The 288,358-nt window shown below is 46.8% G+C and overlaps 1 protein-coding gene across 2 annotated transcripts; it reads right to left on the reverse strand.

The window, feature by feature from the left end:
• Positions 1-55,244: 55,244 nt before the first annotated feature.
• Positions 55,245-229,018, reverse strand: LOC147709784 (uncharacterized). Of its 2 annotated transcripts, XM_086925556.1 has the most exons (7): positions 228,811-229,018; positions 186,707-186,853; positions 169,473-169,724; positions 129,112-129,252; positions 110,578-110,730; positions 71,320-71,460; positions 55,245-55,742 (listed from the first exon to the last, which is right to left on the reverse strand). In XM_086925556.1, exons 1-7 carry the CDS (start codon positions 228,896-228,898, stop codon positions 55,711-55,713), a joined length of 954 nt encoding a protein of 317 aa, XP_086781682.1. In that variant the 5' UTR covers positions 228,899-229,018; the 3' UTR covers positions 55,245-55,710. The 2 variants fall into 2 exon arrangements, with proteins under 2 accessions (XP_086781682.1, XP_086781683.1); XM_086925557.1 differs by lacking the exon at positions 169,473-169,724 and having other exon boundaries at positions 55,246-55,742; positions 228,811-229,012.
• Between the last annotated feature and the right edge of the window lie 59,340 nt (positions 229,019-288,358).

Consider the following 288,358-nt stretch of genomic DNA (forward strand, 5'->3'; position numbering starts at 1 on the left):
GTATTTTGCCCAATACTGCATTTATAGCCTGTGGACTTATTATCTGTGCAGGGGGTCCATGTGCAATCGGTGAAGTCCTCCAACATTTGTCCCTGCTGTTTGTAATATGTACTATCTCAGTCATCTGCATACAGTCACTAATTCTCACAACAATTCCCTTAATTGACTTGCATAACACTTTTGTGTTTCTGGGTGATGTGCATATCCCACTAACACTCTCATACAGATTGTGGAACATGCAATGGAACCATTCCAACTGGCTTCACTGCATGTGGTTATTCCCCATTGAACCCTAAGGCATCTCTTGATTACACATAAGACTCCCCTGTCTTTCATGTCATATCTATTGTAGAAGACAATGTGCTGGTGAAAACGTGGCAACACACCCAGTAGCTGCCTCAACTGGTGCAATCTCATCTCAAAGGGATCCGCTGGACTTGCTCTGAGTACCAGAATGAGTTACAGAAGGCGCTGGTGCTGCCAAGTGATTAGTTAATGAATCTCTAACATCCACCCTTATTTGTGCAGTGCCATCCACTATTTGAACAGATTCAGAGCACAATCAAAGCCCACATCAATTGCAGACAAATCCTTTCACTAGTTGAGCATGTAACATACTGTCCAACAATAGGGAGTTCCTGCTTTAACTGAGGATGGGAAAACACCAAAGTTACAACAGATATCTCTTTATTGGCAATAATTCATTAATTGCTAAGTACTTGAGTATGGTCCCGCAGGGTACCCAGAACCCCCACTTTCAGTGCCCTGCTGTTAGTTTACAAATATTAAGTAAACACAACCTTTGTGATCCTCAGGCAGGCAGATATTTGGATCCACCACCAGCGTGTGTAGCAGGAACAGACACGTTGTGACCCACGCTTCTCGCTTAGATCACCAGAGATAGTGCCCCTTGGAAACACACCAATGCCTGCCAAGATTTCACCTGAGTTCACACATAAGAAATCCACACTGCTATTTTTAAAAGTTTTATTTCTAGCCATTTTCGTGCCGAATAAATGAACAATATTAGTGCTGAATGTAAATATGATGAAAGCAGCTAACAGATTAAAAGATGCATTTGTAAAGCATTCTTACACGCCTAATCCTTAGTCCTATAATATGTTGCCAGAATGAGGGATTAGTGTTTCCACAGAATCAACACACATTCATATCCTGAGTTACGTATGTGCTTCTCCAGTTTGTGGATTTGTATTCGAGACAAGGCCAAAGGATGTCCTGGCAGGGAAATATTTTATGACACAAACAGATTAAAAGGCCTTGGTCTGGCTCAGCTCTGAGTCACACTGCTCTGCTGTCTGGAATGTCTTCGAAGCCCCAATCTCGGTCCTGGAAACGACTGTAAACAGCACTTTTGAGTCCTCAGACACAATATTGAAACCAAAATATCGTCCTACCACAATACTGTGTACAAAATATCATGATATAGAAATGTCATTTGCAAGACTATCACTGTCAAGAATTTCGATTTTAAGGGCTGTATTATCGATTTTCAAAATATTTAACATATCATTTACAAAAACATAGTTGTTAATAATATCGTTTTTTAATTATAGTTATGTATGTTAGTATATATCTTAAATGTATATCATATGAACACTTTGTATCATTATTTCTTTTTTGAATATAGTTGTTACATTTTTAGAAGTTATTAAATGTAATGTAATACAATGTTGTCATATTTAGTACCGTAGCAGATTGTTGGTATATAGAGGTACAGGGTGAGAGGTAATTCAATTATAATTAATGAATAATTTGTTTTAAGTTAATATTAATAACTTAATTTATAGTTAATTATGTTAATTTTGCAATTAATTTCATTTTAATTTACATTTTAGGTGTATTTTGTGGAGTTTGTATGGGAACAAGGTAGAAAGTAAATTAATTATAATTTATTAATGAAAAGTTTTTAGTTAATAATTATTTAGTTGATAATACATTTTGTTAACTCTGCAATTATTCTTTTTATTATTTAAATTTTAGATGCAGGTTGTGGTGTTTTTAGGGGCACATAGTTGGAAGTAAATTATTAATAATTAATTCATATTTTCTGTTTAATTTATATTGATTATGTTATGTTGTTATGTTAAAATTATTCATAGCGCACACATACACCATATGATTTCTTGGCGCTGGATACAGGGAAGAGCATGCAGCTTAGTGGTTCAGTCATATGCTTTGGAGAACAACCATGTTTCGAAGAGTTGTCTGAATCAAAGATTGCTCTGTGGCGATTTCATTTTCGGAGATAGAGAATTCCAGAAACGAGGGGCCAGAACAGAGAATCGACCGCCACCTAGCCTCTTCTTTTTAAAAGGGGGGATGACCAGGAGGTCAAGGTATGAAGACCTCAGGTTCCAAATGGAGGTATACCTATGGATGTTTGTAGAAATGAATTCAGGGCAGTTGCAATGCAGGGATTTAAAGAGGAAACACAAGATCTTAGATGCAGCGGATTGGTTCACCGGTAACCAGTGCAGTTTCCTCATCTAGGGTGTTGGTAGACCCGTCTGACTGCCTGGTTTTTACCAGTTGCAATCTTTTTGTTAGGTATTCCGGGAGGCCGAAATAAAGAGAGTTTGCATAGTCAAATGTGGGTAATGACAAGTGGAAGAACAACCTGAATGAGGGCTTCAAAGGTAAGGAATCTACCAATTTTCCTGAACCTCCGAAGCTGGAAGAAACAGGTGGATACTACAGACCCAATCTAAGGCTTCATAGAGAAATTGGTATCAATAATAACTCCAAAGCTCTTCGCTGATGTGGAGGGCGAGGGGCGTACCCAACTCAGCAGGCCAAAAGTTGGAGCTCTATGGGTTTTGAGAGCCTCCAACCAGGACAAGCTCTGTCTTGTCTGGATTTACTTTTAAATGACTGCTATTCATCCAGTTGCTTGTAAATGGCATGGTAGTTTGGAAATTCGAAATTGAGTCCGAAGTAATATGTAATTGATAATTAAGCTAAATGTGCAATACATGTTTTTAGTAAAATCTTAGGTGTAGATTATTGGTTTTGTAGGGGTATAGGGTGGGTATTAAATTAATTTTAATTAAGTAATATATATATATATATATATATATTAACTTTATTTAGCATTTCGTTAACGACAAAGCGAAGCATTGAGTACTGTTTAGCATCACATAAGGTACAGACATAGGGGTCGATTCCTATTCGGAAAAATGCGCTCTGACTAGCTGTAAGGAGCGTTTTTCCCGTACGAATCGTACCCTGCAACCTCCCCCGTACGTACGATGAAGAATGATTCGTACCAGAAGCAGGACTCCGTACGAATCGTACAAAGACCGTAAGACTCTATTCTCCACAGGATTCTCTCTCGGAATCCGCTGTATGCGACATCCGTACGATTCGAAGCAGGTTTTCCCGACCCAGCAAGTACGATTCGTGTCGGGTACGCACCGTACGATGCTTTTTTTACGGGAGCCCAAAACGTCCGGAGAAGCAGAGTACGCCTCGAAACAGGTAGGGAATGCCCCCCTCGAGTACGGTGCGTACACCCCATGTCTGCAGGGGTACGGTGCATACCCCTGCGATCATGGGGTGTACGCACCGTACCTCATGATCGCAGGGTGTATGGTGAGTACACCCTGCGATCATGGGTTACAGTGCATACACCCCATGATCGCAGGGGTATGCACCGTACCCCTGCGATCATGGGGTGTACGCACTGTACGGTGTGTATGTGATTGTGTGGTTGTCTATACGAATCGCCCTTACCTGATGTGGACCATAGGAATCGCGTCCTCATACCCCGGTCTGGATCGTACTCGTCAGGTCGTACGGCATGTTTACGAATCGTACGGTTCACTGTGAGGGTTTGTGTCGTACGGTTTCAGCCTTGCAATTCGGATGGTTCACGACGATTCGGACGGATTGACGAGATACGGATCGTACTACGCGATTCGGACGGACATGTACGATTCGTACGGAGAGGCCACAGGACACGATTCAGATGGACTTTTTTTTTCCTGACTCGGAATTGGCCCCATAATGTATTACTGATAACGTTTTCTCTAGAGCACAGTAAGGTGGTCAATTGTGCGGAATAATATACATAACACATACAAGGCCCCCCCAAGCGTCACCCCAGCTAATTGGTACAACGACCCCTCCGCAGCTCCCTGCCTATAACATATATATAGAAAAACCAAAGGTTCTAGGCAGTACGAGAGGGCAAAACATAATAAAAAGGAACATTAAAGCACATAGTGAATTTGTCTAGCACACCCCAGTCGGTACTATACCCTGCACCTGTTGAGTAGGGGGGGTCTTGCAGTTGCTGCAAAAGGAAGGACTGGAAGGGGCCCCAGAGTCCTTAGGTCTAGAGGAAGGAGTGATAGTATTAGCGTACAGGTCACTTCTTGTAGAGCAGTCGCCAAACTTTGGATCCAGCTGTGTATTGTCGGGGCCCTCTTGCCGCCCCAATGGATTGCGACTTTCCTTTTGGCCAGAAGTAAAGTGATGGCGACAAATCTGCGGATTTTGGGAGAAAACTGAACAACATAACCGATGAGTGCAATCTCGGGCAAGGGGTCAATCAGCATCTGTATAATTTTACTTAAAGATTGGTGTACTTCCATCCAAAAGGAGTAGATTCCCGGCCATGCCAGGCAAGGTGTGCAAAGTCTGCTTGGGGAGACAGGCACCTCTGGCAATTATGTGGCCTGGTGGAATCGATCTTGTGTGCTCTGGCAAGGGTTATATAAATTCTACGTAAAAACTTGAAATGGATAAGTTAATGTCTTCTAATTAGAAACCGTTTTGGTCACTTTGCAACAGGCCGCCCATTGCTTGTCCGTAATTGTAGTGCCTAAATTCGCCTCCCTTGCACTTCGCACCCTTTCGTCATTTACTGGGACTCGGTCGGCACATGCCTTCTATAGTTGAGATATAAGATGGATTCCCTTGCTGCTTCCTATCACCATTGTAAGGGGTGGAAACGAGGGCGGTTCAAGTGAGTATTCTGGGAGCCGGGCCCACAGAGCTGATCGCAGTCTAGCTAAAACAAACCTGTCCATGAACGTGACATCTGGGAATTTGGATATATAATCTGGGTCAAAGATATGTCCCGCAGGGAACAGATCCCCCATAGTAACGATATTAAATTATAGCATGTTTTTTGTACCAACGTTTTGCCAGTTATGGGTAGCCATTTGAAGTTAGGGAGTGGAAGGGATGAAGAATACAGTACCTGGGCATTTGTCAGTCGTTGAAGCTTAGCCCACGCCCAGCACGTGTTGGAGACCGCTTGGATGTCTGTGAGATCCCTAGGGATGCCTGAGGGCAAAACGGAGGCCAGGCTGACCGGTAGTACGAATTTGGACTCCGGGCGTAAGTATGTAATCCTGGTGTCCGGGTGGTACCATGTCTGAGCAAAACTACATTGCCCTGCCAGGAAGTATAATTGTAAGTCAGGGACCCCGTAGCCTCCTCTATCACAGGGAAGCGTCATTATTTGCCATCTCTCCCTTGGTGTCCTGCCACCCCATACTAGCTTGATCAGGTCTGATCGCAGAGTGTTGAAGAATTTGTTTGTGAGTGGAATTGGTATGTTATGAAATAAGTATAAACACTTTGGGAGCACAATCATTTTAATTAGGGCAACTCTTCCCGCCATGGTTAGTGGGAGCTTGAGCCAGGAGTCTATTTGCGCCTTGAGTTTGGAGATCGCCACTCCATAGTTGCGCCTAATGATCTGATCTGAATCTAGGTGAATGTGTATCCCTAAGTACCTCACTGAATCCGTGCACCATTCCAGTGGGAATTCCGGGTCCCAGCAGACCGTGCTGGCCGTGAGAGGGAAAGCGACAGATTTATGCCAATTTAACCCCAACCCTGAGAAGGTACCAAAGCGGAGGATCTCCCTGATAAGAGGGTCCAGGTTTGTTTGAGGGTGGCGAACATATAAGTTTGTGTCGTCTGCATATAAAGATATTAACATTGAGCTGGGGTTGAATTGCAAACCTCGTGCAGATGTTTTTCCTGTAGATGCCTAACCAAGGGGTCCATCGCTAGTATAACTAACCAAGGAGATAGTGGGCAGCCCTGTTCCGTTCCTCAAGATAATGGGAAGGAATCTGATAGGTGCCATTGAGCTGGAGCCTAGCTGTGGGTTGACTGCATAACAGAGCTGTGCTGGCAAGGAATCCCTGTGGCATCCCCATAAGCTGCATGATGGAAATGAAAAAATGCCATTCCAGGGAGTCAAATGTCTTCTCCGTGTCCAGGAGTATAGCCGCAGCGGGAATCTCCGGGTTTATTCTGTGGAAAGTGTTAAATAGGGTGCGGAGATTGAAGGCTGTGGATCGGTGTGGAACAAAGCCTGATTGGGCTGGGGAGATTATTGATTCCATGAACAATGAGAGGCGACATGCCAGTGCCTTAGCAAGGATTTTATAATCGAAATTTAGAAGCAACAGGGGACAATATGAGCCACACAGTAGGGGGTCTTTGCCAGGTTTAGGGAGTAGGATGATGACTGCCTTGTGAAGAGTAGGTGGGAGTATTTCTGTCTCTAGGGCCTCAGCATAGACATCTAATAGTCAGGGGATCAAGAGATCTTTATAGGCTTTGTAGAATTCACCAGTGAACCCATCCAGCCCGGGGGCAGTAGATGTGTTCAGAGTTGTGATGGCTTCATCTATACTGTCTTTCGTGATGGGTTCAGCTAGGAAGTTTTGCATGAACCTCTCCAGGTACACCAATGCGACCTCAGAAAGATAAGATTCCTGGCCAGTTCTATCAGGACCCAGTTTGGAAGTGTATAGTGTTTTAAAGTAGGATAGAAATTCCTTCTGAATGTCCAAAGTGTAAACTGTAAACTGTAAGTGTGCTTCCTGTCGCGGCTGCAACTCTGTGATGTATGCTTTGGAGTAGGGGGGTCTGATCATCTGTGCCAGGACTCAACCAGGGCGGTCTCCCTCCCCATAAACCTTGGCGCTGTGGTACTTCCCCATGTACAGTATCTCCCTGTCAGCCACCTCTCTATACTCCAAGAGCAGAGCCGCTCTCCTCGTATCATAACACGGGACCGTAGCCATTCACTGTTCATCATCCAGCAATCCCAGCTCCTTTTCCAGCCGGGAAAGTGTGCCATGTAGTTCAAGAAGAACTACAAAACTTTTAGAGATGCACACTCCCCTCATGTAGGCCTTAAAACCCTCCCACAACACGGCTTCCAAGTCCACAGACCCTGTATTAATTTCGAAGTATTCTTCTATGACGTCCTGCACTTCCTGTCTGAACACCTCATCTTCTAATGAGCGGCTGGGAAACCGCCATTGTTTTTCAAACCCTTCAGGGCGAGGGATCCTCAATGATAATAGAACCGGGGAGTGATCAGAATAGGACCTGGGGAGTGTTTGTAGTTCGTGGAACCAGCGGGATAGTTCTGGGAAGGACAACCAATAGTCAATCCGAGACCAGGTATCACAAGAATTGGTATAGTGTGCATACGTAGTGTGTACTGGGTCTCGAATGCGGCCCAAGACTAAAAGAGAGAAATGTTCGCACAGAGATTGCAAAGCCTTTTGTGCTCTAGGTTTGGGGTCTGGTGCAGTTGAAGTGCTGTCGGTGGTTGGGTTGAATGCAATGTTGAAATCACCCCCTAACAGTAAGGGCAACGAACCCAGCTGTAGTAGTTTAGAAAAAAGTGCATGGAAAAAATCAGGGGAGTCTGTGTTGGGACCATATATGCAGACCAACACCATTTTGTAATAAAACAGTGTGCCCACTATAATTACAAATCTACCGTCCTTGTCTCTCTAAGTAAAGAATGGCACCTAAAAGGGAGCCGTCTGTGTATGAGAATTGCTGTGCCCCTTGCGTAATTGCTATAGTTCGCGAAAAATCTGTTTGGGAACCATGAGGAGGCAAAGCGGGCCTGATCTATGGGTGAAACTATGTCTCTTGTAACAGGGCAATGTCAATTTGATGTCGGATCAAATAGTGGATCACCCGTCTCCGCTTGCAGGTGTCATTTAACCCCCGCACATGCCACGTGACCAGTGTAATACCCGAGGGGCCAGAGTGGTGACCAACCTGCGCCATAATAGTGTGTTGAACGGAGAAAAGAAGCTTAACCAACATGCGTACCTATTCGATGCATCTGTGAACAAGAATGCTAGAAACTCAATGCTAAGCAAAAACAACCATTCCCCTCCCACCTCCCCCCACCCAGCCTTCCCGCCCGTTCGGAGAGGCAATCCCCATTGTACAAAAATAGAACATGGTACCCGAGGGTCCCTTCGTGCACTGAAGAACAAACAGTTAGGATTTTAATTAAGTAATAATTACTTGTAAATGATATTAATTATTAAATTGATAATTATTTATGTGAATTGTGCAATTCGTTTTTTTAAAGTTACATTTTAGGAGTGTATTGTGTGTTTTGTAGGTGGATTTTGTGGGAAATAACCTAATTAAAATTAAGTCATAATTAATTATTGAAAATGTGTTATTTGATAGATATTTATGTTAATAGTGTAAATTCTGTTTTTTAAGTTACGTTTTAGGTGCGGGTTGTGAGTTATGTTGGGGTACGGTGAGAAGCAACTAAATTAGAATTACTTAATAAATATAATGTGTTAATAAATAATGTTTAAATAATATTATTATTTAAATGAAAAATAAATATTTAAATGGCGTAATATATTAAATGTGTTTTGGGGTGTGTTTTGTAGTTTTTGTATGTGTAAAGGGTGTATAGGAAATTAATTATACTAAATAATAAATAAAGTTAATTAATAATAAATTTTGAAATAAAAAATGATTATGCTAAATATGTACATACAAATATGTTTATAATATATCTTAGGTGTGGGTTGTTGAAGGAGGAGTAAATGGTGGGAAGTTATTTATATATTATTAATTAATTATTACTCTGGACCTAATTACAATGTCAGTCAGAGTTGCTTATGAACGACACCGTTACGGGGAAGGAACCTTAGATCAGTGGTTCCGACAATCCCTTAAGGATTGTCGCAAACTTCCCTTTTTCAAGGGGAGCTTGTGGGACAGGCTCAAACTGCCTGAAGCACAAGCTCTCATTGAGAAATTGAAGTTTATAGACCTTGCCACATGGTGCAGGGATGTTGAGGTGGGCACCATAGGTGCCCCCCCAGGCCCAAATGTGAAGGACCATGGGGAAGGGGTCCCACTCGGGGCCCCCAATGTCGGTTTCAGACAGCCAATCCATGTGGGAAAGGCCAACATGGATTGGCAGTTGGAAACCAATATCATAATCCAGATGGCGGAAACGCCGTCCTTAAGGAATTACGGTGCTGTTCCAACTAACCAATCGGCTCCTTGAGCCTGTCGGAAGTGAGTCAGATTGCCCCGCCGGTTTAAACTTCGACCGCCATCATCCTAAAGCGACGGCTGGAGTTTAAACCTACCATATCTGTAGGAATACCTAAAAATTAGGCTCATAATTGATAATAATAAAGGTTTAATTGAGATTTAGTTATGGAAATAATAATGTTTTACTGTACATGTTTGGTGTGAGTTGTTTTATTTGGAAGGATAAATGGTGGGATGGTAATTAACTATAATTATTTTAGGAATAAATTGTTTTTATTAATATTATAACTAATAATTTATTATGTAACATGTGTAAACAATATTATTTTAAATATCATTTTCAGATATGTGTTGTATACTTTGTTGAAGTATAAATTAGAATGTGACTTATATTATAACAAATTCAAATATAGGCAATTATTTTATAAAATTATGCTACGTTTTACTGTCTGTGTTAATACTGTTGTGTTTTTTAAATGTAAATAATATTTTACTTATGAGTGGTTATTTTGAGATTATGTTTTCCGCCTGGGACGACTCCTGGTGGCCTCCCGCCCTGGGCACCGCACCCAAACCGACAGACCATGCACGAAACCTGGGCTTCATCCTGGACTCCTCCCTCTCCATGACCAGGCAAGTCAACAGCGTCTCCTCGGCGTGCTTCAACATCCTACGCATGCTACGGAAGATCTTCTGGTGGATCCCCACAGAGACCAGGAAGACCGTCACCCAGGCCCTCGTCACCAGCCGACTGGACTACGGCAACGCCCTCTACGCCGGGACCACCGCCAAGCTCCAGAAGAGGCTCCAGCGGATCCAAAACGCCTCAGCCAGACTCATCCTCGACATCCCACGATCCAGCCACATCTCCGGACATCTGAGAGACCTCCACTGGCTCCCCATCAACAAGAGAATCACCTTCCGCCTCCTCACCCACGCACACAAAGCCCTACACGACCAAGGCCCGAGCTACCTCAACAACCGAGTCAACTTCTACGCTCCCAAACGCCACCTCCGATCAGCCAACCACGCCCTCGCCGCCGTCCCCCGCATCCGAAGAGCGACTACAGGAGGAAGGTCCTTCTCCTACCTGGCCGCCAAGACCTGGAACTCCCTCCCGCCCGACCTGCGCCTGACCCAAGACCACCTCTCCTTCAGGAAGAAGCTGAAGACCTGGCTGTTCGAGCAGTAGCGGCACCCCCCCCCCCCCCCCCCATGCGCCTTGAGACCCTACGGGTATGTAGCGCGCTTTACAAGTGTCACTGATTGATTGATTGATTGATGTTTTGTGTTTTAATTATAATAATATATTTAGGCATTTATTATATGTATTTAACATTTTAATACATATTTATTTTATTTTATTTTTAAAATAAAATGTTTGTATTTCTTTTTTACATATTATATTTTTAATTGTTTACTATGTTTTTGAATTTATTTTATTATGTTAAAGGGAATAGTAAATTTTACCCCTCCGCAATCGAACACTTTCTCTACTGCTGCACTCATTGGAGGGGGAAAAGTACATTTTACCCCTCCGTAATCCACCACTTTCCCTACTGTTGCTCTGACTGGAGTAGTACAAAAGAGGGTGGTAATGGACGGAGCATCTGAACCAATCAAACACTCACACCCAGTCAAAAGATCTGGGTTTAATCCATCACCGTTCTTTAGCCCACTCTGCCACCCCAGTTCAGATATGGCTATATGCAAATCAGTCTGACCCTGTGCCTCATGGGAACAGTCCAGCCCGAACTGCCAAGCCATGCCTTCCCTGGACCGGAAACAAGCTTCCAAGGACCAGTTTCTGGCATTCCAGCCATCTTCAGCCCGGCTTGCTTGAATCCAGTGGCAAAGTAAGCAAGGGACTCACGTCTGAGCATACCCTGCCACACTTATGGCGGCCAAAAGTGGTACAAAAGGGGGTGGTAATGGACGGAGCATCTGAACCAATCAAACACTCACACCCAGTCAAAAGATCTGGGTTTAATCCATCACCGTTCTTTAGCCCACTCTGCCACCCCAGTTCAGACATGGCTATATGCAAATCAGTCTGACCCTGTGCCTCATGGGAACAGTCCAGCCCGAAGTGCAAAGCCATGCCTTCCCTGGACCGGAAACAAGCTTCCGAGGACCGGTTTCTGGCATTTCACCCGTCTTTAGCCCGGCTTGCTTGAATCCAGTGGCAAAGTGAGCAAGGGACTCACGTCTGAATATGCGGGCTGGACTGTTCCCATGAGGCACAGGGTCAGACTGATTTGCATATAGCCATGTCTGAACTGGGGTGGCAGAGTGGGCTAAAGAACGGTGATGGATTAAACCCAGATCTTTTGACTGAGTGTGAGTGTTTGATTGATTCAGATGCTCCGTCCATCACCAACCCCTTTTGTACCGCTCTGACTGGAGTAGGCATAGTAATTTGACCCCTCTGCAATTCAACACTTTCCCTACTGTTACATTGACTGTAGTGGGAATACTGAATTGTTAGCCTCTGCAACCCAACAGTTTTTCTACTTCTACAGTGGCTGGAGTGGAAATAGTATATTTTACCTCTCCGCAATCCAACAATTTCATACTGCTACACTGACTGGAATAGGAATAGTTAATTTTACCTGCCCACTTTTAAACACTTTCCCCAGTGTTGCACTGACTGGAGTGGGAATAGTAAATTGTACCCCTTCACTAGCCAATAGTTTTTGTGCTGTTACACTAAGGGCCTGATTATGAGTTTGGTGCTGCAGGGGCAGACTGAAATGCTGGCGGCCCTCTCCTGCACCGCCGAACCTGTGGGCCCACTGCCCACCAGATTACAAGTTTCCTTGTGTCTAGTGAACTTTTTTAGATAGGTTCCACAGTGGTGCCTCTGGAAATAGGCACCGCAATGAAAACGCGCCTAAAAATTCTTGCACAGCTTGAACTGTTAAGTACATACCATGCGGGAACTGGGTGCATGCACACAGGAAGGCACATGTTGTTCTCCCCAGCATGCATCCCCATGCAATGGGCAGCAAGGGGACCTGTAGGGCCACTTTTGGTTCAGGACCACCAGCTCTCTAATGGAGGAAAGACCTCCATGAGGCCACTGGCAGTCCGGGAACTCGTAATATCCACGTGGTGTCACAGCAGCACCATCAGCATTTCACTGAGGCCCTAACAGCAGCGCCACCATCGGGGAGTGGTGGTTCCCTGGCAGCTGCGCAGGTGCAGTGCCCAACTTATAATGGGGCGGTCATACCTCTGGTGTGGCAATCGCTGGACTGCCAATGCCTCGCCCCACCTGTCTGGCGGTCCGTGGACCGCCAATCTCGTAATGAGGCCCTTAGTGAAGTGGAAAAGTATACTTTACCCTTCCACAATCTAACACTTTGGCTAATGTTGTAGTGTAGTGGGAATAGTAAAATGTGTCCAACTACAATTTAATAATTACTGTACGGTTGCAGTGACTGTAGTGGGAATAGTACATTTTGCCCCTATGTGATGTAAAAGCTTTCCTTCTGTTGCATTGAATGAAGTGGGAGTAGTGAATGTTATCCATACCTTGTTGATCACTTTACCCACTTTATAATTATTCATGTTTTTCAATTTAGGTAAATTGTAAGTTATTTAAGTTGTTTACTTTTGTATTTTAATTGAGATGGCTTGTTTATTAAATATGTTATGTTCTTGGTATATGTAGATATACATGTACATGAATTTGTTGTATTACATTATTTTAAAATTTCAGAAATTATAATGTGAATTAAAATTATTAGTTTTTAAAATAGTTTTTAACTAGATATATGTGCACATATATATTAATATATAAGAGAGTAACTTTTTAAAATACATGTAATTGCTATATGTGTTTAAATATACATTAAATCTATTTGTTTATTAAATTAATGTTACTATTAAATATAGTTAATATTTATATTTATATACATTTAAATACGATAATTAATTAAACTATTTTAATGACCAATATTTTTGTCAATATATTTTTGTGTTTACCATTATATATATAGAATGATGATATTTATCTCACAATATTTTGGTACAGCGGTATTTCCGGAGGCGATATTTTTTCAGTGAACCGCACATTTGTACTGTTCAAAGTATTTATTTTGAGAGGAATAAATCTTGTGATCATGATGTAAGGTATGTAGGGTAACATAGATAACATGTGAGCTCTCTTGCACATTCATGTTAAAGCCCAACGCTCTTTCACTTCTTCATAATTTGAATGAAAAGACAAATATATGTTCGAAACATTCCATCAAAACACAGGATGCATGTGATGCAGATTGCTGCACAATAATGAAAATAAAGGCATCAGCTTTGTGAATAAATAGTGACCTACATTGCCAAAGCAAATTAGGAAATGCATCATATAAGGGACTGCTAAAAGATGCAAAACTCAAATATATTTGTGTGCAGCAATTACACACTCATCCACAGGATTTCCCTTCACACAGACAGCGTCAGGTGAAATTTATGTATTAGAAACTGACATAGCTGGCAGTTTTGGAGTTCCAAAAGTGGGAAAACATGTAATATTACTACATTATTTAACATTCCAACCTCTTTTACTTAGCACTGAGAGGTAAACACACACTGTGGAAAGCCATATTAAGCTGTTTCCCATACCTGCAGGGACAATTGCTGCAGATACAGGAGTAGTCCTTTCCCTTGCTAGACACCAGTCCACTGTAAACCCAACCCAGACCGGGGAACCTGAAGTGCCCTGCTGGGGGACTATATTTACCACACTCCCTAGTGCAAGGAGCACCTACAAAATACCAACGCCGGCCCGTGGTGCGGAACACATGTGGGAACGCGCTTGTGCCGCGCCTGGACGAAGCCCGGGCCAAGAGTGGGCCCGTCAACGCCCGTCGGAGCCCCGAAGAAGCTAGGTTGTTATGTTATTTTTTTAGATTTATAGCACGCCCAATCACCTGCAGGTCTTAAAGCGCTTGTGCCCCCATCCAACATCTTGCATCTGACTAAAGGTATTTGTCTCCCCTGTTTTTTTGTTTTGTATCTTCATTATGGGACAGCACAAAGGTCCTACAGGAAGAACTGTTGGTGGGTCGGTAGCAATGCTGGACTCATTTCTGTCTAGAGCAGCTAGCGTTCTCACCCACAAAATTGAATTAACTCAGAGACGCCTGTCAATGGAACTACTTCTTCCCTTGTGGTCTCCGGCACGGATAACGCAGGACATCCCACCACAAGCCTATTCTCCTTAATTGACAATATCGGGTGACCTTACACCGGGGCAACAGGAATCGTCATTGGTAACTACTGCCCCATCCGACATAACTAGAAGGGATTTCGAGTTCTCAGCTCCCACCACTTCATCAAGTGACCCTATTATTGATCCCCCTGCAAAGAGGCCGAGGGCTGGCGCAATTACCAATCCCAAGCAAACTAAATTGTAAAAATTGTAAATTGATACTTGTATAGCGCACTACTCACCCGCAAGGGTCTCAAGGCGCTTGTACGAATACCGGTGTGGAACCCATCCTGGCTTTCCCTGTGAGGCGTCCACTCCTGGGCACCCCCAAGGTGGAGGCCAGGCATCGTTAGCATTGTGGGGGCCGTTGTGGAGATTAAGCAAGCTATTGTCCAGAGTTGCAGAGTGGGACTCCATGATTGGAATAGGCACCGAGGCGAGAATTATCAGGTCCGTGGAATTTTGAGCCCAAGACCCGCGGAGGCAGGGAATTGAACCCTGGTCCCGGGCTAGACCTCTGCATCAGGGTCTAAACCTATTCGTGCCCCCAAACCTAGGGGTACACATCTAAAAGCCTCCACACTGAGTCATATCAGTAGCGACTCAAACTGGAAACACATTTCCCCTACAAGGCCCATTTATTGAGGAATTATGGGGAGAAGCAAGCAAAAGGTTTATTACACTGCTGTTGGACCCTATTCTGACCAAGTTAACACAGATTGAACAGCAACTGGCCAGTTTAGAAACACACAATATATCCGTCTGATCTCTGAGTGAGCCCCCCAGAGTGCGAATCCTGTGTATACCGGCAGATCCAACTCTAGCACATCATAGTGAGGCCCGACCCCTGACAAATCCCTCAACGTTGGGTGAAACCGCCATACAGGTTTGTGGACCACCTTCCGTAATGAGCGGACATGGAAATGCTCAAAGGGAGGCTCCAATTATACAAGCTGCAGCACCAAGGGATACATTCCAACAGGCATCTACAGCAAGGGAGGATTTAAGGGCACTCTATCAGGAAACAGGAACACGATCCCAATGCCTCGCTTGCAGATGACCATCCCCTACCAGTCCTCCATCTCCCACTGGAAGCCTCTCCTTTGGTACTGATTTTGGCCAATGTACCCCCTCTATGGGCCAACCCACTGGAATCCATGACGCAGTTAATTGAAAAATCTCTCCATTGGCTTTCCCACAATCTTAGGAACTCAGGAATACGGAATCACCAGCTTACCAATAACATTCTCATGGCTAGAAGAGTGGGGTGGGTGTGAAACTCACCAAAGACCAGTGCGGGGGATTGTGTTGTGATAAATCTTAATACATACATGTGGGTCATCGCCTCCTGGAAAACATCCATAGGTCCCCACTCACGAGTACCCAAATTATTCCTTGTCCATTGGAACACTTTTATAATCAGGCTTTAATCTCAGGAGTGGGAAAGAGTAGTAGGCTAAGGTCAGGTCCTGTATTCACGATCCATGCGGGGGTCCCATTATTCCACAGGGGGTAAGGTTGCAAAATAGATTTGCTCCCCTCTTTGGCTTGGAATCATGTGATTGACTACTACTGTCTATTGGCAGAATGGCTACATCAGCTAATTCACCACACAGACTGCAGGTAACAGCCATGTCTCCTTTGCAGAGGGTCATAGTAGATAAAAATAGGACTACCCTTGCATTCTGGAATGTGGCTGGTATTGCCTCGAAGGCAGGTAACGAACAATGGTATATTCTATGGCAATTCCTGGAGATAATCTACTTCCGGGAAACATGGGCTAAGGATCTGGGTTTCTTTCCTGGTTTCCGCACTTTCCTCACCCCTGCAGTGTGCTCAATGTCAGGCAGAGCGAAGGGCGGTCTATTAACCTTGATCTCAAATACCAACCCCCTACAAATAAGGCAGGTTGGCTCCCCAAACATACATTTTAAATTTCTCTATCTTAAGCCTAAAAATGAAGGTTCCTGGATTCTAATCAACTTCTACAATAATGAATTTGGGGGACTATGAATGGAGTGGTAGAAGATCTAAATAGGGAGTTAAGGAAAATGAAGTTACTTTAAAAAAAAAGGTCCAACCACACAGCTCTATAAACATAATGAGTCTAGGGTGTGTGGCTTAGTTGACTCCCAGAGCAATCCCCTCACTGATTTCTCACATAATGTATATGGTGACAGCCTGAATACCCTCCTATATTCAAGCAATCTGGAAATAATTAATGACACAAAAGCAGGACATATTGGCAAAACCTTTAGGAGGGGTAGACAGGAATCAACGATTGGCTTTATCTTAGTCTCCTTCACAATAAGCGGAAAAGTGGCCCACTTAGATAACCTGTTTACATGATATAGCAACCATGCCAATCTAATCTTCTCTTTAAACTTTCCCTGTAAAGGGAAAAAACACCAACAGGCAGTAGATAACATAGGGCTACGTAGGAAAAACGGCTACTAGCCAAAGTGGGCACAGTTTGAGATGTTGAACCTAGGCCATGAAGTAACAGCTCAAGCAAGTGTTATAATCTTATTTTTAGTTCTATAGCTTTAAGGAGTGTTATCATGGTCGCATGCCTGTGCATGCGACATGTTTTCATTTAATGCCTTTCTGCATTCCACATGCTGGTGGAACTGTCATGTAACAGAGTGAAGTTCAGTTGATGCTGGACCTGAATGCTGAAGGATGTACATCGTGCTGCCAATAAAGACTCATCTTGTTTTACTACAAAAGACTAATAATTTAACATAATTTGGCGACGAGGGAAACCACCACTATGCAGCACGAAATCTAGTGGTGCTGGAACCCATTTTTACTTCAATTTCATGAAAATTACTTGGTATGTACTTTTATATTTCTTCTATGTACTTTGATTGTACCTGCGGCTGTTTAAAGATTTCATAGTGCTCTGATTGCACCTGCGGCTGTTCCTTCGATGCGTTTTTATTAGTATTTTTCAGCAATTTTATTACGATTTCAGAGACTTTCTAACTCGATGTCCTTTCCCGCTAATTCTACTCAAGCTCTATTGCTATGTTTATTCGTGAATTTTCCACATTTCTCTGACATTCACATTGCCTGATTTTCATTTTCAAAGACTTCGCGTTTCAAAAACAAATGCCTGCATTTCATTTCGAACGTCTCCCTCTTGAGCTGCCTTGCGCTGTGACTCCTACGCATAGCGTTCTACACGTTTACACGCATGCGTCCTGCACGTACTACGTCACACGCATAGCAGCCATTTTGTTTACCATTTCCATGGCAACGCGATATTTCAGTTTTCTCCGTATTTGAGGCGCTTTCTTTTCATTTCATGGCGAAATTTACTCAACGCTCAGAAGTAAGTTCTTACTTATTTTAAAATACTGTAAATAGTTTATTTATTTTTCTTATTTCAGAAAAATTGAACTAGAACAATTTTTTTTTGTATTATTCTATTTACAAACCAATTGGAGACATTCTTATTTTTAGCTTCTGTTTTTCAACACACATTTGTCCTAATGCAATTCTAACCTCCTGCAAAGTTTTTGCAGGTTAAAGGTGATCCTCCTATGCCTTGGACTAGGTGGAAAGAGGAGTTTGTAACATATGTGAAAGCCATTGATGGTGAAAGAATGGGATCTGAAAGAAAGAAAAGCATACTCTTACACTGCCTTGGGTCTGAAGGCCAAGTTATTTTTAGATCCTTACCCCAAATAGTTTCCCAATCTGATGGAGGAGGAGATTCTATGAATGTCTACACTGAAGCTTTGGCAAGATTGGAAAAGAGATTTAAGCCTAATGTTAGTATTGCTCTGAATCGTTTCAAATTCTACACCAGGAAACAAAAGGAAGATGAATCCTTTGATGACTTTTTAACATCATTAAGATCATTAACTCTACATTGCAATTTTGGAATGATGCGAAAGAAGTGGGTTCCCCACAGGGTTTCTTTAAGGATGTAGGCAGGTCGTAGGGGGAAAAAACTGAGTAAAGAACAGAGCACGTACCCCGCCAATTGATCTAGTGGTCCCACAAATGGGATCCAGGTATATGAGGGGTGAAGAAGCTAGGAGTTGGCACTGCACCTGGACAAAATATCCACAATCAAGATATATGCAAGGAAGAGGGTTTTTTGTTGTTACCAAAAATATATTTTTTATTATTTATTCATCCATATACTTTTTTGACCAGCATAAATAACACATAATATTGCACAATCAGACATCAAAAATTACAAAGAGATAAACATAACAAGGATACATTTTCACTATAAGCGCCTACCCAGCAACAAACCACACTTCATTCATACTCTCATTCTCTCAGAATCTTACCAACGAATTCTACCTAAAATTCTATCACTCCACTAACATTCATCATTACATTTCCATCATTCTGTTGTATGTCACACATAGGTGGTAAATATGTGGCATAGAACAGAGTCTTATTCAATACAATAATTCATTGTACGGCCCCTTATTTAGAGTAACATGATAAGCCGTAATTCTTGTGACATAAGCCGACGCGCGTTTCGGTGTATGGGCCCAAAGGGCCACACCTTCGTCAGGGCTGGGGACTGTTGGCTGGGAAGTTGATGATGATCTAAAAACAAAAACCACAATGCCTTAATATTTTTCTAAAAATCAAAAGAAATCACAATTCATTTATCATGATACAAATCTGGCTAATCCAGTGTTTTTCAACAAATGCAGTTACTTTAAACCATGATTATTATCATTTTTCTTATCTTCACATAGTTGTCATTCTGACCGTGTGCAGTAACCAACTACCTAAAAGCACTCCCACTGACAGCCTCCCAAAAAGGTGAGGTCTGTAAAGGCAATAGGATGGCCAGGGCTAAGTAACCAATCAGGGACACAGTTATTCTTCTTACACACTTAGCCATATTTCACATTATACCAGCATTCATTTTAGGACACACATTTGACCAAAGATGGAACAAAAGAGGTTATTATGAGTCACTACAGGCTACAATATTGGGGATCCCTCACTTTGACTGAAGAGGAGGGAACTTTTTAAATACAATTAGTCCGTAGGAGGTATGTATACAGTCATTTTTAGTTTTATTTTTATTTTTATTTTTACGGGGCGAAGTAACATAAAAATCAGAGTAGGTACTACAACAACGACCCTGTCAGGTAGCTGTTTTTCTACATGTTGCGTAGGTCTATAGCTGCAATAAAAGTTCAACAATATCCATAATGCAATTTACCTGGTGAAGATATTCACAGGATATTCTAATGCAGAAGTGCTTTATATATGTTTTCAGGAAGCCAGAGATCTCCTAAATGATAAAAAATGAGCTCTGATTGTCTTGGATCTCTGGTAATTTATTTTAGTTAAATAGCGACAAGGATTCAAAGTTTAATTACCTGGGTCCTGAAAATAATATTTAGGAATGGTAGGCTGCACTGCTACTGGTAGGCTGCGAGGAGGATGCTGGAAGGTCAATATATTTTCGTGATTGTGATGTTATCAGGTACAATTTCCCTAAGGTAGAATTATATAGTCAAAATAGGCACTCCACTCGTATGTAGGTTTATTCAGGGTAAAATCATTAGGGGTTTATACCAACCGGAAATTGCAGGAAGATTGAACTCTAGGTCTAAGTAGTATAGTTCCGTTAGACGATATGTGGAGTACAAAGGGTGGCATACATAAGTACCTAATAGAGGATGAGACAAAATACGTATCAATGGGGAGCAAGTAAATGCGGGTATGTAGTCAAAGCTAACCGAAACTAACTGATACTTTAGTATCGGGAGTTCCTTACATGTGCAGACCGATAGATAGACCGACCACAGTTTACTTCCAGGTTGAGCGCGGCGCGTAGCTGCCGGGGGTGCCGCCTGTGAACGGACGGAGACCGAGTTTCTCCAACGTAGAAGAGGCGCGTGGCTGCCAAGGGTGCCGTCTATAGTATAAACACAAAGAGGGAGGGCACATGCAAAGATGCGGTTAGGCGCATTCTTTTCCGAAGAGCGAGGATCTTAGCCTATCGGCCAGTATCACTTACCTTACATCAAGACGAGAAGTTCCGAGAATGGGGTTCCGGTTAGCCGAGTCGGCCGTTCCCAACGGGCGACAGGAAGCATGGACAAGCCAGGCCTGTCTAGATTTAAATAGCCGATATTTCGCGCCATAGTTGATGTCTGTCAGCTGCTAACACGCAGAGAGCTCGATAACGGACTAGGAGGTTAGCCGGTGTTTTAATGTCGGCCATCTTAGAACGGGCACAAACTGCCTAAACAGCTCTATAGTAGCGTTTGGTCATTCGTTTAACCAAAAATTGTATTTGTCTAATTAGAAGCATATTATTAGTTTTTAATAATAAAAACATATTACGTTGTGATTTATAGAGTATCAAATTTGTTTATAATAATTTTTTTATATAATTTCTTCTCGAGGTGAAACAAGTGACATCTAACACTACATTACAACAATACTGTTAAATTTGTCATCACTGTCTAGTGGTGCTATTCACGTGCCTGTAAGATTATTTATGTGCATAATGACTAGGGAGTTAGACTATGACCAGATCTCACTGGTTCAACCAATCACCACAGTATAGACACAAGTCCAAAGAAGCATTATAGCAATTATAAGTATAAGTACCTTATTGCAGTTATAGGTATAAGTACCTGGATATTGTAGTGCCTGGAATTATGTAAATTCGCCTTTTTACCTCGTATCTCCGATATAGGACATTATAGCAATTTTGGAATGATGACAGATGAAAGGATAAGGGATCAGATTATTGTACACATTAAATGCAAGAAAACACAGGATAAACTTTGGGTTATGGGTGACCCAAATTTGACAGAGACAATTGCGATAGCTAAGGCACAAGAACAGTCTGATCTATGGATGAATACTATTAGGAATAACACAGAAAAGAAGGTTACTACTGAAGAAGTTTGTGTTGTCAAGCCGAAACAAGATAACAAACAATTCTCTTCCCAAGCTTCAACAAGATTTAATTTCTATAATCCTAAACAGTCTCCTTCTCAAAAACCTTCCAATTTTACTAATATCCAGGGAATGTGTTTTAGATGTGGTAATAGAACTCACTACGCTTCTTTTCCAGGTTGTCCTGCGCTAAAGAAAGAATGCAATTTTTGTAAAAGAATTGGTCATTTTAGCAATATGTGCAGAGACAAACATGCTCAAAACTTTAATAAGGGTTCTGTTTCTTTGGTTTCAGAAGAAAATGTAAATGTTATTAATGATATTGACTTACAAACTAATATGGGTTTTGTGGTATCCATTGTTAATGACCAAGATATGCTTCATTTCATATCACCTAATTGCCTTTTCAAGGTTTATGAAAAAGATTTATCTCTCATGGTTGATTCTGGTTCTCCATGGACCATCATTACGCAAGAATATTTTAAAAATACTTTAGCGAAGTCTGAAATGTTAAATGAGATGAAAGAATCTGACTTTCTTGCTAAAAAAAATTCTGGTACAAAAATCGATATAATTGTTTTTTTCCAGGTAGTAATTCACTTTAAGAATAGGAAAGCTGACATAAAATTGTACTTTTCCCTCAAGGGTGTTAATGTTTTGGGATGGCTCGACCAATGGAAATTTGGAATTCAACTTAATCCTCGTGCTAAAAATCCCATTTCTCTTTGTGATGATAGTTTAATGGGTACTGTTTCTGTAATTAATCCATCTATTACAAATGCTGAAAGAAGCTCTAATCTGATAAAATGCTTCAATTCTGTTTTCTGTGATAAGTTAGGCAAACTTAAGAACTTTTCACACAGTATTGTTCTCAAATGAAATCACACACCAGTGGTGCAAAATCTTAGAGGTGTTCCTATCAATATCAGGGAAGAAATTAAAGGCATGTTGAAAGACTTACTCGATGAAGGAATAATTGAACCAATTGAATCATCAATGAAAGCCCACTTTTCCAATCTTATTCAGCAGGCACAGAACTCCTCAAAAACTCTTTTTTCTATTGTAAAAGATTTTGTACATCCCCCTGCTTCTAAAACCCTTTCCACTCCCACTCAAGATCTCTGCAACGGATTATCTGACTTCTTTCAAGAGAAGATAATCAAACTGTCTTCCTCCTTTGCAGTGTCTACATCTGATCATGCTGATGATCACCTTGGCCCCCCCCACTGTTCTTTTGACTCTTTTAGTGAGCTGACTTCAGACCTTGCGTTAGCCTTACTACGCAATGTCAAGTCTGGCTCCCCCCTGGACCCAGTCCCGGCCAAAGTTATGGGCACGCTTGCCCCAATCCTACTGAATCCTTACCTTTCCATCTGGAATGCCTCCCTGTCAGGCGGCCAATTCCCCTCAGTTTGGAAGCAGGCTAGGCTTGTCCCTTTATTGAAGAAACCTGGTGCCGACCCTTCACTTTTTTGTAATTACCGACCTATTTCACTTTTGCCAAAGCCTGCCAAGATTTTGGAGAAAGTGGTACAAAAACAAATGGCACTTTACTTAGAGTCGAACCAGTTGCTACACGATTCTCAGTCCGGCTTTAGGACCGGATATAGCACTGAGACTGCGCTGATTGAGGTCTCTGAAATCATCAGGGAATCAGTGGATAGGGGCGAGGAGGCCATGTTGGTCCTCCTCGACCTATCCGCTGCTTTTGATACTGTCTCCCACAAAATACTTATCACCCGCCTACAACAGCTGGGGATTGGTGGGACAGTGCTTGCCTGGATCACTTCTTTTCTTACCAGTCGCCTCCAAAGGGTCACCATGCACCCTTTTGAATCTGAGGACAAACCCCTCTTGTGCGGAGTTCCCCAGGGCTCCGCCCTAAGCCCTCTATTGTTTAACGCTTATGTGGCCCCCCTAGCCAAGGTAATCGAGTCTTGGGGTGTCAGGGTGGTCTCGTATGCTGATGATACTCAGCTTATCTTTTCCTTTCGAGACCATTCTGACTCCCTTTTCGCAAACTTTAGGAATTGCCTTGGCAACATCTGCTCCTGGATGTCCACCAATCATCTTGCCCTGAACACCGATAAAACGGAGGTCCTTTTCTTCAGCAAAAAATCCCCCCCCCCATCTATCTTATGGTGGCCTACTATTTTGAACCCTCCCCCTACGCCAGTACAGGCAGCCCGTAATTTGGGCTACACTTTTGATAATGCCCTGTCTGGTAAGGCTCAAGTTAATAAAGTGGTCGGAGCTTGCTTTTCCAAACTACGCATGATAAAGAAAATCCTCCCTTTTCTCCCTCAATCAGCACGTAAAACTGTGGTCCATGCTCTCATTACCTCCCACTTGGACTACGCCAACAGTCTTTACTCAGGTGCCCCACTTTTCCTTGTTGACCGCCTGCAAATTGTGCAAAATGCAGCCGCTCGGCTCATTGGCAATATTCCTGCCCGCACCTCAGTCAGAGCCTTTCGAGAAAAACTTCATTGGCTTCCAATATTACGCCGCATTGAATTCAAGATTTTGACTTTGACATTCCGGGCTATCCATGGTACTGGCCCGTCATATCTGAAAAAGCGTCTTAAAATCTCGGTATCAGCCAAACATCTTAGATCTAACAACCTGCGCCTGTTGATAGTGCCCAGATTTAAGCTCTCTCGGACTGGCGGCAGATCTTTTACCATCACTGCCGCCAAGCTCTGGAACAGCCTCCCTCTTGACCTCAGGTTCTGCGAAGCTGAGCCTGTTTTTCGCCGTAAACTCAAGACTTGGCTGTTCACTAAGCAGTAGGACCTGGCTGGGTCAGAACCCTATATGAGATCTGTCTCTGTTTTCTTGCCCTGGGGACAATTCAGTAATCTTAGCGCCGGGACACTTCCTTCGGAGGTAGCTGTGCGCTCTACAAGCTTCAAAATAAATAAATAAAATAAATAAATAAATCAGAATGGGTTTCTCCCATAGTTTTGGTAAGAAAACCTGATCAAAAATTGAGGCTGTGTGTCGATTTAGGAGCTCTGAATGCCAATATTATAATTGATTGTCATCCCTTGCCTAATATAAATGAATTAGTGTCAATGTTGGAAGGGGCAAAAATATTTTCAACTTTAGATTTAAGATCAGCCTACCACCAAATTGAATTAACAGAATCTTCCAGGAAACTAACAGCATTCATAACACCTCAAGGTTTATTCCAATACATACGCATGCCGTTTGGTCTTGCGTCAGCGGCATCTGTCTTTCAAAGAACCATGTTTCATATTTTTAGAGATTTAGTCATGTTTGTTAAATGTTTTCAGGACGACATTTTAGTTTTTTCAAAAGATGTCAATAGACATGAGACTCATCTACAAGTTGTATGCAAAAGGTTGGAATCAAATGGTTTAACGTTGAAAGCACATAAATGCAAATTGTTCCAAGAGTCAGTGGAATATTTAGGGCATACCTTATCAGGGGATGGTGTTATTCCCAAGAAATCGAATGTAGATGCGATTACCAAAGCCCCTGCTCCAACGAATAAGGACCAGTTGTTGTCGTTTGCTAGAATGTGTGAATATGACAGCAAGTTTGTTTTAAATTTTGCTACCAAGATGGAACCCCTGAGGAAATTGTTAAGGCAAGGGGAAGAATTTTTGTGGTCCAATGAACAAGCTTTTGAGACAATAAAAAATTATATCATACATTCTCCTACACTTAAACCGTTCCGTATGAACAAGGAATGCATAATTACTGTAGATGCAAGTTTATATGGTCTGGGTAGTGTATTGTCACAGAGAGAAGGTAGTAATGAATGGACCGTGGCATTTGCATCTAGAACTTTAAATGAGTGTGAGAGAAAATATGCTGTGCTAGAAAGGGAACTTCTCGCTTGTGTTTGGGCGATTGAGCATTTTAGACTGTATGTTTGGGGTTCAAAGTTTACACTTAGGACAGACCACAAGCCGTTAGTTAATATATTATCTGTGGGTGGTGGATGGAATGCTACAGCTAGGATTGCCAGACTTTCCTCAAGGTTACAGGAATACAATTTTGTTACGGTTTTTGTTCCTGGCAAAAAGAATGTTACGGATGATTGTTTATCGCGTCTTCCGTGTGCGCAAGATGTGGTTAGTATGTTATACGAAGGGGATTTTGTGGTAACTGTTCAAGATGTTTTACAAGATAAATTTCAGGACATTTCTGAATCATTGTGGTTGGAATGTGTACAGAAAGATACTAAGTGGGAAAAACTCAAGACTTATATTAGTGAAGGATGGCCAAGTAAGGATAAGGTTGGAGCAGAGTTATTACCTTTCTACAATGTGGAAGAGGGGTTGGAGTTGGAATAGGGTTTTATTTTTAAATCTGGTAAGTGTGTTCCTCCGGAGGGGATGCAGGATGTCATACTTAAGGTTGCACACAGGACTCATCCTGGCATATCCTCTATGAAGCGTTTAGTTAGGTCATACTTTTGGTGGCCGGGAGTTGATAGATTCATTGACAGAGTTGTCAGAGAATGTCAGGATTGTGCATCTAATGATAGAATGTTAAGGACTGTTACTCCACCTCTTAAAACGGTAAAGTGGCCATCGGAACCTTCGGAGAAGGTTGCATTTGACATTTCTGGGCCTTTCCATATGTTACCAGAGTCTTCACGGTACGCTTTGGTTATGATAGACTATCATTCCAAGTGGCCGGAGGTCAAGTTTGTTCCTAAGGCCACCACCGAAGCAGTCATTGTTTTTTTCAAAGAAATTTTTACTACAGAGGGTTGTCCTTCAACAATAGTTACTGATAATGGTGTGCAGTTAACATCTGTGGAAATGTCTGAATTTCTTAAAGAATGCAATATTGTTCACAGGCTAACCTCTTTATACGAACCACATGAAAATGGGCAAGTGGAGAGATTTAATCGGGTGTTGAAGAATTTTATTGTAGAGTCTGTCAAATCTGAAAAGAATTGGATAAGTGCCTTAAGAGAAAGATTGTGGATCTATCGTATTACGCCCCACTCCACCACAGAGGTGAGTCCTTTTAAACTTTTCAAGGGTCGCAACCCGGCTTCCAATGTTTTACCATGGTGGTTAAAGGAAAAATATAGTAATGTGTCATTTCATGATAAAGAAAGTATTATTGATGTGGCCAAACATGTGGAAAACAAGCAGTTGAAAACAAAATTATGGTATGATAGGAAGTGGAATGCAAAAGAACAATTTTTTCAGATTGGAGAGTGGGTTAGAATTCTCAAACCAGGTGTTCTGGCAAAAGGTGTTAGCAAGTTCAGTGATCCTATTCAAATTAAAAAAGTATTTTTTAACAGTGTCATGACTCAGGATGGTAGGATAGGGAATAAGGGGAGATTGGCCAAATGCTCTAAATTTCATGGTGATTCCAGTACTGTCCCTGACAAAACTATTTTTGTTGACAAGAAAGACTCTGTAGCTTATAGAGTCAAGGATGCAAAACGGGTTATCAGTTTACCTAAGAGATACTCTGACTAGGCATAACGTCATTAAATTTTCTTTCCATTGTTGTACATTTTTCTCTTTTGTTTTTGTTCTTTTGTAAAAAAAGGAAGATGTGTTATATTCTTATTTTTAGTTCTATAGCTTTAAGGAGTGTTATCATGGTCGCATGCCTGTGCATGCGACATGTTTTCTTTTAATGCCTTTTTGCATTCCACATGCTGGTGTAACTGTCATGTAACAGAGTGAAGTTCAGTTGATGCTGGACCTGAATGCTGAAGGATGTACATCGTGCTGCCAATAAAGACTCATCTTGTTTTACTACAAAAGACTAATTATTTACTACAAGGGAATACATTATACATTGCCTGGCAGAGGGGACTTCTCCTTTCCTTTTAGTTACCCTGTTTACAGTACCCTTAATGAAATTAAAACTGGCTCTCTCTCAGACCAAGCATGTAAACCTTAATCAAACCAAAGGATGGCTCAACCACAAATGTTCCACAGAAAGGGGCGCCCTTATCAAGGCCATAAAAGCCACCATAGAGTTCCTGTAGTGATAAAACTCCTTCATAGCAATTATTACCATGCCAAGAAACGTAGAGAGAAGGATATGAGAGAGAAGGCGTGGGACTATCTTGAACAAGTTGCTGCCTCTGGCAGCAGTAGGGAGTTCTGGAGAGTCATAAAGGCCCCTTAGTTTAAAGACTCCAAGGATCCCTCCCTGGACTCACATGTGGGTGAGGACACATGGGTGGGTTACTTTGAAAGCATTTTTTACATTAACACTATCCCTGCCCTACCATCTACTGAACGACCCTTATTGCCACAAGTTAGTCCGGGATTCCCTTTAACAGAAGTCACTAGAGGGTTGGAGTATTGTGCACCAGTGAAGGCCCCGCAGAACTACGATTTTGAGTCCCCTACCTAACAAATGTTTTTAATAGTATAGCAACAGAGGGTCAACTTGGAACAAGAGTGTAATTGTCCCTATTTATAAGAAAGGGCATGGGGGCACTCCTAAGAACTAATGTCCAATTTCCATTCTGGATACCACTGCGAAACATATGGGCTGGCTCTTATCCAGATTGGAGGACTGGGCCGAAGAAAATAATATACTGATTCAGATGCAATATGGATTCCAGAAGGGAAAGGGGACAGTGGGCTAATGCCTAAATTTGTCACTCTTCATAGAAAAATATACCAAAGTGAAAGGTGGGAGGATTTACATGGCTTTTATGGACCTCTCAGCAGCCTTTGATTGTGTCTCCCAGCAGATGTTGTGGCCAATGAAGATGATGATGGGGGTTGATCCCCTGATAATCTGCTTTATTCACCAGCTATACGCAAATGCCACCGCTTGTGTCCGTATGGTGCAAATGGGGAATGTACACGTTCATTTAAGATCGAGAGGGGAGTTAAGCAGGGTTGTGTCCTCGCCCTGTTTCTTTTTCCCATATACAAAAAACAGGGTGGAGGCCGTCCCGACTGGCTCAGCTCGGGAGGTGCCTACATTTGATAACATCCCCCTTTCAATACTGGTGTATGCTGATGATGCAGTCTTAATCACTAGGACAGGGGTTGCCGTACAATCTATTATAACATTATACGCCTCATTTATGGCTTCATTAGATCTTAGAGTAAACAAAACAAAATCATTTGTTATCATAGCAGGAGCCAGAAGAGGAGCAAACCCCCCATCTCCAGTTGGCCTCAAAGAAAATTGAAGTGGTATACTCCTTCCCATATCTGGGGGTCTTATTTGATAAGAACAACTCCTGGAAAAATCTGGTGGCAGGATGAGCACATGGCATGGAAAGGAGCCTTCAGGCTATTAAGGGCTTTGCAAGGAAGCTGGGAGCCAGTCCTCTGAATACGATTAACAATATTTATTGTGCTAAAACAAAGGCAGCAGTAACATATGGGGCAAGAGTCTAGGAGATGGCCAACTCGGATCAGCTCCAGAGGATAGAGGACACCTTTTAAAAAAAGCGGGGTGCATTGCCTCATTCTCTTTCAAACTATCAGGTTTGTGCTTTTCAATAAAGCATCGTAGTCATGCAGAAATGTCCACGTTGGGTTTATTCAAGTAGGAAGATATAACAGGACCTCATCCAGCAGCATTCACAAGGTAACTGTCTACATTCAAATCATAGCTAGGCAACAACTAATCATGACCACTAACATTCCAGAACTCACAGCCTGGTGACATTATCATGCTGCTGCACGAACAAAGAGAACAGGAACACCACATCACCTCCCCCTACAAACAAAATTCTAATGTTGAATAAAGAAAAACAGTATAAGAAAATAAGACAATAAAAGACAATCAAATAAGAGGGAAACAGCGTTTACAACGCAACTTTTACCACGCAGTACCTTTACCACGCAACTTTTACAACGTAAGTCGTTACGACGACTTGCTCTGGGGGGCGCTGTAGGATAGGGAATAGTTTAATTTACTATCCAAAACCTTCCCTACTATCCACGGGGACTGGAGTTGGAATAGTAAATTAAACTATTCACTATCCAGCGCCCCCCAACGCAAGTCGTTGTAACGATTTGCGATGTAAAACCTGTGTGGTAAAGGCATGCGTTGTAAAGGCATGCGTAGTAACGACATACATCCAAGTAAGACAGTCTTGCAACATCAGAGGAACGTGCTTCACACAAAGGTGTCTGGATCCTCTTTCATTAGTATCAAACTCTGGGTTAAAATCATCTGTAGGAGGTACCACATTTCCATTGATAGATGTGACAGGATGTAACTTTGCAACCCTGCTTAAATTCCAAATGTTGCAATCACTTGTCTTTATAGCATTTTTATAATTACTTGAAAAGGCTTGCTGAACTTGGAGCCACCACCAGTTTTCCTCAGGAGATTTTATTTTGACCTAATCTCCAAGACTAATATTCGTACTTTTCACCGCATTACTCTCATCATACCGAATTTTACGTTTATCCATTGTTTTTTTTATTTTTTCTCGCCAACCATCCTTACTGCCCACATTGTCACAAACTAAAGATCTTTTGTCACACACCCACAATGGGACAGCTTCAGTATTAGCAATCCTTCCTTTAAATAAACAGAAAGGAGCTACACCCATGGAGGAATGAGGAGTGAACCTATATTCCCTGACTTGTTTTTATTGCTACCTCCCGGTCCTAACCACAAGTTCTTGCTTGTTGTATAGACTCTTTTAGAACTTTAATAAATCTTTCCTCAACCCCATTGCATTGTTGGTGGTATAAAGAGGACCTTTTGTGTTTAATTCCTCTCAAAGATAAAAATTCTTGCATTTTTTTAAGTAAATTGTACTCCATTACCTGACAAAAGTGTTCGTGGAAAACCCTCACTCTCAAAAATGTTGTCTAAAAATTCAATAACAACATTAGCTTCAACCGAGTTCACCACTTTCATAGTTAGCCAATGAGAAAAAAGATCCATGCAGACAATTACATATTTATCCTGAGATTTAAATCTTACTGGTCCCAGTATGTCTATTGAGATGTCAGACCAAGGACTGACCGCTTGTTCCCTAACAGCCATCGGTTGTGTTCTACATTTGATTTGTTTGTCACAATTCATACACTCCACACAAACTCGAACCATCCTTTCAACAAAAACATCCATCCCTGGCCACCAATAAGCTTCTCTAATTCTTTACTTTGTTTTGGCAATGCCCATATGAGAAGCATGAGCATTATTGACAAGTTTGTTTTTCAGTAAAGTAGGAGGAACTAGTTTGCTCCCTCGTAAAAGAAGATCATCCACCAAAGACAATTCTTCCTTCACGTTCCAAAATCCTTTTAAGTCCTCACAACAATCTTTCTATTCACACCAACTATTTTTCACTATGGAGATAACCTTTCGTAAAATGTCATCATCCACAATACATTGCTTCCACTCAATTTCTGACTCTATCCCTTCAGTAATCAAACATACATTAATTTCTTCTTCAAAACACTCACCGCCAAACCATTCTATATCATCAACATCATCACAGTTAGAAGCGCCCAGTCTTGAAAGACAATCTGCGATTACATTGTTTGCACCAGGCAAGTATGACACATCAAACATAAACTCCTGCAGCGCTACTACGGACTTTCGAATCCGATGAGAGATAAAGTCAATGCCTTTCTTAGTAAAAACTTCTTTCAGAAGTTTCTGATCAGACAAAACTTTGAATTCCTTGCCCCATAAGAACTTTCTCAACTTTCGAATTGCCCAAAATAAACCGAGAGCGTCCTTCTCAATAACCGACTAATGACATTCAGCAGCCCTTGAGGTCTTGAGGTAAACAAAACTGTTCTGTATTCACCATCAACTTTTTGCAACAAGACAGCCCCTAGACCAGTTAAACTTGCTTCAGTCATAAGGTATGACATTTTTGTGGGATCAAAACTATTAAGAGATGGAGCATTATTGAGATCCTTTTTTATCCCAACAAACTCTTCCTCACTACTCTCCGACCTGACAAATTCAGAACCTTTCTTCAAGAGACACCTCAAGGATTCAGTTTTTCCAGCAAAAGTCTGAATACATTTGTGGTAAAATTCAGCCATCCCTAAAAATTTCACCAACTCCTCTTTAGCTGATGGTGAACGCAAATTGAGAATAGTGTCAACCAAAGCAGATTTTGGTCTAATGCCTTTCGCTGAGATACTGTGACCAAGATATTCTATCTCAGAAACATTTAAACTTACATTTTTCAGCACAAAGAGTTAAAACTGCATATTGCAACTAACTTAGCATGGACCTCAACCTCAAGTCATGCTGGCTCTGATCTGCCCCAACAACAAGTACGTCATCCTGATATACTTTAACTCCATGAAGACTTCCCAATATGCCCTCCATGACTCTCTGAAAGACAGAGGCTGTGGAAACTAGTCCGAAAGGCATCCTTAAGTATTTAAAAGTCCCAAAGCGAGTTACAAATGTAGTAAGATCTTGTGAAGAAGAGTGAAGTTTAACCTGGTGGTAAGCCGAGATTAGATCTAATGAAGAAAAGCATTTTTCCTCTTCAAGAGAACAAAACATTTCAACAATATTAGGTACAGGGTAGTGATCTACAATCACTGCCCTATTCAGTTCGCTCAAATCAACACATAGCCGAGGTTCTCTATTAGCCTTTCAAGCCATCACCACCGGAGAAACCCATTCTGTTGCCTCCAGTTCTTGAATTATACCCTTCTCTAAAAGTTTGTCCAACTCACATTTTATACTGTCCCTCACTAGTAGAGGCGCATTCCTTACTTTTGCAACTTTCTGATGAACACCTTTCTTCACTAAAATGCGATGTACATATTTTTTTAAACATCCTAGCTCACTTCTAAAAACTGTGGGAAAGGATTTGATCCAATCTTGACTTGAAACATCAACTACACTCACAGGGGGCAACTCTTTCAGACAAACAGATGGTTTAACATTCGGATCAAGAGAGATATGAATGTCTCTCTAGTGAAACCAACTAATCAGTGAATCTCCCTTCATGGAAACAAACATTTTCCCAGGAATGATTCTTCCCTTGAAATCAATTGTTCCCCAAAAATAACCTAGTAAATCTAGTGTCACACCACCATAACCTTTTGCTCTAATATCAGGTTTCACAAAAGACACTTTTCCCAATAAACTTTTGTCTTAGAAATTCTTCGGTATAAGTTATTTTTGCACCTGAATCAAAAAGCATCTTAACTGGTGCATCATTTACTAACACAATTTCATAGGGTCCATCTGAAGAATCTCCCATAAGGTGTGAAACTACTATTTCTTCTTCATCATTATCTTCTATTAAAAGATATACTTCACTAACTTTCTTTTGACCTTTACCCAATCTACAGCATTTCGAAGCATAACCCTTTTTTTGCAAATTTTACAAATAGTTTTCCAACCAGGACAGTCTTTAAAATTGGCTAAATGGCCAGGATCCCCACATCCAAAACACTTTCCTTGAAAACTTTTTTGAGATACAATTTTTTGCGAAAAGTTACTTTTTAGTTTAGGTTTAACAGTTTTGTCTTCTGTCTTGTCCTCAACCACCTTTACCTCAGAAACTTCTTTCTTGTCATCTGGAGAATCTTTTTTTTTAATAACATCAACACATGCTTTCGAGTGCCCCTGGCTCTTTGCTATTGTTATAACTTCTGAAAGAGTAGGATTGTCTTTTTGCCATAACGCATCTCTTGTTTTGTCTTGGGCACAGCCCAACATGAACTGATCTCTCAAAAGTTCTTCCAAACTGGCACCAAAGTTGCAAGTCGATGCCAATTTTCGTAGTAAAGCTATATATTGTTGGACTGACTCATCTTCTCTCTGCATTCTCGTGATATCATTCAAGGACTGTACTTATTTTTGGAAGATAATGTAGATCAAGCTTTTTTATACAAATTTCGTACTCATTGAGCGAAGCTCCTTCACTATCAGTTCATTCAGGGAGGTATTCGAACACTTCCTGCTCTTCAGATCCTAAACAGTGCATGAGCAAAGATGTTTTCCTCTCAGCACTTAGTGAAGTACCGCAGACCGGTGCATAATGAGCAAAAACTTTCTTCCATTTCTGCCAAGGAAGTGGGGGATCACCCGGACTTGTTAGAAAGAATGGTGGTGTCGGAACGAAGTGACAAAATATGGAAACTCTGAGGCTTACTCGAATTCAGATGAAACTGTGTGCATCAGTGTTAAGAGGGGAACACAAGTAGTGTTCGTCCGCACTGCGCACGAATAAAAGAGAAATTTGTCGTGAAGATCAGCATTCCGTGAAACCGATATGTAAATAACGATCTTCGTAACTCAATGGTTGAGCATGCGCAGGTAGAGCGTGTACACACAAGATGGCCGCCAAAGGGACGTTGTGAAATATTCGCCGCATTCCAGCACTGCGTTCCAGAGAATAAGCTGGAGTTTAAGCATACGCAGTACCAAATTTTGTGAAATAAGCAAGAACAATAAAGAGATATCCTGGCCTGGATCCGACACAGGTGTCAAAGAGAAATGAGCCTTTAACTGCGGAGCTTTTAAAATAAGGTAAAAGATTTTCCTACCAGTTCCGAAGTGCCTTGATACCAGTTCCGTAGATTGTTCATCTAAACTGTGTGTCGAGTACTCGTTTCACTTGAGTACAAACACACATACGTTTTCCTTGAAGAATCTGTTTCAGTTTCTGAAAAATGTAATGTATCGTAGATAACTGTGGCTGTTGAGGTCCCTTGTGTCTTCTCATGCGTAGGTCGATTGTCGCCAAAATGAGGTCTGTGATTTTCAATAAAGCATCGTAGGCATGAAGAAATGTTCAGATTGGGTTTATTCAAGTAGGAAGATATAACAGGACCTCATCCAGTAGCATTCACAAGGTAACAGTCTACATTCAAATCATAGCTAGGCAACAACTACTCATGACCACTAAGATTCCAGAACTCACAGCCTAGTGACATCTTTTGCACGAGCAAAGAGAACAGGAACACCACCTACTTGCTTGATACCATCAGACTGGCCCCAATCCTGTTGTGTCTTTCGATTTGGCGGAGGTCTACTGTCAATTTAGCGCAACATATAATTGTCAGCTGCATGAAACTGGACCACTACAACAGGATTGGCTCGCTTAGATATGTAGAGGCTGAACTGACTGCAATTGGGCAGGGAAACCAATTTTGGGCTCCTTCACTGTGTAGGAAGGTATCGCAGCAGCAAATTACTGAACTGTATCTACAGAGGACTGACTTTCTCCGGAGGGAAAAGAAACAGCAAAAAAGTTGACAAGTGCATATGATCCTATTCTGCCAAGATTAGGGCAAGGATTTTCATACCTTTCGTGTATCAGCTTTTCTCACCATAGATTCAATCTATTGCGTTTTCGCCTGAACTACATCCCTCCGATTCTAGCTCTCCCATTAAAGAAGTTTAAACACTCAGATGTGCCCTTCTGTCCGTGCGACAACCACTCGCCCTAAACTGATCTACATGTAGTACTATTCTGCAAGTTTTATCATACTGAAAGGAAAGCCTTTTATCCAACCGATTTTAAGGCGCTTTAACTTCACACAATGCAGTGTGACATTGTACTTCTTAGAGGCACTCTCCGACCCCTTTGTCTGCTTCTCTGTTGCATGTTTTCTGTGGGCATGTGTGAGAAAGAGGCGGAATCGGGTTTGTTGACATAACTTGCTGTATTAACGGGAATAACTAGTTTCATTTAAGTGATGTGGGCCCAAGAAGCAAACAATTGTGCAAAGACTATGATTGCTCCCACTTATGGATTCTAAATATTATTGTACTTGTACAGGGCTAATTTATTGAAATTGACAACATTTCCACATATATCTTAATTGTTTTAATTGTTTTTATAATATTGAGGTATGGTTTATTTGGTGAATTGATAGTTTTATGGTCTAATAAGATCGAATAAAGATTATGTATGAATGAATGACTAGACAAATATATAAGTTAGAAACATACCGTCAAAACACATGATGCATGAAATGATGCATGAGATCGATAATGAAAATAAATGCATCAGCTTTGTGAATGAAATAGTGACTTATATTGTCAAAGCAAATTAGGAAATGCACCATATAAGGGACTGCTAAAAGATATAGAAGACAAAATATATTTTGGTGCAGCAACTTCACACTCATCCACAAGATTTCCATACACAAAGTTCTTCAGACAGTGCCTGGTGACATTTGTGTATGGGAAACTGATATAGCTGCCAGAAAAACAGAATCGTGCTGAAATGATAGGCACAAAAAGTAAATATTATGAAAGCAGGAAGCATATAAAAAGATGCATTTGTAAAGCATTCTTACATGCCTAATCCTTAGACCTATAATATGTTGGCAGAATGAGGGATTAGTGTTTCGACAGAATCAACATACAGTCATATCCTGAGTTACATATGTGCTTTTCCAGTTTGTGGATTTGTATTCGAGACAAGGCCAAATTATGTCTTGGCAAGGAAATATTTTATTACACAAACAGATTAAATGGCCTTGGTCTGGCTCAGCTCTGAGTCATACTGCTCCGCAATATGGAATGTCTTCGAAGTCCCAATCTCTGTCCTGGAAACGACTGTGAACAGCACTTTTGAGTCTTCAAACACAATATTGAAACAAAAAAATATTGTCCTACCAAAATCTTGTGTACAAAATATCATTATATAGAAATGTCGTCTGAAAGACTATCGTCAAGAATATCAATTTTAAGGTAAGTAATATCGATTTTGAAAATATCGAAGTCATTAATATATCATATACAAAAATATAGTTGTTAATGATACCGCTTTTAATTAAAGGTATGTATTTTAGTAAATATTTTAAATGTATATGATGTAAAAACTTTGTATAATTTCTTTTTTTAATATAGTTGTTAAATTTATGGTAGTTATTAAATGTAATTTAATTAAAAAAAATTATTTTTAGTACCGTAGCGGTTTGTGGGTTTATAGAGGTACAGGGTAAGAAGTAATTCAATTATAATTAATGAATAATTTGTTTAAAATTAATATTAATAGTTTAATTTATAGTTAATTATGTTAATTTTGCAATTAATTTATTTTTAATTTACATTTAGGTGCGTGTTGTGGAGTGTATAGGTTTACAGGTTGGACAGTAAATTATTTATAATTAAATAATTATAAATTTTTAGTTAATTCTGCAATAAATTATTTTTAATAAACATTTTGGGCACAGATTTTGGAGTTTTTAGCGGTACAGGGTTGGAGGTAAATTATTTTTAATTAATTCATATTTTATTTGTAATTTATATTGATAATGTTATGCTGTTATCTTAAAATTATTCATATCGCGCACATACACCATATGGTTTCTTGGCGCTGGATACAGGGAAGAGCATGCAGCTCAATGATTCAATCATATGCTTGGGAGAACAACCATGTTTTGAAGATTTGTCTGAATCAAAGATTGCTCTGTGACAATTTGATATTCAGAGGGACAGAGTTCCAGAAACGAGGGGCGAGAACAGAGAACCTACCCCCACCTAGCCTCCTCTTTTAAAAGGGGGGATGACCAGGAGGTCGAGGTATGAATATCTCAGGTTCCAAATGGGAGCATACCCACGGATGTTTGTAGAAATGAACTCAGGGTAGGGACCATGCAGGGATTTAAAGATTAAATACCCGACCTTAAATGCAGTGCGTTGGTTCACCGGTAACCAGTGCAGTTTCCATCAGGGGAGTTTAGTGATCCCTTCCCGGCTGTTGGTAGATTCATCTGGCTGCCTGTTTTGTTCCAAATGCAATCTGTTTGTTAGGTATTCTGATAGGCCGAAATAAATGTAGTTTGCATAGTCGTTTTGGGAAATGACTAGTGAAAGAGCAACCTGAATGAGGGCTTCAAAGATAAGGAATCTACCAATTTTCCTGAACCTCCGAAGCTGGAAGAAACAAGTGGATACGACAGACCCAATGTGAGGCTTCATAGAGAAATTCATATCAATTTTAACTCCTAAGCTCCATGCTGAGGTAGAGGGGCGAACCCAACTCAGCAGGCCAAAAGTTTGAGCTCCTTGGGTTTTGAGAGCCTCCAACTAGGACAAGCTGTGCATTGTATGGATTCAGTTTTAAATGATTGCTATTCATCCAGTTGCAGGTAAATGGCATGGTTGTTTGGAAATTTCAAATTGAGTCAGGAGTATTATGTAATTGATAATTAAGTTAATTGTGCAATACATTTCTTTAGTTACATTTTAGGTGTAGGTTGTGGGTTTTGTAGGGGTGTAGGGTGGGAATTAAATACATTAAATTCAAAGAAGTCTTTATTTCGATAAACATGTCATGAACATATTAAAAAAGACATAAACATTACATTGTGAGTGACAGGGCATTGCTGCCAGAATATTTAGTCTTCAAGTTAATCCATACAATATATAATAGTTTATTCTAAAAACAAGATATAAAAACCTATGAAATAATGTAAGAATATTAAAAGGTCCAAGGTCAAAGACCAGTAGGCATCACAGAATTATTTATACACAAGAATAGTATAAAATAAATAAAACCGTTTTAGTTCTGGCGTAGCTTTCTCATCCGGATTGCCCACATCCAGTGTAAAAAATTTGCGACAGGAATTACAATAGGTTCTGAACAATCAGTTTGGAGAATCCTTAGTGCCTCTGCTCCAGTAGTAACACCCTTCAGCAAACAAATGGGCTTCAGCCACTTGTGCTTTGGATGTATATACTCTGGGCAGATAAACAAGATGTGGGCTAAGCTTTCTGGCTGAAATGGGCAGAATGGACAGCATATATTGTTTTTAGCTTGCCATTTGCCGGTAAAAGAATTGATGGGAAGGGTACCCACCCTGTATTGGTGGTACTGTTTCCTGTCTTCCGGAAGTGTGATAACATCCCAGTAGCCCTAATAAGCAGTTTCTTGTTCAAGCTTGAGGAAGTTTCTTGTAAGTGATAGGCCAATGCAAGTTCTGAAGTTTCGCATTGAAACCATTGACCAATATAGCTCCCTGAAGGCCTTTCTAGGCGGAAAAAAATGAACAATAGGATTATCCCACAATGAACTCAGACCCATGGGGGTGTAAACTGCCTTAACCTCTCTCAACCATAAAATTCTATTGGCAGTATCTGCGTATCGGACTTCGAGGAGGGCCTGGGTTTACTGGGAGAGTTCAGGTGTAACCCAAAGTCTCCTCCAATGGGCCACAGGTCTAAAACGTGCCACATCCTCTAGTCGCTGACAACCCAGATCATAAAACTGGGGCAAAAGTGGCGTGGATGGTGGAAGACCAGCTAATCCCTCATAAACTTGTTTTGAGAGCTCGTGAGTTGCGCTAAAATGCTGAACCCCCATAGTTCAGCCCCATAAAGAATGGATGCCCTTATTTTAGTACTGTAAATTTTTAGCGCTGGGGCAATAGGTTTTGTGGCCGAGAGGCACAGTTCCCTTATTAGAGCACCTGCTAAATGAGCGTGTTTGGTGGCCAGTTGCTTAATGTCAGGTTTCCATTCTAACTTGGAACCCAGGGTTATGCCAAGATAGGAAAAGAGTTGGGTCTGTTCCAACAATTCGCCATTCATAGAAACCCTCCCTCTCACAAGATTTTGCTTGTGCATGACCATAAACTTAGTCTTTGTCACATTGATGGTAAGGCCATAATACTTCGAAAACACTTCAAAGAGCACAATAGCCTTCTGGAGGCCTTGCTGCATTTTAGATATTACCAGAGTGTCACCTGCAAATACTAGCAGAGGGATCGGTTTGCCATCCAATTTGTGAGCATCGGTAGGGTGGTTCGCAAAATATTGGATCACCCAGTTAATATACAGCGAAAACAGTGTTGGGGCCAGGACGTAACCTTGCCGTACCCCTCTATGAATCGGAAATCTGTCTGTAACTTTGCCTGGCTGTCCCCACCGTACTTGGGCAAAATTTGCGTCATGGACTTTAATTAAAAAAGCCAGTACATCCAGTGGCATACCTTGGTCGGCAAAAACACTACACATCTTAGTGCGCGGCTCTAAGTTGAATGCCGACTTGAGGTCAACAAATGCCGCGAAAAGAGTGCCACCCCTAAGGATTACCACCCGGCAGTAAAGTAAAACAAATCTAAAAACCTGATCTATGGTGCTTGTGTGTGTGCGGAATCCAGCCTCTACAGGAGACAGGATATCCTCCTCCTTGAGGTTCCGTGACGATCGTAAGTGGTGTTTTCGACTCGCACGAATATGGTCGAGTCTGGTATCTATGAACCGCAAATGACGAGTTTAGTGGGTGTACGCGTTTTTCGCTGTGCTAGCCTAAACCGTTCGTCTGTTTCGTGGGTTTCTCTATCTGTACCCACGGGTTCCATCTTAGATACGGCATCCATTTTGTTTCTTGCCCTCAAGTAGCCAGCGAACGGACGCTGTCCGCTTCGAGACCCTGGGATTCCCAAGACTTTTTGCGGAAGACACGTTTCCTTTGAAAGTGTCTTTATGATGAGGGGGATGACACTGTAAGGCAGATGGCCCCGCTCGAGGCTCATCTTGCCGTGCCGGCCTATTGTCTTAATCGTGCATCTCATTAGGCACGTCCCTTTGATGCCTGCAGCTCGTGTTTCCCGATACCACCCCTTTTACACCCTTTTCGATCTCCCCACTGTTTCTGCCTTCCTCTGCACCTGTATCTGTTCCTTCTTCGATCTGTTTACTGCTGATTGGAATGTACTAATGGTGGGAAGATGGGTTTTTACAGTTGGGAACCACCAAATGTTTCCGTACTTATGTTCCAGGCCCTGAATACATGAAAGCAACCCCTTCTGGTCTTTACGATGGGAACCAAGTTGTAAAACTTTGTGTATCATGTTAACCTATGAGAGAAACTTGTATAAAAGGAGCGACCTACAGTAGCAATTCGAATCAGGCTCCGTGAACCTACATATGATGTACTTCTCGTGACTTCTGTGTTCCCTGCAGTAATAAACCTCGAATCTTTGACGCCGAAGGAAGTGTCCCGTGTCTCTGTCATTTGTACGCCGGAACAGGTTACCCACGAAGGTTTCAGGTGTTGTCCCCTGGCACCGCTGGGTCTTAGAAAAACCCAGTCCTTCATCCTCAATCCAGGCTAAAACTGCTAAACCAACGTCTAAAACCATACGGTTTTGTAGCGTCATAAGCCTATCCGCCTGAAGTTCTGCGGTGATATTACCAAGGGCACTGGCAGTGATATTAGCTGTCGATTCCACCACTCGAGTCAACTGTCTCAGGTTCCTACTATTGACCATAGGCCCCCAAAACGGAAAGAAACCCTTGAAAAAGTCTCCTGCCTCTTGACCGGCAGTGTCCTCTTCGCTAATCACGCCCCTCACAATTCGAGTCTTGTGGTAATCGGAGGCAACTGTAAAAGTCAGAGGCAACAAATTTGCAATATAACATGTGCCCGCAAAGTCAGAGGGCAACCACGTATACGCACGATCATGACAGACAAAGTACGTACCCTTGGCAGTCAGAAACACAGGGGACGAGAGCATCGGCAAGACATACGTCTCGGAGCAAGCACTCTCTCCAAGATGAGCTCTCGGTCTTCGGCCACGACCTTTTAGACAGAAATTACCAAGGTGGGGTACGATCCATACTGGAGACGAGCTTCTAAGCTGTCTTTCACCCACGAGCGCACTATACTCAGCCTCACTCAGATCCCTATAGGCTCGCACCTTTTCCTCTGGGATGAGCGACGGCTCATAGATATCCCTATCTAAATAAGCGATCGCTATAGCCAAAGGCTTGTGGTACGGACCAGGACCAAAGTGGGAAGGACGTGGCTCTCGATTGGGGTAGGAATCTAGTGCACTTCGAAACATTGTTTGGAATGCTCGAGCTGAATCCTGGGAACTATAAGGAAGGACCAAGTACGGAATTCCCTTATCAGTGGTATGTGGCATTAACCCACACACCCAACAATTGGTAGTATTAACCACTAACTGATGCTGATGAAGAAGCTGAATAAAGGAATTATTCATAAATTCCGCACGTCTGGCCTGCTCGTGTTGGGGTAAGATGTGTAAGGAATGAGAAAAACAGTGGAGGTAGTTTTAGGTTCAGGAGAAGGGGTAGGTGAGGCAGAAGGCAAGAACGTCAATATCAAGTAATACACCCCACCCGCCAATAGCGAAGAAACAGTTAGAAACAGGAGGAACACCTGAAACATGAAGCATTTTGTACGAGTAATTTGTTGCAGTTTGAATCTTTGCGCCTGAGCTTTTTCCAAGTCCACCAGCTTTGAAAACGCCATCCTCTAAAACTGTCCGCAACGTTTCTTGACGCACTTCGTTCTGTGTAGCAGTAGTCAATCCCCAGGAGTTCCCAGGAACCGACGGTCTCTGACCTAGTGTCAAGACCTACTAACCAGAAGGAAGTACACGCGCGGCCCTACGGCTCACCTGGATGCAAGGTATCCTAATTCACAAGATATGTACAAAGTCTCTCAGCTGTGGAAGCAAAAACAAATATATGGAGAAAAAAAACTCAATTTTTACAAAATCACAGTTGTACGAGTGTTTAGACTGATCGTGGCAATGGGGTAACGTAGATGTCAAGGGTCAAAAACAAAAACTTTTTTATTTGTCCTTGGTATTAGATCGCAAAAAGTATCGGCTTCTCCCAGGACGTGTCTGTTCGTCAAACAATAGATCCGATGAGGGAACAGAGTTCTGTTGTTCAGTCAATTGTTCAGATCTTGAGTCTTGTGATGACAAATGTTCAACAATGTCGTTCTGCTGCACTGAGGATTCTCCGACAGGCTGAGCGTCGCTAAAAGGTACAAAGGTCTGCAATGCTTCAGTTTCAGACGAGGCGATGCCCTTCCTCACCCACGAGTCCGCCGGCAAAGGTAGAGGTACCTTTTTAGTATGGGTGGCATGCACCCAGTGTTTACGACCTTCCAAACGAACAGCAGTCCTTGTGGCGAGAAGAACTTGGTAGGGTCCAGTAAAGCGGGGCTCAAGGTTTCTTTTACGTCCGAAGTTCCGCGTCACCACCCAGTCTCCAGGCTGGAGCTGGTGGCCTGGACCCTCCGTCTGCGTCGGCAGTGCTTCAAAGACCTGTTGGTGAATTAACCTCAGTTTAGCAGTCAGATCATGAAAATAACCAATCAACATTGGGTACTCAAGATCAGAAAATACACTCGGTCTAGGGACCCCCCAAACATTCGCAGGACGGCCGAACACTATTTCATAGGGACTGAGCCCTACTCGGGAGTGTACAGTCGCCCTAGTAGACAGAAGGGCTAAAGGTAAGGCGTCAGGCCACGAGAGACCAGTCGTAGCATGAACCATCCACATACAAGGTACCATCGGGATCTTCCAAAGGAGTGTTTTTAAGGTCCACGCGACCTTTTGTTTCCTCCTCTGTCCGTAAGTAGCAATCCTGAGGTGCTACTTCATCTGATTCCATACTAATTGGCAATAAAGTCGCCGGGTTCAGGACATTACAACGTTTTATCTGAATATGACTTGCCAACAGCGTCAACTCGTACCCAGACAACCTCGCACTCGTCAAGTGTTGAGTTTTCGTACGATTCAAAAGAGTGTCAACTGCATGCGGAACCATCACCGTAAGCATATTATCCATGACCAATCCTGCAGATTGTCGGATGGACACCGCAGCTGCCGCCGTTGCTCTCAAACAACTCGGCAATGCTCTAGCTACCGGGTCCAAGGTCGAGGAAAAATATGCACATGGACGTTGCTTACCGCCGAATTGTTGCGTCAAAACACTCAACGCACAACCTTCCCTCTCGTGAACATATAATGTAAACGGCTTACTGTAGTCAGGGGTACCTAACACAGGAGCCGAACACAACGCGTCACGCAATTCAGAAAAACTTTTCTGACATTCTTCCGTCCATGGCAAAGGAGTTGGGACGTCCTTGCACGTAAGAGCCACCAATGGTTTCGCTAGCAATGAAAAATTTGGAATCCATTGCCTGCAGTATGACGTAATACCTAAAAAGGCACGCACATCTCTCTGAGTCGTTGGCACAGTCATCCGCGCAATCGCTGCAATTCTTTCTGGGGTCAACCTTCTTCCCTCCTGACAATAAGTGACCTAAATAGGTTACTTCTTGACAACAATATTGTAATTTAGAAGGTGACACCTTGTGATGTAAGTCACAGAGATGCTGCAGCAATGATACCGTTGCAATTTTGCAAATGTCCTGAGTGTCTGCAGCTACCAATAAGTCGTCGACGTATTGGATCAAAGCCGCACCAGTCTGCAACACAAACGCATCAAGTTGGCTCTTCAAGGCTTGACTGTATATCGATGGACTCTCACAGTAGCCCTGAGGAGCACGTTTAAACAGGAAGCTGCGGCCACCAAGAGAGAAACCGAAAAGGTCTCTACTCTCTTCAGCAATCGGAATACTGAAGAACGCATTCTTCAGGTCGATCACTGAAAACCAAGATGCAGAAGCTGGAATCAGAGTCAGTAGAGCCGTAATGTCAGGCACCACAGGGAACTGAGGAATCACAATTTTATTCACCTCCCGTAAATCGATAACAAAACGATAAACAGGTGGTTTTGATGGATCAGTACGTTGCAAAATGGGCAACACAGGACTGTTGCACACGTTTCCCTGAGTCTCCTCGATGACATCTTTTTCGATCAGATCATAGATGATCGCTAACAATGCTCGTTCACCGTCAAGGGAGATACGATACTGGGGAATACGTGGCAATCGCACATTAGATTTCAAGTGAACAACATAAGGGGAGATGTCAAGCAGGCCCACGTCATTGGGACCTGTTGCCCACAAAGATGCAGGGAGAGAACTCAATTCCGGTGGAAGCTTATCAAGAGACAAGTACATTGGAGAGATAACTCTCTCGCCCAAAGTAAGCTTTACTCCCGCAGGAGAACAATACAAAGTCGCATACAGACGTTTTAGCGGATCCTAGACAGCACGAGCCTAGCTATCACCTTCTGGATGCAATCAATCAAGCTTATGGGCCTGTAGTTGGCTGGGTCCGAGCCCTCCCCCTTCTTATAAATCGTGATAATGCCGGCACCCTTCCAAGTATCTGGTATGGGGGAGCCTTTTGCAATAGCATTTGCAAGGGACTGGATGTAGGGTGCCCACACTCCCCTCTCATGTATAAACAAGTCAGCTGGAACACTGTCCAACCCAGGCACTCTACCCTTTGGGACAAATTTAAGTGTTCTATTAACCTCATTTAAGCTAAAATGTAATGGTATAATGTGAAGGGGAATGTTCGGAATGGCAAAGCACCACACCATATCAAAATACGGGCAGGCAAACTGAGTCGTAAAGTGCGAGACCCACAAATCTGGGGGAACATAGTTTTGTGGTTGGCCCCTAGGGCCCCCTTCCCCCATTTCACCAGATCCCAAAATGCACCCATATTCCATCTCTACTAGCTTAGTACAACTCCGACCAGTACTGTTCGTCCCAAGCCCGCTTTGCTTCGTGTTGCACTTTCTTGTACATCATCCTTGCTTTTTTAATCCTGTCCCTGACTTAAGATCTTATTGCCAAGGCCAAAGTTTTGTAGGCATCCCTACATGGTTTGCCATACCATGTTTCGACCCTAGTTTTAGGCCTATGCTTCGATTTTTGTACCTGGGTAATAAAATAAGCCCTAAGCTTATTAAAAAGATTAGTATGAATTAGACTAACTTTTGACATCATGTCCTGCTCAGTGACACATTTCTGGAGCTCTGTTGTGGCCTCTACCGCCATCTCACTAATTGACACTAGATGATCCTCTTTAAGAAGACAGTCTGGCCATGATACCCTCCTGGTGTCGTTTGTAAGGACGGTGTCAATTACATCAGTACTAGGTTCTGACGGTTTACTTCCAAAAACTCAGTGGATAATATAAGCGGATTGTGGTCACTTTCCACTTGTTCTAATACAACCATATCTTTAATAGAGGACCAGTTCTCTTTTTAAAAAGGATGTCGTCTATACGACTACTTCATATCCCATGTTAAAAGTGGGAATTCTGCTTATCTGATTTTGTTCTTTCATTTGCCGCCCTAAGCCCCTTTTCCAGGCATAGAACTTTGAGCTGTAATGCATCTTCTGACCACTTCTTAATTGGAGGTATGGACAACTGCGGAATGTATCAAACAAAATCTTCCTCCAGTGTAAGATCTATATTGTTAATATCTAGCGGTTCGAAGCAACAGTTAAAGTCTCCTGCTACAGGTATAATTCCCATACCATTATACAGATCAAGATACGAATCTAGCAAGGTAATGGTCTTGGAGGATTTACCCCTAGGCTTGCCCCTTACATAGATGTTAAAAATGTAGAGATCCTTGAATTTGGGGCTTTGGATTTTAATTATTAAAATATCGCTGCTTTTAGAGTCTAGCTGGCTGACTAGATAGCTGTCATCCTGTCTTACCCAGATGGTCAAACCCCCCTTCGGTCTACCCCTCTGGCTCGTAGTGGCTAGGTTATAGAAATTTAGATAACCAAGTCTATACTGTGGTTCCACTTGCCAGGTTTCCTGGAATAGTATGACATCATGTTTATCTATAAATGATAGCCAGTCATGGGACGTTAATTTACTCTTCAGCCCTGCGATGATCCAAGAGACCAAGGATTGTTCTGTAAGACCTGAACTGGGGTTGCCACGTTGCTGGCACCCACTAGCACTAGGAATAGCATTAGGAATCGTTGGATCTGATACTGGGCCAGCAGTTGACCTTAGAGTTACGTTAGAGCTACTTGCCCCTATGTGATGAACGCTTTTATCGATAATACTAATATCACTGTTGCGCTCAAGTGAGCCAGTAGGCAGTAGAGCAATACCTTCCTCTCTCTGATCGGAACTAATGGTTTCGGCATCACCATGCCCTTGTGACATGCCTGCTCTTGAGGTCTATTGGGAGGGACAGTCAATCGTTGGCATCTAATGTGCTAAGCACATCAAATCTATTAGACACCAGGATTGCACCATTGGTGTCTCTAGGCCAGTTGCATGTTGACCTATCACTTATTAACCATTGGTGTACGTCTGGTCGGTAGAAGAAACCTAGCGGAAGGACAATAATACCCTCATTACTTGGCCTGAAATAGACTGCCTGATCCAGTATATAAATGGACCATATTCGGTGACCTAAAGCTATGCACGACACAATCACCATCCGAGTCTTTTTGAGAGTGACCAACCCAAGCTACCCTTCTCACCATCTTGAATTTCCGAAAGAGGTGGTTCCCTTGCCCTGTTTTACTATTCAGAAAGTGGAGCGCATTATTCTTAAGAGAGGACCAGTGCTCCTCTTCATGTGTAGGAGTTTCAGTACGTTAGCTAGGATAATGGTGTACGGGGTCGCCTCAGGTGGAAGATGCAGTGTGGTTCCCACAGACAGCACATTTCCCCGGCCCTGAGATCTACCTGTAGGGCCCTGTGGCCCTACTCTGCCATTATGTTCAGGCGGTGTTGGATGGTTCCAGGGAATTACCGATGGAGTTGAGGGAGGACGTACCGACCCACTGTGATGGGAGCTAGGTGGAAGTCTTGACTCTCTATTTGTTGGCTCAATGTCTGTTTCCCGGGATGGCAGGTACATCTTTGAATAGGCGCTGCTCTGGTATGCTTAACCTTTGATCAATTGCATCAAGTTTCACCATGACAGGATTGATCAGTGTTAATAATCTTTCTTCGAACTGTTTTAGAAAGTCCAGTGGGACCTGGAGAAAATTATGGCCAGGCACTACCTCGGGTGGATTGATACTATTCTCACCCCCCATGGAGCTATCTAAGGCCATAGACATCTTCGCAGGCCCTCCCAGCTCATTCCTATTCTTAGCCTGCTTGGAGAACTGATGACTCGTTTTTGGGGCACTACGCGCTTTTCTTTTCTTGGACTGTTCTTTGCATTTGGGTGTTTGTGTGGACTTCAGTTGCCTAGTGCGGGTAAGTGGTGGAGAGGGAAGCAGGGTTGAACAGGGAGAATTAACCGATATTAGAGATTCGGGGGTGCCCTGCGGTGGATTAGATGCAATACTTTGTGAGACTCTAGGGATCGTAGCTACAACGACATTGGGCTCTGGCATAGGAGCTTGCTGTGTAAATGGATTTGATGGTTCTAAAGAGAGCCTCCGCTCTGTAAGCTGGATCTCGTGTATAAACACAGACTCAGCCCTAGAGAGGAAGGCATCTAAAGTGCCCACTACTCCTGCCCCATTCCCCCCCTTGCGTAAGGTCTTACTCATAGCCTTAGTTATCTCACTTGCTTGAATATACTGACTTATTTACCAACGATAAACCACTAGGTGGCACAGCTTTGTCTACAGCAGTTATCCTCCTGCCCGTGCTATAAAATGAAATATTAGCAATGTCCCCTTAAGTCAAAAGTCATAGGTGTTAGTTCCGCTTACTTCAACTCTGGATAACAAGGTTGGGGGGAGGCCCAGCCCAGCCTCTGCCTGCCGCTAACGGGTCTGGGCTTCGCCCGGGCAGCGCACGGGCGCGCCCGCGCACGTTCCGTGCTTCGTGGGGCCTCCCTCGATTATAAGCACCTACTGGTGCTGGCCAGCGATGCTCTGAGGGAGCGCCACTGAGGGTCTCTGGGTATTGTAGTCCCTTCGAACGCGGTGATGGCAATCCGAGCATTGAAGTCGGCGGCGGCCACGAGCTGGCAGCGTTTCCCCTCTGGCAGTAAAGGAGACCGGTAAGGCAGGCAAACAAATTAGCAGCGTCACGCACTGCGTGGGGCCTCCCTCGATTATAAGCACTTCCTGGTGCTGGGCAGTGAAGCGCTGAGGCAGCGCCACTGAGGGTCTCTGGGTACTGTAGTCCCGTCGAACGCGATGATGGCAGTCTGGGCGTTGAAGGTGGCGTCGACCGCGAGCTGGCAGCGTTTCCCCCTCTGGCAGTAAAGGAGACCGGTAAGGCAGGCAACAAAATTAGCAGCGTATATAATTCTTTTATATTAAGTTATATTATTTGTCAATGATATTAATTGTTAAATTGATCATTAATTATGTGAATTGTGTAAACATTTATTTTTAAGTTACCTTTTAGGAGTGTGTTGTGTGTTTTGTGCGTGGATTTTGTGTGAAATAAATTAATTACAATTAAGTAATGGTTAATAGTTTTTATTGAAAATGAGTTAATTGATAAATATTTATGTTAATCGTGTAAAAAAAAATTTAAGTTAAGCTTTAGGTGCGGGTTGTGAGTTATGTAGGGGTATACAGTGAGTAGTAACTTAATTAGAATGATGTAATAATAATATTTATTTTAATGAAAAACAATTATTTAAATTGTGTAATATATTAAATGCCTCGTAATTAGGCCCTTAATTGTTAATAATAAAGTTTTAATTGAGATTTAAATATGAAAATGTTGAAAATAATAATGTTTTAATTGATGTGTTTGGTGCAAGTTGTTTTATTTGTAAGAATAAATGGTGGGGTGGTAATTAACTATAACTACTTTAGGAATACATTTTTATTACTTATATTTTGGCTTATATTTTATTATGTAACATGTGTGAAAAATATTATTTTAAATAACATTTTCAGATCTGTGTTGTATACTTTGTTGAAGTATAAGGACAATGTAACTTACGTTAGAACAAAATTAAATATACGCAATTATTTAAAAAAATTATGTTATGTATTATTGTATGGGGTAATTGCATTGTGTTTTTTAAATGTAAATTATATTTGACCTATTAGTATATTGAGAATATGTTTTTGGATTTTAATTATGATAATATGTGTATTTAATATATGTATTTGAAATTGTAATATGTATTTTTCTTTCTTTTTAAAACAAAATGTTTGTATTTTTCTTTTTACATATTTGTATTTTTAATTGTTTGCTATGTTTTTGAATGTATTTTATTATGTTAAAAAGAATTTGTTTGTTTGCAACGTTGCATTGACTGAAGTGGGAATAGTAAATCTTACCCCTCCGCAATCCAACACTTTCTCTACTGTTGCACTGACTGAGTGGGCATAGTAAATTCGACCCGTACGCAATTCAACATTTTCCCTAGTATCGCATTCACTGGAGTGGGAATAGTAAATTTTACTTCTTCGCAATCCAACACTTACACTACTGTTTCACTGACTGGAGTGAGAATAGTACATCGATCTAACACTTTCCCTGGTGTTGCACTAACTGTAGTGGGAATAGTAAATTGGGCACCTTCGCAACCCAACAGTGTTGCTACTTTTCCAGTAACTGGAGTGAATATAGTATATTTTAACTCTCCGCAATTTAACTTACTCTACTGCTACACTGACTGACATGGGAATAATTAATTTTACCTCCCCGCTAGCCATCACTTTCCCTAGTGTTGCACTGACTGGATTGGGAATAGTATATTTAACCTCTCCGCAATCTGGCTGTTCTCCCAGGTGTATGACTAAGTTATATCTCTCATTGTTGCAGCCTCCCCTTTGAACTCCAGTGCCATGAAACCGTTTGGTGCACGTGCGCTTAACAAGTGCCTTTAACATAACATAACAACACTTTTTCTACTGTTACACTGACTGGAGTCGGAATAGTAAAAATGTCTTCTCCGCTATCCAACACTTTCTCTAGTGTTGCACTGACTGCAGTGGAAATAGTAAATTGTACCCCTTTACTAGTCAATAGTTTTTGCACTGTTTCACTAAGGTCCTGATTTGGCGTTTGGTGGTTTGTAAGCAGACCGCCATGCCAGCTGCCCTCTTCTGCACCGCCCAACCTGTGTGCCAACTGGCCACCAGATTACAAGTTTCCTTGGGTCTGTGGGATTTTTTTGAGGGTCCCACAGCGGTGCCTCTGAAAATGGCACCGCAATGGGAACGCCCCCAACAATTCATGCACGGCATAGACTGTAAAGTACATGCCGTGCAAGAACTGGGTGCATGCACACAGGAAGGCACAAGTTGTGCCCCCCCCTGCATGCATCCCCATGCAAATGACCAATAGGACCCCTTTTGTTTCAGGACCACCAGCTTTATCATGGAGGAAAGACCTCGAATACACCGCTTCCTATCCAGAATCTCGTAATATGCACGGTGGTGTTACAGCGGCACCAGAAGCATATGACTGAGGCCCTGACCGCGCGACACCATCAGGGAACAGTGGTTCCCTGGCAGCTGCGGCTGTGCACTGCCCAACTTGTAATGGGGTGGGCAGATCTCTGTTGTGGCGATGGCTGAGCTGCCAGCACCTCGCCCACACAAGTCTGGTGGTTCTTGGACCGCCAGACTCATAATGAGGCCCTGAGTGGAGTGGGAAGTATATTTTACCCTTCCACAATCTAACACTTTCCCTGTTGTTGCAGTGAGTGTAGTGGGAATAGTAAAATGTATCCCACCGCAATTTAATAATCCCTCTACTATTGCAGTGGCTGTAGTGGGAATAGTACATTGTACCCCTGTGTGATGTGACAGTTTTCCTACTGTTGCATTGCATGAAGTGGGAGTAGTACATTTTATCCATTCCCTGTTGACACTTTGCGTACTTCATAATATTCATGTTTTTATGTGTAAAATAATTTTAGTAAATTGTAAGTTATTATTATTATTATTATTATTATTTATTTTTCTAAAGCGCGTAGTCACCCTGAGGTATCCCAGCGCTGAATAAAACCTATCTACTAGGTACAGTGGGACATGGACAGGGAAAGGAGGGCAGGAGAAAAGGGAACAGCGGAGCAGAGTAAGGGGCAAGAGTGAATCATTGTGGGAAAAGATGAGTTTTGAGTTGTTTCCTGAAGCGGAGGTATTGAGGTTCGAGGCGCAGTGCTCGGGGGAGTGAGTTCCAGAGTCGTGCAGCCTGGACTGAGAAACGCCTACCACCGGATCGGGCTCTCTTGAATTTGGGAGCCACAATCAGGTTTTCTGTGTTAGAACGGAGGGATCTTGAGGGTTTGTAGGGTGTGACAAATTTTCTGAGGGCAGGGGGGCCTTGATTTTGTCGAAGTTTGTGGGCCAGGCACAAGGCCTTGAATTTGACCCGCTCTCTGATAGGCAGCCAGTGAAGGAGTTTTAGGGCCGGTTTGGCCGATACTCTGGCGGGGGTATTAGTGAGAATCCGGGTAAGTTATTTATGTTGTTTACTTTTGTATTTTATTTGAAATGGCTTGTTTATTAAATACTTTACGTTCTTGGTATTTGTATATATACTTGTATAGTTATTTGGTCTATGACATTATTTAAAAATTCGAAAAATTGTAATATAAATTAAAATTATTAGTTGAATAATAGTTTTAACTAGATATATGTACACATATATATAAATATATATGTGTGCTTAACTTTTTTTAAAATAAGTTTAATTGTTATATTTGTTTAAATGTACATTCAATCTATTTTTTAAAGTTAAATTAATGTTAATATTCAATATATTTAATATTTAAATGTATATATATTACGAAAACGATATTTAATACAATTTTAATGACAAGAATATTTGTGTCGCAATATTTTTGTATTTACCATTATAAGTATAGAATGATGATATTTATGAGAATGATATTTTTCTCACAATATTTTGGTATGGAGATATTTTCAGAGGCAATATTTTGGAAGTGAACCGTACATTTGTCTGGTCCAAGTTATTCACTTTAAGAAGAATAAATCTTTTGATTCTGATGTAAGTTGAGCACATCAATAACATGTGAATTCTCATGCACATTCATGTTAAAGCCCAACGCTCTTTCACTTCTTCATACTTTGAATGAATAGACAAATTATACGTTAGAAACATTCCATCAGAACACACGATGCAAGTAATGCAGATTGTTGCACAATAAGGAAAATAAACACAGCCGCTTTGTGAATAAAAAATGACTTACATTGCCAAAGCCAATTAGGAAATGCCTCATATAAGGGACTGCTAAAAGAGATAAAAGTCAAAATATATTTTGGTGCAGCAATTCACACTCATCCACAGGACTTCCCTACACAAAGTTCTTCAGACAGCGCCTGGTGAAATCTGTGCATGGAAAGTGACATAGCTGCTAGTTTTGGAGTTTCAAAAGTGGGAAATATCAGTGGCGGCTCCTCGTGGCAGTGCTGCACGGCGGTGAGGCGGAGGAAGGGTAGGGTGGGGGGTACTAAACTCTGGCATGAGGCCGAAGGGAGTTCTGGCAATAAATAAATAAATAAAACAAATTCCATTATGCACGCTGCAATGCAGTGCATGCAATGAAATTCGTTTCATTTATTTATTTATTAATTAACTGAACTCTGTTCCGCCTTATGCCGGAGTGTTCTACCTCTCACACTTCTTGGACAAGACATAAGGGACCTCTGAGAGGTCCCTTACGTCTTGGCTGCCTTGGTTGCTGCAGCCTTGCTGCATGAGATAACCTTCCTCCTAGTAGAACCTGTGGGCTCTACTGATATCCAAACACTCCTGGACTTCAACCTGGTGCCAAAGGCTTTTAAGGGTTAAGCACTCTGTCTGTGCTTTTCAGAATTTCTCTCCAAGGGATACTCATGCCCCATGCAATTCAGATTTCTAGCATATCTCTCACAGTACGCTCTTCTTACCCTTAGGTTCCAGATCTTCCCCCTGTAAATTAGATTCCTTCTTGGCTGTATGGATTTTTGGGGCTGACTTCCCATGCCTCGTGTTCATCCTCTTTGTTTTGGGGACCTGGGTGATTGTTCCAGACTCCAGGTTCCCTTGACTTACCTAGTGGACAGTCTATGCCCTTGTGGGTACGCACACCCACTCAGGCAAACCCAACATTTCTTCAAGAAACTATCTTTCCTCCTCAGCCCAAGAAGAGGTTTCTAGGTTGATTCCAAGTAGCCACTCCACTGAAATACCGTGACACACAGCTACCATCTTCAGGTCTGACTGATAGGGCACACAGATACTCTCTTCAGTCATGTAACCCTTGCCACATGAAGGGGCCACTGCTGTGGAATGAAATGTAACCTTATTGTCAACGTTGACTATCCTTTGGAGAACATCTGGGATAATCTGCTCTGACAAAATCAGCAGGTCCAACACTGTGGTCAGCCTTGCTCTTGTATCTCTCTGAGCCTCAACCTTGGTGCTATTGATGGTTGGCCATTGCCTATCCTGCACAATGCTGTGAGGGAGGGCAGCCAAGACGTCAACATCCAACCCAATCATGGATACTGAGGTGACTTCAGTCCAACCCCTGGTTTCCGCTGAGAAAACTTCCTCCATAATTCCTAAACTTGCAATCCATTGGGACTGCCCACCTGTGGGGCCCTCTTAGAACTGAGATTGAGTCTCCTATTTATGTCCTGGATGGCGACTGTCTAGACACATCCCAGCCTTCACATGGTCAAAATATTTCTTTCCCCTATACCTACCTCTCTTGGCTTTGAAAAAGGCACAGGACTCCCACACATAAGTCGTCTTTTGGGACCCTTGTGAGAACTCCTCCTTAGAATCCACTGGATGCTTGTGTAACTCTGAATGACAATTACTCATGGTATGCTTCTTAATGATCAGATTTCATAGCCCTTTGTAAATAAGTAGTCTTTGTATTTTCTTTTGCTCAGTCTACTAGTGCCTTTATGGAGACATATGTAAAAGTTTACCCAGGAATCTTGCATGTCTTTGTGTATCTACTTGAACTTATGCAGGAGTCAGCTACTCAATATTCTAGTCAGGAGTGTATTCCTACCCACTGTTGGCACTGACTCCTACAGTAATGCTTCCTCGTGCTGTTGAACCACCCTGCACATTCTCAATGCTTCTTCATAGGAGATAAACCATGACATTTCCCCCCATTGCTAATCTATGCAAAATACCCTCAGGCATGCAAGGGTTGTGCCCAACCCCAGATACCTTACCATTGATGTCGCTCTCCACCGGTAAGCTAAACCCAATACCCTTTGGCAAGCAAGTATTGTGTGGCTTCCTTGTAGACACCTCACCATTGCTGCCACCATCTTCTTCTATGAGTCGCGGAAATTGTGTGTTTCTTTTCCTGCGACGAAACACGTGTCGGCTGGCTATGAATGAGCAATAAAAGAGGAGACGAAATACTGGTGGTCCCCTCTCTTCACTAATTGACTTTGAACTTTAATATGTCCATTGAGACATCTCTTGTATCTATACTTTCTTATATTTAGGTTTTGTCTTCATTTTAAGGACATGTTTACCATGAAACGTTTACATGTTCAATTTTCAAATACCTTGCACCGTACCTTATGGGCATTAAGGCATACATAGGGATTGCTTATTAATATTTAAAAGTAGTGTTTAGGCCGGTCAAAAGGAGTTATTTTGAAGGACGAATTAGCATTTTTAAAGCGTCATAGACAGGTTGGCCTCCAGTCATGTTTGCATTGGCCCTGCAATGGATGGCAAAATAGGTGCTACAGTCCACGAGTGACATTTGACTTATAGCCCTCAGTACACTTTGTAACATATGCTCAGGACACATAGGTAAGTTAAATTAGGAAAATATCCAATTTCAATATGTTTCAGGGGTCAGAGCACTGTGGCCCAGTTATCAGAATCCTAACTTACATAGTCAAAAAAGACATCAGCATTTAGTCCCAAAAAGTGGGGGTGATCATGCGAAAAGAGGCAGTTTCCAACATGCGTGTGCTGAGAGTTTGGTTTCCAGTGTCATATAAAACACTGCATTTACTTATGGTGCCTCAAAGGTTGTGGAAGGGTCTCATGTATATGAATGAACACAGTGGAGCATAGGACCAGTTCTCAAAGTCTACCACACATTGACCTTCTATTGGTGGAAAATTCAGTCTTCATAGTTAGTGATGTCTGTAGGATACCTGCCATTGATTTGGGTTATTCCCTGATAACAAATAATATCAGTCTTGTAGAAAATGACACATTAAAACCATCCATTTTTTATTGATTGTTACTGTGTTACACCTTATATTAGTACAAGTGCTTAGAAAGCAGGGTGGCCTTGCCCTACCCCTCCAGTCAATTGAGGGTGAGGACAGTCTTTTTTATTTATGATAATTCTAATGCATTCACACACTCTATTTCTAATTTCCGATAGCTGCCTGGATATTGAAACATTTACCAGCAGGTTCCAGCTGGAGAAAAGGAGAGAGTCAACAGTTGTTCAGTCGTAAAGACATCCATGCAGGGGTGCAGAAAAAGCAAAATCAGAAATACCACAGCTGTGATATGTTGCTGGTGCCCAGTTCTAATATTCTAGTGGTCTACAGTAACATGGTCTGTCTCTCTCCTTTACTAATATGGTAATATCTGAGTAAAAGAACCATCCCACCCAGTCTTGTCCCAGGGTCTTCAAACGGTTGCATCCTCAACTGGAAGGCAGTGGGGCTGGCGGGCGGAGAACCAGCACTGCCTGGTGCCAGCACCGCGGCTCCACAGACACCCAGCAGACTATACGATGAAGGCAGTTTCAGGATCAGTATCTGCCATAGAAGGAGAGTAAAGAGAAGGATATGTTTATTAATGATAGACTATATCACTATCATCACTATCATCATCATATTTATACTCTTGAAACATCTTCATACGTTCATTTCAGCCCTGGGATTGTTTACTATGAAAGACAGCATAAAAGAGAAGTAGGGTGAACACATTTGTTACTTAAGAATTTATAAACAAATAAAGCAAATTTATGGGTGAAGCTCATCAGCTCAGTGTCTGGCTTTCATATGTCACTCTATGTGGTGGCCAAGCTCTGCCCCAAATATTGCTGCTATCACTTTGATGTAACCAGGTTGTATTTTGGGGTCTCTACGTTTGCGGGCGCTTGTCCTATCACACATGTGGAGGACTGCATTCATTGAGAAAAGAGTGGGAATGTCCGATGGCTGGAGTTTTGTCGTTCCTCGAAGATTCAGAAACTTTTTCTCATAGAAATGTGAGGAAAATTCATGATTTAGTCAAAGTTTGAGTTTTGCAGTGCATTCTGGGTAAGAAATGACAAGGGTCCGCACAAGTGACACCCCCCTGTTTTTCCTTGGGTGTGTAGTTTCCAGAAACGTGTGGATTTAATAGGTAGTCTGGTGTAGTTCCAGAGTCTGTGCCTAAGTACAGCTGCAACACACATAGCCAAAATAGGCCGAGTCAAAATGACTCCATCTTGTTTTTGAGGTGTCGTCGTTTGCAGGCGCTAGACTCAGCCATACACGGGAGCTACTTCTCACCAGGAGAAGCTTGGGAACATAGAACGGCTGAACATCTATTGTTATTACATGAATTTACCTTCATTTATGGCTTCCAAATGTAAGCCAGTGTGCAAGAAAAAAAAAATTCTAAATGAGTTGAACAAATAATCTACATTCAGTATCGATGGCACATTAAAAAAAAGTATGTTTTTCCTTTATATCCATCCTGACCCACAAGAGCCATCAGTAGATGTTCCAAAACTGTTTTCAATATACAGCACAATCTTAATGAACTCCACAGGGGACACACATCATGGTTGAAAGATTATGAAATAGAGCATCTAGGATTAGAACAAGAGGAGACAAGCATCTCTTTATTGCTTTGAAACCTCCTCATTAAGTGGTTGCATTTCCCACTTTAGCAAGATAGATAAAATGGGTTATGCAACTAGCAGGTATTGATTTGCGAGGGTTTGGCACCCGCTGTACCAGAGGAGCGATGGTACTGGAAGCATTCCATGTGGGTATGTGTTTGGAAGACATTTAGAGAGTTGCGGATTGGACAAGTGACTCCATTTGTAAAAAGCTCTATTTTAAACCTATGGAGGTCCTGCAACAAGTGTGGTAGAGAAGCTTTAATGTTACAAAAGAAGACAAGGCGTAGGTATGTTCAGAGATCTTCTATATTCGTCTTCACACCACCACCGGTTCCAGTCAGCTGGAGACAGCTGTGGAATGTTGGCAAACAGAGACATGGGTGCTACCAACAGGGTCAGGGGAAAGGGGTGGCGGAATATACCAACAAGGGTGGAGATTATAACACTTTGCATCCATTATTACAGAAGAGGGAACTTTTACATCTAATTCTATCTGAATCTACGTTCCAGAAATGACTACATACATATAGATGGTACTCAAAATAGGAAAATCCCCTGGTTATGCATGATATTGAGAATGTCACATCTGATAAATATACACAAATGGTGTTATATAATCATCAGCATCTAGGGTCCACTCGCAGCTCACTCCTGAAGAAAGTTCTACGACTCCCCTGAGGTGAACAAATTGGCTGAAACTTGTTGACCTGAGATGTTGGGATACATGGCATCCCCGAAAAACATGTTTTCTTGTGTTTTTGACCTTGTCGACGGTATCCTGAATAAAGAAAATCACTATTAATAGTGAGGAAAACCTGGAGGACGTTTTAGGTACAGATCATGTAGCAGTAGAAGATGAACTCACCAAGACCGTGGAGCCCACGCACACACACGAGTTGTAGTGGTGTGGACCCAATGATGAAGCACCACTGGTGGTAGTAGGGGGTCAGGGTCCTTTTATAAAATCAAAGAGATTTCTAGAATCTACCTTAGCACGAGTATTTCCTGGAAGGTAGATTCAGATAGAATTAGAAGTAAGAGTTCTTGTTTCTGTGACAATGGATATTTAAGTTTGCAAGATGAGGGTATTCTCTTCATGTTGCTTCTCACTCTGTTGTTTGATTTCTAGTAGAGACGCTTTGAACAACGCATAGGATGAGCCTCGGTGCCATTTAATACAACTAAAGTTAAAGGGAGAATAGATTCTATGAACAGCACAGAGGCGAGTCCTATCCCACCCAAAGGAAAACAGCATTGAGTTCATTTGTTGAACATGGAAATCCAGCCCTATCCTGTGGATAGAATCCCTTTTGATTCCCTCCCAGTTGTGTGTGTCTTTGGTTTGTTTTAGCAGATTCCCAGAGAGCTGAATGAGTCTTCTGGTTAAGGTGGTTTGAAGAAATATTGTTTCTCTTGGAGGTCCATGTGGAAAATCGCCGCTTGAAGAAAGGCTTCCGGTTGAGGTCTTCGCAACAAAGAAGGGGCGCGGTGGAGCTGTGCGACAGGGCAGGTACAGGCAGGTAGGGGTGCTGATTGGGAGGCTTGCAAGGTTCCTCCAACATTTTCTGTGTCTACACTGACTACTTCAGACGGGAGTTGCATTTGAAATTAATATGTATGTTAGAGAGTATGTTGATTTTTCTGCCCCTGAAGGGAACTGGACTTTAAGGCACAACAGAGGGACACTGAACTGCACAACTCTACACCTACCAGATGATGCACTTTTTGATTTATTTATTAATTTATTTGTGGGTTTGTATCGCGCTTGAATCGACTCCCGGAGGAGTATCTCTGCGCCCAAGGAAACACAGCAAAGCATGGCAGAGGGGAAACTAGACAGAAAATTTAGTTTTGGAACAGAAAGGTTTTGAGTTGCTTTCTGAACAGCAGATGTTCTGAGCACTGTCTGAGAGCTAGAGGGAGCTTGTTCCATAGTGATGGACCGACCACAAAAAGAGCTCTGCCTCCGTGCCTGGCCTTCTTTGCCTGGGGCACACATAATAGGAATTTTGCTTGACCTAAGGGACCGTCCAGGGGTGTAGGGTATAAAGTTATTTTTCAGGTATGCAGGACCTAGTCCGTTTAAACTTTTGTGGATTAGACAACATGTCTTAAACTTCGTCCTCTGGCAGACCGACAACCAGTGTAATTTGTCCAAAAGAGGTTTGGACGCAGTTCGGGGGGGGGGGGCGTTTAAGACCAGGCGAGCTGCAGTATTCTGGATCACCTGGAGTTTGGCTAATACTCCCTCGTTTACAGATAGTAACAGGCCGTTGCAATAATCAATTCGGCTAAGGACCAGGGCCTGTACCAACGTTCTCCTGACGAAGTCTGGGAGTATGGGGAAGATTTTACGCAACAGGCTAAATACGTGGAAGCATGAGCCCACAATGTAATTGCAATGTTGTTTCAGTGAGAGCTCCTGATCTAGGCCGACTTCTAAGTTCTTTACGATCTGTTTGGGTTCGGGGACTGGTCCCAGATCATGTGGCCACCAATCTGGGGTCCAGAGGATCTTTGCCTCCCCGAACAAGATAACTTCGGTCTTGCTTACATTACACTGCAGACAGTTTGATGACATCCACCGAGCCACAGCTCTCATGCCCTGAGAAAAGGAGTTCTTAACCTCGGTGGTGAGAGATTTAAAGGGAAAGAGGATCTGTGTGTATGATTAAATGATTGTCTCACCAAATGTTTGGAGATATCTGATATTTGATATTTGAGTCTGAGTGGCAGGGTGGTGGGTACAGGAACCACTGCTTCTGGGTAACAGCAGCCCCTGTAGAGCAGCTCAGAGGTCACCTTTGGCATTTGAAAGTGCTCAGTACATCTGTGCAGAGAACAAATGAGACCCCAAGACCCTGCATAACGTGACTGCGCCCCTCAAAGAGAAGGGCGTGTCAATGCTCCACCCCTATTTAACTAGGGTGGGGCAATGGGCAGGAAATGGAAAATCCTTAACTTTAACATTCACTCAAGACCATTAAGAAAACCTACACAACAAGGATTTTCCACATCTCAGTATTGTTAGATGTATTCAAATTATGGTATCATCACAGCAAGCAGAGGTCATCATTAGAGCCAAGGGTATTAGCATAACACCAAAATAATATTAATGCAAAATGGCATGTACCTTAAAGAAATACAGTAGCACCATCACATTTGGTAATTGATAAAATTAGTAGTAAACATGCCTAAATGCAGAAAGGACCACAAGCAGCTAGCTCTCGCTAACCAACAAGCAAAAAGGCTAAGAGCTTCAGTCGAAAATATATTATAATTATTAAGATTCGGTCTTCCACAAATAGCACTTCATTCATAACTTTCCGGACAGGGAAAACACAGATTCAGAGCATGCTTTTACACACAAGAGCTGCACTAAAATGTTACTTGTGCTTGAAACCAATCATCCAAATAATTCAAAACAGCATGAAAATGCACATTATTTTCATTGGTGTTAAATTACATTATTTGCTGCACAGAAGGAAGAGTATATTTTTTGATGCAAAAACATAAGAAAGCCAAGAAGTGCTTCTGCACATTCATCAAGACAGAGTTCTAGCTCAGAGCCTTGCAGTGTTGCAGCATCCCTTCCCAAGGACGCTACAATGGGACCGGGAGCTTGGCATGTAGCTGAATTTTGATGATGTATCTGGAATCAAGTGAAACTCTTGATCGAGTGGAGCTTGTGTACAACAAATAAATATGTACTTTACTGCAATATGACAAGCAATCTTGATAATGTGGCCAAGTTATGCTCAATAAACCAAACCTATATTAAGCCTATTTTCCAATAAAATATTTTACTTTCACATTATCCCTCATATAGGGGCGGATTTAAAAGCCCCTTGCGCAAATTTTGCGTCACTTTTTCCTTTTTAAAAGTGACGCAAAAGTGTTGGAAGGATCTTGTAAATCTGCCCCATAATATTTAAATTATCACATTATAATATCTTTCTTGATTTTATCGCATCATTCTTCGGCACCAATCTCAGATAACCATAGATGCCAATCGAATGCAGTGAGGGATGGTAGTTAGAGCAGGGGGCGTGGTAGGGGGAGTCGCGTGGGCTACACAGGCACACTCACTCACTCACTCAAACCCATAATTTCAGTGGTGATCTCAGGTGGAGGGAGGGCAGCCGCTGTGGTTCCAGAGAATTGGGACTGACACCTCCACTCATTGGCGACCTTGTTATGGGTCAGCCAAAGAAAGAAGCAGCGGTCTCTTGCCCGTCACAGAGTGGGAGGGGGTCAGTGAGACGGCGGACCCCACCCCACTCTATGACGAGCTTCACTTGGGGGACACTCTGGCCTGAGGAGGTCATTACCAAAGGGCTGTGGCATCTTCAGCCTGGCAAAGTTCAGCTCGCGAGCCAGCTGCCTGCACTTTCAGTGCAAGTACAGCACTTATGCACCAGACCTGAACAAAAAGAGTATCTGTCAGGCTGACCTTCGTTCAGCCGGACAGACATTCTTAACATCTGGAAAAAAAGTGGGAAGGCGGGCCCCTCCATTAATGAGGATAGGCCACCGCTCGCTTTTCGTTAATGAAGAACAGAGTTTATGATAACTAAATAAAACCTATGTTTCACACTATTTTCTAATAAAATACTTTTCTTTCCCCAAGCGTAGGGTGGGGCTGAGTTAAAGGCTAGCGCAGCCTGATGGAGAAAAGAGATAGGCTGCCTGTCATGTGGAGACCCTCACTGGATTCAGCCCAGAACTCAAGCCCCAGCTGTTGCAAAGAGGAAACGCCCATCAAAATACAGCTGTGATCTGAGACTGGATAATGATGTCCAACCCAACCAAGATTGTGACTCAAGACTGCAGTGAGGGAGGCTGAGGCCTGCTGGAACCCAAGATGGTTGCAATACTTCTGAGCTCTTGTGTCGCTTCTCATTCAATCATCTTAATGGAAGACAGGGAAGTCACGTGACCTGAAGCACGGCACACTGAAGGCGGGAACCAATGAGGTGGCTGTGAGGTTGCATCGAGTTTGACAAGGCCACTGCATCACAAAGCGCTGTTCTATTTATCCTGGCTGCCCCGTGCCCATGGTAAAAAACAGGGTTGGCAATGTAGGTCACGGGTTTAACCAGACCCAAGACAATCAGAGAGAGGCGGGTTACGCTTGAGGAGCCAAGCCATGAGTCCACAGTGCAGCTGGCGGGTAATCATCAAGGACAGTATAAGAAATCTGGGGATTTAGTTGAGGAGGGTGAGTACCCACCCCAAATAATAACCACAACCCTTGTCAGGGGGATCCACTAAAGTCACTAAATTAACCTCAGCTCACTCCCTGGTAGCTTTGCACAGAGCACACAGGCTTATCTTAGAGGCAAGGACCAAAGTAATTATGCAGTACCAAAACACTATTAAAATCAAAGCACTCGACGAGAAAATTCCAAACCAATGTCGAAAAAAAGAGTCAATTATAATAAATTAAACATCAAAATTACAAAAAGGGAAACCATAATTATGAATTTAGAAACTTTAAATGCAAAATAGCACCAAAAAGCATTACGTGACAACTTTGGTCATCTGTTTGTGCTTGGCCACTGCCTAAGCTCAAATCAAGGTTGACCGCGATGGACTATGGACCAGATTCAGAAACAACATTCAACACAGGAAATTTTTTTACCTTCAAAATTAATTTCTGAAATCGAAATCCTCAAAATCCTCAGTAGGGCAAGGCAGCAGGCTGTTACTGAAGAGGGCAGAAGGTTCGATAGCAATCTGACATGGTCGCAGTAAAGCTGTTTAAGTTTAGTGGGAAAGCTCTCAGCAGGATACATTTGAATTCTTATCTGGAGAAGGTCCCTCACTGGCTGGATACTTTTCACACCTTTGCCCAGTGAAGTTTTTTATCTTTTGATTCAGCACTTTTTGGAGCTCGAATTCTTCCGGCTGGGCAAGGCTACAGGCTGTTGCCACAGAGGGCTCCACAAGGACAGACACCTTCTCCGAGAGGTCCTGCTGGATCATATTTGCTGCTGCGGAAATCTCTTGGGAGCAATCTGAATCCAGCGGACACGCACCTTCATCATATCCACTTGGCAGTTTAGTTCCAGTCTCCAGGAGGTCTTGGAAGACAGGAAAATTTAGGAGGAGCACACGTTGACACCAGCCAAGGTTCCAGGACCTTGAAGACAGAACTTGGGGGGTCAAGACTCACTCCAGAAGAGGCCTCAGTGGTATTTAGGGCTGGTCCAGTTTGAAATGGTCAGCTGGGCAGTTGCAGAAAAGACCTCTTAACAGCCTGTTGTGCCCCTGTTGTGTCCCTGTAGGTTAAATAAGTCAGCCTTATAACCTCTGGAGTCCACTTCTTTGTCCTGAGTAGAGGAGGGAGAGCAGGTCCAGTATTCTAGGGTCTTCTCAGGTTACAGATAGCAGGTTCTGTACTCTTCTATTCTTCCTCAAGTCCAGAAAGTGTTCTGAGGAGGGTACAGAAGATGCCACATTTATGCTTGGCACCAGCCTCCGAGTGGAGTAAACTCTTGGACACTCCATAAGCAATGTGGAAAATGTTCTGAGGGCAACCCTACCCTCTTTTGCAGCACTTCTTTGTGCTGTACTGCAAACAACACCACAGCGCCCCTTCCTGCCTAATTTAAAGATGGTGAAACCCATCTCCCATTATGCAAAGCATGTATGCCCACCCCAAAGATGTGTCCAGGGAATTGAGCAACCCCTCCTCTGTGGTCTATACCAGTTCTGGAGTTGCTCCTGTGCATCTGGGATTGGTGCCTGACAGGCTTGGGGACAAAAGAGGGACCAACCTAGGTATCAGTTACCATTTGTAACACTCTTTGAATTTAATTAAGTTTGTGGGCACAGCACAGATGGCCACATGGCAATGCTGCCAGAGGAACAGAATATCTCCACACACCTCAGGCTTTCGTATCGGTCCTGGGAGCAAGCTTAAATGACGTCAAAGAGCTATTCAGCTGCTAAATACTAGTTGGGCCCATGCAAATGGGAACCTAGAAAATTTAGGCAGGTAACTCTCTAAATGAACCATTTTCAAAATATTTATTACACACCAAATATAACCATTGAATTGAGCTTGTACTAAATATTTTAACAAGTCCAAAAATAATGTTGTAGCTGTAGATAATACTTTTAAATATAGTATTGCATGCCAATCCTTTACTAAAGAACAAAAAACCCTGCTAGGGTGAAAATAACTTTTGGGGCCTTTTCACTGTAAGGGCAGAGTGAAGACCGATTTGCATATGGCTGTGTCTAAACTGGGGTGGCATGGTGAGCAAAAGACCAATAGATTTAGCCCAGATATTTTGACTGGGGGTGAATGTTTGATTTGTTCTACATTCTGTCCATCATTTATGTTTCTTTTGCTTTCTTGCCTGAAGTGCGGCGGGCATGCCCAGACATGGGTCCCAGTCCCACTGTGCCCAAAATAGCCTGGCTGATGAGGGGTAATCCCCTGAAACTGGTCCCAGGATGCCTGTTTCTGGTCCAAGGAGGACCTGGCTTGGCAGTTCAGGCTGGTCTGTTCCCATGAGGAGTGGGGTGAAGACTGATTTGCATATGGCTGGGTCCAAACTGGGGTTGTGAAGTGAGCTAAAGAACAATGTATTTATGACAGATCTTTTGACTGGGGGTGAATGTTAGATTTGTTCCATATTCCGTCCATCATTTGTTTTTCTTTTGCTTTCTCTTCCTAAGTGCGCCGGATATGCCCAGATGTGGGTCCCGGGCTCGCTGTGGTACTGGATTCAAGCTATCCAGGCTGATGAAGGACAATAACCTGAAACTGGGCCCAGGATTCTTGTCTCCGGTCTGGGGTGGACCTGGCTTGGCAGTGCGGGCTGGACTGTTCCCATGAGTTGCAGGGTCAAGACTGATTTGATCAGCCTTCTTGCCACATTTACCTTACAGGACCTTGGTACATGTTTGCGTCGAGACTAATCCTTCAACATAATTTTGGGGAATGGAATTTGGTTAAATATGTGACACTATGAACAGATACCAACAGATCTATAAGGTTTTAGCTTATATGATAATAATCGATGAGCTTACATAGTCATATCTCTATGATAGACCAACAGTCCTCACATGACGTGGAGGGCAGAGCATCCTGGAAGCACAATCAGCTTTGGTATTGTGCCAAATGCAGGATATAAAGATGGACCTGAAAGATCTGAAAATAGGGCCTGGGGCCCCACACTGTAAGGAGATGAAGCAGATGCATCCGGTTTGGAATAACCACCATATTGATTACATTAGGTCAAACAATTAGAGACAATTGTAAATCAAACCAAGATCTCAGGGAAAGGGGATGGAAAATTGGTTGTAGTTTAACACAAACATTTTACTTTTGCTAGTTTCATGCCCAGATATTCTGTGCAGTAATTGCTAGGCATTTGTTAGCCTAAGCATGTACGTCCTGAGGGTTTGCAAACAGATTACAGGATTTAACTCATGTCTTTCTTTATTGAAAAAGAATTTGTGTGGCGAACATCTTAGAGTGACTTTTTCCTAGTGTTTGTGGACTCTTCTTAAAATATATAGAACATTCATCTAGAGTTGTTTCTAAAAGCAACGTTGCCTTTGCCACAAACTTAGAGCCAGCAATCTGTCACTGACTAGCTCACAAGTTTCAAGGATTTAAATTATATATTTCTGTCCCCTTTCTTTTATTTCTCTTACTCACTTCCTTTTTGCCATATTCTTTGACCTTTCACTGTTCCCTCTCTGTGCCTCTCAGAGAGGCTGTCGTACACTCACCGGTGGGTATTTAAAGGTCAGAGGGTTAACTCAGAGGAAAAGGGTTAGCCACCACTCCAATATTTTTCAAATGGGCTTCAAATACTATCTGACCTAATAGTACCCTTTCAAAGAAAATGTTACACTCAGTGTTCCAGCTGTTGAATGCCACAGGTTGCCAGGATGATTATGGCTGAGAATGACTATGGATATAACTAAGGTAGCCTGAAGTGGGAAAAAAGAGAATACAAAAGAAATATATTTCTTGCAACATAGAGCTAATTGACAAAAATAAAAAGTAGTAGCAGATATAGAATGTTATTTAATACTTCACAAGTGTGAGAAAGTGGGTTTCCGGTTGGCAGAGGTATGCACCTTGTCCCAGTAGGAACCACAATCCTAGTCAGGGCAATTCACAAACACACCCTAAATTGACCTGTGCTCACCCTGTAGCAGCTTGGCACAGAGCAGTCAGGCTTAACTTAAGAGGCAAAGTGTAAAGTATGTGTGCAATACTTCAAACAGTGAAAACACCATACAAAAATATGCCACACCTGATTTTACGAACAAAACAAGAACAAAACGTCAAAAAGCCAAGAAGTAGATCTCGAGATATGACATTTTAAAGAAAAAATTGAAAAATAGCACCTACAAGTAATAAGCACCTATTTGGGATATCTGGTGGCACTGGACCGGCATAAAGTGGAAAGTTGAGGCTGATCAAGATGGAGCGGTGGCTGGCTACTGGAACCAGGCTTGGTCCGCTGAGTATGCACCTTGTTAGGTCGATAATGATGAGGAGATTTGGCGAGCAGGCGAGGCGATGTTTCGGCACCACACAGCGAAGGTAATGCGTCGGTTTTTCCATTTAACAGCAGAGATGCCTCAGTTCCAAGGGCGATGTGCTTGTTCTGAAGGGAATATATCAACTCTGCTTCGGTAGTAGAAGATGTGTTGTTTCCAAGGACAATATGCTGGTTCTGACATATGTCGGTTTTCTCCACGCAACAGAGTTGATGCGTTGATGCTGAGGACGATGCGCTGGTAACAAAGGCAATGCATCAGTTCTGTGCCCCCCAATGGCAGTGATGCATCGATTCTGCTCACGTAGCAGAGGATGCATTGATGTTGCAGCAAACGCCTTAAGCACACTTCCAATGGTTGAATTGTAGGAGTAGGGTGGTTGCAAGTCTCTTACATCCCTTAGACTTAAGATCAGGAGGCCAGCCTACTAGCCCTGTGAGTCCCTCCTGGTTCTGGGGACCAGGAAACCAGGTCCAGTCCTTCTCACCAAGGCAAGGAGGGCAGCAGGCAAGTCAGCACAGCAAGAAAGCAGTTCTTCCAGAGCAGCAGTCCAGCAGAGTGGCAGCCCTTCAGCAGCACTGCAGTCCTTCTTCTTTGCAGGGTATCCACAGGTCCAGAAGTGTACTGAGTTGGTAGTCCAGTTCTTATACCCAGGTGTGCCTTTTATGTGGGGGAGGCATAAAAGAAGGACTTTGAAGTGCACAGAAGTCCTCCATTCCTGCCCTGACCCCAGACTCACTACAGGGGAGTGTGCAGGCTATTCAGGTGTAAGCAAGACTGGACTGACTATACAGGTCATCGGGCATTAACCCGGTAGGCTACTTTCTCTGCAGCAGTGCAGCAATTTTTAAAGCACGTCCAAGTTCCTTGTATATCCGACAGTTTTCAGACAACAATAAAAGAGCCAAGATAACTCCGGTGACTAATGTCCCTGCTGGAAAAAGATTGGAGTTTTCAATACACTGATTTCCACATAATCCTTTGTATCTGTATGTGTTTGTGATATAAAAATTCTCCGACATCCTGCACTTGTATGATAGGTGCTATACAAAAATTAAATAAATGTGAGAGAAGGGTTATGGAGAGGCACTGTTGGAGGATTATAGTGAGGGAATCATTTAGAAGACCCCATAAAGATTGCAGTATCCTGGTGCACTGTAAGGTCATCATTTCCTAAGCTTTAAAAATGAATACAATTGAATATATAATGAAAAATGTGTTGTAGAATGCACCACTTTTGCCATTTCCCCCCAACTTTTCTTGGGGGAGAACCCCCCAAACCCACTTGTAGCGGTCAGGCACGCTGTGTCTGGTCACTACGTACCATATGGGGGCTGGTCTGACAAAATCTGCCCGGGCTGCATTAAGTTCGTAGTCCGGCCCTGGGTGTAAGTGTGAGGCTGTACCCAGCTCCTCCCTCCCATCCTGCCAGGATGACCCATCAAGTCACACCTAAGCTCCCTTTGTGTGTGACTGTCTAGGGGGAACACACAAAGGCAAGGAGGAGGTAAATGAATCTCATTTTGTAGAAGGACTAGTAGTACTATTGTGTGACTGCAAAAGTACTCAAAATGTAGAGGCTGAATAAGCCCCATAGGTTTTACTATAACGTTGTTGTGGTGTATTGTACATATATTACAAGTGCCTTTCACCAAGGAAGGCCTTGTGGCTTGTGCAAGCAAGCACAGGGACACTTTTACTTATGGGTGGTAGATTTTGTAACTGCGTGAGAGTAGACAAGGAAAGACAGGGAGATGAGAAAGGGCAGAGAGACAAGGAAAGACAGGGAGATGAGAAAGGGCAGTGAGACAAGGAAAGACAGGGAGATGAGAAAAGGCAGTGAGACAAGTAAAGACAGGGAGACGAGAAAGGGCAGTGAGACAAGGAAAGACAGGGAGATGAGAAAAGGCAGTGAGACAAGTAAAGACAGGGAGACGAGAAAGGGCAGTGAGACAAGGAAAGACTGGGAGATGAGAAAGGGCAGTGAGACAAGGAAAGACAGGGAGATGAGAAAAGGCAGTGAGACAAGTAAAGACAGGGAGATGAGAAAGGGCAGTGAGACAAGTAAAGACAGGGAGATGAGAAAGGGCAGTGAGACAAGGAAAGACAGGGAGATGAGAAAAGGCAGTGAAACAAGTAAAGACAGGGAGATGAGAAAGGGCAGTGAGACAAGGAAAGACAGGGAGATGAGAAAGGGCAGTGAGACAAGGAGAGACAGGGAGATGAGAACGGGCAATGAGACAAGTAAAGACAGGGAGATGAGAAAGGGCAGTGAGACAAGTAAAGACAGGGAGATGAGAAAGGGCAGTGAGACAAGTAAAGACAGGGAGATGAGAAAGGGCAATGAGACAAGTAAAGACAGGGAGATGAGAAAGGACAGTGAGACAAGTAAAGACAGGGAGATGAGAAAGGGCAGTGAGACAAGTAAAGACAGGGAGATGAGAAAGGGCAAAGAGACAAGGAAAGACAGGGAGATGAGAAAGGGCAAAGAGACAAGGAAAGACAAGGAGATGAGAAAGGGCAGTGAGACAAGTAAAGACAGAGAGATGAGAAAGGGCAGTGAGACAAGTAAAGACAGGGAGATGAGAAAGGGCAAAGAGACAAGGAAAGACAGGGAGATGAGAAAGGGCAGTGAGACAAGGAAAGACTGGGAGATGAGAAAGGGCAGTGAGACAAGTAAAGACAGGGAGATGAGAAAGGGCAAAGAGACAAGGAAAGACAGGGAGATGAGAAAGGGCAGTGAGACAAGTAAAGACAGGGAGATGAGAAAGGGAAAAGAGACAAGGAAAGACAGGGAGACGAGAAAGGGCAGTGAGACAAGGAAAGACTGGGAGACGAGAAAGGGCAGTGAGACAAGGAAAGACAGGGAGATGAGAAAGGGCAGTGAGACAAGGAAAGACAGGGAGATGAGAAAGGGCAATGAGACAAGGAAAGACAGGGAGATGAGAGAGGGCAGTGAGACAAGGAAAGACAGGGAGATGAGAAAGGGCAGTGAGACAAGTAAAGACAGGGAGATGAGAAAGGGCAGTGAGACAAGGAAAGACAGGGAGATGAGAAAGGGCAATGAGACAAGGAAAGACAGGGAGATGAGAGAGGGCAGTGAGACAAGGAAAGACAGGGAGATGAGAAAGGGCAGTGAGACAAGGAAAGACAGGGAGATGAGAAAGGGCAGTGAGACAAGGAAAGACAGGGAGATGAGAAAGGGCAGTGAGACAAGGAAAGACAGGGAGATGAGAAAGGGCAAAGAGACAAGGAAAATCAGGGAGATGAGAAAAGGCAGTGAGACAAGGAAAGACAGGGAGATGAGAAAGGGCAGTGAGACAAGGAAAGACAGGGAGATGAGAAAGGGCAAAGAGACAAGGAAAAACAGGGAGATGAGAAAGGGCAAAGAGACAAGGAAAGACAGGGAGATGAGAAAGGGCAGTGAGACAAGGAAAGACAGGGAGATGAGAAAGGGCAGTGAGACAAGGAAAGACAGGGAGATGAGAAAGGGCAGTGAGACAAGGAAAGACAGGGAGATGAGAAAGGGCAATGAGACAAGGAAAGACAGGGAGATGAGAGAGGGCAGTGAGACAAGGAAAGACAGGGAGATGAGAAAGGGCAGTGAGACAAGGAAAGACAGGGAGATGAGAAAGGGCAGTGAGACAAGGAAAGACAGGGAGATGAGAAAGGGCAGTGAGACAAGGAAAGACAGGGAGATGAGAAAGGGCAGTGAGGCAAGGAAAGACAGGGAGATGAGAAAGGGCAATGAGACAAGGAAAGACAGGGAGATGAGAGAGGGCAGTGAGACAAGGAAAGACAGGGAGATGAGAAAGGGCAGTGAGACAAGGAAAGACAGGGAGATGAAAAAGGGCAGTGAGACAAGTAAAGACAGGGAGATGAGAAAGGGCAGTGAGACAAGGAAAGACAGGGAGATGAGAAAGGGCAGTGAGACAAGGAAAGACAGGGAGATGAGAAAGGGCAAAGAGACAAGGAAAAACAGGGAGATGAGAAAAGGCAGTGAGACAAGGAAAGACAGGGAGATGAGAAAGGGCAAAGAGACAAGGAAAGACAGGGAGATGAGAAAGGGCAGTGAGACAAGGAAAGACAGGGAGATGAGAAAGGGCAAAGAGACAAGTAAAGACAGGGAGATGAGAAAGGGCAGTGAGACAAGGAAAGACAGGGAGATGAGAAAGGGCAAAGAGACAAGGAAAGACAGGGAGATGAGAAAGGCCAGTGAGACAAGGAAAGACAGGGAGATGAGAAAGGGCAAAGAGACAAGGAAAGACAGGGAGATGAGAAAGGGCAGTGAGACAAGGAAAGACAGGGAGATGAGAAAGGGAAAAGAGACAAGGAAAGACAGGGAGATGAGAAAGGGCAGTGAGACAAGGAAAGACAGGGAGATGAGAAAGGGCAAAGAGACAAGGAAAGACAGGGAGATGAGAAAGGGCAGTGAGACAAGGAAAGACAGGGAGATTAGAAAGGGCAGTGAGACAAGTAAAGACAGGGAGATGAGAAAGGACAGTTAGTCCAGGAAAGACAGGGAGATCAGAAAGGGTGTCAGCTTGGATACTCAGGCAGGGCACACAGACAGTACCTTCAGACAGGGAGTTCCCTCAAGAAAATCAGAAAGCATGAGCAGGTAGGGCAGTCATGTAAATGTTCAGGCAGGGCAACCAAACAGGGTGATCAGACATGGTGATGAAATACGGCAATAAGGCAAGATGCTCAAGCAGAGTCTCAGACAAGTGACCAGACAGTGAATCAGACAGGACAACCAGACAGGACAATCAGACAGGACAACTGGGCAGGACAACCGGTCCCAACAAGCAGACAAGGTGATCAGACAAGATGCTCAGACAAGGCAATCAAATGGGACAAGCAAACAGGACTCTCAGACAAGGTGACCAGGCAGGGCAATCAGACATGTCGGTCAGACATATCGATCATGTAAATCGATCAGGAAGCGCGCAAACAGGCACCTTGAACAGAAGTTGTGCACATCTTCTTGCACGAGCCACAGCACTTTTCCAGCCCGGGGCAGTCGTCATCGCTGTTACACATGTCCTCTCCTTCAGGCTTGAGGCACGGTTCCTCCTCATATGGGCACAGCCCGTCTTTTTCTGAAACAGAAGACAGGAAAGGTTTCACAAGTTACTTTCCGTGTGGTGGTGTAGGAGACATCTGGAAGATTCATCCTGGACACACGAGGTCTATCTCTCCTACACTCTGGGATGTGCGCCTCAAACCGCGCTCCGCGCCAGCAGTACTTGTACGCTTCTGGTGAACTGCACTTCGTGTACAGCTTGATCTTTTCACTTATTTCCCTGCACTGTTTTTCATTTTTTAATTCTTAAATACTTAGTCTTCATATTAACAAATGCAGGGGTGGGCAGTTTATCAACTTCAGAAGAATGAGAAGCCGAGTTTGGCTGCGAGGAGTAGAAATCCTGCCCTTCAGGTCCCACTGAGTGTCAACCACTCTCATGATGTGCTCTTACACTCCTGCAGGCATGTGCATCCAAGTGTCATGGTGCTATAAATGAAATCAACATATTCACCACTAGAAGTCTCATAAATACTAAGAGAACATTTAATGCAAATATATCCTAAACCTAGTATTGGAAATGCTGCCTCTTCCAGGAAAAACTCCTCCTATTTATGCTTCTGAACAGGTTTGAAATTTCCGTAACATAGCGTAAAACTTAAAATTATATCATTTTTAATTGATTTAAAATTAAATAGATCATAAAAGGACCCTGCTAGAAAGTATAATGCATTTGAATTATCAACAAGCACTGGCAAACCCAACAGGTTTGTTTTTTATCATTGAGAATGCGTGGATGGTTGAATGGATACACGTAAGATTGATTACATGATTGGATGAGGATAGGTAAGTGACTTTAATGCATGCATTAATTCATTCATACAGCAGTCTATTGGACGCTCAATCACAAATTCTTCCAACCGTTCTTTCTTACATTCACACACTAACTCATCCTCAAGTGCAAGTTGCCAATTCATGAGGTTTCACTTTAACGTATGGAAAAAACTGATATATTAAAGCAATGGTGTTGCTTCCTTCTATTGCTCCTGTGATACAAATATATTTTTTCAAATGCTTCTCCTGAGCCTACTTTCCTCCAGTCTGAAGACGTTTGGTTCTGATAATTCTTATCTACTACAAAGTGACGTTATGAAGTGCACTTATCGCTTTTGGAATTTGTATTCCTTCAACAAGGCCCCTTAATCTGCTTCCCTTCATGGGAAATATTGTTTTATATGCTTGATGGGGCTGGACATAAGCTATGCATTAAAACCTGGACTGAGATAACTCAGGGTCTGCCCCTTTACTAATATGGCCTCAGATGCACAATAAACAAGACCTCTAGGGCCATATGTACGCAAAGGGTAGCGCAGGGCAGCGCGTCATGTTACGTTGCTGTGTGTCCCTGCGCTACAGGCAAATAGCATGAATGCACCATATTTATCCAATGCAGTGCATTCCTGTCCTTTCCCCCTGCGCTGGCCCTATTTCAGCAGCCAGGCACCATTGCAGGCACGCTTGCACCATGGTGAAAGAAAGGGGGCCTGTGCTGTAGGCAGCGGCACCTTCCCGCGCTAAAACTATCCACAGCGGCGTTCTCCTTTTCTGTGTGTGGTGCAGAAAGCAACATACGTAGCAAGAGTAAACAAGCATCGGCAATGCAATACGTCTCACATCTGTGAGAGTTTGAGCTATTGGCATTGTAAATGACAATGCCTTTTATTTATGTGTTGGTTTCAAAAACAGATAAATATAAGGGATTGCCATTTCCAATGCCAATAGCTTAAACTTGTGTAAATGCGAGACCTACTGATTGCAAATGCTTAATGGGCATCACGACCCAAGCAGAAAAAAACAATACATTCTCTAAAATATTGACTAACAATCAGCAATCCGTCATGGAACATACAGAGTTTAAAAAAACGTTTTTGTCAATGAAATGCATTTGGACGGACTTAGAAAACAAATAAATACTACTCTTTAAAATATTTTACAGAAAATACGTTAAAATGTTTCAAGGAATAAACTGTAAAGTATCATAAAGGAAAAGTAGTAATTTAACTATTTTGCACAGAGGAGATAGAAACGCGTTATTCACGTTCGAGATCATGACTTTGGGGCAGATTTACAAGCCCCTTGCTCCCTTTTACACCGGCAGAGTGCTTGAGTGGCTGAGTGAAATCTACAAGATTTCACTTAGTCAGTTTTGGGCCCATGCTGCATCAAAACCCTGCGCCTGCTTAAAGCAGGCGTGAGGATTGACGCAGCATTGTAAGAATAGGGCCCCCCAGAGCATTGCTGGAGCTGCGTCACGCTTGCGACGCAACTCCAGCAATGCGCTGCTTTTACATCTGTGCCGTTTTTGCCCCATTGTGCGCCTCATTGTATATGCAGCGCATCCATGGTGGCGGAGGCATGCCACACAATAAGTGGCGAATCCCTGCTGACATGCAGGGATGTGCCAGTTATTGTAAATCTGCTCTAAAAAGTTTTGGTCGGTGCAGCAAGTGGGAGCGCAGGTTCCACCAGTGCCATCCTCTTCCTCCGCCAGCTCAGTCTACTCTTAGCCTCTGAGTTCCGCACTGCAGACAGGCGACATCCCCTCTCCTCCCATTTTGGGTGCACAAGTAAGGAGGTTTGCTGTGTTACCACTAGTAGATAGTACAACTGAATGCCCTAAAGCCACTTGGAGCAGGTATCCAGCCGAGAGTTTATACAGGTGACAGCGTACGTGAGTCTGTAAACAAGCCCTCTCCACCGCAAGCCAGGATCACCGAAGTACATCTCGCCGTGTTTCTGGCTTTGGAGATATGATTATTTTGTCTGCAGCAAAGTAACAAAAATGGCAAGAAACCCTCTTGCCCCGGTGTGGCAGTACATGCGGCGCTGTGCTAAAACATTAAGCGTGGCGTCCCAGGGGTGGAGGGGGCGGAATGGGGATGATGGGATGTGAGACAATTTTAACAAGTTTGAAAACCTCAACATAATAAAGTAATAATATCATCAAATTTGCAGCATTATTTGCATTTTTTGGCCACATAATTTACTGCCTGCCATGGGCGCCATTGTTAAATGTGTGCGCCTGTGTTGTAAAAGTAAAAGCGGGCGCCATGCTACAACATTAACCGCGGAGCGGGAGAGTGGATGGGCAGGACGCTCCATTACTCAGGAACTCTTCTTCAGCTGATTAGACTAAGGCAACGCTCTGTATGTAGGGTGTGCAGCTCTCCTTCTCTGACGACTACAGATCATACAGAATGCTGCAGCCAGACTCATCCTGGATCACCCTTGATGAACTCAAATCACCCCTAACTTCAGGGAACTCCACTGGCTCCCTGTACAGAAAAGAGGCATGCAAGACCCTACGTAACTTCAGACTCGCCGACTTAAACCACCCGCTGAACTTCCATCAGCCCACTAGACACCTCCCTCCGCGTCCCTTTCACTAACACTCACTCCCGCATCCGACATAGCAGATGTGGAGGTCACTGCTTCTCCTAACTAGCAGTGACGACATAGAAGGAGCTGTCCTTTCATGTATCCACCTCTCCATCTCTTCCAGAATTCCAAAAGCCCTTGAAGACCTGGCTATTCAGCTGATCAACTGGATTCTGCCAGCTCCTGAGTACCCTCACGGGCAACAAGTAGCGCCCTACAAATATACTCGTTAATTGATTGAGTGAGAAGTAGGCAAAGTAGAGACTCAAGGAAAGCCAACCAATGGGAAGCAATATGTGGGTTAAAGCCCCTGTGTATTTTTGATTGCCACGATGTACCTCTCAGTGGACCGCACATATGCTGCCTGCAGAAGCGACCTGAAATCTGCAATGAAAAGTAGCTCCACAAAGGTAAGCATGTGCACGTGCACACAATGTGGCGTGAGTTAGAACACTTAACAAAGCCCCACTGCTGTGTTGAAGAACAGGACATTGGGACCTTTCAGCCAAAACTGGGCAGCTATGAAGTAGGCGATGAAAATCACTTCCTGCGAGAGATGGGGATCAAGCAGAAAGGATCAGGGCGGAAAGGGGGTTAATGGTGGAGATTGGAACCCCCCGGAAATGCTAGGGAAGGAAATCCTATCACAGAAAATGCAACAGGTCTGACTCAGCATTGTCATTGTTGACACCCATATCCTGTGATCGATATTCAGAGGTATAAAAGCTCGAAGAGTTACTAGAAGAACTAACTTGCAAGGACCCCAGACATAATAGTATCAAGAGACGCATGAAAAAACAAGCACATGCTCAGACAATACAAAGTAAGCAAGTGCACATAAGTACTCAGCTGCACAACTGTAGTACAGGGGGTTCCTGTTTCATCTCCATCCATACGCAATACGCCCACATAAAGGTGCCAGACATCCTGATTAAAAATGGAGATCATTGAATTAAGACAGTGAAAAATCCATGTAGAGGTTGTTGGTCAGTGAGCAGCTTTCTTCTTGGAGCACCCGTGCATCCTTTCTTATACAGGGTCTAGGTGGCCTCGCCTCTCTCGAAGGAGTCCGGAAGTGTGCTTCAGCCAGGATCAGCTCCTACCTGGATCTGTACCTTGCCTTACCAAGGGATCTAGCTAACATGTTTGTATCTCTGTCCTGTTTCCAGTCAAGAGTAAAACCACTGGCTTGACCTCGTTTTATCTCGACAATACCTAATGACATTGGGTTTTGTGTGATGTAATGTATATCATGTAATGCGAGGTGGATTTGTAGAGCTCTGCTTGTCGCCCATGAGGGGATCAAGGCACTGTGTAACTTTATGTAATAAAAGTTAACATGCATATTGGACACACATCTGTGTGAATTGTGTCTGCAGCTGCTGCACAGTGGCTGAACCCAGCAGAGGACGGCGGAGCAGCTTCTGAGAGACAGGGGACTGTATTTCTTTATCCTGCAGGCACCTTGGAAGAAGAAGAAGACCAGTTTCTCGTGTGTATAGGGCTGAGAACCAAAGACAAGCAGCACCTCCAAGGGCTCAGAGCTTCCCTGCAGGGGGTGGAGCCTAGGAGGGACCAATCTGTTATACATTGAAGTTCTAGGATACATTTAATATGGAATTTTGCAAGTGGTTCTGCAAATTCTCAGATGAGCATGGATAAGTTCCTAGTGCATAAGCATGAGAGTGGTGAGGAGATGATGCAGGAATTGTGAACATCAAGATTCATGGGAGTGTGACCCCTCAGCAGGGCAATGTGAACAATGGGGGACAAAAACCCCTGCTTCTCTCAAGCTCACCCCTCAAACCACATCTGCATTCTAGGGCTTCTCCCAGCCTGGGGTAGTCCCTTCGGTTACGCCACCACCGCGCCTATCCCTTCCACCCCTGCAGCCTAAGCTGCCTCATGTTACATGGGATGTGCTCACAAAATGACATGCTAGTATCCATGCAGCAAACGGAGTCCTCACAGCCTATACACGTATGCACAGAGCATTACCTGACTGCATCCCTCCATGCAGCGAGCAGACACAATGAAAGCGGTACACTGCTTACAAACAACATCATGGCGATCATTTGTGCCAATTATTTCACTGCCTTTGAGTTGCAGCTGTGCCTCACACCCCCGCCGAGGCAGTGAAGTGCATTAGCACACAGGGAGCAGGAAGCCTCCTGGAAGTGCTTCCTTGTAAGAGTGCTGACATTGCACAGAGGTCTGTGTGGGAAGCCCTTTTGGGTCATGCCTCAATGGCCAGAAGGAGGATGCTCTTGTCTGCACACACAGCTAAATACAGTTTCTGCGTCTGAATGATACATTTCTTTGTACGCATTTCAGCAAATCATATCTGCCAATTGCTGTAAGAGGGGTCTCCATAGCCGTAGGCCACGGAGTCGCATGGCCCTTGGCAGGCCAGACAGTCCAGAATGATGGCCAGACTTAAACTGTGAGAAGATTCAGCGCAACGAAGGGGCAACCTTAACTTGTCCCACTGCTTTCCTCATGCAAGACAAAATTAGGAGTCGATGATGAAAGGACAGTAATCGCTGGCATAATCGATTCTCTTCTACTTGCAGATTAGACACATCCCAGTAACCTCAAGCTCCTGCCACACAGGCCAAAACTGGTAAACATTTACGCTCATCGACTTCCATAAGGAAGATGATTGGTTTATTGCCCTCTATACTGGCATTTTCAACTAATGCCCCTACTGACCATCTAAAACACTGGATCTGGAGACGCACGAGCGCGCGAACAAAGATGGCCGCCGCGCTCCTACTCTAGCGCATTTTTGCGCTTGTTTTATTGATTAAAACGACGATTCCTGTCAGAGCTGGCACACAAAGCGGTCGGAAAGCTAGAGGAGTGCCCACCTGCATTGAGTAGCGAATTTCTCAGTTTTTGGAGCCCTAGAAGTTGCTTTTTCCTCAGACTGTCTCCTGGACCTTGCCCAGCTCCGAGGTACAGCAGGGTTTGTCAGTCAGGGGGGCGGAGTGCAATTCTAGGAAAGGGCCTGGCTTGGGCCTAGCCACTCCCCCAACCCATTTAGCTGCTGCACCAGTTGTTTTTCATTCATTTTCACAATATTTGCTGCATTTTGGATTGAATTCTTTCATTTCTGCAGTGTCCACTTTACTTTTTGACAAAATGGAAAAGAAATTTACTGTTAATAACGAAAGGAAGCAGCAAAATTCCCCACCTCGTATTAAATCTAAGGTTGTGGAGTCATCTGAACCTTCCTTATCTTTAATATTAGAGGAGATTCAAGCTTTGCGAGTTAATACAGAGTCCATTGCATCAGAAGTTAAAAATGTGCGCATGGAAATTGCTAGTTTATCCATGAAAATGTCAGATAATTCAATAAAAATTCAGGATAATAAGGCTAAAATTGACTCTTTCACTCCTCTAGTGGCAAAAATTTCACCTTTGTGTTCTTAGTTGGAAAATCGCAATAGGCAGTACAATCTTCGCATTTTTAATTTACCTGAAGATGTTGAAGGAGCTAACTGCAGATTATATTTAGAAAATTTGCTTCCTGGTCTTTTGCAGCTTAAATTTCCTGAGACATTTGAAATAGATAAGGCACACAGAATTCCTTCTCATCTAAAACCTCATCACTCCAAGCCATGGCATATGATCTTTAAGGTTCTTCGTCACCATCACTTGGTTTTAATCAGAAAAGCAGCTCGAGAAATTCCTTCACTGATGGTTAATGGAAATAAGATCTTTATTCATCAAGATTTTGCCAAAGAAACTGTCGCAATTCACAAGGAATTTTCTGCTTTCCGTCCTCATCTTCGACGTCCTGGTTTCAAGTATGGACTTTGTGACCCATCGACGATGCGTATTTGGAAGGATAATTTCTCCATATCTTTTCAACGTCCTGAAGATTTGAGACATTTTATTGAACAACAGTCTCAGCATTCAATGGATACTCATGACTCCAATACTTGAGTTATAACAGTTCTGCCTTTTCTGACAGGATACTAAGACCTTCTTCTGTTGGGCTCCAGCGGTTCCGGACATACTTGTAAACCGAGTGTGCATTTCACATTTCACATTTATGTATTCTGTTTGTTGGTTTTTCCATGTTTTCTCTTTTTTTCTATCCTTTGGTTTGTTTTGGAGCTACTTTTTTCTCTTCTTTTTTCTCATCCTATATCTCCTCTGCTTTTATTTTTCTTACGCCTTTCTTCTGGATTTCATTTCTTATCCTTTTCTAATATGGCTAATGTTCATAATCTGAAAGTTGTGTTGTTGTATCTTATATCAGTTGGGTGAGGGCTGCGCAGCAGGTCAGCTGCTCCTGATGGGGTTTTCTATCTTTTAACTTAACATCTTAACTTAAATAAAGTAACTTGAATAATCTATCTTGAGGTATCCATCTCCTTTCTGAATACATCAAGTGCCATCAAATCTTATTTCTGATTTAGCCTCTCTAAACCTCCACTTATTAAACTCTGGCCCCACACATGCAGCAAGACACTTGTTAGATCCGGTTTTCTCAAACCTCTCAGAGATCACTTGCTCTCCTGCAAAGCCCACAATTTGGTCCGATCACTATCTGATTAATTTCGACCTAACCCTTACAGTACATTCCCAATCTACCCCTGACACTTCTCCCCCCACGAGTAGAAACTGGAAAAAGTTAGTTATTAGTGCTCTAAACTCACTTTTGGATTCCCATAAACCTTGCCCGGATGCAACAATTTTTTTTAAAGCTGAACCGGGACAAAACAGAGATTCTGGTACTGGGGAAACAAAAAAATCTATGGAATCCCACACACTGGCCGACTGAAATGGACAATTTCCCACAGCCTTCCCCTCAAGTGAAAAATCTGGGCATCATCATTGATGACTCTCTCAGCATGCTTGCTCAATCAATTAAAGTAACGGCAACCTGCTTCACCATCCTCAGATGGCTAAGGCAGCATGGACGTGACAACATTATTGCTAAATCCTATTGTGGAGGTGGGAGAATAATCACAGGTGCGGGCCAGCATACGTTCTGCTTGGCCTGCTGGCCAACCCTTTCTCTCCGCCATTATCATTAAGAGTCGGCTTATCACTGTGAATCATCGATTGCTTCCGACACCCAAAGAAACACCCTCATAAAACCTCCCCTTTAATGCAACCAGCCATTGAAGCCCTTCACGTCTATGCTTGACCCTAAAAATAATGCAGCCACCCTTTGTAAACCCCCACTTTTTCCCTAAAAACAAGACCCGCCCCCATAGCAATGACCCTAAAATACAAGGTCGACTACAATGCCCACTTCTTCCCAATAACAGGTGTATGGTATGCCCCCCACCCTTTTCGTCCTGAGTGTTCCACTTTTGAAATGCCTCCTACCTCATCCGGATAGTACACTGGAAATGTTCATTTTTTTCTTCTCAGAAACATATCCCATTACAGAGACTTTGATCCAACCCTGGAATGTAGTTTTCCCCCTTAAACTTCCTCTCTGGCTCACCAGTAGTGCAGTACAGTTACAGCGGAGTTCCCCATTGGTTACCAAAAAACACTGTTTGAACTGCTCCTCCCCGTGGTAGGGCTGTTCCCCACCTGAAAATATTTGCTGTTCATCCCATATTGAAGCTCGGGGGTTGGTAGCTCACGAAGATTTTCACTGACCAGAAGTAGCTCTCACTACACAAAAGGTCGTAGACCCCTAAAAGCCCCTCCCAGTCGAACGCTCCCTTTGACAAAGTTGTGGGTCACCTCTATAGATCCCCTTCTGAAGCCAATGGCTTGTTGCTTGCAGAGACAAGACACACAGGGCCACAACAAGGACTACGGATCTGGGATTATTCCTTGCCAAGCGTTTAATCACCTGTGGATGGAGATCATCAATGTCACCTGCGATATCCCCATGAGAGCCTTCCATGCAGGCATGGGCCCAGGCGGAAGGTGTTGCAATGGGCAGGAAGGACACAAAGGGCGTACCTAAGTACGCTCTAGCAGCCCGCTGGAACGCCTTCCTGACAGACTTCCAAGGAGACTTAGCCAGACCCCCCAGGATATAGCGGCATGGATTAGCAAATTTAGCGGCACAAAAAATGAAAAATTAGCAGCAGAAATATGGATTTTTTGCTGCAATTTTGCTGCATTTTATTTGGCCATTTTTCCTACATCAAACACAGATATCTTTTTTTTTTTTTGTTATTTAGCAACATGAAGCTATGTATATTTGGTTTATTTACAATGTAGACACTTTGTTTGGCTTCAAGGCTACATATAGGACATAACCATGTTAATTAATAAATGCCCCCAAAGCAATGCCCCCTAGGGCCCGCCACACACTGGGCACGCAGCGGGCCCACCACAAAACATTTGTAAAAAACGAATTTGGCACCAGTCAAGCACATTACAGTCCCCGGTTCTATCTCCCTGACCCCCCTCCCCCATGCAATTTCCGATTATCTGGCTGCGTCACCTGCAGGTGAGAGCGGTAATCCCCGATTCCAGTCCCGGCACCCCCATTGAAAAACATTCGAGTTTTAGGGCTTTCATTTTCCACCCTAAGCGCGATGCCCACTTATCCTTTCCCTTTGAAAGGGCATATAGCCACTCACACAAACACCTGCACCCTTCAGCAACCGATGTCGCGGATGAGGTGTTCTTCAGACACAGAGGAGGTCTTTGAAGTATGTATGTGTACTGTATTCTTCCCACCAGCTTCCTTATTGGGCCTGTCTTATATATTGCTAGCCCGTCTCTTGAAGGGATACGTTAAGATGTGTCACACATTGGCTCTTACCACCCCTCCCTCTACTGAGTGCTGCATTAATTTAAAAACTCAAAGTTACTAGTTGGGAGGCCGGTTCTCCCTTATGGTCTCAGTAGGATTTTAAATTTAAGAAGGTAAATGAAGTGACACTCTGATTGGGTGGAATCACCTGGAGCCGCCTGGAATGAAGTCAGTTATCATGCTGTCGCTGCCTGTTTCTCATGCTAACAACGATATAAAAATACATGCCCGGGATCACACAATTTGATCAAGTGACCTGCCAGCATCAGGTGTCTCCGTTCCGAAGCAGGTAATTCCATTGCTATACATACCACACCACCAGTTTGAGGGGTCTTTGGGGGTTTGGGCCTCCCCCACTCTACTAATTTGCGTATAGTCCAACGGAATGGGTGCTGTGAGGCGATTGCTTTCAGTATGCGGTGCAGGCGCGCTGGGATTGGCAGCTTGTGGCATGTATCAATAAGTATTATCCATCAATGTTCACTAATAATATTAGTTCTTGAAAAATTCAACCCAGTTCCACTAGAGGGTGAGCTTTACTTATTTAAAATGGAGAAAGAAGAAAACGAATACTTGTTTCCCAACTTTCCGCTTTTATCAGGAAGCATTAGAACGAGGTCAATGTGCAGCAACCTGAACACTATTTAACGAGTCAGCAGTTTTGTGAACATCAATGCTTCCTCCTGATCTAAAATGGCTCCCATCTCGACGTCCAGATGCTGCCCCGTGGAAGCCAAATCCGGAATCTGCTCTAATCTACCAGGCACATCTCATCACATAAAGAGGCCCTTCCTCGCCCATGAACGTGTGCAGACCCCAACAGGTATTCCACAGGCTCCTCCTCACACGTAGGTTTGTGCATGACCTGAAATATATATATTATTATTATAAAGCCAAGAATGGTCTCAGAGCACTAACGCACCAGTCAGCATTTAACTCAATGTGCAGACCTACTGGCAGGACCCGTTGATAGGAAGGACCCCAGACCAGCAGGTCAAAGCACAGCGTTGGCAAGAGCGGGACATTGGATACACATAATGTAATAACTGACAGGAAAGAAAGACGCCCGATGGTGCTCAATGGGCAATGATGTGTGACGTGGGGTGTGCCAAAGGTCAAGGACCAGTGGGCATCCTACTCTTTGGGGTTAACATACACCTGCTCCAAGCACCCTTGACAAGTCTTCCCAGCTGAGCTATAACACTTTGAATGGCAAGTACTAGCACTTGTCAGCTGAACTCATGCACTTTTATGGACTCTACCAGCAATTCTCAGCTTTGCTCTTATGCTCTTCATGGCCTGTACAAACTCTTCTCAGCTGAGCGCCTGCACTTCTAATCTACAGCACCAGCGCTGCCTAGCAGTGATGCGAAGCGTTAATTGCAATGGAACGGAGACATCTCCTCACACCTGCTATTGGTTTAATGTATTGGGCAGCAACATCTCCCATTTTAGTTCTAGGCATAACTGTTGTAATCTCATCTAGTTTATGTGTGTTAGGATATGTTGTTATCCTTCTTGTTGACATATGCAAATGGTATGTTCCTTCCCCCCTCCTCCCTACAACCTGCATTGTTTGTCCCATGGAATGTTGGCAGGGCGTTTGACATAGAACGTTCACTGAGGTGAGCGGAGTGCGAGAGACCAGACGTGAATAAACTCAGCTCTTCTGATGAAGCTTGTGGCTGTTTATTATTCTAACAAATTGGCGACGGGGCTGCGCGGGGGGCAGATCTGGTCTTCCCCCGTTTATTCAGCACTGCCGTGAACCACGACGCCAAGTTCAAGTAACCGTGAGTCTTCTGTGGAATTGCGAACTGCGTTTGCTGACGAGTTGTTTATTGAGCCCAGCGTTCTTTTCCTTCCCGCGGGGCTCTTTACTCGTTCCTGAAGAGGTTACGCATTTATAAATTCTAGGCGTTTATTGACTTTTGGCTGGCGCTTTTGACATTTGCGCGTAAATTTAGCCAAGCATTTCATCGCATCTCGCTGTGCTGTGAAGCGGTATCCCCAGGGTTCCTTCCATCTGTTAGGGGCGGATGATTAATTGAGGTCGGCGCTTTTGATAACGGCGCACCGACCACTCAGTGACTGTTAAGGGAGCTGTTGATTAAGGAGCACCGTGTGTGTCATTGCTGTTCATCTGTTCACGGCGCCGTTGTTACAATTCAGTCAGCTGTTCCGCTCTCAGCTTCCCCGCTTGACAGAACAGTCAGCAGAGCGTTTATCCCTGACGACACCCGGAGTCCACAGCTGTTACTCAGGGCGTGTGTATTTGACTTTTGTGAAGCTGTCGGTTCCGCCTTCATCGTTGGTAATCCGCGTGTCGATGTGGTTTCTACAAATCTGGAAGGTGCTGGCACAAAGTTGGGTGTGTGAGGAACACCATAGCACCTGTGTTAATTTTGGCAGATCCGGTGGGGAAGCCAAGGAGAACGACAGCCCAGCATCACACGTGTCGTTGGAAGCACATGTAGAGGAGTTTGATTCCTGTGGTTTAGAGTTGTTGTTTTCTCACGCTGACAAGCACAGCTTTACATCTAAAAGCTTGTCAGAGGGTGCTGTTGCGCTTCACGCTGATAAGCACAGCTAATTATTTTCAATGTTACAGGGCACCTAATCACCTCAATATTCAGGAGCTTGTTGTGCGATCATGCTGACAGGCACAGCATTCATCTAAGTCACTGTTCGGTGCATGTCACGCTGATGGGCACAGCTTATTGAGACTGAAACTGTTTCTGTTGACATTGTTGGTGCTATTTTCAACATATATATGCTAAGAGCAATCTTAAAAGAGTATTGCATATTAAGGTGTTAGCACTTGTATTGTTAAATTGCATCTTTAATAGCCATTCCCACGGGGGTGTAGATTGTGAAATGGCTACTGCAATGTCAATGTCGCAACCCCCTCCATTTCTCAATGATGATGGAGAACCTCTCACTCCATGGAAGAATTGGGAGAAGATATTTGAATCTTATTTGATAGCTATTGGAGGCAACAGGTTTTCATCAGAAAGGAAATTGCACATATTGTTACACAATTTGGGTAAGCATGCTAGAGAAATGTATGATAATCTACCTGAAGTTGAGTTAGAAAATAGAGGTGGAGGAGGAGAAGGGGATGCTCCACCAGATGTTTACCGTATTGCCTTGAAAAAATTAGAAGTTCAGTTTGGAAAAAAAATTAATGTGGTATTGGAGCGACACAAATTTTTTTCAAGGAATCAAGGGAAACAAGAAAGGGTGGTGAATTACATAGCAGTCCTTAGAGGGTTGTCTTCCACCTGTGATTTTGGAAACCTCACAGATTCGCTTATCAGAGACCAATTGGTCAGGTTCACTTCTGATAGGAAAATACAAGAAAAATTACTTGCTGATGCCCCTGAATTGAAGCAAGCTATCGACATAGCTAAAAGCATTGAACACACAGCATTCTGTATGAATGAAATGAAAGAGGCGGTTGAGGTGAAGCAAGTGTGTGAGGATGAAGTCCTGAAAGTGTCCAATAAGTATGACAAGGGCAAATATATGCATAAAGGTAGTACTATCCTAAAGGAAGAGTCCCAAAAGATGAAATGTTTCCGTTGTGGTAATCCTAATCACCTTGCGAATAGTGTAAAATGTCCAGCAAGGGGTGCCATGTGCAGGAAATGCAACAAGAGGGGACACTTCACCAAGGTGTGTCATGATATAAAGAAGGAAATGACCCATATGATTTGGGATGATGAAGAGCCAAGGGAGGACATTGTATTTATGGTTAATGAATTACTTGAAAATACAGGATGTAGCTATCCAGAATGTGAGATTATGCTTGATGGTGTGGCGTATAGAGTATATGCGGATTCGTGTTCACCATACACTCTTATAGATGAAACCACGTTTAAGACCAGGTCTGTTGACAAAGTTTATGAAGTATTGCCTCCTGACATCAACCCGGGTGGTTACAACCATGACACTATACCTGTTGTGGGAATGATCACTATGCACATCAGATTTAAAGAAAGAGCTACTGTGGGTAAAGTGTATCTAACTAAGAAAGGATCGTGCTTACTGGGATGGAGGCATCAAAAGGACCTAGGTATAAGATTAGACCCCAATGCCTCGGAACCTGTCTATTTGATTGATCAACCCAATATTGGTAATGAGGTGTGTGAGGAGTTCCCTGAGGTATTTTCTAGTGAGTTAGGATTGTTAAAAGGATTCCTTCATAAAATAAAACTTAAAAAACATTGCAAGCCCACAGTACACAGAGCTAGATCAGTGCCATTGGTAGTGAGAGATTCCCTGCAAAAAGAGTTGGAAAAATTGGAGTCCATGGGGGTGATTGAAAAAATTGAGAGTTCAGAATGGTTAGCCCCCATTGTGGTCGCTTCTAAAGGTGGTGGCAAAGTGATTCGTTTGTGTGTGGATCTTAGGGATCTTAATGCCAATATCTGGGTAGAGAGGCATCCTCTCCCTAGAATAAATGAGATGTTCAGTGTGATAAAGGGGGCTACATTTTTCAGTGTATTGGATCTCTCGGCGGCATGCCACCAGGTTGCCCTTCATCCGGAGTCCAAAAACCTTACTTCTTTCATTACGCCATTCGGAGCATACCAGTATAATCGTATGCCTTTCGGGTTGGCGTCCGCGGCGGCGGTTTTCCAACGCATAATGCAACACATCCTGGAAGACCTCAGTAAGGTTCTATGCTTCCAGGACGATATATTCCAGTTTATAGTTTATTGCGCAGTTAATTAAAACCAATGCAATACAGTACACAATAAGAAAGTTAAAATGCTCATAAAAAAAAAACATGCGTTTAAGATCAATTCTATACTATAGAGCGATATGCATAAGCTATTCAACATAAAAAAATATATTTTGCCTGCCGCCCACAATAGGCCGTTCTGTACTTCTCATCCACTTTATAGGCCTGTTAGCCTATTCGTATGTCCCGTAAAATTCATTAAAGTTTACAACATAGATGATTCATCAATGTAAATTAAATCATATGTCCTGTTTGTAGATTGTTCATGGGTCAGTTTTTGGTAGTTTTTTTTCCACTGCTTTTAAAAATTTCACGAAGCTGCAGCTCAGCTGAGGGTCCTGTGCTGAGAAGCAGGTTAGCACTGCACTCCTTCGTGTGCGTACACCCTGTAGAATAAAAGGGCGTTTCAGCAGGAGCTTCCTTTCTTCTTGCAGTTCTTCACACGAGCATAGCAGATGCATCATGTCTTCAGCCCCAATGCCACATAGCCTGCATAGTATTCCTGCTTTCGATCTCAGCCAGTGAGGGAGGTGTAGGATGCATGGTAGCAGGCCCAGTCTGTATCTTAAAAAGGACAGTTTGGTTTTTTTCGTATAGCCTAGACCGAGATAAGGCTGGGGGGCTTGTGTCAGGTATGTGTTTAATACCATCCATGCATGAGATCTTTTTGATAAGGTGGCTTTATCCTCGACCCATGACTGAAGCTTGATCGATTTCTTCACCAATTTATTTAGTGATTTGTGATCTGCAGGGGACGCCCAGAGTTCTGCCAGCCCAGTGTTCACTATGCTCTTTTCCAGATATTTTGCTGCTGGTGAGTTTTGGGTCTGCTCTAGCTCTTTCCATAAATATTCGTTCAACGTTCCTTCAGTCGTTTTCCTTACTTTGTCCCATGAGCAGATATATGCCCCCTGTCGTGCCAAAAACTGTGACCGAATACCAAACTCCAATCTGATCTGTGCTGGGGAGGTTCGCTTTGGTAGGCTGAAGATGATTCTATATGCCGACACGATTGTACTGTCAAGTGTTACGGCATCTCTGCCTCGGTGGGCCTCACTCCCATAAGTCAGCGTTGGTAGCAGTTTGGCACGTATCACATTCAGTAAAGGGGTCAAAGAAGGGCCGGAGAGGTTGTTGTTTAGTGTTTTTAAAGAGATTGCCAGAGCGAGGCCTTTGCCTCTTATGCTGGCCCTTTGTTCGCTGAATTGGCCACCACTGTCAATTTTCACACCTAGATATTTGTACGACGACGTGTCTTTAATGCGGGTGTTATTCCAGAACCACGAGAAGACTTTCTTGTTTTTGTTCTTGCTGATTGTCATTGTTTGTGTTTTCTCGAGGTTCACTGTTAAATCATTTAACTCTGAATATCTCTGGGTCGTATTTAAGAGATTTTGGAGCCCTACTCTTGTATGGCTTATTAGCACCAGGTCGTCTGCATATAAAAGGCATGGTAGATTTAGGCCTCCTAATTTTGGCGAGTGTGAGTTGCAGTTGTTTAATAGGGGCACCAAGTCCGCCAGGAACAGGTTGAACAGTGTGGGGGCCAACACGCAGCCCTGTTTAAGGCCGTTGTTTGTTTGTATCCGCCTTGACAGCATTGAGCCGTCCCCCACCTTAATCTGAATCCAAGTGTCTGTATGTAAATTAATTAACAGCTCCAACAACCCTTTTGGGACACACCAATCATTGAGTTTTGTCCATAGTAGATTGCGGTTAATGTTGTCGAATGCCGCCTTATAGTCAATATAGCAGAGGTGCAGGGGCATTTTTTTCATCTCTGCCTTATCTATAAGCATACCCATAGTCAGTATGTTTGTTGTTGTCCCCACTGCTTTAACGAAGCCTGTTTGATTAACAGGTATAAGAGACTTCCTCATGGCCCATGCCTTTAGTTCTTCCAGTATTAGACCTGCAAAATACTTAGCATCATTATCGATTAGGGCAACTAGCCGGTAATTTTGAGTAAGGCCTCTATCCCCTGCTTTATATATGGGGGCAATGATGGAACCCTTCCAAGTGTCTGGTAAGATGTTAGTGTGCCTGATCTCCCGAAAAAGGGGTTCAAGTGCCACTGCCCAATAGTCCATATCTTGTTTGAAGAGGACGGGCGGAATCCCGTTTGGACCCGGCGCGCCTTCCCTTCTTCCTTTCTTTATTTGCTGCTTTATTATGGGTTCTAATAATATATGATCTGCGTCCCCTGGCGTGTCCTGGTCAATTGGGCACCTTTGTAACCTATTACCAACGTCATGGGCTCGTACAGGGAGAGGTTTGCTCATATTCTGATTGGCCGCCAGATCACGGTTAAAGTGATTTTCGAGATATACTGCCCAAGTTGCCTCTGTGATGTTTGATGTAATCTCCATTTTTGTCGGGTGCGTTAATGAATTTATTGTTTTCCAAAAACTTGCACCGTCATTCTTTTTTATGTCCTCATGAAGTATTGCCCAGAGTTGTTCCTCTATAGTTCTGTTTGCTTCCCACTTTAGTTTTTTTAATGAAGCTTTTAATTTAGAGAGTTGACGCAGCTTCCCTTTGTTATTTTCATCCTGCTGTACTGCTCTAGTTAACTTAGAGATTGAGTGTTTCATTTCTTTTATTTTCCCTCTATATGCTTGGGGAAGGGTGCCCAGCTTGTTCGTCCTTGTGCGCCCTTTTGGCTTTGTTGCATATTGTCCCAGGGTAGTAGTAAACTGCACCCATTTCGCTACTTCATTGGGGCCTGTGCGCTCCATATAATGTTGCTTTGCCAGGCCAATCAAAAATTCACCCATTGCGGCCGAATACTTGATCTTTTTAAAATTTACAGTGTAGATGGACTCTTTAGGAGCCGTCAAATACTCGTAAACTGGTTTTGCAAGGTCCATAGTGATTTCCTGAGGACAATGATCACTATCTGTCTGGTTCCCTATCCGATAAGATATTGTAAATTGGAAGAGTGAAAGTGACATGAATGTATAATCTAGCGTACTATTCGCTATTCTTGAGTGAAAAGTTGAGGCTGGCGGGTTATCCCCTGCAAACCTGCCATTTAATGCCCTGATGTTGAAGTTTTCTAGTGCTTCGAGTACCTTCTTTCCCAGTTTTGATTGATTGGCTGTTCGTGGCTTGCCTTGTTGTGGCAGGGCCCAGAATGTATTTTGTGCCATGATACCCTCCTCTTGTGTTGTTCCCATAAGATTGAGGTTGAAATCCCCAGTGAGTACTAAGTTCGCTGTTTTTTCCCCCATAATGCACTCTTCTATGTATGCATATAACTCCTCCGCTGCTTTTTTCTTTCCTTTGGGGTGAATATAAGCATTGACCAGGATGCAGTTATTAATTGTTTTGCCTTGTCCTGTTGTCAGAGACAGGTTAACTGCAAGTGCAGCTGTCGCCGAGGGCCCGATTTCTTTAGCCATCGCAAAGCTAGTTGTAGCTATATATATTACCAAACCTCCTCTTAAGTGACCGTACTTGGCTAAGCGCTTTGCGCCGGAGAAAAAGCGTAGGTACCCCTGAAGGTGCGGGGGCTCGGCAAGCCAGGTTTCTTGTAGCGCAATTAGATCAAAGGATCGAATATAAGCTATGAAGTCCGAGTCAAGCATTTTGGATGCTTGCCCATTTATATTCCAGGAACATAAACGCAATTGATCTTGTAGGTGCTCCGTTGTTGTCCGCTGCACTTGTCAATTACTGTTTGTTATGGTTCTCACGAACCGTCTTTGTTCCTGCCACCCATTAAGGGCTTGTTTTCCATGTCGTTCCCCGTGAGTGAATCCAATGAACCCTTCCCTGTCAGTGCGGCTTGGCCCAACAGCACCCCTTAGAACCGAGATTTTACTGCCTTCTGCGTACTCCCTCAGGTTCAGGCTTCTCTCTGAGCACAGTATGTCCGGGTATCGTGGCTTTGTAAAGGGTTTCAACGTGATGCCCCAGTTTTTAAAAGTCTCGGATTCCATAAGGATCTTCTGTGCCAGGTCTACCGAAGCCCAAATTGCCTTCGTCGCTTCTTTTCCTGTGCCTTCCGCAGCTATAAATTCAATAGACTTCAGGTCAGAGCTTGCCACAAATGCCAGTGAAGGGATATGGGCCAATAATCGCAAGATGTTGCCTCTGTTAAGGATATCATGACTTCCTTTGGAGGTAAAATCAGGGGTGAACCATATGGCTTCCGAAACTTCCCCTTGGTTGGTAGCACCTCCAAATACGTTGTCCGTATTTAGTGTTGCTGTCCGCTTCGTATTGCTTATTGTATTTACTGATGCCCGAAAGCCCTCTCGATTGTGCTCCCATGCTGAGCTTTGATCCCTTGCACGTTCAGTTGGATCAGAGATTTCACAGCGTGGAAGCTGCATTTTTAAAGTCAGGGCTACAGGGGCGATTGTTGACATTGGCTGGTCCACTTGTAGATAAGTTGACACCGTTTCTTTAGTGATAGCTGATATTTGGTTTTCAGTGAGTCCTAGATCTTGTCTTCCTGTTTTTTCTCCCCTTGGGCTTGTGAAAGCTTTTGGGCTTCCCATGGGTTTTGTGCAAGGCTGGATATTGTGCGTTAGCTGGTTCCGTGACCCAGGGTCGGCCAGTGAAGTGATGGACCCAGAATGTTGGGGCACCGCGGCTTGATTACTTAGTGAATCAGCTGCTATTTTCACTGAGCTTTTATTTGCTGGTTGGGCAATGTCTTCAGATGTGCCGCCTGTTTCATCGTATTCACGATTTGGGGATATTCCTTCCACCAAGTTGCTCGTGCTTTGTTCTGCGGTCTTAGTTTGCCCAAAAAGTTGCCTAAAGCCTTCACGTTTAGAGCAGAGCTTATGTTTTCTCCCTTTGCGTTTTTTTGCTCTCCTCTGTTTGGCATTTAATTTATGGTTTGTGTCTGCATCGTCTTTGAAACCTGCTGATGGAGGCGTTATTGGCTTCATCCTGTTCTCCCCTGTGTCCTGGGTTTTCTCTTCCGTCCTTGAGTGATCATGGCCACTGGTCTTCGATGTTTGATCATGCCGTTTGGCAACAGTATCCTTGCTGAGGGTGGCGTCAACATCAGCCGCCCCTGTTTGTGCAGTAGGCTCTTTGCCGGGTCCATTTAATTTTGGGCAACACAGTATGTCGCTGCTGATCTTCTGGCTATGTTCGGCAGATCGTTTGAGATGTCCGCATAAGTCTGACATTAATGTTGGCAGGGTGGCCAGTTTGTCAATGATTGGGCCACATTCGCACTCATTGCCATTTCTCCTTTTGGTATCCTCAAGTTGGTTAAGTTTACTCTGAAGAAGCGAATTTAACGTGCCCAGCTTCCCATCTATTGCAACTACAAATACTGCCAGCGTGTCTAACAATGTTAATTGGGCGTCCATTTTCTCTGATTGGTAGTGTGCTGCGTCCACCAGAAGTTGTACTGTATTAAGGAGACTGGGCCATGCGCTTTCTTGCCTGGCCTGAGCTGGAGTTGCATCCTGGTTTCCATGACACTCTTTGAGCCCCGCTTCCTGGGGCACGAGGGGCATTTTGAAGGGTTGTGCTATTTCTGGCCCCACCATTCCTGCTATATTTGTCTGCAGGTGGGCCATTCCGCTTTTTGATGTCTCACTGGCCGTCCTACTTGTGCTCAGGTCTTTTGGGTAGGCCGCCATGAGTTCCTCCCACTCCTCTTTCCTTAGATAAGAAGAGATTTCGATCACCTCTGGAGAGCAATTCTTCTGGCTTACATCTATATTCCGGGTCCCTTCTGACGCCTTGGGTGCTAGTGTGGGTTCGTTGTTTGTTGTATCAAGGACTACTAATGGAGGTTCCATCTCTAATGACCGTGCTGGTGGGGTTGCAGTTCCCGCTTTGCTCATGCTGACATACTCGATGTTACTGTTGATGTTAGAGATCTTCTTCTCCAATTTTAATGGCAGCATTTCCATGGCGTCCTTTGGATGATGTATTTGTATTAAATTGGCGTCTATGGTCGTTTTCCGTCCTGCCGGGGTACCTGCCATCTCGAATTTTTGCCCCATTTTGATATTATTGCGCTGAGGTGTTGAAGTTTTTTGGGGTGGTGTTATAGATGATATACTTTTGTCTCCTCTGCTATTGCCGATGCTATTACTGTAGCTGTCGTCCAATCGGGGCCGCTTATCTCTGGGATGGTGGTTTAAGCTGGATTGGAATGGTTCAAGAGGTGGTTGAAGGCCTGATACTTTATTAATCTTTGAGAATAAAACGTCCCCTGGATTCTTTAGAAAACAGAATTTTGTATAGATTTTAGGCTGGACCAAAGTTATGTTCATTTTATTCCCCCCTTCTTTATTCGTCGTTTTTCTTGTTTGTTTGGTCGTGGCAATTTGGCCCTGTTTTTGCTCCGTTAACTCACTTGAGACTGTTAGGTCAATTGTTTCTGGTAGGGGGCTCTTCTCTATAGCTGTGGACACGTCTGTCTGAGCCTCAATCTCCCCCTTAGATGGCTTAGTCCTTTGTTTTTGCTTGTTTGGCCCTCCTTTATTCATTTGGCCCCCTCGAATCTTGCCAGATCTCATGTTAGGCTGTTGACCCTAGGTTGCAACCGATCAACAGACGGTGGAAGGTGGAAGGTGGAAGGTGGAAAGTGAGGAGCTGGGGAGGCTTAGGGTGCACACTGGCCGTGATTTTGATTTTGCTGTCTCAGTGGCAAAACACTAGTCCTTTTGCGCCCCCCCTGCACACCCCACACCAATACGCCCACACACCACTCACCGGTTTACTCCAGGTGTATATCCGGTCCCTCCCGGGATGGTCTAGTGCTTTTGGCGCAGTCAGTAGCTTCACGGGCTGGTCCGTGCAAGTTTTGAACTACTGTGCTATAGCCGGGTTGTCGGTTTGCCGCTGCTGACTCCCGTTGGTGGCTGAGATCACCACACTGCTCAGCCCTGTACCGTAACTGCTCCACTCCGCTCTGCCCTCAGCGACAATCTGGCCACATGCTCTGCTCTGCGCTCCACAGAAACTTGGGCTGCTCGGACCTCGGAGTCTTGTTCCTTTCCAGTCTTGTGGCTTACAGAGGAGCAGGCTTGCAGTGGAGGTGGCAGTGGGGTGCTGTTGTCACAGCGCTCAGCCCTCGGCCCTTGGCCCAGCTCAGGCAGCGCTCGCACCTACCCACACCTGCACGCCGCCGCCGCAGCCACTCCTCCCTCACTCACTGTTTGCAGCAGGTTAGGCAGTCGGGCTGTCCGCCGTGAATGGAGCTGCAGGCAGATCCGAATAAAAACGGGCGCGGTGAACCCTTTATCCTTTCTCCGTTTCACTCCCCTGCAGCCCCCTTGGCCCCCTTGGCCCCCCTCGGTGATGATGGTAGCAGGAGCAGGAGCGGGAGCGGGAGCGTCCGTGTCTCGCTTTGCTTGAAAGTATGGCGTTCTGACGATCGTGCTGCAGCTCGTGAGCTCCCTCCAGTGGTCAATCTCAATCCAAAAAGAGGGGCACACCCTAAATATATTGATTTATGGAGACTCAGAGTGCGAACATAACTCTATTCTAAGAGTAGTTTTATGTAAATTGAGTAAAGCTGGTTTTACTACACAAAAGGACAAATGTAAGATAGGAGTCAAATCTGTGACCTACCTTGGGCATACCATATCTGGCGAAGGGATAAAACCAAAAACCAGTTTGGTAGACGCTTATCCCTTGCACCCCCTCCGTCTACTAAAGAGGAGGTCAGATCCTTCCTGGGATTGGTTGAGTACATGAGCAAGTTTGTGGAGAATTTTTCTAGTCACACAAGCAACATGAGGGAACTTTTAAAAAAAAATAGCACTTTTAGGTGGAGTGAGGAGTGCGATAAGGAATTCAAGTATATTAAGTCAACTATCGCAAAAGCACCCACATTGGGGATGTTTGATCCAAATGAAACAAGCACTGGCGTTGCCAATAGGTCTCGCAGTAGGAAAGTTGGAGCTATTACAATTGTAAATAACAATGCCTTTTATTTTTGTTTTCATTTTAAAGACATAAAGGGCTTTGTCATTTAGAAAACCAATAGCTCCAACTATCCTACTGCGAGACCTATTGGCAACGCCAATGCTTGTTTCATTTCTATTCCTTATCCTTTCTCATCACCCTCGTTATTCAAAATGTATTTTCTTATTACGGTGATTCAAATCCAATAGTACAAAACTGAAAACCAATACTATTTTTTTTTAATATATTTTGACTTGTATTGCAAGCATCTTGCCTGTACATGTGGCAGCATCTTTTCTTTTGTGTTACTTTTATGGCACATACTGACAAGATATATGTTTTTTTTTATAAAACATGAACTATCACAGTTTGCCAAAGCCAGGCCTACAGGTTATGCCAATGCGTGTTTTTACTGCAGTGACATTTGTTTTGAAGTTTTATATAGCACGAACTAGGCCGATGGGTATTAGAACGGTTTGCACTGCATCAGTTTACCTTACACCAAGTCTAATTAATGTTTAATTCATATATATTGTTTTTAATTTATAGACACGGGTAGATGAAGTGCTTTAGCCAGAAACACCGTATGGTGAGCCGCGGAGGGCCTGGGGCCTGGCTCCCCTGTGCCAAAGTCGGCAGCTCTGGCTGTTAGGCCACTTTTCATACGGCTGCAACAAGAATTTCCCTTCACATCCTGCTCGCGAGGAGGCACCTTCCTACAACCACGTAGTCATTCGGTGACAAATGTTGACAAAGGGGTTTCATTTCAGGCGCAGGTGGCTTGCCTGTTGCTGGGTGCTCAGATATTCTGTGTGATTTGTGTGTATGTGGCCAATCACTTCAGTTGTCACAGAACACCGCCATGATGGCGGCCCTGAAAAGTGGCGAGCGAGATACAATAGCCGGAGCAGTCAAAGCTCCTCACATAACTGTACGCACGCAGTAGCGTCCCGTGGAGTGAGTGCAAATGACGTCAGAGCAGCCGATAAGCCGCCAAAAAGAGCGCCAAGTGTGAGGTGTTTTTTAGAGCAATTTCCACACGTCGGTGGGTGACAGGTCTGAGGCCAACTCTTTCCACATATGGCGCAGAGCAGCTGTCAGATGGCTGCGAGTTCCTGCCAATGGGGGGAGGGGGGGACATGATCCGGTGACCTGGAGGTGAAAGGCTGAGTAACCCTGAGCCGAAGCAGAGGGCCTTCCAGCCCCCTCAGTGAAGTGATGTAATTAATGGACTAACAGCAGCGCGGGTACATCCAGGCACGGCTTTGTCGGGGTGCAACGTGGAGGCTGGATAGAGTGTCGCGCTGCAGACCAACTTGCTTGAAATGAGCATTTTTTAACAGGTTTATATAGCGTGAACTCGACCAGAAGGTACTGGAGCGCTTTACATGAGCACCAGTTACGTTACACAAGGACAGATTCATGTTTTGGGGAGACTGAGTGATTTAGCTAGAATCTCAGGCTGTTGAGCCAACGCCGAGGCTCGAGACTGGTCCCCAGCTCCAAAGTCTGCAGCTCTGGTCGTAAGTCCACATCCTCTCCAATAAAACTATGAATACACGATTTTGTAATTTAGTGGAATGTGTAGTATAGTTACATAAGAACTTAAGGTTCATATTTTGGATGCTGAGTTATGTATATGCTTCCAGGATTGATTTCCAGTTGGTTAGAAAATCCTTTTATCTGTCAAAGGTCCATAAAACGAGACGTGTAGAGCAGGGTACTAGTAAGAAGGGCGTTCTAAGGGTTATACATCTGTGACATCTTGTACTTATTCAAGTCAGATATATTTGCTTCTATCATCGTTATTTCTTCAATGATGGTACTTATGACTTTGAGTTTTTAATGGTAACAGCTCACGCACAACTTGGGACAGCCTGAGAGGTCTGCACCAACATGGTATTATAAATATCGATTTTGATGTCGTTTTTTTGACAGTACATCTAGTGGCACAATCAGGGTCGTGGCCTTCGGATCACAACAGATGTCAGAGGGGAGCGTTAACCCGCTCAAACAAATTACTCATTCCTGGGCACCGAGTGTGAATGACCAGTTGGAAAAAAAAAGAAACCCTACAGGCGAACTAAAATACAAACAACTTAAAGCAAAGCACAAACAAAAAAAAGTTAGAACACATAACTAGTTCCACGTATCAAATGAATCGTGTGCATGTTTCTCCTTAGCAGCTCTTATGACACCCGAATGCCAGGTGCCACCAAAAGGGTCCATCAGAATCGATCTTAACGTTGTCCACTGGAATTTCAACAGGAACAACTAAATACAGCGTCTACTTAAATACGTGGATGGCGACTGAGGTATAAATAAAGCCTGCACATAACAATAATAAGTTAATTGCAGCTGTGCTGCGGATGCTCTCTTCCTACGCAAACTCCCGCCATGTAGGAAACAGTAAGGGCACAGGCTGGCATGGGGGTGGGGGAGTACCCTCTGAGAGCGCACGAGGCCTGCCCTCCCGCCATCCGACGCATTCCCCCGCACACCAATTGGTTTGACAATTAGGGGAGAGCTAATCTGCAGACAGAATCTGTTTGTGCCACTTCCAGGGAGATTTAGGCCTGCAGATGTCATTGTCCTGCGCCCTTCCTGTCAGGGCATTATGTTGGAAATGCTATTTCTGAAGGCACTCGGGGAAGAATGGCCGTGTTTTGTCGTGCTTTGCCGCGGGCACCTAAATGGCAGAACGGTCCCAGGGCAGCGGGCATTGTAACACCGTGCCACCAACACGGGAAGGAACTGCCTGGATGCATACCGAGTCTGGTGACGCTCCATGGATACATTATTGTTCTATATTAAGCCTCTTGTAAGATGCACCGTACAAAAGCCTAGTTGGCGCATTGGGGATCTAATATAAATACATGTACATGGCATAATTGTGGTGTGACGCAGCAAAACAAACGATGCTTTAGTGAAACTGATATTAGGGTAATAAAAAGGCAATTAGTCATTTTACAAACATTTCATCAATTAAACATATGATTTTAGAGCTTTTAAAACGTACTGTTGTCCAGCACCACAGCATTTATATTGGAAATACTGTGCTTCTGTCAGACGGTGGTCAGAGGGCGGAAACAGCAGGGGTCCCGGACAAAAAAACAAGCGTTAAGAGCGGCCGGGAAACTGAAAGCACGGCCGGCCAGCCATGTTTAATTAGGGGAGGAGAAGCCGCTGAGCGCACGCTGGGCGAAGCCCTTTGATGTGCTGGTGGCAAGAAAGTGCATCATTTTCGAAGAACTGCCGCTTTAAATATGTGACTACATAAAGGATGAAGGCGGAAAAGAAAGTTCTCTCTTTCTGACTTCGGCTCCAGGTGGCGTTAGAGTCTTACACTTGTATATGCAACTGTTAAAGTAAATGGCAGAAATAAAACAATTACCTCGCAAGCGTTTTACGCTCTGTGAACTCCAGGTTATATAAAAGTTACCAGCATACACTGCGGTTTCTCAGGATAAACAAACACCAAAACTGTTGTCTGAACATCCAGACACTGTAGAACTCATGAATAAACCTCCCCTCGAAAGCCGCATATCTCAGACATACAACTATTCCAGACCTTTCCGTTAAAATGGAGGGGATTTGTTGAGACAAATATATCAGTAAACAGCCTGGGAAGCCAAAACGAGCACTCGGACAGGAGAAACGCGACGTGCACCAGAAACAAACAAAAAAAAAATGAAACGCCGGATGGGGGCGGGAAAGCCTGGTGGGAGGCGTGAATGCGCGAGGGGAGCCAGGCGGATTGGGAGAGAAGCCTGATGGGGCGGGAGAGCCTGGTGGGTGGGCGTGAATGAGGGGAAGACTGGGCTGGGCTTGCATGCGGATTGGGAGAGAAGCCTGATGGGGGCGGGAGAGCCTGGTGGGTGGGCGTGAATGAGGGGAGGACTGGGCTGGGCTTGCATGCGGATTGGGAGAGAAGCCTGATGGGGGCGGGAGAGCCTGGTGGGTGGGCGTGAATGAGGGGAGGACTGGGCTGGGCTTGCATGCGATGCGCGTGCATGTTGACGGGCACTGCATGAAAACCGCGGGCTGAAAGCCCTTTGGTTTGACGAGAAAATAGCCGACTTGAATTCTCCCCATTTCCCATTCCTGCGGAATGGTAAAGGCTCGACCTAAAAACCACTCTTACTACAGATGCTAGCAGCAAGGGCCTAGGGGCATCCCTCACCCAAACTAATGGTGGATGCGAGAGGGTCATTGCATTCGCTTCCAGGACACTGAAGGACCCTGAATCCAATTACTCTACCATTGAAAGGGAAGCCTTAGCGTGCTATTGGGCTATAATCCACTTTAAATTCTTCCTGTGGGGTATCCCTTTCACTCTAAGGTCTGACCATAAACCGTTGATTCCCCTATTTTCAACTAAGAACTTGGAGAGGGCCACTCCACGTATCGCCAAATGGGTACTAACATTACAAGGGTACAATTTCACAATGTGTTATGTGGCTGGAGAGAAAAATACCATTGCAGATTGTATGTCTAGGTTGCCCATAAAAGGAGAAGACAGTGTGAGTGAGCCACCAGATGAAACTATACTTGCAGTGGAACTTCCAGCCATCAGTAAAGAGGAATGGGAGAATGATTCTCAAGGTGACCCAGAATTAAAGGAACTGATGAAGTTGGTTGAGAATGGGTGGCCTGAGCACAATAGAGAGTTAGCTGAGAACCTCAAGCCTTATTGGTCTGTGAAGGATGAAATCTCCAGCATGAATGGTCAGCTTTGGAGAGGAAACAAGGTCATTCCCCCGGCTGGCATGAGAAACAGGATCATTGTGCTAGCACACGAGGGTCACCCAGGAAGGAGTAAGACAAAGAGTAAAGTGAGACAACACTATTGGTTCCCAGGCATGGATGGGTTGGTGGAAAGCATGGTAAAAGATTGTGAAGCGTGTGGCAGAAGTGACAAATCCAAAGTTGTACACAAAGCCCCCCTCATTCCAATAGATGTTCCCAGTAAACCATGGGACAAGCTGGGAATTGACATAATAGGGCCCATGAATTTCCTCAGTGCCAACCAGAGATTCATGTTTGTAATTATAGATTACCATTCTCATTGGATCAGCACCAAGTTTGTCCACTCTATAACCACTCAGGATATGATAGAATTCCTGAAGGAAGAATTCGCTACAGAAGGTATCCCCAGTTCCTTAGTGACAGACAACGGGGTCCAATTTACGTCAGAAGTCATGAAAAGGTTCTTGTCAGAATTAGCCATCTCACACATAAGAACACCTCTTTACTGTCCCAAAGCTAACGGTATGGTGGAGAGGGCAAACAGGATGGTGAAGAATTCTATTCAAATGGATGTTACTATGTGCGAACCAGTAGAGGAGGCCGTTAGAAAAACACTATGGTCATATCATTCTGCCCCCAATGCAGTGACAGGGGTGTCCCCATTTGTTTCCCTCAAAGGGAGAAACCCAGGGTCTAAGCTTAACCCCAATTGGTTGAATGGGAGCAGTCCTGTGTGGGTGGACAGGCGGTCTGTGAAGAACAAGGTGGAGCTACATCAAAAGGAGTATAAAACCAAGTACGACCAGAAATGGGGAACATCTTCCAGGAAGTTCTATGTTGGTCAATGGGTGGTGATCAAAAGACCTGCTGTGGGTCGAGCTAAAGTGTCCTCCTTCTCAAAACCTGCAAGGATACAGAGAGTGAACAATAACTCGCTGGTGCTGGAGGATGGAAGTACATGGAGTATAGACAATGTGAGTGCATGCCCAGATGTGTGTGTACCAACGGCCGTTGGTGAGCAAACCCCAGATGATAATTCATCGGACACGCAGGAAACCAGAGTGACCAGGATGCGTCAGCCACCTGGTTGGCAAAAAGACTATGTAACCTAAGCGTTTTAATCCTTCCTCCTGGTGGACCTTTCACTTGAGTTGTCCCTGTACAAGGGGAGATGTGTTGTAATCTCATCTAGTTTATGTGTGTTAGGATATGTTGTTATCCTTCTTGTTGACATATGCAAATGGTATGTTCCTTCCCCCTCCTCCCTACAACCTGCATTGTTTGTCCCATGGAATGTTGGCAGGGCGTTTGACATAGAACGTTCACTGAGGTGAGCGGAGTGCGAGAGACCAGACGTGAATAAACTCAGCTCTTCTGATGAAGCTTGTGGCTGTTTATTATTCTAACAATAACCAAGGATGCACAAACGTTCCAAGCTGCAAACTTGACATTCCAGACCCACTGTATGAGAATGTGGGTGTAAACCAGCAGAACTCTGTCCACCTGAATGCAAACATGAATTGTTGGACAACTTTTTTTTCCCAGCTGAGCTGGTACACATTGTGCCAGGATATGGTTAATGTGTGTTTCTTGGGTACTCGAGAAACTTTTGATTGAACAGCACAATTTAATTTCCTACGCCCATGTCTGAGACACGTTTTCAGCTAAATGGGAATGTCTGGATTTTGGCTCACTTTTGTTAAAATTGCGTCATTTTTACGAAAGTGCCGATTTTGTGGGCACTTTTGGAAAAATCGCGGCATTTTGACAAAAGTGACGATTTTGCGGGCACTTTTGTAAAAACCGCGAAATTGGGAAATCCTGGAGGGTCTGCTTAGCGCCTTCTGATACACCACCGAGACTTCCTTGACTCCAGCGACTACGTCACCCCCCCCCCCCCATCCTTGATCCGTCATCTGGTGTGCCTAATTTAGTCCTCCCCTCAATAATTCCTCATTGTTGGAATTGGCCCTTTTTGCAGGGTTATCCCCAAACTTTTTGCTCTTTCTACTATTTTTCCTGATCTATTGTTGTTGGTTTTAGGACTCTAGGCACATTTACCATTGTTAAACGGTGCTAAACTGCATATGCTCTCTGTGTAAATTGTTATCATGATTGGTTCACCCTGATTGGCTTATTTGGTTTACTGGTAAGTCCCTAGTACAGTGCACCGAGTGTGCCAGGGCCCGTAAATCAAATGCTACTAGCAGGCCTGCAGCATTGTTTGCCCTACCCACATGTGTAGCCCTGAAATGGTATCTCAGACCTGCGACTGCAGTGTCTGTGCGCAGTTTTAAACGGCCATTTCAACCTGACAAGTGTAACCACTTGTCAGGCCCTGACCTTCCCTTTTCTTACATGTAAGACACCCCTCAGGTAGGCCCAAGGTACCCCCATGAGCAGAGTGCAGTGTATGGGAAAGGTAGGACATGTTATTTATTTAATTTATTTATAAAGCGCACTGTCACCTATAAAGGCATCCTGGGGCTAGCAGCTCAGATTAAAGAAAGGAAAATGTGCCCCAATACCGACAGCAAACTAAGTTTTAGGAAACAGCCAGGTTTTAAGTCTCCTTCTAAAGACAAGAAGATCACTAACTTGTCTAAGCTCCAATGGGAGCTGATTCCAAAGTTTGGCTGCAGCAACCCCAAAGGATCTCCCACCTGTCCTAACTTTCCTGAATCTAGGAATCTTTGCCAGTCTCGCCAAAGAGCGAAGACTTCTCACAGGAGCATACCACTCAAACTTTCTTTGCATAGACACGGGCCCCAACCCATGCAAGGCTTTAAACACTATGCAAAGATACTTGAACTGAACTCTCTGTCTCAGCGGACGCCAGTGCAGTTCTGCCAAGGCCAAGGAGGAAGCGCACCTTCTAGGCCAACCCAAGGTTAACTTGGCTGCGGTTGACTGAATCCTCCACAGCATGTCAAGCCGAAATTGAGGAGACTCGAGAAGCAGAGCATTGCAATGATCAAGTCTACTAAGAATATTACTACGTGCTATTAATGCACGCGCATGAGATGGTAACAGAGGGAGGATCTTCCGCAGTGATCTAATAATGGGCAAACAGCATGTCACAGATTTCACAACCTGAGCTTCCATGGTAAGTTTGTTGTCAAACATGACGCCCAGGTTGAGGACCTTCTTCACTGGTTGAACAACGGACGAGGTAACGGTGGGCCAGAAATTATTGGGCAAGACAGAGAGAATCCTATCCATAGGACAATAAGGCACATCTGTCTTATCTGCATTAAATTGCAGTGAGTTCTCCTTCAGCCAGAGCGCCGTATCACGCAGGCAATTATGAAACACTTCCAACGAGGTTGTCTGATCTCCCTCGAGGGAGAAAATCAGATGCGTGTCGTCCGCATAATTAATGATGTTAATATTGTGCTCTTTGATGACCGCAATCAGGGGTTTCATATGGATGTCGAATAAAATAGGGCTGATTGCGAGCCCTGTGGTACGCCATTCGAGATATTAGTATAGGCCGATTGAAAAGGGTGGAGGGATACTGCTTGCTGTCTGTCCAGTAGAAATTACTGGAACCACCTCCAGGGAGATCCCATCACCCCCACCTCTCTCAGTCTTCTCATCCGAATCCCATGGTTAACCGTGTCGAAGGCAGCAGACAGGTCAAGCAGAACCAGTACAGCTGCCTGCCCCCTGTCTGCCCGCATCTGAAGTTCGTCCATCACAGTCACCAAAACCGTTTTGGTGCCATGGGCCGGCCGAAAAAGGAAGTGAACCTCCTCCAGCAAATTATGTTGTTCCAAATACTTAGACAGAGTGCTACTCACCACTCACTCCACAATTTTAGCTGGAAAAGGCAGAAGAGAGATAGGCCTATAGTTCTTAGGACACTCCGGGTCAAGAGAGGACTTCTTTAGCAAGGGTGTCACCAATGCTTGTTTCCACCGGGCCGGGACCACACCACTAGACAGAGACTGATTACAAATCAGACAAAGATGCACAGGATCAAGTGGAGACCCAGAAGGGATACCACTTTCTAACCTGTTAAAGACCTCCATGCCCAGAGGTACAAACTCAGAAAGGCGGTTAACAGCCTCCCCTTCTACACTAGCACCAGAAGCCTCAGAGCCAATTGTTCTGATGTGTGTGACATGTCCTGCTAGTAAAGTACTGCTGATTTTGTTTTTCACTATTGAAAGGCAATCTGTCCCATAGGATAGCATGGGAGATACTTTGTAACATCTTACAAGTATAATTTCTATTGGGACAAGATAGAAGAAAAGTTACTGGGCCCGATTCACAGAACTAACTTAAGACAAAATCCTAAACTTACTACTCTTGGTATTCACAGAAGTTAGGATTTTGTCTTAAGTTTGTCTTAAGTTTGTCTTAAGACAGACTTAAGACAAAATCCTAACTTAAGTCTGTCTGTCTTAAGTCTGTCTTAAGACAAAATCCTAACTTCTGTGAATACCAAAAGTAGTAAGTTTAGGATTTTGTCTTAAGTTAGTTCTGTGAATCGGGCCCTAGGTTCTCTAAACTCAGAATTCACTTACACATCTTTTACTAAAGATGTTGTTTCAATTGTGTTTGAAAATGCCACTTTTGAAAAGTAGACTTTTTTTGTTTAACCATTCTTTGTGCCTCTGCCTGTTTGTGGATTTACTGTCTGGTTTCAGAGTGACAGGGGCTGGGGATGTGCATGCACTGGGGTGGGGGGTGTTTGAGGAGTGCCTGGCCCTTCCTGGATGACTCAGAGTTGAGCTGCATAGACCTTGGCTGTGTCAGGGTTTGCCAAGGCGCCTACCAAACATTGAAGAACTACATCTCCCATAAGTCCTGGTAGGGGGTGTGGCTCTATAAAGGAAGGGTGGAACCACATGACTTTGTCCGTGATTTTGTGCAAACAACCATGTTTGTTAGTGACTAGAGTGTGTGCTGTTTAGTTATCCTCTCTGGAAGAGGTTTGGTTCCTGTTTCCTAGTTTGTTCAGCAGCACGAAGGGATCGAGAATTGTGCTAGGGTTTGACGCGTTCTGGGTTTTCTTCAGTAGCGCGTGGAATGCGCTTTCTGTTTGTATAGAACATTTCTGGAGTTCCTGTTGCCGTTAAAGAATAGACTGCCGGCGGAAGATACAAGCGGAGAACAAAGGACCGGGACTACGCTGTTTCAGTACTGTGAGTTTTTGTGCAGCGCGTGAATGTTAACGCGTTGTTTTGCCAAAGAGCCGATGTGTTCTGCAGCATTTCAATAACCGGCAAAGGGAAAATTAAAGCGCACATGAGTTCTCAGTCGGATTGAAGGGTTTGATGTTGGTATACAGTGAGAACGGAGTACGGCGGATTTAACCCTTCTGCGTACTACCGTTACGAAGTGAGTCACTAGTGCCTATCACCGTAAGTGCCAAAGCGGAAGGTAGTGGGGGGGGATCCTACACCTTTCCGTATTTGGAGAGGAGAACAATTAAAGAAAACTGTGTTGTTGTTTTGAGAGCGGAAGATGGTAGTAGGCGCTACGTCTTACCGTGTCCTTAATGGATGGAACTGATACCATTGTACATAGGCGGACTGGCTTCTCAGAAGATGAAGATTGTTTTGAAATTCACAAGGATTGTTTGATAAGCACAGGTTTATTATTTATGCACGATTCAACACAAGGCAGGGTAGGTACAACACCAATAGAGAGCATTGTATTTTGGTTCTGGGAGAAACCAGAAGTTAACCAGTGTTTATTTTCCTTAGGGGCTAGTGTGACTCTTAACACTATTCAAGACACAGGGAGGAGGTGGAGCACTCTTCTTTTTGGTAAAGGTGAATATCTATGCATACTTAGTGAGAATGAAACGAGAGTAGGATTTCCTGATTACCCATTATAATTTGTATGCTTGTTCTCTTGTCTTTCAGCTATCCTTTCCCTGCAGTTCCCTTCCGTCCCCTCCTTGTTTTGTTTTCCTGTTTTTTCCCTCGCCCTATCACTCGAACACGCTGTGTTGCTAGTACTAGCGTGTTGGTGAGATAGGGAGGTGGATTCATATGTACATCATCCGGATTCCGCAGAGTGGGGTCTGACAGAATCACGAACCCACGAATTGCATTCTGCCTGATCCGGTTGGGGTACATATGGCCACCTTGGATGATGTGTTGAGGGCCCTGGTTTTGGTCCAACAGGAATTGGCAGCGTCCAAGGCGGAGGCTGTAATTCTTAAGGATAGGGTAGAACAGTTATCAAAAAACCCTTTTTCTTCAGGTCCTTCTCAGATTCAGGTTACTATTCCTCCCCCTATTCCTTTGGCTACCCCTGAACGATATGGGGGGGACCCTCGTAAAACACAAGCTTTCATGACTCAAATCATGCTCCATTTTTCTTGTAAACCAGCCTCCTTCCCTACAAACCATTCCAGGGTGGCGTTTGCAATATCTTATCTGGTGGGGGACGCGGCCAATTGGGCGGTCCCTCTGGTAAAAAGAGATGATGCCATGTTGTCCAACTGGACCGCGTTCAGGGACGAATTCGAGAAAGTTTTTGACAGGAGGGCCACCAATTTCAGCGCAGATAAGGAGTTATTGTCCCTGCGTCAGGGTAGGAGTGACTTGATTACTTATTTAACCATGTTCGATCGTTTGATTGCCGAAACTGAATGGCCCGAAGGCAAAAGAATGTCTCTATTCTATCAGGGTTTGAGGGATGAATTGAAGAACGCTGTGGCCTATATAGATCCTCAACCCACCACTTGTGTAGAAATGGTGAACTTGGTCCTGAGATTGGATGGTAGGCTGACTGAGCTGAGTGGGGATAGAAGAAAATGGGACAGGGGTTACAATAGTATAGTGAGTTCCCCTTCTAGAGTTCTAGAGGCATCGGAAAACGGGGCAGAACCTATGGAAATAGGAGCTATTAGATCCCCTTTGTCCCATGATGAGAAAGAAAGCAGAAGAGTACACGGTCTTTGTATGTACTGTGGCAAAAAAGGGCATTACGTGCGTGAATGCCCTTCTAAGCCCCAAAACCCCTCTAGTTGGAATAAGAATAAAAGAATAGCGGTTTCCTCTATGGGAAGGGAGACAGACAACTTGTTAGCACTTTCCTCCCGAGAGAAAGAGATACCTGATTGGAGACTCACTTCACTATCTTCACCTGGTATAGGAGTGAATGGGTCACACCTGGTTCTTAACATGTCATTAGAGTATGAGCAAATAAGTCATCAAGTTAGGGTTATGTTGGACACAGGAGCCACAGGTAATTTTATTGATAATGGGTTAGTGTCTCGCTTAGCTATACCCAGAGTACCTAGAGATATACCAGAGGAGGTCTTGGCAGTAGATGGACAGCCTATAAAATCTGGTCTAATAGTTGAGAAGACGGCTGAGGTAATGTTGTCCATAGATGTGTCAGAAGGGAGACATGTGGAAATGATAACATTGAACATCATAGAAGCTCCTCAATACGAGATCATATTGGGGATGCCGTGGTTTACGTTCCACAACCCTTCTATAGACTGGAGAACTCGAACAGTACACTTTTTGTCTGGGTATTGTCAGGAACATCTGATGTCTTCTGCATCCTCACCTTTAGCGGTAGTCGCATGTCAGTTTAGGGTGGCCACCTTGGCAAAGAGAGAGGGGGTCACCGTCCGCCCTGGGTTGAGTAGTCAGAAGACAGGCACATTAACCCAACTGATACTGCCAAGCAAGGAGGGAGTGGACGATAAACAGTCTATCATTCGTACAGGGAAGGTTAATTGCATGATGAGGGCGGAGAGGTCCAGTAAGAATGTGTGGCATAGGTCCCCTGGAATGTTCCCCTTCATAGCTAAATCTGGAACTGATGCCAACTCTTCTCCGGTTGATATTCCTGTTGATCTCCAATTTCTACCTTTAGTCAAGGAAAAGGCATTAATACTGCAGAGGGCTCGCTATGGGGTACAGGGATGTTTGAACGAGGTCAATGAGGTGAACATGCAAGGGGTGGGCCGTTCTGAGGTGCCTGCTCATGGGAAGGTGCCGTCTTTTCGTTACTGGTTCCCTGCTAAGCCTGGCCATAGAAGGCGCTAGGGACGGGGACATACTGTCAGGGTTTGCCAAGGCGCCTACCAAACATTGAAGAACTACATCTCCCATAAGTCCTGGTAGGGGGTGTGGCTCTATAAAGGAAGGGTGGAACCACATGACTTTGTTCGTGATTTTGTGCAAACAACCATGTTTGTTAGTGACTAGAGTGTGTGCTGTTTAGTTATCCTCTCTGGAAGAGGTTTGGTTCCTGTTTCCTAGTTTGTTCAGCAGCACGAAGGGATCGAGAATTGTGCTAGGGTTTGACGCGTTCTGGGTTTTCTTCAGTAGCGCGTGGAATGCGCTTTCTGTTTGTATAGAACATTTCTGGAGTTCCTGTTGCCGTTAAAGAATAGACTGCCGGCGGAAGATACAAGCGGAGAACAAAGGACCGGGACTACGCTGTTTCAGTACTGTGAGTTTTTGTGCAGCGCGTGAATGTTAACGCGTTGTTTTGCCAAAGAGCCGATGTGTTCTGCAGCATTTCAATAACCGGCAAAGGGAAAATTAAAGCGCACATGAGTTCTCAGTCGGATTGAAGGGTTTGATTTTGGTATACAGTGAGAACGGAGTACGGCGGATTTAACCCTTCTGCGTACTACCGTTACGAAGTGAGTCACTAGTGCCTATCACCGTAAGTGCCAAAGCGGAAGGTAGTGGGGGGGGATCCTACACCTTTCCGTATTTGGAGAGGAGAACAATTAAAGAAAACTGTGTTGTTGTTTTGAGAGCGGAAGATGGTAGTAGGCGCTACGTCTTACCGTGTCCTTAATGGATGGAACTGATACCATTGTACATAGGCGGACTGGCTTCTCAGAAGATGAAGATTGTTTTGAAATTCACAAGGATTGTTTGATAAGCACAGGTTTATTATTTATGCACGATTCAACACAAGGCAGGGTAGGTACAACACCAATAGAGAGCATTGTATTTTGGTTCTGGGAGAAACCAGAAGTTAACCAGTGTTTATTTTCCTTAGGGGCTAGTGTGACTCTTAACACTATTCAAGACACAGGGAGGAGGTGGAGCACTCTTCTTTTTGGTAAAGGTGAATATCTATGCATACTTAGTGAGAATGAAACGAGAGTAGGATTTCCTGATTACCCATTATAATTTGTATGCTTGTTCTCTTGTCTTTCAGCTATCCTTTCCCTGCAGTTCCCTTCCGTCCCCTCCTTGTTTTGTTTTCCTGTTTTTTCCCTCGCCCTATCACTCGAACACGCTGTGTTGCTAGTACTAGCGTGTTGGTGAGATAGGGAGGTGGATTCATATGTACATCATCCGGATTCCGCAGAGTGGGGTCTGACAGGCTGCATTTTGAGTAGAGGGAGGAGATGTCCTTGCATCTGAATAGGCCTATCTCCCTTGCACATTGCTGTCTCACCCCCTGTGGTCATACTGCACCAGTGAGGGCAGAACTGGCTAGGACTAGCTCGGAGATCATTGCACAAAGACAAAATGGGGTATAAGTATTGGGCCTTAATCCCCCAAACTATGAATCACTTCGAGACTCAAGAGGAACCTCTGCCATGGGGAATAGCTGGAGAGCTGTGAGGAGGACTACTACCCCTTTACTGTGTGCTGTCTGGGGTTGGCCTGCAGTTGCTTCTTCTGCCAAGGAAAGGACAAAGACTTGAACTTTGCTGAGAGACCTGCTTGAAGAACAATCTCCAGGGGCCAGTGTGTGCTGGCCTCCTGTTCTGACACAAAGACTTTCCCTCATCTGACCTGTCAGGAAGTGCCTGTTTTAGGTTTGGGCCTCTGGAGGTTGTACTTGCTATTGGGAGCTGGAAGAAACTTAAGCGAAGCAAGAAAAGCGATCTCTGATGCCGTCTGCGACACCGCCTTTATGCCACGACCTGCACGAGGCCAGGGCACCACTCATGTAGTGTACAATGCACAGTATGGCCTGCACCTCAGCTCTGATGCCCTTCAACGCCTGTTGACACCTGCAGTTATTGGCCTTCCCGATGCCAGTACTCACACCGACTCCGTCACTATCAGTGCCTGCATCCTGTTACCACAGCACCGATAACCGCCGAGGATAACTCCATGAACTCGCTGACTTCATATTGCCTCACCCGAACAAAGGCTTCACCACAGATGCAACCAAATTCCCCAGTCCTGAATTCAACACATTGCCTCCTCTCGGACACAATGCCTCACCTCCCCCATGGCAGCCAGGTAGCCAGACTGGACCTCAGCACTGATGCCTTACCACCACGTTGCCGTGCATCCTAATAGACTTTGTTCCCTATTTGTTTGGGGATCCATGTAACTTTGTAACCGGCGTTGCGCACCTTGCCGTCAATGCTGTACTTTGGATTTATTGCTGTCACAACCTCATAATAGCCCCAGTTGGAGCAATTTTTATCTACAACCTTTATTTTGGAAATAACTGATTTAGGTGATATTTTTCCACAAGCATGTTGGATTTTGTCTGTTGTTTGTTGTTTTGATCTTCTTGAGTTTAGAAAAAGATACTTTTTTTTCTAAACTGGTGTGGTGTCCATTGGTGGTGTTATTACTGTGTTACTGTGTGTTTTAAGCACAGTCTATGCACATTGCCTTGGATTAGCCTGTCTGTTCGTGCCGAGCTACTAAGGGGGTGAGCATGGGTTATCTAAAGTGTGTATCTCCCTGAACCTGACTAGAAGCAAGCCCCCCTATTTGGACAAAGGTGCATACCTCTGCCAATTAGAGACCCCCAGTTGTAACACTCATCCAGACTCTTTCTCTGTAATGTTGCATGTTGTTCTGCGATGGTGCAGACCCCACTGATGACACGCCCGCTTTGTAGTCTTGCACTGATGCTTCCTGTTGTTGTTGCTGCATGTCACATAAATCATGCCTCCACTGCACAGGTATGTATAAAAAAATGTAATATATGTATTTTTTTAATGAAGTCAGTGGCAGGTGCTAAGACATGTAAGACAAGTTATCATTGAACTGTAAACAATGTGGTTTTGTTTAAGACCCAGGGATTCCTGTCTGTTTCACTCTTATTTATTATTTACACAAGGGTAGTTCTTTATTTTTTCTACACTGCCCATATGATTTATTTGAGTTCATTGACATTTATCAGAGTGGTGAAATTATTTTGTGATCAAGTGTTTCTTTTTTAGGTTTTGAAGGTGCTGTAAATGGCAGCCGAGGATGAAATGCATCGACTCCCTGTTCAACTCAAACAGCGGAACCTTTATCCATGCCTAACGTTTATACTAAGCTTATGCTGAGCATGTCTGTCCTTGGTCTCAAGTAAACCCCTGCCCTGAATCCCAGAAGCTGCACTCAGCCTGCACCCATCCTGGGATAGCCGATAGTACAGTGGGCCAACCTTGTAGCCGCTGTGGTAGGATAGATATAGGATATATCAATGTACTGCCGCCCCCTCTCATAAAGTCTGTCCATCCTTGGTGCACCTGGCACAAACGCTCTCTTTGTTACCCACATGGCACAACAGTCTGTTCTCTGCCTCCTTACACAAGTGGCATGCCCGCCTGGCCTTGTACCATGCCCACCGCCCTGATCTCCGCCCGAGGTCCTTGCTGCAGCATGCAGGCTAGCACTGGCCGTTCGTCGGTCCCTTACCGTCCATCGCGGGGTCAGTGCACACCACGCCGCAGCCGGGGGTGCAGCATTTCTGCTGGCCGGGGCACTGCATGTCATTGACGCACTGCTGAGCTGGGATTTTCTCATCCATTTCGCACAGTGTGGTTTGTTTGGGACAGTGGCCAATTTTCCCTGGAATGAAGAAAGTGTGCAGGTTCAGAAAGCTATTGTTAGGCCTCAGGGCTTAAAATGCTCCATCATGGATATACACTTAAACCACCCATCCATCCTCGACTTCATCATCAGCTGCAATTCTGATTCATGTACTGTTCATTTTATTGTTAATTTTAGTGTTCACAGTGTCCAATAACATTTAAAGATTTCTACACTTATTACAGGTTATTTAAACACCCCTCCTCCACCTTTAATAATGACATCATGAAACACCACAGACTTCTCTGTCTAGGTTTGTAGGTGCAGTTTGAATACAAGCAGTGGTAGCTGTTGCATTCTATGCTTCCATTGAAAAGTAGCAAATCAACGAGTCAGATATTTATAGAGCGCTGCAAGTCACCCGTGAGGGTCTCGAGGCGATGGGGTTGTCTGCTGCTGCGTGGCGGTGTTTACTCAAACATCCAGGTCTTTAGTTCTCTTCTGAATTGCTGGAGCGGCGGTGCGGGCCTGGGTGCAGGGGAGTTTGTTCCAGGCCTTGGCTGCCGGGTGCGAGAAGGAGCGGCCTCTGCTGTGGTCCCTCTCCACCATCACATTGTGGAGCTTTCGTAACACCAATGCTGCCCACTGCACCCCTTTGATGTTCACATATCTCCATTGCAAGGACCACAGATGCAACCCAACCTACCACCACAAGAGGGAGCACAGCAGCAACAGAAGCTGCAATGCTGCTGCAAGAGCAGCGACGACAGCAGCGACTACAGCTGACACCATGGCAGGGACAACAGCAGCAACTACATCTGTGACCACAGTAGGGACCGCAGTAGACACCGCACCTGCGCACACAACATGGACCACACGAGAAACCATAGCTGCACGCACAACATGGACCACACCAGCAACAATAGCTGTGCACACAACATGAAGCACACCAGCAACCACATCTGCACACATAACATGGACCACACGAGAAAACATAGCTGCACACACAACATGGACCACACCAGCAACCATAACTGCGCACACAACATAGAGCACACCAGCAACTACATCTGCACACATAACATGGACCACATGCAAGAACATAGCTGCACACACAACATGGCCCACAACAGCAACAATAGCTGTGCACACAACATGAAGCACACCAGCAACCACATCTGCACACATAACATGGACCACACGAGAAAACATAGCTGCACACACAACATGGACCACACCAGCAACCACATCTGCACACACAACATGGAGCACTCCAGCAACCACTTCTGCACACACAACATGGACCACACGAGAAACCATAGCTGCACACACCACATGGGCCACACCAGCAACCATAACTGCGCACACAACATAGACCACACCAGAAACCATAGCTGCACACACAACATGGACCACACCAGCAACCACATCTGCACACACAACATGGACCACACCAGCAACCACAGCTCCGCACACAACATTGACAATGCCAGCAACCACAGCCACGCACAAAACATGGACCACACCAGCAACCATAGCTGCGCACACATCATGGACCACACCAGGAACCATAGCTGTGTACAGAACATGGACCACACCAGAAACCATAGCTGCGAACACAAAATGGACCAGGCCAGCAACCACAGCTGCACACACAACATGGACCATGCCAGCAACCACAGCTGCACACACAACATGGACCACACCAACAACCATAGCAGAGCACACAACATGGACCACATCAGCAACCACAGCTCCGCACACAACAAAGACCACGCCAGCAACCACAACCGTGCACACAACATGGACAACACCAGTGTTAGACCTGACATCATTGGCTTGAGTCTCTCCTCCATTTTTTCTGTTTGCCTCCACTATTTACAATGTTTTTGCTGGTATATGCTTTGGGCACTGTGCCACTGCTGATCAGTGCCACAGTGCAAGTGTTCCCTATGTTAAATTACTGTATTGATTGAATTCCATGTTTGGCTTATTTGGTTTACTGTCAGTCCCTAGTCTAGTACACCAGGAGTGCCAGGGCTTGTAAATACAAATGCTGTTTGTGGGCTTGCAGCACATGTTGTGCCACCCACAAGAGCGGCCTAGTAAAAGTGTGTCTACAGGTCTACCATTGCTAGACCTACGTGCAGTCTAGTACTGTCACGATGACTGCGCAGGTACACCTACTTGCCAGTCCCTAAACCTTCCCTTAACTTCATGTTAGTCACCCCTATGGTAAGCCCACGGGCAGGGTGCATTGTAAGTATAAGGTAGGACAGGCCTGACCAAGTTGGCATGTGCTAATAGTGAATTACAGCCATATTCGTTTTTCACTATTGCGAGGTAACCTGCTCTCCATTAGTTAGAATGGGCTGCCAGGATTATTAATGCTATGATCCTAGCTGGCTCAGGGAGCATGGTGCAATGTCGAATTTGGTATCCCTGAACTCGGGGTTTAATGACGCATCCGTTTGTGTGGATGGTTTTTGGACTCTGGGTTTGAAAATAGCACTTTTAGAAAGTGGCTATTTTCTTGTCTAACTATTTCTGGTTTCTGCTGGTTTGGTGTGTGTGTGACAGGAGCTGGGTGGCTCCAGAGATCTGATGAGTCAGTGTGGGATGAGTGGGACATTTGCGTTGAGAGTAGGGGGAGAGTAGTTGCTGGTAGCCTGCCCTGCCTGATACAATGCTGGCTCCACCTCCTGCCGGGCGACTGATGGCTCTGTGCCTGCCATGGACGATCCTGGCCCCACCTCCTACCAGGAGGCTGATAGCTCTGCTCCTGCCAGTGACAATGCTGGCTCCACCTCCTGCTGGGCGTCTGAGGACCCAGCCCTGCTCAGTGAATAGGCCAGGTGCCTCAGCCTGGCTACACCCACAACAGACCCAGGATGTTGGGAAATTCCCCTGCATGGACAAAGGGATCAAAACCAAAAAGGGGTATAAGAGAAGGACCCCTGAACCAAGAATTTAGATCACTTCTGACAAGGAAACCTGAACCAAGGACAAGAAGCCTGCTGATCCAAGGACTTGCCTACCCCTTCTGCCAGTGTGCTGTTTGTTGGGGGAATCCTGCAGTTGCTTCTTTATTTTTGCCAAGGAACCAGGAGAGAGGAACTGCGTGTGTACTCTCAGACTTTGCTAAGAAAATCTCCAAGGGCTAGAAGAGTGCCAGCCTATGTTGAAGTCACAGGGCTAAAGGACTTCATCTGCTAAAAGTGCTATTTGCTGGAACCTGTGAGTCCAGCACCTCTGAAAGAAACCAGCAATCTCGATGCCGACGGACGTCGCCGAATCCAGCTCGGCATCGTGAGTAATGGCTCCAGTGTCCCGCTTCCTCGACGCCGGCCGCCGGGACCGATCGACGCCAGCAGCAACGCCAGTGAGTAGTGAGTTCGGCTCCAGCTCCAAGTGACCTCGTGTCTGCACCGCTGCTGATCGCATAGACTTCAAAGCCCTCTCGACGCCGTGAGCGCTGCTCACTCTTGCAACATCATCATCGACATCGACGACACCGCCGTATCCTGCTTCACCTCGTGAGCGCTGCTCCTGCCTGACATCTGTCGACGCCGCTGCAGGTCGCCCAGACTCCGAGGCCGGATCGACGCCGGAGACGCGACGCCGGACATCTTGACGCCGCTGATCATCGTGTGCTTCGCTTTTCCAAGGTACTGTGTTGTGGGGGTCTGTGCGACTCCGGGCTCGACGTAGCACTCCTCGCGGTCGACGCCGAACCCTTTGGATTAACTTTGCCCCGATGTCGTGTAACTCCCGTGTGGGTTACATTGTTGCCAAGAACTGTGTTTTAAAGAAGAAGAGTTGCTTTTGATACTAAAGACTTTGTGCTAAGAAGAAACTACACTTGAACTATTATTTTTCCTTCCAAGAGTATTTATTAAAATTGTGGTATATTTTTGTCGTTATTTGGTCTTGTGCTAAGCCTTATATAAAAATCCTTATTTTTATAATACTACTGTGTCGTGTCCATTTGTAGTGTATTTACTTTATTACTGTATGTGGTCATAAATGCTTAACACACAGCCTCTGAGATAAGCCTGTCTGCTCTGCCAAGCTACCAAGGGGGTGAGCAGGGGTTATCAAAGGGTGTGATCCCCTTGCCCTGACTAGAAAAGGTGTGTCCCTATTTGTCAGAAGTGCATACCTCTGCCAACTAGAGACCGCCGGTTCTAACATTGGACGCAGCGGTGAGGATTTGAACCTTGCATTTATGACCCATGTGCAGTGATTAGTGTGCGCTACATAGTGAGAGCAGACCATAGCGCAGCCACAATCTGTTTTGGTAGGATTCTATTTTAGTTCTCCGCTTTGCTGAAGCTTGATTTTTTTAACACTGCCAGTTTTGACCATGAGTGACACCGGAGTCACTGCCCCTGTTGTTGTGGAGGAATTTGATAGAGCAAAGATAAATGAATACAAGTGGGAGGAGCTGAAATCCTTTTGCAAGAAATGTAAAGTGCCCACCAAAGGCCTCAAGATTAAGGAAAACTATTTCAAAGCATTGCAGGCCTGGTTGGAAGCCAGAGATCCCACTGATCCGGTGGTGGAACCGCCAGTGGAAGGGGATGAGGAGGTGCCAGTGAATGGAGCCGTGTCCTCTCCCGGTAGCAGTGTTTCCTCCAAAGGTCTTTCCCCTGAAGAAAGAGAAGAAAGGGCGAAATAGCGAGAATACAACATGGAAATGGCAAGGCTTAAGATAAATGGGCAGTTGGAGTTAGAAAATGCAAAAGGCAGAAGAGAAGCTGATTTGGAGATCAAAAGGTTGGAATTTGAAAGAGAAAAGTTAGCTTTGGAGCGTGATACCAGGTTGAGGGAGTTGGAGCTCCAAGCTAAAAGGTTAGAATTGAATCCCTCTGGTGGCAGCATCCCATCTGTGCCTGCAGAAAGTAGGTTTGTTTTTCCTAAAGATGTGATAAAAGTTTATCATAAGAATGAAGATATTGGCCAATGGTTTAAAGCATATGAGTTAGCATTGTTGGCCCACCGGGTCCCTGAGAAGGATTGGGGAGCGGGGTTGTGGGGTCGCTTTGTGAATGAGGGAAGAGATACCCTGTTAGATATGCCTGTTGAGGATAGGATGTCTTATGCTCATATGAAGGATGCTTTAATGTTGAGGTATGGCTTAACCCCAGAAAAGTACAGACAAGCTTTTAGAGAATGTAAGAAATTGCCTGGTACGACGTGGGTTGAATATGTGTCATTTTTTTGCAGAGCCATGGATGGTTGGGTAAAGGGCAGCAAAGTGGAAAGTTATGAAGCTCTTTATGATTTGTTTGCTTGGGAGCATTTGGCTAATAACTGTTTTCCAGAGCTGCGCCAGCACCTTATTGATAGCAAGATATCTAACCCTAGAAAACTTGCTGAGGAGGCGGACCGCTGGGTCAGTACCAGGGTCCACAAGGGTCCAGAGGGAGACTCCGCCAAAGGTGGGCAGGGTCCCCAGCAGAAGAGTGGGGGGGACAAGGGTAAACAGAAGGAGTCCCAGAAAGGGCCCCAAAGTAATCCCCAAGGAAACCAAGGGAAAGGTTCCCAGCCTCCCCCTGAGAAGAAGTCAGGGGCCCGACAGGTAAACCTGTTCATAGGGGCCCGGTGACCTGCTATGTGTGTAAGCAGGTGGGGCATCGTTATTATGATCCCCAGTGTCCTATGAAGGACTCTGGTGCACCGCCGCGTGCACCCCCCTCAGTTGGCGAGTGTAGCCCTGGGAGGGGAGAAGATGGTTGCCCCTGGTGGGAGGGTTCCCGCAGAGATGTCCCTGGTCTCGCTAGGAGACATGGAAATGGTCCCTCCACCCCCTCTGCCTAGTAACATTAATAAATATAGGCAGTGGGTGACCATTAATGGCCATAGAGTGGAAGCTCTCAGAGACACCCGAACGAGTGTGACAGCTGTCAAGTGTCACTTGGTGTTCAGAGAGCAGGTGGTTCCCCACGCATTCTACCCCGTGATAGCTGCTGACAACTCCCAGAAAGAGTGTGAGGTAGCTCAAGTTTCCTTTGAATGGGGGGGGAGTTTCAGGTACTCTTCAGGTTGCTGTGAGGCCCACCATGCCTGTTGATTGTCTCCTGGGCAATGATTTAGAAGACTCCCCTTGGGCTAAGGTGGAGAGGGAGACACATTTGAAAATGTTGGGTGTGCCAGAGTGGGTGTGTGTAACCACTCGATCCATAACAGCAAGTAAGGGTGTTGATGGGGTCCCGGAGCCTGACAGTATGGCCCAGGACCCAGCTGTAAAGAGAAGAGGCAGGAGGCACGGGACACCGGCCCCCATAGTTCCCGTGGTCCAGGAGGAGGTAGACCCTGAGGGGGATGCCCTGGAGCCCACAGGGGAACAAATTGCTGAACTGGGAGACCTGCCCGAGGTGACCCATTGGCAGCAGGATGGTGGTCCCTCCAGGGAAGAATTTTGTGCAGAACAAAGAGTGTGCCCTTCTCTTGTGGGTATGAGGCAGCAGGCCTCAGCCCAAACCTCAGGTGATCAGTCAGGGTCACATTTTGTCTACTGGGAGAACGACCTCCTGTATAGCGAGCCTAAGGCTGCTGAGCCTGGGTCAGCCCGTATGCTGGTGGTATCCCAGCGCTTCAGAGCCTTCCTACTGGGTTTTGCTCATGACGTTCCGTTAGCTGGACATCTGGGGCAGGACAAGACCTATGACAGGCTTGTCACCCATTTTTATTGGCCTCAGATGAGAAGGGATGTAGACATCCATTGTAAAACCTGTCACACTTGCCAGGCAAGTGGGAAAAGCGGAAGGAAGCAGAAGGCTCCCCTCCAACCTTTTCCAGTGGTCAAGTGGTCAATACCCCCTTTGACCGGGTGGGGATTGACATTGTTGGGCCCCTGGACCTCAAGACAGCCCTGGGCAACAGGTTTATCCTGGTCTTGGTGGACCATGCCACACGGTACCCAGAAGCCATCCCTCTCCGAACAGTGACGGCCCCCGTGGTGAAACGGGCACTGATGGGGGTTTTCTCCCGCATGGGGTTCCCCAGAGAGGTGGTGTCAGACCGGGGCACCAACTTCATTTCCAACTATATGAAGTCTCTGTGGAAGGAGTGTGGGGTAACCTACAAATTCACCACTCCTTACCACCCTCAAGGTAATGGGCTGGTTGAGAGATTCAACCGGACCCTTAAAGGCATGATCGTGGGTCTTGAAGAAACAATGAGGCGTAAATTGGACGTCCTCCTGCCATGCCTGCTGTTTGCTTACCAAGAGGTGCCGCAGAAGTCTCTAGGGTTCAGCCCCTTTGAGCTTTTGTATGGTCACCCGGTAAGAGGACCTTTGAGTCTGGTCAAAGAAGGCTGAGAGCAATCTCCCAGGAAATCTCCCCAGGATGTATACAGTTACATGCTGGCCTTCAGGAACCAGACTAGGCGCTTCAGAGATCTTGCTCAGGCAAATCTGGAGGCCAGCCAGGAAGAGATGAAGCGGTGGTACGACCGGAATGCCACTCTGGTAGAGCTTCAGCCTGGTCAAGAAGTTTGGGTCATGTCCCCTGTGGAACCTTGTGCGCTCAAGGACAGGTTGACAGGACCTTTTAAGGTTGTGGAGAAGAAGAGCGATGTCCCTTACTTGGTGGACTTAAAATTTCCCAGGAACCCCTTGAGGGTCCTGCATGTCAACCGTTTGAAGCCCCACTTAGAAAGGTCCGAAGTGGGCATGCTCCTAGCTACGGATGCTGGAATGGAGGAGGAGAGTGAGCCTCTTCCTGACCTCCTGTGTGCTAAAGAGCAAGATGGGTCAGTGGATGGTGTTGTCCTCTCTGACACACTGACTCTTGAGCAGAAGCAGGATTGTCGCCAACTGTTGGGACAATTCCCTGATCTGTTTTCCTTGGTTCCTGGTGTCACTCATTGGTGTGTCCATGATGTTGACACCGGAGACAGCCCTGCTGTGAAGCACAAGGCTTACAGGGTGACTGACAAGGTCAGAGCATACATTAAGGAGGAGGTCTCCAAAATGTTTGCCTTAGGGGTGGTTGAGTCCTCTAGCAGTCCTTGGGCCAGCCCAGTGGTCTTGGTCCCGAAGGCTGCAGCGCCTGGTGCTTCACCAGAACTTCGGTTCTGTGTGGATTACCGAGGACTCAATTCAGTCACCAAGACTGACGCGCATCCCATCCCCAGAGCTGATGAGCTCATAGATCGGTTGGGAGCTGCACGGTACCTTAGCACGTTTGATCTAACGTCTGGGTACTGGCTGATCGCCTTAACTGATGGGGCAAAAGAGAGGTCAGCATTCTCCACACCAGATGGGCTCTACCAGTTCCGGGTGATGCCCTTTGGGATGAAGAATGCCCCTGCCACCTTCCACAGGTTGGTCAACCAGGTCTTGGCTGGACTGGAGGATTTCAGTGCCGCCTACCTGGATGACATTGCAGTGTTCAGCGCCAGCTGGGAGGAACACTTGCGCCACCTCCAGGAAGTGTTGTTGGCCCTGCGCAGAGCAGGCCTCACAATCAAAGCCAGCAAGTGCCAGATTGAGCAGGGTTCTGTGGTGTACTTGGGGCACCAAGTAGGGAGCGGCAAGGTGGCCCCCCTGCAACCCAAGATTGATACCATCCTGGCTTGGGCGCCGCCCAAAACCCAAACTCAGGTGAGAGCCTTCTTAGGTCTCACGGGTTACTACAGGAGGTTTGTCAAGGATTATGGTAACATTGTGCACCCCTTGACTTCGCTGACTTCCAGGAAGCAGCCACCAAATGTGATTTGGACTGACGCCTGTCAAACGGCCTTTGACACCCTGAAAAGTGCAATGTGCACAGCACCTATACTCCAGGCACCCGACTTTTCTAAAGAATTTGTTGTCCAGACGGACGCTTCAAAGCATGGCGTGGGGGCTGTTCTAGCTCAGGTGAATGAAGAGGGCCGAGACTTGCCTGTAGCCTTCATCAGTAGGAGGTTACTTCCCAGGGAAACAAGGTGGAGTGCGATAGAGCGAGAAGCATTTGCTGTGGTCTGGGCGCTGAAGAAGCTAAGACCCTTCCTGTTTGGGACTCACTTCCGGGTTCAGACAGACCACAGGCCCCTCTGTGGTTGATGCAGATGAGGGGTGAGAATCCAAAACTGTTGAGGTGGTCCATTTCCCTACAGGGGATGGACTTTACGGTGGAACACCGCCCTGGTACAGATCACGCCAATGCTGATGGTCTGTCCAGATTTTTCCACCTTATTGATGAGGACTCCCTAGGTCAAGGGTAGTTCTTCCCACATTTCAGCTGGAGGGGACACGTGTTAGACCTGACATCGTTGGCTTGAGTCTCTCCTCCATTTTTTCTGTTTGCCTCCACTGTTTACGATGTTTTTGCTGGTATATGCTTTGGGCACTGTGCCACTGCTGATCAGTGCCACAGTGCAAGTGCTCCCTATGTTAAATTACTGTATTGATTGAATTCCATGTTTGGCTTATTTGGTTTACTGTCAGTCCCTAGTCTAGTGCACCAGGAGTGCCAGGGCTTGTAAATACAAATGCTGTTCGTGGGCTTGCAGCACATGTTGTGCCACCCACAAGAGCGGCCTAGAAAAAGTGTGTCTACTAAGCATGGGCGGAAAATCCGTTCCGCTCGCGAATTTTGCAGATTTTCGGTAAATTCGCAATCCGCGAACGCTCCCGAATTTACAGAAAATCCGCAAATTCGCACGCAGCGCAGCAGATTTTTTTTTCTTGGTGATACAATTTTGCGGCGTGCGGTGTAAGTTCGCAATTGCGAACATGTAGGTGCGGGGGCAGCAACAATCTTGCACTCGCGAAATTACAAAAATTGCAATTCTGCACAAAAAATCCACTAGCAAGCAGCACAGACCTTCTGAAAATGATGATTTTTATCAGAATAACTCCTCAGGTTGACATTTGCCTGCACTTTTTTGGATTTGAGGCCTTTTGACTTTCTTTGGATCACTTTTGGATTAGAAATCAACTTTCACAAGTAAGCTTGTTTGGGGCATTACAGTTGCTGTAATGCTGTTCTGCAGAAAAACGAGTTTTGCAAAAGTGAAAGCATTCAGCAGGTACAAAAGTTCAAACTCATCATTAGTAACCATTCCCTGTAGTGCTTCCTGGCTGGGGTCCCTCCAGAGTTCAGTTGCTAGTTGCAACAATTGTATGACCCTGCTCTGACCCTCACAGCAGGCTCATAGAATAGCTACAAGTAGGCCACAACGGTCCTGGAAAAAAAAATTGCACTGCAACAGAAAGCAAATTACAGATAAGGAAGCAGGTGCCAGACTGGAATTTTAAAACAGTGACACAATCAACCCCAAATTAATTCATGTCAGTTGAAGCAGGGCAGGTGTGCTTGCTTTTTCCCCCCATAATCTACAGTGATGATGAACCAGAGGGTGGCATTGATGTACCAGAGGGTGGCATGGGTGAAACAGAGGGTGGCAGGGGTGAAACAGAGGGTGCTGGGAACCTGTGATGATGAACCAGATGTAGAAACAACATAATCGCGACCGTTGCGAGCCGACATGTAAGTTTGCAATTGCGAACTGGTACAAAACCCTCGCGAACTGGCAGAAATCCTTGCGAACACAAAAAAAAAATCTGCAAATTCGCGAGAATACGCGGATTTTGCGGATTGCGAGTTCGCAAATTTGCAAAATTCGCGAACGCCAGATTTGCAAAATTTGCTCATGCTTAGTGTCTACAGGTCTACCATTGCTAGACGTACGTGCAGTCTAGTACTGTCACGATGACTGCGCAGGTACACCTACTTGCCAGTCCCTAAACCTTCCCTTAACTTCATGTTAGTCACCCCTATGGTAGGCCCACGGGCAGGGTGCATTGTAAGTATACGGTAGGACAGACCTGACCAAGCTGGCATGTCCTAATAGTGAATTACAGCCATATTCGTTTTTCACTATTGCAAGGTAACCTGCTCTCCATTAGTTAGAATGGGCTGCCAGGATTATTAATGCTATGATCCTAGCTGGCTCAGGGAGCATGGTGCAATGTCGAATTTGGAATCCCTGAACTCGGGGTTTAATGACGCATCCGTTTGTGTGGATGGTTTTTGGACTCTGGGTTTGAAAATAGCACTTTTAGAAAGTGGCTATTTTCTTGTCTAACTATTTCTGGTTTCTGCTGGTTTGGTGTGTGTGTGACAGGAGCTGGGTGGCTCCAGAGATCTGATGAGTCAGTGTGGGATGAGTGGGACATTTGCGTTGAGAGTAGGGGGAGAGTAGTTGCTGATAGCCTGCCCTGCCTGATACAATGCTGGCTCAACCTCCTGCAGGGCGACTGATGGCTCTGTGCCTGCCATGGACGATCCTGGCCCCACCTCCTACCAGGAGGCCGATAGCTCAGCTCCTGCCAGTGACAATGCTGGCTCCACCTCCTGCTGGGCGTCTGAGGACCCAGCCCTGCTCAGTGAATAGGCCAGGTGCCTCTGCCTGGCTACACCCACAACAGAGCCAGGATGTTGGGAAATTCCCCTGCATGGACAAAGGGATCAAAGCCAAAAAGGGGTATAAGAGAAGGACCCCTGAACCAAGAATTTAGATCACTTCTGACAAGGAAACCTGAACCAAGGACAAGAAGCCTGCTGATCCAAGGACTTGCCTACCCCTTCTGCCAGTGTGCTGTTTGTTGGGGGAATCCTGCAGTTGCTTCTTTATTTTTGCCAAGGAACCAGGAGAGAGGAACTGTGTGTGTACTCTCAGACTTTGCTAAGAAAATCTCCAAGGGCTGGAAGTGTGCCAGCCTCCTGTTGAAGTCACAGGGCTAAAGGACTTCATCTGCTAAAAGTGCTATTTGCTGGAACCTGTGAGTCCAGCACCTCTGAAAGAAACCAGCAATCTCAACGCCGATGGACGTCGCCGAATCCAGCTCGACATCGTGACCTAGCTCTAGGACAACCCCGCGCCGCACGGCCACCAGCTGCTGCGTGCGTGTTCCCTGCCTTCTGCCTCGCTGCCGAGCTCCGCCGCGTGACCACGCCCCCTGCCTTCTAGCGGCGTGGTCCGCGACCTGCCCCCGTTGTTATTGCTGTTTTTCTCACTGTATTTACTGTATTTTGTACTTGTTGCCTGTCTCCCTGTACTTGCCGAGTTTAGCCTTCTGTTTTTCCTTGCTGCGTTAACCCCTTCGTCCCCCCTCCCCGCTCCCCGCTTCCCGCCACCGCCGCTAACCCCGCCCCTTTTGCCTTCTGTACCCTCCCCGCTCCCGCCTCCCAGCTGCTCCGCCCCCGCGCACTTGGCCATATATGGCGACCGTGCGAACGCGCAGCGTGCGTGCCGATTGTGCGCCGAAGGCGCGCCAAAGGTAAGCCCGTCTACGCCCGTCCGCGCCTGGACCGCGCCCAGTGCCAGGACCCCTGGCCCCCGAAAGACCCCGGCCGACCCGCCTGACGTACACCGCCGCCAACCTCAGCGCACTCAACGCCGGTCGACTCCCAGGGTGCTACCACGCCACACCATGACGCACCCACGGACCCTTCAGCTGCCACGCCTGCAAGTTCACCTGCATCCGGACCTGCATCGCACCAGCACCCGCCAAGTCGAACACCAGCAGCACCCACCTCAAGTGCATCCTGCTCAACACCCGCTCCGTCCACAGACACGTCATCGAACTCTGGGACCTCCTCGACACCACAGCCCCGGACGTTGCCTTCCTCACGGAGACCTGGATGAACGCCTCTTCAGCTCCCGACATCGCCATCGCCATCCCAGAGGGCTACAAGATCACCCGGAGGGACCGCACCGCCAACCAGATGGGAGGAGGCATCGCCATCATCCACAGGAACACCATCCGTATCACGACCAGCACCAACAACACCCTTACAACCGCCGAACACCTGCACTTCCAGATCCACACCGACCCGAAGACCACCCTCAGAGGCACTCTGATCTACCGACCCCCGGGACCACGCACCCAATTCGGCGAGGACATCGCCGACTTTGTCAGCCCGCATGCCCTCCCCTCCGCTGACTACATCCTCCTGGGAGACCTCAACTTCCACCTGGAGAACAACAACGACCGCAACACCAGCACCCTGCTCGACAACCTCGCCAATCTTGGACTCAAGCAGCTGGTGTCCACCCCCACCCACCTCGCCGGACACACACTCGACGCAGTCTTCTCATCCAGCACAGACATCGCCTTCAGCCACGCCACAGAGCTTCAATGGACGGACCACAACTGCGTCCACTTCACCTTCAAAAGAACGACGACCCACCACCACCAGCAACAGGCTGCCCACAGAAGCTGGAACAAGATCACAGCCGACCAGCTCGCCACCTCCCTGAGCCAGCACCCTCCTGCCAGCTCAGCGAACCCCAGCCAGGCCGCCGACAACCTCACGAAGTGGATCAGCAACTGCGCGGACGAGCTCGCCCCGCTGAGGACCCCGCCCAGCAGACCCGGCAGCAAGAAAGCCCCATGGTTCACCGACGAACTCAAGAGCTCCAAGAAGAACTGCCGAGCCCTCGAGAAAGTCTGGAGAAGGGAACCGACACCGGACAACATGACCACCTTCAAGCTTGCCACCCGGAAGCACCACCAGCTGATCCGCGCCGCCAAGAAAACTGCTTTCAAGAACCGGCTGGACAACAACGCACACAACTGCAAAGAACTCTTCAACATCGTGAAAGAGCTATCCAACCCCAGCGCAGGAAACAACGACATCACCCCATCGCAAGACTTCTGCAACTCCCTCGCCTCATACTTCCACAACAAGATCGCGGACATACACAACAGCTTCAACAACCATCCAACGCACACCACGACCGAATCACCACCCCCCACCACCACCCTCCGCGCCTGGACTCCGATCAGCACCGAAGGCACCATCCGCACGATGAACTCCGTCCACTCCGGATCTCCGACCGACCCCTGCCCTAACCACGTCTTCAACAAGGCCGACGCTGTCATCGCACCCCACCTGCGAGACATCATCAACACCTCCTTCGACACCGCCACCTTCCCTGAGAGCTGGAAGCACGCCGAACTCAGCGCTCTACTCAAGAAACCCACAGCGGACCCCACCGAACTCAAGAATTACCGCCCCATCTCGCTCCTCCCGTTTCCAGCCAAAGTCATCGAGAAGACCGTCAACAAGCAGCTGGCCGCCTTCCTTGAGACAAATGGATCCCTCGACCCCTCACAGTCTGGCTTCCGAGCCAACCACAGCACCGAGACCGCCCTCATCGCCGCCACCGATGACATCCGAGCCCTGATGGACAACGGAGAAACAGCGGCCCTCATCCTCCTAGACCTCTCTGCGGCATTCGACACTGTCTGCCACCGCACCCTAGTACAGCGCCTCAGCAACGTCGGAATCCAGGAGAAGGCTCTGGAATGGATCATCTCCTTCCTCGACGGAAGAACACAGAGAGTCCGCCTACCACCGTACAAGTCAGAGGCCACCGAAGTCATCTGCGGCGTCCCTCAAGGATCCTCGCTGAGCCCCACCCTCTTCAACGTCTACATGAGCCCCCTCGCGGCCATCGCACGCCAACACAACCTGAACATAATCTCCTACGCCGACGACACCCAGCTGATCCTCTCCCTGACCAACGACCCCGCCACCGCCAGAGCCAACCTGCACGAAGGGATGAAAGAGGTAGCCGAGTGGATGACGACCAGCCGCCTGAAACTGAACTCAGACAAGACGGAGGTCCTCATCCTGGGCTCTTCGCCCTCCACCTGGGACGACTCCTGGTGGCCTCCAGCCCTGGGCACCGCACCCAAACCGACAGACCACGCACGCAACCTGGGCTTCATCCTGGACTCCTCCCTCTCCATGACCAGGCAAGTCAACAACGTCTCCTCGGCATGCTTCAACATCCTACGCATGCTACGGAAGATCTTCTGGTGGATCCCCACCGAGACCAGGAAGACCGTCACCCAGGCCCTCGTCACCAGCCGACTGGACTACGGCAACGCCCTCTACGCCGGGACCACCGCCAAGCTCCAGAAGAGACTTCAGCGGATCCAGAACGCCTCAGCCAGACTCATCCTCGACATCCCACGAACCAGCCACATCTCCGGACATCTGAGAGACCTGCATTGGCTCCCCGTCAACAAAAGAATCACCTTCCGCCTCCTCACCCACGCACACAAAGCCCTACACGACCAAGGCCCGAGCTACCTCAACAACCGAATCAACTTCTACGCTCCCAAACGCCACCTCCGATCAGCCAACCACGCCCTCGCATCCGAAGAGCGACAACAGGAGGAAGGTCCTTCTCCTACCTGGCCGCCAAGACCTGGAACTCCCTCCCGACCGACCTGCGCCTGACCCAAGACCACCTCTCCTTCAGGAAGAAGCTCAAGACCTGGCTGTTCGAGCAGTAACGGCACCCCCCTCCCCCCAGCGCGTTGAGACCCTACGGGTAAGTAGTGCGCTCTATAAATGTCTTTGATTGATTGATCGTGAGTAACGGCTCCAGTGTCCCGCTTCCTCCATTCCGGCCGCCGGGCCCGATCGACGCCAGCAGCAACGCCAGTGAGTAGTGAGTTCGGCTCCAGCTCCAAGTGAGCTCGTGTCTGCACCACTGCTGATCGCATCGACTTCAAAGCCCTCTCGACGCTGTGAGCGCTGCTCACTCTTGCAACATCATCATCGACATCGACAACAACGCGTATCCTGCTTCACCTCGTGAGCCATGCTCCTGCCTGACATCTGTCGACACCGCTGCAGATCGCCCAGACTCCGAGGCCGGATCGACGCTGGAGACGCGACGCCGGACATCTCGACGCCGCTGATCATCGTGTGCTTCACTTTTCCAAGGTACTGTGTTGTGGGGGTCTGTGCGACTCCGGGCTCGATGTAGCGCTCCTCGCGGTCGACGCCGAACCCTTTGGATTAACTTTGCCCCGATGTCGTGTAACTCCTGTGTGGGTTACATTGTTGCCAAGAACTGTGTTTTAAAGAAGAAGAGTTGCTTTTGATACTAAAGACTTTGTGCTAAGAAGAAACTACACTTGAACTATTATTTTTCCTTCCAAGAGTATTTATTAAGATTGTGGTATATTTTTGTCGTTATTTGGTCTTGTGCTAAGCCTTATATAAAAATCCTTATTTTTATAATACTACTGTGTCGTGTCCATTTGTAGTGTATTCACTTTATTACTGTATGTGGTCATAAATGCTTAACACACAGCCTCTGAGATAAGCCTGTCTGCTCTGCCAAGCTACCAAGGGGGTGAGCAGGGGTTATCAAAGGGTGTGATCCCCTTGCCCTGACTAGAAAAGGTGTGCCCCTATTTGTCAGAAGTGCATACCTCTGCCAACTAGAGACAGCCGGTTCTAACAACCAGCAACTACATTTGTAACTACAGTAGGGACAACAGCAGCAACCATAGCTGCACACACAACTTGGACCTCACCAGCAACCATACAGCATTACTGTCAACCACATGATTTCTGTCACCAGCAACCGCAGTACAACTGTTACCAGCAAAGACAGCAACCACAGTATTACTGTCACCAGAAAACACAGTATTACTGTCACCAGCAACCACAGGATTACTGTCACCAGCAAACACAGCATCCACAACATTACTGTCACCAGCAGACTCAGCAACCACAGGATTACTGTCACCAGCAAACACAGCAACCACAGGATTACTCTCTCCAGCAGGCACAGCAACTACAGGATTACTCTCATCAGTAGACACAGCAACCAAAGAAATACTGTCACCAGCAAACACAGCAACCACAATATTACTGTCACCAGCACACTTGAAAACTTCACCCTGCAGAGGAGACCTGCACTTGTAAATTGTACCCAGCAGGGGAGACATGCACTTGTTATTGTATCTGTCAGAGGGGACCAGCACTTGTGAACTGTACCTGGCAGCGGAGACCTGCTCTTGTAAACTGTACCTTGCAGAGGAGACCTGCACTTGTAAACTCTACCTAGCAGTGGAGACCTATACTTGTAAACTGTACCTGGCAGAGGGGCCCTGCACTTGTAAACTATCCCTGGTAGAGGAGGCCTACACTTATAAACTGTACCTGGCAGTGGAGATCTGCATTTTTAAATGGTACCCAGCAGTTGAGACTTGCACCTGTAACCTGTACCCAGCAGTGAGGACGAGCACTTGTAAACTGTACCCAGCAGAGGGGACATGCACTTGTAACCTGTACCTTACAGAGCAGACCTGCACTTGTAACCTGTACTTAACAGAGGGGACCTACATTTGTGAACTGTATCTGGCAGTGGGGATCTTCACTTGTAACCTGTACTTAGCAGAGGGGACCTACACTTGTGAACTGTACCTGGCAGAGGGGACCTGCACTTGTAAACTTTACCTGGCAGAAGGGAGGTGCACTTGTAAACTTTACCTGGCAGAGAGGACCTGCACTTGTAAACTTTACCTGGCAGAAGGGAGGTGCACTTGTAAACTTTACCTGGCAGAGAGGACCTGCACTTGTAAACTTTACCTGGCAGAGAGGACCTGCACTTGTAAACTTTACCTGGCAGAGAGGACCTGCACTTGTAACCAGCACCTGGCAGTGGAGACCTCCATTTGTAAACTGTACCTGGCAGAAAGGACCCACACTTGTAAACTGTACCCGGAAGAGGGGACCTGCACTTGTGAACAGAACCTAGCATAGGAGACCTGCACTTGTAAACTGTTCCTGCAGAGGGGATGTGCACTTGTAAACTATACCCAATGGAGGGGACCTACACTTGTAAACTGTAAATGCAGAGGGGAACTGCTCTTGTAAACGGTACATGGCAGAGGGGATGTGAACTTGTAAACTGTACCTGGCATTGGAGACCTCCTCTTGCAAACTGTACCTGGCAGATAGGACCTGCACTTATAAACCTTACTCGTCAGAGGAGGCGTGCACTTGTAAACTGAACCTGCACAAGATACCTGTACTTGTAAACTGTACCTGGCAGAGGGGACGAGCACTTGTAACCTGTACCTAGCAGAGGGAACGTGCACTTGTAAACTGATTTGGCAAAGGGGATGTGCACTTGTATATTGTACCCAGCAAAGGGGACATGTACTTTTAAACTGTACCTGGAGAGGGTGACATGCACTTGCAAACTGTACCTGGCAGAGGGGACGAGCACTTGTAAACTGTAGCTGGCAGAGAGAACCTGCACTTGTACACTGTACCTAACAAAGTGGAGACCTCTGCTTGTAAACTTGTAAACAGAACCTAACAAAGGCAGAGGGTACCTTTACTTGTAAACTGCACCTGGCAGAAGGGACGTGCACTTGTAAACTGTACCTGGCAGAAGGGAGGTGCACTTGTAAACTGTACCTGGAAGTAGAGACCTCTACTTGTAAACTTGTAAACTGTACCTGGCAGAGGGGACGTGCACTTGTAAACTGTACATGGTCGGAGGGGACATGCACTTGTAAACTGTACGTGGTCGGAGGGGACATGCACTTATAGACTGTAGCCGGCAGAGGGGACCTGCACTTGCAAACTGTACCTGGCAGAGGGGACCTGCACTTGAGTCCACACTGGTAGAGACAGCAGCGCTTGTTCGTTAGACAGTCGCTGTCCGTTTGACACTCATCCAGCTCTTTGGTTGTGCAGGTGGAGGTGTCCAGGGGGCAGGAGCCAATCTTTTCTGCAGGGGTGACAAATCACAACGTTACAAGAGTGCTGTCTGTGGAGGAGATAAAGTCACTACACAACAACATGGCAGAAGATGGAGATAATCACAGCTAATGAAAAATACATGAGCTCATCTGGTGGTGTAGTCTCAAAGAATGACACTCGCCCACCTGCACGAGTAGCCGGTGATTGGATGTAAAAGGTAAAACAAGCCACCCAAGCAGTCAGCAGGCCAGGGCTCTCACAAGTGAGGGCCTGGAGTATGCGCCCACTCTGAGCAGGGGACAAGAACAGTTTGAAGAAATGACTTCATCGTCCAGCTCTTATCTTCATGGTCCTCCACGCACAGCCTTCCTGGCTTGCCCATTAACCCTCACCCCATCACATCTCTTCTGCACTTCCATACATTTCTGACTTCCATGCACTTCCACCAAGCTGCCAGGTAACCTGGGCCACATTTGACCCTCTTGGCTATCCCTGGGGTTTGCCAACAGAACTTTGTATTGAGGGACTTGCAGGGTTTTTTGCCAAGCATGCCAATGGATTTCAACACCAGCTTGCCTGTTGATGTGGGTTTAAAAGTCAGGACTGGGTCAAAGTGCCACGTGCGACATGAGTCCACTTGCTAGATCTCACTCTTCTAATGACACCTCCTCAGGGTCCTAGCTAGCTCAGTAAGATTGAGGGGTAGAGGGCCAGATGTGAGCGTCAGATTTCCCAGTAATTTGGCTGGCACATATTGTTGAAATACACTATAAGGCAAGTAGGGGCCATGAGAGCGGCTAAAGGGACAGTGGAAAGGGAGAGAAATGCGGATTGGTAGGGGCACATTATCTTGGGGAAGAAACAACATTTTTGAGGGCCTTCAAAACAGAGAGTGGGTGTTTTTGTCTGTGTGTATGTAAATACATTCTGGTGAAATCTGACAGACTCTTCATAATACCCAAGTGAACATACATTTGTGAGGGGCGTAACCCCCCAAGTACACCCCCTGAAGCAATCCCCTGAATTCCCTCTTTCCTTTTCTTTGCCCTTCTCTCGCCCAGCTGTGCAGACATACACACAGCTGTGGGGGTGGCCCATTCCCTGGTAACCATGCACCCCAGAGGTCAGCAGTCCCCCCAGCATGTGAGGCAAACACTGAATCAATATGCTTCATGTGGGAAAGGAAGACACTGAAAACCTGGGGAAAAGGACAGAGGCGAGAAAAAGCAACGAGAGGCAGAGAAGGCCCCATGCTCAGTCTTACCTCATACACTATATATTGTTATCCATCCAGCCTGCCTCCCTGTGGTCACCTCAAGCAGGAAAGTACCAGGCCTTAGTTAGCTGTCTACAACACTCTCCTCAGAGAAATCTCGGAGCCAGTGGCTCAGGAACCGACAAAAGAATCCACCATGTCCGAACAGTCTCCAGACACCACTGCAGTGCACTCTACACTGGATAATCCCACTTTGTAATGAATGAATGAATGAATGAATGAATGATAGCAATTTATAAAGCGTGCAGCTACTCCAAAGAGCCCCAGCAGTAACAGGCAAATCCCAGATATGCATCCCTCAACAGAGATCCTACTGTCCCCATTTTTTAATTTTTTTTGTAAAGTGAGCTCAGAAGAGATCAAGCGCAGTTTGGGAGGGAGTTCATTTCAAGGTTTAGCATTAAGGAAGAAAAGGGAAGTGGGCCGGGGGAGGCAAGTCAGACCAGATAGGGGCCCACAGGTAATCCCTTCCAGCGTCGGGAACACCGGAAGTACGGAGGCCATGCCTACGAAAAAAAGCACGGAATGATTGGACAGGTCATTTAAATACAGGAACCACCCAATAGAAACAGGGGGGCGGGAAGGGCAAGGGGGTCATAAGAGGGCAGGGGGACCCCTCCTTGACCATAGCTGACCCATGGCATTTCAACATTGGAACCCACCCACACCAAGAAGAAGATTGTCACAGTGCAGGCAGCACAGAGAGAACAAGAAGGAAGTGGAACCTAGGTAGAAGAGCTGCTCAGACAGTGTCCGTGGGGTGACTCGCGGCAAGGACACGGGAATCAGGCAACAGCACACAATGACAGCCAGAATAGAAGAGCTGCTCAGACAGAGTCCTTGGGGTGACTCACAGCAAGGTCACGGGAAGCAGGCAACAGCACACAATGACAGCCAGACTAGAAGAGCTGCTCAGACAGTGTCCTTGGGATGCCACATGGAAAGAACACAAGGGGAGCAGGTGACAGCCCACAATGACAGCCAGAATAGAAGAGCTGCTCAGGCAGAGTTCTTGGGGTGACTCACCCTAAGGACACGGGAAGCAGGCAACAGCACACAATGACAGCCAGACTAGAAGAGCTGCTCAGACAGAGTTCTTGGGGTGACTCACGGTAAGGACACGGGAAGCAGGCAACAGCACACAATGACAGCCAGACTAGAAGAGCTGCTCAGACAGAGTCCTTGGGATGACTCACGGCAAGGACACGGGAAGCATGCAACAGCACACAATGACAGCCAGAGCAGAAGAGCTGCTCAGACAGAGTCCTTGGGATGACTCATGGCAAGGACACGAGAAGCAGGCAACAGCACACAATGACAGCCAGAATAGAAGAGCTGCTCAGACAGTGTCCTTAGGGTGACTCAGGGAAGGACACTGGAAGTAGGCAACAGCACACAATGACAGCAAGAACAGAAGAGCTGCTCAGACAGTGTCCTTAGGGTGACTCAGGGAAGGACACTGGAAGTAGGCAACAGCACACAATGACAGCAAGAACAGAAGAGCTGCTCAGACAGTGTCCTTAGGGTGACTCAGGGAAGGACACTGGAAGCAGGCAACAGCACACAATGACAGCAAGAACAGAAGAGCTGCTCAAACAGTGTCCTTAGGGTGACTCAGGGAAGGACACTGGAAGCAGGCAACAGCACACAATGACAGCCAGAATAGAAGAGCTGCTCAGACAGTGTCCTTGGGGTGACTCACGGCAAGGACACTGGAAGCAGGCAACAGCTGACAATGACAGCCAGAGCAGAAGAGCTGCTCAGACAGTGTCCTTGGGATGCCACATGGAAAGAACACAAGGGGAGCAGGTGACAGCCCACAATGTCAGCCAGAGCAGAAGAGCTGCTCAGGCAGTGTCCTTGGGATGCCACACGCCTGGGACATGAGGGGAGCAGGTAAGTTGCCAGCAAGGATACAGGGAAGCGGAATGGCACTGGCAACCCAGGCTGGGTCTGACGGCCGCCTTCAAGGTGGGGAGCAATATAAGCCTAGAACCTGCACAGCCGAGACACCTGGAAAGGTGGGTCAGTGCTGTCAGCTGGAAACTGAGAGAAAACATTGGTACAGTTGATAAGCGAGAACTGGAATATTTAACAAATCAACATGGCTCATGACTGATGAATGACCAACCAGGAAGTTGCAATATGTATGATCTATGTTGTGTAATAAACTGCAGCCTTTAAGCTCCACAAACGGTGCCCCCTGATTGTTTTGAAGTTGGGATGATGCATAATACAGGGTTTCACATGCTTGGGAGGGGTTAGGCATTCCCACCCTTTCAGACACAAAGAATTGCCAAAAGTGAAGCAGAACGCAGCCTTCTGACGTAAATATACTACGCGTATCTCAGCCAAGTAACCAGGGATAGAATGATAGCCTGCCTGTGAACAAAAACTAATACATTACACATTCCGAGATAGCGCATCAAAATGAAAATAATGAATTTCGGAGGCATTTCCTGTTTCATGGTATAAGCCCACCCCGGGGTCATGTGTCATTGTCAATTAGCACCTAACCCGGAGGAGGAGCTTAGCGCGCATCCAAGATGGTCGCGTGAGCACAGGGCTCCCCGGACCCTCGCCACCCTTCGCAATCTATCCTGAAGCTATCCTGATTTCTTTGACAGATTCTTTGAGAAGAACCTCGGCTGAGTTCATAACTCTTTTCAGAACTTAAATCGGACTCGGGCTACCGAAACTGTGTCGATCTGCACTTCTTGGGCCCACCTGGAGGCGAGCCGGGGACTGGGCGACTTGTGGATCCGGGACGGAGTCGAACAACAACGGCAGTGGGGTCTCCTTGGTAGCCCCATCACCACTTTCGGTTTCGGTTCTGGATCCCGACACGGTTTGATTGAGAGACCGTATCCCTCGGCTGGGGACCAGTCCAGCCTCCCTCTAATGCAAGCACTGCTTTAACTTCACAGCCTTTTGGATCACTTTTGTGATTTTGTTTTGGCCGTACAAACTAGCTTTTGTGGTCTATTGGTGCCCGGCCTGTCGGCGGCCATTTTCACCAGGTCTCGCGGGTCCCTCCGGGGCGCATCTTCCAACATGGCTGCCAGGAGTGACGCTGAGAAGCGAAAGACAAAGACACCTCTTCGTGGGGGACTGGTCCAGACTAATGTTATAGATCGATACACTTAGCCCAAAGGATCCCCCAGACTCTCCAGTCGTACCCCAGGGGATGCCAAAGAAGACCCATCCGCTCCTGTGGATCTATCCTTGCAGGACATCATGGGCGCCATCTCCAATATGAAGGAGACCATCGGCCAGCAATATGAGGCTCTAGCTCGTAAAATCGACACGGTCGCGATCGATGTCACCTTGATCAGGGCCGACCTGTCCAAGACCAAAGAGAAAGTGAAGTCATTGGATCTGAAGACTTCCAGCCTCACGCCCGATGTGTCGGGACTTCAAACTGAATTTGGCAATCTGAAATCGGCCAATGACTTGATGTCGCACCGGCTGGAGGATTTTGAGAACAGGGCGCGACGCAACAACATTCGCGTCATAGGTGTTGCAGAAAATCCCGAGCCTCACTCGGTGGATCTCCTAGTCGAGGATCTCGTCCTGAAGCATCTTTCCCCCTCTGGACTCAGCAAGTTTTTCGCAGCAGAGCGTGCACATCGTGTGCCGGGAGGTAAGCCCAAGCCGGGCGCTCCTCCGCGGCAAATCATCGCAAAACTCTTCCACTTCAGAGACCAAGATGCAATCCTGCAGGCATCGAGAGTGCACGGCCCGGTAAAATTTGAGAACTCCTCTGTCAACTTTTTCCTGGACTTTACTCAACATGTTCAGAGACAAAGGATGGTTTTTCAGGGGGTGAAACAACGTCTTCGGGACCTTGGTTTGAAGCATGCGATGCTTTTCCCTACTAGACTTTGAGTGGAGTATGAGGAGCGGACCTTCTTTTTCGATTGGCCGGACAATGTTAGTGACTGGCTGGACTCCCTGCCTGGCCGAGGCGATCGGACGGAGCACCCTGGCGGAGCCGAGGGTGGTGAGCCTACGCAGAAGTGACTTTTTGGTCCCTGACCTCCGAACATTGGACATTTCTCAGCCGGGTTCTATTTCTTTTTATATTATCTTTCATTGCTGTCCACGTCTGGGTGGTGGGTGGCGACGGGCCTCTTTCCTCCTCCGGGGTCTTTTTGTAGAATGGGGTTGTTAGGGCGACAGGCACACTGCATGTTGGGGTGGCTTCTTAGTCTACTGCAGGGGTGCAGGGAGGGGGGAGTTGTAACGGGAGTTGGTTGGGGGGTTGGATGGGGTGTGTGTTTTTTTCTCTCAAGGCGACACATTGGTTTTTAACTTGATTCAGGTGTCCGGCTCTTTGTGGGGTGACCTATGCATCACTTGTGGGGTTCAGGGATGAGGTTGGTATCGTGGAACGTTAATGGATTGGGGGATCGTATAAAACGGGGTGTTGTACTGCAATATTTGCATCGTTTGTCTCCTGATGTGGTACTTTTGCAGGAGACGCATTTGGTGGGAAACGTGTGTCATGCTTTAATTTAAATAGGTGGGGTTACCGACTGATTGCTCACTCGGGGTTCACCACTGGTTCCAGAGGGGTTGGTATTTTGATCCGGTCTTCTCTCCCTATAGAGATTGATAATGTGATCCTTGATGACAGAGGGCGCTACGCCACCCTCACTGGTAGGTGGGAGGGTAAGACTCTTTCCTTGGTTACAGTATATGTTCCCCCGGGTCTCCAGACCTCTACTTTCTCTGATGTTGGCCGGATGATGCTGGACCTCCCTGACAGTCTTCTCCTCATGGGCGGGGATTTTATTTCTGTGCTTTCAGGCGATTTGGATCGCCACCCTCCCAGGACACTTCCCACTTCTCAATCTTGGCTCGGTGGGTTCGTAGACACCTTTGGACTGGTGGACTGCTGGAGGTTAATGCATCCGACGCAATGTCAGTATAACTTTCACTCCGGGGCTCATGGGAGTCTATCCAGGCTTGATTATATCCTTATGCCCGCTGTCCAGTCTCCCTACGTCAGGGAGGTCAGACATCTGGCACGAGGCATTTCTGATCATTCTCCTTTGTGGCTTAGTTTTGCCACGGGGATACACGCTGCGGGGCGGATCGCCCCTATCAATCCATGGTACCTGCGCAACTCCAAGACCCATAGCACCTTGATAAAGTCCCTAGATTCCTACTTCCTGGAAAATGAGGGGTCCGTTTCGTCCTCTGTGTCCCTGTGGGAGGCCTTCAAAACTGTCATTTGTGGTCAGGCCCTATCCTTAATAGCTGAGACCAAGAAGGCCAGAAATATGGAGGTTGAGAGCCTAGAGGCAGAAATACTTGAGTTGGAGACTGATCTGGAATTAGGCGTCACCCGGGAGAAACTCCACGCCCTTAGTTTGAAACAGTTTGAGTATAAATCCCATGTTACGGATGCTGCCAAGACAATGTTCAGGGAACAGCAGGGTAGATTGTACAATGTTGGGGATAAGGCGTGTAAATTGATTGCTTGGCTTGATAAAAAGGAAAGAGCGAATCGTGTGGTCCCTGTGATTCAGACTTCGGATGGTGTGTGCGTGACTGAACCTGGTGAGATTGTGGAATGTTTTGCCGATTATTTTGGTGTGGTCTACTCCCGGGTGTCCGACAGAGACAAAGATGACTCTCGTTTGCTGCTGAGAGACATTGCTTTGCCCTGTCTGTCTGAGGAGGACTGAGAGCGCATGGAGGCCCCGTTGTCGGTCGATGATATTGCTACCGCAATCCGTTGCCTCCGTTCTGGCAAGGCCATGGGCCCTAATGGCCTGCCTATTGAACTCTATAAACTGCGCCCAGACAAAGATGTGCCCTATCTTCGCGCAATGTTCAGGGAGTCACATGAGCTTGGCGCCCTCCCTTGTGACCAGCGTTTGGCCACTATAGTTGTGATTCCTAAGGAGGGCAAGCCTCGCCATCGCTGTGCGTCGTATAGGCCTATTTCCCTACTGAATGCTGAGCCTAAGATCCTCGCCAAGGTCCTTGCCAATCGTTTACTCACTGTAATTTGTGACCTGATCCATCCGGATCAATCCGGTTTCATTCCGCACCGGAACACTGCTCTTAACTTGCGGCGCCTACACGGTGTTCTCGCTAGGGCGAAGACTCTATCCATCTTGGCTTCCCTGGACGCCACGATGGCCTTCGACACGATTGAATGGCCATATCTTTGGGCCACTCTGGCGAAGTTTGGTTTCGGTGCAAACTTTATCAGTTGGGTTAGACTTTTATATTCTGATCCATTAGCTCAAGTCGTCGTCAATGGCAGAGTGTTCCGTTCCTTTGCTCTCGGGAGGGGTACGCGGCAGGGATGCCCGCTGTCCCCCTTGCTTTTTGCTCTTGCTCTGGAACCACTCGCAGCCTGGCTCCGATGGGAGCCGTTGATAAAGGGCATCCAGTGATCCCCCGATTTTGAAGATCGTGTTTCATTGTACGCCGACGACATCCTTTTATATCTTACCTCCCCTTGTAAATCCCTTAACGTCCTGTTCGACATTCTCACTTCTTTTGGCAAGAACTCCGGCTTGATTATTAATTGGTCCAAATTGTGTGTGTATGTCATCTCGGGTGGCCTCCCCCCTTTGCCGAGTAGGTTTCCCATCCAAATCTCGCAAGCAGGCTTCAAGTACTTGGGAGTCTATATATCGTTGGACCCAGTTGCCCGCTACGAGCATAATCTCCTCCCTCCTCTCAGACGACTGAAGTTGGATGTGGCTCAGTGGCGTAGATTGCCGTTGTCGCCATTTGGTCGAGCGGCACTTTTTAAAATGATGTCTCTGCCTCGCTTTCTCTATGCGCTTCAAAATTCCTTTGATGTTATTCCGGAGGCGTACTTTCGGGAGGTGGAAGGTTTGCAGAGGAGGCTCGTTTGGGACGGTCGTGCTCGCATCGCTCTTGCAAAGCTAACTCTCCCCTGGTATGACGGGGGCATTGCACTCCCAGACATCAGGAGGTATTACTGGGCCTCCCAGTTGTCCGCCATCAACCATGCTACTTATGCGCCCGGACCGGCTGCTGCATTCAAGATGGACAAATATCAGTTGCCCGGTGGTAACTTCAATAGAGCACTCTACTCTCGGACGGCGGGGAGGAACCTAACAGGACACACTAAGATTGCGGTGCGTGTGTGAAAAGATGCAAATGCGGCCATGGGATGGAATGATCGATTGACGCGAGCGACCCCATTGTATGCATCTGAACAGTTGGGATGCCTCTGGACAACGAAAGGTTTTGAGAACTGGGACATGATTGGTATCAGTAGAGTGGGTGATCTTTGGGTGAAAGGCGCGGTGAAGACCTTTGCGATGCTTCAAAGTGAGTACGAGTTGGGAGATCGGGAATTCTTCAGATGTGTGCAGGTTCGCCACGCTTTGCTGTCTGTCTTTACGGCCGGTGTTCCAGTTCCTGAATCCTCCCCACTTGAGGACCGTATACTTGATGGTCATCTGCCCGATAGTACGATCTCCTTGATCTGTAAGACACATTTCCAAGGGAGACCTTGTGGAAAAAGATGGATAACTGGGGCATACCATCGAAGCTTTTACAGGCCATCATTGACTTATACACATCGACCTGGGTCAAGATAAAAATAGGCAATGGTGACAGAACAACAAAAAAATCCCCACCCGAAATGGCTTCAAGCAGGGATGTGTCTTGGCCCCTACCCTCTTTAATATCTTCACCGCGGATCTGGACAATAGCATTGCGGAGATTGAAAGCGACCCCCCCAAGCTAGCTCAGCACAAAATAAGGAGTATGCAGTATGCCGATGATATTGTTCTGTGCAGCCAGACCCCCTTGGGATTACAACGCTCCATCACAAGGCTGTATGAATTTACCCGTACGCACGGGCTGCAACTTAATTACAAAAAAACAAAAATCGTCTGCTTTGCATCACGGCCAGGGCAGCAAAAATTCAAATGGCACATTGAGGGAAATATGATAGAACAAAGCCCCTCTTACAAGTACCTGGGAGTACTGGTCGACGCAAGATGGACTTTAAAAGATCAACTACTGCTGTATGAATTTACCCGTACGCACGGGCTGCAACTTAATTACAAAAAAACAAAAATCGTCTGCTGGGTGGTACTTGAAACATATGAGAGGTGTGCTCCGCAACCATACTTAGTTAACCATATTACACGATCTACACAACAGATGCTCCTACGAGTATGGCTGGGAACTTACATCTCAAAAGACCAGACCCCTGCATGGAAGCAAACGTGGCCAACACCACTCTGCAGACTTTGTGGTCAAGCAGAAGAAACTTTGATTAATCTTCTGTGCATCTGCCCAACGCTCACAACCCTGAGACGTTACTATCTCTTGCATATATTCCGCTCATTTCAAGTTAAAACATGTCGGCCAGCAGTTATGCTATCACTGAACCGCCAGCAGCTGCAGACAGCCTGTAGGGCCAGCAGATTTCTTCAGAAGGCGAGCCTCCTAATAATGCAAACTGAAAAAAATGGCGAACAATGGTATCAAATCAAAGGATTAAGGATTATAAAAGACACCGATATCAGCATATGTCAAATTGTTTTATTTTTTTTTCTGCTTTCCCTTTTAAAACAGAGAGTAAATGTAGGTTTTCATTCATTTTTCATTTTAATGATTTTATGTTATATTCTCTTTGCAAATTTTGTAAAGGTTTTAATTAACCATATACAATAAAATATTTTTACTGTTTACTGTTTTACTATAAGAAACTAATTAACATCCGGGCAGATCTCCTTGTACGTCTCAGAGAGGTTTGGACCGGAGACGGGTTGGAGTTGGATGACGAGGACTGGCAGGCTGCCTTATCTTCCCCAAAAGAGGTCACTATTCCTGCCCGTCTCCGTCTCGTCCAGCTCAAGATTCTTCATTGTGTGTATGTTACGGGTCCTCGTTTGGTTGCAATGGGTTTTTCCTTGGATGGGTTGTGTAAGCGTGGATGTGGTATGAGTGCCACCTTTTTCCACATCCTATGGGATTGCCGGAAGGTGGCAGCGTATTGGCAGCGGGTGCATGCGGTCATGGAAGTTGTAATCGGGGTTGCTCTGCTGCCTGAGGCTCGTAGATGTCTGTTGAATGTGTGGGAACCGAATGATTACAACGTTGCCCAGGCCCGGTGGGCGGCACTGGGGAACATGATTGCCAAAAGAGATATTGCGCAGTTATGGGGTTCCCCACGGCCTCCCACCGTGTCGGTATGGAAGGAGAATATGGACTGGTGCATGTTTAGAGAGAAGTCGGTATATTTGGCTAGGGGCAAGGCTAGGGCGTGGAGCAAAATTTGGGGTCAGTGGAACGCCTACCGAGGGAACATCTGCACACACCCCTTCGAAGACACCGTGGACATTTTACTGTCCCCCTGATCCAGAGGTTCCTGGAATGATTTATTCCTTTTTTCCTATTGTCTGACTTCCCCACTGCCTCCCCCCCTGACAATCTTTCATGCCCTCCTGATCCGTTATTTGGTACCGTGTGTCCCCCCCATCGGAGCTTGACATTGTCTATAACGCCTCTCGCCTTGAGTCTCTTTTCTTTGTTTTCTTTTTTCGTTTTATTTCTTAAAACTTAACATTTCTGTATCCTGCCTACATCCTGTGCTGCCGGAAAAATATCCTGTGTTAAGTCGAACCACTGGAGAGCGGTCGCTGCTTTGTGATTTTGCATTAATGTCTCCCATGTCCTAGCGGCCGGCCAGTGTGGTTGCAGGCCCATACTTGTAATGATATTTGTGCACAATAAAGTTTTTCACAAAAAACCCCATTAGGACATCTCACATGTACTAAACATTTCGTCATAGTACTTAGGAACTGGTTGAACTGTTACAGTACTGGGGCCATACACAGCTCTGCTGCTGCACTTCATCCCTGACCTGCAGTCAGTGCACCAGTACTGGGCCACACAGCTCTGATGGTGCATTTCATCCATGAACCGCATTCAGTGCACCACTACTGGGGCCACACACAGCTCTGATGGTGCACCTCATCCCTGACCCGTAGTCAGTGCACTAGAATTGGGGCCACACACTGCTCTAACTTTGCGCCTCATCCCTTACTCGCAGTCAGTGCACCAGTACTGGGTCACACACAGCTCTGCTGGTGCATTTCATCCCTGACCCCCATTCAGTGCACCAGTACTGGGGCCACACACAACTCTGCCAGTGGCCCTCATCCCTGAAATGCAGCTAGGGCACCAGTAATGGGCCCACACAGCTCTGCTGGTGCACTTCATCCGTGACTCGTAGTCAGTGCACCAGTACTGGGGCCACACACAGCTCTAACGGTGCTCCTCACCCCTGACCCGCAGTCAGTGCACCAGCACTGGGCCACAGACAGCTCTGCTGGTGCATTTCATCCCTGACCCGCATTCAGTGCACCAGTACTGGGGCCACACACAGCTCTAACAGTGGCCCTCATCTCTGAAACGCAGCTAGGGCACAAGTACTGGGCCTACCCAGCTCTGCTGGTGCACTTCATCCCTGACCCACAGTCAGTGCACCAGTACTGGGCCCACACACAGCTCTAATGGTGCTCCTCATCCCTGACCCGCAGTCAGTGCACCAGTACTGGGCCCACACACAGCTCTAATGGTGCTCCTCATCCCTGACCCGCAGTCAGTGCACCAGTACTGGGGCCACACACAGCTCTGCTGGTGCACCTCATCCCTGACCCGCAGTCAGTGCACCAGTACTGGGGCCACACGCAGCTCTGCCGGTGGCCCTCATCCCTGACCCGCAGTCAGTGCACCAGTACTGGGCCCACCCAGCTCTGCTGGTGCACTTCATCCCTGACCCACAGTCAGTGCACCAGTACTGGGCCCACACACAGCTCTAATGGTGCACTTCATCCCTGACCCGCAGTCAGTGCACCAGTACTGGTCCCACACACAGCTCTAATGGTGCTCCTCATCCCTGACCAGCAGTCAGTGCACCAGCACTGGGCCACACACAACTCTGCCATTGGCCCTCATCCCTGAAAGGCAGCTAGGGCACCAGTACTGGGCCCACACAGCTCTGCTGGTGCACTTCATCTGTGGCCCGCAGTATGTGCACCAGTACTGGGCCCACCCAGCTCTGCTGGTGCACTTCATCCCTGACCCACAGTCAGTGCACCAGTACTGGGCCCACACACAGCTCTAATGGTGCACTTCATCCGTGACCTGCAGTCAGTGCACCAGTACTGGGCCCACACACAGCTCTAACGGTGCTCCTCATCCCTGACCCGCCGTCGGTGCACCAGTACTGGGCCCACACACAGCTCTAACGGTGCTCCTCATCCCTGACCCGCAGTCAGTGCACCAGCACTGGGCCACAGACAGCTCTGCTGGTGCATTTCATCCCTGACCCGCATTCAGTGCACGAGTGCTGGGGCCACACACAGCTCTAACGGTGGCCCTCATCTCTGAAACGCAGCTAAGGCACAAGTACTGGGCCCATACAGCTCTGCAGGAACTCACTAAGGGGGTGCCACAAGGCTCATACCTGAGCCCATTGATGTTCAACATATACATAGCCCCGCTGGCAATCCTTCTGATAAAGCATGGGTTCGTCCCGATATCTTACGCAGACGACACCCAGCTTACCTTCTTCTTTAATAGAACTTCTCAATCTGCCCAAAATACCTTCTCTCTCGGAATGCTGGCAATCTCACGCTGGATGGAAAGCAATTTCCTCCAGCTGACCGCCGGGAAAATGGAGGTTCTGCTCTTTGGAGATGCCCCCCTCCTATGGTCACCTTCCTGGTGGCCCCCTGAACTAGGCACACTCCCAACCTTGGCAACCACAGTCAAAAACCTTGGTATACCCGTTGAACAGTCCCTAAACATGAAAAAACACGTCAATCACACAGTCGGATCCTGCTTCCACACCCTTGGCGTACTAAGGAAAGCTTTTCCTTATCTCCCTGATTCTATAAGGAAAACCCTCACACAGGCCCTGATACTAAGCAAGCTGGACTATTGCAACGCCCTGTTGATCGCAGCAAATGAGTCCTCCTTAAACAGACTACAAATGATACAGAACACAGCCGCCCGCACGGTTCTGAATGCCCCCCCAGACCAGCTTCCGCTCCCCTCCTTCACCAGCTGCACTGGCTGCCCATACGAAATCGTGTGAAATTCAAGATATGCTGCCTTACACACAAATCCATCTGGGGCAATGGCCCTCCCTATCTAGTAGAGAGACTTCACCGCTATTACTCGGCCCGGACTCCCAATCTCTCCTCAAAACCCCCAACATAAAAAAGGCTAGATCCGGAGGCAGGTCCTTCCCGTATCAAGCCCCCCTCATAAGGAATCAACTTCCTCTTGCCATAAGACAGTGCCCAGATCATCTTAAATCAAGAAGACTCCTGAAAACTGCCCTGTTCTAATCTCCTCTCCACTACCAATGCTGCGCTTCCAAGGGCTGAGATACCCCCTCGGGGGTGATTCAAGCGCTATACATATAATTAAATCAAATCAAATCAAATCTGGTGCACTTCATCCCTGACCCGTATTCGGTGCACCAGTACTGGGGCCACACACAGCTCTGCCGGTGTCCCTCATCCCTGACTTGCAGTCAGTGCACCAGTTCTGGGGCCACACACAGCTCTGCTGGTGGCCCTCATCCCTGACCCGCATTCGGTGCACCAGTACTGGGGCCACACACAGCTCTGCCGGTGCACCTGATCCCTGACCCGCATTCGGTGCACCAGTACTGGGGCCACACGCAGCTCTGCCGGTGGCCCTCATCCCTGACCCGCAGTCAGTGCACCAGTACTGGGGCCACACACAGCTCTGCCGGTGGCCCTCATCCCTGACCCGCAGTCAGTGCACCAGTACTGGGGCCACACGCAGCTCTGCCGGTGGCCCTCATCCCTGACCTGCAGCTAGGGCACAAGTACTGGGGCCACACACAGCTCTGCCGGTGCACCTCATCCCTGACCCGCAGTCAGTGCACCAGTACTGAGGCCACACGCAGCTCTAACAGTGTCCCTCATCTCTGAAACGCAGCTAGGGCGCAAGTACTGGGCCCACCCAGCTCTGCTGGTGCACTTCATCCCTGACCCGCAGTCATTGCACCAGTACTGGGGCCACACACAGCTCTGCCGGTGGCCCTCATCCCTGACCCGCAGTCAGTGCACCAGTACTGGGGCCACACGCAGCTCTGCGGGTGGCCCTCATCCCTGACCTGCAGCTAGGGCACAAGTACTGGGGCCACACACAGCTCTGCCGGTGCACCTCATCCCTGACCCGCAGTCAGTGCACCAGTACTGGAGCCACACGCAGCTCTGCCGGTGGCCCTAATCCCTGACCTGCAGCTAGGGCACAAGTACTGGTGCCACACACAGCTCTGCCGGTGCACCTCATCCCTGACCCACAGTCAGTGTACCAGTAGTGGGGCCACACACAGCTCTTCCGGTGCACCTTATCTCTGACCCGCACTCAGCGCACCATTACTGGTGCCGCACACTGCTCTTCTGGTGCACCTTATTCCTGAACCGCAGTCAGTGCACCAGTACTGGGCCCACACACAGCTCTGCTGGTGCACTTTATCCCTGACCCTCATTCGGTGCACCAGTACTGGCCCACACACAGCTCTGCCGGTGCACCTCATCCCTGACCCGCAGTCAGTGCACCAGTACTGGGGCCACACGCAGCTCTGCCGGTGGCCCTCATCCCTGACCTGCAGCTAGGGCACAAGTACTGGGGCCACACACAGCTCTGCCGGTGCACCTCATCCCTGACCCGCAGTCAGTGCACCAGTACTAGGGCCACACACAGCTCTGCCGGTGCACTTCATCCCTGACCCGCACTCAGTGCACCAGTACTGGGGCCACACACAGCTCTGCCGGTGCTCGTCATCCCTGACCCACAGTCAGTGCACCAGTACTGGGCCACACACAGCTCTGCAGGAACTCACTAAGGGGGTGCCACAAGGCTCGTACCTGAGCCCATTGATGTTCAACATATACATAGCCCCGCTGGCAATCCTTCTGATAAAGCATGGGTTCGTCCCGATATCCAACGCAGACGACACCCAGCTTACCTTCTTCTTTAATAGAACTTCTCAATCTGCCCAAAATACCTTCTCTCTAGGAATGCTGGCAATCTCACGCTGGATGGAAAGCAATTTCCTCAAGCTGACCGCCGGGAAAATGGAGGTTCTGCTCTTTGGAGATGCCCCCCTCCTATGGTCACCTTCCTGGTGGCCCCCTGAACTAGGCACACCCCCAACCCCGGCAACCACAGTCAAAAACCTTAGTGTACACGTTGAACAGTCCCTAAACATGAAAAAACACGTCAATCACACAGTCGGATCCTGCTTCCACACCCTTGGCGTACTAAGGAAAGCTTTTCCTTATCTCCCTGATTCTGTAAGGAAAACCCTCACACAGGCCCTGATACTAAGCAAGCTGGACTATTGCAACGCCCTGTTGATCGCAGCAAATGAGTCCTCCTTAAACAGACTACAAATGATACAGAACACAGCCGCCCGCACGGTTCTGAATGCCCCCCCAGACCAGCTTCCGCTCCCCTCCTTCACCAGCTGCATTGGCTGCCCATACGAAATCGTGTGAAATTCAAGATATGCTGCCTTACACACAAAGCCATCTGGGGCAATGGCCCTCCCTATCTAGTAGAGAGACTTCACCGCTATTACTCGGCCCGGACTCCCAATCTCTCCTCAAAACCCCCAACATAAAAAAGGCTAGATCCGGAGGCAGGTCCTTCCCGTATCAAGCCCCCCTCATAAGGAATCAACTTCCTCTTGCCATAAGACAGTGCCCAGATCATCTTAAATCAAGAAGACTCCTGAAAACTGCCCTGTTCTAATCTCCTCTCCACTACCAATGCTGCGCTTCTAAGGGCTGAGATACCCCCTCGGGGGTGATTCAAGCGCTATACATATAATTAAATCAAATCAAATCAAATCTGGTGCACTTCATCCCTGACCCGTATTCGGTGCACCAGTACTGGGGCCACACACAGCTCTGCCGGTGTCCCTCATCCCTGACTTGCAGTCAGTGCACCAGTTCTGGGGCCACACGCAGCTCTGCCGGTGGCCCTCATCCCTGACCGGCAGCTAGGGCACAAGTACTGGGGCCACACACAGCTCTGCCGGTGCACCTCATCCCTGACCCGCAGTCAGTGCACCAGTACTGGGGCCACAAAGAGCTCTGCCGGTGCACCTGATCCCTGACCCGCATTTGGTGCACCAGTACTGGGGCCACACGCAGCTCTGCTGGTGGCCCTCATCCCTGACCCGCAGTCAGTGCACCAGTACTGGGGCCACACGCAGCTCTGCCGGTGGCCCTCATCCCTGATCCGCAGTCAGTGCACCAGTACTGGGGCCACACGCAGCTTTGCCGGTGGCCCTCATCCCTGATCCGCAGTCAGTGCACCAGTACTGGGGCCACACGCAGCTCTGCCGGTGCACCTTATCCATGACCCGCATTTGGTGCATCAGTACTGGGGCCACACGCAGCTCTGCCGGTGTCCCTCACCCCTGACCCGCATTCGGTGCACCAGTACTGGGGCCACACGCAGCTCTGCCGGTGGCCCTCATCCCTGACCCGCAGTCAGTGCACCAGTACTGGGGCCACACGCAGATCTGCCGGTGGCCCTCATCCCTGACCTGCAGCTAGGGCACAAGTACTGGGGCCGCACACAGCTCTGCCGGTGCACCTCATCCCTGACCCGCAGTAAGTGCACCAGTACTGGGGCCACACACAGCTCTGCCGGTGGCCCTCATCCCTGACCCGCAGTCAGTGCACCAGTACTGGGGCCACACGCAGCTCTGCCGGTGCACCTTATCTCTGACCCGCACTCAGCGCACCATTACTGGTGCCGCACACTGCTCTTCTGGTGCACCTTATTCCTGAACCGCAGTCAGTGCACCAGTACTGGGCCCACACACAGCTCTGCTGGTGCACTTTATCCCTGACCCTCATTCGGTGCACCAGTACTGGCCCACACACAGCTCTGCCGGTGCACCTCATCCCTGACCCGCAGTCAGTGCACCAGTACTGGGGCCACACGCAGCTCTGCCGGTGGCCCTCATCCCTGACCTGCAGCTAGGGCACAAGTACTGGGGCCACACACAGCTCTGCCGGTGCACCTCATCCCTGACCCGCAGTCAGTGCACCAGTACTAGGGCCACACACAGCTCTGCCGGTGCACTTCATCCCTGACCCGCACTCAGTGCACCAGTACTGGGGCCACACACAGCTCTGCCGGTGCTCCTCATCCCTGACCCACAGTCAGTGCACCAGTACTGGGCCACACACAGCTCTGCAGGAACTCACTAAGGGGGTGCCACAAGGCTCGTACCTGAGCCCATTGATGTTCAACATATACATAGCCCCGCTGGCAATCCTTCTGATAAAGCATGGGTTCGTCCCGATATCCAACGCAGACGACACCCAGCTTACCTTCTTCTTTAATAGAACTTCTCAATCTGCCCAAAATACCTTCTCTCTAGGAATGCTGGCAATCTCACGCTGGATGGAAAGCAATTTCCTCCAGCTGACCGCCGGGAAAATGGAGGTTCTGCTCTTTGGAGATGCCCCCCTCCTATGGTCACCTTCCTGGTGGCCCCCTGAACTAGGCACACCCCCAACCCCGGCAACCACAGTCAAAAACCTTAGTGTACACGTTGAACAGTCCCTAAACATGAAAAAACACGTCAATCACACAGTCGGATCCTGCTTCCACACCCTTGGCGTACTAAGGAAAGCTTTTCCTTATCTCCCTGATTCTGTAAGGAAAACCCTCACACAGGCCCTGATACTAAGCAAGCTGGACTATTGCAACGCCCTGTTGATCGCAGCAAATGAGTCCTCCTTAAACAGACTACAAATGATACAGAACACAGCCGCCCGCACGGTTCTGAATGCCCCCCAGACCAGCTTCCGCTCCCCTCCTTCACCAGCTGCATTGGCTGCCCATACGAAATCGTGTGAAATTCAAGATATGCTGCCTTACACACAAAGCCATCTGGGGCAATGGCCCTCCCTATCTAGTAGAGAGACTTCACCGCTATTACTCGGCCCGGACTCCCAATCTCTCCTCAAAACCCCCAACATAAAAAAGGCTAGATCCGGAGGCAGGTCCTTCCCGTATCAAGCCCCCCTCATAAGGAATCAACTTCCTCTTGCCATAAGACAGTGCCCAGATCATCTTAAATCAAGAAGACTCCTGAAAACTGCCCTGTTCTAATCTCCTCTCCACTACCAATGCTGCGCTTCTAAGGGCTGAGATACCCCCTCGGGGGTGATTCAAGCGCTATACATATAATTAAATCAAATCAAATCAAATCTGGTGCACTTCATCCCTGACCCGTATTCGGTGCACCAGTACTGGGGCCACACACAGCTCTGCCGGTGTCCCTCATCCCTGACTTGCAGTCAGTGCACCAGTTCTGGGGCCACACGCAGCTCTGCCGGTGGCCCTCATCCCTGACCGGCAGCTAGGGCACAAGTACTGGGGCCACACACAGCTCTGCCGGTGCACCTCATCCCTGACCCGCAGTCAGTGCACCAGTACTGGGGCCACAAAGAGCTCTGCCGGTGCACCTGATCCCTGACCCGCATTTGGTGCACCAGTACTGGGGCCACACGCAGCTCTGCTGGTGGCCCTCATCCCTGACCCGCAGTCAGTGCACCAGTACTGGGGCCACACGCAGCTCTGCCGGTGGCCCTCATCCCTGATCCGCAGTCAGTGCACCAGTACTGGGGCCACACGCAGCTTTGCCGGTGGCCCTCATCCCTGATCCGCAGTCAGTGCACCAGTACTGGGGCCACACGCAGCTCTGCCGGTGCACCTTATCCATGACCCGCATTTGGTGCATCAGTACTGGGGCCACACGCAGCTCTGCCGGTGTCCCTCACCCCTGACCCGCATTCGGTGCACCAGTACTGGGGCCACACGCAGCTCTGCCGGTGGCCCTCATCCCTGACCCGCAGTCAGTGCACCAGTACTGGGGCCACACGCAGCTCTGCCGGTGGCCCTCATCCCTGACCTGCAGCTAGGGCACAAGTACTGGGGCCGCACACAGCTCTGCCGGTGCACCTCATCCCTGACCCGCAGTAAGTGCACCAGTACTGGGGCCACACACAGCTCTGCCGGTGGCCCTCATCCCTGACCCGCAGTCAGTGCACCAGTACTGGGGCCACACGCAGCTCTGCCGGTGGCCCTCATCCCTGACCGGCAGCTAGGGCACAAGTACTGGGGCCACACACAGCTCTGCCGGTGCACCTCATCCCTGACCCGCAGTCAGTGCACCAGTACTGGGGCCACACGCAGCTCTGCCAGTGCACCTTATCCATGACCCGCATTCGGTGCACCAGTACTGGGGCCACACGCAGCTCTGCCGGTGGCCCTCATCCCTGACCCGCAGTCAGTGCACCAGTACTGGGCCCACACACAGCTCTAACGGTGCTCCTCATCCCTGGCCCGCAGTCAGTGCACCAGTAGTGTGACCACACACAGCTCTAACGGTGCTCCTCATCCCTGACCCACAGTCAGTGCACCAGTACTGTGGCCACACAAAGCTCTAACGGTGCTCATCATCCCTGACCCACAGTCAGTGCACCAGTACTTGGGCCACACGCAGCTCTACCGGTGCCCCTCAGCCCTGACCCGCAGCTAGGGCACCAGTACTGGGGCCACACACAGCTCTAATGGTGCACTTCATCAGTGACCCGCAGCTAGGGCACCAGTACTGGTCCCACCCAGCTCTGCTGGTGCACTTCATCCCTGACCCGCAGTCAGTGCACCAGTACTGGGCTCACACACAGCTCTGATGGTGCACCTCATCCCTGACCCGCAGTCAGTGCACCAGTACTGGGGCCACACGTAGCTCTGCCAGTGGCCCTCATCCCTGACCTGCAGCTAGGGTACAAGTACTGGGGCCACACACAGCTCTGCCAGTGCACCTCATCCCTGACCCGCAGTCAGTGCACCAGTACTGGGGCTACACACAGCTCTGCCGGTGCCCCTCTTCCCTGACCCTCATTCCGTGCACCAGTACTGGGCCCACACACAGCTCTGCCGGTGCCCCTCATCCCTGACCCGCAGCTAGGGCACCAGTACTGGGGCCACACACAGCTCTGCCGGTGCCCCTCTTCCCTGACCCTCATTCCGTGCACCAGTACTGGGCCCACACACAGCTCTGCCGGTGCCCCTCATCCCTGACCCGCAGCTAGGGCATCAGTACTGGGGCCACACACAGCTCTGACGGTGCACCTCATCCCTGACTCGCATTCGGTGCACCAGTACTGGGGCCACACACAGCTCTGTTGTGTGTGCTGAGCAGGGGTCAATCCTACAGTTCCCTGATGCTGGTTTTGCAGAGTGGTGCAGAGGCTCCAGAGTTCGTGCAGGGGGCGGGTCTCTGTCCCCACAGGTGCTGGGCACCTGCAATTGGTTTTGGGCACCTGGACACCATCAGTCTTTGACACAGACGAAAAGAGAGAAATTACAGGAAATTTGTCAACGTGGGAGAGATTGATTGAAAAATTACCTACAAGAGTAGGGAAAGAGACAGAAAGTGAAGGAATGGTGGAAGGAACAGGCACAAGGGTGAAAAAAGGCATTCCTTGTGCTCCTGCACCTATTTCTTGTATAAATTATTCAATGATTGGGCCTCAAGCCACTGACAGGAAGGATACGTGTTGGGTTTACAGCTTACTCTTTTCCCACCATTTTCCTCTCTGTGTCTGTCTGCAGAGTGGATTCAAATTGTCTGAGAGGTGTTAGGCAGTGAGAGTTCAGTGATGGAGAAGGCTGAGAGAGCCAAGGAAAGAAGAAGCCCTCCTCTCCCCAGGCAGCAGAGCCAGTGTGGTTAACACCGCCAGTGTCCGCACTCCTTCCGGTGCTTAAATCTGAACCGGTGGATGCCACTGTGGACAGTCTGACCTAAGCTGCACCCTCTCAGGGGTTAGTGGAGGCTTCAATAAACCTACTGCTGATCATTCCATCATAGTGTCAACCAAATCTATCTTCATTTTAATAAGGGAGAGGGGACAGTCACGCCCCCTCTCATGACATCGGGACAAACCTCATGCAACAAGCACCCCCAAACAGGTGGCTCTCTTGACGTAGAGGCTGTTTCCACCTCGAGGCGTCGAGCAAAATCTGGGTCTCCGGACAAACTTTGAAAATCCGACTACACATTAATATTGAAGGAGAGCCTCAGACCAATCATTCTTGAATTAGCCAATCTCTCTTTGTGCTCTGCAGGAGTGCCAGTACCATGGAAACAGACCAAGGTTATTCCTCTCCTAAAAAAGTCCTCGCCAGATGCCACTCCGCCAGGAAACTATCGCCCCATTTCCCTGCGGACGTTTTAAACCAGGGTCATGGAGAAACATATAAATAATCTCCTAACCAACTTTTTAGAACAAAACTAGTTTTTGGATTGTTCCCAAAATGGTTTTAGACTATCACACCGCACAGACCCCATACTTTTAACTATCACTGAAGCCCTTCACAGCCCTGCAGACGCTGGTAAATGCCAGGATCTGAGACTCCTATGCTTAAGTGTGGCCTTTAACACTATCGCTCATGCGATTCTGCTATCACACCTCAACGAACTGGGGGGCATATTATCAAGGGGGTTTATCTCTGCTTTTTTGGCTTTAAAAGCCAAGAAAGCGGAGATAAAATTCTCTCCCTATTACCTAGCTGTCGCTAACACCAGTTAGCGACAGCTAGTTGGAGATAGCGACCATCTTGGGCCCCACTTTGCATGTCAGTGATATTTATCACTAATGACAAGCAAAGTGGGTGTGCCAAGATGTAAGCGACTGGAAACAGATCAAATAGTATTAAGACTCACCAATGTTTTGGTATCCCTCCTCTGTGTGTTCCCGGTCGCCGTGTTTCGAAAGACGGACATGTGACCGGAAGTAGGAAGTGCTTTTATACGATATTAACTGAAAAGACTAGAGCGTGTGGGACGACTTCTAGTCCTCCATGTTGGAAGAATGGTATCTTTGGAACAGTACGTGATTCTGATTGGTTGCAAGGTAGTATAGTAGCGAGTGCACACCATAAGTGAAAACGGTGCCCAATAAGTGTTCTTATTGGTGACATGACAATGATTTATACAATACAAACTGTTGATGTATTATAACGAGTAGTCATATAATGTTATCAGTTTAACAGATGATATTGTAAACATCCTTGACTCATGCGCTGTACGTATGTTGTGAGTAAACTGTTAGTATGGTATTTAAAAGACATTGCCCTGAAAGTTCTACAATCCAGTTAGAAAAGGTTTATGTTTAACCTGTGTAGAACATGTGTTGAACATTTTTAATTACTGTATATTTTTACATATTACCACATTTTGGGTATGTTTAGCTGCCCAGAAAATATTGAAGTTCTTGGTCATAGTTATGCCCGTGTTCCACGCATTGCAAACGCATGATCCACGTCGCTTCCCTACGCCTCAGTATGAGTTCGCGATTTCCCCCCCTAATGTTCAGAGGGATTGTGTCTATTCCGAAGAAACACACATTGACTTCATCCTCTCGTGGTTGGCATTCTGCCATGTGTAAAGCCACTGGGTATTTCGGATCTCTTTTCTGGATGGCACGCATGTGTTCAGCCATTCTCTCTTTCAGTGGTCTGATGGTACTGCCTACATAGATTTTACCACACTGACATTCAATGATATAGACCACAAATCTAGTTAGACATGTGATGTTATGCTTGATGTCGTATTTGGTTCCATCAAAACCTTTAAATGTCTTAGTCCCATGTTTGCCCCATATGCACATGGAACAAAAACCACATTTGTAAAAGCCAATGCTTCTTGTAGTTAGCCAGTCAAGTGCACCAGTTTTGTGTGGAACCGTAGGACTGAGTTTGTTTTTCAGTGTGAAGCCTTTCCTGTATGTGATAGCTGGTCTCTCAGAAATATATTCTTTGAGAGCAGTATCACCAGTTAATAAGTCCCAATGTTTGTTGAAACTTTTCTTGACAATTTGATTCAAAGCATTGAATTCGGTGATTAGTCTAATCTTCTGGGTGGAGGAAGCAGGCTCAGTGCGTTTCTTCAAGCAATCTGATCTTGTGGTGCGTCATGCCCTTTTCTCTGCAGTTTCCAGTGACTTCAGGGAATAACCTCTCTTGAGGAATCTATTCCTCATGTTGGTTACACAGTTCTCAAACTCGATCGGTTTGCTACAGTTCCGTCTCGCCCTGAGATATTCCCCATAAGGAATTGCTTGAATCTGGTGTTTAGGGTGAGAGCTGCAAGCATGGAGGATGGAATTACACGAGGTAGGTTTCCTATAGAGCTTACTTTGTAGGATATTGTCTTTTACATAAAACTCGAGATCTAGGAATTCCATCTTGTCTTTGCTGTGTTGCATGGTGCATTTGATGTCCCAAGTGTTGTTATTGAGATATTCGAAAAAAGATGAAAGTAGGTCCTCCGTACCGGACCACAAAAGAAAACAGTCATCGATATAACGACCCCAGGACACAATGGAGTCGATATATCTGGCTCCTTTGGTTCCCCAAATTAGATCAGTTTCTAGAGCTCCCATAAATAAATCAGCAAAAGAGGGTGAAAACTTGGAGCCCATGTCTACCCCTCTTTTGTCGATACCATTTTCGGTCGAAAATGAAGTAGTTGTTATCTAGAATGAGTTCCATCATTTGTAACAGCATCTTCGTGTGAGCCCACATCGAAGCTGGCCTGTTCGAAAGTATTTTCTCCATAGCTTGCATTCCTAGTTTAGGATTGATGCTGGTGTAAAGAGACACCACATCCATCGTCACTAGTAACATGCCTGGTTGCCACTCAATGTCAGTCATTATGCCCAATATGTGCTTGGAATCTTGGATATGTGACGGTAGATTCTTGACTAAAGGTCCTAAGAAAAGGTCCACATATTCCGATAATTTCTCAGTAGGACCCCCTATTCCCGAGACTATTGGTCTGCCAGGGGAAAATGGAAGGTTCTTATGTATTTTAGGTAGTGTATACAACCATGGAAAGGTGGGTTTGGACACTTTTAGATAAAGGAACTCGTCGTCATCCAAAAGACCAGATTGCTTCCAATTGAGTAGTAGTTTGTTTATTTGGATCGTCAAAGGACCCATAGGGTTATGAGTCAGTTGTTCATAGCATGTGCTGTCATTAAGTTGATTCAATACCTCGTTGTTGTAGTCAACGAGATCCATAACAACAACATTGCCCCCTTTATCTGCCTCCCTGATAATAATATCAGGATTGTTACTAAGGGTATAGAGTGCTAAGCGTTCCCCCTTTGTCAAATTATCTTTAAATTTGAATTTCATGTTCAAGTTTTTAATATTGACTTTGTTATGGTCTTAAAGAACATGCCTGTGAAAGGTGTCAATGGCATTTCCCCCTGATAGTGTCGGGGTCCATCTGGATTTGCATTTAAGGCCACTAGCTATCCCATAATCAGTCTCAACATCCAGCTCTTCTAACAGCTTTTCCATATCATATGGACTTTCCTCTCTATCTGATAAAGAAAGAAGCAGATGAGTTGTTTGAACATCTTATATGATACAAGCAATCTGGTCTTTTGGATGACGACGAGTTCCTTTATCTAAAAGTGTCCAAACCCACCTTTCCATGGTTGTATACACTACCTAAAATACATAAGAACCTTCCATTTCCCCCTGTTGTTTTGCTGTACTTTTCCTCAAATGTTTTGCTTCTGCTTTCTTGTGACTTTTATGTATGGGGAGAACAAAATCTGTGCAATGCTCCAAGGCAATGTCTTCTAATCCTGTGGTGGGTTTTAATCCCTTCAGTGTTCTCCAGGATAATATGAATGATTCAGAACAGGTCTTATTAATCTCACCTGTGTCTAATGATTCTTTGCCTACCTCTAAAGATTTATCGAAATTACCTGGTACATCCACGCAATCACCTGTGAAGAGGGTCAAGCAAGACCCTCCTTCACCAACAGTGTCTCCTCCTCCAGTCTAAATGGAGTTAATTTTGGAAGAAATTCGAGTTCTTTAGCCCTACACAGAAGAGACTAATATTCGTCTTCAGCAATTAGATGACAAATGGTCTCATATGGAGAGGAGGGTTGTCCAATTGGAGAATAAAGTGGACTTTTTTCGTTCTACTGTGGTTCAAGTTCCCTCTATGCAGTCTCAGATTTCAAGTCTTCAAAAACAAGTTAAAAATCGCAACAGACGCAATAATCTACGTATTTATGGTTTAATAGAGGGACTTAAAGGATCTGATTCTCTCTCCTTCTTTCAATCTTTTCTTCCAAAGCGTTTAGATATCCAGAATTCTCCACCTTTGAACATCCAACGAGCTCACCGTTTGGGTCGTGTCTTGCATTCGACAACTTCATCGAATAAACCAAGAGGAGTCATATTTTATTTTTTGGAGTACACTGATTTGTTGAAAGGCTCACAGGCTGCTAAGGTCAAAGGTAAAATCTCATGGCAGGGTTCTACCCTTTTTTTCTCACAAGATTAGGCCAAAGCAACGGCAGATAGAAGGAAGCAATTTTTGGACATGAGACCGGCACTAAGGAACATCAATGCCAGATTCGACCTTATCCACCCCTGCCTTTTTAAGGTCACATATAAGAATAAAACTACAGCCTATGAAGATCCTCGTCTACTTCAACGATTTTTGGAGAATTGCAGACAAGAGGAGATGAACGTCTCCAGATCCACGGATTAACCTTGTTGGGTCTTTTGTATTCTACTACAATGTTCTGGTTGTTTATTTGTATGTTGCTCTTGTTATTTTGTTTATAACATATTCTACTTTCTTTTTTCATTAGGTTCATCCTTCTCATACCCATTCATGCGATTACCCGTTCGTCTGATGGTATCTTGTCTCCCTCCTGTGCCCGTCACAAGAGCTCCGGTTGATGTACCATCTCCCTTTTGTGGCTCCACTGCCCTCAACTTTTTTGTGTGTTTTTTGGTATGTCATCTTTTGTATCTTATACATGGTTTTGGTATTTTTCTTATCACAAGTTTCTCTTTCTTGTATATATTTTTTTCTTTCTCTCCTTCCCTTTTTCTTCTCCTACAATGGCTTTTATCAAATATATTTTTATCTTTCTTCTCTCCTTTTTTTGTCTAACGCTTCTCAACACTAGTTCTGTACATCATTCTATTTTTCCTTTCATTTCTTTCTCTTATTTTCGATTTCTAATATTTATTCTCTTTGCAATTTCTTCTATTATGCATTCATTGTTTCAAGGTTACTTCTTTCCATTTTCTTCATATTGTTTTCATAAAGAACCAGTTACAGTTATTGTTATATATTGTCATTTTTATAGGTTAATATTGTGTGATAAATTATTTTAAGAATCATTTCATGGAATGTTAAAGGTTTAGGTTCCCCTATCAAGCGTTAAAGGGTTTTATCACATATTACCTCTTTGAAGGGGGATATTGTTTTATTACAAGAAATACATATTATAGATAAAGAAATTGGGTGGCGTGGCCAAGCAGCCGACCAAGATGGCCGCCTTTGAGTGAAGCTCCGCCGGCAGGGCTGCATAAACTTTATTTCTCCTGATGTAGAAGCACTCCTGTTTAAGCAAACACCCTCCATCTGCTGCTGGAGACCGGAGGAGCAACCTGATGCCCGATCCAGATGAATACGGGGAATGGGGCAGGCATGAGGCGAGCCGACACGGAGGGCGGACATGGCTTGGCTGCCTCTCCCAATAACGTCATTCCGGTCTGAGGCGGTGGTGAGTTCGGCCCCGGTGGGTGCTTGGCACTGTCCTGCGCTCTTTCCCCGCTCCTTGTGTGGGCTATCCTCCCCTCGCCCCTCCTACTGCGGCTGCTGTCTGGGCCCCGTCGAGCGCTGGGCGCTTTTGGGGGACTTTTGGCCTGTTGGGCGGTCCCACGCCGGGACCTGGCTTGGCGGTCGTGGCAGGGGATGTGAAGGGCTTGCGGGGAGGCCCCGACACTCCTGTCTGAGGCTGCGGCGGTGCCAGGCCTCATCGGCTGTGCCGCCCCCCCCTCAACCCCTCCTGGCGGCCTATCTGCTGCAGATGTAGGGGCCCGCTGAGGAGAAGACACGCGCTGGTGTGTATGCCACAGCGGGATTCTCCCGGCTCCAATGTGGCATTGTTTGGACCGCTGATTGCTCCTGTGGCCTTCAGTCTTAGCTGCTGGCGGACGATCTCCAGGGGCTTTGGCTACTTGAATAGGTGGGCCCCGCTGGTGCCCCTGCCTGCCTAGGCGTTCCACCAGTGCCCACAGCCCAATGCTTGCCTCCAAGTCTTGATCCACTCTGATCTGTGTGGGTAATCGCTATTTCATCGTCTATTTCTCTCCTCTGTTCACTACCCTGATCACACCACCAGGCTTGTAGAGCCGCACCACCGCTCTTTCTTGGGAGTGCATCCGCCTTCTTTCTGCTGTCTGGCGTTGCCGCAATTGCCACATGGCATTCACTACCACAAGTTGATATCATCGCTCAGCCGGAGACTTCCTCAAGCGCTCAGATTGCGCCTCCCTGCCCTACGATTCGCCTGTAGCTGCAGCTTTGCAGGTCCACTGACAGGTTTCCATCCTCTTTCTGTAAAATGGGGAAGAATGACCCCAAACAACATATTCTGCAATTTGACAAGACCCCTGGGTCCACCTTGGATGTCCCTACTGGCCTAGCTGATGGGGCTATGGGCTCAAATGCCGAGGATAACTCTGTCTTTCTTGCAACGCCCATGCTCAGCGAGATGCGGGCCGGATTTAAGGCACTTGACAGCCGCTTTGACGACCCGGATAAAAAATTAGCAGACATAGGGTCTAAAGTCCAAGCGTATGATCGGAGACTGGATGTTGTGGAGCCAAGGGTTTTGGACATCGAAGACGGTGCATCATCCTCGCTGAAGTGGGTGGACAGGGTAGAGAAGATCCTCAAAGATGTTGCTATTAAGAATGAGGATTTAGAGGTGCGCAGCCGCCGGAATAACATTCGAATCATCGGAGTTCCGGAGACGACCTACACTAATTGCATGGACGTCTTCATAGAACAATTGCTTACTGAATTGTTTGGTAGGGACACGTTCACACAGGGCTTTGTGGTGGAGCGCGCTCACAGATGGCTGGGGCCCCGTCCACAGCCGGGCATTCCCCCTGCGTCCCATCATTGCCAGGCTCATGAATTTCAGGGATAGAGATGCTGCTCTCCGTTCAGCTCGAGACAAGGGAGACGTCCAGTGGCAGGGGAACAAGTTGGCCTTTTTCCCTGACTTCACCATCATGGTTCAGGAGGCTAGACGCAAATTCAATGGAGTCAAAGCGACCCTTAAGAACTTGGGCCTACGGCATGCTATACCCAGCGAGGTTGAGAGTCGATGTGGATGGCAGATTTCGCGTATTTCAAGAATTCAAGAAAAGACACTCTGGGGCGGCCGCTCCGTCTCCCCATCACAGGGGGGCTCGCAGGACAATGTTGAACTCTTCTCCAACACCGGGACTGGCTAAATGATTATTGCAGTTATTACTGTGTTCTGCTACTTCAGTTTATACAGGAATTTCTAACCTACATATCGAGCTTGTATGTCTTAAAGCCTGACCAGCGTGTCGTTGCCACGCCCTATGGTGAATACCAAAGTTTATGTGTTATGTATGCTATTTTTGCGATGTGCACAACTGTTTATTATAATTATGGGACTCTTTGTATGGCACACATTTTTGATTAAGCAAATTGGGGTTTGCCTCTTCGGGGTTAGTAGGAGGCTGGGTGGTGGGTGGTGGGAGGGGTATTTGCACAAATTCATTGTTTCTTTTACAGTCATTGCTTGGGTTACTAGTTTACTGCTGGAGATTTGCATGCATTGCGAAGCGAAAATGGTTACAGTTCTTCGATGGTTAGGCTAGGGCACCAGCCGGTCCTTCCAGGCTCTCTTTGATGTCATGGAATGTTAGGGGTCTAAACAATACTAAAAAGCGAAGACAGGTCCTTAACTACATAGTCAGACACAACATTGATATTGTGTTCATGCAGGAGACGCATTTGTCCGATTTAGACCACGCTCTCATTGCGAAAAGTTGGGGTTCCCACAGGTTTTTTTCTAACTATAGTCGGTATGCTAGGGGAGTTGCTATATTCATACATAAACGGGTCCCCTTTTCGCTGCACAGGACCTTAACTGATGCTTAGGGTCGAACTTTGATCATCACTGGTTCCATGTCAGGACACAAGGTTTCATTTGTCGGGATTTATGGCCCAAATGTAGACTCCCCAACATTCTTCCACGAGCTACAGGTGCGGCTCCTCTCATTTGACCCAGGACTATTGATACGAGGGGGTTATTTCAACTTATTAATGAATCCATCCAGAGATAGCACCTTCACTTCCCCCGACACCAAGCCCCGCTCCCGACAAACCCTCCACGATATATGCACTCATTTTTCTCTGATAGATATAGAACACAAACTGCATCCACAACTTCCGGAATTTACACACTATTCAGGGTTTCATAATACATGGGCAAGGATAGATTTTTGGTTAGTCTCCCCAGGAATTGCTGGCTGGCTGGAGGGGCCACTTACTTTGCCCTGCACACTCTCGATCACTCTCCAATTGTTCTCAAGCTTAATATTCCCAGGCCAGGTGGCTAGGAAAGGCAATGGCACTTCCCTGGAAACGCGTTATTTGACCCAGTCTTTAATAAGGAAGTTACACAGGCCATTGAAGACTATTTCGAAATCAACACTCAATCTGTAGACACATGGGCGGTTCTTTGGGAGGAGTTCAAGGCATATATTCGAGGCGTTTGTATAGCTAAAAATGCAGGAGTCCTGCGAGATCTTCGCTCCACCTTGAATTGTATTGAGACAGACATCTCCGCCCTAGAGCGAGAGCCCATGGTGACTGTATCCAGTGCTGGAGAAGCAAGACGTTTGGCCCTGCTACTTGAATTTAGAGAGGCGGCTGAACGTGAGTTATTGTTCCTTAATAAACAGCATGTTGCGTGACGATATGGAGAAGGCGAAAGACCTGGCAGATTATTGGCTCATACTCATACTCTCCGCCCCCCACGAGACTCAGCTTACATCACGGAAATAGTTGGCCCGAATGACACCCTACTACACTCTACCCCAGATATATGCGCTTCCTTCCTTACATATTACAAAACATGATATACTTCCAGAATCACTGGAGATCTACGGGATCAAGGGAATTACTAGCAGAGATTGCAATGGTCAACTTAGAGCTATATATGCTGGATTTTTTGGCCATCCCCATTACCCAAGATAGTATATTGGAGGCCATTGATGGTTTGCGAGGCGCCTCAGCTCCTGGTCTTGATGGCTTTTCTGCCGATTTTTATAAAGTATAGTTCCAAGACTGTTGGAGGTATATGCTGAGGTGCTGGAGGTGGAGGTGGAGGTGGGCATCCTTCCCCCAACATTCAGGGAGGCGGTCACTATTTTCCTCCCCAAGCCAGGCAGAAACCCTAAACTATGTAGCTCCTACAGGTCGTTGTCCTTATTAAATCTCGATTATAAGATACTGGCCAAGGTGATTGCGATACGATGGTCCTTATTAATGGAATCCATCACTTCGTGCCTCATAGGTCCACATCACTCAACCTGCGGACCTTAGTCACTGTATTGCATAGGATCGATCCCATCGCACCTGCAGCCGCTGTGCTCCTTGATGCAGAGAAGGCATTTGATTCCCTCGATTGGCCCTTTTTCCTGTCCATCATGTGATGTATGGGCATTCCCGAATGCTTCGTTTCCATGGTGGCCCTGCTGTACGCCCGGCCAACTGCTGGATTGCTAAACGGCACTCTCTCTGACCCCTTGCCAGGGCTGCCCCTTATCCCCACTGCTTTTTATTTTGGAAATGTATCCTCTAGGTACGCCACTTTCAGGAAAAGCACTAACACCGTGGCTTACAATTTTGTACTGGTCCCCTTTTGATTTCGCTTTAAGCGAATGACACTTTCTTATACGTTAGGACGCCCGAGCTTAATCTTGAACCCTTAATTTTAGAAATCATTTGATTCAGTAAGTTTTTGGGCTAAATATCAACTGGCATAAGTCGATTATTTTCTCATTTACAGCCGGCACAACTCCCTGGACCTGTGATTTCCCGCTTGAGTGGTGCCATGACGCGGTCAAATACCTTGAAATCTATATTCATCTCGATACAACTACCATAATTAGGCTAAATTACGGTAGGGCAATCAGCTCCCTTGAGTCCCAAATAGTCAAATGGCTGCAACTGCCATTATCAATGGCTGGGAGAGTCGCCATAATTAAAATAATAGCCCTCCCTCGGTTCTTATATCTTTTTAATAATATTCGCATCCCGCTTCCCAAAACTTATTTTTCACAATTGCATACACTTTTATTGCACTTCGTTTGGGGGGACAAAACACCTTGGGTCAACTGGCAAACTTTGACTCTCCCACATGAGAGGGGAGGCTTTGGGATCCCAAACTTTTATTTATATTACCTGATAGCAAAGTGTTGTTATGCACATGTCTGGTATCATTCTGACGCGCGCATCCCATATCTGAAGCCGGAGGCAGACCTGGTGCTCCCTCGACATCTCTCCACTATCCTACCTACGGGATTCCCTCGTGACACCCATGACATTCAAACTGTATTGACCACATGCTGGGCATGGGACAAGCTGCAGAGACTGCTGGGCCTTGACCGGCTGTATTCCCGGCATTAGCCCTACCTAACCCTTCCTTGTTTCACATAACGGGTGAGGTCTTGATCAAACGTACATTGGAGAAATTTTATACTTGCACGGTAGGCGATTTATTTCCTGAAGGTAATGCCTTCTCGGTGCTAGAGGATGCTTGATTAGCCGAGCGCTCCTTTATGGACACCTTTGTCTCGTATAAACTCCATGCTACGGGCCACATTCCCTTCATTCCCAGCGGCCCCCGAACCGACTCCACCATTGACTCTGCTCATCCAGAATCCCACTGGCGCAGATTTGATCTCCAAACTATACAAACAATGTGGGGCCTCCATGCCTGTTTCTGACGTCAGGGTTCGTGCTGCTTGAGACGTGGATTTGGGCAGGCCCATTACCGACGACCAATGGGAGCAGTGCTGTAGGGCTACCAAGGAAGTCTCTTTGAACAGCAGGCACAAACTACTCCATTTTAAGTTTCTTCGAAGAATGTATCATACACCTGCACGTTCAAATAGAATTGACCACAACAGGCCTCACCACTGTCAGAAGTGCAAGGCTCCATTTGGTGATTTTGGTCATCTCGCCTGGACATGTCCTAAAATCCACCAATACTGGTCCCTGGTCCATGCCACACTCGGTGGCATACTTTCCAAAGACTCTTGCCTACCCCTGAGATCACACTATTGTGTTATGTAGCCAATTTCCCCCGAACGGTCAGGAAGCTGGCAGCACTAGGCATCCTGTTGGCTAAAAGAGAGGTTGCTTTACTGTGGGGCAGCAGGAGAGCCCTCACGCAGGAATATTCCGCTCTGATTCCTAGTTCATCACGTCCAGTGGACATCTGGGGCCCATAGAGGGATTACATTGCCAGGAAGCAATCCGATTCACACTTGCAGACAGTGAGCGGTATTGTTCCGGAAGGGGTTGGCTAGGCGTGAGTTTTGGAACAATTGCGTGTATGGTCGATCCGCCTTTGTTAACATGTCGCTGTCATTGGGCTGCTGTCTATGATGTTTAGAAGTTATTGTCTCCTGGCATTGAATATCTGCCTATTGATCATTTGTGATTGATGTCATTGACCTCTGCCGATACTGCGCTGTTCCTCTACATTTGTAACTGTATGCCTTTGACGATTGATTCGATATGCATGGATTTTTTTAATAACTGCTGCTGATGCTGTAATCTGCAATGCACTGTTTATTCCGCTTCTATTTGTAAAATTGGGAAAAATAAAGCTTAAAAAAATAGATAAAGAAATTGCTAAGCTTAAGCCTCAATAGGTTGGTCAGGTTTTTGCTTCTCCAGGTTCAGGAAAACGTAATGGGGTGGCAATTTTGTGTCATAAACTTCTTAATATACCACTGCTTACTCAAGATGTGGATTGTGGTGGCCGTTGGGTTTCAGTCTCTTTACTTGTTGATAAAATTCCAGTAACTATTGTTAATCTTTATGCTCCCAGTACTCCAGACAAATCTTTTTGGCCAGGAACATTATCTAAGTAGATGACCTATACTGATGAATATTTGATTGTGGGCGACGATTGTAATATGGTTTTTGATCCTATACTAGAGAGACACTCCAAAACCAAATTCATCCCTTCACTTTTAAATTCTCAATTTAAATTGACCCTATCCCAAAGATCTCTTGTTAATGCATGGAGATTATGAAATCCCACGCTTTAAGAGTATACCTACTTTTCACCTGCCCATTTTTCTCAGTCTCGGTTGGACTATATTTTTATTTCCAATAATCTTGCCCAGAGAGTTATTAATTCTGACATAGGATCTATATTGATTTTTGACCATGCACCAGTCACTTTAGATCTAGAATTTTTGCCTCCTCTTCATGGAACCCGACCTTTGAGAGGTTCAATAACTCTCTTTTGTCAGACTCCCAATTTACACGCACCTTTGAACAATTTGCTCATACATCCTTTATGGAAAATGAATCTCCTGGAATAACACCTCAAGTTGTTTGGGATACATTTAAAGCCGCCTCTAGAGATTTTATTATGACTTTTGTATCTCAAAAAAGGAAGTTGGCTGCTAATAGTTTAAAGTCTCTCACTTCACAGATTAAGAAATTAGAATATTCTTACTATAACTCTCAATCTACGAATAGTTTGAATGATCTTTTGAAAACTAAATTTGAATTTAATAACATTTCTACAGATAAGGCTAATTATTTTTTACTCAAGGCCAGTGCGAAGTATTATGGCGGTCAGAATAAATCAGGGAAACTCTTTGCAAATTACCTGAAAATTAAGAAAGAACGTACTATTATTGATTCCATCCTTATTCCTTCTAATCAGAATCTATATAAGAGTGAAGATATCCTTTCAGAATTACAAAATGTTATCAGACACTTTATTCCTCAGAGTCTCAGTCGGACATACATGACGCCTCTATTTATTTATCTTCCATTCCCCCACCTACTCACCCTGATTTGGATTTTTTGTTTATTAGAGCAAGATATTCAAATACAGGACATTTATACTGCTATTCGTTCCATTAAACAAGGCAAAGCTCCTGGACCTGATCGGTTCACTATCGAATTCTACTCATATTTCTCTTCTTCTCTTATACCTAAATTACCCCAACTTTTTCTTTATTTTATCTCATCTAAATCATCCAGTGGTTCTTTTCAAGAAAGGTTGACATTCCTCCTCCCTAAAGACGGTAAGGATCATAAATTGTGCAAGGATTATCATCCATTTTCCTTAATCAATTTAGACTATAGGATTTTGGCAAAAACGTTAGCTCTACGTCTCGAGAATTTTTCACCATATATAATTGGGAAAGAACAATGTGGATTTATTAAGGGCAGACTTCTCTCCGATAATATCTGCTTATTTTTTAATGTAATCAGTAAATCAAAATTTTACAAGTCATCCCTAGCAGCGATCTCTTTAGATGCAGAAAAATTGTTTGATATAGGTAATTGGTCTTTTATTTTTGCTAATCTCTCCTGGTTTGGTTTTGGCCCCAAGTTCATCCAATTTATTTCATTACTCTATTCTTCCCCCAGATCTTCTATTTTAGTTAAAGGTCTGATGTCTCCTTGTTTTCCTCTTTTAGAGGCGTGCAACAGGGTTGCCCTCTTCTCCTTTATTAGTTATTCGCACTTTAGAACCCTTTTTAATAAAGATTCGCTATAATCAGCAAATTAATGGCTTCTCGTATGGAAACCCTAAACTTAAGCTTTCAGTCTATGCTGATGATATTTTGTTATTTATTTCTCAACCACAGTCATCTTTTCAGCGTTTTTATCAGAAGTAGATAGTTTTGCATCGGTCTCAGGTTATAAATTAAATGTAGATAAATGTGAAATTCTTCCTTTAAATCACTTAGGTTTCTATGCTGATTTTAACTACGTCTTCGATTCATTGGAGTCCAGATAAAATGAAATATCTTAGCATATTATTCTCGGACTCTGTTAAGAATTCTATTACTCTGAATTTGAACTCCCTGTCCACAACCTTATTGGAACTTACATCTCGCTGGAATCACTTATTTTTATCCTGGTGGGGTCGTCGTGATACCATCAAGATGATGCTTGTTCTTATTATATAATTTGACATTTCTAATATTCCTGATAATATTCCCCGAACTTACTATAAAAAAATGATTCAATTTTGTCTACATTTTTATGGCATGGCGGAAAATATAGGATGTCTCTGTGTAAGCTTAAAAAACCCAGGGGCATATTACCAACAACTAGCGATAATTTTTGTCTCTAACTTGTTTAGAGACAAAAATTATCGCCGCACATCGGCGATTTTTATCGCAGATAAACCTTGCTATTAGCAAGGTTTATCGCAAATGCGATAAAAAACGGCCGCAATGCATGAATATCGCTGAAAAGTCAGCGATATTCATGCATTATCGAGCAAATGCTCTTAGCCATGTTATCCACCTCCCATTGGATAACATGGCAAAGAACTGCTCAGGGCAGGTGTTAGTTTTTGGAGATATTTGCGCTTAGCGCGAATATCTCCAAAAGTTGGTAATAGGAGATAGCGATGTTAGGGACTGTTTCCAGTAGCTAACATCTTGGCACGCCCACTTTGCATGTCATTAGTGATAAATATCACTGACATGCAAAGCGGGGCCCAAGATGGTCGCTATCTCCTATTAGCTGTCACAAACTGGTGTTAGCGACAGCTTGGTAATAGGGAGATAATTTTATCTCCGCTTTCTTGGCTTTTAAAGCCAAAAAAGCGGAGATAAACCCCCTTGATAATATGCCCCCCAAACATTTGGGAGTAGTTAACTTTCCAGACTTTGTCGAATATCAACAAGCATGTTGTCTTAAACATTCTGCCTTGTTATTACAAAATAAGGATGCTGTACCTGTACCTCTTTGGGAAGATCTGGAGAAATCATGCTTCAGTCCCTTTTCTTGCTGGAATATTTGTCTTTCACGTCTAGACATTCATTCTTATCGTCCCCAATTTTCAAAAATACATGCAAGATACTTTCTCTCATTTTTGTTTCCTTCAACTCACCTAGTGATACATTTTTAGCCTCATCTATTTGGTACAATAATTTGATTAAAATCATCAATAGAGTTGTTTTTTTGAAAGATTGGTATTCTAAAGGTTTGAAATGGGTTTCTCAATTAGATCATGATGGTTCATGTCTTCCCTTTTCAGAAGCACAGTAGCTTGTTTTGCTTCTAACTTCTCACGAAGATAAATACAGATCACTCATTTCTGCAATTCAAGCAACTTCTCATATTCTCTCCTCTGAGCAGTCACCCTCCTTCTCTCCCTCTCCGATATGCAAATGATTAGATACTTTATCATCTGTATCTCAAATATATAAACACATAACTCTAATCCCAGTTGATGGAGAAAAAAAACTAAAGTGGAATATTTTGGGGAAATAGATCTACAATCCATTTTTCCTACTTCTCTAAGGAATAAGATTCGGTCCAAAATAAGAAAATCATCTAGAGGCTAACACTAGTCAAACATTACTTTGTATCTATAATAGACTATTAATTACCCCTGTTAAACTACATAAATTAGACTCTACAATATCTTCCAATTGTTGGTCCTGTTCTCAACCATTTGCAGTCCTTAAACATATGTTATTTGAATGCCCGCTCTTCTATGACTTTTGGCTAAAAGTTTGGAAACCAAGAAACTATATTTTAAACTCACATTCTCCTTTTAATTCTATTAATCTTTTTCTGGATAGCACCTCTGAAAATTGGTCACCTCAATCCAGGGATTTTTGTATAATTGATTTGCTTCTTGCAGTAGCTTTCAAACAAATCACCAAATCTTGGAGGACACCTCTCAAGTGTCTTTCAAGCATGGTGGTATGGTGTATGTTACCACCATAGACTTGATAGGGCATACGTATAACCTGTTTCAGTAGCTATTAAAAGAGACCTTCTGTGGCTTCCTTTCACCTCGCTTTTGAATACATCTGCTCACGACGCACAAATTCATAACCCTCGAAATGAAGAAGTACCTAAACCTCCATGACATATTTTGGTTAAGAAAATGTGTCTTGTATATTATGTTTTATTTTCTGAATTTTATATTTTTTATTGACTAGTAGATATGTCGTTGTTATCACTACTTCTCTTGCTGGTGTTATGTTATGCTTTTTATTCAAGATGTATGATTATATGCTCAATGATCATACTGTTAGTTTAATGTTATTATTGCAAATCTTCACAATAAACTTTCACTTTAAACTTAAAAGTGACCAATGGAGGCCGGAAATGCCAGGGCCACCCCGAACCCAAAGCAGTGGTGAAAAACCTTGGGGTGTCGGTGGATAATTATTTATCCTTTGAAACCCAAGTCAAGACGCTTGCAGGCCGCCATCCTAAGGAGAAACAAACCCACCCTGGCACGTTTCCCCCGGCAAATACGCCAAATGATTGCACAATCCTTGGTCATCTCACACCTTGACTGTTGCAACATCCTCGATCTGGGCGCAAAAACAATTCTGTCCTGAACCGGTTGCAGGTTGGTCAGCATGCTGCCTCCAGGATTCTCACCCATAAATTCAGCTCTGCTTCTCAACTTTTGTGTAAACTCCACTGGTTACCCACAGGAAAAAGTAAAAAGTTCAAAACCCTATGGAGATGCCACAAAATCCTATGCAAGCAAGGAGCACCCTGTCGAGCTACCTTAATGCAATTTTACAAGCCTCATTGAAGTACGCTCCACTGATCTGAACCTGGCTCATGTTCCCCATCAGACCAGAGCCTGAACGGAAGGCTGCTCCTTCCGTGTCTTACACCAACCTTATATAACTCTAGGCCACTCCACCTTATACAGGCTCAAATCACATACAATTCAAGAAACAGTCTAAGACCTGGCTGTTCTCTTGCTGGTCTGTAGATCTATCTTCACCGCCATTGAGTTGTCTCTCCTGTGAGCAGCGCCAGGAGGCTCTCCTGTGGTAGCCACGTGCTTTAGGCATCATTTTTAACATTCTGGCAATCCATATGAAGTGAAGAAGAGCTTCAGGTTCATGAGGAAACATAACACCTTCTTGTTCCATCAGGCCTCTTCCTGAGTCAACCGTCTATCAGGGGTAGGCGCAAGGTTCCGTTCCGCGCGTGCAACTGGCAGAATTTTGGCCACTCCGCATAACTCTTTAACACGGAGTTCTGGCCAAATTCCCCCAATCGCCGGATTGCGGAATTTCTCACTCGTGAGGCTCCAGAATAATCAAGCGAGATTTGGTATCCCCTGGAGCGATTTGCGAATTCGGGGTCTCGCCGGTGTTCATGGTCCGTTGCGGTCAGAGGGCTGCCATTTGAGCAGATTTGCTCAGGCTCGAGGGGATTTTCTTCTGGAGTGGCAGGAAAATGAACTTGAATCCATGCATGCTCTCGCGTGACGCTTGGTGTCATTCACTCTGATTTTCGGTGCTGTTTGCGGTATCGGCATTAAATCGCAGTGCGAGCTGCATGGTTTTTGCCCATTGGCGGAATTCCGCAGAATCTTGCGGAGTTTTTCTGAAACTCTGCGGGATCCACCCGCATCTACTGGCTATCCGATGACAGGTCAACCCCAGGTTACATATGAACGTGCGCTGAGCCAGTTGGAAAAGATCTCAATACAGCATGGTTACAACAAATCTGGCAAATTTTGTCTTGTTAAAGGATAATAAAAACTATTTTGCTGGAAATAGAATGCAACCAGTCTAAGTGCTGTGAATTTTCATCTTTGGTTACTATCTTTCACCATCACTCTTTTCTCTACCATTTCCCCTTTCCTTCTTCAACCTTCTGAAACTTATGTGGTGGTGTCTAACAATTTGACAAAAGTAGATAAAATAAATGAATGTAGAGCAACTCCTAGTTTCCTGCAGTTTTGGCTAACCTGCCTTATTTCTCCCTCAACCAGAGATGCATGTCTGTTGGCTCCTGTAGTTCCCTTGGTACCCTTTTCTTGCACCCTCTTTGCTGCAGTTCTTGGTCCTTTGCAATAACTACACAACAGCTTTCCATGGTTACTTCTCAATTCTGCCGACAAGCTAAGTGTCACAGAGACAACAATACTACAGTTACAGCCTGATTCATCATGCCGAAATCGTCTCGCAAAGGGCTAGATTCTGAGAATCTGGCCCTTTGCGAGCGCTATTTTTGCATTTGGGATTCATCATCCCAAATGCAAAAATCGGTAATAGCGATTTCGCAATTTTGCGAGTAATTACATTTAAGGAATCTCTATTTGAGATTCCTTAAATGCAATTCATCATCCATTTAAAAATTGCGAATTCGCAATTTCGGCCCGCTATTTACCGCGAGGTCAAACCTCGTGGTAAAGAGCGAAAACTTAGAAAAATGCTTTTAAAAGCATTTTTCTAAGTTGCATGTTGCACACACACATGTCCTTTGGACATGTGTGTGTGCAACACCTGTTTCAATTTGCATTTAAGGGGTGCTACTGGGTGTCCTTCGGACACCCCTGGCATCCTTTAAATCGCTATCTTATTTGCGATTAGCAAATTGCTAATCGCAAATAAGGAATACTCCCCATTCATTCCTATGGGCCTTTTGGCCCATAGGAATGAATGGGGAATTATTCCTTATTTGCGATTAGCAATTTGCTAATCGCAAATAAGGATTGTGTAGGAATCGCAAATCTTTTTGCGATTCCTACATGAATCCCGTTTTGCGAGTCTGTAATAGCGATTCCTTATGAATCGCTATTATAGACTCGCAAAACGGGTCTATGATGAATCAGGCTGTTAGTTTGCTAAAAACTGAGGCTCAGCATCTTGAGGTGCAAAAACCCAACAACAGTAGCAGGAAACAGGCACCTACACTTCGTTGCACTCACCCGCCTCTGCCTGCTCAGTTCCTGCTGCATGCAGGCCATCAATGCTGGACATGTCTGTGATGGGCCGCACCTTCTCCTGTTGCTTCTTTTGGTCATCAGTGACCTTGAGGGCTGCTCTGACTGCATTGTCTTTCCAATTGATTTGTTTCAGCAGTTTGTTCTTTGTTCTCTGTGACACCTGAGGGACCTGAAGGCCAGGGAGATCTGTCTCCTTCATTCTTACTTCCTCCACCAAGAACTCCATCTCTCCATCTGAAAATGGAACCTTACGTTGGATGGCGCCTGGTAGCGCAGATAACACTGCCAAGGGTGGCAGGCATGTACATCGATCAGCGGTCGCGAGTTTGTGATTGCTGTGCATGCTGTAATGTGGAGGAGACCAAATGTTGCCCTGGGGTAAGAACTGATTCATTTCATCTGCAAATTCACCTCAGCTTATAGCTTTAAAAATATTTATAATACAAACTATATTCTGGGACTTATACTCGCATCAATCCATTAATATAATAATAGGGCTAAATACTAAAATGCAAAGAAAACACATACAGCCTGATTCATCAACGGGCCGTTTTGCGAGCCCCTAATAGCGAATCATAGCGATTCGCTATTAAGGACTCGCAAAACGGTAATCATGTAGGAATCACATAATAAAATGCGATTCCTACTGATTCCTTATTTGCGATTAGCAATTAGCTAATCGCAAATAAGATTGCGATTTGAAGGGTGCCAGGGGTGTCCACAGGACACCCTGTAGCACCCCTCAAATGAAATTTCACACAGGTGTTGCACACACACATGTCCAAAGGACATGTGTGTGTGTAACATGCAACTCAGAAAAATGCATTTAAATGCATTTTTCTGAGTTTTCGCAATTTACCGCGAGGTCTGACCTCGCAGTAAATTGCGGCAAGAAATTGCGAATTCGCAAATTTAAATTGGATGTTGAATTGCATTTAAGGAATCTCTAATAGAGATTCCTTAAATGTAATTCCTCGCACATTTGCGACATCGCAATTAGCGATTTTTCCATTTGGGATGCTGAATCCCAAATGCAAAAATCGCTCTCGCAAAGGGCCGGATTCTCAGAATCCGGCCCCTTGCGAGCGCAATTTAGGTTCATGAATCAGGCGGATAGTCCCTTACGCATCTGGCATTCTGAGGAGCGGATGACATGCAGGGGCGCGAAGGTCCAGCCACCATCGTACCAGCGGTCCTACCACCCCATTACAAATGGGGTGGTCGGACTGACATTTTACCGCCGCAGCTGCCGGGAAAAAGCTGTTCCCTGGCGGTGGCATGGCAGTCAGGGACTCAATACCATGCTGCTGGTGCCGCTGCTGCACCGCCATGCATATTATGACTGTCAGGACCGCCAGTGTTGTCACTAAAGTTTCTCATCCATGAAAAGGCTGGTGATTCTGAAACAAAAGGGGCCGTACGGGCCCCCTGTTGCCCATATGCAATGGGCTATATGCAGGGGAGCGCAACATGTACCCCCGTGTGCATGCACCCCAGTTCCTGCACATTCCATGCCGTGCAGGAACTGTTTTGGCGTTCCCACTGGGGTGCCCCTTTTCAGGGGCACTGCCGTGGGACTGCCAAAAACAGCCTGGAGACACAAGGAAGCTCGTAATCTGGTGGACAGTGCGGCCACAGGTTTGGCAGTGTGGGCAGCCAGCGTGGCAGCGCCCTCCTGCACAGCAAAAGTCATAATCAGGCCCACAGAATTGATGAGCTACACATGCATGGATCAACGGAAGCTGAGAGCTCCGCTCTGTGCTTCAAAGTGTGCCACTGGTCGAAACTTTGCACCGAGAAAAGTCCTTCTGGTCCTTCTGGTGCCCCTGCACTTCACAGAGGGTACTTTCAGGTCAAACCCCCCCCCCCCCCATTTTGTTTTGTTTTTAAAGTTGGCAGGTATGCAAAAGAAGAGGCCTCTAGGCTCACTCATTGGGAGTGAGAATCACACATTTGGAGCTTGGGTTGAACTGTCAATCATAACCAGCTAATGATCCTAACTGGCGATAAGGGCTAGAAATAAAACTAATTGCTGAATGCGCAGCAGCTCCTGGGTGTTATAGGGTCTTTAGGACAAAAATAACACTGGAGGGCGTGGGAGGCAAGTGCACCCCCTTTTACTTGATAAAAAGAGCCTTTTGGGACATAATGGGATGAAGATGTTTTATTTTTAAAATCCCTGAGTCTACTTTAGTAACGTTTGATGGTATTTTATTTATATTTCATCCACTTTGGTTTTTTTATCGTTTGACAGACGTCACATTTGTGTGACATCCCTCTTGTGATGTAATCAAATATGCTAATAAGTTCTCCTACAAATTCTCAAAACTTGAAAGCTCTCCATTGGGGGCGAGATCTGCGTATACGGCGCTCGATGCGCATGGCGTTGTCGCTGCCTTTGCTTCCTCTGCTCGCTGTCAGGGTCTCAACCTACAGAAAATATTGCACCTATGCCATTATACACTACGGGGCAGATTAATGTGGGACTTGCGCCACTTTTGCGCAGCCGTTGCGTCATTTCTGTGACGCAAACCCTGCACCACGTTGTGACATACTTATATGGCGACGCATCTATGGAGATGCGTCACGGTGTAAGTCCCTGCGCCACATGAAACCTGCATCAGGTTTCATGCAGGCGTTTCCAGACAAGGGGGGCGTTCCGTCGCAGGAACGCCCCTGAAAAGTGACACAGTGAAATCTACAAGATTTCACTGAGTCACTTTACTAACGCTGATGGGTCAAAACCCTGCGCCTGCTTGAAGCAGGCGTAAGGCTTGAGGCACCACGTTAACAAGTAGGGCAAGTTGGAAAAGTGCTGGAGTTGCGTGCCGCACGCAACACAACTACAGCACTGCACCAACATCACGCCCTAGATACAACACGCATCTGTTTATTCCTGCGCCCAATGCGGCGCATCATGGGTGACGCAAGGATAAACTTCCGTGCCATATCTTTCCTGGCGCATCTCTGATGATTTGCAGAGATGCGTCAGGCAACATAAATCTGCCCCTAAGTGAATTAGATTACTACCACCGCCTTGCTGTGGGTCTCCCTCGATCATTGGGGCGTCTACTGCGGTGCTGGCTGCGGCTAAAATAGCATACAATCAGGATCGGTTAATGCTTAGGCCAACCTGAGAAAAACAAGCATTGGTATTGCCCATAGGTCTCGCCTTTGGGACCTTATAAGTATTTAGTTATGCAGCAGGTCCCAAAGGTGAGACCTATTGGCGATGCCAATGCTTGTTGTTATATCTGGGCATGTTGAGAAGCTAGGGGACTGGGTCTCGATGTCGGGTTGGAAGCACAGCTATGATCTACTCAATTTGAATGCATATGTAATACAACCGGAGACGTGAAATGAAAGGTTCACTACCAGGAATAACAGGAAGGTAGAAAGTTAGGCTGGTTAGAAAGGTAAGGAGGGGTAGAGGCAGGCATGGTGGTGAGGGGAGAAACAGATGCATGCTAGGAGAGCGCTGTGAGGGAAGGAGGCAAAATGGGAGGAGGCACTGAAAGGTGGGTCGGGTAAAGACCATAGTGAGGCAAACAGAAGGGTGGCAAGGGGTGAAGGGTAGACAAAGAAGTGAGGTGTAGAAGAAAAAGATTCAGGAGCAGAGACAGGTATATCAAAGATGGAGAGGGGAGAATAACGCAGTCGTAGAACGTGAGAGGGCCAGGTAGAGAGAGGGAGAGGTGTGTCAGAGACAGGTAGAGACAGCTGAGGAAGAGGGAATAATAAAGACTGAGGTAGACAGGTGAGCTAGAGGGGTGCGTTGATACAAAGGAAGTGCAGAGATGTGTCAGAGAGCTGTTATTGAAGAGGAAAAGGAGTAAGGGTATTGAGAAAGGAGTAAAGCACTAAAAGAAGTAAGGGGGTGAACAGAGGTAGAACGCGTGGAAGGGGAGATAACACATAGAAGATAAACAGCAGGGTAAAGTGAGCGATCAGGCAGTGAGTGTGAGGAGTGTGATACAGAGGGATATGTGTCAGTGAGCGCGAGGTGTGGGGTACAGAGGGATATGTGTCAGTGAGCGCGAGGTGTGGGGTACAGAGGGATATGTGTCAGTGAGCGCGAGGTGTGGGGTACAGAGGGATATTTTGTGTCAGTGAGCGCGAGGTGTGGGGTACAGAGGGATATAAGGATGTGAGCGCAAGGATGCACCCTGCACTATCACCTATGGCTGACTAAGGAATGGACTGCACAAACCAGAATGCTATTGAGCACGAGTTTGAAGGGGGTGGGTGCATTTTCGCACCAACTCTAGCAGTGGTGATGTCAAGTGGCACTCAAGGCAGAGCCTGTTCTATTTCATGGCCTTATGGAGAAAAACCCGATCATGGCACACACAACACAACACTGCTCTGTGTCCACTGGTCTCTGCAGCGCATACCAAACCCGCTGGCTGCCTCATTGGTTCAGAGTGGGATGTATGCTTTAGCAGCTCAAACTGGCCATTGTCATTCTGTATGGGATAATCAGCCACAGACACAACAATAATGGGCGGGAGCGACTGGGAGGAGGCGTGCAAGGCGCCCCTTCAGGAAGTTGAGGCCTCTGGCAGGGAACAGCTCTGCTCCCTGCAGGGCCCAGAATTACGGACAAAAGGCGTCCGTAAAAGCATGGGTGTCCGGAGGGGGGCAAGAAGGTGTGCTCCAGGAGGGGCAAGCGCCACTTCTTGCCCCCCTGCAGTCGCCTATGACCGCACCTGCTGTGAGTTACACAGGAGTGCTTGGGGGTTGTTGCACCACTACCTAAATTATGCAAAGCGTCACTACTGCTTTGTCGGGTGAAGAAGCTGGGCGCTGGTGTCAATGAAAGAAGGAACGGCCAGTGCCAACGACACTGAGAGAAGTAGGGAAGCTGCGTTACTGTGAGAAGGGAAGCTTGTGACTATGGTTACTGTGAGAAGAGAAGTTTGGTGCTGCGTTACTGTGAGAAGGGAAGATCAGTGCTGGTCTTACTGTAAGAAGGGAAGCTTGTGACTAGGGTTACTGTGAGAAGGAAAGCTTGGTGCTGGTGTTACTGTGAGAAGGGAAGATCAGTGCTGGCGTTACTGTGAGAAGGGAAGCTTGTGACTAGGGTTACTGTGAGAAGGAAAACTCGGTGCTGGTGTTACTGTGAGAAGGGAAGCTCGTGACTAGGGTTAATGTGAGAAGGGAAGCTTGTGACTAGGGCTAATGTAAGAAGGGAAGCTTGTGACTAGAGGTAATGTGAGAAGGAAAGCATGAAGCTGGTATTACTGTGAGAAGGGAAGCTTGTGACTAGGTTTACTGTGAGAAGGAAAGCTCGGTGCTGGTGTTACTGTGAGAAGGGAAGCATGTGACTAGGGTTACTGTGAGAAGGGAAGCTTGTGACTAGGGCTAATGTAAGAAGGGAAGCTTGTGACTAGAGTTAATGTGAGAAGGAAAGCATGGTGCTGGTGTTACTGTGAGAAGAGAAGCTTGTGACTTGGGTTACTGTGAGAAGGGAAGCTCGTGACTAGGGTTACTGTGAGAAGGGAAGCGTGTGACTAGGATTAATATGAGAAGGGAAGCTCGTGACTAGGGTTAATGTGAGAAGGGAATCTTTTGACTAGGGTTAATGTGAGAAGGGAATCTCAGCGCTAGTGTTACTGTGAGAAGGAAAGCTCGTGACTAGGGTTACTGTGAGAAGGGAAGCTCATGACTAGGGTTACTGTGAGAAGGGAAGCTCGTGGCTAGGGTTAATTTGAAAAGGGAAGCTCGTGACTAGGGTTACTGTGAAAAGGGAAGCATATGACTAGGGTTACTGTGAGAAGGGAAGCTCGTGGCTAGGGTTACTGTGAAAAGGGAAGCATATGACTAGGGTTAATGTGAGAAGGGAAGCTTGTGACTAGGGTTAATGTGAGATGGCAAGCTCAGTGCTTGGGTTACTGTGACAAGGGAAGCTTGTGACTAGGGTTAATTTGAGAAGGGAAGCTCAGTGCTGGAGTTACTGTGAGAAGGGAAGCTCGTGTCTAGGGTTAATGTGAGAGGGGAAGCTTGTGACTAGGGTTAATGTGAGAAGGACAGCTCGGTGCTGGCGTTACTGTGAGAAGGAAACTTGTGACTAGGGTTAATGTGAGAAGGGAATCTTGTGACTAGGGTTAATGTGAGAAGGAAAGCTTGTGACTAGGGTTAATGTGAGAAGGAAAGCTCGGTGCTCGCTCTACTGTGAGAAGGGAAGCTTGTGACTAGGGTTAATGTGAGAAGGGAAGCTTGTGACTAGGGTTATTGTGAAAAGGGAAGCTCGTGACTAGGGTTAATGTGAGAAGGGAAGCTCCTGGCTAGGGTTAATTTGAAAAGGGAAGCTCGTGACTAGGGTTACTGTGAAAAGGGAAGCATATGACTAGGGTTAATGTGAGAAGGGAAGCTTGTGACTAGGGTTACTGTGAGGAGGGAAGCTTGTGACTAGGGTTAATGTGAGAAGGCAAGCTCAGTGCTGGGGTTACTGTGACAAGGGAAGCTTGTGACTAGGGTTAATTTGAGAAGGGAAGCTCGGTGCTGGAGTTACTGTGAGAAGGGAAGCTCGTGTCTTGGGTTAATGTGAGAGGGGAAGCTTGTGACTAGGGTTAATGTGAGAAGGACAGCTCGGTGCTGGCGTTACTGTGAGAAGGAAACTTGTGACTAGGGTTAATGTGAGAAGGGAATCTTGTGACTAGGGTTAATGTGAGAAGGAAAGCTTGTGACTAGGGTTAATGTGAGAAGGAAAGCTCGGTGCTCGCGCTACTGTGAGAAGGGAAGCTTGTGACTAGGGTTAATGTGAGAAGGGAAGCGACTAGGGTTATTGTGAAAAGGGAAGCTCGTGACTAGGGTTAATGTGAGAAGGGAAGCTCGTGACTAGGGTTACTGTGAGAAGGGAAGCTACTGTGAGAAGGGGAGCTTGTGACTAGGGTTAATGTGAGAAGGGAAGCTTGTGACTAGGGTTACTTTGAGAAGGGAAGCTTGTGACTAGGGTTAATGCGAGAAGGAAAGCTCGGTGCTGGCGTTACTGTGAGAAGGGAAGCTTGTTACTAGGGTTAATGTGAGAAGGGTAGCTCATGACTAGGGTTAATTTGAAAAGGGAAGCTCGTGACTAGGGTTACTGTGAAAAGGGAAGCATATGACTAGGGTTACTGTGAGAAGGGAAGCTCGTGGCTAGGGTTACTGTGAAAAGGGAAGCATATGACTAGGGTTAATGTGAAAAGGGAAGCTCATGACTAGGGTTAATGTGAGAAGGGAAGCTTGTGACTCGGTTAATTTGAGAAGAGAAGCTTTTGACTAGGATTACTGTGAGAAGGGAAAGTTGGTGTTAACATTACTGTGAGACGGGAAGCTCGGTGCTGGCATTACTGTGAGAAGGGAAGCTCAGTGATGGCATTACTGTGAGAAGGGAAGCTCGGTGCTGGCATTACTGTGAGAAAGGAAGCTCTGCGCTGGTGTTACTGTGAGAAGGGAAGCTCGGTGCTGGCATTACTGTGAGAAAGGAAGCTCGGTGCTGGAGTTACTGTGAGAAGGGAAGCTCGGTGCTGGAGTTACAGTGAGAAGGAAGCTCTGCGCTGATGTTTTTGTGAGAAGGGAAGCTTGGTGCTGGCATTACTGTAAGAAGGGAAGCTCAGTGCGGGTGTAAGTGTGAGAAGGGAAGCTCGGTGATGGCATTACTGTGAGAAGGGAAGCTCACTGATGGCATTACTGTGAGAAGGGAAGCTCGGTGCTTGCATTACTGTGAGAAAGGAAGCTCTGCGCTGGTGTTACTGTAAGAAGGGAAGCTCAGTGCGGGTGTTACTGTGAGAAGGGAAGCTCGGTGATGGCATTACTGTGAGAAGGGAAGCTCGGTGCTGGCATTACTGTGAGAAGGGAAGCTCAGTGATGGCATTACTGTGAGAAGGGAAGCTCGGTGCTGGCATTACTGTGAGAAAGGAAGCTCGGTGCTGGAGTTACAGTGAGAAGGAAGCTCTGTGCTGGTGTTACTGTGAGAAGGGAAGCTTGGTGCTGGCATTACTGTAAGAAGGGAAGCTCAGTGCAGGTGAGAAGGAAGCTGGTGTCACTTGTGAAGAGAAGAGGTGGGAGCTCTGGTCTTGCTGCCTCTATGAGCAGATTGAAGAGCGCCTGAGGTCCCTTTGAGGACACTTATAGATAGAAGTTCAATGATGACAGAACAGAAAGTCTGCACTCATAGTGCTGCAAAGAAAACCTAGCCTCACAGCACTCTTGACATCTGAGGACAGACAATGAAATATACATTAAGTTGCCGCAGTGTGTCTCCAGGTGAGGCTCTCTAAAGCACTATAAGGAATTATCTAGGAGAGTCTCTGGAGTGGTACAGACAAGGATGGTGAGATAAAGGGAAGGACAGAACAATTGCAATTCAGGACACAGAGATACAGAGGAGAGGAGAGAAAAATACATAGGAAGGGCAAATTCAAAGTTTAAGGAAAGAGAAAATGAAGACAAAGGAGGGCAAGAGGAAAGAGATAATGGGTTGAAGGGAGAGATGCAGGGGAAGTGGACACATAATGATGGGGGTAGAGATGCAGAAAAGCAAGGGGGCAAAGGAAAGATGGAGTGGTGAAGGTGTGAAGAGCGGGATATAGGTGAGAATAAAGAGATAAAGATGAGAATGGAGGGATGCAGGTGAGAATAGATGGATAGAGGTGAGAGTGTAGGGATACAGGTGAGAATAGAGAGATACAGGTGAGAATAGAGAGATGCAGGTGAGAATAGAGAGAGGCAGGTGTGAATAGGGGGCTAGAGCTGAGAATAGAGAGATGCAGGTGAGAATAGAGGGACACAGGTGAGAATAGAGAGATGCAGGTGAGAAAAGAAAGATAACGACGAAAACAGAGAGAGACACAGATGAAAATAGAGAAATGCATGTGAGAATAGAGAGTAACAGGTGAGAATAGGAAGACACTGGTGAGAATAGAAAGATACATGTGAGAATAGAGAGATACAAGTGAGAATAGAGAGATGCAGGTGTGAAAAGAAAGATAACGACGAAAATAGAGAGAGACACAGGTGAAAATAGAGGGATACATGTGAGAATAGAGAGATACAAGTGAGAATAGAGGGATACAAGTGAGAATAGAGGGATACAGGTGAGAATAGGAAGACACTGGTGAGAATAGAAAGATACAGGTGAGTATAGAGGGATACATGTGAGAATAGAGGGATACAGATGAGAATAGAGAGATACAAGTGAGAATAGAGAGATGCAGGTGTGAAAAGAAAGATAACGACGAAAATAGAGAGAGACACAGGTGAAAATAGAGGGATGCATGTGAGAATAGAGAGTAACAGGTGAGAATAGGGGGATACAGCTGAGAATAGATAGATACAGGTGAGAATAGAAAGATACAGGTGAGAATAGGAAGACACAGGCGAGAATATAGAGATACAGGTGAGTATAGAGGGAGCATGTGAGAATAGAGAGCTACAGGTGAATATTGAGAGATACTGGTGAGAATAGAGAGATGCAGGTGAGAATAGAGGGATACAGATGAGAATAGAGGGATACAGATGAGAATAGATAGACCCAGGTGAGAATAGAGAGATACTGGTGAGAATAGAGAGATACAAGTGAGAATAGAGAGATGCAGGTGAGAATAGAGGGATACAGATGAGAATAGAGGGATACAGATGAGAATAGATAGACCCAGGTGAGAATGGAGAGATACTGGTGAGAATAGAGAGATACAAGTGAGAATAGAGAGATGCAGGTGAGAATAGAGGGATACAGATGAGAATAGAGGGATACAGATGAGAATAGATAGACCCAGGTGAGAATAGAGAGATGCAGGTGAGAATAGAGGGATACAGATGAGAATAGAGGGATACAGATGAGAATAGATAGACCCAGGTGAGAATAGAGAGATACTGGTGAGAATAGAGAGATACAAGTGAGAATAGAGAGATGCAGGTGAGAATAGAGGGATACAGATGAGAATAGAGGGATACAGATGAGAATAGATAGACCCAGGTGAGAATGGAGAGATACAGGTGAGAATATAGAGATACAGGTGAGAATAGAGAGATACAGGTGAGCATAGAGGGAAGCATGTGAGAATAGAGAGCTACAGGTGAATATTGAGAGATACATGTGAGATTAGAGAGATACAGGTGAAGGAGAAAAGGACCCAAAAAGCTGTTTTGTTTTACGAAATGGCTTTGTCCTATCAATATGGTAGAGGAGAGCTCTTTTGACATCTAATGTATGGAGAGCTATTTAACCTTCCTGCCCAAACACAATAGGAGGATCTACTTTATCTCCATCACTGTTCAACTTGTACATCGAACCCCTTACAAAAACTCTGCGAAGTTCCAAAATATCTTACCACATGTACGCAGACGACACGCAGATATACATCAAGATCGCGTCCCTGGAGGACATCACCTTAATGAATGAGGCCCTCAAAATGACGCTAAAATGGCTAACTATCAACTATCAATTATCTCAAGCTAAACGCAAATAAAACAGAATTCTTACTTATCTCGCCACAAAAGAATCAATCAGAAGTGAAGGAATGGTCCACTATGATTACAGCCTTAAATTGCACCCCCACACTAGTTGACTCGGCGAAATCACTTGGAATCTCACTGGATGAGAACCTAGACATGAAAACCCACATTAAAGCAATGGCAAAAAACGCCAGTTTTCATCTGAACTACTTAAGAAAAATTAAATCATTTTTAACGGAGACGGATCTAAAACTAGCAGTGCAATCACTGGTTAGCTCGAGGATCGAATATGGGTGTACAATGCTAGCAGGACTACCAAAAATTTCCACAGCACCACTAAAAGCATGCCTCGATGCAGCGGCAAGACTTATTACAGGAACGAGGAAATTTGACCATATCTCCCCTCACCTGAAAGCTTTAAACTGGCTACCTTACGAAGCGAGAATACAGCTAAAAATGGCATGTATCACCCATAAAGCGATTCATTACAACACACCGAGATACCTTGCCCAGAAAATAGAAATTTCAGAAGGAAACAAACCTGCCCAGAGTGTCAAAGATCTGTTGCTCAGACCACCTATCTTCAGGAAGAAAAAACCTATGAGAGGGCGTTCTCAGGAGCGGCGCCCAGAATCTGGAACTCTCTTCCCCCGAGCATCAGAAAAATCACAAACATTGCAACATTTAAGAGGGATCTTTCTTATGAGTGAGTTCCTTCCATAGGCAAGACTATTCACCATCTAAGACTTGGCACTGAGATGATTATTACCAGATAATAACTAGGGAAATATATAGAAAATCACCAACGATATGGTGACAACGATGCCAGCCCTGGGTCTGGAGAAGATAGTGACCTAAAGAAAAGTCACTAAAAACATTCATATTACGGAAATAACCAATACATCTATATATTATAATTAGTCCCTAACAGACCGCAGAGCATTATATATTCGTGTTTAAACATGTACCGGTCCTTATTTATCCCGATATGGATATATTCCAAACTAATGTCTTTACAGTCATATTTTATATTACATATGTTGTGTTTTTAACCTGCTCCATTTGTTGTTAAGCGCTCTGATACCCAAGGGTCATGTTTGCGCTATAGAAAACTTTTCAATACATAAATAAATAAATACAAGTGAGAATAGAATGATACAGGTGAGAATAGAGAGATACAGGTGTGAATAGAGAGATACCAGTGAGAATAGAGCGATACAGGTGAGAATGGAGGGAAACATGTGAGAATAGATTGATTCAAGTGAGAATAGAGAAATACCGGTGAGAATAGAATGATAGAGGTAAGAATAGAGAATACAAGCGAGAATAAAGAGATATAGGTGAGAAAAGAGAGATACGGTGTGAACAGAGAGATTAAGGTGAGTATAGAGGTATACAGGTGAGAATAGAGAGATACAGGTGAGTATAGAGGTATACAGGTGAGAATAGAGAGATACAGGTGAGTATAGAGGTATACAGGTGAGAATAGAGAGATACAGGTGAGTATAGAGGTATACAGGTGAGAATAGAGAGATACAGGTGAGTATAGAGGTATACAGGTGAGAATAGAGAGATACAGGCAGGAATAGAGGGATACATGTGATAATTGAGAGATACAGGTAAGAATAGAGGTACACAGGTGAGAATAGAGATACACAGGTGTGAATAGAGAGATACAGGTGTGAATAGAGAACTACCAGTGAGAATAGAATGATACAGGTGAGAATTGAGCAATACAGGCGAGAATATAGGGATACAAGTGAGAATACAGAGATATAGGTGAGAAAAGAGAGATACAGGTGTGAACAGAGATATTAAGGTGAGAATAGAGGTATACAAGTAAGAATAGAATGATACAAGTGAGAATAGAGAGAGACAGGTGTGACTAGAGAGATACATGTGAGTATAGAGGGATACAGGTGAGAATAGAGAGATACAGGTGGGAATAGAGGGATACGGGTGGGAATAGAAAGATGCAGGTGAGAATAGAGGGATACATGTGATAATTGAGAGATACAGGTGAGAATAGAGGTACAAAGGTGAGAATAGAGGGATATAGAAGAGAATAGATTGATACATGTGAGAATAGAGAGATGCAGTGAGAATAGAGGGACAAAGGTGAGAATAGAGAAACACCGGTGTGAATAGGGAGACACAGGTGTGAACAGTGAGATAAAGGTGTGAACTGAGAAATGCAGGTGTGAATGGAGAGCTACAGGTGAGAATGGAGGGATACAGGTGAGAATAGAGAGATACAGGTAAGAATAGAGAGATACAGGTGAGAATAGAGCTATGCATGTAAGAATAGAGGGATATATGTGAGAATAGGGGGATACATGTAAGAATAGGGCATGTTTGCACCTGCTGAGGCCAGGGGTCGCAAAGAAGACGTGCCGGGAGGTGCAGGGAACAAGCTAGAGGTCACAGCTGCAACCCCTGACTACCTCCAAATGACTCTTCAGGTCTGACCTCCTGCTTTTGACTGTTTTGCTGGCTTCATTTGTTCTGGCTTTAGGACTCATGTCACTTTCCACTGCTTGGTTTATCCACAATTAACAAGTTTGACTTACGTATAAGTCCCATGAAGAGTGCACTACCTGTGCCCAGAGCCTGTCTGTGCAGATTTGAAATGCCATTTTTACCTGGAAAATTAACTTACTTGCCAGGAAAAACCTTACTTTTTATTGCATAGAGGTCACCCCTAAGGTAGGACCTGGACAGTCCATGTGCAGAGCAGAATGCAGTGTATTTAAAAGGTAGGACATGTACTTTTAAGTTTTCCATGTCCTGATAGTGAAGAACACATTCATTTGTTTTTCAATACTGCAAGGCCTATCTCTCCCATATGATAACAGTTGGATTCCCTTACTAAAGTTTATAAAAGTGTAATTTGCAATTGATAAAAGATGCAACCCACATAGTTGGTGACTCTCGAATCACAATTTAAAAACACAACGTATTGTGCAGTTGGATTTTAAATTGCTATTATGAAAATGCCACTTTTAGAAAGTAGACATTTTCTTACAGTGAACATGTGGTGCCTTCTGCCTGTCTATGGAATACAAGTCTGGGGTGGGTGACAGCTGGCTTCCGGCATTCCCTCAGGACAGCCACAAACAAAGGAAGTGTAGGTGTAACTGAGCGGCCATCTGTATGCTGATGGGTCATCCTAAGCAGCATGGGAGGGAAGAGCTGACACTTACACCTGAAAGGGCTATTTCCTGTCCCCACACAAGGGGTGCATCCCCCCTGTAGCAAGTCTGATGCCACGGCAGGAAAGGCAGGATTGTGTGCACCACAAAGGCATCTCTTTAAAGTATCCCCAATTCAAAGGCCCAACTGGGTATAAGTACTGGACCTCTGACACCACCAATTGTATTTGCAGTATTTGTGAAGCTCCAACACTCATCTCCAGGGAGATATCATGGAGCTTTAGTTGCCACATGTCCTGTTTACTGAGTGACTGGGGTGAAGGACATTTAAGAGATACAAATTGGTTACTCTGGAAAGAGCCAAGTTGTAAGCTTCTTTCTGAATCTGAGGCAGTAATTCGTGAAGCAGAGGTCCTGGGGCAGAAGATTCCAATGGGTGACTGCAAGATGGCTGAAGGAGCGGCATAGACTCTTGCTTTAATGTCACGTTTGGTTTTGGTAAGGCTAGATTTATGGATCTTAGACTTCTTGTGACTATGTAGAACTCCATTTTACATCTATGGATCATGGGACCTGAAATAAGAAGAGCTTTGAGACTGTGGCAAAGAAGTTTGAACGTTTCCCTCTTTTGGATGGGCAGCTAGTGGAGGGTTTTTAGGGAAGAGGAGTAGGAGCAGAAACTGTCTTTTCTGCGGATGCGTTTAGCGGAGATGAGTTAAAATAATAAATGGCTGTGCTGCTCAGTATGTGCCAGGGCCTTCATTGCTAGCTAATGGGTTATCTACTGCTGATGGTTAGCCCTGTGGTAGCTATAGTTCTCAACATGTACCAGGGCATGCAGTGATAGGTGCTGGATGCTCTGCTGCTTATTACTAGTCCTATTCTGGTCCCTGAATGGCTGAGGTTCTCAGCATGAACCAGGGCATGCATTGATAGCTGCTGGGTACTCTGCTGCTGATGCTATTCCTAGCCCAGTCCATGAATGGCTGTGTTTTTCAGCATGAACCAGGGCTTGCATTGATAGCTGCTGGGTGCTCTGCTCCTGATGCTTGTCCTAGTCCAGTCCATGAATGGCTGTGGTTCTCAGTCTGTACCAGGGCTTGAATTGATAGCTGCTGGGTATCTGCTGCTGATGCTAGTCCTAGCCCAGTCCATGAATGGCTGTGGTTCTCAGTCTGTACCAGGGCATGCATTGATAGCTGCTGGGTGGTCTGCTACGAGTCCTAGTTCCTAAAGGTTTGTGGTTCACATCATGTACCAGGGCATGCAGTGATAGCTGCTGGGTGCTCTGCTGCTGATGCTAGCCCTAATCCAGTCCATGAATTGCTGTGGTTCCCAGCATGGACCACTCCCTGGGCCTTCCCCTGGCCCACTCCCTTGGCCTTCACCTGGCCCACTTCCTGGGCCTACACCCGGCCCACTCCCTGGACCCACACCAGGCCCACTCCCTGGAGCCACACCAGGCCCACTCCATGGACCCACACCCAGCCACTCCCTGCACCTACACCCGGCCCACTCCCTGGACTCACACCCGACCCACTCCCTGCACCTACACCTGGCCCACTCCCTGCACCCACACCCGGCCCACTCCCTGGACCCACACCCGGCCCACTCCCTGCACCTACACCTGGCCCACTCCCTTGACTCACACCCGGCCCACTTCCTGGACCCACACCAGGCCCACTCCCTGGACCCACACCCGGCCCACACCCTGGACCCACACCCGGCCTACTCCCTGGACCAACACCCGGCCCACTCCCTGCACCTACACCTGGCCCACTCCCTGGACCCACACCCGGCCCACTCTCTGGACCTACACGTGGCCCAATCCCTGGACCCACACTCAGCCCACTCCCTGGACCTATATCCAGTACACTCCCTAGACCTACACCCAGCCCATTTGTAATGCAATCCTCAATATCTGACTCCTGCTGCTTTGTCCCCACAATTGTTATGAACGGGAAATACATTCTGCTGTACACATGTTGAACAGTATAACATCCTGTTTCAAACATTCCAAAGTAGACATGGGCCTTATATCTCTGCCAACACTCTTACAGAACCCCCCCACCACTGTAGTATACGCCTGAGGTGTTCTGGTGCCCCATATCTAGGGCCACCAGACCTCAAAAACCTTTTCCTTGCCACCAGGTGGAAGTGAGCACATCAGACCTCAGTGCAAGGCTCACACTCAGATGCTTGTATGGTGACGTAAGCAGAAGTCACCCTTTTACCTCTCCTGCAGGTGCAAACCACACACACTCACTTAAAATGGGCTACGCATACACTCCCCTAGGAAGGGCTTCACGCACACTCACCGAGGATGGGCTCCACACACATTCACCTAGGATGGGCTCTGCACACAAGCACCTAGGATGGACTATCGCACACTCACCTAGGATTTGCTCTGTTCACACTCACCTAGGATGGACTCTGCGAACACTCAGCTAGGAAGGGCTCAGTGTACACTCACCTAGGATGGGCTCCACACACACTCACCTAGGCTGGGCTCCACACACACTCACCTAGGATGTGCTCGGCACACATTCACCTAGGATGGGTTCCGCGCACACTCACCTAGTATGGGCTCCACGTGCACTCACCTAGGAAGGACTCCACGCACACTCACCTAGGATGGGCTCCGCGCACACTCACCAAGGATGGGCCCGCCGCACCCTCACCTAGGATGGACTCCGCACACAATCAACTAGGATTTGCTCCGCGCACACTCACCTAGGATGGCCTCCGCGAACACTCAGCTAGAATGGGCTCCACACACACTCACCTAGGATGGGCTCCACACACACTCACCTAGGATTTGCTCTGCGCACATTCACCTAGGATGGGCTCCACGCACACTCACCTAGGATAGGCTCCACACACACTCACCTAGAATGGGCTCCACACACACTCACCTAGGACGGGTTCTGCGTACTGTCACCTAGGATGGGCTCCGCACCCACACACTTAGAATGGGCTACACACTAAGGGTGGGCGTAGTTTGCGAAGTAGCGCTACACGAAGCTACGCGAAGTGCACTTCGCACTACGCGAACTTCACGTAGCACTACAGGAGCTGCGTAGTAGCATGTTCGCACTGTGCAAGATGTGTTTACAATGATTGCACAGTGCGGTCAAGCATCCGGCATTGTGCAATCATTGAAAACTGTATCTTGCACAGTGCGAGCTGTAGTTTTCTGCTGCTCGAGTAGATTATTACTCGAGCTGCAACTTTCTCAACGCGAACTGGTAGTTTCTCATTGAGAGCGGTCGCGAGCATGCGCAACCACTCACAATGAGAAACCTTACCTCCCCGCATTGAGAATCTCGCCGGGATGTCATTTTGCTTGCTCGCGGTCACGAACATGAAGTTCAGGACTGCGAACAAGCAAAAAATTAGCGCTGCACTACGCTACGCTGCACTACCCGTGTTCGCACTGTGCTACGTGCAGCTCGCGTAGTGCGAAGTTTGCCCAGGGTTACTACACACACACTCACCAAGGATGGGCTCCACGCACACTCACCTAGGATGGGCTGTGAGTACACTCACCTAGGATGGGCTCCACAGACACTCACCATGGATGGGCTCCACACACATTCACCTCGGATGGACTCCGCGTACACTCACCTAGGATGGGCTCCGCACACATGAACCGGCAGCGGAAGAGACAGCACTTGTACATTCCCTCACACTCCCCGTCCTGTTCACACTCATTGGCCTCGAATTTCGGGCAGTCAAAGAGCAGGTCCGGACAGATCCCAGGCTTTTCTGTAACTGAGAAAGAGATGACATGTTTAAAGGGCCTCATTCATTAGTAACAGCCATCACTGTGCACTTTGCCAAACATGGCTGTAGTGCCCCAGCCAGCACCCCCTACTGGATGATTTGGCATACCGGGCCCTCCTTTTCGCTGGAGTCTGCCAAGACAGACCTCTTTGGTCCACCTGTTTCATTTACAGATCCTGGGTAAGGTGTTGGAGGGGGTTGCCCCTCTGGCACTATACCTCAAGTGTCCATTCTGTTCAGGTCTGCCATGTCATCCTGTCCATGTCTATGGTGGACCATGACAGAAGTAGTCTAAAAATACCCCCCACATAGAATGAAAAGACTTCCAGGATGTGGGAGGGGATGAGACTTGTTTCATTTCTGATGACAGACCCCTCCCTCCACATTGGGTGTCTGTCTTGGACATCAGACAAGTCACAGCAGGTCCACTTCTCACGATTGCGTGACAGTGCCGCAGTCACTGTGCACTTCATTTACAAGGCCCCTGCACCACCAGAGCGTCACTTTTTGTGCCACTCTATGGGCGCTGTGTCCTGCTCCTATGCGGCCTTGCAAACATTGTGCCCTTTGAAGCCGTTTTCTGAGCAATGCGTGTTGCTGTGGTCCTTCCCCGCAACACCCATGGCTTTTTGAAGCTACCCCAAATTTACAAGGAATCCTAAATTTGCGACAGCCCCTAAACTATACGCCTCCCAGAGGAGGCAAAATGGTGGATCAGCGAGGAGAAATAATTTTATTTCTCCTCGTTTTTTTTACTCTTTCTGTGTGTGCTACATTCTCACATAGAAGGAGCAAAGTGCCAATAATTATTGTTTTTGTGCAGGAAGGTTTCCCTTCCTGCACAAAACAATCATCCCTGTAAAGTGCAAGGGTGTCTGTATTGGCGCACAGCTGCTGTTTCTGTGCTGCCACTGGGGTGAGTACAGGAATATGATATATTCTTGTAAATACGGTGCATTCCTGCACTTAGACAATGACGCAGGTCGGTGCAGCAAAATTATTTGCACCATGCTGCACCATTGTCTTGTAAATATGACCCTGTGCTTCCTAGCTCTGGAGAGGTTCTGCGTCTATACTGCTTTTCTGGTCACATTTAGAAGGCAATCTGGTCTCTTTATTCCTTGTTTATCTGGGTGGTCCCTGCTTTGCGGGACGCTTTGTGGAAGGTCTGGCATTCCTCTGAGGGGGAGGGGGGGGCACTGCTTAGGTGCAGAAGGTGCTACCCCTGACACCTCACCACTCCAGAAGCACAACAAACTTAAAAAAGGACCCCCAAATATGAATATGGAACATGCATGGTATTTTCTACTTATATCTGTATGAGTGTGTTTTGGGGTCTGTGGTGGGTACCAGGAGATATGTGCTCAATTACTGAGGAAGTGTGCGCCAGGTTAAGTGTAACCGAAGCACCTGCAATAAGACGATGAAAGGATGTATCATCTGAAGACTCACACAGCTCCACATGTGGGTCCTCCGAAGACCATATGGAGACCTCTGAAGACCATGTGGGGGCCTCTAGACCAATTGGTGACCTCTGAAGACCATGTAGGACATCTGAAGACCACTTGGTGATCTCTAGACCACATGGTGACCTTTGAAGACCATGTGGTGAACTTTAGACCATATGGTGAACTTTGAAGACCATGTGGTGACCTCTATACCATATGGTGACCTCTGAAAACCATATAGTGACCTCTAGACCATGTGGTGAACTCTGGACCATGTGGTGACCTCTAGACCATATGGTGACCTCGGAAACCATGAAGGACCTCTGAAAACAATATGGTGACCTCTAAAGACCATGTGTGACCTCTGAAGATCATGTGAGGGCCTTTAGACCACATGGTGACCTCTGAAGACCATGTAGGGCCTCTGAAAAACCATATGGTTACCTCTAGACCATGTAGTGGCCTCTAGCCCATGGAGTCACCGCTGAAGACCATGTAGGACCTCTGAAGAACATTTGCTGACCTCTGAAGACCATGTGGTGACCTCTAAAGCCCATGTGGTGGCCACCAGTCCATGTAGGACCTCTGAAGACCATGGGGTGACCTCTGAAGAACATGCAGGACCTCTGAATACCATTTGGTGATCTCTGAAGTCCATGTGGCGACCTGTAGACCATGGAGTGACCTGTAAAGACCATGTGGTGGCCTCCAGATGATGAAGGAACTCTGAAGACCATGTGGTGGCCTCTGAAGACAATGTGGTGACCTCTAGACCATGAAGTGACCTGTAAAGACCATGTGGTGGCCTCCAGACCATGAAGGACCTCTGAAGACCACGTGGTGGCCCCTGAAGTCCATGTGGGACCGCTGAAGACCATATGGAGACCTCTGAAGACCCTGTGGGGGCCTCTAGACGAATTGGTGACCTCTGAAGACCATGTAGGACCTCCGAAGACCATGTGGGGATCTATGAAGACCATGTCATGACATATGAAGACCATGTGGGGACCTCTGAAGAACATGTGGTGACCTCTGAAGAACATGTGGCGACCTCTGAAGACCATGTAGGACCTCCAAAGACCATGTAATGACCTCTAGCCCATAGAGTGACTTCTGAAGACCACATGGTGACCTCTAAACCATGGGGTGACCTCTGAAGTCCATGTGGAGACCTCTAGACCATGAAGTGACCTGTAAAGACCATGTAGTGACCTCAGAAGACCACTTGGTGACCTCTAGACCACATGGTGACCTTTGAAGACCATGTGGTGACCTTTAGACCTTGTGGTGGCCTCTGAAGACCATGTGGTGACCTCTATACCATATGGTGACCTCTGAAGACCATATAGTGACCTCTAGACCATATGTGAACTCTAGACCATGTGGTGACCTCTAGACCATATGGTGACCTTGGAAACCATGAAGGACCTCTGAAAACAATATGGTGACCTCTGAAGACTATGTAGACCTCTGAAGACTATATTGTGACCTCTAAAGACCATGTGTGACCTCTGAAGATCATGTGAGGGCTTCTAGACCACATGGTGACCTCAGAAGACCATGTAGGGCCTCTAAAAACCATATAGTTACCTCTAGACCATGTGGTGGCCTCTAGACCATGGAGTGGCCGCTGAAGACCATGTAGGACCTCTGAAGACCATGTGATGACCACTGAAGAACGTGTGGTGACCTCTGAAGAACATGTGTTGACCTCTGAAGATCATGTGGGCCTCTAGACCATGTGGTGACCTCTGAAGACCATGTAGGACCTCTGAAAACCAGATGGTGACCTCTGAAGACAATGTGCTGACCTCTGAAGAACATGTGGTGACCTCCGAAGACTATGTAGGACCTCTGAAGACCATGGAGTGACCACTAAAGACCATGCGGTGGCCACCAGTCCATGTAGGACCTCTGAAGACCATGTGGTGGCCTCTGAAGAACATGCAGGACCTCTGAAGACCATGTGGTGACCTCTGAAGACCAAGTGGTGACCTCTAGACCATGGAGTGACCTGTAAAGACCATGTGGTGGCCTCCAGACCATGAAGGACCTCTGAAGACCATGTGGTGGCCTCTGAAGACCTTGTGGGACCTCTGAAGACCATGTGGTGACATCTGAAGTCCATGTGGTGACCTCTAGACCATTTAGTGACCTCTAGACCATGGAGTGACCACTGAAGAACATGTGGTGACCTCTGAAGACCATGTCGGACCTCTGGCGCCCATGTGGCGACTTCTAGACCATGGCCTGACCTCTGAAGACCACGTAGGGCCTCTGAAAACCATATGGTTACCTCTAGACTATGTGGTGGCCTCTAGCCCACGGAGTGACCTCTGAAGACCATGTAGGACCTCTGAAGACCATGTGATGACCACTGAAGACCGTGTGATGACCTCTGAAGAACATGTGGTGACCTCTGAAGACCATGTGGGGACCTCTAGACCAAGTAGTGACCTCTGAAGACCACGTAGGACCTCTGAAAACCATGTGGTGACCTCTGAAGACCATGTGATGATCTCTGAAGAACATGTGGTGACCTCTGAAGACTATGTGGTGACCCCTGAAGACCATGTGGTGACCTCTAGACCATATGTGACCTCCAGACCATGGAGTGACCTCAAAAGGCCATGTGGTGGCCACTAGACCATGTAGGACCTCTGAAGACCATGGGGTGGCCTCTGAAGACCATGCAGGACCTCTGAAGACCATGTGGGGACCCATGAAGACCATGTGGTGACCTCTAGACCATATGAGACCTCCAGACCATCTGGTGACCTCTAAACCATGTGGTGACCTCTAGACCATCTGGTGACCTGTATACCATATGGTAACCATGAAGGACCTCTGAAGACCATGTGGTGGCCTCTGAGGACCATGTGGGAACTCTGAAGACCATGTGGTGACCTCTAGACCATGTGGTGACCTCTATACCATCTGATGACCTCTAGACCATCTGGTGACCATTAAGGACATCTGAAGACCATGTGGGACCTCTGAAGACCATGTGGTGGCCTCAGAAGACCATGTGATTACCTCTAGACCATGTGGTGACCTCTAGACCATGGAGTGGCCTCTGAAGAACATGTGGCAACTTCTAGACCATGGAGAGACCTCTGAAGACCCTGTGGCGACCTCTAGATCATGAAGTGACAGCTAAAGACCATGTGGTGACCTCCCGACCATGCGGTGACCTCTAGACCATGTGGTGACCTCTAGACCATATGGTGACCTCTAGACCATCTGGTGACGATTAAGGACCTCTGAAGACCATGCGGGACCTCTGAAGACCATGTGGTGACCTCTGAAGACCATGTGTTTACCTCTAGACCATGTTGTGACCTCTAGACCTTGGACTGACCTCTGAAGAACATGTGGTGGCCGCTAAAGAGCATGTGCTGACTTCTAGACCATGGAGTGACCTCTGAAGACCCTGTGGTGACCTCTAGATCATGGAGTGACTTCTAAAGACCATGTGGTGACCTCTAGACCATGTGGTGACGTCTAGACCATGTGGTGACCTCTAGACCATATGGTGACCTCTAGACCATCTGGTGACCTCAAGTCCATGCGGTGACCTCTAGACCATATGGTGACCTCTTGACCATCTGGTGACCTCTAGACCATGTTGTGACCTCTAGACCATCTAGTGACCTCTAGATCATCTGGTGACCTCTAGACCATGTGGTGACCTTTAAACCATGTGGTGACCTCTAGTCCATCGGGTGACCTCTAGACAATCTGGTGACCTCTGGACCATCTGGTGACCTCTAGACCATGTGGTGACCTCTGGACCATGTGGTGACCCTTGGACCATGTGGTGACCTCTGGACTACCTGCTGACCTCTGGACCATCTGGTGACCTCTAGACCATGTGGTGACCTCTAAACCATGTGGTGACCATGATCACCTAAGATCAGTGACTTGCTGACCTCAATAGTACAGCAGCGATCTGTTCAATATACCATTCCACAGTCCTTTGAGATAATTAACAAACACAACGTTAGAAACATATGTTAAAATATGTTATTGTTAGGGCCAGTTCAGGCAAACATGGGTAATCCCTTTGCCCTATTACCTCAACATATCGCTCTTTTGTGCAGGGCCTCTGACTAAGCTCAGTGTCTCTGCCCACACAGCAGCTTTACCAGTCTTACCATTGGTGTTACAGACACACTAGCCGGTGTGCATAACTTTCAATCCGGTACAAGGGTGATGCACACAGGGCTTGGTGTTCTACACTGGTCACTAGGCCCCAAGATTCTTTGTGATCCACATGTGCATAGCATCTGCGCTCCAGACCTTGCTGCACACACAAATATGATGAACGCAGCATCCTCTGAGCAAGGGGCATGGCCTTTAGCTGCACTCTTCACCACAACTCCATGACCCCTAAGCCATCCGACCTTAGCCTTTGGCCATGTGTGGCAGAGTCTGACCACAGGTTGTGGCCTATGGCCATGCCCTGCCTCCATCTTACTATCCCCTGTGTATATCCTTTGACCATGCCGCGCCTCTGCCTTACTACCAACATTGCCTAACCTTTGGTCATGCCCTGCCATCTTACTACCCACATTGCCTACCCTTTGTCTATGCCTTCCGTCTGTCTTACTACCTGCAGTACCTACCCTTTGCCCATGCCCTTCCTCTACCTTACTACTCACGGTGCCTACCCTTTGCCCATGCCCTTCCTCTGCCTTACTACTCACGGTGACTACCCTTTGGCCATGCCTTCCCTCTGCCTTACTACCCACATTGCCTACCCTTTGGCCATGCCTTCCCTCTGCCTTACTACTCACGGTGCCTAGCCTTTGCCCATGTCCTGCCTCTATCTTACTACCCACATTGCTTACTCTATAGCTATGCCCTGCCTCCATCTAACTACCACCAGTGACAACCCTATGGCTATGCCCTGCCTCCATCTTACTACCCACAGTGACTACCCCATGGCCATGCCTTGCCACTATCTTACTACCCACTGTGCCTACCCTTTCCCCATGCCCTGCCTCTATATTACTGACCCCAGTACCTACCCTTCGACCATGCTCTGCCTCCGTCTTTCTAAATACCCCCAATGACTTTCCTTTGGCTCTGCCCTTTCTTTGTCTTACTACCCAAAGTGCCTGCAGAGAGTCCTATTGCATAAGTGCTGCAGCCGACCACGAATAGGACAAAGTGCTCCAAATTAAGTTCATCAGAAGTGCTTATGCATGCTGTGATAATAGGAGATATACATTTTATTGATTTAAGGTTTCAAGCACCATGCACATAGTTTAGGTAATTTTTAATATGATGTGATCCTATCTATTAAAACACTTGGGGCATGTGTAGAAGGGTAGTGGTGGAGAGGAGGGTTTAGCCTTCCTGGCTTAATACTCACTCCATTACTTCAGAAATGCAGGGCTGCACCATATTCACAATGATATGGTGCAGCCCTGCGTTTCCCTCTGCGCTGGCGCTACACTTAGCAGCCTAGTGTCAGCGTAGGCACACTTGCACCATAGTGCAAGGATGTCTATGTGCAGGGGAAGATTGTTTCAGTGCAGGAAGGTCCTCCTTCCTGCACATGACCAATCTTGTAAATCTGTTTTGTAACTTCTATGTGTGCTGCTTAATGCAACAAAACCAGAGATCCCAAGATGATATTTTCTCTTCTCATAACAGAAATAATTCTTAAGAATCCAGAGTTATCGTTGTTTCCATTGGTGATTTATTATTTGTATAGTCTAGCAAACATCAGCCGACACGTGTTTCATCTTAATCACAAGGCTTTTTCAAGGCAATTTGACAATCTCGTGTTCAAGCATCTCTGACCTTTATATACAGCTTCCTGAGGTGTCAATTTCCATATCCATAAATCAATCAGAGATAAAAAAAAAGGTCTGAGTTGTTATCCTTTGTACGGCGAAAATATAATACTACGTCCTTCAATGCATGGTGTCAAGTCCATACACCCACGTATAATGTGGTTCATGGCCAAAACGCCACACGGAGTCCTTGATAAGCCTCCTCATCGACCGGAGCTTGGGTGGTCGTAACACAGTGCGATTCTAACAGTGCTGAAAAACTTAGCATCCAGTAAGGCTAAGAGGCTCAATTGTAGTACGGGTCCCAGATTTAGGTCTTGTGGAGTCTCTGGATGAGGAGTTTTTGGGAGACAGTGTTGAAGGCTGCTGAGAGGTCCACAAGAATAAGGTCTGTTGTCTCTTCCTTGGTGATGAGACATATATCTCCAGTGGAGGCGATCTTGGTGCTGGGGTTGGCTCTGAATCCCAATTCACAGGGGTCACATAGGACGTTGGTCTGAAGAGGGTGAGGGAGGAGGAAGCTGACCAGGTTTTCCAGGTCTTTAGCTACGTCTGGTGGATGAGAGATTGTTGGAAGGGTTCTTGAGGAGCAGTAGTATGGTGGCATCTAGGTGTTTGGGAAGGTTGGTGGTCGAGAGTGAGAAGGTGAGCGATGGGTAAATGGGCTCCAGTCCTTTTATGCAGATGTGGTGAGGGCAGGTGTCCAAGGGAGCTCCAGATTTATTCGATCACATGGTATTTTGATGTTTCTATGATTGAACGTTTCTGCCCAGACCAATAGCTGGGGGATTGGCCGGGTGCTGGTTGCTGAGTTAGGGATTGGCAGGGTGCTGGTTGCTGAGTCAGGGATTGGCAGGGTGCTGGTTGCTGAGTCGAGGGTGTTCAAGGATGCGGGATGTGGTTAGGAGTCGAAGTTGTCATAGAAGGTCCTAATTTTTTATGAGATATGGATGGACATGTTTGTTGCATAGGTCTTGTGAGGGTATGAAAGCTATAGAGATAGCAGGTGAACATGTGAATTCTTTGAAAATGGGGAAGATCTCTTTAGCAGAGTTCTCTGAGTTCTGTATGTGGGAGGAGGGGGTTCGCGTTTGGCGTCTTTGAGGCGTTGATGATAGATCCTGAGTACCGACTTTAAGGAGTGTGGTGTTGGGGGCTAGACGCTAGCTTTGTTCTAGGTGCTTGTAATGGCGTTTTGTGAGTCAGAGGGCTTCGGTGTACCAGCTACCGCGGGGCATGACCCAGGGTTTGTAGTTGTTTGGATCTGGGAGTCCACACAAATGGTAATCCAATTTTTGACGTTGAAGTGGGCGTGAGTGAGGCTGGTGAGCTGTGAGCGAGGAGTTTGAGATTCCAGTTGTCTGTGATTTTCTTCCATTGCCATCAGGAGGTCCGGATGTTGGTGGGTGTAGCATGGTGGAGTTTGTTAATAATGATACAAACTTGTTTTTATATAACTTGATTCCAAACGTTGTAAATAACAGATGTTACTATTACCCAGTTTAATAGTATTTCATTCAACGTTTGATGGGTTTGTGTGGGATTGGAACTTGTAATCAACAGATCATCACATGTCTCAGGGACCAGAGCTTAGGTCACTGAGCCACCTTGGTTGATCTGATGCAAACTACAGCAGAGACAGAGCCTTTAGTAGCAGTGCTTTAGAGGCTTCTTTAAAAAACAACATTTCTGTGGTATTTTCATACTCCTACTGTGTATTTGATGTGTTTAACTTCTGTCATAAATGTCCACCGGCTCTATTTTTACCTTTGCTGGAAACCTCACAGTGATATTTTGCAAACTTGTGAAAATATGTGATAAAAAAAGCATATTTTCCTCTCTACTTCAAGTGTATTTCATCATCAATAATAATATTTGTCTGCTTTACATAATTTATCACATTATTGTTTTACAACTGGCACTGGGTCTGGGATTTTTGTTTGTTTTGTTTCATGTCCTTTCACTTTTTTAATGTGTGTTTTTTATGTATTTCCAGGGTTTAATCAGCACACTTTCTACTCTGGGACATAGGATATTGATTACATTTCCTCCCCTAGCCCAATCAAAACCAAGAATTGTCTCAAAAAAACAGGACCCTAAATAACTCGAATTCTCTCCCGCACCATAAATGCTGTCTCCAAAAGAGTCCCCATGACATGCACATTCTCAGGGAATTCTCCTGGGACCTGGAATGGACTCCCCAAGGATATTACCCCTCATTCCCAATACACAAATCTAAGTTTAAAGGCCATTTACGGAATCTGATTCATGTGTTCAATGGATTTGATCAAATCGTGTCCATGTCTGTGTAATGGTAATGATTGACGTCCTTGTGGACACACCTCTTTAATGATTGAGGTGATTGTGTACACTTCTTTTTAATGAATGACGTGATTGTGTACAAAGCTGTGTAATGCTTAACGTGATTGTGTACAAAGCTGTGTAATGCTTCGCGTGATTGTGTACGCACCTGTTTAATCACTGAGTTGTGTGACGTGTTTGTTGGCGGCTGGGGAGTTTTCGTGTGTGATTTCACACTGATAATATATGCTCTTTCTCTTGTCCTCTAATGCACTTTGATAGTCAGTGCCATGTCAAATGTCTACCGAACAGCGTGTCGTCGTGCATAGTGTTTCTAGCAGCGCTATGGTAGGAGCTAGAAAGGAAATACGTTTTTAGGTCTCGCTGAGTCAGCGAGCATGCGCTGATCAGAGAGTCAATTAGTAGCTACTTTGGGAAGTGCTCCCAACGCAGCGAACAGCTTGCTAGAATGCGCACAAGGACGTGCGATTGTGTGCGCATCCTTTGCCTATTTTAGCACGTCATCGCAATCACTTTCGCTTTCACAGCGATCGTGATCGCAATGATGTGTTTGAGCTTTCTTTACTTGATCATCTGCACACCATAAAGTCATGCGGAATGTTAAATCAAAAAAACCTGCTTGAACTCTTAACATTGAGGCTTTGGCTTTTCTTATAACGAGTGCAAAAGCTTATTTTAGCCGAAATTTGTTTTTTAAACTGAGTCAAGCTCCACTGGACCATTACCATTCCTAGTCAACTCACCTCTGTAGGAGAGTATGGTCTGCTTCCTATGGTCACCCCCGATTTTTGCCGTGATACTCTGGTTTTTCGACTTTAGTGTGGCTGTGGGCCTGCTAATCAGACCCACAGCCCAGCTGTTCTCTCTAAATTGATACCATGTACCTTAGGTTCATACCAGAATGGGTATTGGGTCACCTCTGTGAGCCCCTGTATAGTGTACCATAGGTACACAGGGCATAGGTGCATCCAAGGCCTACCATGGGCTGCAGCATGAATTATGCCACCCCTGGCCGGCCCTCCAAACTGACACCACAGGCTGAACACTCAGCTTGGGTAAGGTGGTGTAATCACCTCTTACTTAGATATAGTGTACCTATATCTACCTTATATATAGACACATATGCGCCTATAGGTCACTCCTATGGCAGGCCTCGACAATCCTGGAGGCAGAGTGCTTGGTTTTATGTGAGAGGGTGCCCTAGCATGAGCTGAGCCCCTCTGCAGCTTTCAGAACCATCTCCTTATAGCTGTTCTATGAGATAGCCATACCATATACCCTTAAGTGCATTATAATCCTTGCGGTTAATGCTAACTTTGGTTTGGCTTTATCAAAACATGTCGTGTAAGGTGTCAAACACTTTGGAATACTACCCCCGCCAATTCTGGCAGTGGGGGTAGCATTCCACCCTTCTAGAGGGAAAATACATGTATGTTCCTGCTTTACCCGGTTAAAGTTAAACAGAGCCGCAGCATCACAAAATGGATGCTGCTGCCACAGACACGAGTCTGAACATCTAGTGCTGGGGGAACTCCGGCAAGGGCGGCCTGGACCATATGTTTCCTGTCTAGGGAGGTGCCAGCATCTCCCCAGACAGGGGTTATGTGTATTGGGGCAGGGAGGGCTGCATTCAGTGAATGCATCTAGACATTGCCTGGGGTACACAAGGTGCTCCATGCATAGCCCGGTTTATACCAGTTGCTGGGGTACTCCAGCCCCAGCTCTGGCACGAAACTAGACAAAGGGAAAGGGGTGTAAGCACCCCCTTCTCTGGTCCACCCATAGGAGGGACCTAGGCACGTAATCCAGCCCCTTAGCATAGTATAAGTATAGGAGTTGTGTCCCCAGGACTGTAAATTATCCTGGAAAGAAGCTTTGATACAGAACTCTTGGACCTTCAACATTCTATTCTAACTAGAAGACGGAAGTCATCGCCCTTGTGGTAAAGGAGTGACCACCCTGTTCAAACAGGCACCACCAGTAACTTGACAGTCTTCTTTGTCGATGCTCCTGCAGGAACACAAAGACTCAGCGACACAGGAACTGAACTCTCAGACTTCTCTAACTCTGACCCAAAGCCACAGCAAAGCTGAGACCCGTGGCGGTCACGAGAGACGTGGGACCGGACACCCTGGACATGCTCCATTTTGCTAACAGCTCGACTACCGAGGTACCCTTGCAGTTGTGCATTGGGGCACGAGATGCCCCAGACCCGAGCGCCATTTGCACTGAAGCACAGCCCTCCATACTCCACGAGTGCCGCGTGGGCCTACTCTTACATTTCAGCTTGACACATCTTCTCGGTTCCTCGCCCTTTGGCTAAGGAGAAGCGCCACAGACCTTGCTGGTCTGCAACAGAGCAAATCTTGACATCCTGCGCGGGTTGCGGTTGCATAGGCTTGTTGGGTCCAATCCGAATACCGACACCGCAGTCAACTAGATCCTTTGTGGGAAAGCTCGAATCCAGCGTCTAGTCATCGTCGATGCCTCCTGGACCTCGGGGCTGAAGAGAAAACCTCACCTTCTTCACCTGCAAGCACGCAACATCACCTGGTTCCTTCCTGGTTCCTTCCTGGTCACTGGCTAGTGACCCAGACTCTGTCCCCTCTGCTTTCAGGTTCTTCACATTGTTGATCCACCCTTGGATCCACCTGGACACTTTTCCTCTGGTCGCCTGCAGCACTTCTTTGCAGATCTCCATAGAAAACGACAACGAAACCAGACACCAAAAGGCACCTATGCACCCGGCTTCCCAGGGTGAGGTAACATGAGTAGTCCAGTGCTCCCATGGGTCTTGACTCTCGAAGTGTCCTAGTCTAAAGGGGTTTTGTCGTAGTCCATCAGGAAGTGCCCTTAAACAGTAACTTTGTTACTTCTTTGTTTCCCATTATAAGTCAATTAGAACCCGCGCCTGTGTTTAGACACTGCACGTGTCTCCCGTGGGTCTCCTACTTCCTAACCTTTGGTTGCTTAGTGTAGTCCCAGCGATTCTACAGGCTCTAGGCCTGCTGCCTAACTCTCACGTGGTTCTTATACCCCTTGCTTATTATATGGTTTGTGAGGCCCCTAGGGCATAACTGTATTTGTGCAACTTATCGTATGCTAATTGAGTAACTTGTGATGTACTTTTACCTCTGACCTCCTAAAGAGTGCAGAGGGGTTGTGTTTAGAATACATACATATATATTTGATATATACATTGTTTGGTGTCCTTTCATTTGGTATTCAAGGGATTATAATTGGTAAAACAGCTTGCTTCACATGCTCTCTGAAGTCTTAGCCTATGACTGCTGGTCCATGCTACCACTAGGATAGCTTGTCTATAAGGTTGACTTTACAACCACCATCAATAAGGGTTGATTAGACTAGTGCAAGGTGCCCACTAGAATAGTGGACATCATATGCCAGGCTAACTTCTCACATTTGTGAGCAGCAATGGGATTAGAGCTTGCTGTTGTTTTACCATATAATCTTGAGGTATCAATTGAAGATCACAGTAAGGTACCTGTAGGTACATATAAATCAAGTTCTTATAATACATACGTTCTACTGAACTTAGCAGTTGTAGGTGGTAAGTGCCTAGCACACACTGACTACAACTCCTAGAGAGGGTCTAGTAGGAACACATTTAGTGTAGGTAGGTGCACAGACCACACCTCATTAAAAAATGTCATTGGAAGCAGGCCCTAGTGGACCTCTTCAAAAGAAACCCAGAGGGTGCCTTCTAAGTATGACTCATTCACTTTTCATGAATTGAGAAGCCTGTGTGCAGTCAGAAAGTTGAGACAAGGACAGAGTCCAACCTTTAACCACCTGGTGGATATCTTAGTGGCTCATGATATAGAGAATGCATCAGACCCAGGTAACCAAGGTAGTGGAGAGGGGGGCCATCTTTCAGCAGAGGAAAATACCACTGGAGATGATCTATTGGTCTCGGATGAGGATGATGACCAGGATGCAGCTGATGAAGCTCCCCTGGGCAACCTAGGACTATCTGGAAGTGGAGAGGGCCAAGGGAGGGTTCCCTCCACTCACCCCAGTAGGCCTAACCCAGGAAATAGAAGGCACAGATCACACTCCAGTGGGTCTGATCATTCTGATTCCTCAGTAGAGTCCAATGCTTCTGCTCTGAGGAGGATGACTTCCCCTCAGAGGAGAGAGCACAAAGCTAGGATGAAGGAAGTCAAGCTTAGGATCAAGAGGAAAGAAGTTGCCCTTGCAAAAGAGACCCTGGCTCTTGAAAGAGAGAAAATGTTCTGTGGGCTAGAGGCCAATGGTGGCAGCATAGTACTTAGAGATAGCGAAAGGTCTTATGAGCATAAAAACCTGAGCAAAATTGTCCCTCCCTACAAGTGTGGGGATGACATCCACAAGTGGATTACTGCTTTGGAGAGGGCCTGCAAGGTACAGCAGGTACCCCAAAGTCAGTGGGTAGCAATTCTCTGGGTCTCCTTTGTAGACAAGGGCAGAGATATGCTCCTGACAGTTAGTGAACAGGATGCTGACAACTACAATGTACTGAAGAGTACTCTAATAGATGGGTTTGGCTTAACCACTGAGCAGTACAGGTTGCTGTTCAGAGATACCCAGAAGACACAGACTAAGGACTGGACTGACTTTGTAGATTGCGCTACTAAGGCTCTGGAAGGCTGGTTACTGGGCAGTAGGGTTAATGACTATACAGGATTGTATAATTTGATCATGAGAGAACAAATTCTTAACAACTGTCAGAACCAGTTATTGCATTAGCAGCTGGTTGACTCTGATCTGACCTCTCCCCAAGAATTGGGTAAGAAGGCAGAGAAATGGGTCGGAACCAGGGTGAACAGAAGGTACAGAACCAAGGTGGTGACCAGAAGAAGCAAGACAAAAGGGGTGGGGAGAAAGCAAAAGACCAGAAGTCTTCTCAAAGTCCCCAAAAAGATTCTAATGGTGGGGGTCCCCAACCTGCAAAAAAGAAAGAAGGTCCTAAGAAACCATGGTGCAAAGTATATAAGGTAAATACTCACGGGACCAGTGAATGCACCAAAAAGGAGGCATCTCCAGCCACCATGGCCCCTAAGGCAACTGTTCCCCCTAGTACAGATAATAGTGGTGGTTCTCAACAGAAGGGTGTAGTAAGGTTAACCCTGGGAACTAAGATGAATTCTGGCCTAGGCAGAATACCCACTCAAGCTGTTCTTGTCTGTGATGTGGACATGGCTTTGTCCTCTACTGTGAGCCCTAGTAACATGGGCAAGTACAGACAGACTCCTTTAATTAATAACAAAGTGGCTCAGGCCTACAGGGACACATGTGCTAGTGTCACAATGGTAACACCCAGCTTTGTGGAACCTGGACAGATAATACTAGGTGACAATAACCTAGTGACCAGTGCGAGCAATGTCACTACCACCCATAGTATGGCAATTGTTAATTTCACCTGGGGAGGGTTAACTGGCCTCAAAAGAGTTGTTGTTAGTTCAGACCTGTAGAATGTTTGCTTGGCAATAACCTAGAATCTTCAGTCTGGTCTGAAGTGGAGTATAGGAATCATGCAGCATGTTAGGAATATCAGCACACGTCCTTGCTGTGACCAGGCCACAGGTCAAAAATTGCAACACTGAACAGGCCCTGGATCCTGAAATAATAGACCAGTTGCCTACCAGGAGGAGAAGCAGTAGGGTTAAGGCAGTGCCTTCCCCCTTGCCTCAGGAAGAAAGTCAGCCTTCACAGGAAGCTGATTGTGAGACCCAGGAGGAAACTGTCCTAGAAGAGCTTGAGCCTGATCAGGTAGAGTTTCCTGGGACAGGGGGATCCTCCAGCGCAGATCTGAGGCAGGCGCAGTTGGACTGCCCTTCTCTTGAACCCCTCAGATAGCAAGCTGCTGCTGAGGCTGCAGGGAATACTAGTTAGACCCACAGAGTCTATTGGGATGATGGGCTCCTATATTCAGAGGCAAGAGACCCCATGCCTGGTGCTTCCAGGAGGTTGGTCATACCTTTGGCATTCAGGGGCTTCCTTCTCACACTAGCCCATGATATTCCCCTTGCAGGACATCTTGTCCAGAACAGGACTTGGGACAGGTTTGTCCTTGACTTTCACTGGCCTCCAATGAGTTTTGTCGCTCCTGTATCACCTGCCAAGCCCGTGGCAAGGCAGGTGGCACCACAAAGGCCCCCCTAATACCACTACCTTTGGTGGGGGTTCTCTGTGAATTGCCATTGTTGGACCAATGGATCCCCAAACAGCCTCTGGGCACAGGTTTATTCTGGTGGTAGTGGATCATGCCACCAGATACACAGAAGCTATTCCACTAAGGACCACAACAGCACCTGTTGTGGCAAGAGCCCTCCGGGGAGTTTACCCAAGAGTGGGTTTTCCAAAGGAGGTTGTCTCAGACAGAGGTGCAGACTTTATGTCTGGATATTTGACTGCTATTTGGAAGGAGTGTGGAGTGAACTACAAGTTCACCACATCCTATCATCCACAGTGCAATGGCCTGGTGGAGAGATTCAACAAGACCTTAAAGGGCATGATTAAGGGTTTACCTGAAAATCTTAGGCGAAGATGGGACATCCTGCTGCCCTGCCTTTTGTTTGCTTACAGAGAGGTCCCACAGAAGGGGGTTGGCTACAGCCAGTAGTGGAGTAGTGGAGAAGTGTGGCTCACTGGTTAGAGGAGGCAGACCTGGAAGCAGAAATCAGCCCGGGACCAGGGTTCAATTCCCGGCTAGGCGGGGTCTAGAGTCCTAAAATGTCCATGGACTCAAAAATTCTCGCTCCGGTGCCTACTCGATTCACAGGTTCATACTCTGCGACTCTGGGCAATAGCTTGCTTAATCTCCTCAACGGCCCCTCGAGGCGGGATGCCTGGCTTTCACCTTGCGGAATCCCTGCCGGGGTTATCTCACAGGGGAATACCAGGACGGGTTCCCTAAGCAAGCGCTTAGAAACCGCTTGGTAATTTGCGCTATATAAATTCCTGTACATTTACATTTACATTTTGAACTTCTGTTTAGGCATCCTGTAAGAGGACCCCTTTGTCTGGTGAAGGAGAGATGGGAGTTACCTCTCAAACCTCCCAAACAAGACATTGTGGACTATGTACTTGGTCTCCACTCCAGGATGGCTGAGTACATGAAAAAGGCATCCAAAAACCTTGAGGCTAGTCAGGAATTGCAAAAGGCCTGGCATGACCAAAAGACTGGCTGGCTGTTTACCAGCCAGGACAGAAACTGTGGGTGTTGGAGCCAGTGGCCCCAGCATCTCTCCAAGACAAATGGTCTGGACCCCACATTATTGTTGAGCAAAAGGGAGAGGTAACCTATTTGGTTGATCTTGGAACTCCCAGGAGCCCCCACAGGGTGCTTAATGTCAAAAGATTGAAACCATATGTTGACAGGGCAGACATGGGATTGCTCATGGCTACAGATGAGGGACTGGAGGAGGAGAGTGACCCTCTCCCAGACCTGCTTTCTCAGAAACCTGATGATAGTTCAGTTGATGGAGTAGCCTTGGCAGGCAGCCTCACTGACCAACAGCAACAAGACTGCAGACAAGTTCTACAATCCTACAGACATATGTTTTCTCTGGATCCAATTCAGACTTCCTGGTGCACTCATGAAGTGGACACTGGGGACAGTCTGCCTGTTAAAGGTAAGATTTACATGCAACCTGATCATGTCAGGGACTGTATCAGGACAGAGGTCCACAAGATTTTGGAGTTGGGAGCCATTGAGCCCTCAGATTGCCCTTTGGCCAGTCCAGTAGTCCTGGTGCCTAATAATAAAGATATTTGTAAATAATAAAGATATTTGTAAAGCGCTATGGCTGTGCCATCTCGGCGTGTCCCCGCGCTGTGAGAGCAATACTGGCCAGGCACTGTGACTGACCCACATCCGAGACCAGCACCCAGCTCACCTTTAGAACAGGTGAGTTTTTAACATACACGTCCTAATCCTCACATCCAAGATGGTAAGAGAGAGATGAGGTTTTGGGTGGCTTACAGGGGCCTCAATGCTGTCACTAGGACAGATGCCCACCCAATACCAAGGGCAGATGAACTCATTGACAGATTGACATCTGCCATGTTTTTGAGTATATTTGACTTGACAGCTGGCTACTGGCAGATCAGACTAGCTGATGATGCAAAAGCCAAAACAGCATTCTCAACCCCAGGAGGACATTATCAATTTGTGATAATGCCCTTTTGGCTTGAAGAATGCACCTGCCACATTCCAAAGGTTGGTGAACCAAGTCCTTTCAGGTCTGGATGACTACTGTGCAGCTTATCTAGATGATATTGCTGTCTTTAGCTCAACTTGGGAAGATCAGCTGATCCACCTGAAGAATGTTTTGGAGGTCCTGCAGAAGGCAGGCCTAACTATCAAGGCTACCATGTGCCAGATAGAGTAGAGCAAGGTTGTATACCTGGGACACCTTGTAGGTGGAAGTCAGGTTCAACCATTGGAGAGCAAGATCCTTACCATAAAGGACTGGACTACTCCAACCACTCAGACACAGGGCAGAGCTTTCTTGGGCCTGACTGGGTACTACAGGAAATTTGTCAAGGGGTATGGTTCCATAGTAACACCCCTTAATGACTTAACTTCCAAGAAAATGCCAAAGAAAGTTCAGTGGACAGTCAGCTGTCAAAAGGCATTTGATGACCTGAAGCAGGCCATGTGCTCTGCACCTATTCTGCAAAGTCCAGACTACTCCAAGGAATTCATTGTTCAAACAGATGCTTCTGAGTTGGGGGTGGGGGCTGTTCTTTCACAACTGAATAAAGATGGTCAAGACAAGCTGTAGCTTTTATAAGCAGAAGGCTGACTCCTAGAGAGAAACGTTGGTCACCTATTGAGAGGGAGGCCTTTGCTGTGGTTTGGGCACTGAAGAAGCTGAGGCCTTACTTGTTTGGCACTCACTTCAGGATTCAGACAGACCATAAGCCCCTCTTGTGACTAAATCAGATGAAGGGTGAAAATCCTAAACTGCTTAGGTAGTCTATTTCCCTACAGGGGATGGACTTTAGAGTGGAACATAGACCTGGAACTGACCATGCCAATGCAGATGGACTCTCCAGATATTTCCACTTAGAACATGAAGACTCAACTGGTCAAGGTTAGTTTAATGTCCCTGCATTTGGGGGGGGTTGTGTAGGAGAGTATAATAATAATAATAATCCACATTTGTAAAGCGCGAACACACATCTGTAAGGGTCTCTAGGCGCTGGGGGCCGTCGGGAAGATTAAACGAGCTATTGCCCAGAGTCACATGGTGCTGGGCTGACCTGCCGCCTGTGCCAGGGATCAAACCGTGATCCCCAGATTCCAACGTCAGTTGCCCTGGCCTTGGCGCCACACCTCTCCCCGGGTCTGCTTCCTATGGTCACCCCCACTTTTTGCTGTGATACTCTGGTTTTTCGACTTTAAGGTGGCTGTGGACCTGCTAATCAGACCCACAGCCCAACTGTTCTCTCTCTAAATTGCTACCATGTACTTTAGGTACATACCAGATTGAGTGTTGGGTCATCTCTGTGAGCCCCTGTATAGTGTGCCATAGGTACCCAGGGCATAGGAGCATCCAAGGCCTACCAGGGGCTGCAGCATGTATTATGCCACCCCTGACTGGCCCTCCAAACTGACACTACAGGCTGATCACTCAGCTGGGGGAGGGTGGTGTAATCACTCCTTACTTAGATATAGTATACCTATATCTACTTTATATATAGGCACATATGCACATATAAGTCACTCCTATGGTAGGCCTCGACAATCCTGGAGGCGGAGTGCCTGGTGCCCCTCTGCAGCTTTCGGAACCATCTGCTTATAGCTGTTCTATGATATAGCCATACCATGTACTCTTGAGGGCATTATAATCCTTGCAGTTGATGCTAACTATGGTTTGGTGTTATCAAAACATGTTGTGTAAGGTGTCAAACACTTTGGAATATAACCTCCCCGCCAATTCTGGTGGCGGGGGTAGCATTCCATCCTCTAGAGGGAAAATACATGTATGTTACTGCTTTACCTGGTTAAAGTTAAACAGAGCCTCAGCATCACAAAATGGATGCTGCTGCCACAGACACGAGTCTGACCACCTGGTGCTGGGGGAAACTCTGGCAAGGGCGGCCTGGATAATAGGTTTCCTGTCCAGGGAGGTGCCAGCACCTCCCCAGACAGGGGTTAGGTGTATTGGGGCGGGGAGGGCTGCATTCAGTGAATGCATCTAGACATTGCCTGCGGCACACAAGGTGCTCCATGCATAGCCCGGTTCAAACCAGTTGCTGGGGCACTCCAGCCCCAGCTTTGGCATGAAACTGGACAAAGGGAAAGGGGTGTAACCACCCCCTTCTCAGGTCCACCCATAGGAGGGACCTAGGCACGTAATCCAGCCCTTTAGCTTAGTATAAGTATAGGAGCTGTTACCCCAGGACTTTATATTATCCTGGAAAGAAACTTTGATACAGAACTCTTGGACCTTCGACATTCTATTCTGACTAGAAGATGGAAGACATCTCCCTTGTGGTCAAGGAGTGACCACCCTCTGCAAACAGGCACCACCAGTAACTTGCCAGACTGCTTTGTCGACGCTCCCACAGGAACACGAAGAATCAGCGACACAGGAACTGTACTCTCCGACCCACATCCACAGCAAAGCTGAGACCCGTGGCGGACACGAAAGACGTGGGACCGGACACCCTGGACATCCTGCATTTTGCTAACTGCTCAACTACCGAGGTACCCTCGTATTTGTGCATTGGGTATGAGAAGCCCCAGACCTGAGCGCCATTTGCTTTTTTTAAAAATATATTTTTATTGGTAATTAAAATGCATCACAGAGATAAAAAAACATTATTGAATTAGTCCGGACATAAAAACATAAATTGATCAACAGGCTCAATGAATAAATATTTTCTACAGATGATACAAAAAATGCATAAAAACTCCGAAGGTGAATTGTACAGGGCCTAATTCAACGTATTCACAATTCATAGAACATGACCTAGAGAAAACCGTGAGATAAAACAAGTAAAGTGCAACGTTGCGTCTCAAACATTTACAGCTTGGTCTGCCTCCTATTTGTCACCGGGGCCCAAAACCTTCTTCCAAAATCCCGTGTTTTCAACCCCTTTCGCTCGTACAGACATGTTTCAATATTATGAATTCCAAGAAGCCTAGAGAGCCACATTTGAAAGGATGGTGCCACAACATCCTTCCAACCTGATTAAATCAAAATCCTGAGCACAGCCATAGATATAAACACCAAAGCTTCTTCCTCTTTCCCCAGATTTAAATTAGAGTCGGTGCCCAAGATCATCCGGGTAGGGGATAGATTGATCTTATGACCTAGCAGCCCCTCCCAAAATTTTTGGATCTCATTCTTTACTGGGGTCAGGAGTCTGCAATTGAAAAACATATGCAATAAGTCAGCTTGTCCATCCCCACATCTTGGACACGTGTCATCTGCTCTAACCCCCCATGCGAATAATTTCGCCGGTGTATAGTACAGATTAAACACCGTTTTATAATGCTGGTCTCTTAAGTTTGTGGCTCTAAAGATCTTTTTATTCAATGACAGGGCCAGGTCAACATCTATATCTGGATTTCCCAGTTCCTAACCAAGCTACCTCAGTCTTGTCAACGTCGTCTTGGATCTCTAGGATAAGGATGTTATAAAGGGTCTTGATTTTTTTGCAACCACTAGTCAGAGCATCCAGAAGGGGGCTGTTATCGGGAGGTGGAGGTTTTGGTTTTATAGCCTTCAGGGAGCGAGCCAGTTGGACATAAACAAACCAATGATTACTTGGGATTCCGAAACCGTTTTGTAGGGCCTCAAAGCTTACAATCCCTTCTCCATCCATTAATTCCCACAAAGTCTTAATGCCCAGCCCACTCCAAACTTTTAAGGTCCTTTCTGCACCTAACCCTGAGAAGAGGCTAGCATTGTAGATATGAATATATGGATTAATTTTGGGGATTTTACACAGGTTTCTACAGGCCTTCCATACCCTCCAAACACTGTCAATAATCTTATATCTCTCTTTTTTATAAAATCTTCAATCCACCTCGCAAAGCATCAAGCCCATCGCCTTTCTTCCTAACAATAGCTCAAATATAGAAGGGGCTGATGACCTTCGGGGCTTAAGTCATTATGGGAAGCCACTGGATGGAAGAGCACGGTCATTTGAGTCAAGAGGCATGTCCAATGATATAATCTTAGATTAGGCAAAGCTAGTCCACCCCTTTCTTTTGGGAGAGACAGAAGGTTTGTGGATCGCCTTACCTTCCCAAATTGCCAAATAAATTCAATAAATATAGATTCTAGATTCAAAATTATTTTCTCCTCCAAAAATAGTGGTATGGCCCGGAAAGATATAATATCTTAGAGAACATCGTCACCTTGACAGCGTTTACCCTTCCAATCAAAGAGAGATGTAACCTGTCCCAGCTTCTCAAATCGGTCTCTATTGATTTAATGAGCGGTACATAATTTCCTTCCACTATTTTCTCAACTGCAGCATTAATTGTCACCCCTAAGTATACAGCAGGATCCACATATCTTGAATCTAGTTTAACTATATTTTTCGTGCAGATAATCTGGGTCTTCGCTTCATTTAATAAGTACCCTGAGCTAGCACCAAATTGTTTTGTCAACTCGGACAGAATGATCATTGCCTGCTGGGGATCAGAAGAAAATACAGCAAGATCAACCGCGTATGGCAGAATTTTGTTCTCAAACCCATTAATAACCACTGGTCTTAGTCTAGAACACCCTTATATGGCCTGAATAAGAGGATCAATATAAAGAGAGAAAAGAATCGGGGAGCATAGGCACCCTTGACGGATTCCCCTCTTTATAGAGATCAAATCCGATTTCTCGCCCATGACCGTAACTCTAGCAACTGGATCTTGATACATCGCTCTAAGCGCTCTAATGGTTTTCTGCCCAAATCCTCTTCCTGCCAAAATACACCAGAGAAAGCTCCAGACCAAACGGTTGAAAGCTTTCTCTGCGTCGAGCAGGATCATGGCCATCCCGTCTCACGTGGCAGCATGGGCGTCAAATAGAGCTATTGCTCTGCTGGTATGATCCGTCGTGCCACGGCCGGGGACAAACCCATGCTGCCAAGGGGAGACGAGACCGCCAATAATCCTGCCCAGCCTCAAAGCCCAGATCTTAGAATAAAGCTTGGTGTCAGAGTTGATCAATGAAATTGGTCAGTAAGACCCCGGGTTCTCACTAAGTTTTCCTTTTTTATGAAATATAAGGATGTTCGTCTCTTTCCACAAATCCGGGGTCAGCCCAGTGCAAACAATCCCATTAAAAAGATCTACCAACAAAACCTGAGTGCCATTTGCACCGAAGCTCAGCCCTCCACACTCCACGAGTGTCCCATGGGGCCTGCTCTTGCATTTCAGCTTGACCCGTCTTCCTGATTCCTTGCCCATTGGCTAGTGAGCCTCCTGAAGACTTTTCTTTTGAACTTTTCTGGTTGCTCCAGGCTTGCTCCAGCTTCCCTTCAGAGGAGAAGCGCCACAGACCTTGCTGGTCTACAATAGAGCCAATCTCGACATCCTGCATGGGTTGCGGTTGCCAAGACTTGTTGGGTGCAATCCAGATACTGACACCGTAGTCAACTAGACCCTTCGTGGGACAGCTTGAATCCAGTGCCTGGTCATCGTTGATGCCTCCTGGACCTCGGGGCTAAAGAGACAAACTCACCTTCTTCACCTGCAAGCACGCAACATCGCCTGGTTCCTTCCTGGTTCCTTCCTGGTCACTTGCTAGTGACACAGACTCTGTCCCCTCTGCTTCAGGTTCTTTACATCGTCGACACCATTGGATCCACCCGGATACTTTTCCTCTGGTCGCCTGCAGCACTTCTTTGCAGATCTCCATTGAAAACTAAGACGAAACCTGACACCAAAAGGGACCTATGCACCCGGCTTCCCTGAGTGAGGTAACACGAGTACTCCAGTGCTCCCGTGGGTCTTTACTCTCGAAGTGTCCTAGTCTAAAGGGGTTTTGTCGCAGTCTATCCGGAAGTGCCCTTAAACAGTAACTTTGTAACTTCTTTGTTTCCCATTATAAGTCAATTAGAACCCGCGCCTGTTTTAAGACGCTGCACGTGTCTCCTGTGGGTCTCCTACTTCCTAACCTTTGGTTGCTTAGTGTAGTCCCAGCGATTCTACAGGCTCTAGGCCTGCTGTCTAACTCTCACGTGGTTCTTATACCCCTTGCTTAGTATATGGTTTGTGAGGCCTCTAGGGCATAACTGTATTTGTGCAACTTATCGTATGCTAATTGAGTAACTTGTGATGCACTTTGACCTCTGACCTCATAAAGAGTGCAGAGAGGGTGTGTTTAGAATAAATAAATATATATTTGATATATACCTTGTGTGGGGTCCTTTCATTTGCTATTCAAGGGATTATAATTGGTAAAACAGCTTGCTTCACATTCTCTCTGAAGTCTTAGCCTATGACTGCTGGTCCATGCTACCACCAGGATAGCTTTCTATAAGGTTGACTTTACAACCACCATCAATAAGGGCCGTCTAGACTGGTGCAAGGTGCCCACTAGAACTAGTGGACATCGTATGCCAGGCTAACTTCTCACATCCTCTATAAAACTATGCGATTTTAATACGTGTTGATCAACCTTTTTTTGGTTAAGTGTGTAGCAGCAGGATCTAACTTGCCAAGTATCCAGCATCCAGTTCCTTAGAGGAAGGTTGTAGTGCCCACCAGATTGCTTATCCGCTCACCTTCAGCCTCAGAGTGATGTTGCAGTGATTGACTTAGTTCGCCAGTGGAAGCAGAGACCATTGGGGCAGGCTCTGCTCTTACTCAGGTGATGTGAGATTGGTCGATGGTGTATGGTACCATCAGAATCCATAGCAGCGCCGCATCAGGTATTCCCACATGTTTATAATTCTGCCCTGTAATTGTTATCTTGCGGTTCCGGATGGTGAAACTTTTGGACATTACATACTTGCAGACCTCGTTTGAAGTGGATTTTAATGGCGCGACTGATCGCCGTTGCAGCGCTGTAGTAGCATGTGTTTTTGTCTTCTGGGATCCCTATGCGTTCTGCTATTAGTGGTTGCACTGGACTCTCACTGACCTTGTAAGTCCCAGGCTGCAGCTAAAGGCATTGCAGGTCTGCTGTGCCCTTCTGAAAATCATGCAGTGTATTCCCACTCTCTGTGAAGTGCTTTCTTTTACATAGTTTAGAAACTTCTTTTCACTCCTTTGTGACAGCCCTTTCCTGCCCGGCTGTAACGTGTCTTGTCTCACGATTTAATTGGCAGCACCCTTATGTTTTTTTGCTCTAGTCCATGGCCTAGACTTCCCTGTTCCTCTGCCATAGTCTGTATTTCGGCGAAACCTTCTTATGCTCTGACACATCGTGACGCTTTTTAGTGTCTCTGCTGTTCTGTATATCTTGTCTGTGGTACCTGTTATCTGTTGCTGCGCAGTTTCCTCTCTGAACAAGCATTGGTATAGCCAATAGGTCTCGCTTTTGGGACGTTCTAAGTATTTAGTTACGTTGCACAATATCCTTGGTGCAACAACATCAACTGTTGCGTCACTAAACACTTAAGGGCAGATTTATGAAGGACTTGCGCCGCCGGTGCGTCACTTTTTCCCATGTTAAAAATGACGCGCCGGCGGCGCAAGGCCTTCATAAATCTGCCCCTTAAGGTCCCAAAGGCGAGACCTATTGGCTTTGCCAATGCTTGTTAAAATAGTGTTTTAGGGAATAAAATGGTAAATAAAAGATGTGCCTCTGTGTATGATGTTCCTCATTATATTGTGATGTCTGTCAGAATGTCAAGGGAGATGAAGAGAACATCAGGGCAAAACATCACGTTGGATGCAACTTGATCGGCACGTGTTTGAGAAAAGTTGTACAATTAAGACCAGTTGCCTGTCACACCTGTACTAGAAAACATGTGCTGTCCGAGTTCAATGAAAGGGACTAGTCGCCACAAAATAAATGTCCATCAGCAATACACACAGAGGCCAAACCTTGACCATCTGTCGGTGGCTCATGTGTAAGGCTTTTATATTTTTGCAGATTTATAGAGCTTGAACTCGACCCGAGGATATTGGAGCTTTTTACACAAGAACCTACCAGACACGTTTTTAGTAGGCACGGGGAAATTAAATGATTAGCCCAGAACCACGGGAGGTGAGAGTCGACCGCGAGCGCGAACTTGGTTTCCCAGCTCTAGGGTTGGCAGTCTAGCCGTCAGCCCACACTCTCTTCCCTGAACCTTGGTTGAGAATCAGGAACAGTGAAACAAACATGACACCTCCGAGTTCATTACTGTAGTTCCCTTCATGGAGTAACACTGCCACCTACTGGTTAATAAATATATATACCGGTTCGCCAATTCTAGTAAATAAATAACCTCCAAATAACTTCTAATACATCTTGCAGTATTCAGACACTTGTTCGCTCATCTAAAAATATATATATATTTTTTAATATGCGCTGACATTTACACATTGCCCAGGCACGTTTTAGTAATGTTGTTGATTGTCAAATAGATTTAGTGTTTCAAAACAAGCATTTTCCAGCAGACATCTTAAAATAAAATGAACACACTGAAAAAATGTGGACTACTTACAGAAATGACAGAAATAGTAATTCTCACTCCCTGACGGAGTGCAAGGGGAAAGAAGACATGGCATATGGTAGATGCACTGGTAAACATAACTTTGCCCCCAAGACAGGGAGAGGAAGATTTACAACGCATCCAGAACGCCTCTGCACGCCTGATCCTCGACACCTCTTGCCGCAGTCACATCACACCCCACCTGAGAGACCTGCACTGGATCCGGGTCAACACGAGGATAACCTTCAAGCTCCTCACCCAAGCACACAAGGCACTCCACAACACCGGACCAACGTACCTCAACAGACGACTCAGCTTCTACACCCCCACCCGCCAGCCCCGCTCCTCCGACCTCGCCCTCGCTACAGTCCCCCGCTTCCGAAGAGCGACCTCAGGTGGCAGATCATTTTCCCACTTCGCCGCAATCACCTGGAACACCCTCCCCATCCACCTATGGCAGACCTAAGACCTGTTGACCTTCAGCAGACTCCTCAAGACCTGGCTTTTTGAGCAGTAGCAGCATTCCCCACCCCACCACCCTGAGACCCTCACGGGTGAGTAGTGCGCTTTACAAATGATATGATTGATTGATTGATTGATTCAAGCCCCCTGCTCACTTTTAACACGGGGAAAGTGACATAAAAGTGGCGCAAGGGGCTTGTAAATCTGCCCCAGGATGCTGTTCTACATACAGATTCACAGAGGTGGTGCCCGCCATTCGCAGGCTGGATTTGCGTGATAAAAATCTGCTCTGTAATGACTTGCATACAGACAGTAAGTACGATTTAAAAAAGCTTGCTAATTGTCGCTCTTTGTAAATCCATTGTGGTAAAATCGGTGCATTGTACAGTGTCAAAAGAAGGAGTTTGACGCTATGTACTTGTGAATATTCCTGGAGGTTTGGATCACAGCACATACATGCTGGTATGGAACCCACCTACAATGGTTGGTTATTCTTTTTAATCAGAGTTTTAGACATTTCTTCTATTTCATGCCACTGGTTGGATAGAGGGACTTTCCTAAATCCTCTCATTCCCTCTCTCTGAGTAGAAGTGACTCACCCTAGGTGTATTGTGGTAGCACCTATTGCCCTTTCTTAAACTGGGGGGTACATCTGTTTTCCACATGATTGTGATCATTCTTTTACCCACAGGTAATGCCAAATAAAAAAATCTGGAGAGCGCTTTACCAGTTGGACCGTGAACAAAGATCCCCAAAAGATGTCAGTGAATATCAGATTTTGTTGATTAGTGACTTGCATCAGACACATTGTGACCTTTGGCCAGTACCCTCAGTCCCCGGGCATTCCCAGAAGATGTGCCAATAACCAGGCTGGTCAATTCCACAGTGAGAGCAGCTGGAGCAGTTGGGTGAAGCTGTTGTGCATGTTTGAATAATGGTCTTGGGTGTTAGGTAGGCTCTATGCACCATTAAATGTCTAAGTGAATAGGTTTTGGGGCCCTAATTTTCTCACAAGTATGTTGCTGCCAGTGTCCACCTTTTAAGATAAGGATGCTGCAACACAGCAACAGTGAGGGACTGTTGGCAGATAAAATGTGAGCACGTGTGCACACATTTGGGGACTCTGTCGGATTAAAGATTGACCTGATGTAGGCCTTATGATGTTAGTGTACACTCACATGGAAAGTAAGTGTGGTTCACTGTTTTGTCTGCAGGGACACTTTTTTTATACCCATGGGGGAAATCTGCTTTAGAGTGCAAATTTGCTTTCCTTAGGCCTACAAAGTCCAGTGACATATCAAAATGGGGCAGAACGTGCGCATCAAGATCAAATCTGCAAGTTCCAAGAAGGTATCTGTACCACTTACGGGTCCTCCAGAATTGTCATATTTCTCTGCTCAGCTCATTGGTCACACTGTACCAGGGTTCGGACAGCCCAAGCCTACTGAACAAAGGAGGGAGCCCAGACCTCTAGAGCCAATAGTGTGGGGGGGGCTCCTCCTGAAAGTTTTGGTGAGAAAGGCTCAGGCAGTGATGTCAGCAAGGGGCAGAGCTGATCTCCCAGAGCAGATGTGACCAAGACTCATGATTGACATCATCTTGAATTGTCACCACAGGGGCAGATAGGTGGCTTGACATCCTAGAATTGGCCTGGGGTGCCTGGCTTCTAGGACGTTGAGCCCTCACTTAAAAAACCTTGCACAAAGGGGAGAGGGTGTTTATTTTTACAATTGGACATTGGGATTGGAAGCGGTAGCCGTGAACAACTGAAAGGAGGAGCCCTGTGATGCCCTCCTGGACTAAAGACTAAAGACTCTGACTACATTTGACCCCAGGGAGGAAAAAGCATTTGGCCTTTGACCCCAGCGAGGGACTGCAGTATGTGAAGCTCCGCTGCCCCAGTTCAAGAAACCCCTGGGGTGAGCCAAGGCCCAGGGCTTGGCACAAGGACTACTGTCAATTTGTAACCATGGGATGGGCTGTGCATGGGGCCCTCTCCCCAGAGCTCCAGAGGCCACGCGTCTCAACCCCTGGGCCAGTTTTCATACCAGAGACCTGGAGACCCCATTTTCGGTCCTCATCACAAAGACATTGAGGGTATGCCACTGCACCACTCTTAGAAGAAGAGACAGGTGCCCAGGATTCCAACTCCAGGCCCCTGGTGCCAGTGTCCACGTGGGAGCACTATCAGGGGCCCAGGATTCCAACTCCGGAGCCCTGGTGCCAGTGTCCACGTGGGAGCACTATCAGGTTCCCAGGATTCCAACTCCGGGCCCCTGGTGCCAGTGTCCATGTGGGAGCACTATCAGGGGCCCAGGATTCCAACTCTGGGCCCCTGGTGCCAGTGTCCACGTGGGAGCACTATCAGGTGCCCAGGATTCCAACTCCGGGCCCCTGGTGCCAGTGTCCACGTGGGAGCACTATCAGGGGCCCAGGATTCCAACTCCGGGCCCCTGGTGCCAGTGTCCACGAGGGAGCACTATCAGGGGCCCAGGATTCCAACTCCCGGCCCCTGGTGCCAGTGTCCACGTGGGAGCACTATCAGGTGCCCAGGATTCCAACTCCGGGCCCCTGGTGCCAGTATCCATGTGGGAGCACTATCAGGTGCCCAGGATTCCAACTCCGGGCCCCTGGTGCCAGTCTCCACGTGGGAGCACTATCAGGGGCCCAGGATTCTAACTCCGGGCCCCTGCTGCCAGTGTCCACGTGGGAGCACTATCAGGGGCCCAGGATTCCAACTCCGGGCCCCTGGTGCCAGTGTCCACGTCGGAGCACTATCAGGGGTCCAGGATTCCAACTCCGGGCCCCTGGTGCCAGTGTCCACGTGGGAGCACTATCAGGGGCCCAGGATTCCAACTCCGGGCCCCTGGTGCCAGTGTCCACGTGGGAGCACTATCAGGGGCCCAGGATTCCAACTCCGGGCCCCTGGTGCCAGTGTCCACGTGGGAGCACTATCAGGGGCCCAGGATTCCAACTCCGGGCCCCTGGTGCCAATGTCCACGTGGGAGCACTATCAGGGGCCCAGGATTCCAACTCCGGGCCCCTGGTGCCAGTGTCCACGTGGAAGCACTATTAGGTGCCCAGGATTCCAACTCCGGGCCCCTGGTGCCAGTGTCCATGTGGGAGCACTATCAGGTTCCCAGGATTCCAACTCCGGGCCCCTGGTGCCAGTGTCCACGTGGGAGCACTATCAGGGGCCCAGGATTCCAACTCCGGGCCCCTGGTGCCAGTGTCCACGTGGGAGCACTATCAGGTGCCCAGGATTCCAACTCCGGGCCCCTGGTGCCAGTGTCCACGTGGGAGCACTATCAGGGGCCCAGGATTCCAACTCCGGGCCCCTGGTGCCAGTGTCCACGAGGGAGCACTATCAGGGGCCCAGGATTCCAACTCCCGGCCCCTGGTGCCAGTGTCCACGTGGGAGCACTATCAGGTGCCCAGGATTCCAACTCCAGGCCCCTGGTGCCAGTATCCATGTGGGAGCACTATCAGGTGCCCAGGATTCCAACTCCGGGCCCCTGGTGCCAGTGTACCCATGGGAGCACTATCAGGAGCCCAGGATTCCAACTCCGGGCCCCTGGTGCCAGTGTCCACGTGGGAGAACTATCAGGGGCCCAGGATTCCAACTCCGGGACCCTGGTGCCAGTGTACCCATGGGAGCACTATCAGGGGCCCAGGATTCCAACTCCGGGCCCCTGGTGCCAGTGTCCACGTGGGAGCACTATCAGGGGCCCAGGATCCCAACTCCGGGCCCCTGGTGCCAGTGTCCACGTGGGAGCACTATCAGGGGCCCAGGATTCCAACTCCGGGGCCCTGGTGCCAGTGTCCACGTGGGAGCACTATCAGGGGCCCAGGATTCCAACTCCGGGCCCCTGGTGCCAGTGTCCACGTGGGAGCACTATCAGGTGCCCAGGATTCCAACTCCGGGCCCCTGGTGCCAGTGTCCACGTGGGAGCACTATCACGCTCCCCTGAGAGAAGGATGAGGGGCCCAGGATCCCAACTCCGGGCCCCTGGTGCCAGTGTCCACGTGGGAGCACTCTCATGCTCCCCTGAGAAAAGGACGTGGGGCTCAGGATCCCAACTCCGGGCCCCTGGTGCCAGTGTACCCGTGGGAGCACTATCACGCTCCCCTGAGAGAAGGATGAGGGGCCCAGGATCCCAACTCCTGGCCCCAATGGTGGGCGGCCAGTCCCCCAATCCCCGCGGCTATGGAGGGAGCATGGCTGCCACCATGGAAGTAAACCCCCTGACTGCTCCACAGGAGAGAAGAGCTGCCGGCTCCTGCAGCGGATAAGAGGAGCCTCCTCGCGTGGGGAGCAGCAGAGAAGCTGGGAGGGGGCTCGGGAAACGGCATGCGGTGTACCTGGGTGGGACTGGGCACCCCACGGAAAGAGAAATAAGAGGAATAGAAAAGAATGGAAACTCAAAAGCTAAAAGCTGCTCTGCAGCAGGAAAGAATCCAGCGCAGCTGCTAATTAAGTATGCAAGCAACCCATAATTCCCTGCAGGACTTTGCCCAGCCCAAAGTTCTGGCAATGTGGTGGCCCCAGGGTGGCACGGGCACCACAAACGAGATACAGGGGTCTACAGGAGTGTAGCAGCTCCCTACAAAGGAAGTTTACCCAAATGCCAACCCTAAGTTTAGAGGGTCTAAAAAAAAGATGACCTCCTCAGGATTTTCCAGGTTTTACATCACTCCAAAGCCTGGGTTTTTTGCTCTACAAGTGTGAGTGAGTGAGTGAGTGAGTGAGTGAGTGAGCGAGCGAGTGAGTGAGTGAGTGAGCGAGCGAGCGAGCGAGTGAGTGAGTGAGTGAGTGTGTGAGTGAGTGTGTGAGTGTGTGAGTGAGTGAGTGAGTGAGTGAGTGAGTGTGTGAGTGAGTGAGTGAGTGAGTGAGTGAGTGAGTGAGTGAGTGAGTGAGTGAGTGAGTGAGCGAGCGGGTGAGTGAGTGAGTGAGTGAGTGAGTAAGTGCAGTGCAGTGCAGTGCAGTGCAGTGCCTGGTTTTATGGCTGCAGTTTGTGTGACCTGAAGAAAGGACAGTTTCAAGGGTTATGTCCAAACATTACTTTTTGTTCAAACCATTTTCACAATGGTTTGAACAATGCTTTATTTGTATAGGTTATTCAGTTGCTTTCTTAGAAAGATTATTACTGCGGATAGAAATGTCCATCCCTGAACGGCAGCAATGCATTAATAATGGTCACGCGATCTCAAGATTGCATGGCTTGAGTACTCATCATAAGTGCAGATGGATTAAGGGTACTCAAGTCAGCAACAAAATGGGGTGCTTTGCCCTATGATTCTGGTCTTTAAGTGTGGTGACATTGACCTGATGTGAAGCGACACCCGCTTATATTGATATGTGCTGAATTTGGAAGGGGGGGCGGTGAGAGGGGTACCGTGATTTTTGGGGTCATGCTCCTTTAGGAGTCAAATGTAATGCTGCCAAAGATATTTCCAATACCTTTATGTATTTATGTAATTACTGCTTATTATTAAGCAATTAGTTTTTAATAAACATACTTTTCCATTTTCTAAAGAAAAGCACAGGCTGGACAATCAGTTACTGGGTTCTATTCTTGTGCGTGAGCAAATTGTGATCACTACTAGCCCCCACCACCTCCCTTGAGTAGGCCTTGACTGCTCTGCTTCGCTACCCTGAGAGAGTCAAGTGTTACAGTGCGGTGTATGGTTCCCAGTGAAGGAGTGAATATGGACCCTTTATTGTGCAGGCCATAAAAACGAATGGCCCATTTCCTTATACTTTGTTTTGCAGACATAACTCTAACTTATAGTGAAATTACACCTTGAAGGCCTAGGAGATAGCAATGCTAAAACCTCTTTACATCAGTACGAGATAAAATATATCACCACTGGCTCATCCTATTACTGACCACTTTACCCAAAATAAAGACATTTGATGGTGGTGTTTTGATTGTGGTGGGTTTGAGCTTATGGGACATAAACTAACAGAGAGTCGGGTCACAAGAGTCATCTCAAAATGGAGAAGAAAGCAAACGCCCATCCAGTCGAAATGGGAAAGAGATCTTTTGTAGTTCATTCACTATTGGTCTATAAAGGATAAAAGATCACTCTAAACTCGACCTAAATAATGGATATTGTTCTTGGAAGAAATCAACATTGGGGTATTGGGCACAAATGTTTTCATAAATTTGTCATCCGTGCAAGGAACATGCGGGATTGATTGTGTATTTGCAAATAAAGGGCGAGATGCACGAAGGACCTCCACACTCGTGACGGAGACCCACGAGTCGTGAGAGTAGACTCCGCAGTCGGGGCAGAGTCTCAGCAATGAGAATTCTCATTGAGAGATTAAGCCCGAGTGCTGAGACTTCTCTACGACTGCGGGCCTACTCCACAAGTGCGAAGACTCCTCAACGACTGCGGGTCCCCGCCCCGAGTGTGGAGACTTCCCCTTGACTCCAGGGATTCCCCCATGAGTGTGGCGACTCCCTCACAACTGCTGGGCCGAATCCACGAGTGCATAGACTCCTCAACGACTGCGGGTCCCCGCCTCGAGTGTGGAGACTTCCCCTTGACTCCAGGGATTCCCCCATGAGTGTGGCGACTCCCTCACAACTGCTGGGCCGAATCCACGAATGCATAGACTCCTCAACGACTGCGAGTCCCCGCCCCGAGTGTAGAGACTTCCCCTTGACTCCAGGGATTCCCCCATGAGTGTGGCGACTCCCTCACAACTGCTGGGCCGAATCCACGAGTGCATAGACTCCTCAACGACTGCGGGTCCCCGCCCCGAGTGTGGAGACTTCCCCTTGACTCCAGGGATTCCCCCATGAGTGTGGCGACTCCCTCACAACTGCTGGGCCGAATCCACGAGTGCATAGACTCCTCAACGACTGCGAGTCCCCGCCCCGAGTGTAGAGACTTCCCCTTGACTCCAGGGATTCCCCCATGAGTGTGGCGACTCCCTCACAACTGCTGGGCCGAATCCACGAGTGCATAGACTCCTCAACGACTGCGGGTCCCCGCCCCGAGTGTGGAGACTTCCCCTTGACTGCAGGGATTCCCCCATGAGTGTGGCGACTCCCTCACAACTGCTGGGCCGAATCCACGAGTGCATGGATTCCTCAACGACTGCGGGTCCCCGCCCCGAGTGTGGAGACTTCCCCTTGACTCCAGGGATTCCCCCATGAGTGTGGCGACTCCCTCACAACTGCTGGGCCTAATCCACGAGTGCATAGACTCCTCAACGACTGCGGGTCCCCGCCCCGAGTGTAGAGACTTCCCCTTGACTCCAGGGATTCCCCCATGAGTGTGGCGACTCCCTCACAACTGCTGGGCCGAATACACAAGTGCATAGATTCCTCAACGACTGCGGGTCCCCGCCCCGAGTGTGGAGACTTCCCCTTGACTCCAGGGATTCCCCCATGAGTGTGGCGACTCCCTCACAACTGCTGGGCCGAATCCACGAGTGCATAGACTCCTCAACGACTGCGGGTCCCCGCCCCGAGTGTGGAGACTTCCCCTTGACTGCAGGGATTCCCCCATGAGTGTGGTGACTCCCTCACAGCTGCTGGGCCGAATCCACGAGTGCATAGACTCCTCAACGACTGCGGGTCCCCGCCCCGAGTGTGGAGACTTCCCCTTGACTGCAGGGATTCCCCCATGAGTGTGGTGACTCCCTCACAGCTGCTGGGCCGAATCCACAAGTGCATAGACTCCTCAACGACTGCAGGGAGGAGACTCCCCCTTGACTGCAGGGCCTCCACCATGAGTGGGGAGACTCCCTCACCACTACTGGGCCTACTCCACGAGTGCGTAAACTCTTCAACAACTGCAGGGCCCCGCCCGAGTGTAGAGACTCCCCCTTGACTGCTACACCTCCACCATGTGTGCAGAATCTCCCTCACAACTGCAGGGCCTACTCCACGAGTGTGTAGACTCCTCAACAACTGTGAGTCTCCGCCCGAGTACGGAGACTTCCCCTTGACTGCGGAGCCTCCACCAAGAGTGCGGAGATTCCCTTACGACTGCAAGGCCTTTACCACGAGTGCAGACACTCACTCATCACTGCGGGGCCTCCGCCATGAGTGTGTAGACTCCCCACGACTGTGGGGCCTCTGCCATGAGTGCAGAGACTCCCCACAACTGTGGGGCCTCCACCACGAGTGCAGAGACTCCCTCATGACTGCGAGGCCTCCGCCACGAGTGCGGAGACTCCCCCTTGACTGCAGGGCCTCCACCATGAGTGGGGAGACTCCCTCACCACTACTGGGCCTACTCCACGACTGCGTAAACTCTTCAACAACTGCAGGGCCCCGCCCGAGTGTAGAGACTCCCCCTTGACTGCTACACCTCCACCATGTGTGCAGAATCTCCCTCACAACTGCAGGGCCTACTCCACGAGTGTGTAGACTCCTCAACAACTGTGAGTCTCCGCCCGAGTACGGAGACTTCCCCTTGACTGCGGAGCCTCCACCAAGAGTGCGGAGATTCCCTTACGACTGCAAGGCCTTTACCACGAGTGCAGACACTCACTCATCACTGCGGGGCCTCCGCCATGAGTGTGTAGACTCCCCACGACTGTGGGGCTTCTGCCATGAGTGTGTAGACTCCCTCGCGACTGTGGGGCCTCCGCCACGAGTGCAGAGACTCACTCATCACTTTGGGGCCTCCGCCACAAGTGGGGAGACTCCCCCTTGACTCCTCCATGAGTGCGGGCATTCTCCGTGAGTGCAGAGACTCCCCCATGACTGTGGAGCCTCCACCACGAGCGTGGAAACCCTCCGTGAATCAGGTTCTTAGTTCCCAAATCTTTCCAAATCAAGGTCTTCTCTCTCAATTGATTGGCTGTTTGTAGAATTATGAATAGGATCTGCGAACAATAGAACATATTGAGAGATACATTTAAACTTTTGAATACTGGGCTGATTACCTGGTAAACTGCAATTTATTTAGAGTATTTATATGTTTAGATAAGCATGGTGTTAATTTGTAACGAAAAAACCTAACGATATAAAATTAAAAATGTGGATGTGGTGGATGGAGCCGGCTTTGAAGTGTGCTTGTGTGTAACACTTTAAAACTGTACTTGTGTTATTATTGGGAACAGTATTGAACGCTGTCATATGAGAGGTGTGAGCCCTGCTCATTCACAGCCCTTGGACCCTCGATGCGTGCAGCTGTGCTTGTCTCACCATGAATGCAGGACACCTAAACCCACAGGTGGCAAGCCCTGCTCTCATCCCACCTGAACTGGAACAACTCGAACCTTCAAATAATACTCTACAGGCCAAAGCTTCCAGCAAGCACATTATTGGCCAGATGTACCCAGTTCCCCAGTGACCCCAGCTCCTCCCAGATATATTGGAAAATCACATAATTTCCAGATAATGTTTTTGCACCTGGGGAGGTGTCGTTCAGGGCTGCCACGCTGCCCATGGAACACTGTACCCACCAACCAAGATCCCCCTCTGCTGAGCTGGGTTGGGCACAAGCCCCTCTAGACAGCAGCACAGTAACACAACACTGCAGGCTGTGACATGCCACTAAAAGCAACCCTTCACTCAGGCACGGAATGCTGGTCTCACAGATTACATACAGGGCTGAACTGGAAGCCAAAAGCAGCCCTGGCAATACTGCTAGGAAACAAGCACTGGCAGCGCCAATAGGTTGCGCCTCTGACACCTATTGGCTATGTGAATAGTTTTTAGCCATTCTGTACAGCATCTCTATAACGCGACTGGCGGCATCATTTTGGGCACGCACACACCACGCACGTGCATGCCTGCAAAATGACCCAGTTGTTTTTTGTCTTTTTTTTTAATCTGAGTTGGGTCAGCAAATAAAATGAAAAAAAATATACAAAAGCATTTTTGTAAGCACAGGTGGGGAGAACTACACAGATGGCACAGGTGGGGGAGCAACGGGGACAGCATGAATCGCCAACAAGGAAGGCACAGGAGGAGGAAACAACACAGGGGTGGGAAGGAGACCCAAGAGGCAACAGGAAAGTAGAGTTCCAGTGGGGGAAATAACAGAGGGCAGGGAGACTTCATTAGCAAGGATGGAGGCAGTGGTAAGGAGAAGCAATGTGTGAGAGTCCTCATCCTGGGCACCACTCTCTCTGACCTGGGATGACTCCTGATGGCCCGCAGCACTCAGAAATCCCCCCACACCCACCAACCAAGCATGTACCCTCTGCATCATCCTCGACTCCTTTGTTAAATTTACGCCATCTCACGCAAATGTATGATGAAATTCCAAATGCGATTTTCAGGTATGTCTTCGGACTCCAACATTTGAATAAATGAGTCTTTATCACATATTTCTTCTGCACGCAAATCATTTTAACGACTTGCCTTAGGGGGGCACTGGTATCCGAATAGTTTAATTTTCTATTCCAACTCCAGTCTGCGCAACAGTATGGAAAGGGTTTGACTTTAATTCCAACACCACTCCACCATTGCAATCCCCCAAAGAAAGTCATTGTAACAAATGCGTGCTAAAGATGTATTCGTTCTGAAGGACATTTCCCATCTTACCCTCCTGCTTCCACACACTTCTCTTGCTTCAGAAGATTTTCAACTGGATCCTCAACAAGTCCAGGAGAATGGTCACCCAGGCACTTGTCAGCAGCAAGCTCGACTATGGCAATGCACTATATGCTGGCGCCACCCAGAAAACTCCCCAACAAACTGCAGAGCATCCAGAAAGCCTCCGCCAGACTTATCCTGGACATTCCCCGCCGCAGTGACATATCTGGTCACCTGAGAGACCTTCACTGGCTCCCGATCAACAAAAGAATCGCCTTCGAGCTCCTCACACATGCCTACCTAGCCCTTCACAACACCAGACCTGCATACCTCAACCACTGCTTCTCCTACACACCCACCAGACATTACCGCTGCGCCCATCGGGCCTTGGCCATTATCCCACGGATCCGCAAGACCTCGGCTGGAGGACGATCCTACTCCTACCTTGTTGAGAACTCTCTACCTCGACACCTCAGGCAATCACCTTCACTGCCTCAATTCAGGAAGGACCTCAAGACCTGGAACACCCTGCCTCTCCACCTCAGGCAATCACCTTCACTGCCACAATTCAAGGACCTCAAGACCTGGAACACCCTGCCTCTCCACCTCAGGCAATCACCTTCACTGCCTCAATTCAAGGACCTCAAGACCTGGAACACCCTGCCTCTCCACCTCAGGCAATCACCTTCACTGCCTCAATTCAAGGACCTCAAGACCTGGAACACCCTGCCTCTCCACCTCAGGCAATCACCTTCACTGCCACAATTCAAGGACCTCAAGACCTGGAACACCCTGCCTCTCCACCTCATGCAATCACCTTCACTGCCTCAATTCAGGAAGGACCTCAAGACCTGGAACACCCTGCCTCTCCACCTCAGGCAATCACCTTCACTGCCACAATTCAAGGACCTCAAGACCTGGAACACCCTGCCTCTCCACCTCAGGCAATCACCTTCACTGCCTCAATTCAAGGACCTCAAGACCTGGAACACCCTGCCTCTCCACCTCAGGCAATCACCTTCACTGCCTCAATTCAAGGACCTCAAGACCTGGAACACCCTGCCTCTCCACCTCAGGCAATCACCTTCACTGCCACAATTCAGGAAGGACCTCAAGACCAGGAACACCCTGCCTCTCCACCTCAGGCAATCACCTTCACTGCCTCAATTCAGGAAGGACCTCAAGACCTGGAACACCCTGCCTCTCCACCTCAGGCAATCACCTTCACCGCCTCAATTCAAGGACCTCAAGACCTGGAACACCCTGCCTCTCCACCTCAGGCAATCACCTTCACTGCCTCAATTCAGGAAGGACCTCAAGACCTGGAACACCTGCCTCTCCACCTCAGGCAATCACCTTCACTGCTTCAATTCAGGAAGGACCTCAAGACCTGGAACACCCTGCCTCTCCACCTCAGGCAATCACCATCACTGCCTCAATTCAGGAAGGACCTCAAGACCTGGAACACCCTGCCTCTCCACCTCAGGCAATCACCATCACTGCCTCAATTCAGGAAGGACCTCAAGACCTGGAACACCCTGCCTCTCACCCACAGGCAATCACCATCCCTGCCTCAATTCAGGACGGACCTCAAGACCTGGCTCTTCGACTGAACTGCTGCCCCTCCACCTCCCCCTCAACCCTATGTCTTAAGACCCTAATGGGTGATTAGCTGCACTCTATAGGAACCCTGATTGATTGATTGAGAGAAAAACATGCAGCGAATGAGGGAGAAGCACATGGCTAAGAAAACAACAGGGGAGAGTACAAAAGCAAGTGCAACATGGACGGGACAGGGAGAAGCACCGAGAGCATCATGGAGCCCAAGGGGAGAGAACTGCATGAAGGCTTCAGCTAGAAGGAAACACCTGCACTCTTGTGTAGTGCTTAACCGAAAAGAAAAAAGTAGTGGAAGCATAGAAACTATCAATCAAAAGAGATGGTAAAGAGGCTATGCTCCATGGGAGGGTCAAACACATGATTGACAAGCTGGAACACGAATAAGAAGTAAACAAATGAGAGTGACAATGGTAAGCAATGGACACAATCTAAGTCCCTGTATGGTCTTGGTAAGTCCACAATATGACTTTTGCAACCAGGTAGTCTTGCAGGCTCGGCCTAAAAATGTAGTCCCGCCCCGTCCAAAAGTGCACACAGTGCCTGCTGTAATAATGTGGGGGAGCTGGATAACGTTGGTACAGGGCCAGTAGTGGCCCCCTGCCTTCAGAAATCATTCCCCAAAGGCTCCAGCCCACAGGGACATGCCCAGGGAAAACAATGTGCAGTTCGGCGCTGATTCCAGGTTTCTGATACATGTGTGGCCTGGGCACATGGGGTACTAACAGCATTCCTGGCCGGGCACCAAACAGGTTAGGGAACGTAAGAGAGCGTGACGTGGCTCCGCCCAAGTCCAGGCAGTTTACAAAGCCCATAATGCACTGTACCATGTGCGATGGTCTGTAATGCAAGCACCGACACGTGCATATGCTGTGGAACCTCCTCTGACGAGACACGATCAAGAACAGAAAAGAGGGGTATTTTTAATAACTACATGACACGTTCTCAGCGCACGTCACCACCAAAATACAAGAAACTTAACAGTATCTCCTAACACCAAAATATGCTCCTGACAGGATAACAACAACAATATAAGTCATAGCGACATCCTATAAAAAAGTAATGGCAAAGCCAATTGATTTGGCTATTTGGTAAGTCAAACTGTTTTATTTTTGTCAAGAGTGACTGGGCGAGGAGTGGGTGAAAGAGAGAGCAAATGAACACGGCTGGATGAGGGTGAGCCTGGATGGATCAATAGGTAATTTAATATATGGATAATTAATGGGTGGTGCTTGGATGGATAGTGGGATGCGAGAGTGCATGAATGTATTACTGAATAAGTATCAATACGGAATGATGGATAGGTGGACAAATGAGCCAGCTCCGGTGTGCGTGCTCCTCTCTTGCACTACGATGACGTGCATCCACGCGCCTTCAAATGGCTGCTGTTCCTGAGAAGTTGCTAACCCCTCTCATGATCTGTTCCCCCTTATTGCCCATACCCACTTCATTGCACTGCTGCTAGGTTTAGTCTTAGATGCCACAGACCTCCTGGCCTTGCTTCACTCGCAGGAAGTGGTCTCACCATCAACTGCGCCAGCGTGGAGTTCTGTCTCCCCACTGTGTTCTCTTCGTGGTGACTTACCTCTTACTCTCTGCTGTGCTTCGGTAGAGTTTGTCTCCTGAGTCTTACTGTGTATTGTTGTTCACTGCACTCAGTCTGTAGCTCGTTGCCTACACTGGATCACCCGTGCTTCTTTCCATGTACAGTCTCTTATTTCATAAGGTTTCTCCATTTTTGACCTCCCCTCCTCCACCGCCAATCTGGGCTCTCTGGGCCCCCCCTCCACTGCCAGTGTGGAACCTCTAGGCCCCCCTCCACTGCCACTGAGGGCCCTCCGGCCCCCCCCTCCACAGCCAGTGTGGGCCCCTTGGGCCCCTCTGCACTGTCAGTGTGGGCCCTCCAGACCCCCCTCCACTGCCATTGTGGGCCCTTTAGACCCCCTCTCCACTGCCACTGAGGGCCCTCTGGGCCGCCCTCCACTACCACTAAGGGCACTCTGGGCCCCTCCTCAACAGCCAGTGTGGGCCCCTCTGCACTGCCAGTGTGGGCCCTCCGGGCCCCCTCCTCCACCGCCAGTATGGGCCCTCTGGGCCCCCTCCTCTATTGCCAGTGTGGGCCCTCTGGGCCCCCTCCACAGCCAGTGTGGGCAATCTGGGCCCCCTGCTCCACCGCCAGTGTGGGCCCTCTGAGCCCCCTCCTCCACTTCCAGTGTGGGCCCTCTGGGCCCCCTCCTCCACTGCCAGTGTGTGCCCTCTAGATCCCCCTCCACTGCCCCTGAGGGCCCTCTGGGCCCCCTCCACTGCCAGTGTGAGCTCACTAGGCCCCTCCTTCACAGCGAGTGTGGGCCCCTTGGGCCCCTCTGCACTGCCAGTGAGGGCCCTCTGGGCCCCCCTCCACCGCCAGTGTGGGCCCTCTGGGACCCTCCTCCACCGCCACTGAGGGCCCTCTGGGCCCCCCTCCACTGCCAGTGTGGGCCCCTTGGGCCCCCCTCCACCACGTGTTTACTTCAATCTCTCCGCCCAAATTATTTGAAATGTCTACCAAATGTTGGGAGTAGCCAAGTAATGGCCACACTTAACTAACTGTAACTAGAAACTCAATGTAACCAAATATCCCCACAACTGCATTTCATGTCTTTGAGTACAAAGTACTCCCAAGGGCCCAAACCAGTTGGAGCAACGCAAAAATGCACACTACACCAACAGTAAACAACTCTCTAGGCTCCCCTTGATGTCTATGAAAAAGCCTTTGTCAAGCTCAGAAAGACAAGCTCCCTCACCTTGGAAATCAGAGCAAAATGAACTCTAGGATCCTACATTTTACTTCACAGGGAACATTGAGCACAGAAAGAAAGAAAGAAAGATACTGGAAGTAGCTCCCTCCTTTGTGTAAAAACACCATGCACCTAGCTCTTTAAGATCACCTCTCTGGCCGGGAATTTGACCATGTCACTAATAAGCGATTGCGTAAACACTTACTGGATACAAAGCCACATTCCAGTAAGCATTTTGTCTGTGGCTTTCCATATGGATTGCATATGTATCCATGGGGCTTGTACTCACAATAGGCATCAGAGCAGAAACACAATGGTCCAGGTAGTAAGTCAGGAGTGACTTCTATTTAAAAGTCTGAGCCCTTACTGGTCTTGTTTACTCACACTCCTCGATGTCTGTAAAGAACTCCGCCTGCACCCAGCAGAACAAGAGAGGAAGCAGCGGAAGGAGGAGGCCGCGTGATGTCTTCATGGTGGTGCCGGTGGTGTGTGGGATGCAGCGTTCCTATATTTCAGGTTTATAGGCTGTGACACTTTAAGTAGGACCAGCGGGGGCGGAGAGAACAGTCCAACTGCTAGGAGCCCAGCCAGGGCCAAGGCCAGCACAGCGGGCTGTGGAACGCGCGCCAAACCGTCAACGTTAAAGTGCCCTGAGAGTGAACTGTAAACAGACTACTAGTTCTCATTTCTGCAACAAAAGTAACACTTTATGAAAGACCTGCCACCAATTAGAGCTAGGTTTTGGAGCAGCCTGCTGTTCCCGCACAGCACATTCTGAATCATTAGCTCTTGCCAGCACCAAGTTCATACAAAGACACTCCATCCACACAAAATGATTAAAGCTATTTTATAGTTGAGATCATCTTTGAAAGGCTAGTAAGCAGCCTATCATGGAAGTACAGAAGACATCACGAGCATGCCTAGGGGCAGTGACCGTAGGGTCTCCCATCATGGCCCCCAGAGAGGGTTATCACTTAGTGCTAGCTGCCTTATGAGCAGCCGAGGTCTCGATTGCAAGAAGTGATGCAGTAGCTTGGACTAGAAAATGTGCATGGTTACTTCCACAAAGATGAAATGACTAACCAGAGATACTACTCAATTCAAGAACAGAACTCTAAAACCAATGCAAACATAAATAAACAGTACAAAGTAAAACCAAACTGTACAAATCCCACAGTCCAGTAAACACACAAATACAAAGTAGTAGCACTGGGTACCCAATTTACCATCAGAATATTCTGTTTGTGATCATTTCAAGCATCACGATCGATTCGCTGTTGATGCCCTGTGGCTCACAAACAACAAGGGTCCTAGGGCTCTCATAGTAACCAGAGAGCTTTGTTCTTACATGGGAGGGGAAATCATGACTGATCCCCTGTCAAAAAGATGGACCCCCACTGTACTGTTCATATTCACCACAGTGACAAATACCGAGGGGCATATTTATGAGAAAATGTCGGAGTGTGGAGCTTTGTCAAATTTGGCAGCACTGCACTCCAACTTTTTCAAAATGCAGGAATACAGTGCATTAACAAGAATATGGCACACCCATGTGTGTTCCCTAGTACTGGAGCTGCATTTAGCTGCCTTGCACCAAATCACGCACCCTTACACTATAGTGCAAAGGTGCCTGCATTTCAGAGAATGAAGGGGTCCCTTCCTGCACATAAACAATCACACATGACAATGTTACTTTTATGTGTGCTGCAGAATTCAGCACACATAGAAGTAGCAAATTGTCATTAATGTATGCTTGTTTATGTGCAGGAAGGGTCAATGAAGTATTTGATGACCCTGAGACTTCAGAACATGGGTCAAGACAACAAGCCCTTGTAGTCACTTTGGGTTCAAGTGAAATGGGTCCAGTCCTTTTCCTCAGCAGGGCAGAGATCAGCAGGCAGCCGAGCAGCACAGCAAAGCAGAAAATCAGTTCTTGCAGAGCAGAAGTCAAGCAGAGTGGCATTCCTTGTAGCACAGCAGTCTTGTCTCCTGGCAGAGTTCTTCACAGGTCCAGTAGTGTACTGTCTTGATAGGGTCAGAGCCCCAGTTCTTAGACTCAGTTGTGCCTTTGAAGTGGGGGTGACTTCAAAGAAGGGTCTTTGAAGTGCACATAGGTCCTTCCTTCTCAGCCCCTGGCTCCAGTCTATCAGTAAGGTGTAATAAGCCCTCTCTGTGGGAGACAGGACACTGCCTACACAGGTGTAAGTGCCACCTACCCCCCTTCATGTCCAGGAAGAGCTATCAGTCTAGATTGGATGTACAAAGTGTAGCTGTCCCTCCTCCCAGACATGTATTGGAGACAGGCTGCAGGCACACAGAGCAGTAAGAGCAGAGAAATGTCCACTTTCTAAAAGTGGCATTTCTAAAACAGTAATGTTAAATCCAAATTTAGGCCAATAAAGTGGATATATCCTTATCATTCCAGAGATATGAAACATGAAGCAGCTACTCCTTCCTACTCACAAAATACAGCTTAAAAGTGTATTAAGGAATTGCCAATGCTAACCTGTGAAAGGAGTGGGCCTACCAGTAATGAAAAACGAATTTGGGTGTTTGTCACTACTAAAGCATGCAAAATCTACTAGTACATGTCCTAACTTTTACCTACTCAGCATCCTGCCCTTAGGGCTTCTGAGGACCGACCTTGAACTATGTGTAATACAAGGGGAGTTTAAGGCTTGGCAAGTAGTTTTAAATACCAAGTCGAATTATTAGTAAACTGCACACACAGGCCATGCAGTGGCAAGCCTGAGAAAGGTTTGAAAGACTGCTTGTGTGGATGGCACAATCAGTGCTACAGGCCCACCTGTAGCATTTAGGTTACAGGCCCTAGGTATATGGTATACGACTTTACAAGAGACTTACAAATAACCTATTTGAATTGTAATTAGGATTTTTAAGAGTACATTAAACCAGAAGACATCAAAGTACTGAACTGGAAAATAAATTGTAGGTAAGGGAGATGCCTACACAGAGTAAGACCTTAAGTCCAAGCGGCTCTCATGGTAGTCAGGTTCAAGTTCAAGTTCAGGAATTTGTATAGCGCACTACTCACCCAGAGGGTCTCAAGGCACTTGGGGGAAGGGGTGCATTATTTATGGAATTGCCAGGTTTTAAGTTCCTTTCTGAAGGAAATGTGGTTCTGTGTAAGGCGGAGGTGGGTGGGGAGAGAATTCCAGGTCTTGGCCGCCATGTAGGAGAAGTAGCTTCCTCCCATGGTGGATCTATGGATGCGCGGAACTGCGGCGAGGGCTTGATTGGAGGATCTTAGTTGGCGGGTGGGTGTGTAGAAGGACAGTCGTGTGTTGAGGCATTCGGGTCCTAGTTTGTAGAGGGCCTTGTGTGCGTGGGTGAGGAGACGGAACGTTATTCTCTTGTTGACGGGAAGCCAGTGGAGGTCTTTCAGGTGACCGGTAATGTGATCTTGGCGAGGGATGTCCAATATGAGTCTGGCTGATGCGTTTTGGATGCGTTGGAGTTTTTTCTGTAATTTGGCTGTGATTCCGGCGTAGAGGGTGTTTCCATAGTCCAGTCGGCTAGTGACCAGTGCGTGGGTGACAGTCTTTCTTGTCTCGGAGGGGATCCAACTGAAGATTTTTTTGAGCATACGAAGTACGTTGAAGCAAGAGGATGAGACGGCGTTGACTTGTCTGGTCATCGAGAGTGAGGAGTCTAGGATGAAGCCTAGGTTACGTGCATGGTCTGTGGGTATGGGTGCTGTGCCCAGGGCCGATGGCCACCATGAGTCGTCCCAGGCAGAGGGAGATGATCCTAGGATGAGGACTTCTGTTTTGTCTGAGTTAAGTTTTAGGCGGCTGTTTTTCATCCATTCGGCTACTTCTTTCATGCCTTCGTGAAGATTGGTTTTGGTGGTGTTAGGGTCTTTGGTGAGGGAAAGGATCAGCTGGGTGTCGTCAGCGTAAGAGATGATGTTAAGGTTGTGTTGTCGCACGATGGATGCGAGTGGACTCATGTAAACGTTGAAGAGGGTGGGACTGAGTGATGAACCTTGTGGTACTCCGCAGATGACTTCGGTGGCCTCTGATTTGAATGGGGGAAGACGGACTCTCTGGGTTCTCCCGGCGAGGAACGAGATGATCCAGTCCAAGGCTTTTCCTTGTATGCCGATGTTACTGAGGCGTTGTATGAGGGTGCTATGACAGACTGTGTCGAAGGCGGCGGAGAGGTCGAGTAGGATGAGGGCAACTGTTTCTCCGTTGTCCAGTAGTGTTCGGATGTCGTCTGTAGCTGCAATGAGGGCAGTTTCGGTGCTGTGTTTGGCTCGAAAGCCAGACTGTGAGGTGTCGAGGGAGTTGTTGGATTCAAGGAAGGCGGCGAGCTGGCTATTGACGGCTTTCTCAATGACTTTGGCAGGGAATGGGAGGAGGGAGATGGGGCGGTAGTTCTTAAAGTCAGAGGGGTCTGCTGGGGGTTTCTTCAGGAGGGCGCTGAGTTTGGCGTGTTTCCAGCTTTCTGGGAAGGTAGCGGAGTTGAAGGAGCAGTTGATGACATCACGGAGATGGGGTGCGATGATAGAGTCTGCTTTGTTGAAGATGTGGTGGGGACAGGGGTTGGTTGGCGAACCTGAATGGATGGAGTTCATTAGGCGGATGGTGTCTTCAGTGGTGATTGGGTTCCAGGCGCTAAGGTTGTTAGAGGGCGGTTTAGGTTCGGAGGTGGATGGAGTGGACTGCTCTTTGGAAATGTTCTCAAAGCTGTTATGTATATCGGCGATTTTGTTGTAGAAGAAGGAGGATAACGAATCGCAGAGGTCTTGGGAGGGAGTAATGTCGTTTGAGGCTGCGGTGGTGTTGGTAAATTCTTTGACGATGTTGAATAGTTCCTTGCTGTTATGGGCGTTGTTGTCGAGTCGATCCTTGAATGCTGATTTCTTGGTGGATCGGATCAATTGGTGGTGTTTGCGGGTGGCTGTCTTGAAGGTGGTCAGGTTGTCAGTGGTTGGGTTTTTTCTCCATGTTTTCTCGAGAGTACGGCATAGTTTCTTGGATTTCTTAAGGTCATCGTTGAACCAGGGGGCCTTTTTGCTACCCTGTTTGGTTTGGTGGTTTTTCAAGGGTGCTAATTCTTCAACGCTGTGAGTGATCCATTAATTGAGTTTGGAGGCAGCTTGGTTTGGGTCCGATGAGAGGGGGGGAGAGTTTTGGTTGAGCGATGTGAGGAGTTGGTCGGTGGTGATTTTGTTCCAGTATCTTCGCGGAATAGGTTGTGGGGGGTTGTGGTTCGAGGTAGTTTTGTAGCTGAAGTGAACACAACTATGGTCCGTCCAATGGAGAGCTGTGGTGCCATCGAAGGAGATGTGTTTGCTGGAGGTGAAGATTGGGTCGAGTGTATGTCCGGCTACATGGGTGGGGGTGTCAACAAGTTGTTTGAGTCCGAGATTGGTCAGGTTGTCCAGAAGGGTGGTGGTGTTGCTGTCGTTTTTCTTTTCCAGGTGGAAGTTGAGGTCTCCCAGTGGAATGTAGTTCTCGGAGGCGAGGGCATGTGGGCTGATGAAGTCAGTGATGTCTTCGCTGAATTGTTTACGGGTTCCTGGTGGCCTGTAGATGAGGGTGCCTCTAAGTGTGGTCCTGGGGTCGGTGTGGATCTGGAAGTGGAGGTGTTCGGCGGTTGCAGGGTTACCGTCGAAGCTGGTCGTGATTCTGATGGTGTTCTTATGGACGATGGCGATGCCTCCTCCTGTTTGGTTGGTGCGGTCTTTTCGGATGATCTTGTAAGCGTCCGGGATGGCTATGGCGATGTCGGGTGCTGATGATGCGTTCATCCAGGTTTCTGTAAGGAAGGCGATGTCCGGTGAAGCAGTGTCGAGTAGGTCCCAGAGTTCAGTGGCGTGTCTGTGGACCGAGCGGGTGTTCAGCAGGATGCACTTCAGGTGGTTAGAGTCGGAGCTGTGTTTGAAGTTAGTGGATTTGGTGTGGGTCTTGATGCAGGCGAACTTGCAGGAGTGTCAGGCGAAGGGTCCGTGGGTGTGTCCTGGGGCAGCTTCGCAGCATTGTGGTGTGCGTCCGGGGTTAAGGGCTAGGAGGTTGGCGGCGGCATACGTTATGCGGGAGGAGTGCGGTTTGCGGGGGCCAGGGGGTCTGGCGCTGGGCGCGATCCAGGTGCAGACGGGCATAGACGGGCTTACCTTTGCCGCACCTTCGGCGCGCATGGGGCGCGATCGCTGCGCGGAAACGCTGCACGGAAAGGCATCTGTCATATGTGGAAAGTGGAAGGGGGAGGGGCGAGGGTGGGTCAGCTGGGAGGCGGGAGCGGGGTGGAGCTACGGGTTGAGACGCACAACAACAACAAAATGGCTGCACCAGTTCGAAAGCGAAACTGGGCGAGACTGGGGCACAATCAGAGGCACAATCGAGCAGAAATGCTTTAAAATCCAACAATGGTAACAGGACAATGCGCAGCTAGGAATGAGCAGCACTAAATATGTAAATAGCACAAAGCAGGGAGCGGCAGCAATGCGGGGGTGAAATAGCGCAATGCGAGGCAGCAGAGCGAGCAGAGCGCAGACACGGTGGTCAGAGTCGGCTGGCAGGCGCTACAATACCGCTAGTCTGCTCGAAGCGCTCAGCTATCTCAGGTCACCAGTCCTTGGGAACGTGGGGGAGTGACCTCCTCTGATCGAATCAGGAGAGTCATAAGAATATAAGCCTGTTTTCACTAACCTGTGGAAAATCAAGTATGAATCAAGGCTCCTAATGTATTCTGGTAGGGAATTCCACAACCAGGCAGCTGTCATAGTGAAAGCTTGTCCCACCCCCACATCTTGCTTTCCGGCACCTCGGAAGTCTAATGGGAACATACCGACTGAAAGTGGTCCTCAGGTAACAAGAGCCCTGCAGATGGAGCTCCTTATGAACCAGGGAATGGGCTTTGAAAGACACCCATTTCTTTACAGACAACCAATAGAGAGTCCTCAATCCCTCCCTAACTGATATGTGTTTAGGTAGCCCCATGGCCAGCCAAGCTGCTGCATTCTGGATAACCTGGAGCGTATTTAAAGAAAACTGATTATTGTTTAAGTAAAGGGCATTACAGTAGTCTAGGCGAGATGTGATGAGTGCAGTGACCACTGACACCCCAAGCTCCTTTGGAAGAAGAGGAAAAATTTTCTTCAGACCCTTGATGATCCATTAGCAGGAGCTTACTGTTCTATTAATCTGGGCTTTGAAGGTCAAGGTGTTGCCGAAATTCACAGCCAGATTTTTGGCTACAGCCACGGGACAGGTAAAGTACCACAAGTTTCCGGCCACCATCGATAGGTCCAAATTGAGTTTTCTACTCTGAAACCCGCAATCTCAGTTTTCTCCACATTCATTTTAAGCCAGTTCTCCCTCATCCGAATGCAGATTTCTGCCATGCAGGCCCTAAACGTGTCCTCCACCCCTTACCGATCATGGGAGATGGGCTTGATGATCTGGGTGTCATAAGCACAGGACGACCCCCGGAAAGCAAAGCAAAACACCAATTTTCCCAGGGAGTGACATACAAATTAGATAAGGTAGAGCTGAGGGAGCACCCCTGTGGGACCCCACAGGGAAGCTGAAACGACTTGTCTCTAAAATCCCACAGCCAACTGTGAGAATGCTATTCACTAAAAAGGACTCCAGCAGGTTGAGGGAGACATCTCTCAGCCCAGCCTGTCCTAGCATTCGCGACAACAGAGCTGGAGAGATGGTGTCAAAGGTCACAGACAGATATAACATAGCCAGAATGGCCGCACCTCCCTGCGATTTCAACCAGCAGCTGCAAAAAGTGCCGATTCAGTGCTATGATTTCTGCTAACGCCATTTTGAGAAGGGTCCAGGAGTTGATGGTCGGTGAAAAACTGGACCAGATCCTGGTTGATGTGAGTCTCCAGGATATTAGCTGGAGCCGGCAGCAGAGAGATTGGGTGTAGATTTTTTAAGTCACCTAGATCTCAGTCAGTGTTTTTCTTAAGTGGGATGACAATTGCCTCCTTCCAAAACTGTGGGTACAATCTAGACTCCACTACCTGCTAATAGACTTTCTCCAAGTAATCCGCGATTACGTTCAGAGCCATCTGCTATACCCTGGGAGGACAAGGGTCGACCAGCGAACTATAGGAGGTTTGTCTGACAAGGATTTTAATCTTCACCTCTGAAACAGAAGAAAACGTGGCTAAACAGCAGGGAGCAGGCTGTCTATGGGTTACACCTTCCATGCAGAGAGTAGTTGTCCTATCCAACCAGGAAGCAACTGGCCTATAATTAGGTTCTGGAAATTCTACATATATCTTCATGATCTTATGCCTAAAGATCACGGCCACCTTGCCACAGAAATCTTGGTAATTTTCTGAAAGCCAGAGGTGTAGGAGAGACACAAGAGTAGGTACTGTCTTGAATAATTTGTTAGGGATATTAATTGCACATCTTATCCTCTAGAAAAAGTACGATGATTGTGCCGCCTTAATTGCTCTTTCATATTTGAGGATTAGCTCTTTGTCTTTGTTTCTCTCTTCCATATTGGGGACCAGACCCCATCTCCGTTGCTGCAGGAATGGGTATATCTTTCTGTAAGTAAGAAGGTGCCTGCGTAATGGGTGTATCTTTCTGTAAGTAAGAAGGTGCCTGCGTAATGGGTGTATCTTTCTGTAAGTAAGAAGGTGCCTGCGTAATGGGTGTATCTTTCTGTAAGTAAGAAGGTGCCTGCGTAATGGGTGTATCTTTCTGTAAGTAAGAAGGTGCCTGCGTAATGGGTGTATCTTTCTGTAAGTAAGAAGGTGCCTGCGTAATGGGTGTATCTTTCTGTAAGTAAGAAGGTGCCTGCGTAATGGGTGTATCTTTCTGTAAGTAAGAAGGTGCCTGCGTAATGGGTGTATCTTTCTGTAAGTAAGAAGGTGCCTGCGTAATGGGTGTATCTTTCTGTAAGTAAGAAGGTGCCTGCGTAATGGGTGTATCTTTCTGTAAGTAAGAAGGTGCCTGCGTAATGGGTGTATCTTTCTGTAAGTAAGAAGGTGCCTGCGTAATGGGTGTATCTTTCTGTAAGTAAGAAGGTGCCTGCGTAATGGGTGTATCTTTCTGTAAGTAAGAAGGTGCCTGCGTAATGGGTGTATCTTTCTGTAAGTAAGTAGGTGCCTGCGTAATGGGTATATCTTTATGTAAGAAAGAAGGGGTCTGAGTAATGGGTATATCTTCATGTTAGTAAGAAGGTGCCTGTGTAATGGATATATCTTTGTCTAAGTTAGAAGATGCTTGCATAAGGGAATTATGTTTGTCCAAGTATTAAGAGGCCTGCATAATGGGTATATCTTTATGTAAGTAAGAAGGTACCTGCGTAATGGGTATATCTTTATGTATGTAAGAAGGTACCTGCGTAATGGGTATATCTTTATGTATGTAAGAAGGTACCTGCGTAATGGGTATATCTTTATGTATGTAAGAAGGTACCTGCGTAATGGGTATATCTTTATGTAAGTAAGAAGGTACCTGCGTAATGGACATATCTTTGTCTAAGTGAGAAAGTGCCTGCGTAATAGTTATATCGTTGTCTCAGTAAGAAAGTGCCTGCGTAATAGTTATAGCTTTATGTAAGTAAGAAGGTGCCTGCATAATGGGTATATCTTTGTCAAAGTGAGAAGATGCCTGCATAATGGTTAAATTTCTGTCTAAGTAAGAAGATGCCTCCGTAATGGGTATATCTTTGTCTAAATAAGAAGATGCCTGCTTAATGGGTATATCTTTGTCAAAGTGAGAAGATGCCTGCATAATGGTTATATTTCTGTCTAAGTAAGAAGATGCCTCCGTAATGGGTATATCTTTGTCTAAATAAGAAGATGCCTGCGTAATGGGTATTTCTTTGTCTAAGTGAGAAGATGCTTGCGTAATGGTTATATCTTTATGTCAGTAAGAAGGTACCTGCGTAATGGGTATATCTTTGTCTAAGTGAGAAGATGCCTGCGTAATGGTTACATTTTTGTCTAAGTAAGAAGATGCCTGCGTAATGGGTATATCTTTGTCTAAATAAGAAGATGCCTGCGTAATGGGTATATCTTTGTCTAAGTAATAAGGGACCTGGCAATGGGTATGTCTTTATGTAAGTAAGAAGGTACCTGCGTAATGGGTATATGTTTGTCTAAGTGAGGAAGTACCTGCGTAATAGTTATATCTTTATGTAAGTAAGAAGGTATCTACGGAAAAGGTATATCTTTGTCTCAGTAAGGAAGTGCCTGCGTAATAGTTATGTCTTTATGTAAGTAAGAAAGTGTCTGCGTAATGGGTATATATTTGTCTAAGTAAGAAGATGCCTGCGTAATGACCGGTTACTCACCGGTAATATTCATTACTCTGAGTCGTAGCCCTCCCCATCCCATTTCTAACTACATGAGCATAGCTCCTCCCACCAGAAACTCCCAAGCAACTTGAAACCCATCCCTTCCCTCCGGGCAAGACCCATACCCTGAGGCATATAACCCTGTGACCTGCCAATCAACAACCTGTACCTAACAAGCACAAGAAGCCGAACAGGGAGGAAGGGATGGGAACCTGGACTGGGACTGGAGGGCTACGACTCGGAGTAATGAACATTACCAGTGAGTAACCGGTCATTACCTCCTCGCCAGACCTCCCCGTCACAGTCCTAACTACATGAGCAGATACCAAAGCAATAATCGGCTTCACTCAGTAGCAAAAAGCAGACTTTATTAAAGCACATAAAAAGTCACACCACCGGAGCAGAGTGCAACACAGCGTCCCCAAACCCAGCAGAATCAGTCCCCTCAACCACCAAACGATAAAGGGACATAAAGGTGTGTGGGGAACTCCAGGTAGCAGCCCTGCAGATCTCAGCCATGGAAGCCCCCTGAAAACAAATCCAGGGAGCCGCCACCCCGAGTCGATCTCCCCTGAACAGACCCAGGAGCCAACACACCACAGGCCTCATATGCAGCACCCACAGCCCATCTCTGCCAACGACTGAGGGTAGCCCCAGAAGGCTTCAGACCTTGACCAGCCAGTCCAAAGGTCACAAAAAGGGATTCTACCTTACGAAACGGCTCAGTACGCATCAAATAGATCTCCGAACGTCCAAATATTGCTGCCACACCTCAACCTCTGAAAGAGGACCAGGACAGTAAACAGGCAAAACCAGATCCGCAGAGCAGTGAAAAGAGGAAGGGACCTTGGGAACAAAGGAAGTATCAGGCCGCAGTACCACCCGATCAGGAAAAAAATGTAAAAAAGGGGCCGAACAAAGCAAGGAGCCCAACTCCCCAATCCGTCGAGCCGACATAATAGCCACAAGGAACAGCATGTTGATCGTCGGAAACATCAAAGACACCTCCTGCAGAGGCTCAAAGGGAGCCTCCTGCAAAGCCCCCAAAACCAGAGGCAGATCCTAACTAGGAGCAAAGGACCGAATGACAGGCTTCTGAAGGGAGCAACTCCAGAACAAACGGGACACCAGGGGAACCACTGGGTCACAGACCGAACCCCGAACAGCAGCCCACTGAGCCCTCAGGGAGGACACAGCCAGACCCAAGTCAAAGCCATCTTTAAAAAATTCCAAGACATGCACCGGATCCACCTCCAACGAAGACCACGCACGCGCCGTACACCAAGATTGAAAAGAAACCCAATGCCTGGCATAGGACTTGAGAGTCGAAGGGCGCCTGGACCTCTGAATAAATTCCGCCACAGAAGGAGAACACCCCAACGCCACAAGGTTCATCCTCTCAACAGCCAACCCACCAGTCTCAGGCAGACCAGACACTCCTGAGACAGAGGGGGAAACAACAAGGGACAAGGGACCACCGGCAACCTCCAGCAAGGCCCCACTGTCAACTTCAAAAACAGAGGGAACCAAGGCCGCCTGGACCAATCCGGAACTACCAGGATCACCGAAGCCTGATCCAGTTTGACCTTCAGTAGAACACGCGGCAGTAGGGCAATAGGGGGAAAGGCATACATCAGGCCCCCCTCCCACCGGAAGGACAGGGCATCCACCCTCCAAACCGCGGCAGGCCGAACCAGAGAACAAAACGTCTCCCTCAAGGCGTTACCCGGGGCTGCAAACAGGTCAACCACCGGGGCCCCGAACCAGGCCAACAAGCAACCAAACACTTCCTGAGACAGGCACATGTCCAATAGGGAGGGAAACACCCTGCTCAGGCGATCCGCCTCAGAGTTCAAAATCCCTGGCAGATGTAAAGCCCTCAGATACAACAAGTGAGACTCCGCCCACAGGCCGGTACATTGAGCCAAAAAATTGAGGGAAGCCACCCTCGCGCTCCCCCAGTGGTTGATATAACACACTACCACCGTGTTGTCCGACCGCACCATCACATCCCTCTGGAGGACCCAAGGCAGAAAATTAATCAACGCCAACTGAACCACCTTTAATTCTCGACAACTCGAGGATATTTCTGCCTCCGGCACAGACCAAAGACCCTGCACCTACTCCTGACCAAAGACCGCACCCCAACCCAGTTCGCTGGCATTAGTTGTCAGGACCAACCTCACCTGGGACACAAAGGGCGAGCCCTGTAAGAGGATCCGATCCACCAGCCACCAGGACAACTCCGGGTGATGGACACACTCCCTGGAATCAACAGCTCGTAATTCAGAGAGGCCGGATCCCAATTCTCCAGAAGATGATTCACCAGGAGGCTAAGTGTAATCGGGCCCAAGGAACAATCATCACAGTAGCTGACATTAGCCCCTGAACTTGCAACCACTGGCAAGCTGTGGTAGACAAGAGCCCCCAACACCTTCCTCAGTTCGTGCACAAGAGTCAGTCTGCGGGGCTTCGACAGGAAGACCTTTCCCAACCTGGTTTTCAATCCCCCCCAATGAACAGCAATTCCTGAGTGGGGCGAAGATGGGATTTCTCCAAGTTCAGAATCCACCCGAACCGTTGAAGGAGACTGCAAACCTCCCTGGAATGTGTCTGAGCATTAAGGAAAGAAGAGGAAGAAATCAACCAATCGACAAAGTAAGGGAAAACCTGTATACCCCGAGCATGGAACAAACCCACCAAGGGTGCCAACACTTTAGTAAACACCCTCGGAGAGGCAGACAGGCCAAACTATAATACCTGGAACTGGTAGTGATCCACCCCTACACAGAAACGCAAGAATCTCTGTGAATCTGCGTGCACTGGCACATGAAAATAGGCGTCCCGGAGATCGAGAGAAGTCAGGAAATCCCCCACCGTCAGGAAGGGAAGAATTAACTGTAGAGTCACCATTTTGAAGGACCCATGAGGGATACACAAGTTCACCGCCTTCAGATCTAGGACCGGACGGAAGTCCACATTTGGCTTCTTGATCAAAAACAGGATTGAGTAAACCCCCCAACCCTGTTGACTCACAGGCACCCTCACCACAGCCCCCTTTGACACCAAGTCCTGAACTCCGTCCAATAGAGCACGACATCTTGCCAGAGACCTGGGAACAGGGGTAGCCCGAGCACATCCACCGGAGGAGTCCCAAATTCTATTCTGTAGCCCAGCCGGACCACCTGCAGGACCCATTGATCCCGAACGAACTCCTCCCAGACTGGTAAAAAAGAGGTGAGGCGACCCCCAACCGGCACCTTCAAGGAACTCATCAAATATTCATGACTTGGAGGAATCTGCAGAAGAGGATGCACCCTGTTGACCCCGGGACTTGTGGAAGGATGGGACACCCCGGCACGTCCCCTACCACAAAAGGGCTGAGCTGCCATCTTAGATTGAAACGCCTGCCCAAAAGCCCTCTTATACCTCGCAAACTTCCCTTTCTGAGAAGAGCGGACTGGAGCCAAAAATGTCTTGTCCTCATCTGTCTTCTTTATCAAAGCCTCCAACGGCTCCCCAAACAGCTTAGAGCCTGTGAAGGGATTCTTCATCACGGCCGCCTTCTGAGCAGCTTACGCCTTCCAAGACTTAAGCCACAACTGCCTCCTAGCAGCAACCGAGGCACCAGCAGCCATCGCCGCAGCACTAAGGGAGTCGAAGGACAAATCTGCCATGACACGCAATTGTTGTTCTAACATGGACAAAGACTCAGAGGGATCCTCATCCTGCACGAGCTGCTCAGAAATTCCCTGACATTCCTTAAGAAGCTACTGAACAAGGTAGCTGGTGTAAACTGCAGACCGAACTGCCAGACTAGAGGCTGCAAAGGACTGCTTCAAGCCCCCTCAACACGCTTTTCCCCAGGATCAGAAGGCACCGCATCCTCAGACACCACCAGGTTCTGAGACGCCATACCAGCCAGCAGGGCATTCACTTTCACCACAGCCGGAAATTCCTCTGTGAATCCCTGCAAGGGATACCTCTTAGCCAGAAACCGGGGAAAGGCATGTTTGTCAACATCCTTTCACTCCCCCTCCAGTGCCTTCCTCACAGACGTATGAATGGGGAGGCTTTCAGGATCTTTCTTTAGGTAATTTGCGAAGAAGTCTTCAGACTCTACACCCTCCACTGGCCCAGGGAACCCCAGATTGTCTCGAACATGCTGCAGAACACAGCGAAGGTCAGCCCCTTGGACAAAACAACCCTTCACCTCCTCATCAGAGTCAACGTCTGGATCGACCTCCGCCGAGGCATCCAATTTCTGCCTCTTAGGCCCCTTGGGATCACGAGCCACAAAGGCTGCTGCCACAGCAGCCTCAATCATTTTTTGAATATCAACCATGGAAGGAGCAGTGGAAGAACCAGCAACCACCACTTCATCCTCACAGCCGGGCTCACGTAGGATAGTAGGACTAGTCCCTGGAAAACACTCACCAAGGAAGCTTTCAATGAGACGTTTTCCCAACTATGGGTTGATCCGGATCAAACTTGCCAGGGCCCAGCGGCCATCTTGGCCAGTTTCAACTCTACCTTGGCTAGAACGTTCGATGCTCTTATTCCACTGAAAAAGAGTCATTCAGATACTCGGCTACCATCTGCCCCTTGGTACTCAGGTGATCTGAAATGTAAAAAAGTCCTTATGCAAAGGGCTAGAGAGACGCTGGAGAAGTACAAAAAATCACGCAGATAAACTCGCGTATAAATCATTGCTATCTCATTACCATCGCTCAATTAAATTGGCCAGATGTTCATACTTGCACAATCAAATTGAACAAGCTGGAAACTCGGCCAAAACACTATTTAACATCGTTAAGGATTTTTCCTCCCCCCAGTATGTAAACAGACTCCCTTTGAATCCCAACCATTATGTGACTCCATTGCAAACTTCTTCCATGAAAAGATTGCTAGGATCTATTCCAACTTCTCTATTGCCATCACTGAGAACCCAGGATCCACCACGACGCGGACAAACCCGGTGTCATCCTCCATCTGTCACAGCAATCAGTTTGAACTTATTTCGTTGGAGGATACAAATCGCCTACTCCTGGCGGCAAAATCTGGTTCCCCATCTGATCTTCACCCCCCTAGCACTATGGCTCTTCTTTCTACAACCTGTGCTCCAGTAATACAAAAAATCTTTAATTCTTCGATTCTGACCGGTCGCATCCCACCCTCTTGGAAAGAAGCATTTGTGCGCCCCATTTTAAAGAAACCATCTGCCGACCCTCTGGTGCTCGGTAATTACAGGCCGATATCTCTGTTACCCCTGCTGAAACAGCTGTAAATAAACAGCTTAGCCATTACCTAGAATGTAACAACCTTCTTGACCCCTCACAGTCAGGTTTTCGCCCCGGCTTCAGCACAGAAACAGCCATCCTGGCGGTAACTGATACTCTTAGACTAACCCTTGATGCCGGAGGATCCATGATATTGATCCTGTTAGATCTCTCCACCGCTTTTGATACTATATCCCATCAACTGCTGGCGGAGAGACTACGGAATGCGGTATTGGGGGGGGAAGCTTTGCAGTGGCTACGGAATTTTCTAACAGATAGATGCCAAACCACTATCCTTGGCTCCTTTGCATCTCAAAAATTCCTGCTGGATAAGGGTGTGCCTCAGGGCTCATGTCTGAGCCCCACGCTCTTTAATATATATATGGCTCCCCTAGCGAAAATTGTGCAACCATTCAGCTTTGAGATAGTTTCTTATGCCGAAGATACTCAACTGCTTTTTCCAGTCGGCACCAACTCCACCGACGAGAACTTACGTTTCTCGGGTGGAATGTTGGCTATCTCGGAGTGGATGAGTGAGCATTGCCTTCAGCTCAACCCAGGGAAAACAGAGATTATGCTTCTAGGCAAAGCCGCTCAATTCTGGTCACCTGACTGGTGGCCATCAGGGCTGGGTGAAGCACCCTCCCCATCCCTCTCAGTAAAAAGTCTGGGAATTCAAATGGACCATAAACTCACGATGGAAGACAATATCAAGAATATCTCTGGGTCATGTTACTACAGCCTTCGCCTCCTACGAAAAATACTCCCCTACTTACCACTTAAACACCGCAGAACAGTAGTTCAGGCAATGGTGGTGAGTCGGCTTGACTATGGGAACGCGTTGTTGGCTGAACTGGGGGAGACAACTCTAACCAAACTCCAAGTGATTCAAAATACGTCAGCAAGAATGGTTTTAAACCAACCCCCAGGAACCCCTTCTCTTTCCCTTCTTAAAGAACTGCACTGGCTTCCAGTGAAAAAGAGATCACTGTTCAAAATCTGCTGCCTCTCTTTTAAAGCTCTTAAAGGGGAAGCCCCCGTTATTTGCAAAACAAACTATCGAAGCACCGGTGTGAATGTAATTTAAGATCTAACTCACAAGCTCTCCTGAAGGTCCTGCACATCCGCTTAAGTCGCACAGGTGGTAGAGCTTTCTCCTATGTGCTCCCAAATATTGGAACTCACTTCCTAAGACTTTGCGTAAATCTAGTTCTCTTATGGCCTTCAGGAAACAACTAAAAACGTTTTTGTTCTAATTAGGTCCTTTTTCTCGAGCAAACAAAATCTTGATCCGCCTCATGTTACCCCCTAGGTCAAGCGCTGAGATGCCCCTGGGTGAGTCACACGCGATACAAAAAAAACCCTAACATAACGTAACATAACATAACATAACATAACGGATGTCTGCACCTCTACCCTCCATGTTGTAAATAGGAGAACAGAAACCTTGACCCCAAGATAAACCCAGACCAATCAAAGCAAAAAATCCCCAGGGGCCAACCAGGGAATGCCACCCGGACCCACAGCCAATCCCCAAACAGGACCGAAGGGCGGCGTCCAAACCGTCCAATCAGAGAAAACTACCAACCTACAAAAGGAAATGATTGAACAGGGCCTAACTGTAAGGACACGAAGGAACCCAGAAGTCCCCGCCTCAGGAACCAGTGAACCCAGAGGTAAAAACTCCCTAAAGCCCCAGCAGAACTGCAGGAGAGGGGAGCCTTTAAAACCCCACATGACCCCCACAGACAGCAGAGACTGGTCGAGGACAGGATAAACTCCCCAGGGCCCCTCAGAAGCAGATCAGCAAGAGGCCAAGACCTGATATCAAGCCCCTTACAATTCTCCCCAGCAACATAAAATTGGCAATTATGTATATTGGACCGCCAGTAGAGGGAGATCTAACAACATAAACGCTGGGAAGAGAACATCAAATCAGGAAAATAACCGCCTAAGCAGGACTGAACCCCAAACATCGAGCCCCCACTGAACAAACAAAGGCAGCCCCCCCCCCCCCCGCAACCCCAGACTCCACAAAGGACTGCAGGAAGTAAAAAAGGGGAAAAACACAGGCTCAAATAAAACAAGCACCGAGACAGAACCAAAAGAGACTGAGAAGCCAAACTGGCACGCCCGTGGCGCACTGAAAAGCCTGTTGCGCCCCACACACCCCCACTCCATCCCCGGGTGTTCCAGCTAGAGCAGGTAACGAACCCGGAAGAGGGGAGGCCGCAGAAGGGAGTCACCACCCCACACCAGGCAGTCCGGACCCCCAACCCCAGGGTCCCGCTTCAGCAGGGACTCAAACCATATGCCCACAAGGTAAAACAGGCACAATAGGGGTTCAAAACGGACGCTTAGCATCCTGTTTCACACTTACCCAATAGGAGGCCAATTCCAGCACCCCCCACAACGAAGTCTGCCCGGAAGTGAATCAGCAGAAAAAACAAACAGGTTGTTGATTGGCAGGTCACAGGGTTATATGTCTCAGGGTATGGGTGTGCCCTGGAGGGAAGGGATGGGTTTCAAGTTGCTTGGGAGTTTCTGGTGGGAGGAGATATGCTCATGTAGTTAGGACTTGGACGGGAGGGCTGATGAGAAGGTAATGGGTATATCCTTATGTAAGTAAGAAGGTACCTGCGTAATGGGTATATCTTTATGTATGTAAGAAGGTACCTGCGTAATGGGTATATCTTTGTCTAAGTAAGAAGATGCCTGCGTAATAGGTATATCTCTGTCTAAGTAAGAAGATGCCTGAGTAATGGGTATATCTTTATGTAAGTAAGAAGGTGCCTGCGTAATGGGTATATCTTTGTCTAAGTAAGAAGATGCCTGCGTAATGTGTATATATTTATGTAAGGAAGAAGATGCCTGCGTAATGTGTATATATTTATGTAAGTAAGAAGGTTCCTGTATTATGGGTATATCTATGTCTAAGTAAGAAGGTGCCTTCGTAATGAGTATATCTCTGTCTAAGTAAGAAGATGCCTGCGTGATGGGTATATCTTTTTGTAAGTAAGAGGGTACCTGCGTAATGGGTATATCTGTGTCTAAGTAAGAATATGCCTGCGTAATGTGTATATCTTTGTGTAAGTAAGAAGGTGTAATAGGAATATCTTTGTCTAAGTAAGAAAGTACCTACCTAATGGTTATATCTTTATGTAAGTAAGAAGGGGCCTGCGTGATGGGTATATCTTTGTCTAAGTGAGAAGATGCCTGCGTAATGGTTATATTTTTGTCTACCTGAGCAGATGCCTGCGTAATGGTTATATTATTGTCTAAGTAAGAAGAAGCCTGCGTAACGCATATATCTTTGTCTAAGTGAGAAGATGCCTGCGTAATGGCTATATTTTTGTCTAAATAAGAAGGTGCCTGTGTAATGGGTATATGTATGTCTAAGAAGTAAGGTGCCTGCGTAATGGGTATATTGTTATCTAAGTAAGAAGGTACCTGTGTAATGAGTATATCTTTATGTAAGTAAGAAGGTACCTGTGTATTGGGCATATATTTGTCTAAGTGAGAAGGTGCTTGCATAATGGGTATATCTTTGACTAAGTAAGAAGGTACCTGCGTAATGGGCATATCTTTGTCTAAGTGAGAAGGTGCCTGTGTAATTGGTATGTGTATGTCTAAGTAAGAAGGTACCTGTGTAATGGGCCTATCTTTGTCTAGGTGAGAAGTTGCCTGCGTAATGGGTATATCTTTGTCTAAGTTTGAAGTTGCCTGCGTAATGGGTATAGGTATACAGTCAGTGGTCAGTCATAGGCAAAATGGTGCTGTAAGGTCTATCTCAAGGACAAATCAGTTATTGCAGGTAATCTGGCACAGTGCATAAGGTAGGGATAAACCACTATATCTCCACGTGTGTGGCCAGCAGACCACTTATGCTATATATACAAATCCTCTGCAAACTTTCAAAAGTAAAAACATAAAGTTACATAAAATATCACAATGATGTTTGTCTTTATATTTTGAGATGTCTTTAATTCAAGATCTTTAAGCCTTCTTAGCCAACACATGTTTCGTCGCTGTTACTGGGGATTACCTCTCGACTTCTTCAGGGCTAAGGGAATATATAAACAGGTACTTGTTCGTGTATGCCATGGTAGTAAGAACACTTTACTTTTCAGATTATTGACAAGGTGACTTCGGTGACTTTTGTGAATTTCAAAAAAGTGAATAGAACTGTGTAGAAATCCATGCGAAACTGGTGTTTTACATGCTTCTCTTGCAACTTCTTTGTGCATTCACATAGCAATTAAGTATGGACAAATTTTGCGGATTTGCGGTCTGCAAATTCGCGCGAAATGGCAAAAAAAATCCACGAGTTCGCGGAAATATTTGCGATCTCGCGGATTTGCACAAATAGACTGTTTCTGGCCAATCAGTAATTGCTAGCTCGTTGGGTGAATGTATAGTGCTTTTCCTACACTACAGCTGTGTAAAGTGCCAGAAGAGTTGTCTCCAGTGACCATGTGTGTGTAACTTTGCCATCGCGCCGAAGGGCGCCGGGGTCCCTTGAGTGAGCTGTCCATCATAGAGGGTAAAGGGTGGGAAGACAGTGCAGACTGCTAGTATGTGGGGCGGCTTCAAACGGGCGGGGCTTCTTGGCGAGTTCACATGCCTCTTCTGCTTATAAAAGGTCAGAGAGCAGAGGATGAGGAGAAAGTAGCTTCTGGCCACAGGAACTGCACGGGGATTGCGCTTGTGCAAAGGCCCCCATCAAGCATCACAGCTAATTTTCGACTGTAAATATGGAGATATGCCTTGTCTGCTTATAAAAGGTCAGAGAGCAGCAGAGAAGCAGATGAGGAGATAGTAGCTCCTGGTCACAGGAACTGCACGGGGTTTGCGCTCGTGAAAGTCAAGGATGCAAAGGCCTCCATCAAGCATCACAGCTAATTTTCAAAGGTAGATATGGGGAGAAAGCACACCTGCCCTGCCTTGACGAAGCTCACTATTTCTTGGGCTGATTAATGTGTTACTTAATTTGAGCTTCAACTCGGGCACCTGCTTTATTTTAATCTGTAAGTGCTTCCTGTTGAGGTTTAATTTTTGTGACAGGAGCATCGTGCCAGAATGAATCCTGCCCTGCATATTTCCCCAAGAAGAGGCCACCGTTTTGTGCGATACCTCTACTCAACTGGAGTACTTTCTACTGGCTAATCAGTAAGTGCTACCTCGTTGGGTAAATGTATAGTGCTTTTCCTACACTGCAGCTGGGTAAAGGGCCAGAAGATTTGCCTCCAGTGACCGTGTGTGCCTGAAACTTTGGTCCATTGGGTGAGCTGGCCATCAGAAAAAAAAAATTCCGCCCGCAAGCGGATTTGCTGATTTTTTGGCAATTTCGCGGGATTTGCAGATCGCAAAATTGCCGAAAATCTGCAAATTCTGTGATTGGAATGGATTTTTGGCCCATACTTAATACCAATGGGGAAAGAATAAACAAGCAAAGCCCCCAATCGTTTATGTTATCTCTATAAAACATACTGAAACAGTTGGTGCTCGCGAATCCCTTATAGGAGTAATCCTGTGTTTGGCAAGGTGCGAGCATGCAATCGCCCTGTTCAATTTTATGATTTATTTTGTTATGTTTGTGGCAAATCAGTTCTTCCTCATGCTGTCACTAAATAGTAGATACATGCTGACTATATTGTGAACTCAAACATGCAACAGGGCAACATGCTTCTAATGAATAGTGCAGACTATGAGCAGGACATATTATCCCAGCTCAATAATATAACATGCTATGAAGGATATATGATGTTACAACGCGTCCTTTTACAACGCATACCATGACCACGGATCCATTACAACGCAGGTCATGTTACAACGGATCCCATTACAACGCAATTCACAACAACGCAGGTACTATTACAACGCAATACCATTACATCGTAAGTATAATTACAGGTAAGTAAATAAAATTAATATTTAAAGTAAATAATTATTAATGTATTATTAAATTAAATTATTTATTATTAAAAAAATATAACATATATTAATGCAATTAATTTTAATTTTTTAAATTGTAAATATATTTTAAAAATAACCCTGTACCCCAAAACCCAAACCCAACCCTAAAACCTAAAAATACCCCTGTACCCCAAAACCCAAACCCAGCCCTAAAACCTAAAGATACCCCTGTACCCCAAAAACAAAAACCCAGCCCTAAAACCTAAAAATACCCCTGTACCCCAAAACCCAAACCCAGCCCTAAAACCTAAAAATACCCCTGTACCCCAAAACCCAAACCCAGCCCTTAAACCTAAAAATACCCCTGTGCCCCAAAACCCAAACCCAGCCCTTAAACATAAAAATACCCCTGTACCCAAAAACCCCAAAAAAGATAAACTTACCTATAATTATACTTACGATGTAATGGTATTGCGTTGTAATAGTACCTGCGTTGTTGTGAATAGCGTTGTAAAAGGATCCGTTGTAACATGACCTGCGTTGTAAAAAATTCGTGGTCATGGAATCCGTTGTAAAAAATCCGTGGTAACAGTTGTACACCGCTATGAAGCTCTACCTTGTAATCCGATCTTGTCCCTTGTACAACTCATCAACACCAAACTTAAGGGATGGCTTGACCAATGCCTCCAGGGCAGAAATGAATACACCTACCTTATGCTAGACCGTCCCATATACCCCTGCATATGTACTCTTCCCAAGCTCCACAAAAATCTCCCTTTTCCTCTTGGCAGGCCAATAATATCTGGTATAGGGGGCCAACTGAAAGGATTTCTGAGTCTGTGGATACGTTCCTACAGCTCTTTGTCCGCAACCAACACATCACGGACACCAAGCATATTCTGAGCATGCTCACAGACATTACATGGGAATATGGTATGACACTCGTTACGCTAGACGTCATAGCACTTTATACAAGTATCAGACATGACCTTTGACTACAACCCACATGCCACATTCTCGGCCGTAGATCGGCAAGCCTTAGGGAACACAATAAAATGCTTTAGAGATGACATAACTTATCCTGGACAACAATGTCTTCCTTTTCAAGGAAAGGTGCATGCATCAGCTGTGTAGTATCATGGATTGAGTAGGCCATCTTACGTCAGCTATGTAGTATCATGAATAGAGGGGCATCTTACATCAGCTGTGCAGTATCTTGAAGAGAGGGGCATCTTACGTCTGGCGTTAGGCTGGCAGCTCCTACATGACTACAATGTAGGTGCCGGTTTCAATTTCACATTTATCGCTCTCTGTACTGCACTAAGATTATTTTTAAACTTGTGCTCACACTTACCTTCCTGTGTGTCCTCCCTGCCCCATTCCACCTCGGTTGTTTGTGCCGATTGTGTGGAGGTCAGGGTGCCATTTTTGGTGTTTTGACCGGAGCCCAGTAGGACGGAAGTTACCGGTCTAGCTGATCGAGGGAGCGCGCCATAAAACGGCAGACTGCTCAGGGCTCGCGGCGGTAAGAACAGGCGGTGACAGGACCTGTTTGACCCGCTGTGGGTTCTGTGGCAGCTTGTGGGCATTACTGTCTTTTACTGACTCCTGCGTTAGGCCTGGCAGCTCCTGCATGACTACAATGAAGGTGCCAGTTTTAATTTCCCATTTATCGCTCTCTGTACTGCACTAAGATTATTTTTAAACTTGTGCTCACACATACCTTCCTGTGTGTCCACCCTGCCCCGTTCCAATGCGGCTGTTTGAGTCGATTGTGTGGAGGGCAGGGCACCATTTTTGGTGTGTCCCGGAGCCCGGTAGGACCTAAGTTAGCGGTCTAGCTGGTTGAGGGAGTGTGCAATAAAACGTACATGTGCCCCCCAATGCGCAGCGGACTTGCGCAGCGGGTGCGCCAAAGGCAAGCCCATCTGCGCCCGTCCACGCCCCGGGAGCGCACAGCGCCAGCAATGCTGGCCGAATTTTTGTCAGCGACTGGGCTGGTAGGAGGTCCTTTAACCGGGAGGAACTCCTGGCTCTCGATACCACTAACTGCAATGAAGGTAATCAATGGGCAGTCCTGCAGAGGTTTTCCAGGACCTGCCCTTCTTGTCATTTCTGTTTTCAAACAAGGCAACCTGATCCCATACTTCATTCAGAACGAGGGACAAAGATTTGGGCAGCTCTCATTAACTCTTGCTCAATGGTTAAACATGCCCCTGAGCACGCCCACAGCCCCTGTGGTACTTTCGGTTTCGTTTTGGCCCATTGTTGACGACGCTCTACGGCTGCCCCATTTGTCCTCTCGTCCCAGCTACGGATCCTGAGTCTGCTCTAGTTCTTAGCCCTCTTGCCCTTGAGGTCCATCGAGAGCATGACCAATTTGACCAGATCGCAATGATTTCGTGGGAGTTCAAAGCCCACTATGGCGGGCAAGGCAGATGCCGAGAAGCGGAACACCAAGGGTACGCATCGTGGGGGGGTCATCCAAACCCAGACTATAGAGCGCTACACTCGCCCGAAAGGGTCCCCATGTGGAGCGAGCAAGGCTCTTGAAGGGACTGTAGATGATCCTCCCTCATCGGAGGAGCCGACACTAAAGGACATCATGGGCGCCATTACTAGTGTTCGGACGGACATGGGCCAACAATATGAGACTCTTGCTGCAAAGATCGACACGGTGGCGATCGAGGTTAATCTTATCAGGGCGGACCAGGGTAAGACAAATGAACGGGTCAAGTCTCTGGACGTTAAAACTGCGAGCTTGATCACTGATGTCTCGGACCTTCAGGCTGAGGTTCGCACTCTCCGTACCTCCAACGACCAGTTTGCCCGTCGGCTGGAGGATTTCGAGAGCCGGGCTAGGCGCAACAACGTTCGCATCGTGGGGGAGAACTCATCGGACGTCTCCACGGACCTTCTGGTGGAGGATCTGGTCCTTAAACATCTTGCACCTAAGGGCCTCGGTAACTTTTTAACCATGGAACGAGCACATAGAGTTCCCGGCGGGAAGCCGAAGCTGGGGGCCACACCGAGACCCATCATCGTCAGGATTTTTAATTTCCGAGACCGGGACGCTATCCTACAAGCTTCACGAACCACGGGTCCCACTAAATTTGACAATGCCTCGGTCAGTTTCTATCCAGGCTTCACCCAGGCAGTGCAGAAACAGCGCATGGGTTTTACCGGGGTGAAGAGACGGCTCAGAGATATTGGTCTGAAATATGCCATGCTTTTTCCTGCCCGACTGAGGAGCGAGTATGAGGAGCGGGCATTTTTCTTCGATCGCCCGATGTGGCCATTGACTGGTTGGACACATTGCCATCAAATCATATGAGCGGCGAGAGCTCGAGAGGTGCCGAGGGTGGCCTGGCTGAACAGGAGTAGTGAGTCTGCAGCGGCGTACTGGTTACTTTGGACTTCTAGCAGTGGCTTTTTAATAGACTAGCTTATACTGTGGTTACCCGGGGGTGGGGTGAATCGAGCCTCCTCTTCCTCTTCTGGGGGCTTTCTCTCTCTTTTTGTAGGTTAGTTTCATGGGGCGACAGGCACACTGCAAGTTGGGGTGGCTTTCTGGTCTAATGCAGGGGTGCAGGGTGGTGGGGTGTTTTTCAGGGTTCCTTGGGGGTGGTGGAGGGGTCTTTTCCTTTTTGTTTTGTTCGAGGCTGCTTCATTTCCTGTTGTCTGGTCTGTGTGCCTATTCCCGGGCGAAGGGGGCTGGGTGCTCATTGCCGGGATGGGGGGGGGGATCTTAGGATGCTAAGTTGGAACGTTAACGGTCTTGGAGATAGAATAAAGCTGGGTATTGTATTGCAATATTTGAAACGTTGTACCCCAGATGTGATTTTCCTTCAAGAGACGCACTTGGTTGGAAATGCATGCCGTGCACTAAACAGACGTGGCTACCGTATGGTGGCACACTCGGGGTTCACATCTGGTTCGAGAGGGGTGGGGGTCATGGTACGTACTTCCCTCCCCTTGGAGATAGATGATGTAGTGTTGGACGACAGGGGCCGCTATGCCGCTATTACGGGTCGGTGGGAAGGGAAAACGGTCTCCTTCTTGTCTGTGTATGTCCCCCCTGGCCTACAGTCTACCACGTTTGCTGATCTGGGTGATATGATCCTGGGGCTTCCTGACGGCGTGTTGGTAGTGGGTGGCGATTTTAACTCTGTAGTTAGAGGGGATTAGGATCGTAGCCCCCCCAGGACTCTGCCTGCGGCACAGCTCTGGCTCGGGAAGCTCCTGGACACGCTTGGGTTGGCTGACTGTTGGAGGCAGCTGCACCCTGGTCAGCTCCAATACACTTTCTACTCAGGGGCACACAGGAGTCTATCGAGATTAGATTATATTCTTATGCCAGCAGCACAGATGGTCTCTGTGAGGGAAGTTAGGCATTTGGCCAGGGGGATCTCTGATCTTTCTCCACTTTGGCTTAAAGTTGACATGCAGTTGGGTGCTGAGGGCCGTGTCGCTCCGATCAACCCCTGGCAACTTCGTAACCCTAAGATCAGGTCGGAGATAGTGAAATGTATGGACTATTATTTCGCTGAGAATGAGGGATCGGTTCCCTCCCCGGTTACATTGTGGGAGGCCTATAAACCAGTGATTCGTGGTCAAGTCTTGTCCCTCATTGCCAGCGAAAGGAGGCACAAGAATGCCGCGGTGGTGGATCTGGAAAATGAGATCACTGACTTGGAGGGGCTGATGGAGTCCGGGGTCACTCCGGAGGTGCTTCATTCTCTGGCCCTGAAACAGTTTGATTATAAGGCGCTGGTCACTGATGCGGCCAAGGCGATGCACGTGAGCAACAGGGGCGTTTGTATGATGTCGGTGATAAGGCGGGAAAGTTGATTGCATGGCTGGACAAAAGGGATGGATTGAACCGAGTGGTGCCTGTTGTTGAGCGTTTGGATGGTGTGCGAGTCGTGGACCTGATTGACATAGTCCAAACATTTGCCCGTCATTTTCAGGCAGTTTATTCGCCGGTCTCTGATAGGCCGGAAGAGGACTCGCATCTTTTATTTCGAGATATTGCCCTGCCTGGCCTGTCGGATTCGGACAGGGAGCTTATGGAGGCGGATTTCTCCACCGATGAAGTAGCGCTCGCTATCCGTTCACTTTGATCCGGGAAGGCCTCGGGCCCCAACAGTATACTGGTGGAACTGTATAAACTATGCCCAGACAAAATGGCACAGTATCTTCGTAAGATGTTTCTGTCATTGCGAGATCTCGGCTCTCTTCCTCGGGATCAGAGACTGGCGTCCATTGTTGTCATCCATAAAGATGGCAAGCCCCGTGATCATTGCTCATCATATCGGCCGATCTCGCTCTTGAATGTTGAGCCCAAAATTCTCGCTAAACTTCTGGCGAATCGGCTAGTTACGGTGATCGCGGACTTGATCCATCCAGACCAATCTGGATTTATACCCCACCGAAACACCGCGCTTAATTTACGTCGCCTCCATGGCGTCTTAGCAAGGGCGGGGTCTTTTCGAGAACCAGCCATTTTGGTTTCTCTTGATGCCTCGATGGCCTTCGACACAGTTGAGTGGCCGTATTTGTGGGCTGTTCTCTCTAAGTTTGGGTTCGGCCCTAAATTCATTGGGTGGATCAGGCTTTTGTATGAGCAGCCGCTGGCACAGGTGGTGGTTAATGGTAGGGCTTCGGAGCCCTTCACTCTCGGGCGGGGAACGAGACAGGGGTGCCCCTTGTCGCCGCTCCTCTTTGCGCTTGCCCTTGAGCCCCTGGCTGCTTGGTTGAGGTGGGAACCATCGCTTAAGGGCATCCGATGGTCGCCTGATTTCGAGGACCGTATATCACTTTATGCCGATGATATATTGTTGTACCTTACCTCTCCTCGTAAGTCGTTGGGCGTCCTGTTTGATGTGCTACGCTCCTTTGGGAGGAATCCGGTCTGGTCATTAATTGGGCCAAGTCCTGTATTTATCCACTCACGGACGATGAGCCCCTTCTTCCCCGCCATTGTCCGATACCGGTTTCTAGAGATGGTTTTAAATACTTGGGGATCTACATTTCACTGGACCCCAAAGCCCTCTATGAGCGGAATATGTTGCCTCTGATGTTGCGGCGTGGTGCGGCTTGCCACTATCCCCCTTGGGAAGGGCGGCCCTGTTCAAAATGATGTCTCTCCCCCGCTTTTTATATGCCATTCAAAACACACATTTGAATTGGTACCTGCCAGCTATTTCCGAAAGATCGAGGGCTTGCAGATGCGGTTGGTATGGGGTGGGCGACCACGTATCGCACTGGCGAAATTGACTTTGCCTTGGTACGATGGAGGTATCGCGTTGCCTGACATCAAGCGCTACTATTGGGCCTCCCAGTTGAGTGCTGTAAACCAGGCTATGTACGGCCCTGTCCCGAACCCCGCGTTTGAGATGGACAGATGGCAACTCCCCGGGGGAAATAACAATCGAGCGCTCTAGTCCAGAGCCGACCGAAAGCACCTCACGGGCCCTACTGCAGTGGCGGTGCGAGTTTGGGGAAGCGCGACCGCCGCCACGGGCTGGACGGATAAATTGACAAAATCTACCCCATTGTATGCTGCGGAAGCGCCAGGTGGCCTGTGGACGTCGAAGGGTTTTGACAGATGGGATCTCATCGGTATCAGCAGGGTGGGCGACCTCTGGGCCAAGGGCACAGATAAGACCTTCGAGGCACTCCAGCGAGAATATAAACTGAGTGACAGGGAATATTTCCGGTACCTCCAAGTCAGCCATGCGCTTAATTCAGTTTTCCCGGCTGACACCTCTATCCCGGAGGCCTCCCCTCTTGAGGATAGAGTGCTTGATGGATACGTTCCTGACAGCACTATATCTCTCATTTATAAGAAACTTATCAACGATCGCTTGGATCTCCTTCTGCAACTGCGGACTATTTGGACCAGTGACTAGTTAGAACTGGACGATGAAGACTGGCAGGTGGCGATATCCTCCCCTAAGGAGGTGGCGATTCCGGCACGTCTTAGGCTGGTGCAACTCAAAATACATTATCGGGTATATGTCACGGGCCCACGACTGATACATATGGGTTTCTCTGTGGATGGATTGTGTAGGCGCGGATGTGGTATGCTGGCTACCTTTTTACATATCCTCTGGGAATGTCCGGAGGTAGTGACGTTTTGGCGCCGTGTGCATGCGGTTATGGGTGAAGTGACGGGGGTTGTGTTGTTGCCTGAGACCAGACGTTGTCTATTGAATGTCTGGGAGCCAAATGACTGTACTGTTGCTCAAACTCAATGGGTTACATTGGGTAATATGGTTGCTAAACCGGACATAGCCCAGTTATGGGGTTCCCCAAGGCCACCGACGCTCCTAAAGTGGAAAGAAAATATGGACTGGTCCATGCTCAGAGAGAAAGTTGTGTATGTTTCCCGCGGCAGACCCAAGAAATGGGGTAGGATCTGGGGTCAATGGAACGCACACCGTGGAGAGATTTGCACCCCCCATTCACCGACCTTCCGGATCCGCTTCTTCTCCTTTGACCGTGTGTTCCCGGTACTCAGTTCTTGTTGACTACACTGTATTGGTTTGCTACTGGGTTTCCCCCCTACCTCCCCCGAGATTTCTCCTCCTTTTTATTGAAAAACGTCTTTCACCCGTCTCCCACTGCCATAAGGGAAGGCCAGTTTATATACAGCAATGCCTCGATCTCTTTTTTGTTTGTGGTTTTATTTAAATAAAAGATAAAATGTGAAACCTTTCACTGATCCTAGCTATACCGCCTGCTTCTACATAATCACGAAACATCGCTGCCGTACCCCCGGGTTGTCGGCTGATGAGCTGTGCATTTTGATGTTGATGTTGTTGTGTTTGACTGACCAGCCTCCGTGGTTGTAGGTCTGTAACTGTCTTTTTCTCTACATAAAAAAGGTTTAAAAAAAAAAAAAAAAAAAAACATGCCCCTGACATTCATGAGCTGCTTCTAGATGAACGGTTTGATATATTATTCATTATAGAGACCTGGTTAAATGAGTCCTGTGCGCCGGTGGTGGAACCAGCAATCCCGCGGGGTTGTAAAATTTTCAGATGTGATCGTAAGACTGGGAGAGGGGGAGGCGTCGCAGTGGTGTTTAGGGATGTTTGGTCATTCACCAGTGAGATTTCTGAGGAGGTAGAGGACGGCGAGGCCTTAGACTTTTCATTGGTCTTGTCCCCCCACATTACGTTGGGTGGTGCTTTGGTCTACCGCCTGCCTGACCCTCCTGGAGTTTCCTGAAATCTCTTGATGACGCCATTCCCTTGCGTCCTCGCCGCTTTCCCAAGTTCTTGCTGCTGGGTGGCTTTAACATCCACCCGGATAGCCCTGAGGCCCCTAGGGCCAGGGATCTTGTGGACTCATGTAATCTTGCTCATTTGGAAGAAGAACTGAAACCACTGGAGGTTGATAGTGCATGGAAGAGACTAACTGATGGTCTCTCCTCAGTAGGTAGGTAGCTTTCTAATGTTGGCAGAAGCATTGTAGGTAAAGTACTGATGCCAAAAATGGGTATAACACTACTAATTTAGGTCCTTTGGTCTCGCCATTGCTAACAATAGGTCCTTTGGTCTCGCCATTGCTAACAATAATGAAAGCTAAACTTATTCCAACGATAGCTTACGGGAGCATATTGCACCATGGCAAGAGTGCACAACTTTTGGATAATGTGCAAATGAGAATTTACAAACGCATCTTTGCGCTACCAAGTAAAGCATCCCCGGCCCAGGTAAGACTGGAACTGGGCCTAAAATCTCAAGTGCTACTGAGGAAGTATGATACCATAAAATTCTGGTATAATGTCTGGATGCACCAAGAGATCATGCTCTATCGTGCAATGTGGGAAACCATCATCAAATGTCCAAATTCAAACTATGCCAAGTACCTCAAAATCTCATTGGAATCAACAAATCTGGTTGGACTCTGGGAAACCAAGCTCCAAGTACCTTTATTCAAACAGGTGGTCAGGAAGGCAGCCATCAAACACTCATTTTTGGATGACAAAATAGCTTTCAGTCTCAGGTCACATGCTTGGATGACTATCCAATCATGCAAAAAACTAGTGCCGGCGCACTACCTGGACCTGACCTTTTTGCCTTATATCAAACATAAATATCTAAATATAAGGCTGGGTAGTTTGCCAACCAACGCTGAGCATCCGAAGTGGAAGCCCCAAGAAAGTGAAGGGTGCGGGCTATGTGGTGCGGCAAGGCAAGATTTTACCCACCTGATTTGCATCTGCCCGGCTCTCATACAGGAACGTCGGAATTGGTTGAAAGCCAAGTTCAAGCAGTTTGGAACACGTACCTGTAGGTCTGTGATTATACAAACATTATGTACCACAGACCCCCAATTCATTTGCACATCAATCAAATTTATCGAACATTTTGAGAAAAAGCAAAGATTATTGGTAAAATCTTGACCATGGACATTGTTTTACCCCAGAAAGACATTTGTTTTTTTACTACCAATTTTAAATTCTATTATTCTCACATCAGTGTGTTTTTAGTATATTATCATACCTGTATTTTTGTAATGGTTTTAATTAACTATACAATAAAGTTTCTAGTAGCATACTAATTTTGGTGATAATCATTTGATGTAAATGCTGCAGAAACAGAAATTGGTATGCAGCAAATGAGAAAAGAAAGAAATGAGAATTCGATGAACTACAAATGGACGAATTAAAGGGGGATATTTATAAGAGAATGAAAGGTTTCCAGTATCACTTGATGTGGATCTCCCCACCTTGGTCCTAGGCAAGATTCCCGGGTGTGATTTTTTTATCACTACCCAATCTCCAGGGTTCAAATCATGTGCTGGAGTTGATTGTCTCAAAAAACACAGTTAATGGACAGAATGCAGAACAATGTCTTACGTTCATCCAGTACAAAGATCTGGGCCTAAATCCATCGTTTGTTTGCACTCCACACCACTCCAGTTCAGACATGGCCATATGTAAATCAGACTTGACCCTGTGCCTCATGGGAACAGTCCAGCCCGAACTACCAAGCCATGTCTTTCCTAGACCGGAATCAAGCATCCAAGGACCGGTTTCTAGCTATCAGCCTTCTTCAGCCTGGATAGCTTGACTCCAGTGATGTGGAGAGCCTGGGACTCACGTCTGAGTATACCCAGCCCACTCGGGGTGAAAATTGCAAAAAACACAGTTAATGGACTGAATGCAGAACAATGTCTTACGTTCATCCAGTACAAAGATCTGGGCCTAAATCCATTGTTTGTTTGCACTCCACACCACCCTAGGTCAGACAATGGCTATATGCAAATCAGCCTTGACCCTGTGCCTCATGGGAACAGTCCAGCCCGAACTACCAAGCCATGTCTTTCCTAGACCGGAATCAAGCATCCAAGGACCGGTTTCTAGCTATCAGCCTTCTTCAGCCTGGATAGCTTGTCTCCAGTGATGTGGAGAGCCTGGGACTCACGTCTGAGTATACCCAGCCCACTCGGGGTGAAAATTGCAAAAAACACAGTTAATGGACAGAATGCAGAACAATGTCTTACATTCACCCCAGTACAAAGATCTGGGCCTAAATCCATCGTTTTTTGCACTCCACACCACCCTAGGTCAGACAATGGCTATATGCAAGTCAGCCTTGGCCCTGTGCCTCGTGGGAACAGTCCAGCCCGAACTACCAAGCCATGTCTTTCCTAGACCGGAATCAAGCATCCAAGGACCGGTTTCTGGCTATCAGCCTTCTTCAGCCTGGATAGCTTGACTCCAGTGATGTGGAGAGCCTGGGACTCACGTCTGAGTATACCCAGCCCACTCGGGGTGAAAATTGCAAAAAACACAGTTAATGGACTGAATGCAGAACAATGTCTTACGTTCATCCAGTACAAAGATCTGGGCCTAAATCCATCGTTTTTTTGCACTCCACACCACCCTAGGTCAGACAATGGCTATATGCAAATCAGCCTTGACCCTGTGCCTCGTGGGAACAGTCCAGCCCGAACTACCAAGCCATGTCTTTCCTGGACCGGAATCAAGCATCCAAGGACCGGTTTCTGGCTATCAGCCTTCTTCAGCCTGGATAGCTTGACTCCAGTGATGTGGAGAGCCTGGGACTCACGTCTGAGTATACCCAGCCCACTCTGGGTCAAAGTTGCAAAAAACACAGTTAATGGACAGAATGCAGAACAATGTCTTACATTCACCCCAGCACAAAGATCTGGGCCTAAATCCATCGTTTTTTGCACTCCACACCACCCTAGGTCAGACAATGGCTATATGCAAATCAGCCTTGACCCTGTGCCTCATGGGAACAGTCCAGCCCGAACTACCAAGCCATGTCTTTCCTAGACCGGAATCAAGCATCCAAGGACCGGTTTCTGGCTATCAGCCTTCTTCAGCCTGGATAGCTTGACTCCAGTGATGTGGAGAGCCTGGGACTCACGTCTGAGTATACCCAGCCCACTCGGGGTGAAAATTGCAAAAAATACAGTTAATGGACTGAATGCAGAACAATGTCTTACGTTCATCCAGTACAAAGATCTGGGCCTAAATCCATAGTTTTTTTGCACTCCACACCACCCTAGGTCAGACAATGGCTATATGCAAATCAGCCTTGACCCTGTGCCTCGTGGGAACAGTCCAGCCCGAACTACCAAGCCATGTATTTCCTAGACCGGAATCAAGCATCCAAGGACCGGTTTCTGGCTATCAGCCTTCTTCAGCCTGGATAGCTTGACTCCAGTGATGTGGAGAGCCTGGGACTCACGTCTGAGTATACCCAGCCCACTTGGGGTGAAAATTGCAAAAAACACAGTTAATGGACAGAATGCAGAACAATGTCTTACATTCACCCCAGTACAAAGATCATAGACCGTCTTCTCCCTAAACATGCACCAGTCCATGTTTTCCTTCTAGGCAGTTATCCAAGGCGGTCTATGAAAACCCTAGAGTTGCGCTATGTCCCTCTTGGCAACCATGTTGCCAAGAGTTACCCAAAAAGCCTGAGCGGCCGTACAGTCCGTAGGCTCCCAGACATTAAGCAGGCAACGACGCGCCTCAGGTAAAAGAGAGACCCCGGTGACCCGCCCTATTATATCATGCACTCTGGACCAGAAAGCGGAGATCACCGGACATTCCCAGATGATGTGGAGAAAGGTGCCACTCATACCACAACCACGCTTACACAGCCCGTCAAGCGAGTATCCCATTCGAACCAGACGCGTACCAGTCATGTAAACTCGATGGAGGATCTTCAATTGCACAAAACGAAGGTGAGCTGGAATAGCCACCTCTTTAGGGGAGGCGATCGCTATCTGCCAATCCTCGTCGTCTAGTTTGAGGCCGTCCGCAGTCCAGGAGGCCCGGAGCCGCACCAGAAGATCAGCTCTGGTATTAATGAGCTTTTTATAAATCAAGAAAATCGTACTGTCAGGCACGTGGCCGTCCAGAATACGATCCTCAAGCGGCGACGACTGGAGGATCTCCGTCCCAGGAGGGAACACGGAGACCAGAGCATGGCGCACCTGAAGATATCGAAAATACTCCCTGTCGTCAAGCTGGTATTCCACCTTAAGGGCCTCAAAGGACTTAACTGTGCCTTTGGACCAAAGATCCTCCACCTTGCTAATACCGATCATATCCCATCTATCAAACCCTTTCGATCGCCACAGGCTGCCCAACCTCTCAGAGTCATACAACGGAGTCAGCCGTGTCATCTTATCACCCCAGCCCTTAGCCACAGTTGCATCTCTCCACGCTCGCACAGCACATTTTGTAGGTCCAGTCAGAAGTCGGAATGGCTCCTTCGAATACAGAGCCCTGTTGAAGTTGCCACCCGGCAACAGTAATTTGTCCATTGCGAAGGCAGGGACGGGGCCCGGGGAATACGTCACATGGTTGACCGCGCTCAACTGTGAGGCCCAGTAGTAGCGCTTGATGTCCGGAAGGGCTATGCCACCATCATACCATGGCAACGTGAGTTTAGATAAGGAGATACGAGTAAGCATGGGCGAATTTTGCAAATCTCGCGTTCGCGAATTTTGCGGATTTGCGAACTCGCAATCCGCAAAATCCGCGAATTTTAGCGAATTTGCTGATTTTTTTTTTTTTGTGTTCGCAAGGATTTCTGCCAGTTCGCGAGGGTTTCGTACCAGTTTGCAATTGCGAACTTACATTTCGGCACGCAACGGTCGCGATTATGTTGTTTCTATGTCTGGTTCATCATCACAGGTTCCCAGCACCCTCTGTTTCACCACTGCAACCCTCTGTTACATCAATGCCACCCTCTGGTTCATCATCACTGTAGATTATGGGGGGGAAAAGCAAGCACACCAGCCCTGCTTCAACTGACATGAATTAATTTGGGGTTAGTTTATTAATGTGTCACTGTTTTAAAATTCCAGTCTGGCACCTGCTTCCTTATCTGTAATTTGCTTTCTGTTGCAGTGCATTTTTTTTCCCCAGGACCTTTGTGGCCTACTTGTAGCTATTCTATGAGCCTGCTGTGAGGGTCAGAGCAGGGTCATACAATTGTTGCAACTAGCAACTGAATTCTGGAGGGGCCCCAGTCAGGAAGCACTACAGGGAATTGTTACTAATGATGAGTTTGAACTCTTGCACCTGCCGAGTGCTTTCAGTTTTGCAAAACACGTTTTACTGCAATTTCGCGGGATTTGTGGGGAGCGAACACTTGCGAGATCGGATTCGGAAGCCGCAAATTCGTGCGAATATGCAATTTGTTTTTTTGCGGCGTGTTAGTTGGCAAGGTTTTGTGCGTTTTTGCGAGCCGCTCATAGCGCAAGGCACGAAGTTACCCTCGCGGTCGTTCAAGGGCGCGGCCATCTTGTTTGCCTGACGTATTTCCGTTTCCGGGTGCGAAGTGTAATCTCGCAAAGTCTGCGGCTTGCCAGTACAGTTTCACGCGTGTTCGCAAGGAAAATCTCGCGCAAACTTACCCGCGCGGTCGTGAACGGGCGCGGCCATCTTGTTTCTCATTCATTGCTATGGTTCTGGGCATGGTCTTTGTATCCTCTCTAAATCTCTGCCATCCTTTGCTTGTTTGTAGTTTTTTTTGGATCTATTTTACTTATTATCTATCCCTCTATTTTTCTAGCCCTATATTTTTGTGTTTACTGCTACTTTTGGTTAATTTTAAACTACTTTTTTAAACTCTTTTCTTTTCTTCTCTTCCCTATTCTATTTTCTTTATTCCTTTCCGCCCAGACCATGGTGAAGGGAGCCGGGAAGCATCCCGAGAAGGGAAGGGTCCCGCAGGGGGGAGGAGGTCATACCCAGGGAGATCTTTACCCCGGAGGAGATGGGCCAACTCATTTTTTATGTTCAGCGCCGCCTCCCCAGGACCATCATGGGAGGCGGCAAGATCAGTGCCGGGTACACGGTCCGGGAGCGCCGGAAGCAGTGAGAGAAGGTGTGCCAGGCCATTTACCACCACTCTCGGGTCTGGCGCACCTACAACCAGGCCACCCACCGCTGGACGGATGTCCTGACCAGTGAGCGAGATCTGCTCGACCTCCTTGGCCTTGATATCCCCGGGCTTGGTGAGTAGTAGTAGCTATTTCTTTACTACTATGTTTTCTCCTGCTGTGTTATTATATTGCAAATTTTTGTTTTTTACCAAGAGCAATAATGCTGCTCATTACATTGTAGGTAAATTATATTTCAAAATCTTCTGTGCATTTCAGGTACACTGCTTTCCTTCTTCTCAGTAGTGTTGCTACTATGCTTATTTGTTTTAGATTTTGTGTTCATTTCATTGGCCTGTGAAATTATGTATGAGTGTAGTTTAAAGAACTGCGTAATGCTACACACTAAGGTTCAGATTTTTAATTACCGGCGCATCCCTGCAAAGTAGCAGGGATGCGCCAGTAATTGTGCGTCACGCCACCATCACCCATGGTGCGCCGTATTTACAATGCGGCGCACCATGGGCCCAAAACGTCACCAAAGCGTTACGCATCTGTGCCGTAAAGGCGGCGTATTGCTGGAGTTGCGTCGCAACAATGGTGCAGCTTCATCAATGCTCTGGGGTGCCCTATCTCCCAAATGCTGCGTCAAGCTGTACGTCTGCTTCAAGCAGGCGCAGGGTTTGAGTCACGCATCATTGTCCTCAAAGTGACTGATTGAAATCTTGTAGATTTCCTTCAGCCACTTTTAGGATGCGTTCCTGCGCAGGAACGCCCTCCCTTGCGCCGGAACGCCCCCTTATTGGCGCAGGGCTTTACAAAGTGATGCATCTCCCATATGCGTCACGTTGTTAATATACGCCGCACCATTGCGCCTCTTTTGTGCTGTCGCTGCGTCACAAAAGTCATGCAACAATGGAGCAAAAGAGCCGCAAGGGGCTTCTAAATCAGCCCCTACAGACTCACGTCCAGTCCTTCCTTTGTACACATGGCGATAAGAAGAAATAGTGGTGGTGGATTGATAGTTTGAGTATTTTAATGACTGGTTAATGTAGTAGGAAACTTTAGTGTTGTCGCTGATCTTCAATCACGATGGACTTTGGCTGTCACTTCGCGTGCTGCGGACTGCTGCCTGCCAATCCTAGGCAAACCTTTTTACTACTTTGTTTAGTGAGTTACATAAGGTAATTTCCAATTCGACGGTCCGCAAATCAAGCAATACTAAAGTAATAACGTAGTCGACCACATGAGATTGGTCAATAATATATCCCGTGGAGTAGTTGTCTATTTGCTATTTCGCAAAAATATTTTGTTAGTTCTTTTGAAATGTTTGATTTGGTTGACAAATATCATCCATGTTTTCTGTTTTTCTTTCTTTCATGTTGTACATCAGCTTCCCCCAGGGGCAAGAGGAGGACACAGGAGGAGGAGGAGGGTGCTGTTGACGATGCAGGCCAGGACCGGGCAGGCGAGGGCTCCTTTGCTGGCCCCAGTAAGTTTTAATTTTAATATAGAGTACTTATTTTTTCCTAGCGTTCCTCATTCAATTTTTTCTAAATCGTCTTTGATCTTCTTGTAGACAGGATCTAAATTCTTATCCTGCCTCGACTATGACTCCGTGTAGTATTACTAGATTATTCTTATTAGTCTGTCTGTGTAGCTAACTAAGAGTGCATGTTTGGCATTTCCATTGGACTCCCATTCTAGTCAGCAATAGCTCTATGCACTGAGTGCAGTCCTCTGGGATTGTCCATAATGTCTTTTCAAGTATTCTAAATGTTTATGCTTTGACAATTGCCAACAATAAAAACGTGAATGACCACCAAGAAAGAATAAGATACTACTTTACTTTGGGTTTGGATAGGAGGACAATCCATTCTACTACTGTTGCAGGGACAAATCTACACAAACAGAACTATGGACACTAAATAATGCATTGCTTAATTTATCAATTATAATAGGTGCTGTTAGACTTTCCACATACCTCAGTGATAACAGACTTTGTAGTTGAACCCCCAATCTCCTTCCTGACTAGATAGTGTGGCAGAGTCATTTAGCTCCCAAAGTCACCGATGGCAGAGGCTCGGACTTATGCTTGCAAAAATTCCAAAACCTTTAGCTCATCCACTCTAGTCTGGAGGACCAAAAACCACAGAGTCTATTTGAGTTTAAAAGCCTCTATTAAAAGTAAACACATTTATTGAAATCAAGTTTGTCATAAAAGTAAACGTTTAACTGGAAATGGAAAAGTGCTTAGTGCTGACGATTAATTGGCCACATTTCTTGTGGTCGAGCCGAGCTCTCACCTGGTTTGAACTTGATCCTGCTCGTGTTCTTTGAAGTCAAGCTTCTGTCTGTTAGGAGAAAAAGTGGTGCGTGTTAAAAATAAAAAGCAAGCATTCATCAGTTGTGCCACAAAGTGCAGCAAGACAACAGCCTTCCATGGAAAAAGGGACATTTTTACTTTACAGTAGACAGTCACAAATTATTAAATTGTATACAGTTTTTTTCACATTTCTTTCTTCCTCCTAGACCAAATATTATATAGTAGTGAGTGGTGTATTCTAACATTATTAAATGTACTTTGTAGGTGGAACATCTGGAGGCGGGCCAGCGTCGAGGTGGTGGTGGCATTGGACGAGGAGGACAACTCTGGGGAGGAGGCGGTGCAAGTGCCGAGCAAATCTGTGGGGGATGACACGGTGGTGGCGGGCAGAGGTAAGCTATACATTCCTTACTAATTTCAGATTGAAGACTGCAGAGTGTGCTTTCTGCATGGGTGTATTATAAATAAACCAGGTAGTAGGCTCCTCTAAATGTACTTCGACTTAGCTGTGAAGTTTTTGGCGAGAAGAATCCCAATCAGATCTGAGGTGAACTTGATGGAAGGGCTGAACGAAAAGCGAAAGAAGGGTGTAAGTAAGTGTGGAAGGACGAGAAATGTAATGATGACTGGCAAAGAAGAATGATATGTGTTTGCTTGGTCCCCGAGGTGGCAGGGAAGGAAAGAATATGATATGGTGCATGGCTGGGTGAATGATGAAGCAAGGATGGGTGTAAGGAGAACAGCGTGGGTGGGTGAAACAGAAACTGTATGTGTGCATATACTTTGAATGGATGGATGCCTGGATCATTCATGGTACTATCTGACTCTTAGATAGCATATGTGTATCTAGAGAGAGTAGACGGTCACTGGATGAACTAAGTGTTACTTTGAAGAGCATGTAACACTGCACCCACACGTCCGTTCCAATGTAGGAAAGGCAAGGAAAAGAAGTTGTAATTTTGTCCAAATACTACCATGAATAGTAGCAGTAGTTTGTATTGCAACTGCAAGCACAGCATATATCCGGTTATTACGGTGGACACTCCCTACCTCTCTTAATAACTTTAGTTTAGTAGTAATACGTCATTCATGTGTGGGGGTATCACTGTTCACACCATAATAAGCAAAGCACCTAAAGTCATCCCATAAGTCATCAAATACATCCCATGTGAAGTGATAGATAATCAGATTATTTAGCTTCTTTATTTTCCTTTTCTAATACTCATTTGCACTGTAGGGTGAAAGCTAAATTAATTAAGCAGTAGCCCTTTTAACAGAGTATTCTCAGTGCCACCCGTAATAGAAAAGTAAGAGCTTCACCACCTGCATGTACTGGACCGGTACAGTAACGCAAGTCTGTCTCACTCACCATGGTGTGCGTCTGTTTTTCTCGGGTGCAAGTTCACTGCCCTGGCATTATGCCGGCTTGCATAAGATAACGTACCAATTTTCCTAAACAAGAGAGAAGAAGAAGAATAAGACTGGTGTACTGTCATAGTCGACTGTAATGGAAGTCCATAGTGCTTGTAGAATGTGTCCCTTAAACTCCCACTAATGTTAGAGCAAGGATGAAGAAGTCGGAGGTTACATAGATACTGTCCTCAATAGTTATGTACTGTGCTTTCAATTTGCTACTTGTACTGTGACAACTTTCTGCTCAATCATTTTGTGTTAATATTAAGGAGCATTGGTTACAGACTATGTCTTTCTTTCTTCATGTAGTTGCTCCTTCCAAATCCAAGACACCATCAAGGAGGAAGGAGCTGGCTCGAATGGCCCGGCAAAGGAGGCTGGATGCCACTGTCGCTGAATATCGGCGGCTGGTGGCCCTGGAGGAGGAGGAGACGCAGTATGGTACAACAACAACGTCCACGGGGACAGCTGCATCCTCCTCTGTGCAGGCTGCCAGCCAGCGCAGTGCTCCAGCGGTACGGAGCCGGGCTACCAAAGCCCAACGCCAACGCTGAGCAGCAAAAACAGCAGCTGCCCCCCACAGGATTTGCAAGGCACACTGGCGCCGCTTATCCCTCAGACTGTCCTACCTGGAGCAGGAGGTCCTGAACTATAAGAACTTGGTGGAGGGCCACCGCTTCGAACTTGCCACCCTCCGCAAGGAGCATGATGCCCTGGCTGCTAAAGGCAACAGCACCCTGCCATAGTGTCCCTTGCCCCTTTTTTAGAGACTTTTGGGGGGTGGGAATTGGGAGTTGGGTTTTTTGGGGACTTTTGAAGGACAATCGTTGGGGTTAGGGAGGGTCTTGCGGGAGATTATTTTGTTAGGGCTATAACAATATAATTTTTGAAACTTTATCTGACCATACCTGTTTTTTACAGCTTTTGAGTCTGGTGGGTGGGGGTTTAACAGTAAGTTTGTTTTCCTGAATAGTCCTGTGACTTTAGTAGTACTACCGTCAATCTCTCGTCTCTCCTAATACTCCATTATACTACCTCCAACCAAACGCCTATCTTACCTGTAATTTCTGTTTGCAAGTAGGGCTAGGCCCAGGGCTGGCTCCACGGGAAACAGCGAATAAGGTTGGCAATCCTGGGCGGATAAAATTTTCTCATAGCGGTGGTACTAGTGGTGTGACACAGTGGCAGTTGCATGCCTATGAAAAAAAAGAAAATGAAATCTGGTTTGTCCTCCTGAGCAATACAACGGTACAATAGAGAATATAGCAGGTGACAGTACACTAGAACAGTGCCACATTGTAGCCTAACAAATGGTAAAGTATAACTACTAATTAGGTTGAAGTTCTTTGACATTAGCCATGGGTCTTTGTCAAGCAGAGTAAGAATATATCCTCGGATTTCTTCACCAGCCTGTTGGTATCATCTTATCCTCCCCAGCAAGTGTGTGGATTTATTGCTGTAATTTAGTCACACATCAATCAAAACCACACAGCCCGGGGGAAGAGGGTTAGGGTTTGAAAAATGGATGGGTACGGGGGTTTTTGGGAAAGGTTTTGTGAGACAAGATAAAAAAGCACAGCATGGACAAACAATTGTGAACATAAACAAATCTTTGGGTACAAACCTATCCATCAATCTTTGAAAGTGCATGCACTACTGCATGCATGTCAGTGAAAAGTCAGTAGTACTTTCGACAACTGTGGAAGAAAGAATGCGACAGTACAGGGCGTGTGTGGAAATATTGATAACTATATTCAAGATAAGGTCTCTGTTGCCAGATACCTGAGAGCCTTGCTGGTCACTATAAATCCATTCACAACACTCAATGGGGTTGGTCTGGAAGGTGTAGTAGATAGAAAATGAGAAATTGCTCTTTTTCTAGGTGTCCCCTCACTCACCAGGGTTGCCCCTTGGTAACATGCTTCATCATTGGGGCCATCCCAGTCCTCTACGGGCTGGGGCGTGCTGCGACTTGCAAATTACGTAGGAGCACTTACAAATGACTATGTGTGGTGCAGATGTGATAGTGGAGTGGAGTAAGTGATGTGTTAAGGGATCAATTTAGAAGCAGAGAGAGATCCAAGAAATGCAGTCACAGTCATAGAAAAACACAATGGATACTGTATCTGTATGTTGTTGTAGTTGTCCTGTTGAATTTGGTAAGTAAGTTGCATGCAGAAAAAAAATCCTCTTATTAGCGGCACTCCTCCATTCCATCTGACGCTTCGTCCATCAATGTTGGTGACCAGAAGACACCCTGTCCACTGCCTGCCTGGCGGATGCTGAATTGCGGCTCGCTAATGTGAAGCCTAACTCCATCCTTATTTTCCCCATTGCACAGACTGAAACCCGGCCTGTAATTATTCAACGAAAAACAGGAAGTGATATAATATTACAACACCACTGATAAATAAATATAAGGTATGTAGGCTGTGGAGTGCAAAAACTCACACTTTGATTTTCCTAGTAGACAGTACAATATTTTTGACAGTGCGTACTCTGTCTGAGTCACCTTTTGAAGGATAAATAAGTATGGGCAAATTAATGTAGCGGATCTTTCCCCCCAAGCTAGGTGTACTGTAAACTGTGTTTTAGAACAAAATTAGATCTTCCCAGCAGTGCTCCCACCCAGACCCTCAAATCGGAAAAAACGAGGCCTAGCAGAAAACTGGTGACAAAACGTACTTTGAAAGTAAAAGTAGGCCCAAATACCCCCTTACCCACCGTGGATTGCATTCAAACCACTTGCAAGCAACCAAGCAAAAGTATCCATAGCCAGCATCGCTCCAAGACTCGAAACCCCCCCACCCAAACACATGCGATAGAAATACTGCTAACCCTAACGAACCCTAAGTTAAGAATAGTGGCAAAGGCTTTCTTTAACTATGCCAAATCCCCCCTTTCCCACCCAGGATTTTCTTCAAATGACTTGCAACCAAAATTACACATTTTCACGAGTGCTCTAAGACCCCAGAACTCAGTTGCAAAAATGTAGAACACCCCGAAACACATGCAATCCTCCTGCTAGGGCTAACGAACCCTAAGTTACAAAAAGTGCCAAAAGGCATTTCGGCGTGGATTTTGTCCCAGCCACTTCCACCCGGTATTAGACCTTCCCAGGAATGGCCCAAGACCCGCCAACCCACCCGCCAAAAATCATAACACCCTCAAACAGGCCAAAAGCAACATCTCCTACTTACAATATTTCTCGGCCTTCGGTCCAAACGCGCTGCGTAGCTAGGCCATAAGTCGGGCTTGCCACCACGGATTTCCTGAAAAGCAAATGCAATCAAGATTAGAGTGTCCCAGCAGTGCTGACAGACCCCGAAACTCACCCACAAATAGACGGAACCCCCCCTAAGAGCACCTCAAAGGCAAGCAAGTCAGCAAAAACACTAAAAAATTTGCGCCTCGGATTTGGTCCAAACCACTTTTATCCGGTATTAGAGCTTCCCAACAATGGTCCCAGAGCCGTCAACCCAAGAGAAAACGAGTAGAAGACCCCCAAACAGCCAAAGAGCAAAAGTACAAAAATGGGGACTTAGTCATTTTTTCCCAAATTTCCCAAATCACTCCGCACGCGCTCTGCAGCTAGGCCCTAACTCCCCTCTGCCACCATGGATTTGCTTCAAACCTCTTGCAAAGTAAAGTATCCATAGCCAGCAGTGCTCCCAGACCCCGAAACCCACCCACAAACACCAGGAAGCCCCCCAAACCGGCCCCCGAAAACGCTACATTGAGCAAAATGTCAGAAATAGCACAAAAAAAATCGGCCTCGATTTTGTCCCAACCACTTCTACCCGGTATTAGACCTTCCCAGGAATGGCCCAAGACCCGCCAACCCACCCACCAAAAAGCATAACACCCCCAAACAGGCCAAAAGCAACATCTCCTACTTACAATATTTCTCGGCCTTCGGTCCAAACGCGCTGCGTAGCTAGACCATAAGTCGGGTTTGTCACCACGGATTTCCTGAAAAGCAAATGCAATCAAGATTAGAGTGTCCCAGCAGTGCTGACAGACCCCGAAACTCACCCACAAACAGACGGAACCCCCCTAAGAGCACCTCAAAGGCAAGCAAGTCAGCAAAAACACTAAAAAATGTGCGCCTCGGATTTGGTCCAAACCACTTTTATCCGGTATTAGAGCTTCCCAACAATGGCCCCAGAGGCGTCAACCCAAGAGAAAACGAGTAGAAGACCCCCAATCAGCCAAAGAGCAAAAGTACAAAAATGGGGACTTAGTCATTTTTTCCCAAATTTCCCAAATCACTCCGCGCGCGCTCTGCAGCTAGGCCCTAACTCCCCTCTGCCACCATGGATTTGCTTCAAACCTCTTGCAAAGTAAAGTATCCATAGCCAGCAGTGCTCCCAGACCCCGAAACCCACCCACAAACACCAGGAAGCCCCCCCAAACCGGCCCCCGAAAACGCTACATTGAGCAAAATGTCAGAAATAGCCAACAAAAAATCGGCCTGGATTTTGTCCCAACCACTTCTACCCGGTATTAGACCTTCCCAGGAATGGCCCAAGACCCGCCAACCCACCCGCCAAAAAGCATAACACCCCCAAACAGGCCAAAAGCAACATCTACTTACAATATTTCTCGGCCTTCGGTCCAAACGAGCTGCGTAGCTAGGCCATAAGTCGGGTTTGCCACCACGGATTTCCTGAAAAGCAAATGCAATCAAGATTAGAGTGTCCCAGTAGTGCTGACAGACCCAGAAACTCACCCACAAACAGACGGAACCCCCCCTAAGAGCACCTCAAAGGCAAGCAAGTCAGCAAAAACACTAAAAAATTTGCACCTCGGATTTGGTCCAAACCACTTTTAGAGCTTACTAGCAATGGCCCCAGAGCCGTCAACTCACCTGCAAAGAGGTAGAACAACACCCCCACAAGTGCTGAGTCTTTCTTCATTGGGCGTAAACCAGCCCTCTGCTTTGATGGAAATAGGAGTCTGGAGGAGGAGGATAGAGGAGCATGTTCTTCTGAACTTGTGAACGTGAGGAATGCAGACTGCGGCACCTTCAAATCAATTAGCAAACAAGTGAAGACAGTTCTGCTGATGGGCTTGTTTTTGTGATTATCTGATTAAAGTTTGAATTATATTAACTGTGCACAACAAAGAAAGACAGACAGACAGGAATAAAAGTGAATAAGGACGAAAAAGAAAGTTATTGATTCGTTGTCTCATTTTCAGGGCTCGGTATCACGGTCCAGGAATGAGAATAAGGCTTCGTCATCATACTCTGCGAATTCAGGCAGGGTGAGCTCAGTGTCACCTGACAGAGTAGAAATTCCCTCATCTATGTTGCTGGCCACCTCGTCTTCATCCGGCGCGCTTTCTCGTACTCTGAAATCTGGTGGTATGAGGTGCTGATTCATCTTGATCATTGTTAACCTCTCCACATTTTTGGGCGAGAGGCGGCTCCGTTTGGAAGTTACAATGCCACCAGCAGCACTGAAAACACGTTCAGAAGACACACTTGCGAGTGGGCAAGACAAGTAGTTTAAAGCCAGGTTGGTGAGCTGTGGTCACAATTCTTTTTTCCCATGCCAATACGCCAATGGGTCAGCATTAACATAGACCTCTGTTGAATCATTCAGATAGTCCTTGACCATCGACTCAAGGTTCTCCCCCAAGGTTCCTCCTCTTTGCTTAGCTGTTGCTGTGACCTTTTGAGAACCAAACCCAAGCCGAGCTAGCCAATCCTCTTCAGCCTCCAATGTTACTGTTGCGTCTGGTGGTGCAGATGATCCGGTTGCCGGTCTCTTTAACGGCTGAGAGGTCACTTGTGCCGCAGCCACAGGTGCAGAAGAGGATTGTTGTGACTGGGGATGGCCTGCTGATGCTGATGTATTGCCTTCTCCTTCAAATTGCTGCCGTTCTCTTTCAAACCTCTTGGCTGAGGAGGCTATCCACCGTTTGTAACTTGGAACATCTTCATCAGCAAAAGGAAAGAATGCTTGGCCTGCCAGCGCCTTTTTGTAGCGTGGATCCAGAATAGTAGCACAAATGTAATGCTGGTCTGAGTGGATCATTTTAAGACTTTCATCACCTTGTAGGTGCTCTAATAATTTCTCAGCCAGACCAAAAGAGTCTTGGTTTTTTTCATCTTTTTCAAACACAGAACACACCTCCTTCAGTTGGTGCTCCAGCATGTACAACAATGGGATAGCTTTTCCCAAATTACAGTCCTCCTTGCTGACTGCACGCGTGAAGAACTCAAAAGGACGAAGCATGCGTGTCAGGCTTTTAACTATGTTCCATTGCGCCGCACCCATCCTCAGGTCCTCCTTCTGAGCTGTACCCTGTGTTAAGAAATAGTGATCGAGTACCGTATACTGCTCATACAGACGCTCAAGCATGTAGAAGGTTGAGTTCCAGCGTGTTATCACCTCCTGGATGAGTGCTTTCACTGGCATTTGACGTTGATATAGTAGGCTCCTCAGCTGCTTCCGGGCCTTAAAAGAATGGCTGAAATGGTTGCACATTTTTCGGCAGATGTCCAATACTCTGTACGCTGCACTTTCTTTATTACCCAAGAATTTTTGGACAACCAGGTTTATACAGTGCGCCAAACACGGCACTCTGAAATAGTCACCCAGCTTCATGGCCTTAACTATATTGGTGCCATTGTCCGTGGAAACATAACCAACCTGGCGTTTTTTTGGGGACAGCCAGTTAAGGACCTTTGTGTTAAAGACATCCAAAATGTTTTCTGCTGTGTGACGTTTCTCCAAACCAAACATGGCAGGTGTTGCATGTTTCCGAGCAGCTTTAAAAACAATGTCCGGGTCAACACCTGCGTTTAGCTTTGCTTTAGCCCCTGAAAAAGAGACCCAGTGTGCAGTGATGCACATGTAATCAGCGCCTGCGCCACTGGTCCACATGTCTGTTGTCAGATGTATAGTGTGAACAGCACTCTTCTGCAAAGCTGCCCCAATCACCTTCAGAACATCTTCGTGTAGTGCTGGAACCGCAACTCGGGCAAAATAGAACCGGCTAGGAACCTTCCATTTAGGGCAGAGCGCTGCCACTAATTCTAGAAAACCAACCCCTTCTACAAAAGAAAAAGGGAGAAGGTCCAGAGCTAGCATTTTAGCCAGCTTAGTGTTATACAGACGCGTCAGTGGGTGGTTACGTTCATATTGCGCTTCTGTAAACAACATCTTTTTAATGTTGCCCTGGACCAAGGATTTACGGGATGATGATGATATCTTCGACCCAGTTACGCTCGCTGATGAACTTTTTCGCATTGATGTCTCACTCTCTCCCACACTCTTAGTGAGGCTCACATGGGGTGTGCTGCTTACAGGGGTACTGGGTGTAAGTGAAGTGTTTGAATCGTCTTCTTCCTCCTCGTCATCATCAGATGAAAAATCAACGTTTTCATTACGTGCAATTCGGGCTTCCTTGACCGCCTCTAGGTGCGCAAACCATTGGACAGGGTGCGCTCTCCTAAGATGACCTCTCTGGCCTCCGGTACCATAGTTGGTACCAAACTTACCACGACTAACTCGAAGCTTACAAATGCTACAAATGGCTACGTTTTCCTTTTTAGGGCAAACACTAAAGAAGTCCCAAACTGGAGACTTGAAATGTCTTTGGGGGCCGGAGGAGGCGGCGATACTGGTGGTGGTGGTCCTGCTGCTAATGCCAGATGAAGTGGAGGATGTGGATTGCCGAACTTCAGTACGTTTTGCACTTTCACCACCACTAATCGAGGTGGATGGAGGTCCCTTCTTGCGAGGAAGAAATATGGACGTGGTAGGTGTTGGTGTACTAGTTAACTCCAAATCCAATGATTGTTGTGTTTCCATTGACTCCTCGTCGACATCATCATCACGCTCAGCAGCTTCTCGGGATAGGGTCAAAATATCTCTTTGCTGCATGCCCGCTGGGGCTGCAGTGACCATTATGATGACTGGCTCGTCGTCGTGAGGGGCTTCATCAGCAGCATTATGCGTCACTTCTTGTTGAGCCTCATCACACTCCATAGCTATGAGTTTTTCGACGACCTTCCTTTTACGCTTAGGTATCTTTGTCAGATCATGGTGTGCCTCACTCTCAGACAGCCTTGGTGGTTCCCAATCTTCATCCCGATCATCAGAAGGAGGTGTGCTTGAAGAAGATGTAGACCTCACCCTTGATCTCTTCCTTGCTAGGGGTGTGGAAGACAATGAATGATCATCAGGAGGAGTGGCTTCCTAAAATTATACCTCGCCTTGATTGTCGATTTCCTGATGTGCCCCTACGTCGGGAGGAACAACTATTGTGGGCACTTGTGACCCTCCATGCACCTCTGCTTGCGCATCTCCTTGCGCTGCCTCTCCTTCCACATGTACTTGGGCTTGTACTTGCACATGTTGTTGTTGCGGCTGTGGTTGTTCAACACTTGTCAGATGAGTTACAACAACCTGTGTTGATTCAGGGACATTGCTGCTACTTTCTTGCGATGAGCCAACATCACTGGTTGATGGTGATTGAAGAAGTACACTGACTGCCTCTGAAGCACTCAAGGGCTTTGACTTAAGTTGGCGTGGTGGTGGAGGCACTGAGCCCAATGGAGCGGGGGTGCTGCTCCCAGCTTGGTCCCCAGCAGATCCTGCTGCAGCTGCAGGCGTACTTTTTTTTTTACTCCCAAAAAACGCGGCGGCCGGCACACCAGCCTCCTTGGTAACTTGCTTCTTCTGCTCCTTACTAGCAACTTTCTTGCTAGAGGAGCTACGTAGACCTTTTTTTGGGGCCATCTTCTTCGGAGCAGGTCAGAACAGCAGGCCGCAGTTGCACGAGTTGCAGAGTTGTCTGAGGCCAGACGTGACGTCGCGTGACGTTATGCTGCACACACACCGCTGCAGGACTTCTTCCTGGCACTGGTGGTTCTCTTGAGTCTTGTGCACCTAAAAGCAATGGAAGACAGAGGAACATCAGTTCAGTTATACACCCCAATTTTTTTTTTAAAAAAACAGAAAAATCAGCACAATCCCAAGCCCTCCATGATGCTTACATTCAAGACACCCCACAGAAAGACTAGGCCCATGCAAGACTCAATACCCCTGGTGAAAAGGCCACAAGTACAGCCCCAAAAAACGTAAATCACTGAAAAATCAGCACAATCCCATTCCATCGAAGCCCTCCATGATGTTTAAGTTCAAGACACCCCACAGAAAGACTAGGCCCATGCAAGACTCAATACCCCTGGTGAAAAGGCCACAAGTACAGCCCCAAAAAACGAAAATCACTGAAAAATCAGCACAATCCCATTCCATCCATGCCCTCCATGATGTTTAAATTCAAGACACCCCACAGAAAGACTAGGCCCATGCAAGACTCACTACCCCTGGGCATAAAGGTTGAAAAGTAGGCAAAATGGTTGCAGGCCTAACAACACTGCCTGCATTCAAAATGGCCACTTCCCTCCCAGCACATGGCCAGGGCCTGTAGCAGCACTCAAAATGGCCCCCACCCACATGGCCTGTCCCCATGAACACCCCCAAAAATCGAAAAACACAGACAAATCAGCACAATCCCATTCCATCCATGCCCTCCATGATGTTTAAGTTCAAGACACCCCACAGAAAGACTAGGCCCATGCAAGACTCAATACCCCTGGTGAAAAGGCCACAAGTACAGCCCCAAAAAACGAAAATCACTGAAAAATCAGCACAATCCCATTCCATCCATGCCCTCCATGATGTTTAAATTCAAGACACCCCACATAAAGACTAGGCCCATGCAAGACTCACTACCCCTGGGCATAAAGGTTGGAAAGTAGGCAAAATGGTTGCAGGCCTAACAACACTGCCTGCATTCAAAAGGGCCACTTGCCTCCCAGCACATGGCCAGGGCCTGTAGCAGCATTCAAAATGGCCCCCACCCACATGGCCTGTCCCCATGAACACCCCCAAAAATCGAAAAACACAGAAAAATCAGCACAATCCCATTCCATCCATGCCCTCCATGATGTTTAAGTTCAAGACACCCCACAGAAAGACTAGGCCCATGCAAGACTCAATACCCCTGGTGAAAAGGCCACAAGTACAGCCCCAAAAAACAAAAATCACTGATAAATCAGCACAATCCCATTCCATCCATGCCCTCCATGATGTTTAAGTTCAAGACACCCCACAGAAAGACTAGGCCCATGCAAGACTCAATACCCCTGGTGAAAAGGCCACAAGTACAGTCCCAAAAAACGAAAATCACTGAAAAATCAGCACAATCCCATTCCATCCCTGCCCTCCATGATGTTTAAATTCAAGACACCCCACAGAAAGACTAGGCCCATGCAAGACTCACTACCCCTGGGCATAAAGGTTGAAAAGTAGGCAAAATGGTTGCAGGCCTAACAACACTGCCTGCATTCAAAATGGCCACTTGCCTCCCAGCACATGGCCAGGGCCTGTAGCAGCACTCAAAATGGCCCCCACCCACATGGCCTGTCCCGATGAACACCCCCAAAAATCGAAAAACACAGAAAAATCTGCACAATCCCATTCCATCCATGCCCTCCATGATGTTTAAGTTCAAGACACCCCACAGAAAGAGTAGGCCCATGCAAGACTCAATACCCCTGGTGAAAAGGCCACAAGTACAGCCCCAAAAAATGAAAATCACTGAAAAATCAGCACAATCCCATTCCATTCATGCCCTCCATGATGTTTAAGTTCAAGACACCCCACAGAAAGACTAGGCCCATGCTAGACTCAATACCCCTGGTGAAAAGGCCACAAGTACAGCCCCAAAAAACGAAAATCACTGAAAAATCAGCACAATCCCATTCCATCCATGCCCCCCATGATGTTTAAATTCAAGACACCCCACAGAACGACTAGGCCCATGCAAGACTCACTAAGTCACTATCCCTGGGCATAAAGGTTGAAAAGTAGGCAAAATGGTTGCAGGCCTAACAACACTGCCTGCTTTCAAAATGGCTACTTGCCTCCCAGCACATGGCCAGGGCCTGTAGCAGCACTCAAAATGGCTCCCACCCACATGGCCTGTCCCCATGAACACCCCCAAAAATCGAAAAACACAGAAAAATCAGCACAATCCCATTTTATCCATGCCCTCCATGATGTTTAAGTTCAAGACACCCCACAGAAAGACTAGGCCCATGCAAGACTCAATACCCCTGGTGAAAAGGCCACAAGTACAGCACCAAAAAACAAAAATCACTGAAAAATCAGCACAATCCCATTCCATCCATGCCCTCCATGATGTTTAAATTCAAGACACCCCACAGAAAGACTAGGCCCATGCAAGACTCACTACCCCTGGGCATAAAGGTTGAAAAGTAGGCAAAATGGTTGCAGGCCTAACAACACTGCCTGCATTCAAAATGGCCACTTGCCTCCCAGCACATGGGCAGGGCCTGTAGCAGCACTCAAAATGGCCCCCACCCACATGGCCTGTCCCCATGAACACCCCCAAAAATCAAAAAACACAGATAAATCAGCACAATCCCATTCCATCCATGCCCTCCATGATGTTTAAGTTCAAGACACCCCACCGAAAGACTAGGCCCATGCAGGACTCAATACACCTGGTGAAAAGGCCACAAGTACAGCCCCAAAAAATGAAAATCACTGATAAATCAGCACAATGCCATTCCATCCATGCCCTCCATGATGTTTAAGTTCAAGACACCCCATAGAAAGACTAGGCCCATGCAAGACTCAATACCCCTGGTGAAAAGGCCACAAGTACAGCCCCAAAAAACGAAAATCACTGAAAAATCAGCACAATCCCATTCCATCCATGCCCTCCATGATGTTTAAATTCAAGACACCCCACAGAAAGACTAGGCCCATGCAAGATTCACTACCCCTGGGCATAAAGGTTGAAAAGTAGGCAAAATGGTTGCAGGCCTAACAACACTGCCTGCATTCAAAATGGCCACTTGCCTCCCAGCACATGGCCAGGGCCTGTAGCAGCACTCAAAATGGCCCCCACCCACATGGCCTGTCCCCATGAACACCCCCAAAAATCGAAAAACACAGAAAAATCAGCACAATCCCATTTCATCCATGCCCTCCATGATGTTTAAGTTCAAGACACCCCACAGAAAGACTAGGCCCAGGCTAGACTCAATACCCCTGGTGAAAAGGCCACAAGTAGTGAAGTAGTGTGGCTCACTGGTAGTGAAGTAGTGTGGCTCACTGGTTAGAGGCGGCAGACCCGAGAGCAGAGGACGGCCCGGGACCAGGGTTCGATTCCCGGCGCGGCAGGTTTCTGGACCAGGGTCAGCGGACTCGATAATTCTCTCGCCTCGGTGCCCACTCTGATCAGCGATCACACTCGGCAACTCTGGGCATTAGCTTGCCTCATCTTCACTAACGGCCCCACCAGACCGCCGGGGATGCCTGGTCTCACCCTGGAGATACCCATTAAGGGACCATCTCTCAGGGAAGCCAGGAAGGGTTTCGCAGCGGTCGAAGCGCCTTGGGACCCTACGGGTAAGTAGTGCGCTATATAAATGCCAATACATTTACATTTACAAGTACAGCCACAAAAAAAGAAAATCACTGAAAAATCAGCACAATCCCATTCCATCCATGCCCTCCATGATGTTTAAGTTCAAGACACCCCACAGAAAGACTAGGCCCATGCAAGACTCAATACCCCTGGTGAAGAGGCCACAAGTACAGCCCCAAAAAACGAAAATCACTGAAAAATCAGCACAATCCCATTCCATCCATGCCCTCCATGATGTTTAAATTCAAGACACCCCACAGAAAGACTAGGCCCATGCAAGACTCAATACCCCTGGTGAAAAGGCCACAAGTACAGCCCCAAAAAACGAAAATCACTGATAAATCAGCACAATCCCATTCCATCCATGCCCTCCATGATGTTTAAGTTCACGACACCCCACAGAAAGACTAGGCCCATGCAAGACTCAATATCCCTGGTGAAAAGGCCACAAGTACAGCCCCAAAAAACGAAAATCACTGAAAAATCAGCACAATCCCATTCCATCCATGCCCTCCATGATGTTTAAATTCAAGACACCCCACTGAAAGACTAGGCCCATGCAAGACTCACTACCCCTTGGCATAAAGGTTGAAAAGTAGGCAAAATGGTTGCAGGCCTAACAACACTGCCTGCATTCAAAATGGCCACTTGCCTCCCAGCACATGGCCAGGGCCTGTAGCAGCACTCAAAATGGCCCCCACCCACATGGCCTGTCCCCATGAACACCCCCAAAAATCGGAAAACACAGAAAAATCAGCACAATCCCATTCCATCCATGCCCTCCATGATGTTTAAGTTCAAGACACCCCACAGAAAGACTAGGCCCATGCAAGACTCAATACCCCTGGTGAAAAGGCCACAAGTACAGCCCCAAAAAACGAAAATCACTGATAAATCAGCACAATCCCATTCCATCCATGCCCTCCATGATGTTTAAGTTCAAGACACCCCACAGAAAGACTAGGCCCATGCAAGACTCAATATCCCTGGTGAAAAGGCCACAAGTACAGCCCCAAAAAACGAAAATCACTGAAAAATCAGCGCAATCCCATTCCATCCATGCCCTCCATGATGTTTAAATTCAAGACACCCCACTGAAAGACTAGGCCCATGCAAGACTCACTACCTCTGGGCATAAAGGTTGAAAAGTAGGCAAAATGGTTGCAGGCCTAACAACACTGCCTGCATTCAAAATGGCCACTTGCCTCCCAGCACATGGCCAGGGCCTGTAGCAGCATTCAAAATGGCCCCCACCCACATGGCCTGTACCCATGAACACCCCCAAAAATCGAAAAACACAGAAAAATCAGCACAATCCCATTCCATCCATGCCCTCCATGATGTTTAAGTTCAAGACACCCCACAGAAAGACTAGGCCCATTCAAGACTCAATACCCCTGGTGAAAAGGCCACAAGTACAGCCCCAAAAAACGAAAATCACTGAAAAATCAGCACAATCCCATTCCATCCATGCCCTCCATGATGTTTAAGTTCAAGACACCCCACAGAAAGACTAGGCCCATGCAAGACTCAATACCCCTGGTGAAAAGGCCACAAGTACAGCCCCAAAAAACGAAAATCACTGAAAAATCAGCACAATCCCATTCCATCCATGCCCTCCATGATGTTTAAATTCAAGACACCCCACAGAAAGACTAGGCCCATGCAAGACTCACTACCCCTGGGCATAAAGGTTGAAAAGTAGGCAAAATGGTTCCAGGCCTAACAACACTGCCTGCATTCAAAATGGTCACTTGCCTCCCAGCACATGGCCAGGGCCTGTAGCAGCACTCAAAATGGCCCCCGCCCACATGGCCTGTCCCCATGAACACCCCCAAAAATCGAAAAACACAGAAAAATCAGCACAATCCCATTCCATCAATGCCCTCCATGATGTTTAAGTTCAAGACACCCCACAGAAAGACTAGGCCCATGCAAGACTCAATACCCCTGGTGAAAAGGCCACAAGTACAGCCCCAAAAAACGAAAATCACTGAAAAATCAGCACAATCCCATTCCATCCATGCCCTCCATGATGTTTAAATTCAAGACACCCCACAGAAAGACTAGGCCCATGCAAGACTCAATACCCCTGGTGAAAAGGCCACAAGTACAGCCCCAAAAAACGAAAATCACTGATAAATCAGCACAATCCCATTCCATCCATGCCCTCCATGATGTTTAAGTTCACGACACCCCACAGAAAGACTAGGCCCATGCAAGACTCAATATCCCTGGTGAAAAGGCCACAAGTACAGCCCCAAAAAACGAAAATCACTGAAAAATCAGCACAATCCCATTCCATCCATGCCCTCCATGATGTTTAAATTCAAGACACCCCACTGAAAGACTAGGCCCATGCAAGACTCACTACCCCTTGGCATAAAGGTTGAAAAGTAGGCAAAATGGTTGCAGGCCTAACAACACTGCCTGCATTCAAAATGGCCACTTGCCTCCCAGCACATGGCCAGGGCCTGTAGCAGCACTCAAAATGGCCCCCACCCACATGGCCTGTCCCCATGAACACCCCCAAAAATCGAAAAACACAGAAAAATCAGCACAATCCCATTCCATCCATGCCCTCCATGATGTTTAAGTTCAAGACACCCCACAGAAAGACTAGGCCCATGCAAGACTCAATACCCCTGGTGAAAAGGCCACAAGTACAGCCCCAAAAAATGAAAATCACTGATAAATCAGCACAATCCCATTCCATCCATGCCCTCCATGATGTTTAAGTTCAAGACACCCCACAGAAAGACTAGGCCCATGCAAGACTCAATATCCCTGGTGAAAAGGCCACAAGTACAGCCCCAAAAAACGAAAATCACTGAAAAATCAGCGCAATCCCATTCCATCCATGCCCTCCATGATGTTTAAATTCAAGACACCCCACTGAAAGACTAGGCCCATGCAAGACTCACTACCTCTGGGCATAAAGGTTGAAAAGTAGGCAAAATGGTTGCAGGCCTAACAACACTGCCTGCATTCAAAATGGCCACTTGCCTCCCAGCACATGGCCAGGGCCTGTAGCAGCATTCAAAATGGCCCCCACCCACATGGCCTGTCCCCATGAACACCCCCAAAAATCGAAAAACACAGAAAAATCAGCACAATCCCATTCCATCCATGCCCTCCATGATGTTTAAGTTCAAGACACCCCACAGAAAGACTAGGCCCATTCAAGACTCAATACCCCTGGTGAAAAGGCCACAAGTACAGCCCCAAAAAACGAAAATCACTGAAAAATCAGCACAATCCCATTCCATCCATGCCCTCCATGATGTTTAAGTTCAAGACACCCCACAGAAAGACTAGGCCCATGCAAGACTCAATACCCCTGGTGAAAAGGCCACAAGTACAGCCCCAAAAAACGAAAATCACTGAAAAATCAGCACAATCCCATTCCATCCATGCCCTCCATGATGTTTAAATTCAAGACACCCCACAGAAAGACTAGGCCCATGCAAGACTCACTACCCCTGGGCATAAAGGTTGAAAAGTAGGCAAAATGGTTCCAGGCCTAACAACACTGCCTGCATTCAAAATGGTCACTTGCCTCCCAGCACATGGCCAGGGCCTGTAGCAGCACTCAAAATGGCCCCCGCCCACATGGCCTGTCCCCATGAACACCCCCAAAAATCGAAAAACACAGAAAAATCAGCACAATCCCATTCCATCAATGCCCTCCATGATGTTTAAGTTCAAGACACCCCACAGAAAGACTAGGCCCATGCAAGACTCAATACCCCTGGTGAAAAGGCCACAAGTACAGCCCCAAAAAACGAAAATCACTGAAAAATCAGCACAATCCCATTCCATCCATGCCCTCCATGATGTTTAAGTTCAAGACACCCCACAGAAAGACTAGGCCCATGCAAGACTCAATGCCCCTGGTGAAAAGGCCACAAGTACAGCCCCAAAAAACGAAAATCACTGAAAAATCAGCACAATCCCATTCCATCCATGCCCTCCATGATGTTTAAATTCAAGACACCCCACAGAAAGACTAGGCCCATGCAAGACTCACTACCCCTGGGCATAAAGGTTGAAAAGTAGGCAAAATGGTTGCAGGCCTAACAACACTGCCTGCATTCAAAATAGCCACTTGCCTCCCAGCACATGGCCAGGGCCTGTAGCAGCACTCAAAATGGCCCCCACCCACATGGCCTGTCCCCATGGACACCCCCAAAAATCGAAAAACACAGAAAAATCAGCACAATCCCATTCCATCCATGCCCTCCATGATGTTTAAGTTCAAGACACCCCACAGAAAGACTAGGCCCATGCAAGACTCAATACCCCTGGTGAAAAGGCCACAAGTACAGCCCCAAAAAACGAAAATCACTGATAAATCAGCACAATCCCATTCCATCCATGCCCTCCATGATGTTTAAGTTCAAGACACCCCACAGAAAGACTAGGCCCATGCAAGACTCAATATCCCTGGTGAAAAGGCCACAAGTACAGCCCCAAAAAACGAAAATCACTGAAAAATCAGCACAATCCCATTCCATCCATGCCCTCCATGATGTTTAAATTCAAGACACCCCACTGAAAGACTAGGCCCATGCAAGACTCACTACCCCTGGGCATAAAGGTTGAAAAGTAGGCAAAATGGTTGCAGGCCTAACAACACTGCCTGCATTCAAAATGGCCACTTGCCTCCCAGCACATGGCCAGGGCCTGTAGCAGCACTCAAAATGGCCCCCACCCACATGGCCTGTCCCCATGAACACCCCCAAAAATCGAAAAATACAGAAAAATCAGCACAATCCCATTCCATACATGCCCTCCATGATGTTTAAGTTCAAGACACCCCACAGAAAGACTAGGCCCATGCAAGACTCAATACCCCTGGTGAAAAGGCCACAAGTACAGTCCCAAAAAACGAAAATCACTGATAAATCAGCACAATCCCATTCCATCCATGCCCTCCATGATGTTTAAGTTCAAGACACCCCACAGAAAGACTAGGCCCATGCAAGACTCAATATCCCTGGTGAAAAGGCCACAAGTACAGCCCCAAAAAACGAAAATCACTGAAAAATCAGCACGATCCCATTCCATCCATGCCCTCCATGATGTTTAAATTCAAGACACCCCACTAAAAGACTAGGCCCATGCAAGACTCACTACCCCTGGGCATAAAGGTTGAAAAGTAGGCAAAATGGTTGCAGGCCTAACAACACTGCCTGCATTCAAAATGGCCACTTGCCTCCCAGCACATGGCCAGGGCCTGTAGCAGCACTCAAAATGGCCCCCACCCACATGGCCTGTCCCCATGAACACCCCCAAAAATCGAAAAACACAGAAAAATCAGCACAATCCCATTCCATCCATGCCCTCCATGATGTTTAAGTTCAAGACACCCCACAGAAAGACTAGGCCCATTCAAGACTCAATACCCCTGGTGAAAAGGCCACAAGTACAGCCCCAAAAAACGAAAATCACTGAAAAATCAGCACAATCCCATTCCATCCATGCCCTCCATGAGGTTTAAATTCAAGACACCCCACAGAAAGACTAGGCCCATGCAAGACTCACTACCCCTGGGCATAAAGGTTGAAAAGTAGGCAAAATGGTTGCAGGCCTAACAACACTGCCTGCATTCAAAATGGTCACTTGCCTCCCAGCACATGGCCAGGGCCTGTAGCAGCACTCAAAATGGCCCCCACCCACATGGCCTGTCCCCATGAACACCCCCAAAAATCGAAAAACACAGAAAAATCAACACAATCCCATTCCATCAATGCCCTCCATGATGTTTAAGTTCAAGACACCCCACAGAAAGACTAGGCCCATGCAAGACTCAATACCCCTGGTGAAAAGGCCACAAGTACAGCCCCAAAAAACGAAAATCACTGAAAAATCAGCACAATCCCATTCCATCCATGCCCTCCATGATGTTTAAGTTCAAGACACCCCACAGAAAGACTAGGCCCATGCAAGACTCAATGCCCCTGGTGAAAATGCCACAAGTACAGCCCCAAAAAACGAAAATCACTGAAAAATCAGCACAATCCCATTCCATCCATGCCCTCCATGATGTTTAAATTCAAGACACCCCACAGAAAGACTAGGCCCATGCAAGACTCACTACCCCTGGGCATAAAGGTTGAAAAGTAGGCAAAATGGTTGCAGGCCTAACAACACTGCCTGCATTCAAAATGGCCACTTGCCTCCCAGCACATGGCCAGGGCCTGTAGCAGCACTCAAAATGGCCCCCACCCACATGGCCTGTCCCCATGGACACCCCCAAAAATCGAAAAACACAGAAAAATCAGCACAATCCCATTCCATCCATGCCCTCCATGATGTTTAAGTTCAAGACACCCCACAGAAAGACTAGGCCCATGCAAGACTCACACTCAATACCCCTGGTGAAAAGGCCACAAGTACAGCCCCAAAAAACGAAAATCACTGAAAAATCAGCACAATCCCATTCCATCCATGCCCTCCATGATGTTTAAGTTCAAGACACCCCACAGAAAGACTAGGCCCATGCAAGACTCAATACCCCTGGTGAAAAGGCCACAAGTACAGCCCCAAAAAACGAAAATCACTGAAAAATCAGCACAATCCCATTCCATCCATGCCCTCCATGATGTTTAAATTCAAGACACCCCACAGAAAGACTCAGTCCACCCACCACTGAGTACCCCTGGGCAAAAGGCCCCAAAACAGCCCAAATATCGAAAATTCCAAAATTGTAGTTGCAGCAACTGTAATGCCCCAAACAAACTTACTTGTGAAATTTCTAATCCAAAAGTGATCCAAAGAAAGTCAAAAAGGCCTCAAATCCAAATATCCAGCAGCATCCACAAAAAGTAATCCTTCCAGCTCCAGGTCCAAATGAAAAGTGACCAGGATATGGACAAAGCACTGGGAGGAGCCTGCTGGACAGGAACAGGAAGTTGAAGACTGTGGGGCACTTCCTTCCTCCCACCCCCCCCCCTCCCCAAAATGGACTCCTCGCAAAAAAAGTGCAGGCAAATGTCAACCTGAGGAGTTATTCAGATAAAAATAATCATTTCCAGAAGGTTTATGCTGCTTGCTGGTGGATTTCTTGTGCAGATTTGCAAATTTAATATTTTCACGAGTGCGAGATTGTTGCTGCTCGCCGCATCTCCAAGCTCGCAATTGCGAAATCCCGCGATACGTGATCACGCCGTACTCTCGCTGTGCAAGTTGGCAAGCCGCGATTACGTAATCGCGCTCGCCAAATTCTCGCGGGATCCCGCAGCAAGATCCAAAATGGTGCAGCACTCGCAAAATTTTGAGAAAAACAACTCGGCAAACGCTGAATGGCGGTAAGTGAACGCCGCGCGCCGCAAAAATTGTATCACCCAAGAAAAAAAATCTGCTGCGTGCGAATTTTGCGGATTTTGCGGGAAATCCGCGAATCTCGCGGATTGCGAATTTCCCGAAAATCCGCAAAATCCGCGAGCGGAGTGGATTTTACGCCCATACTTAGATACGAGCCCGTCCGTCCCAAATCAATTGCCTCTGGAGCCCTCAACCTCACGAAAGTAGCTAGAGGGAACAGGCTCAAAGAAATTCTGCAAGGCGTATAAAAATCTAGGGAGGGACATCATTTTGAAAAGAGCCGCACGTCCCAGTGGGGACACGGGCAAGCTGCGCCACCATTGGACGTCCCGTTTAAGGCACCGAAGAGGAACATATAGGTTGCGGTCATAACGTACAGAGAGGTCCAGGGAAATGAAAATTCCCAAATACTTGAACCCAGTCTCTGCCACTTGGATCGGGAATCTACGGGGTATCGGAGGCAGCACCCCCGTTATAACATATA

The sequence above is a fragment of the Lissotriton vulgaris genome, chromosome 6, assembly GCF_964263255.1.
Source record: "Lissotriton vulgaris chromosome 6, aLisVul1.2, whole genome shotgun sequence".
Taxonomy (NCBI): Eukaryota; Metazoa; Chordata; class Amphibia; order Caudata; family Salamandridae; genus Lissotriton; species Lissotriton vulgaris.

What these genes read in the sequence shown, in the direction of transcription:
- LOC147709784 (XM_086925556.1), bottom strand. Translation starts at nt 228,898, where the DNA reads ATGAAGACATCACGCGGCCTCCTCCTTCCGCTGCTTCCTCTCTTGTTC. An exon ending in GTGTGCGGAGCCCATCCTAG is followed by an intron (nt 169,725 to 186,706) that starts GTGAGTGTACGC and finishes TTCCATTTTCAG; the next exon opens with ATGGAGAGATGGAGTTCTTG. An exon ending in CACTGACCCCGCGATGGACG is followed by an intron (nt 71,461 to 110,577) that starts GTAAGGGACCGA and finishes CTTCTGTTTCAG; the next exon opens with AAAAAGACGGGCTGTGCCCA.